A 259,236-nucleotide genomic window follows, 5' to 3' on the forward strand; every position below is an offset into this window, starting at 1 on the left:
AATAAATCTTCTACAAGACACAGAGCTGTAGCTTCGTTTCAGTGTGAGCTCTAATGTTTCTCTGTGTGACTGTGTCTGACCTCTAATAAAAACCTCCTGTTCACTGGGAGCTGCAGCCGTAGATATATATCCATCTACTGATTCATATCTATGCACATTATGTGAGAACCAGGTACGGACAGTTACGTACTGAGAAATGGGCACAGTCTTCTTACCGCAAAGGTAAAACGCTGCTTGTCTTCTCCTCCGGCATCAGGAAATGTCTTCAAAGTTTCTTCAAATCCAAACGAAATACAATCAAAAGATCAAACTGAAGTCATTGGTGCATTCAGGTGCAGTCGGACAACGAAGTTCCGTTCAGGAGCATCGGAAATTGGAGTATCAGTAATGTAAGTTTCCAACGAAAATGTTGAGGGGGCACACGGGGAGGCCAATCAGATCACAGGGGGGGGGGGGGGGGGGGGGGGCACTGCAGCCCTGTGCCCCCTCAGAAGATCCACCACTTCCTATCAGTGATCAGAATCTAAAACGGAGACACCTTCCTGCCTTGTTTCAGATTCTGATCACTGATAGGCTACAGGTTCCCTTGGCAACGTATACAGTGTGCGCGACCATAACTGCACGGCTTCGTCCGGTAGCATCATTAAACGCTGCGGTTCATATAGCTTATCTATTCCCTCAGCTAAGAGCCTGACACACATGACGCTACTTTCAGAGGAGATGATCAGTGAAAAAGGAACTTTTTAAGATGATTTTAAGCTGAAGCTCTGAACAGAATGTGGCCCAGACCAGGTTGGTCTACAGCATAGGTCTAAGTTAGCATGGTGATCCAGTCAGGTTAAAACAGAGACACCTTCATGACAGAAAACTCTGCTTTTATGCTCAACATACCTCGCTTAGTAGTATGCCTACACCCCTCAGCTGTTCTTGAAAAGTGTCCTGATATGTGTGCACGGCTGCAGCTCCTATAGACACAAATGAGTTTACGGCTACATATTAGCACAACAAAACAGCGTGTAGTAACAGGATGAGGATAAAAAGTTTGTAAACCGGGTGACACGTCAGCAGATAGGCTACCCGTTGGAACAAAGCATCAAACATAAGCCGAAGTAAATAACTTCCTAAATGCGGGAAAACAAGATATGGACTAGAACAGCTAAGAAAAGACACTCACCTTAGGAACATCACATAGGTACGGCCCGTACACATATTATTGCAGGTTATAGAGATGGTGCGCTTGATTTGCTTACCCAGCTGTCCAGGAATGATATTAATAGTATTCGTTAGTATTTCATGCACACACTGTACCTATTTCACGCAAACGAATTAGTATTTCGTGCGCACAATATAGCTATATCATGACCACAATTTTTTTTTTTTTTAAACATGTCATCAGAGGGGCTCCGTAAGGAATAAATTGTGGTTTCTTGAAATTTCTGTTCAGTTTTCAGTGATCTTTAATGCAGAAAGAGCAGCAAATATTAAAAATAAATGCTTATTAATTCCCTTAAACAGCAGCTCTAAATGGTAAGCAAAAAATAAAAGAACAATTAGAAGTGCTTATTCGTCATTTTATTTATTTTCACCCGCTGGGTATTTTCTTTATTAGTAACTTCTTTTTTTTTTTTAAACATCAGGATTAGTTTGATATCTAACTGCAGAATTCTCAAAATATTTGTTGATTTATTTCCTTACTGCTTATACTTTATCAACCCAAAAACAAACCAAACAAAAAACACAATTACTGGTGTTCCTTCGTCATTTTTAAATATTTTCCATCATGGAATGACCTGCCTGGTATTTTCTCCATTAATAATTTGATTTTTTTTTTTAAATACATGTGAATAAATCCTGATTTGCCTGTTTAGCTTTAACAGTAGTATTTCACTGCAGAAAATGGTCAGAAAAAATAAAAAAAGTGAAACACATAGCGGTGTTCATTATTAGTCATTTTATTAATTCCCTTTAATATTTATCAGAACCAAAGCATGAAAAGTTGCATTTTGTAAAACCTGCTAAAAATTCTTTCAACAACAATCCCTTAATAAATAAAACACAAGTCTATTATTGCTTTGTTGTTTCTGTGAGTTTCATGTATTTGCTGGTTTTAAACTGATGTTTGATTAGTGAGTGAAACACAGATATGAGCAGAATAAACCATCCTGCTGCTGAAAACACTGAATCCAGATGCTCAGCAGCTCATATTTTGAGGTAAAACGGTGGAATAACAGAATTAAAGCCCTTCATTTGTTCCTTTTTTTTGCTGAAATGGGAGTGGAAATGATAAATTGTAACAAAACAAACATTTCATTGATAGAAAACCTCGTCTGAGAACATTATTTTCCTCCTGAATGTAAAGAAAAAACATCAGTGCGCTTCGACTTTGCTGATTAGAGGTACCGAGAAATAAGTTCGCAAATTCATTTTAAAAATTCAATTAACATGGCAAAAAAGTGCAAAATCTAACAGTTCGGCCACTTTTTAAAGCCAAGGGATCCTCTGAATGTGTTCCACCAGCAGTCGGAGCCATTTTCCCTTAAAGAAAAACATCTTTCAGCGCCATCATGATCCGATGAGTCACTGTCAGCGACTCGTCACTCGCTGGCAGTGACTCATCGGATCATGATGGTGCTGACTCGCCAAAACTCTTCGAAAAGCAGCAGAAAAGCTCTCGGTAAGTTAATGAAGCGGTGTTCCCTCTTGTAAAAGCGCCGTGACAAAGAGCTAAATCTGTCTGGGAGTTAAAGTCCCACCTAGTCCAACGGGCAGGACTCAGAGGAGAGGCGAGTGGAGGGAACCGTGAGGATTGGTGGAGGAACGTCCCGTCTGGAGCCGGGTGGTGTTGGAGCCGCAGTCGATGTAGCGGTACGCCTCCAGGCTGTTCTGGGACGTCCGGACCATGTAGGAGGTTTTGACCGAGGTTCTGGAAAACAGGCCAGGATGTTAAAAAAAAAACAACAGATAAGGTTTCTACAGCAGCAAAAAGCACTAAACGGAGGAAACTTCATCTGCAAAAAGGAGGATTTCTGGGATTTTTAACACTTAAAATCAAGATTATTTTGTGTAAATTATAAAGCAACATCAATTGTGATTATTTAATGAAGATTTTGGGTTATTCCTCATATTTTGCAACCATTTTTTGTATTTTCTAGTCTGGAAATGAATCCTTAAATTTACATGTTCTACTAATAAAAGCAGAAAAAAAAAAAGCAGAAAATCAGTATTCATTACAAATCAGTAAAGAACCCTGTCTTATTCCTGTTTTTTTTAACATAGATACTTTTTCTACATTGCTGATGCTGTAATACTTCTACTTTTTGACATTTCAGAGGAGAAATGTGGACTTTAGTCCCCTGTGATTACTTAAGGTGTATTCATGGTTATTTTGCAATAATTTTTGTGTTTTCTAGTCCCACTCCCAGACCCCCCCACCCCCCCACATAAACCCCTTAATCTTTGGGTTAAACGGATTTTCTACACTTTTTCCTGCTTTTTTGTCATTAAGGATTCATTTCCAGACTACAAATGCCTAGACAGTAAAATAATATGAAACATCTGTACTTTTGTAAGATTTTGTATCCAGGAGTATTTTATATCAGTAAAACGATTCTCAGAAGGACTTACTGCATAAATACGACGATGTTGTGGACCTTGATGCTGGGCATGGTGCAGAAGGCACTAAAAAAAAAAAAAGACATTTTTCATGATTAAACTAGAATATTAATACTTTTTCTTTCTTCTTCATGTCTCTTGGTGTCATTTTTCAGTAGAAGTTCACAGAACACTTACTAGACGTACGGAGCGCTGCTGCCGATCTCCACGCTGACCGTGTAGTTCACCTGCAGAAGGTCAAATGACAAAGTTTAAAGTGTTGTTTATTTAAATAACGATGCAAAACTTGTCCAAAATAACTAGAAATTTGTTGAAAATATTGCAAAATTAGTCCAAAATGACTTGACACTTGTCCAAAATTACGCAAAATTTATTCAAAATAATGCAAAACGTATCTAAAATAATGCTAAATTTATCCCAAATAATGCATAAGTTGTCTAAATTTATTTGAAACATGTTCAAAATGATGCAAAATTGGTCCAAATAATGCAAAACCTTTCCAAAATGATGCAAAACTTATCCAAAATCATGCTAAATTTGTTCAAATTAGTGCTAAATTTGTCTAAAATCATGCATAAGTTGTCTGGATTTATTTGAAACTTGTCCAAAATGATCAAAATTTATCCAAAATGATGCAAAAATTGTCCAAAATTATGCAAACCTTATTGAAAACAATGCTAAATTTGTCCAAAATTGGTGCAAATAATGCGAAACCTTTCCAAAATTATGCAAAACCTGTTCAAAATGATGCAAAACGTGTCCAAATTAATGCTAAATTTGGCCCAAATCCTGTCTAAGTTGCCTAAATTTATTTTAAATTTGTCCAAAATGATGCAGAACATCCAGAAATTTTAGCAGCAGTGAGACAAAAGGAGGAGTTTGTAGAGAACAGAACTATTTAATAAACCTCAGCGTGTCTCATTTAACATGCATGATGAAAAATGTCCAAAAATAAAAAGCAACAGCTGCTGTATAGATTGGAGAAAGTGATGTTTGACATTTTCATCAACAAATCTGATTAAAAGCCAAAAACCAACAAGCGATTCAGTCTCCCAATAATTCTTCCTCCTGTAGACAGAAATCCTTCAAACATAAAGTTTTGTTGTTAAAAAAAAGGAAAAATGAACTGAAAATGCCGAGTCAGTTGCTTTATTTGTCGTTTTGTTTCTTGTTTTAGTTGTTTTGTGTTTCCTTTGTCTCGCTTGTGTTTTTTGTCTTATTTTTGTCATTTTGTGTTTTGCTTTATTCGTTGTTTTCTGTATCGTTCGTCGTCTTGCTTTTGTCATTTTGTGTATTCTTTTGTCTCACTTTTTTAATATTTTATCTTTTCTTTTGTCATTTGTCTCATGCTTTTGTCATGTCGTGTTTCCTTTTTGTCTCACCTGTGTTGTTTGTCTACTGTTTTGTTTTTTGCTTTTGTCATTTGTCCATTTTTTGTCGCTTTGTAACTTTATTGTCAAATTTTTTGTCTCTTGCTTCGTTTCATGTTGTCTCATTTTTTTGTCATTTTGTCCTTTTTTGTTTTGTGTCATTTGTCTCATTTTGTGTCTCCTTTTTGTAATATTTGTGGTTGTTTTTTGTCTTTTTTGAAGTAGAATCCTGTATCGTTCAGTTCCAGGTGCCTAAATGTTGTGTTTCTTTGTAGACACTCTGTGATCTGGAAGTTGGAACATGGAAATGATAAACTGAGACTGAATGTTGCTGAAATTGAACTTATTTTTCTGAATAAATTTCAGGTTGTTTATGATGTTTTAATTCCTTAAATGTGAACAGTTTCAGAATGAACTTTTTTGTACTAAAACAAAGGAAAAAAGGAAAAATGTGGGGTTGTGGTTTTTTCTAGGGTATTATGCTGTGATTTTACTGGTTCCTGGAGATCAGACTGGGTTGATCAGATTATTACAAAAGTTCAGTTTTGCTGTTAAAAAAAGAAGAAACAAACTAAAAATGCTGAGTCACTTCCTGTGAACACTGAGTACTTGTACACTGAAGAAAAGAGGAAACGATCTGAAGCTTCTTTTCAGGAGCAGATCTGATGCTTTACAGCAGCAGGACTGTTTATCTGATTATAATCCAACATTTAGAGTACAGAAACGAGTCGGCTGGTGCAGACAAACGGTGCCGTTCTCTCTTTGTTTCCACTGCAGCTCTGTGACAATAAAAGCTGCTGGAATCACACAGTCATTGTTGGCTTTGGCCTTTTGATTAGACGGTGAAATAAAAACTGAACAGTTTCTGCAGTGATGACAAATTTTATATAAACACAACCAGATTTACAGAAAATGAACACACAAGTTTTATTTTGAACTATTTACAACCTGTAAGACCAGGGCTGTCAAACATGCGGCCCGCGGGCCAAAAGCGGTCCTCCAGAGGGTCCAATCAGGCCCTCAAAGTGTAAAAATGACAGAGAAGACATTAGATTGTAAATTAGTAAAACTATAAATTTAAAATACTTTCTAGACCATGACAAGTTGCTTTTCTCATAAAGTAAAACATTAGATTGTTCATTGTTCTTTTTTCATTTTGTGTCTCATTTTTGTAATATTTTGTCTTGTTTTTGTCGTTTGTACAATAATTTGTCGCTTTGGAACTTTTTTTTTTAATTTTTTGACTCTTTGTTTTCTTTCATGTCATTTGTCTTTTGTTGTCATTTTGTGTCTCATTTATGTAATACTTTGTCTTATTTTTGTTGTGACTGGATGTTTGTTCATTTTTTGTTGTTTTATTCCTTTTTTTGTCATTTTTCATTTAGCGTCTCATTTTTGTAATATTTTGTCTTGTTTTTAATTGGTCCAATTTTTCGTCCCTTTGGAATTTTTTTGTCTCTGTTTTGTTTCGTGTCGTTTTGTGTCTCTTCTGTAATATTGTGTCTTTTGTTGTTTGAATTTTGTCGTTTGTCTCATGTTTGTCATTTTGTTTCTCATTTGTGTCTCGCTTGTGTTGTTTTGTTTCCATTTTTGTCATTTTTTATCTCGTGTTTGTCATTTGTCCATTTTTTTGCTGCACTGTAACTTTTTGTGTCTTTTTTGTTTTGTTTTGTGCCGTTTTTTTGTAACATTTTTGTAACATTTTGTCATGTTTTTGTTGTTTTTTTGTCTTTTTTGTCTTTTATTTGTTGTTTTGATCATAAAATAAAAAAATTACGATATTATTAAGCTCCAGGTATCTGTGACTAAATGCTTTCTTTCTTTATAGGCACTCTGTGATCTACAAGTTGTAATGTGGAAGTGATAAACTGAGACTTAATATTGTTGAAACTGAACTTATTTTTCTTCAGAAATTTCAGGTTGTTCATGATGTTTTGTAAAAAGATAATTCCTTAAATGTGAACATTTTCAGAATGTACTTTTTTGCACTAAAACAAAGGAAACATTAGGAGTTGTGGTTATTAACGGGTTATTCTTTGATTTTACTGGTCACTGGAGATCAAACTGGGCTGAATGTGGAACCTGAACTGAGACGAGTTTAACATCCTTGTAATATAAATTCATTTCAGGTCGGTTTTGCAGATCTGCAGTTTCACCAGGACACAAAAGCTGCATGTAGAGAATCTGATTTGAAACACTGCTTAAAAACTTTGGTGACTTTGCTCCAAAATAACCTTATAAGCTCTATTTCTGCTATTCCAAGTTACATGATGTGTGAAATAAGTTATTCAGAAATAAGGTGATGAACCAAGTTAAGATGCAAGAAAAAAAGGATGGTGCTGGTAAAAGAGTATTAAAAAGTACAAATAAGGCATAAAGATGAAATACTAAGCTTATAGAAGGCTGTTTGTGTTGCAGTGAAGCAGGATTATTGCACAGTTTAGTGTAACAGAAACAAAACAGGCTCATCCCAGCAGAACACCAGAACATAGCTCATGCTAATTCCTGTTAGCACAAATGCTAGCAGTCCCTTGCAGTGTCTTTAAGTGTCACCAAATGGTTAAAACTGTTGTGAATCTCGACATTTGTGCACTTGTTTCAGCACTAATAAATGCTGTTATGAAGCAGGTAATTAGCTTTTTGAGTGGAGAAGCTGGAAATAAACCCACGTTAATCCCTTTGAAAGTGTTTGTTTGAGTGTAAATCCAGTTTGTTCTGATACCTGGAGCGAACTGAGCGGCTGGATGGTGGTGGCGTTGTCCATCTGCTGGGTCCCAATCACCGTCCTCATGTAGAGAACCTGACAGCTGACGCTCTGGACCAGCACCGAGAAGAAGTTTGGGTTGGTGAAGTTCAGCGTGCTCTGAGAGAAATGCAGTGAGTGTAAAAAACAGAAAAAGAAAATAAGAGACGGTAGCCTTTATTGTGAAATGTGTTTTTTTGCAGTAGCTTGTCCACCATATTTGTTTAAATTCTTCGGCAGCGTTCTACATCACATACAGTAACTGTGCTTCTAACTTTAAATACGCTCTACAGCTGCCCTCACAAAGAACAAACTGTTTTGGTTAATATTTATTTCATCAGGAGATAATGCCTCATCATAATAACGCAGCATAAACTGTGATCTTTGCAGTCTGTAGTGAGAATGAGCTGTTATCTGTCAGCTCACTATCAGCAGCTCCAGCTTGTTTAAACTTGCAGGTAACATTGTGATGCAACTCTGCAAAGGATTGTGGGTAAAAAGACATCCTGGTATTTTTTAAATGCTGCATTTCAAACGATGCGTTTTACACACTAAGAAATGTGTACACTGTTGAGTATATGTCCAGAATTATGCATATTGTTCAGTATTTGAGGGTTAAAGAGAATCAGGAGAGTTACATTTCTGCTGGACTTGTCTTTTTTCATTTCTTTCCTTTAGCACACTATTTAACATCTTACTTTGTCACTAATTGCATGTAAAACCATGACATGTGGCTCAGAAGGATCAGAAAAGTATTCTGGGTTGGATGCAAAATTAAAAATCCAACCAGATGTAGTCGGACATCTTGGTATTTTCTGCATGCTACATTTGACATAATTTGTATTAAATATTAAAAAATATGAACATCGTCATACATATTTACAGAATTATGTATATTGTTGTATATTTAAGTGATAAAGACAATGAAGTGAGTGAAATTTCTGCTCCATAGTTCATTATTTAATGGTCTTCTTGCCTTTATGGGAACACTTTTTGTTATTAATTAAAAACTGTGACACATGTAGCTCAGAAAGGCAAGAAAAGTATGTAGCAGGAAATCCTGGTATTTTTGTCATACTAAATGTGATTAACTGTGTTTTGGAACACACCAAATCTTATCTGGTGTATTATGTAAGATGGAAGTAGAGAGAAACATCTCTTATCTGAATGTGTTGTTGTACTTTTGCCTTCAACTGTTGCCAAGCAACAAGGGCTCCGCCCACAGGAAGTGAATGGCCAAAACAAAACCAGCCACGGTTCATCTGAACATTATCAGATCTCCAGGAAAAACGCCCAAAGAGATCAAAAATACGTCAGAAATAAGAAAAACACACAAAGCAGGAAGTTACAAAACCTAAACATGAAACAGCTGATTTTTTTCTAAACTAAAAAGGTCACTACTGGTCACACATTTAGTGGATTTCAAACAGGAACTGCACTGAACCACAGCCTTCTTCTAATAAATGAAGATGTGTGTTTCTACTAGGGCTGGACCCGAATATCCGAATATTCGTTCAGTACAGCGGCATCCGGATATTAATTTTAGTATTCGAAATTTAACAGAAAGATTAATTTTTATATTAAATAACAGAACAGGAAATACAGCAGCAGCAGTGAGTTAATCTGTAGTAAGTTGTCAAAAATCGACATTGTACTGACATTGAAACTGCCTGTTTTCACCTCAGAAAACACAAAACTATTGAGCTGACCGTCATGTGACAGAGACAGGAATGAAATCCTGAAGTCTGAAAGGACAAAAGCCTGAGAATGTTTGGAATTTCAGCCCGCACGAAAATCAGTTTCCAAAACAAAGCGAGAACCTTTCTGCTAAATTAGACGACTTGTCAAACACAAATCAACATTTTACTGAGAGAAACTTGCTGCAGGAACAAGAAAAAACAAAAACTTACCGTCATGTTCATGAGGACCTTCATCTTGGAGTGATCGAAGCGCACCGTCACCGATCGAATCCCGCCGTCCACCACCACCACCGAGCGAGGAAACAAGAAGAAGGCGACCAGTGAGGACGCCAGCAGGCAGAGGACCACCGACAGAACCACATACTGCTTCCTAAAACACAGAAAACACTAAAATACAGGTTCGCTGCACACCTGGAGCAAGTGAAATGATTGAATAGATTACAGAAATGTAGTTTTTCATGAGGAAGTGTCGGTTTTACTCACGTCCTTTGGGGTCGAAGCCGCTGGTCGCTGTATGGAATCAATGCCACCAGTTCATTCACCTGACCTGTTAAGGAAGAGACAAGAATAAATACCGTTTTTCAACAATCAATCTCAAGCTTGTTTTTTCTTTAAAAAAGACCTTTAACAGTGACAGGAGCTGCTGCAGCTCTATTATACAGTCCTTGCAGGATTTAGCGGGCGTTTTTCATGATTGTTGCGGCCGAAAATGCCTGAATTTGTGGCAGCTTTTCTAAAAAAATTGCGATAAAAGTTGCAATGCTTTAAGCTTATTTATTGTGATGAAATTACGGGAGACAGTGACAACTGCTAAAAAGCTGCATTTTTTCCAGCTTGTAGAACACGTTTCAACACTGTAATTGACAATATTTATTCCGAAATTAATTATTTTGCGTTCCAACCCATTTCCACAAAAGCTGGCACACCATGGTGGGAAATTAGCAGCAGCCAGATACTGGTTTAATATGACGTGGTTGGCAGATTTGCGGCACAAAATATTACTATTGAATGAATCCTATTTGTACATATCTGTCAGTGGCTTAAAAAGTTAATTTCACATCCTGGCACACACATGTTCACACACACACACACACACGCTCACGGATTGTCACATCAATTAACAAGAACAGCACAGAGAGCGCAGTCCTCAATCAAGACAGGTGTGTGTTCTGCATGTGTACATACCGAATCGCGTGACCTAAATATGTAGCCGGCAACGGGAATTGATGGGACTCAGAGACACCCCCACAATTTAATCAACTGTTCCTTGTATCATTTCTGATACGTTCACAGTGGTAGATTTGTAGAAGGATAACAATCATGTGATCATCAGCAGGCCGCTGAGGTAGCGTTCACTTGTTGCCATGGTTACCATGCTGCTATCAGATGCGTACGGCTATGAATCCTTAACAAACATTAAGCCACATCACTGCCGAAGTCTAATCACTTGGTCCTTGTGTCATTTCTGACCGACCCTGAAAACTTCATTCAAATCCCTGAGTCTGTTTTTGAGTGATGTCGGTAACAGAGGAAGGATTCACAGGCGCTGATCGTCATAACTCCGCTGTGTTCTTTGGTGGAATAATTAATCTAATTTACCTCATTCTTTCAGTGCTCTAACGGATCTGGATGCAACATTTTCCATCATGGTGATTTGTCTGATCTGTTGTCTGATCATTTCAGCCGTTCTAATATGTTTTGTGATTTTTTTAAAGTGTATCAATCGATGATTTTTTATTTATTTTTTTGTATTCCACCACAATATTGCACAGGTGTAAAACAGTTTAGCTTCGCTTTGGTGAAGAACATCAGTGAATTAATTGTTTCATCACTAATATTCAATCATTTTATTGAATATTAGTAAATAAAAAATATGAAAATAAATTAATTAAAATAAGAAAATAAAAATAATTCAAATGAATATTGGTAAATAAAAATAAATATGAAAATATATTAACAATTAAAAAACATTTAAATTAATATTAGTAAATAAAACAGATCTGAAAATAAAACATTGGAAATAAAAAATCATTTAAATGAATATTAGTCAATAAGTAAAATAAACATGAAAATAAATTAGCAATTTAAATGAATACATTTTTAAATAATTTAAATAGTAAATTTTTAATTTTATTATTAAAACAATATTTTTTAAACTGTGCATGATTTTTTTAAAACAAAAATAATTACAAAAACTTTTTTTAAAGTGGTGCTATTCTTATGTCACTCAGATCATAATATGACAAAATTGATCTGAAATGAAAAAAGTAAATTATTTTACAGTTTATAAAGTCGATTATTGTGCAAAAGAACGCACAATTAACCTGCAAAATGTGCTGGTATTTATTTTTAAAAAGCTGCTAAAATTACTGATATGTACAACAAAAGGTGTTAAAATGACTGATATTTACAATAAAAAACACTATTAATTAGTCTAATTATGGTACAAAAGTAGAAATAAGAATTTAGTCCGAGAGGATGCAGGTTTATTCAGTTTCAAGTTCCATCCAGTGCTTTATTCCCAAAATCCCAATAGTTGCCATTTTTTTCCTGAAGTATTACAAAGAAAATTTGACAAATAGACTCATTTTGTGGTAAAGAGGTGCCACAAAGTAAAGAATATTAATAAATGGAATTCCATCCTATGTTGGAAAGTAAGTAAGTAATTAAAGTTTATTTATATAGCACTTTTCACAGATATAAAAATCACAAAGTGCTTTACATTAAAAGAAAAAGAAAAATAAGACATGAAAATACAGTAAAATAAGCCCCCATGAAGTAAAGCCACATTGCTCATAAAATCACACAGATAAAAATCACACATGTAAAATCACATAAAAGCCCTCTCTCAATTAAAAGCCTGCTTGTATAAAAACGTTTTGAGCTGCTTTAAAGACTGTAATTGCTGCTTCCTGTTATCACATTTTACTGTTTTATAGTCTTGTTACACAATTTTATTACTGTAGTTACATAAATTATCGTAAAGACGTGGACAGAAACGGTTTTATCTGAGAGTCTGTCAGACTGAAATGGAAAAATCTCTAATAAAACACCTAAAAACTGAAAAAAAAATTGTGACATTTAGTAAACAGATCAACATTTTACAAACAATAAAATGAAACCTGACATTTTGAAGAAATCTGCCAGATTTGGTGCAATTTTCAATTAAAGAATATTACTAAACTGAATTCCATCTGAACATTTTATTGTTTTAAAATGAATTATTATTCTGCTACAGACAGGATTTTCAGTGTTTTACCAACTAGATTCGGTCTGATTATTATTTTTATGTTATTTATTTAGTATTTTGTGTTCTGGATGAACATTTTCACTTCTTTAGCTTCTGAATCTCCTCTTCTGGACTATCTATGGAACCTGTCAGGCCAGTTATATTAAAATACAACATATGGAAACAAACATTTATAGTTCTGTAAATCTACTTGTAATATTAATATAAAGATGGACTTAGCAAAGAAAAAGTAGGATGGAAATATGTCACATTTATAGTCATTTTATTCTGAAATTACTTGAAAATGGAGCTATTAGGATTAAAAATGCAGAGATTTCAGGGCTCAAGATCCCAATAATGGTCCTTTTTCTAAAATATTTCAAAGAAAGTTTTACAAAAACATTAATTTAGTGGTAAAGAGCTATGCTAGAAAGACTTTCTGAAATGACATTTTATTGTTTGAGGATGAATTATCATTAAGCTATAGACAGGATATTCAGTGTTTTATTAGCTAGATTTGCTCTGACTATTATTTATATGTTATGCATTCAGTATTTTTTGTGTATTTTCTCCTCTTCAGCTTCAGTATCTCTTCTTCTGGACTATTTAAAGGCTCAGTCGGCTCAGTAATATTAAATAAAATATATGAAAGTGAGTATTTCTGAAGGTACATCTCTGCTAGTTATTGTTTGTTATTTTTTTTTAGTATTTTGTGTTTTTAGTGTATTTTCTGACATGCAGCTTCAGAATCTCTTCTTCTGGACTATTTATAAGGTCAGTCAGGCCAACGATAACAAATAAATGTATGAAAACAAACATTGTTTATGCAAATAATCTTCTCTTAATATTAATATGGATCACAGAGTAAGCAAAGAAAGAAAGAAAATAGGATGAAAATGTGTCACGTTTATAGTAATGTTACCTTAAAATAAGTTGAAAATAGTGTTTTTAGGTTAAAATAGCACCTCTAAATCTACATATTATTTTGTTAAGACTTCTTAAGGTACAATTTGTGACTAAAAATGTACATTAAATCTGTTATAACTGCATTAAATTGTGTTTAAAACTAAACTTTGTGACATAACTGAGAGTTTAACGGCAGCAGCAGGTGTCTCCTCACCTGAAGGGATCCGTCCGGTGCCCTGACACGTCGGGCAAGTTATGCTGTCCCTCCCGGTAAACTCCACGTACGGGAACTGGGCAATGTCCTCCCGCCGGTCAAGCCCGTCCAGCGACTCGTTGTCGGAGTCCCACTCCTCCGCTCGCCGGCCGGAGCGCTGCCTGTCCGGGAGGAGCGACGCCCTGCTGCCGCTGCGGGAGAACCGCGTCCCCATGGAGGCTGCAGCCCGGGGGGTCGGTCAGAGTCGCCGGGGAGCTACTGTCCGGTAACAGTGGGAGAGGAAGAGGCCATTAAGACCGAAAAGGAAGTTACTTTAACGGACGTTTCGGGAGAATTTAACCGGTAAAAGATGAACCGAGCGTCCGGTGAAGTTCAGAGTGGCGTCGCTCCGTTAGCCGCTAAGCTAGCAGCGCTGCTCCGCAACTTTAGCCGTAAGTGGCAGGTAGTCTGAAGTTTAAACCGTCTGTGAGGCTAAACAAGCTTAACTATCTAAACTTTAACCACCCGTCAGACTAAACTCGTCCGAGTTCACCCAAAAAAGTCGCATTTATTCCCGGAACCAACTTAACTCTATCCAACAGTTTACGTTGATGCTGCGCTGCCTTCAGGAACGCTCCGTTTATCTGCCAAACTGGCATTCAGGCTGCATTCAGGCGCTTTATGAATCCTCCGAGAATTATTTTTGTATTTACGTTTCGAGAAATTAAAACAAAGTAAACACATCTTCAGTTATGAAAATCACACCAAAATATTTCTGTTTGATATTTAAAGCTGTTTATCTCGTTTTTTGATGTCACTTCTACAATTAAATTCAATATTTCCGATACCAAGGGATGACGCCCTCTGCTGCCCCCTGCTGTCACTGTTTGGTCAAAGCAGCAGTTAATAAAAAATAAAATAAAATAAAATGGATCTTTTACATTCCAAACACATTCTGTTCATTTGCACATTTCTGTATACTCTATAAAAATACTGTCACTCTCTGTTGTTGTTTTTTCTTCTATATTATATTTTATTATATTATATTTTTTAATCTTTACTTTATACTCAATATTCTATGTCTTATTGTTTCCAAATCAATTTCCCTCCAGGTATTAATAAAGTCATGTAAATCTAATAATATAATATAATGTAATATAATATAATATAATATAATATAATATAATGAACACTTTTCATTTACTTTGCAAGCATATTCTCATTTGCACATTTCTGTGTACTCTGAAAAAAATACAATACCATGACTCTACTCATGTATATTCTGTAGGGTTTCTTTTTCTATGTTATATTTATTTTTCCAAATGTTAATTCACTTTATTTTTATTTTATTTTTATCTTATTTTACCATCACTTTATACCTTAATAATGTAAAAATGTAAAACAGAAAAATCTCTTTACGTGACAAAAAATATGATGACTTTATTAAACAGATTAGACTTTTACAAACAGTAAAATAAAAACCCAGTATTTTTTCAGTGTATGATATTATTTTACTTAACATATATGTTAAGAATGTTATGGAATATATCCAGAACTATTTCATTCATTATTTCCACTGTAATTTTACACCAATAAATGAAGTAATAACAGAATGTTTATTCCAGCTCTGATTTATGCTCTTCCATCTTCCGTTTCTCACTCCCTCTTATCTTTCGTTGTTCTTCATGAGGTTTCTTTGAAGGGAAAAACTGAGAAACAAAGAGAGCAAATGTGAAATAAGTGAATCATTGCTTACACTATAAAAAGTCTAAAACAAGCACAAAGAGAAGCAAAATGACACGAGGAAAAGCTACAGAAACACAAAACAACCACAAAGGAACATAAAACTATGACAAAGACAAAAACAACTACAAAGAGACACAAAACAACTACAGACACAAAACAACCAAAGAGACAAAAAAATGTGACATAGAGACACAAAACAACCGCAGAGTGAGACATCATTCCAACAGAGACATAGACAAACCACAAAGAGAGAAAAAAACACTTTGACAAAGAGACACGAAATGTCACAATAGACACAAAAAACAACCACAGAGACACAAAACAACCACAACGACACACAAAACAACCACAGAGACACACAAAACAACCACAGAAAGACACAAAACAACCACAGAAACACACAAAACAACCACAGAAACACACAAAACAACCACAGAAAGACACAAAAAACAACCACAAAAAGACACAAAACAACCACAAAGACACAGAAAATTATGATAAAGACACGCAAAACAACCACAAACAGACACAAAACGATGACAAAGATACGCAAAATGTCAACAGAGATGCAAACCACCAACAAAGAAACAAAAAAATAAGACAAAGAGACACAAAATAACCACAAAGAGACACAAAATCAGACCATCATTGGCTGTGTGCATCTGTAAGTTGTGCTGCGTACGTTAACACGTGTGGCCACTTATTCCTGAAAGTCGTCTCTTCAGCTCAGAGTTTTCTCTCTGCAGCATTTTATTCTGAAAGAAGAAGGAAATAAAAGAAGGCAGCTGTTTAAAAATGGCCTGCTGAACATTACAGACATTTTATTTTTGAAGGAGCTGCTTCTAATAAATCAGCCACAAAAGACAACTAATGATTAATGTAAATTCTGCAACCATAGGTACCTTGTGTCTGAGCGCCTCCACTATCAGGTCCCGTCCTCCTCTGGTGTCCTCCGTCTTCTGTGAAGCTCTGAAGGCATCTCCGATTACCGAGACCAGCACATGGGACTGAAACAGGAAGTAAACATCTCACATTCGTCTGGTTTTCACTCTCGTTCCTCTAACTCCACACCGCTGATACTCACAAACTTCTTGCTCTGGAACAGATAGCAGTGGTAGGTGTCAGCTGCCGGATGTTTGGCCACGAAGCCGAAGACTTTGGGTGAAGATGGCAGGACGGCGCAGAAGGAGACGGTGGACAGAGGGCAGGGGTACAGCAGGAACTGAGGGCGGAGGATTTAAAGTCAGAATCAAACCGTAAACACCCTTAGAGAATTAGAGGTTTAATAATAACTAGGTGTTTTGTCACAAACCTTGGTTTTGTTTTCCAGAATGTCTATGCTGCTGGGAGACAGGAAGAGATGGACTTTGCTCCTCTTTGCCGCCTTTTCTGAGGAGTAAGCATCTGGAGTCTGGGAGTTAAAGGAGGATGATTAATGGAATGAAAGCTGGAAGGTAGAGTTCATTAAAAAAAAGAATCATTCACTTTACTTTCCCACCAGAATACCACAGCTTCCCAACATCCCAGTTGAGGCTTTGTTGGTCAATTTGATGAACTACGGCAACATATTTTTGAGTCTTAGCTTAGCATTAGCATTAGCTTAGCTTAGCATGGTTATTCTGAGAAAACCTACAAAGAAAATATAAAGTTTGGATTTTGTGAGTTTATCTGAACCAGTGCACAAAAAACCACAGTAAGATTGACTAAGATACATTCATGAACATCTGTCCCAACAACTTTTATAGCAATCCTTTCTAAAAACCAAAAATATCAGTTATGGTGGAGCTAGACAAAAACTGATCACCAAAGTCATGAGGATTGATCCTCCAGAGACCATGAAAGTCTGTATTCATTTTGTCCAAATTCATCTAGTAGAGATGTTTTAGTAATAGAAGAATTAATGAACAATCTGAACCTTAAACCACAAGTTTCAACAGATCATAGTCAAATAAGAAAAACCTTGTCAAACCAACAAACACACAAACCCCCAAAAAACTCTCAAAACAACCACAACGACATACAAAGTTACACAAGAAACAACTACAGAATGACACAAAACAATCTAAATGAAATTTAAAAATATTAAAAAAAAACATGGCAACGAGACACAAATGCCAACAGAAACACAAATCAACCACAAACAGACATGAAAACTATGACAAAGACACACAAAACATCCATAAAGAGATACAAAACCATTACAGAGACATTAAAGAACCACAGAGGCAAAACAAAAACAAATATCCACAAAACAACCACAAACAGACACAAAGCAACCATATAGACACACAAAACTATTACAAAGTGAGACAAAACAACCATAAAGAGATAAAACAGCCACAAAACAAACACAAATAGACACAAAACAACCATAAAATAACACAAAACTATGACAAAGACACACAAAACAACCACAGAAACTAAAACAACCACAAAGACACACAAAACAACCACACAGACACAAAAAACACAGAAACAAAACAACCACAAACAGACACAAAACAACCATAAAGAGACAAAACAACCACAAAGACACAAAATGCCAACACATTACTTGGGTTTTGTTTGGTTTATTTCCTGTTTTATTTTGAAAAACACCCATCTCTTGTTATTCCTCTTCCTCCCGTTGTCTGGTTTCCCTCCTTTTTTGATCCCTAGTTAGTCTTACCAGTGTCTCGTGTCCTCATTAGTCCTCTTTGACTTCCTGTTTCACCTCATGTTCACCTACCTTAATTAATTTATTTATTTTTTGTGCCTTTAGAACCCTTCATTCCTGTTTCCTTACCTTGTTCTTTTGAATTTTTTTCTCGCTGGATTAGTTTCCCTGAATTCTCCAAACATCTTGTGTTTGGGCCTTACCTTTTTGTTATGTAACTTTTTCTAATCACAGTTCCTTTTTACCACACCCTGAGATACCGATCAAACAGGAAGTGACATAAACCTCTGATAAAATGATGCTAATCAATAACAGAGACTCAAAATGACGACAGACAGATGTAGTTTGAGTGTTGGATGGATGTTTTCATGATGTGATGTGCCAAAATCTCTCCACGATTTCATAATAAGAATAAAATGTGAAATATAATCAACATGAAGTGTGTTCAAGGTCTAATAACTGCTCACCTTGAGGCTCTGAGCTGCTTCCTGAAGGATCTGTAGTCCATCTGGACGAACCACCTCCACTCGGCCAAGAAACTACAAGAAGATGGTGGATTTAAGAGTTGTATCGACTTCCATTCTGCCACAGCTAACAAAAAATACCCACCTTGTACTTGATTTATCAGCATTTACCTTTACTCGAAAGGAGATCTCGTTGTCATCTTCTGAAGATATGCTCATCTTAAAGCCTCGTACTAAACTAACACCTGCAGTCTGTGGAAAACAAGCATGTAGAATTATAGCAGTGTCCCAAACAGTTCATTTGAATGTAAGAACTAAGGTAGATATCGTCTCACCTTCAGTAAATACGCAAGGACCCGACTGAATCGTCTTCTGTGTGTTGTTGTAAAACAGGTGTAAAGTCTGTTGGAGTTAATGAGTAACTGATGAGTCTTCCTTATTGCTCTTCATCAGATTATCAGGCTGCATGGAAGTTTTACTGGTGGGTTTCAGTGACACATGAAAGATATTTTTACAAGAAGAAAATGAGAAGATTAAAACAAAAAAGAGTTCTCTGATGAATTCTGCATCTAATGGACACTGCTTTTGGTAGCTCTGGACACAAAAAAAACACCAAGAGACAATAAAGACACTACAGAGACATACTAATTGTAAACAGAGACACAGACCAACTACAAAGAGACAAAAAATGACCACAAAGAAATACAAAACCACAAAGAGACAAAACATGAAGACAAAGAAACGCAAAAACAACCATAAAGAGACAGAACATTAAGACAAAGAAGTACAAAACAGCCATAAAGAGACAGAAAAGCTATGATTAAGATACACAAAATAAGAAACTACGAAAAAAGACACAGTCAAGAAAGACACAAACCAACCACAAGGAGACAAAAAAACAACCACAAAGAAGCAAAATATTATGACAGAGGCGCAAAACAACCACAAAGACACTGAAAAGCTGTGACGAAGAGACACAAAATAACAGCAGAGACAAAAAACTATGAAAAAAGACACACAAACAGTCAACAGAGACACAAACCAACCACAAGGAGACAGAAAAAACCCACAAAGAAACGAAGCATTATGACAATGAAACACACAACTACAAGAGATAAAACTACGACAGAGACACAAAATGTCAACAGAAACACCAAACAACTACAAAGCGACAAAAAACAAGTACAGAGACAAAAAATATGGCAAGAGACACAAAACAACTGGACAGACAAAAAAAACTATGAAAAGAGACACAAAACACTAACCGAGACACAAAACAACCACAAAAAGACACAAAATAACCATAACGAGACAGAAAAGCTATGACGAAGAGACACAGAATAATGGCAAAGATACAAGAAACGATGAAAAAAGACACAACAGAGACACAAAACAACCACACAGAGACAAAACATGACAGAGAAACCGACAACAGAGACACTAAAGGTAAACAAAGATGCAATACAGCCACAAGAGACAACCACGAAAGACACACAAAATGTCAACAGACACACAAACCAACTACAAAGAGACAAAAAAATGATTATATAAAGACAAACAACTACGACAAAGAGACACAAAACAACCACAAAGAGAGAAAAACTACAACCATCTCTGGTGATATGTGCATGACTTTTCTTTCTTTAATGGAGTAGATCTTCAGATTTGAGGGTTTTTTGGACATTTTATTTGATAATTGTAGTTCCAACCGTTAAATGGATTACTGTGGAACTTCAACAGGACTGTTTGTTGTAGAAACACTACTTCAGACACCTTAAGAAGGCAGAAAAATCCACTAAATTACTACCTTTTTACAAGCTTAACCTGGTGCTAAAAACAAGAAGCTGGTTCACATGTCAGCAGCGTTCCAGAGCTTTCAGCAGGGAATATTTAGCTTTGTTGGGACTTTTTCTTTCCTCAAATGAGATATAAATTATCTAAATTGTGTTACTAATGAAGCAAAGGAGTTCAAATATCTACAAATTCTGTTCATGAATGATGGGAAAATAGAGCGCGAGATGGATGGACAGATTGGTGCAGCATTTAAGTGTGAACAAGGTAAAATATATAACTCGAATTCACAAATGTTTGCGTGTCTGTTCTTGGCGTAGCTCGACAACCGTACGTCAGATCCATGTCAAACTTGGCAGAAGTGTTGGTGTTGACCAGAGGAAGTGCAGTGTTGACTTTCAAGCAAATCAGATCAACTGTGGGCATTTCATGGTTGTTTGCGTGGTCGTCTCCCTGGATATGGATGTAGCCTCTGTTGCCAGGCAACAGCATCAATGACATTATGTCACATAACAAAGACACGATTCTAAATAGAGAGAGCTGAACAGATGGATTGGTGCAGCGTTCAAGTGTAAAAAAAGCAAAATATATAGCTATAATTCACAATTGTGCGCGTTTGTGTGTCTGTTCTTTGCGTATCTCGACAACCATTCATCAGATCCATGTCAAACTTGAAAAATGAATTACTTTAGATGGGAGGAAGTGCAGTGTTGAGTTTGAAGCAAATCAGATCAACATCGGGCGTTTCGTGGTTGTTTTTGTGGTCATCTGCCTGAAAATGGGTGGAGCTTCCTTTCTAGAGAGAATCTGTCTGTAAACATCAGTACTCACCACAGAAAACAAGCAGTCATTACTCTTAAACAGAAAACACACAAAAGAACTCCCATACCAATTGCTTTTATTGTTTACAGTGAGCGATACTTCATCGACGTTCAATCATATATATTTATATATTTATATCAGCAAGAACCGACAGAGTTCATCAGCGTCTCAATCAGAAGCTAGCTGATGGAACGATGACTTGAAGCGACAGTGGTGGGAAATGATGATTGCAGTAAGAGATGATATGAAAGGAAGCCTAAAACAGACAGTTAAAGCAGCTGATCGTAATAATTTTGAAGTCATTTCAGACAGGAAGTAGCAGAACAGACAGAGGTTTTGTTCTCACCATCTCAGACAGTATTTCTGATGAGTTTCCGTAATACTAAGGGTCTGAAAACCACACTTTCAGATGACAACAGATCCCAGAACGTACGTGTACATTATCTCAGTGTAGCATCGGGCTAACTAGTCTTCATCTGCTGGTTTTAGGCTCAGTTCAGCTGTAGATGTGAGAAAGTGATGGACAGGTGAAGTGGATTGTGGGTAGGCGACTGCACACAGGAGATCCCTTTTTGAATGTGCTTCATGTGAACGATAAAACGAGATGAAAAACACCATTTATTCAGATACAACCAGATGGGACAGAACCAAGCCTTCAGACTCAGGTTACTATAATCTTTAAGAGCATTAAGTGCCACTTCAGAGATTCGTCTGTCTCCTAATCTTAACGTTTCAGCTGATCCCAGATGATTCTCTCTGTTCCATGGGTTTGTATCTGTGAGGCTGCTCAGGTGAAGCCGTTTCCTGGAGTCTATGATTCGTTGACGGACATGCCCTCCATGGCGTTGGGCAGGTTCTGGTCTCCTCCTCCTCCCTGTTTCTTCTTCTTCCCTCCGTCCTGCTGCTTCTTTGCCTTCTTGGACATCTCTTGGTCGATGGGAGCCGGTTTGACGAACTTAATGATTTCTGTCAAACCTGCAAGTGAAAAAAACAACATCCAACATCACAAACTTCATGGAAAACCTTCACTTAAGAAGGAAGTGAATGTAAACAGCATTGCTGTGTCTGTATGGTAATTATGAAGCTAAAGCCAAGGAGTTGATTAGCTTAGCTTAGCAAAGAGACTGGAGGAATTAACAGTTAGCCTGACGCTGGACAAACGTGAATCAATCTAGAGCTCATATTTCTTTGAAACTGTTGTTTTTATATTTCAGTTTGTGTACAGAATGAACAAGGAAGATATGAGTCTGTTCATAAATGTAGGGGTGCTGCCTGGACAGCTTCTTTTTTAGCTATAGTCTTGGAACTTTTTGATCAAACAGTGTTTTCTTAGTTGGTTTCAGCTGCTAAGTATTACAGGTTTTGAACTATGTTTGCTAAGTGATGGATTAGATCTGTATCTGACACACTGAGCTCACAGACTTCAAAGTTTCAGCTGTGATATTGAAGTCCATTTAGGGCTGACACGGTCCCAGAATGCAGGAAATCAATTTCATTTGAGGCCAAATCAGAGTGAAACTAAAGTTACCGAAAGACTATTCTGTGTAATAAATGCCAGTAGAATGATCAATGTTCTAATGTGTGTTCTATCAACTGCAGGACCAGCAGAGTAAAACAGACTTGACAGCAAATCAGGACTAACATTAAAACCTATTTATATGATTTCTGCATCACCAGCTAAATACATGTAGGTTCCCATGGCAACACGATGCATACACTGCACAATACTGTAGCTTAACGGCTGCATTCAGTGGTTGTAGTAACGTACAGATCATCAGGTTTTGTAGATAAAACATTTTCTCTCAGCTGAGAACCTGCATCACTCAAAGTATCATCAGGAGATCTAATTCCACAGCATCAGTTACCATGGAGACCTAACTCCACAGCATCAGTTACCGTGGAGATCTAGCTTCACAGCATCAGTTACCCTGGAGATCTAGCTTCACAGCATCAGTTACCATGGAGATCTAACTCCACAGCATCAGTTACCATGGAGACCTAACTCCACAGCATCAGTTACCATGGAGATCTAGCTTCACAGCATCAGTTACCATGGAGATCTAACTCCACAGCATCAGTTACCATGGAGATCTAACTCCACAGCATCAGTTACCATGGAGATCTAACTCCACAGCATCAGTTACCATGGAGACCCAACTCCACAGCATCAGTTACCATGGAGATCTAATTCCACAGCATCAGTTACCGTGGAGATCTAACCTTTGTGAGATGAAAAACTCTGATTTTCGGCTCCACACTCCTCTCTAACCCACTAATCTGTCTTCCTAGCTCATCCCTCAGGGGTGACCGACTACCACAGCTCACCTGGAGGCATGAACTCCCTGAGCTTCTCTGGAACAACGATGCCCTCGTCGGTCTGGTAGTTCTCCAGGATGGCGCACATCACACGGGTGGTCGCACACATGGTGGCGTTCAACATGTGCACAAACTCTGCCTGCAAAAACAGAGGTGGAGTGAGTTTAGAGCAGAAACCCAGTGGAGCTTCAAAATAATCCACTAAATCAGGGGTGTCAAACGTGTGGTCCACGGGCCAACACCGGCCCTCCAGAGGGTCCAATCCAGCCCACGAGACCACTTTGTAAAGAGTAAAAATACAGAGATGACGTTAACTGCAGATTGTAAATTAGTAAAACTATAAATTTAAAATCATTTCTAGACCATGACAAGTTGTTTTGATCATAAAGTAAAAAGATTGTTCATTGTTGTTTTCTGTCCTATTTTTGTAGCTTTTCGTCTTTTTGATCATAAGTAAAATACTAGATCATTCAGTTCCAGATAACTGTGACTAAATGTTTTGTTCCTTTGTAGGCACTCTGTGATGACATGATAAACAGAGGCATAGTGTAGCTGACACTGAATAGATTTTTCTTTAAAATTAAAATTCAGGTTGTTCATGATGTTTGTAAAATGGTTAGGGTTTAATTCCTGAAGTGTGAACATTACTGCACTAGATTAAAGGAAACATAAGGAGTTATGGTTATTTATAAGCTGTTATGCTGTGATTTTACTGGTCACTGGAGATCAAACTGGGCTGAATGTGGAACCTGAACTAGAATGAGTCTGACACTCCTGCTCTGAATCTTATCCTGATTAATCTCATCAGTTCTTTTAATAGTGGCATCATATCTTGCAGAAAACAATTTCCTCACCAAGGAGCAAGTCTCCTGTTATTTAAATTAGCTGTTAATGAGGAAACCTTTAAGCACAATGGGGCTAATTTTGTTTTTCTTTTTGCTTTCTGAAGGTAAAGCCTGTCTTCTTACTGCTTTATCTTCTCAGCAGTATGTTTACGTTTGAGTGGAGCGCTCACCTTGTCCATCATCTTCTTGGTCTGTCCGTAGCGGATGCGGAGGCGTCTGGCCTGGTAGTCGGTGCAGTTTGAGCAGGAAACCAGCTCTCTGAAGGCTCCAGAACCAGGAAACCAGGCCTCCAGATCCAGCTTCTTACTGGCTGCGTGGTTCAGGGCTCCTACAACCACACAAAGGAGCAACAATCAGCTGATTGTACAGTCGGATATTCCTGCTAGCCTTCGCTGCTGCGGGTAATGAGGCCGTTTATGGGATGTTAGATTCACCGGCTGGCAGAATTAATCACATACGACTGAAACAAACAACCAAAAGCCACCTTTGTTCGCGTTTCCTGTAAATGAAGGCCTCACATGTAGCGCTGAATCACTGCACACATCTCCAGAGCTGACCAAACTCCTGTTGTTTCATTCAACACCCCACAGAGCATTTATCAGAAAACAAGTCAGTATGAAGTGTGGTGGAAACACTCAGACTGTCGTGACTCTGAGTAGCATCATGGCCACCTCGTAACCTAAAATAATCTGCTGTGAATGTTCCACAGACCTGTTTTTATTACACATTGCCCCCACAACCACTATTTAGTGCAGATGTAACATTCCCTGTGTAAAATCTGAGGATTTTAAGGCTCAATATGGTATTCTTTTGTTAAAAACTCATTAAAATTTAGGTTTTTTTATCCAGCCCTGCAGCGAGATTGGAAAAAAAGTGAAGAAACTGATGGAGAAAGAGAAGCAAAACTGAAAACTTAACATTATTTATCACATTGCAGAGATTTAGTCATCAAAAAATAAACACGTATGATGATAAATGCATAACAGCTTTAAATTACACTGCAAATACTCACTTTACAGTTTTTAGGACTGACAGTTTGACTAATTTCTGAATTCTCATGTAGAAAATATTAAGATGTTCAGTTAATAAATATAAATAACTATTTAGATGTTCCAGTTTGTTATCTGCCCAATAAATAATAATATGATTTGTAGTTTGAAACCAGATTTTGACAGATTTCTAAAATATCTCTGTTAATTTTGCTTATACTGTAGTATACCATAAATAAGCACTTACTGCTGCTTTTGGGCCTCTGGTTAGATGCCAAACTGCATTTTGCTGTCTTTGGACTGTGTACAATGTCAGAGTTAAATCTAACATTAAAGTTCTCTCCACTTCATGCCCCTGACCCACTTTATTTTATGACTGCATCACTGGCTGTCCTGCACATCTGGTTTGCTTTCATTTGTCAGGATGACTTTTTGGGAACTCAACAGCTCAAAGCAACAACAAATCACTGTGTTGAACCAAAATAAGGCTCCATAAGCTCAGTTTGATGATAGAATGTCAGTAACTGAAGCTGAATCACACAGAAAACGAGGACTGGCAAAAAGAGCTGGACAATGATGAATCTAATCTGTGTTCCACCTCCTAAACATCAATAAATGTAAATTCTAGGAGCTGCCAAACTCTTTATGGGCTCAGTAAAAGCTAAAAAAGTCATTTCATGTGATGATATCTGGTTTGCTACGACCTCAGCAGCACCAACACATGCTGAGCAGGAAGCCGTAGATCACCTCAAACACACACTTTTAAAGTAAATCCTTGTTTCTCAGAACTTTCCAACATCCAGAACCAGACGGTAAGAGGAGCGTGCTGTCGGACCTACCAGACACGATGTTGACGATGCGGTAAGGGATCCCTAGTGACTGGTAGAACTCCTCCGCCGTCCCGATCATCTCGTCAAACATCTCCCACGACTTGCCGTCATGTGGAGAGGCGTAGACGAACTGCTCGATCTGGACAGAAGAGACATTTTAGGGTCAGTTATAGCAGCAGAACATCTAAAAGAACTACCGAAATATCAAAAAGAAACCCCTGAATACTCCTGTACTACACTATATATGTACATTACACCACAGATATCGTGTTCCACCAGGACGGATGTTTCTGTTGCACAGTGTCCTCACTTCCTGTTTTGATGCTGTTACATGCATGTCAAGTGTGGAATCTGATCCCTGGATTCGTCACCAGAACACTGGATTCCTAAAATAATGGACAGCTGCAGCCCTGGTTTATTTACATCCCTCTAACCACAGACATCCACTCTTTAGTCCTGCTGCTGACCTTCTCGAACTGGTGCACCCTGAAGATCCCGCGGGTGTCCCGGCCGTGGGAGCCCACTTCCTGTCTGAAGCAGGTGGAGAATCCGGCGTAGCGGATCGGCAGGTCCTCCGGGTTGAGCCACTCCTCCCTCAGGAAGGCGGCGATGGGCTGCTCCGAGGTGGCGATGAGGTACTTCTCGTCTATGGAGTTGTCATCGGACTTCTCGCTGCCCTTACCGATGACCTGACGGGAAAACAGACAAGGGTGGAGGTTCAAACACGGAAATAGTTCTTCTGTCGTCCTGAGGAGTGTGAAGCTAAAAGACCGTCTCTTAGACTGCTGGACAACTTGTTAATAACTGCGGTAAAGGTGACTGTAGAGGCTGCTAATGTCATTTTAAAGCTAAACAACCAGAAAATATGTAGAAATACACCACTGCTGCTTCCATCTACAGGGTGTAGCTCTTTATTAAAGCCTCTAGGGGGCACTATTGTAACTACATTAGGTGGGAACACCTCGTACCAAACACATTTCTTTAACACAGATGGAATTTAATTTACATTTTTTAGACTTGTTTATATCAAAAGATTCACCACAGGTTAAGTGGTAAGTTCAGAAGACCTTTAGCATTTGTGTTGTTTACTCTATATATTTTTTAGACACTGCTCCTTGGTATCAATTTAGACACTAAATGTTTTGATTTCTATTTAATTACTAACCCCTCTTCTGCATATTTAACTAACTTTGTTTATTGCACTCTGCTAAAATTATTTCCTCCAGGATGAATAAAGCTGATCTGATCTTATCTCAGTGACGTGGACCGTCAGACTGATGCAGCAGCTCAAATATTAAAGCCATAATGCAACATTAAATAGTGAAAAAGCAGCCGTTCGCTCAGTGAAATGCTGTCTGAGAGTATTTTCTAAAGGTGAAACCAACTGCTCCAGGAATTCCAGCATCTCCTGGCTCGAGTTCACAACATTAACTTACATAAACTACCGTTCAAAAGTTTGAGGTCACTTAAAAAAAGTCCTTATTTTTGAAAGAACATTTTTTTTTCATTGAAGATAACACTAAATTAATAATAAATCCAGTGTAGACATTGTTAACATGCTAAATGACTATTCTATCTGGAAACAGCTGATTTTTAATGGAATATCTCCATAGAGGTACAGAGGAACATTTCCAGCAACCATCACTCCTGTGTTCTAATGCTACACTGTGTTAGCTAATGGTGCTGAAAGGCTCATTGATGATTATAAAAACCCTTGTGTAATTATGTTAGCACATGAATAAAAGTGTGAGTTTTCATAGAAAACATGGAATTGAGTGGCTGATCCCAAATTTTCAAACAGCAGTGTATGTCAACTTTAATATAAAGTAACTTTAAATAAAACAGCGCAATTCTAACAAATGCAGAGTAACTGTAATTCATCTTTAAGCAACCTTAAATAATATCAAGTTTAACTAATTTAGAGCAACTTCAATATGGAGCAACTTTAACTCATTTAGTGCTATTTTAAATAATACAGAGCAACTTTAATTCATGTACACTACCATTTAAAAGTTTGAGGTCATTTAGAAATGTCCTTACTTTAAAAGAAAAGCTGTTTTTCAATGAAAATAACACTAAATGAATCATAAATCCAGTCTAGACACTGTTAATGTGATACACACACATTTTTTATGTTTTCCCATTTAATCAATATAGAACATGCAGCTGCTTCCAGTCTCTGCCTTCCTTCATATTTTATGGCACAAATTCGAGCCAATCCAGCTGCCAGAAAGGAAAAAAAAGCTTGAAAATCTGGCAGTTAGAATGGAAGCAGAGAGTTATGGAAACGATAAACCTCCTCGTCCTGACACCCTTTTGGAAACTGGAACGTTTTCAAAACCTGTAAACAGCGTCCAGAACACAACATCTCGGCAAGACGATGAAACGGTATGTTCTCCTCACCACTTTCACTTCTCAGACTTATTCAGGTGTGTCAGACGCTGCTTCGTGCAACAATACAGAAGAAGAGTCTACAGGAAAGAATATCTTAAAAAAACAAAACAAAAAGAGGGTCTGTACCTTGTAGAGCTCCTCATCGAACTGGCTGAGCTGGGCCACCTCCTGCATCACCTCCTTCCTCATGAAGAAGGGCGTGTACAGCATGGTGTAGTTCTTGCTGTAGAGGATCCTTAAGGCGTAGTTGATCAGAGCCTGCTCCAGGAACACCAGCGGGCCCTGAACGCAACACGGCAGAGCAGTTAAACAGCTGCTTTCTACATTTTCAGGTCTGGAAGCAAGCTAAAAGTGGCGCTGCTTTCTTCTCAGGGCGTTTCTGAGCACATTAAAAAGACTGTCGTTGCCCGTTTGTGTCCGTCTGCAGCAGTTCACCCGTTTCTGAACCCACCTTCAGAAAGTAGCCTCTGCTGCCGGCCACCACGGCTCCTCTCTCCCCGTCGAAGCCGTCGATCATGACCACCAGGTCCACGTGGGAGTACTTCTTCTGGACGCTGCAGTCGCCGCTGGTGCGTTCCACCTTGTTGTCTGCATCCTGACGGCAGAAAACCAGAGGAAACAAGATCAGAGGTTAAAGATTACACGATCAGAGGAAGATGATTCGTTGATTGACAGGAAAATGATTAATTCTACCAGCTGATTTATTTATGAACTGATGAGTCATTCGTTAAGAAAAAAATGCAAAACTGTCACTTCCAGCTTCTCACAAGGAAAGAATCTAATTTATTGTTTTATATAATTATTAACTGAATATCTTGGCGTTTTTACAGCAGTAATAAAAGTTTCTGTAACTTCAGCTGTAATTAGGGCAGTTAAACGACTAGTTAGACATTCTCGAAATTTTGCTTATTTGCATTTTTTCCTGACAGTTGGATGAAAAGATCAAAACCATTTTCATGTCTCTATGCAAAATAAGAAGCTAGAAGCAGAAGATTACTAGCTTAGCATAAAGCTAGAGAACAGTGGAAACCAGACAGCCCAGCTCTACATGAAGTAACAAAGCCTTCATGCTAAGCTAAGCTAAGCAGCTACAGGCTTACAAGTTTTTCCTATAAATATGAAAGTGGCAAATGGAAATATCATCATCAGCACGTAAACAAATACCAAGCATTTGTGGCATGCATTTTACTTTCACTTTTTTCTACCATCGACTAAACATGTGTTTTTATTTTACATGAATGAATAATTAGATAAGATAGGCTGCCACTTAGACCAGCATGAACCTTGAAAAAAAAAATTAAAGTAGCTTTTATTGGAGCTTTCCTTGTAATAAAATAAACTGAATAATACAGTTAATATTTCATTCACAAATCACTATTGAACAAAACAGATTTTCTTTTTTTTTTTTCAATTAACATATCATTTTTAATTCACAAAACAGTAAATACATGTAAACTATTTTTTTTTGCTAATTTAAATTGTTATTTTATCATCAACAATGCCAAAAAATTATTAACTTATTATTTATTTTTCTGTGATTTTACTTGATATTATTCTTAAACAAAACAGGACAATTCTGTAAACTAAGTTTATTTTATTTTTTTCATTTAATATACATAATGTCAGCAAATTGACAACACAATATTTGCTTCTACGATATACATACATATATATATATATATATATATATATATATGAAAGAAAAAACAGGGCTTTTCTCCAGGTTACTTGAATACACGATAAGAATTAAACAGCTGAATAATGGTTTTTAATGAAAAGATATTTTCTCCAGTGCAGACGTCTGACGTTGTGTAACACAGGGAAAGGTGTCTGAAATAGTTTTTTTTTGGTTTGGATGATTCAGATGTGACTGTGAAACCATCATAAAGAGCTTTGTGGAATCAAATTAAATGGTCGAACAAATCAGTCGTGTCCGGTAACAACCTCAAGAAACTGCTTTTAGTCATTATCCCTGTGCGCTGCTAACATGTTTCCTGATCATTCTGATCCTCACCTCGTCGTTGCTGATGGGTACAGACGGGTGCAGCAGGTTTCCGATCTCCCTCAGGTACTCGAAGCGCTCCGCCTCCAGTTTTATCCTCTTGCTGTCGGTTTTCTCCACGGCCTCGTCCACCAACAAACGCACCTTCTTGATCTGGGTCACCGTCAGGGCCTGAAAAAGAAAAATAACATACACAAGAAAACAGTCACACGAGGTAGAATTTGGAGCGTCTGTATGTAGAAGCTTCCACTGTTGGTCGTACCGAAAGTGTTTCAGCTGTGAGGGACTCCAGGTTCTGGGCCTCCTCAGGTACAGAGTCGTCATCTCCAACTGGTTCCTTCTTCTGCATTAACAGCACAGGGAAACGCTAAAGTCAACACAGTGCAAACATCGACACCTCCTCTCAGATCTCCTCTCTTCTGACAAATGAAGCAGAACATTCTCAGTTGTGAAACTATGCACGTTGTGTCGATCTGCATGTCTTCATCATGGCTCCACGTGGAAAAGACTTGTCAGAAGACCTGAAAAAAAATCTTCAAAAAAATCATGCAACTAAGAATCAGTGGAAGCACAGCTGCAGCATTAACCAGGAGGTCTAGAACGAGGCGTGGTACCACTAATTGTTGCAGTGGTCGTCTTTCTAAAATGACACCCCAAACTGGGTGCTACTTGTAGATATAAAGACTAAAAAACACATGTGAGTGTTTCAGACTTAACAGAGAGGTTAACGGTGGAAACAAGAGTTTCTGTAAGAGCTCAGACGTTGTGAAGAAAACTGGAAACATGAAAATCCAGTGACGGCAAACAAGAAGCAAACCTTTGCTTGTCATTTGGGAGAAAGCTCAGATGGGGTCCAATCTGTTTAGCGTGAACCTGACCTGACTTCTGCATTAACATCACAGGAAGATGTTGAAGTCAACACTGTTCAAACCTTCAACACTTTCTCTCAGATCTCTTCTCTTTTAAACTGACCGGTAAATGAATGTTGGCTTAATTATTGCCACTTTTGTACCTTCATTTTCTCCCCGATGCTCTTGCTGCAGAGGTTCTTCGCCTTGTTGAGGTTGTCTGCGGTGAAGCGGCCTGTTGGGAGAGAAATCATTCAGTCAGTCAGTCAGTGTATCATGGGACTGTGTTTGTCCTGCAGCAGCTGGAGTGACCAGGTGACAGGTGTCATTAGCAGCTCGCCCTCACAGCCTCAAAAACGTTTAGAATAATGCAAACAAACTATATTTAGCTCCTACACAGCAGTAATGTAGTGATGAAACTGACTGACGTTGTCATACTGGATCAAGCTGTCAGGCTGGAGATTCACTGCAGGGCGAGGTTGACTTGACATGTTGCTGGCTGAGATTGCATCAGATTGTACGTTAGCAACCGGCATCGCTAAGCTAACTCTGTGTTACCTAACACTTCGCATTAAACCACGTCTGGTATATATAAAAACACAAAACAAATGTTAACTTTGAAATATTTGAAAAAAATGCTGTTAATTAAGTGCCGCTATAGTGGTTGAGGCTAACCATATGGCTCATTCGGGTTCGGTGTGAATGATGCTAGCTACGTTAGCATTAGCGTCACAGCGTGCTAGCCTCTTCCAAACCAAACTCCATTCAAAGCCGGCTACAAATTGTTGCTTTACTTCCTGACAGAAGTTCCTTTGTTGTACAAGACAAATTCAGTTATATTCTAGTAAAGTCATGTATCCTGGTAAAATCGGCGAGAATATAATACACCAAATGGCACGTTTACTAATTCTGTTATTAATTTGTTAAAGTGAAAGCAGTCCACTGCAGCGTAGTGAAAGCTAACTTTTAGCAGTGTCAAAATTATTGGAAAGGACTTTTTAATATTTGATAGTGCCGAATGGAAGAGTGGGTCCTAAAAATGCGTAAAATATTTTAAAGTTCCATACTGGATCAATCAGCTGGCTATAGATCAAACGAACAGCACAAACAGACAGATTTTTAATGGAGTTGGGCGTGAGTCCTTTACATTGGAAAACACACACACAGCTAGCATTAGCATCATTGGCCACCACACTAGCGTTAGCATCCGTGACAGAAACAGGAGAACAGAGAAGACGCTTACATTTCCTCCACTCCGTGTCTGCTGCCATCAGTTTGTCCACCAGAGTCACATCTTTAAACCGCTTCCTCTGAGTCTCACGGACGATCTCTGGGTCGCCGCCTTTGTCGGTCCGGAATAGGTCCAAGTCGAGCACCATGTTTCCACGCTGTCTGTTGGAGAGAATGAAGGAACCCGCAGCGCTGACTGGACACACCGGGTTGCCAGGTTTGGTCGCTCAAGTAAGTTACCCGTAATATAAAAAATGGCGGGACATAAAATTAATTAGTAATTATTATCTGAAACTTACCCAATAGCAGAGCAGCAATTTCAGACTTAGAATTTTATTTGCCTGTGGTTGAAATTTAATCTTAATTCCTATGCAATAAAATCACGCGTTTTATTCCAGTCTGGCAACCTGTGACACCAGCAAGAGTCACACACAGTTATGGAGAAAAATATTAGACCACTCTTGTTTTCTTCAATTTCTTGGTAATTTTAATGCCTGGTACCACTAAAGGTACATTTGTTTGGACAGATATAATGATGAAAACAAAAATAGCTCATAAAAGTTTAATTTAAGAGCTGATATCTAGACATTTTCCATGGTTTCCTTGACAAAAAAATCACTTAAATTCTTCCATCAATCGTTATGGCACTGTCCTGTCAAAAATAGCTTTTAGGCATTCCATGTTTTCTTTTCTGTCTGTTTTAGTCACATGATGCACACAGGAGTTAGTACTGATTCATAACCATTGTTTCTGATGACTGCAGCCATGTGTCTTGGCATGCTCTCCGCCACCTTCTGACATTGTTCTTCCTTCACAGCAGTCCATTCTTGTTGCACTAATTCTAATTGATTTGCTTTGTTTTGGGGCTTGTGGTTCTCCATTTAGCACTTGATTTTCCACAGGTTTTCAGTTGGATTTTGATCTGGTGATTGAGCAGCCAAGGCATGGTTCCAGTGTTCTGGTTCTCCATCCAGGCTTTAACTGACCTTGTCTTGTTGGAAAATGCAGTCATTGGAGGCAGGAAAGAGTTTTCCAGCTGATGGAAAAGACTGTTTCAAAAGTAGCCCCAAACATGACCTGGTTTATTGGCCCTGTTCCACCCAGACTGAAACAACCCCAGATGGTCACTAATCCACCCCCATGTTTACTGTAGGGTCAGACAGTCTGGTTTGTAGATTCTCCAGGCTTCCTCCTAACAACTAAGTTGGCTGGAGTGGACATCAACTGAAGATTGGATCCATCTCTGAAGAGGACCTTAGCCCAATCATCAACAGTCCAATCCTTGTGATCCCCAGCAAACAGTAACCGGGCTTTCCTCTGCCTTCTTCTTCCCGCCCTGTACAACTTCAGATCAGCTTCAAGAAGTTGGTTTCCAGCCGTCCTTGCCGAATAGTCACATTTCTCCACAGTGAACACTCATTTTTAAGGTCCCTGGAGGTCTGATGACGATTCCTGACACATGAACGGATGAATGACGGTCATCTGGTGGGTAGAAAGACGTTTCCTGCTGCGACCAACTAGCAGTTTGGTAGAACCATGTTAGACTTGTTTTTTCTTGGTGTAATGAATGGCTGTCTTGGAGATCTTCAGTTTTTTTGCTACCTGTCTCTCACTTTTGACAATTTCCAGCAGTGCCAAGATGGCTGCCTTTGTGGCTTCAGATAATTCTTTAGTTTCAGGCATTATGTGAAAGTTGAAAGAGAGTTGTGCTACGGCTTGAATGTCAGCAGGAAACCACTCTAGGCCTTTACGTGTGCAGTCCTGCTTATGACATGAAAAGTCCTCATATGCCTTTGAATACAATGAAGCTGAAGCATGTTAAATAGGACATACTGTAAAGTATTATGGAATCAGCTGCATTTTTGTAGTGTTCATTGCATTCTTCATGAAATGTCTTCATTGGTAAAGATGTTTCTGTAGCAGCTCAGACAGTGTAACGGACTTCAGAAATGTGAAAATCCAATGACAGCAACCAGAAAGTAAAACTTTGTTTGCTATTTGGGCAAAACTACAAGATGAACCTTTGGTAAAGAATATGAAAAGAGGCCTGGTGAATATTGGGCACATTTTTTGATCAGATGAGACTGAGATAAATTAGCTCATATTTAGCGTGAACCTAACCTGAAGAACCACAGTGAATGCATAGTCCTGAGAGTGTGTGAAGATATGGGGCTGCTATAATGCAAAATATGTTGGGGAGATGACATTTATAGATGCACCATGAATATCTGTCTCATTTTGAGTACATTTTTCATTTAAAAAAGCATCTCTGTTTTAAGGAATTTGGTATCTTCCATGCTGAGAAAGATTGTCTGTAGACTTAAAAAGAAAAAGATAAAATCTTTAAAAGATTTTTCAGCGTCACAAACATGTTGTATATCAATATATTTGCTTTATTCGATGCACAAAGATACAAACATAGTGTAAAATACAAGGCAGCATATGTTTAACCTCACATTGGCATGAAGTTAAAAATGATAGGACCTGTTAATCCATTCTTACGTATATGAAGTATGCACATAAATAAATAAATCACAGCTGTAAACATGCATGTATACAATATTTAATATGTACTTCAGTATAAGTATTCTCACTGAGTAACTGTGCTAGCTCATTAATAGGATTAATAGTTTATTTCTGTACAGTGCATATTTAACAAATTACATAAAAAGCTTCTTACACATTGGAAGAAAATGAATAGGAAACATTTTGTTTTATTTAACATATTACTGGACGAAAACATCACACACTTCAAAGGTCATAGTGCACAGTTGCAGCCACTGCAACAGTATTGAGGCGTCGGTGGTTTAGTTGGTTGGCTGCTTCGGGGAACATCACCAGGGCCTGGTGATGTTCTGCTCAACTTTCACTTGTGAATTCACAATTTCACTCGATTTCCACCCATCTGCAGACCAACCTTTCTTCTATACGGAGCTCAGAACTACCATTAAAGGTCCTATAAGGCGTAAATCTGTTTTTTATTGTGTTTTATATGAGACGGTATAAAATAAAAGCTGTGAAAAATAGGAATACTGTATAGTTTCTATACGGATACTGAGGAACTAATAGTCATCAAGCTAAATGTTTGTGTAACTCCGCCCCCTCACTGTTTCCAGGTAAAAACGCTGATGAAGAGCAGCTTCCTCAGAGTCCACCAGGTTTATTTACGTTCTAGAGTTGCTTCAGCTAACAGCTAAAATGTCTGAGCCACGAGAGAAATTTACCACAAGAGTGAACGGGAGAGTTTTCATGTGGTCCAGCATCCAAGGGATTAAACACTCAATAGATTCCTTTGATATTTGATGCTAATGTCCCCACAACAACAAGAAAATCCTTAATGCATGTTGTGTGGCTAATGCGGCTAACGTTACCATTAGATTTGGTGGCGGCCCACTGTCAGAATTATGTGGAAACTGTAATAATGAGTACCTATTAGAGATGGTGGAAACTGTAAAATCGACTTGAAACCAGTAAAGAAGGACTAGGTGAGTATTTTCATATTGCCTTTTGTGTAACCTAAACTCTCCTGCTTTCATTCTTCTCTCCTGCTCCCTGTGCTCCCAGTAAAGCTGTTCTCGTTTACATATTCTCCTGTCTATTGTCAGAAAACGGAACGAGTATGAAATAGTTAGCAGCTAAAACACAGATTTTAAAACCTTCATGGCAAACTCATCAAACTTAAAGAAATGAATATACTGAGAATTTTGCAATGTTTCAATCTAAAAAAGCTGCCCACGCTACTCCGCTCTGTCAGGAACTGAACAAAGAGAGTCTTCTTCCTGAAGGAGGCGGGGCTAGCAGTAGCTCAGCTGTATGTAAAGCTACAGAGGCTGAAACAGAGCTTTTTACAATACGGCTAAAAGCAGGAGTTACATATTCAGGGTTAAATGAACCACCTTTTGAAGCATTGTAAGCTGAAAAATGAAAGACGCGTTCTGGAAACACGTAAGGCTTTCATTAATTTGTGACATAGGAGGTACAATATTGGACCTTTACATCAGGGTTCCCTCCTCCACAGAGATGAGCTGTTTTTCCCTCATTTCCATCCCAGCCTCATAGACGGCCCACTGTAGAGCAGCTCCGGCCGGCACGTTAGCATAGCTTTCCTCTGAGATGTGGTTTATCTTCAGGTAGCCTCCCGGCCGGTGCAGAGCAACTCCATGGAGGTGGGAGAAGAGCAGCGCTAAGTCGTTTGTTAGCTTATAGTGCGACACCAGCCTCAGCTCGGTGGGGATGTCCGTCTCCTCAGAGTACTTGAAAACAGCCGCCATGTATTTGGACAGATCCTGACCTCTGGCTTTGGCTCGACCCACTTCCTCTCCGATGAGTTTGACGGCAACATCAGAGCTACACCCGAAGTCCAGCTGTCCTTCCACCTCCTCATCCTCGCTGTCCCCCTCTGGCTGCGGAGGACTTTGGTTCAAACCTCGAGAACAGATCACCAAGACGAAGTCGCATTCCCGGATGTGCCGGCAGTACCAGACCATGCTGCCCTCTTCAGCCACGCTCAGAGAGTCCCACAGGTCCAGACACACCTGGAAAGAAGAAGAAGTCAATCAGCCTTATGATAAAACAAACCAAACTGGACCACGTGACGATTAACTCCTGGCTGTGAAACATCATTTTTAGCACCTGAGTAGCCATGTGCTGCTGGATGAAGGCTCCCAGCTTCATGACGGCTTTGACATGAGCAGGACCGTCGTGGCTGCTGTAGCAGATCAGAAGACTAGGAGGTTTCGGCCTGTTTTTGGGCAGCGATACCATTTCCTCCTGAGTCCTGCTGTCTTTGTACTGCTTGATAATATCTGAACAGAAAAAGGAAATCCGGTTGCATTTCACGGAACAGACGGAGCACATGTAGAAAGTTCTTGGTCAAATCACATGAAACTATTCTGTAATTTACGACCCATAAGTTGACAGACTTGATTTGTCTTTGCACCTGGTTTAATGTCGAACTTCTTCATGCGTAGATTTGACCTCCTCCTGGTGAAAACAGCGAGCAGGATTCCCAGTATGGCTACAATAGCCAGACACAATGGAAGAACCACAGCCAGCGACGGAGCGTTAGGGATTGGAGAGTCGCCGTCTAGGATGGAGGAGATGTTACAACAAATCAGTGTTAGACCTCAAAGATATAACTTTGGCATTTTGAATTAATGCAACTATTTAAATGACCTGATTACAAAAACAAACAATTTTTATTCAGAAAAAAATGTGTAAAAATCACAAGGACTACAAAGCAGAGGCCAAAATAATCTGACAGAATTTTTAAAAAGCTGTTCTGATGCAGTAATATCTCAATGAGATGAGTTGAGATGAGATAAAATTATATAGGATGAGATTAGCTGAAGTGAGATGAGATGAGATTAGATGAGATGAAATAAGACAAGATGAGATAAGACCATATGAGATAAGATATGCTAAGATGAGATAATATGGGATGAAATAAGATGAAATTAGGGGGCGGCTGTGGCTCAGGTGGTAGAGCGGGTTGTCCAATGATCGAAGGGGTGGTGGTTCGATTCCCGCTCTGTCCTAGTCATGTGCTGTTGTGTCCTTGGGCAAGACACTTTACCCGCCTTGCCTCCAGTGTGTGGTGGTTGGAGGGGCAGTAGGTGTGGATTGGCAGCCACGCTTCTGTCAGTCTGCCCCAGGGCAGCTGTGGCTATAAATGTAGCTCACCACCAGAGTGAGAATGTGTGAGTGAATGAATAATGGATCTGTTGTGAAGTGCTTTGAGTGGCCAAAAAAGCACTTTATAAATCTAATCCATTATTATTATTAAATGAGATGAGAAAAGACAATATTAGATTAGATAAAATAAGCTAAGGTAAGATTAGATGAGAAAATATGAGATTAGATGAGATACAATACGATAAGGTGAGATGAGATACTATGAGATGAAATAAAATATGCTGAGATGAGATAATAGGAAATAAGATGAGATGGCATAAGGTGATATGAGACGAGATAATACGAGATGAGATAAGATAAAAATTTAGTAATCACAAATAAAATTCTTGTGCCAGATGTTACTCAGAAAACAAAATTCTGTAACATAAGAAATTCAGTACCTGATAGAAAAGCAAAAAGACATAAATATGATACATTAGTGGAAATAAAAACAAGTACGCAAAAATAAGACGATAAAATATACTGAGATAGTACAGTAAAATCTAACATAGGAATGAAATATTGAACATGAAAGTGAAATATTGCCCATGTAATTAACATATTGCACCTGAAATTAGAATATTGCACATGACCCTTAAACTGACATTGCAGCTACTGTTGGGAAAAGAACAATTTCAAGTTATATTGATGTTATTGTTCAGGTCTAAGGGTCAATGGTTCTTATTTGTTTAGTATATCGAACCAAAAAAGACAAAAGCTAGATTTGACATTAGCCTGTCTGAGATTTTAAACTATCTTTCAATCTCATATTTCGATGCATTTTGTTTGTTAATTGATTAAACCAATGGTCCAATCCACTGTGATATGTTGTGATTTTGAGGATCTCTTACCTTTATGGATGCGTAACACCTGAACACTGAACGTTTTTCTCACAGCGTCCACTTCATTGGCTGCAATCTGCGAGAAAAATAAAGTTCATTTCTGAGCTTGGAAATTGTTGTTTTTTGGCCACTTGGGGGCAGCATAACAAGCTATCCTACAAACATCCTACAACATTCCTTAACTCTGCTCTACTTTTAGCTCTGTTTTCTTCTCCACCACTCTTAAGCGGTCATACCTGCCTCTTTTTTCTGCTACATCCTTCACTAAAAGCACTTTTTCCATCACTGAGTGGCTTTATATAAGATTTTTTTTGCCAGAAATAGCTGCTGACATTATGAAAGTGAAACAAAAGAGTAAAGTTGTAGGACAAAATAAACTAAACAATGAAAGACACTAAAAAGATCCTTCAAAATCATAAATAACCCTCTCAATGTTGCACTAAGGATCATTCCATCCAAATCTTCAGATTTTGAATACAAATTTCTGCTCCGCTATCTCTGATTTGCCTCTAGTATTAATACCATAAACTAATGACATTTATAAAGATATTTGTGGGCCTTTAGATGAGATTTCTTTTTTAAATTGCCGATCGAAACACTTTTAAGGCCATTTTTTGTGCATTGAAATTTGAGGACGTTTGAACAACAATATCTGAGGAACTATTAAAGATAAAAACCTGAAATTTTCACTGTTATTTCTCATCTCATCATTGATTCTGAACCTGGAATATTGGAGAAGGAATGCAAACAATCTCTGATTACGAGCAAGTTGAAATATGAAAAAAGTAAAGTCCTCATGAAAATCTTTGAGCTCATTAACAAAAAATCAATAATGCAGAAGCCAACTTGTGATATTTTCTGAACCACATGTAGCTGTAGGTCACAATAATACAAAACTGAACATGTAGAATGCTTTAAATATGAAATATTTTGTCACAAAAATTAAAAGAAAGTTATTTTATTTGAAGTTTGATAGCTGATTGAGCAGATGTGATTGACAAGTTGTTGCACAAAAACATAAATATTGCTAGAAAAATTTATCCAAGTAGACAAAGACGTGATTAGAAAAAACTGTGAAAATTTCTGGGTTTTTTTTAATCTTTAATAGTTTCTGAGATTACGTTGTTCAAACAGCCTCAAATTTCAATTTGAAAAAAACTGTTGTAAAAAAAAAAATCTTGCTAAGTTTTCAGTATTTCAAACTAAAATTTCACAGATATCATTTTAAATATTCAAAATTTATGATTAAAGATGGTTGAGTAGAAGGTTCCGGATGATTTAAGATGGAACAAAACCAAATAATTTGACCTATTGTTAACATAAATGTATTATTAGTGCAGCTTTAACTCTTGTCTGGAGCTTTTGGCATCAAGTTACATAATCCAGTCGAGTAATGAGTCATTTCCAAGACTATAAACAAACTCTATCTGATGATTAAGTCCATAAAATATGATGACGATCTACTTTTATTTTACCTCGCAGGTGTAATTGGTTCCTTCCTGCAGGTCGTCCAGATGGTAGCTGTGGTGAGTTTTGTTTTTGGTGGAATTCTGGGGAAATAAACCTGATGGTTAACGCAGTAAATATGAGTAACGTGATGCACTGAATGAAAAGAAAGCAGAAAAATAAAAGTATGCAGGCGAAGAAGGGACTAACAGGTGTAATGTCTATATATTTCTTTTCGCCGTTTGCGTAACACAGTGAGAAGTAGCTCCTGATGCCCAGATTAGGAGGAGCCAGGTTAAAGGTCACGGTGACGGCGGTTCCTTCCTGTTGGACCTCGATGTGTTTGGGGTACCAGTCTGCAACCAGAACAAGAAACATCTGATCTCAACAGGAAACACTAAACACACCAGACTGGAGCTCATCTGTGAATTTTGCGACGTTTTTCCTCACCCGTTTTGCACTGCTCCAGTCCATTCTTCTCTGCACAGGCTGCAAAACCACAAGCAACACGTTACTTCCTGCTATCAAAGCAGTTTATTTAATACCTGCAGCTGTTTGAAGAACATGTTTACAGAGCAGATAAGCTTCCTGACAATGGAGAATGAGATGTTGTTTTAACTGTACAATGATTTTAAAGGTCATGAAGGGCCAGGCGCCTGAAAGAATTCCACTCTACAGTCCCTGACAGAAGTTTTGTCACATAATGGCATAGTAACTTAAAATGACATGTAACTTTATTCCAAACCAATTGTTACAATAAATGCTTAATTTAAATGTCAAGGGCTTTCACATTAATAACCAGGTGCAAAATGAAACTGTCAGAAAGTGTCCTGATGTTCACAGCTTGGTAGAACCCAGAACTTCTGTTTTTGTGAGGACAAAAGTCTGGTCCTGTCTTTAAATGATTCAACCAATCACAGATTAGAGCTTCACCTGTGACAAATGCTGTATTAACACGCACCCAGGTGTGTATAAATAGAACGCCGGAACATCAGACCTTCATGGGAAATGCAACCTGATCTCTGAACCAAAGATTCAACCACAGACCAAAGAGCTGATCATCAAGAGCCTGAAGACCAAGTCTGCTGCTGAGGTGGCAGACATCTTTAATGTATCCAAGCACCAAGTGGAGAGGATAAGATAAAGATCTGAAGAAATTGGTGACATTCATGGCAAGCCCAGGAGAGACAGACTCCGTAAGACAACTGTTAGAGAAGACCATTTGTTGCTTTGACAGTCCAAGGCCAAGTGGTCACCAGAAACCCCCAAATCTACATTAACAGTTTGTTGAATTCTCTCAGTCAGTGGTGTCCATGGCCGAATTAGTGTCAGAAATCAGCATTATGCACAAGAATACAAAAAATCATGTTGCATTTGTCAAGATCCACTTCTTGCAGAAAGGACGGACAATGGAAAAGTGGCAGAAGGTTGATTTTTCTGATGAATCATCCATCGAACTGCATCCAAATCAATGCAAATGTTACAGAATCCTGGTTTGGAACCTGCATGGACCCAAGATGCACCTAGAAAACAGTCAAGTTAGGTTTAGGAAGAATCCTGGTGTGGGGTTCCATTCAGTATGGGGGTGTACAAGAGATCTGCAGAGTGGATGGAAACATCAACAGCCTGAAGTATCAAGAAGTTCTTGCTGCCCATTACATTCCAAGCTACAAGAGAGGGCAAATCCTGAAGTAGATGGCACTGCTTCTCATACTTCAGCCTCCACATTGAAGTTCCTGAAAGCAAAGAAGGTCAAGGAGCTCCAGGATTGGCCAGCTCAGTCACCAGATATGAACATTACTGAGCATGTCTGGGGTAAGATGAAGGAGGAGGCTTGGAAGATGAAACCAAAGAATCTTGGTGAACTCTGGGAGTCCTGCTAGACTGCTCTCTTTGCCATTCCAGATGACTTCATCAATAAGTTATGTGAGTCATTGGTGAGACATATGGATGCAGTCCTCCAAGCTCATGGGAGTCATACGTGATATTAATTATTTTTGCAAGGCACCATGATTTTATGTTCTGATGTTTTTGTAGCATGTTTGTGTGATCAAAATGAAGTATATGTATAATTTCTACACTGTTTTTGTATGCGACAAGCATAGACTGTATATAAAGATGGACGTAGCATCTGGTTCCAGAATTGAAGCCCACCAGGAAGTGTCAAAAACTTGCAATATCACGCCGTCCGCTAGGGTTGGCTCCAAAAAGCTTTTGCTCCATAGACCCCAATTCATTTTTGGAAAAAATAAAATTTGATAGACTGATTTTCTACAGCTCAGGATTTTTTTCCCGTTAGTTTTCATGGTCAAAATGAGAGATCAGGTGGCCGATCTTAAAATAAATCAATACTGAATTTTAAATAAATCGTTAAAGTTGGCGGAGCCAGGGGGCGTGGCTATACTTGATTGACAGTCCCATTGACTGGTCCTGCCCCGAGTTGCTCTCCGGTCCAGTCTGTTTGATGACACTTTTTACGTCACTGGCTCCAAAAAATCCAAAATGGCGACCAGGAAGTAGCAAAATCCAGGCTTCATTTTCTCGGCGTTGAAACCAACGGGTGACGTCACGGTTAGTTCACGCCTGGCGACGAGACTTTTGTCCAATCAAAATCTGACTTTTCTTTCCTAATTAAATGCTAAAACTCAATTAATGATATAAAATTTTATTTTGGTGTAACAAACATAATCTAGAGATCTTTGCCTTTCATATGAGCCATTTCTGGTTCCAAATGATCAACTACAATTCGAGTTGTTGTTTGCTGTTCCTACAACTTGGATAGGCGACAAGAATATTGTCAGGGACTGTGAGATAATACGTAGCCTGGAGTTTCTCAGGGTCTCACATCGGGTGGAGAAGATCTCGCTGTGGTAGAACTTCTCCCACTCCTCAGGCACCGGCAGAGCCATGACGGTAACAGCGTACTGGGTTCCAAGGGGAAGGCCCGGGAAAGGGTCCGACTTGTACACCTGCAAGAAAGAAAACACACTGAACACCTTCATCTTTTGCAGGTTATGAGATTTGCATGTATGACAGGACACCTCAAATCATCACATGAACGTCAAACACCTTGGATTCTGTGCTGGACCTTGTTTTTTTACTTTTTTATTTCTGAAGTTGTATTTGGTTTAGGAGTGTCTTGATATTAAAAAATGTAACAGTTGTCGTGGGTTCTTAGTAGCTCTTGACGCCAGCCTCAGTCCTCGTAAAACTCTTCAAAGTTCTTGAATCTACTTTTCTACCGCAATGACCATCTGTGGCTCCACTTCGACGATTGTCTTCTGCACAACTTTCAAGTCAGCAGTCTTCTCCACGACTGTGGTTGATGCACTAGACTTGAAATTAAATCCTGTTATCTTTTGAGATAGGTTTTTAAAAATTGTTCTTTGAGCTGTGGGCCATAGTCATCCATCCATCCATCCAGCCATCCATCCATCCATCCATCCATCCTCTATACACCACTTAATCCTCATTAGGGTCGCGGAGGGCTGGAGTCTATCCCAGCTGATTTAGGGTGAAAGCAGGGGACACCTGGACAGGTCATGGACGTGAACTGAGGATCTTCTAGCTGCAAGGAGAAAGTGCTAACCACCGATCCTGGGCCATAGTCATCAAAATAGGAAAATGTTTGAAATATTTTACTTTAGGAGTCCAGAATATGTCAAATGTTCCCTTTCTTAAACTAGAAAAGCACTCAGAGATTGCAGACCTCCACCAAGGATAGAGAGGAAAACAGGAAACCCATGCAGTAAAGGATCATGAGCTGGAATCAAACCTGCATCCCTGCCACAGTTCTGTTTATGAATCACCTTCTTAACCAGTTGAGCTATGTGGACACCTTGCTCCAATTTGTTGGACGACATACTAACCTATGATGTTTTTGCCATATTTTGGACCACATACTGAAACATACTAAGAAATTCAAAGTGAACCAGAATCCAGGATCCTTTCCGGATTGCCACCAAAATTAAATCAGCTCTTCCTCTTACCATAGTCTACATCCCCTCAAAATTTCATGTGAATCTGCCCAGGCGTTTTTGAGTTATCTTGCTAACAGACAGACAGACAGACGGACGGACAGACAGATGCTGGGTGTCACATAACCTCCTTGGCGGAGGTAATAATAACTGATGGAAAATGTTGAAGTTTTTGGGACATCTTCATTTTAACCGTTGTGTTGTAGAATAAAACTGAAGACACCAAAACTATGAAACTACGCATGGATTTATGTAGAAAGCAAATATGTGTAGACAAAGCTCAAAATCTACAATTCCTCAGTGCAGCCTCTTTTTGCTTTGATAACTGCTTGTTGTGCACTTTCACACAAAGACAGACTGACTTGATCCAAATAATAATCTAAAATTTGTACTTTCAGTGAAGTAAAGAGTTCTGCTGGTTTTTCTTTTTTGGGTTCCTTCCCAACATTGCTGGCTGTTTTCTCATAGAGAATCCAAAGGCAAGTTTGGATTGTTGGGTTCATCTGTTCTCTGTTCAAAATTCATAAGGTCTTCCCCTTACTTTGTCACATGCTATGAGTTGGCGCTATATAAATATAATTGAACTGAATTGAAAAAAGACTTCTTCAAGGACAAACCTGTGCATCCTCACTCAGAGCTCATGCAGCGGCCTCCTCCATGTTCTCATGAGGCATTTTAGGAATTAAGACAGCACATCAGGATCGATTTCCAAGTGAACAAGATGAGCCTCTGAGTTAGCATAATGTAAAGATTTGTCTTCCTATCTTGGGGCGGTTCACAGCATTTGGTGCTTAAAAAAAAAACTTTGCATGAAGAAACTTTAAAGTCCTTAAATTAATGACGGATTGTTGTTTCTCTTTGCTCAGCTGAGCGTGTCTTGGTTTGGTATAGTTGAATATGTTTGCTGTACACTAACACAACTTTGACACAACATGATCGTCTCAAAGGTAGACCTTATAAAATTAAGATGATTTTATGATGAAATGCTCTTTATGATTTCAAACTACTGTCTAACTGTGTGGCTGTGAACTCATATAACCCAGTGCACCCAGTGAATTTCCATGATTTAACTTTGACCATGAAAATACAACAAGTTGGTCCTGCAAGCAGCCGGTTGAAACTGGCTGCTCAGAAACTGATAATACTGATGCAACATGTTTATGTGCCTGCTTAAAAACTAAACTGTTTCCACCTATTGCCAGTCACTCGTTCAGACTCTCCTCTGTTCATGTTGATTCCTTGAGCAAGTAAAACTTTGCTTTGACTTAAGAGACGACTCTGAGTATTTATTTGGAGAAGTCAGGACTCCACTGAAGAATTTTCCTGACTGTAGGCAAGAACATTTCACCAGTTGAAGCTGCTTGTTTGCAAAACAGCTACTGAACATACCTTAATATGTGGTGTTTCATAGCTCTGACTTTATCAGTGCTGACCTCAGAAGTTGGCATACTCGTCTAGTTCCACATGCAAAAATGGAAGTTGTCGGGAAGATACAACCTTTTCATTTTTTAACAGATTTAGGAAGATGATTTTCATCAACTCAAGCATAAGTTGCTTTTTTTTCCTCAGGAACATCCTGTAAGACAAACTGTTAGCGGCTTAATCTTCCTAATAATTGTGCTCAAACCTGCAACATAAACGTTCAGAGCATTGAGGGTCAAAATGGACAGAAAAACATGTCAGTTGCAAACTTCTAAACCGATCCGGTATATTTTTGGGACAAACTTTCATTTTTTCAAGTGTACTATAGAATATAAAAACACAGATAATGGAATACAGCCCCAGTTATTTGCCGACTGCAAAAAAAAATCTTTAAAAAGTGGAAGAACCAAATTAAATTTTGCCCATTTAAGGACAAAAAATGAGGAAAAGTGTTCAGGAATTGTTTTCGCTCTGGTGAATTGTAATTTATTCTGTCACGTCAACTGGTGTTTGTCATATTTTATTCTGTCATGAAGACAATACAGATGTAGAAAGTGTTTGGGAAAAGTCAAAAACCACATTCAAGAGAGTGTATAAAGTTTTTTGCGAAATTGGTGGAGTTTCGTTGAATTTTGGTGTCTCCATTTACTTTTTCCTGTGTGATACCTACTTCAAAATGCACAACATAGCCACGGTATCGTGCATTTTCCTGTTAATGTGTTTTTTAATTTCCTTTTTAACCTCTATTGCTGTCAGTTCCAGTTAGTCTGAAGCTTTTAAGTCTGTCTGAGCTTGAGTGTGATTCGGACCACTGCACAATAACTAAAAGAAAACACGCAAGTTCAGTCATAGCTGTGAGCGTGTCCAATGGAGTTTGGCGAATGTCGGTAAGTGGAGCCCTCTGGGACATGGATGAAAGAAATGGTCACATAAACAACACCCTTTAAGATGACACCCAGCACTGAGTTTACGGCTGTTCTCTCTGAAGGCATGCTTTCAGTTTTAACAAAGGGGTGATGTCATTGTGACCTCACCCAAAATACAGCATCAGAAAGTCATGATAACGCTTAAAACTCGAAGACACTGACATTCGGTGGGGAAAGATATGCTGTCAAAGATGTCAAGACAGAAATTAGCATCACAATCTACATGTGTGTGAGTGGAGACCTTCCTACCTTCTGAGCCTGAGAGGCCGGTAAGGAGACATTACGGTGGAAGAGGAAGAGCTGGCAGGCGACGCTGGACCCGCCCAGAACCTGCAGCGACACCTGAAAGCCTCGCAGGAAGGCAATTCCTGCAGAAAACACACACAAAAGACGCAGTTATGCCATCAATCATCCAGATCCCACACAGGTAAATACATGTGTGCATTGTATGTGTTGCAGCTTTCCAGTCAATTAAACCTTGAACACGACAGTTATTCCTGTCAGTGCCTCATAGTCCTACAAGTCATGCAGCAGCCTCTTGAAGTATTCACATAACACACAGAAGAATTGTTTTCTTCTCACGATAACTCACCTAAAATAAATCTCGCTGTCAGACGTAAGGTAAGAATTTACTCTGAGGGAGGCCACATGTGTCTGGTGTGATTAATGAGTTTCAAAAAACTTTAAAAAGCTGCCTTTAAAAGTGGAGGTGAAAGGATGGAAACCCACCGTAGTAGCTGGGCTTCCAGGAGACGACCACGGTGTCAGACTCGGGGTTCGGTTCCTGTAAAAACTCCACCTTCACCTCATTTGGAGCCTGGACGTAGTGCTGACAGATTTTAGGGTCGGTTTGACCGAGGAGCTCGAAACAAGGCCACGGAATACAACCTGAGGAGGAAGAACAAGAACAGATTTAATTTCCCTCAACTGAACGCGAGGAAGCAGCGTCTCCGGACATCGGATCTGAAAAGAAATATTTGCTGTTTTGCACCAAACACAAAGAAAAGCTGATGCTAAAGTGGGATTTGCTGGCTTTGTAGGCAACAAATTTGGACATAAAATGAGATAGAATGAGATGAAAGCAGATGACATGAGATGAGCTGATCAGACAAGATGAGATGAGATGATATTAGATGAGATCAAATGAGATGAGATGAGATGAGAAAAGATAACACAAATTGGATGAGATGTGATTAGATAAACTGAGATGAGATAATATGAGATGAGACTGAATAAATTGAGATGAGGTAATTCTCTGAGATGGAATAAGACAAGGTGAGATGAGATGAGATAAACTGAAATGAGATGAGATATCTTGATATGAGGTGAGATAAAATTAGGCTAAAATAATGTTAGATGTAAGTAATGCTGGCAAAAAATAAATAAATTAAAAAACTGCACCTGAAAAAAAACGTGTGTATATATTTACATAATACATAATTGCATATATTTAGATAATTATTAGAAAAAAGTGCAATTTAATTATAATATAATTAGAATTCATTCTGTAATTATATTATAGAAATTGGATTCAATAATTCAATAATTTAATTATTATTGAATAAATCATTGAATTATTCTTCTTAATAAAATAGAGTAAAAATTCTGTATTTTCTATTCCATACAAGAAAGTAAATATCACACACTGCTGCTGGTTGTGGATCTTCAGTAAAGTTAGACAAATATTTGACATCAGATTATCTCAGACTTGTTTTTCAGACCTCCAGTGTTGACAGCAGATCATCTCCTTCCATCGTTGCTGTTTTGATGACTATAAACACTATGACTTATCAGTGCGTGTAAGTCTTTTATTTAGAGTCGTTTGAGCAAGATCAAGACGTGACCATTAGGAGAACGACATCTGAGCGCTGCCAAAACATGTTTGAGCAAACTTTTCTCAGTTTTTGTGTGTAATTAGTGGTGCAGAAAGACTTACTTCCAAACGCTTGGGGGGTATTAAACCCCAGAGCTGCCCTCACGTCACTTCTGGTTATTCTGCAGTATTCACACTCAGGGCCTCCCTGGAAAGGAAAACGCAAAATAAAGTCAGATTAGACAGTTTAAACTGCATTTTTAGTGTGTTTTCTGAGTTGGGCCTTGATTCTTGTAATAATACACATTAATTACATGAGTCCTTAATGGCTATTTAACCAACACCTACACATGTAAACTCACCAGAACCACTTTATTAGCTGCTATATCTAATCAGCCAATCACGTGGCAGCATTTAGGCATGACAAGCTGCTGAGGCTCAAACCAAGCATCAAAATAGAGAAGAAATGTGATTCAAGTGATTTTAATGGTTTTTGGTGGCAAACAAACTGATCTGACTATTTCAGAAACTCATACAAATATCTCTGGGGTTTGGAAATATGGTCGACAAAGAGAAAATATCCAGTAAGTTGAAGTTGTCTGGGTGAAAATGCCAGATTTGTTGATGCCAGAAATCAGAAGATGACCCTCCAAGAAGTGCAGAAGGTCATCTCTGAAGGAAGTAGATGTTCTACAGCAGCTGGAAAAAAAGACACCAACTTCCAAATCTGTCAGCTAAGAGGCTACAATGCACCAAAACTGATCAATACAAGATTGGAAAACCATTGTGTGGTCCGATGAGTCTCGATTTCTGGTCAGAATTTGGTGTAAACAACATGAAAACATGGATCCATCCTGTCTTGTGTCTGCGGTTCAGTATGCTAGTGGTTTGATGATGTTGAGGATATTTTCTTGGCACATTTTTGGTGTTTTGTGCCAACTGAGTATCATTAAAAGTCCACAGAAAACCCAAGTGCTGTTGCTAACCACACAAACTCACACAAACATTTCTGGGGTTTGAAAATAATGTCCAACAAAAGAAAATATCCAGAAAGTGGTACCAACTGAGCATCATTAAAACTCCACAGAAAACCCAAGTGCTGTTGCTAACCACACAAACTCACACAAACATCTCTGGGGTTAGGAAATATTGTCCAACAAAAGAAAATATCCAAAAAGTGGAAGTTCTCTGGGCGAAAATGCCAGATTTGTAGATACCAGTGATCAGAGATGGCCAACCGAAATGTGCAGAAGGTCATCTCTGAAGGAAGCAGATGTTCTACAGCAGCAGGAAAAAAAACAACACACCAACTACCAAATATGTCAGCTAAGAACAAAAAACTGAGGCTACAATTCACTAAAACTGGTCAATATAAGATTAGAAAAGCATTTTGTGGTCCGATGAGTCTCGATTTCTGGTCAGAATTTGACGTAAACAACATGAAAACATGGATCCATCCTGTCTTGTGTCAGAAGTTCAGTACGCTAGTGGTTTGATGATGTTGAGGATATTTTCTTGGCGCATTTTGGGTATTTTTTTTTACCAACTGTTCATCATTAAAAGTCCACAGAAAACCAGAGTGTTTTCTGTGGCTAACCATGTCCATCCCCTTATGACCACAAGAACTCATCTTCTGATGGCTTGGAACCAAAGATCAAATCATCTTAAAGTGGTTTCAAAACATGACAAAGAGTTCACTGGACTCCAATAGCCTCAATCCAACAGAGCTCCTTTGGGATATGGTGCAACTGGAGATTTGCAACGTCTCGTGGACCAAAACCTCGGTGGAATGTTTCTATCACCTTGTTGTAGAAGAATTAAGGCAGTTCTGGAGGCTACAGTGGGTCCAACCTGGTACTAGCAAGCTGAGTGGACATTACAGGTTGAACAGTGCTGTCAGAAAAGATAAAAAAACAACTTCTTGAGGCTCCCCAAACAAAGAAAATTCCAACGGCTGCTCATATAAGCACAACAACTACGATCATCTATAACAACAAAACCCTTACAAACCCTTAAGTGTGCCCTTGTAGCTCATGCCTGATCAGTAAAAGGTGAAATTTGTAGAACCCGACACTTGAATTAATGCACTCTGGTAGATTTTAATGAACCAGTTGGGATCTTTTCCGCATTAGGTTGCATTTAAAAGTCTTTGTGTAAAGAAAAACACGAAACTAAGGCGGCAGGTGACAATTCAGAAAGTAATCTTTAAAAAAATCTCATATCCGAACAACAGTAGGTCTGACCCACTTCAGGCTGCATCGATGGGCAAAACTTAGCTGTTGTTGGCCACATCATCAAAGGCAAACACAGGAGCTGCTCAGACACCGGTAGAACAAGTTTCATGAACAAATTAAGAACTGTCTGTGTGTGTGTTTGTTCTTGACTTCACTCGGCAGACAGTCATCTGATCAGCTTCTAACTTGGCGGGTGAACAGTTGGGGAATCGAGGAAACGCGGTGTCGGGTTTCAAGCTCTACTATTTTGATCAAGGTCTTTTTATTGTTATTTTTTTAAACAGTTATACAATAACAAACATAGACATCAGTAATGTCTTAACATTGAACAATAACACTGAACAATAACAATCCCCAATCAAGCTCTACTATTTTGGTTAAAGATTGTTTTCTATTATTCTTTCGCAGCAGGAAGCTCAACCGCAGATCCAAAATCAACCATGAGGTGAGGTGTCTTCATCAATGGCAAGATGAGGCTTGTTCATGTCGATTACTGTATTAAAGCTGACTGTAAGTAAGAATAAACACACATTTGGGCCACAACATGCACTATATTCTGCCTTTACAGGCCTATGAATGTTAATGACATCCTATTCTTAATTCATACGGTTTAATGTGGAGTTGGGTTTTACGTGGCCTAAAACTTTCTGGCTGAGTTGCTGTCGTTTACAGTTGACTCAAATTTGTCCAAAATGACTCTTAAAAATGACAAAACCAGATCAAAATGAATCAAAATGTGCTAAAAAAAAAATACTCATAAAACTGGTCCAAAATGAATTTAGAATTGTGAAATTTTTTTCAAAATGACTAAAACTGGTCACAAATTAACCAAAAATTGTAAAACTGATCATACTGATCAAACAAACTTTCATCAAAATTACTAAAACTGGTGCAGAATGAATCAAAAATTGTTCAGAATTGGTCAAGATGTCTAAAACTGACCAAAATAACTCCAAAACATTAGCTAGAAATGAAATGAAATTTGATCAAAATGACTAAAACTGTTGTGTTACTTACCAAAGCTATTAGGACCAAAGCTTTTACAATTTACAGATGTTCCTTGAATGTATCACCTGCTACTAGAAGCTAGCTGTGCACAGAGAAGCTTCTAGTCTCCACTCACAGCTACACACGTGGACAAAATTGTTGGTACCCCTCAGTTAAAGAAGGAAAAACCCACAATTCTCACTGAAATCACTTGAAACTCACAAAAGTAACAATAAATAAAAATTTATTGAAAATTAAATAATCAAAATCAGCCATCACTTTTGAATTGTTGATTAACATAATTATTTAAAAAAAACAAACTAATGAAATAGGGCTGGACAAAAATGACGGTACCCATAACTTAATATTTTGTTGCACAACCTTTTGAGGCAATCACTGCAATTAAATGATTTCTGTATTTGTCAATGAGCGTTCTGCAGCTGTCAACAGGTATTTTGGCCCACTCCTCATGAGCAAACAGCTCCAGTTGTCTCAGGTTTGATGGGTGTCTTCTCCAAATGGCATGTTTCAGCTCCTTCCACATATGTTCAATGGGATTCAGATCTGGGCTCATAGAAGGCCACTTTAGAATAGTCCAACGCTTTTCTCTCAGCCATTCTTGGGTGTTTTTGGCTGTGTGTTTTGGATCGTTATCCTGTTGGAAGACCCATGACCTGCGACTGAGACCAAGCTTTCTGACACTAGGCAGCACATTTCTCTCCAGAATGCCTTGATAGTCTTCAGATTTCATCGTACCTTGCACACTTTCAAGACACCCTGTGCCAGATGCAGCAAAGCAGCCCCAAAACATTACTGAGCCTCCTCCATGTTTCACCGTAGGGACAGTGTTCTTTTCTTCGTATGCTTGGTTTTTGAGTCTATGAACATAGAGTTGATGTGCCTTACCAAAAAGCTCCAGTTTGGTCTCATCTGTCCAAAGGACATTCTCCCAGAAGCTTTGTGTCTTGTCAACATGCATTTTTGCAAATTCCAGTCTCGCTTTTTTATGAGTTTTTTTCAGCAGTGGTGTCCTCCTTGGTCGTCTCCCATGAAGTCCACTTTGGCTCAAACAACGACGAATGGTGCGATCTGACACTGATGTACCTTGGCCTTGGAGTTCACCTTTAATTTCTTTGGAGGTTGCTCTGGGCTCTTTGGATGCAATTCCAACGATCCGTCTCTTCAATTTGTCATCAATTTTCCTCTTGCGGCCACGTCCAGGGAGGTTGGCTACTGTCCCGTGGGTCTTGAACTTCTGAATAATATGAGCCACTGTTGTCACAGGAACTTCAAGCTGTTTAGAGATGGTCTTATAGCCTTTACCTTTAAGATGTTTGTCTATAATTTTTTTTCGGATGTCCTGGGACAATTCTCTCCTTCGCTTTCTGTTGTCCATGTTCAGTGTGGTACACACCTTTTCACCAAACAGCAGGGTGACTACTTGTCTCCCTTTAAATAGGCAGACTGACTGATTATGAGTTTGGAAACACCTGTGATGTCAATTAAATGACACACCTGAGTTAATCATGTCACTCTGGTCAAATAGTTTTCAATCTTTTATAGAGGTACCATCATTTTTGTCCAGGCCTGTTTCATTAGTTTGTTTTTTTAAATAATTATGTTCATCAACAATTCAAAAGTAATGGCTGTTTTTGATTATTTAATTTTCAATAAATTTTTATTTATTGTTACTTTTGTGAGTTTCAAGTGATTTCAGTGAGAATTGTGGGTTTTTCCTTCTTTAACTGAGGGGTACCAACAATTTTGTCCACGTGTGTATAGGGCCAGAATTTACTTCAAAACAGGGAAATAAAGAGCTCTAATGTCACATTTAGACGAGTTCAAACCAGATTATTATGTTTACTTAATTATGGGATGTAAAAATCTTCATTCTGAATAAGATTCTGCTGATTTAGCAGCCTTAGAATTGACACTGTGGTACATTTTTACCACCAAATCTTCCTTTTTATCGTTGTTTTTCTGCGGTTCTTTGCTCGTTTTGCTGAGCTCATGTGAATCCTGCACGTCTGAGTGCCTTAAATCAGAGTTAATTTGCTCTATCAGGCTGACGTCTGCTGCACATTAGACACGGAAAACAAGAACCGTGCAACATTTTTACTTTTTACGATGTGATTATTGTGCAAATTAACCAGGCAGAAAACACACTGCTCTGATCAGTCCATTTGGACTTTAAGCAGCGGTTCTTTTTATTCCATTTTGCATGTTTTGTCCTTTTTAGTGTTAAATTTATTACACTTGCTCTGCTGCATCTTTGTGAAGTTACAAAACACATAAAAGTTGACTCTGAATGCCATCACGGACGATATCGATACTTTACTTCTCCACAAATCGTAAATCAACCCTGAACAAGAAGGAATGTCCTGCGGGATGAGCCCAGCTGGGACCAGCAGAGGGTTTCTGATTTCCAAACATCTGCACTCACTCACTTATCCTGACTCCAGCATCCAAAACCAACAAGGAGTCTGTTTCTGAGCCCAGCTGGAGGAAGAGTCGTTCCTGTAAGCCGACCTCCAGCAAAAAGGAACAAATATCTGCACCTAGAAAGTGAAATTCTGCTGCTTTGACTCCTTAAAATCCAACTGGATTCTTTCATTTTAATGTTTTAGAGGCTTTAAAATGCAAAATAAATCACTGATTGCAAAGAAAATGAGGAAAATCTGCACTTTTCTCAGCTGTTTACCCGTGAAACTTGGAAATTTTGCTTTTTTTCTTGTTTCTCACATATGAATTCACATTTAAAGAGCTAAAGTGAGGAAAACACCTAAAAATCAAGCTGCTAAATGATGCTAAATGATTTATGTTATCTAGAATGATCTGAGTTGCCTGGATTGCAGATTTTTACATTTTAAGAGATTTTAAATACAAAATAAGTAAAAATAGCAGATTTATTTTGTACTAATTCTGTTTTCCTCAGCTGGTTACTTGTGATTCTTGCAAATTTTGTTTAATTTATGATCTTTTATGATCAGGAAAATATATTTTTTCTCTTTTGTCACAAATAAATTTGCATTTAAAGAGCAAAAACACATAAAAGTCAAACTGCTAGTGAGATTTATGTCCTTTAGAGTGATCTGAGCTGCCTGGATTGCTTGATTTCTTACTTTTGGGGACTTTAAATTGCAAATTGACGCACTGAGGAAATAGGAAATGTAAAAATCTACTGTTTTTCTGTTGTTTTATAAAGCTGTTTACTGTGTCTGCAGTTCTATCTTGCAAATTTTGGTGTTTTTATGACCTTTTATGAGGAAAACAACTTATTTCTTGTGAGTATTAAATTTACATTTTAAGAGCAAAAGTGAAGAAAACACCTACAAATAGAGCTGCTAAATGTCATTTATGTCCTTTACAGTGATCTCAGCTGCCTGGGCTGTTAGATTTTAAACTTTTAGTAGCTTTAAAATGTAAAATAAGTCACTGATAAGAAAGAAAGAGAAATCTGCAGATTTCTTTAGCAGCAGAAACATTAGTGCTTCTTTTCTAAGCCGTTCACTGTGACTCTTCAGTTTTGTTTTTTATGATCAGGAAAACAGATTTTTTTCCTTGTTTGCAACTTATAAATTCAGTTTTAAAAAGAAAGAATGATTATGATGTAATGTTTGAGGCATGGTTTTGATTATGAGTGATATTTCAGTGGAACTGCCAGTATTCTTCTTACTTTTCTTTTTTAGTGGTATTTTATTGATTTATGTATTTCTGATGTCGTGTCATTTAGTTTTTATGAATAATTTCCTTCTCTTTTTCAAAAATCTTTCTTTATAGAAGTATTTTCTTTTATTTATCTAAAACATTTCTGACTGTGCACCTGAACAGGTTTGTTTACAGTTTTACACAATGTTTACATGAACTATGACAAATAAAGAAAGATTCCATTATGTTCAATATCTGGTGGAAGAAGTTTTATCTCGTATTATCGCATCTCATTTTATCACAGCTCATATTATCTTATCTGATCTCTTCTTATATCATTTTACCTCAGTTCATTTTATCTCATAACATCTTATCTCATCTTATATTATCGTATCTTATCTCATCTCCTTTTCTCATTTTCTCTTAGGTTGCATCATTGTATCTCATTTCATTTTATTTTATTTCATCTTATCTTATATTATTTTATCTCATCTTATGTCATTGTTTCTCATCTCATTTTATCTCATCTCAAATGAATCTTATCTCATCTTATATCTCAATTCATTTTATATCATCTCATCGTATCTTATGGTATTGAATCTCATCTCATCTTTTCATTTTATCTTATATTATTCCATCTCATCTTCATCTCATTTAATCTCATCTTATATAATCGTATCTCATCTCCTCTCATCTAATCTCATTTTATCTCATCTTTATTTTATCTCATCTCATGCCTTCTCATTTCTTCTCATCTTATCTCATTTTATCTTAAGTGATTCCATTTCATCTCATGTCATCTCATCTCATTTGATCTCATCTCATCTCATCATATTTTCTGTAACTCATCTCATCTTATCTCATCTCATCTTATTTTCTGTAACTCAGCTCATCTCATCTTATCTCATCTCATCTTATCTTAAATGATCTTATCTCATCTCATCTTATCTTTATTTGACATGCAACACTTTCTATTTTTAATCTCCTGTTTACTGTTGAGTCAGATTGTAACTCTAAACCTTTTCTGACTCTGATCTGAACGTTTTTCCTTCTAATTTATCTCCTCTGGATGATTTCTGCTTGTCGTTTTGTTGTGTTTTCTTCTTCCACAAAACCTCGGAGAGCCTCTCTAAGCGTCGAGGACTCGTCCTGCAGGTTTAGAGATCACAACCCGATGAACAGGTGGAGAAAATGAGGAGACAAAAATGCTGAATGTGCCCGAGGCGCTTCTCAGGTGGGCGGACGACGGTGTTTACAAGCCTCAAACTGGTTACTGAACATAAAGAAACTGTCCCAGAACAGAACCAGAACAGCCCATGTTCCAGTAATTACAGGGCAGCACACAACAGTAACACAACAATAGTTTGTGTTACCGTGTGTGACTTCACTCCACCGAGGCTCCGAACACCGACTTTATCTTAATCTCACCGCCCGGAGCAGCTTATTTACGAACAGTTTGTACATTTTTAAAGAGATCAGGTCTGAACGTGCAGCTCAGCAGAGATCTGTCAGGTGCTTTTAGTGTTTCCAGGCTGAGTTTTACAGCATTTGTACTAAAAAACCTCCTTTGTTTATTCAGAAAACACAAACACTTCCTCTTAAACTTGCTTTGTCATCGGGGACGGAGGCTCCGAAGCTTAAAAGACTCCTTAAAATCCAAGTCTCTTATTTCTAACTTTTAGTAGCTAATGCAAAATCAATCAGTGATTACAAAGAAAATGTGAAATATTAGCCGATTTTTCTGTGGTGCTTCTGTCTTTCTCAGCTATTTACTTCTGACACTGAGAGGTTTTACTTTATTTATCATCCTTTATGATGAAGAAAAACTGCTTTTTTCTTGTTTCTCACTTATAAATTCACATTTTCAGAGCAAATGTGAAGAAAACACCTAAAAGCCAAGCTGCTAAAAGTCTGATTGTTACATTTTTACATTGTAAGGGTTTGAAAATGTAAAATAAATCACTGATCATAAACAAAATGTGAACAATCTGCAGCTTTATTAGTGGCAGAAACATGAGTACTGTACTTACTTGTAACACTCCAGTTTTATCTCCCAAATTTTGCTTTATTTATGATTTTTATGAACAAGAACACTGATTTTTATTTACATTTTAAGAGCAAAAATGAAGAAAACACCTAAAAGCCAACGTGCGAATGATCCGATTGTTAAATTTTTACATTTTAGGGGTTTTAAAATGCAAAATGTGTCACTGAGTACAAAGAAAATACAAACAACTGCATTTTTTTAAGCCGAACAAACATTACTTCAGTATTCCTCAGCTGTTTACATGCAAATTTTGTTTTATTTATGATATTTTTTCCTTTATTCTCACATTCAAATTTAGATTTAAAAATCAAATGTGAAGAAAACCCCTAAAGTCAAGCTGCTAGTAGTCAGATTTATGTCCTTTACAGGGATCCGAGCTGCCTGGATTGTTTGATTTCAAACTTTTATGGGATTTAAAATGAAAAATGGCTCACTGAATAGAAAGAAATTGCAAAAAATCTGCAAATTATTTTAGTAGAAGAAGCATTACATCAGTTTTCCTCAGCTCTTTACTTGCGACACTTACAAATTTTGCTTAATTTATGTTCTTTTATGATCAGGAAAAATGATTTTTCTTGTCTGTTACTATTAAATTTAGATTTAAAAAGCAAAAATAAAGAAAACACCTGAAAATTAATCTGCTGGTAGTCAGATTTATGTCATTTACAGTGATCTGAGCTGCCTGGGTTGTTAGATTTTTTACTTGGAGTAGCTTTTAAAGGCAAAACGACTCACCGAGAAGAAAGAAATTGCAAAAATCTGTATGTTTTTTTAGTAACAGAAACATTAGCGCTGCTTTTCTCAGCTGTTTACCTGTGATTTTTGTGAATTTTGCCTTATTTATGACTTTATATGATCAGGAAAACAGATTTGTTTGTTGTTTACCATGTATAAATTCACATTTTTTCATTTTTTTCATGTATAAATCCACATTTAAAGAGTGAAAGTCAAGAAAACAGATAAAAGCCAACCTGCTAATAGTAGATTTAAGACCTTTACAGTGGTCTGAGCTGCCTGGATTGTTACATTTTAACTTTTCGTAGATTTAAAATGCAAAATAAATCACTGAGAAGAAAGAAATTGCACAAATCTGCACATTTTTATGGTAACAGAAACATTAGTGCTGCTTTTTCTGAGCTGTTTACTATAAATTTTGGTTTATTTCTGATTTCATATGAAGGAAAATAGTTTTTTTTTTGTTGTTTATCACGTATAAATTCACATTTTTTGTATTTTTCATGTATAAATTCACATTTTATGAGCAAAAGTGAAGAAAACACCTGAAAAGCAAGCTGCTACTGGTTGAATTTAAGTTAAAAAAATACATTCAAGACTGTATAATATAGATTTAGACGTGGATATTACAGTTTCTGCAGCGCTCTAAGTCTAGTTTTCTGTATTTACAGTCTGACTACATATAAATGTTGCTGCTCAGACGTCAGCGGAGCCTCAAAACCCGTCCAGACGGAGCAGAAACCAGGCTGGAGGTGCTTCCTACCTGTCGGATGCAGTCCAGGCTGCAGTCCTGAGGCCTGATGGGGGCAGCCGGGTCTTCGCTCTGAGCCCACAGAGGCCCGACGAGCTGCAGCAGAACCAGAGCCGCCGTCCAGCCAGCCATGCCGAGCTCCAGAAGCAGAGGTGGCCGCAGGACAAACTGAGGCGAGGAGCCGGAGAGGCCTGAGATGAGGAGGAGGGGAGTGGTGACCCGAGGCTACAGGAGGAGGAGCAGCAGGACAAGTTTTAACCGCTCACACTCCCAGCAGGTTGTACAGCAGGACGGTGGATTCAGACAGCTTTAGATGGCCTTAAAGTCACTCTACTGCTCAGAGGAAAACAAATGCGTACAAATATACATAAACAAATATTTATTGATCGTTAACATGAGAGGAATGTGGAGGATTACCTGTTAGCTTCAACCAAAAACAACTAAAAATGGATCTGGAATGTGCAAAAATGACTTTAATTGAAGATGATTTTCAAAATTCTAGCTTTACGATGTTAAATTTAATTGAATTTCTGATAAATGATGTTCACTGTCATCTAATAAAGAAACATAAAAGCTAACCAGCAGTAAAAATATACATTATTATCCGTCTAAAAAGCTGTATAAAAACATTAGATTAGATTAAAACCAGCCTCAAGTTTTGGCTGAAGTCACCACCAAGGATTTTCTTTAATTTATAGTTTTTATAGGTTTTATTTGTTATCTCACACTGATGGATTTTAAAGTTTTGTATTGTTTCATGTATTTATTGCTCTGGTTGTAAATTAATTCAATTCATTTTAATTCACCTCCTAAGACCTGAGTTTTGGTTTGGCTGCATGTTAGATTTCTTCTAGTTATTTAGGATAAGGAATAATTAATAAATATAATAAGTGAATAATATCTAATATATGAGAATTATATGCATGATATTTTATTATATCTATATGGCATTAATATTATATTGATGTTGTTAATATTCTTTTATTATCATTATTAAGAATAAAACACTGTTTTTTGAGAAAAAAAAACAACATTTATGTCCACATCTGTGGATGCCAGGTCTTAAGAGGTTAAATTAAATTAAATTAGATTAAATTAAATGTCTTCACTGTAGTTCGCAAAACATTCACGCTAATTTAATTTTTTTTCATTTTAATATCAGTCATAAAAATGGAATAAAACTGTGTAAAAAGAAATCAAAAGTTTAATAAAGTCAGAATAAGTTGAACATTTGAGAATACAGAGAAAATTTTGTATTGATTAAAATGACTTGTGACGTTCTAGTTTTATAAAACCAAAGTTACACTCTAGTTTTATTCTAATTACTCCTAAATGTGTTCACTTACTTCCTGTGTACACATTATGCAAAAATATGTTTAAAATATAAAATAATACATTTAAAAAATGTTTCATATTTTAAAAGATAATAGACTAGTGCAGCTCCAAAAAGTAGAATACCATGAAAAAGTACATTTTCTTTTGTAGCCTACCTCAAAAAAAGTTGAAAGAAAGAAAGAAAGAAAGAAAGAAAGAAAGAAAGAAAGAAAGAAAGAAAGAAATAGCAGCATTCAGTTCTGTATTTTTGGTTCGAGTGTTTCTAATCTTCTTCTTGACAAAAAAAACATATGGGGATCTATGAGGTGATACGAGGATCTGTGAGGTTCTATTGGGTTCTATGGGATTCTTTTAGGCTCTATGGGGTTATATGGGGTTCTGTGGTGCTCTATGGGGTTCTCTGAGGTTCTAATTTTCTGTGGTGCTCTGTGGGCAGCTATGAGGTTCTCTTGGGTTCTATGGAGTTTGTATTCTGAGAATTGTGGACTCCATGACTGCAGTCACTTTTCTGCATAGGTAAAGTTAGTCTCCAGTTATTCTGGTGTTTTGCCGCGTAGTCGTCAGGTTAGTGTCTGTCTCTCAGTAACTCTCGATTCTGTATTTTCTTTCGTACCTTTCCTGCCTAGGTGTTACCTTCCGTGGTTAGTTTAGCCTTATTCATGTGTTCGCATTCCGTCAGACCTCTAGGGGTTTTCTTGAGCTTCTACGTGTCCGTAAAGTTCGGTGACTGCATGTCATTCCTGGTTATTGTTTCTGGTTTTGTTTGCAGCTCTATTTTGTAAACCTCTGTAAAATAAAGCTCTTTATTTATTTTCCAGGCTGCACAGTGGGTAGTGGTTAGCACTTTTGCCTTGCAGCAAGAAGATCCCCGGTTCAAATCCCGGTCTGGGCCTGGGATCTTTCTGCATGGAGTTTGCATGTTCTCCCTGTGCATGCGTGGGTTTTCTCCGGGTACTCCGGCTTCCTCCCACAGTCCAAAAATATGCTGAGGTTAATTGGTTACTCTAAATTGCCCGTAGGTGTGAATGTGAGTGTGATTGTGTGTCTGTATATGTAGCCCTGTGACAGACTGGTGACCTGTCCAGGGTGTCCCCTGCCTTCACCCAAGTCAGCTGGGATAGACTCCAGCACCCCCCACGACCCTAGTGAGGATAAAGCGGTGTCTAGAGAATGGATGGATGGATTTATTTTCCATCTCATTTCATGCTCCTCAGCCTTGAAGGAATCCGTAACAAGGAGGTGGAAGAACGAAGAGCTTTAGAACCTTCTGGTAGACGTCGTGTTGATGTTGGACCGGCAGATGAAATGATACCAAAAACCATCAACATCTGCAGAAAATTCCCTCCTCAGATTTTATTTCCAGATTCTAGGAACACAATTTACGACCAAAAAGCAGGAAATCAGGAGGGGGGGACTACGTGGGGGGACGTTTACCCCTGTTTACTCCACACTGTTGGAAAATCCTCCCAGTCTGTGGCTTTACGCTCAATTTAAACATCCCTTTTGAGCTTCAGCTACATTTAACCATCTGAACTCCAAGCAGCACTGAGTTCATTTTTTTATGACAACATAAAGTCCAGCTCCTCTACGGAAACACAACAACCAGGACTAGAGGTAGAGGAACCTGAAAAAGGTCTTCTGAGCAGTATGGCAACGTTATAATGCAATAAATCATGAAAAAAAGACAAAAAACATGTATAGCGTTGACCCCGTTCCAACAGATGTTACCAATATTGGGACCAACCTGAGCTCTACATGTGATAAATACGCTCTTTCACGCATATTTACATTTTCTAAACCTCCTCAAACTCTGTTTCAATCAGCACTTCATATTTCACCATGAATAATGCATTCTCTTGCAACAAAATGCTTGAGCAATAATTTTATTGATCCAGTATTTTATATTTTCCTCTCAATCTGTCAGATTTATTTCTATGTGCTCTGTGGAAACACCGCCTGCAGTTCAACAAAATATAGTTTTTGTAGGATTTAGTGCAATGTGCAGCTAGAATAAAAGTGATTTTGTTGAAAATTCTTTGACATATATTACCAGTTAAAAGTTTAGAAGGCCACAATTTTTCCAGTTTTTTAGTTCCAGTCCAATGAACCGCTTGAAATGGTCCAAAGGTAAGTGGTGAACTGCCAGAGGTTAAAAATAAAAAGTAAGGTTACCCAAAACTGAAAAATAACGGACATTTCAGAATTATACTAAAAGGCCTTTTTCAGGGAACAAGAAATGAGTTAACAAGTTAAAGCTGTTTGATCAAGCCTCTAAAGTTGAAAAATCAACGTAAAACAAAATAAATTGTGGTCAGAATAACATAACATGTGTAGAAAACAAACTAAAACATCTCTGAATTGACAAAACCTGTCCAAAATTACTAAAGATTGTCCAAAACAACTTAAAATGTTTCCAAAAGGACACAAATACCCGTCCAAAACGATTGAAAATCAGTATAAAACAAGCTAAAATGTGGCTAAGATGAAAAAAAAACAAGCTACAACACAATCAGAAGACAAGTTTCTGAGAATCAACAGCTTCATGTACAGTTTCATGGTGGTCTTAGTCAGAAGTCTCTGTTCAACTGTGAGGAGAAGATTTGGAGCTGCAGGTTTGACAGGTGGAGTAGCAGCTACAGAAAGCCGTTGCTGAGACGTCAGAATAGGAAAAAGATGCTTGCCGGGACCACGAAACACCACCAATGGACTACTGAACACTGGAAGAACGTATTATGGACCGATGAATCAAATCTGTGGTTCATCATGTAGGACGTTTGTACGCCGTTGAGAAGGAGAAAGGATGGTTCCTCAGTCAAGTCAGTCAGTCGATTACATCCAACGTAATCGGTGACACGAAGAGACTTCTTCCTCCAGCTCCCTCTGTTCAACATTGCAGTCAAAAGTTATTTGCCTTCCAGAGCCATGTCTTCTTCTAGCACCTTCCTTAATGTTGTGCTACGCCTGCCAGCCCTTCTGACAGTCTTAGGTTTCCATAACAACGATCGTCTGCTTCATTGTGTCTCACCACATGTCCATCCAGGGCTAGTCTATGGTTGACCAGCGTGGATGTGAGCCGTATAGCTACTTGTTGGTGAGGTGTGATTTCCAGGAGATGTTTTGTACCATCCTTAGCATCCTGGTAGAAGTCCTATCAATTGTGTTCGAGTTTGTCTTTGTTAGTGACCAGGAGTCACATCCATAAAGCAAGATGGATTCCACTGACGCCTGGAATACTCATGCTGGTTATACTCCCCAAGCTTTACCAGTTTTTGTTTCTATATCATGCGCTGTGTTGGTGTCACCTCCAAGATATCTGGGATGGTTCCTCAGTGTGTGACATCAGCTGTCAAACATGGAGGAGGAAGTATGATGGTCTGGAGCTCTTTTACTGGATCCAGGGTTGATGTACAGAGTGAGAGGAACCCTGAACCTAAACGTCTACCACAGCATTCTGCAGCTCCATGCAGAACCCTCTGGTGTGTTCCTAGTTAGTCAGGGGTTCATCCTCCAGCAAGATAATGACCCAGAACACCAGTCCAACCTCTGCCAGAACTACCTCAGGAATAAAAGAACCAGATGGGAGCTTGAAAACATGGAGTGGCAGCACAGTCTCCAGACTTAAACCCCATGGAGCTGGTTTGGATGAACTGGACAGAAGAGTGAAAGCAAAGAACCTACAAGAACCACACATTTATGGAAACTTCTGCTACAGAGCTGGAAGAACTTTCTGAAGAATATTTGATTTCCATTGTGGAAAGAATGCCACCAGTGTGTTCAGCTGTTACATCTGACAAAGGTGACACTTTGATGAGTCAAAGGTTTAGAAGACACTTTTGACCAGGAGAGTATGTTCTTGTATTTGCACTTTTTGCCTTCAATAAATGGCGTCATTTGGAGGACTTGGGGATTTTTTTGGGCTCAGACAATCAAGATGAAGATCTGACACAATCAATAATACAAGGTTTTTAAAATTCAACACATAATTAAAGATTATCTAAATACAGACCACTTACCATTAAACCAGTCGTCTCCAACTTCTTTGGCTTCTTTAATCGCTACTGAAGAGAGTTTGACCTTTTGACTTTGTTAATTTTCATTATTTTATTACATTTTCCCCTCAGACTTGTCTTTTAAATTACAGTTTATGTCTTATAGGTTTCAACATATGAGGACATTCACTCAACTACTGTTTCAAATGTGTTTTTGGTAACATTTGACGTGACTTCTTAGAAACAGCAGTGAGTCATATATGAGATGTCGGAGTTGTCAACAGCTCCACCAAATGAGATGTTTTTTTCCTTCCATTCGGTTTCGATGAACGTCTAAATGATCACACATGTCATCGAAAACCAAAGATCAGAGGAAAAAGTCCAAAAGCTGAAAACAGATTTATGTTTGGGGGTTTTGTTTTGCCTTCTCTCTCATTTATCATTTTGAGAGCCCTCAGATTTATCTTCTGGATATAAAATAGTTCAAACGGAAACATGCTTCTGACAAACAGATGCTTAACCATACATAATTTAATGCTACATGCAACAATACATGAGGACCAAATAGAACCTTTTCTGCAATATTTGGCATTTAGCTGCTGTGTACCTCTGCATGCAGGACTTCTAATGTGCTCTTACATGTGGTGTTTTGGCCTGTAAAGACCTGTTTCCGTTTTATTTCTGGCACCGTAAGCAGCTGCTCTCATGATGGTGGCTCTAATCGTTGAAAGGTGGCGGTAGTCGAGCTGAAACAAGCAGAACTGGCTTATTATTTACGTTAAATCTGGAGAATCTGACATGGCACGAAAAGGAAATACGGGTTTAGAATACAGAAATGTTCTTGTTTTGGTAGAACCGAATGAAAACAGACAAATTGAAGTTTTCCAACCGTACTTTTCTTATTCTTGGTTTTCCTCCAAGGGAAAGTCACTTTAAATCAACACCTGATTGGTGATTGATGCGTCGTTTGGCAACGCTCATATTTTTCATCCCTGGTTGCTTTCCTGAGGGTAGTATGCACATGGACAAAATTGTTGGTATCCCTCAGTTAATGAAAGAAAAACTAACAACGGTCGCAGAAAGAATTTCAATCTGACAAAAGTAATAATAAATTAAAATTCAATGAGAAACAAACCAATGAAAATCAGACTTTGCTTTTGAACCGTGGTTCAACAGAATTATTTCAAAAAATAAACTTATGAAACAGGCCTGGACAATTTTGTCCACGTGTATTTATCAATTTTCTAATGCAGGTTTTTCTGGTCATTTAGTGCTACAGAGGGTTTCTCTTTAACTTTTTTTTTTTTACATCTATTAAAAAATGTGAAACTATGACAGTTTTTTCAAGAGAAAAAATGTAAAAAGAATACATTTTTTTCTTAAAACTTATTTACAGTGATACAGTGTTATATAAACTGTATGAAACTGTTAAGAGTTTACAGATTTTTACCAAATTAGCACAAAAGTGCATCATTCTGACCGGTACAAACTGTGTTGTTTATATGAAATAAATCACCATGTTACTTGTTATAAATATTACAGCATGTTTCCATTATCAGCATGTACATTTAGCTGTGAAAATTGTATTATTTTTGAGAAATAAATGCAGAAATTACAGTATTGAATGATATATACATGCTAGAGCTGTTCCATTAAAAAACTGTAGAGCATGAAAATGAAGTTTTTAAGATTTCTGACAACAATTTTTGCATACATGTCACGCTAAAAACACACATATTAAATGTTAAATACTCTGTTGTCCTAATAGTGGAACAATGCTGTAATATTTGTAAAAGGTCATAGGAACTTTATTTTATAGGTAATATTGTGTAAATATTCAAGTAAAACTGTTTTTTTAAAGGTTCAAACTATGTTTTCCGGTAAAATATGGAACGAAGCACATTTTTTAATTGTAAAAATCAACAGAATCGATACATTTCTTCACCGTAAATAAAGAAAATGCTTTGGTCCTCCATTCTATCAACCACAGCTGTTGGGAGTTTCACCGTAAAAAGAACTTTTTTTTTTTTTTTTTTAAAGTCTGTGGAAATAAACCAGAACAGCAAAGTGGTGAAGTTGTGGGCCGTGAAACCACACAGTAAGTGACCCTTTGCACAGCTTTGATGCATTGTTTATGGAGAAATATTGATTACAGCTGCTTATCCTAACAGTATTTACAACAACAACCAATGGAGTGTTGGGTTAAAGTGCCTGAAGCAGCGACTAATTAGGTTTTTGATCGCACGCTGCGACAGATTGGCCCCGTTAGAAATGTTTACCTCCAGAACTCAGCAGGAGACTACTCTAATGACAGAAATATGCGATGCTGCAGCTGGATTTTTTCCCAGCTCAGATTGATTGTTGTCTCCACCCAAGCTCAAATTCAGTCCTGACAAACTGAAAAACTTCAAAGCTGGAAGTTTCCCAACACAAAGAAGCACGTCGAGGAGGTTAACATCAGAGTGACTGATGTTCGGCAATTAAGTAGTCTCTGCAAAAACAGTGATCTGTTTAGTGTGTAAGTAAGCGTTTCAGTTGAAAGACCTGATCAGGATTTGGACTCTGGTTGTGTATTTGCCTCAGAGTGGTTTGGCTGACAGCGACCAGCGGGGAGGATGCACTCGATCTGCTCCTTATGTGAACCGAACTGATCAAAAGTTTCCGTCAGTGAGTCACATTCAGGCTCCTTTTATTCAGCACAGATGCTCCAACATGTTTGTGATTTATGGGCTATTTACACATGGACTACAACAGGAGGGAAAACAGTCGTTCAGACACAAAGTAAAGTCATCATCCGGTAGTTTCTCACATCTTGAAAAAAACGACGATAACGAAAGATGAGGTGGAACATAAAGACGTCGGGGGTTCCACGGACTGACGAAGACGGAGGTTTCACCGGATCTGGAAAACAAAGAAAATATGACGTTACTCAACAGAATTAAATGCCCCAGCTAAATCCAGCTATAATTCAAGGAATGCGTCTGTCTGGTCTTTGGATATCAACAACTGCATCCATGATCCACTTCAAACGTGGTGGGCGACCCAAGGAAGGTCAGTGTTGGGTTTGAAGCAGATAGGATGGCTTTTGGGGGGCCTTCAGTCTGGTTTTGGCAGACTTTAGGTGAAGTCCCTGATGTAACTGGGCTATTGATTAAAAAGTCAGAGGTCAAAGCCCCAGTAGCACCAAGCTGCCACAGTGGGGACCTCGAACCCCTTTGATCCCTAACAAGCTGGGACATGCGAAAACAGAATTTCCCCTTGCAGGATCAATAAAATACATAAAATAAATAAACACAGGCAAGAATCCAGAAGGAACCTCCATGTGTGAACATTCAGTTTAACCAGAGACGGCTGGCACTGCATTGTGTGAGTAGCAGAAGTCGCTGAAAACAAAATGTAAGAAAACAGGTAAGGAAGGCAGTGTGATTAGTGAAAGCTGTGGAGAAAAAAAAGTTTTTGGATGTCTTGGCTTTAAAAAAATTACATAAAAAGCAAACAGAGTTGCTTTTGTTCTAAAAACCTGGCTGGATATGCTGGAATTTCCTAGACAATAAGGGACTACCAACAGTGATCTGATCCCAGGAGCAGCGTCGTCTGAACTACGACTGACCTGCCGGATGTTACTGTCTTTGTTGGAGGATCCAAAAAAGTTAAAATGAGCCTCCTTTTCCACAAAATTTCTTGTGTTTTCTTTCCTGAGGTTTTAGTATGAGCTGTTCCTCTTCTTCACATTTCTACAAGTGGAATCGACTTAAGGTCTTAATTTATTTGATTAAGAAGCATCTAATTGTGCTTCCTCATCAGGACTCAAAACTGAAATGGCTCTGATGGAATTCTACGATGATACCATCTATAAAGTCTCCACATGTAGCTCCATCCATCCCTTAACTACAGCGTAAAAAGACCAGCTGACCTTCAACTCAGCTCAAACATGGTAAAACCCGTAAAAGCATTTTAATCTCTACTACTATGCTGTCTATAAAGTCTCCACGTATACCTCCATTCATCCCTTAACCTTAAACTCCACTCAAACACTGTAGAACCTCTCAGGATTGGTTCCTTTGGTTTAGTACATTTGAAACCTCAAAGCCTGAATGTGTGTTTTCGACACTGTGACAGGTCTTTTCTAGTACTGGAATCTAAATGCCCTAAATAATCTAATTAAAGGAGCATCTGATGTTCTTTTCTTATCAGAACTCTACGACTATAATATCTATAAAGTCTCCATGTATACCTCCAACCATCCCTTAACTGCAGCTAAAACACACCAGCTCACCTTTAACTCAGTTCAATCACTGTAAAAGAATTAGAATTTCTATGACTATGCTATCTATAAAGTCTCTACATATACCTCTGTCCATCCCTTCACCTTCGACTCCACTCAGACACTGTAAAACCACTCAGGATTGGTTCCCTTGGTTTGGTCTATTTGAAACCTCAAAGCCTGAATGTGTTTTTGACATTGCTATTAGTACACTGCAGTTTTAAGGTGGAAATCATCAGCGATGCCTTTCACTGCTTGTTTCACTCATAAAGTGGTAGAAAATGCCATCTGCATGTGTGTGGCTTTGTTTTATTCATTTAATTGCTCATTATTTGCGTTCATTAGTGTGAAAGCAGAACTATTATTAAACTTTAATACAGTTTGAGGAATGTGGCTCCTTCAGATCTTTCTATAATAAACCAAAGATCTTGATTTTCTCTGGGTGTTTCTTGTGACAGAGCTTCATCTACAATGCTAGCTAGTTAAAAAAACACCATATGGTCATGTTAACAAGGTAAATAAACAACTTGATTTTCACTAAAGGGGGCATTTAAGAGAAATCAGAAGGTTTTTGAACCATAAGACGTGCTAGTAAGACACCTGAAGAACTAAACAGATCTTAAAATGTGCCTGCTATGTCCCCTTGATGTGAATAATCCATATTAGACCTTTGTGTTCCAGATGCATCCCATCCTTCACTCTAATTTGGCCCAAATGTTGCCCAACTGGCTGATTTATAGACAAAAACAACCATGTGAAATCCACATTTGGACTCAGTTCACTTGTCAGGAACTCATTTTAAGTTGTCATGCAGTGACGGAAACGAACTAATGAAATGTGTGGCATTTTTTAAAAATTTATTCCCATTTTATTGTGGCAGTCTTTGTAGAAGACACTTAAAAAGATGATCTCATTTCCTAAACTCGCAGTTATCTCATCTTGAAATATCAACGCCACCCATGCCTTTTCCAAACCGCACTTCTCCAAAGAGAAGTTCCAATCTGATGTTCGATCATAAATCAGAGCAGCTCTTCTGTTAACTTTTAGCTGCAGACATCTGGACGGACTTTCGGCATTTCCCGGCGTGCCTGTGCAGGACTAAGTTGGCAGCTCCACCCTGAAAGGAAACACGCTCTCCAACTACTACTACTGGCAGCATCTCGCACGCCAAGGTGATCGTTAAAGTTTTCACTTCCACTCGCTCAGGGAAAACCCTTCAAATCTAATGCAGTCCCATCCAACAGCTCTGCCATGGGATCCACTTTTATGAAGTGTCTGGATGTTCAGTTTCTGTCATAAAACTTGATGATTCTACTTCATGCTGATTATTGGGGTCAAAGTAGATGGTGGGTCGCGTTACATTTACGACTTCCTGCTATTTTATCCCCTCAACTATGTTCATAATGTGGACATCTTTCAAAAAGCAGAATTAACACCTTTTATACAACGTCAACAAACACTAAAAACAACTTCTGAGTAAAAGTGGAATTTACTGCAGAGCTGTTGTGTTGAATTTTATTTGACTTCACACATATTCTGGGTAAACATGCGTAAAAAGACTCATTAGTGTTTATTTTTCAAAATGAAAAAAAACTGTGGAAAATCTGCTCTCAGAGTTACGATCCAACACAACAAAGCTTTGGAACTCTTTCCACTATCAACCTTTGAAAACTACAGGCCGGCTTTTACCACAAATCATCCTGATGGGAAGAAAACAGAGACTCTAACGCAGACGCCACTCGTGCCAACAGATTGTGCTCTGCTCTGAATTCGCTTTGACTTCCAATTTTCTTGGAGGTATAAGACCCATTGTTCTAGTCTGACTCTCCATGGGGCAAAAACATGGAATCAGGAGACTTTGAAAGCACATTACATCAATAAATTATATCCCGAAACTTCAAGATTCATATTTTGCATGTGGTGAAATCGTTGCCAATTTATTGACAGTTTATTTTAGATTTTACAAGCAGACTTTGGTCAACAACGTGAAAAACTCTCTCACTTGGACTCGTACAAGTTTTAATATTCCACCGATATCTCTGTCTTCATGGACTTTGGCTCGGTTTAAGAAGCTCTGTTTCCTCTTTATTTCTGGCGTATTAACAGAACTTTCTAATTGCTTTGGGTCCTCTGCTCCATTTGTCTTTCTGATGACATTATTTGGATCTCTGCTCCCTGAAATTCTTGTTCTCTTTCCCACCAACAGTGCCGAGTTATGCAATAAGAAGACTTTAAGGGGCGTTGATTGTTGCTCATGGATCGTCACTGAAAGGAGACGTTAATCAAGCTGAAACAAGCAACACGGACCTATTTATTGATTTTACTGAAATAAAGCGATTAAAACAGCTTTAAAGCTTCAAAGTTGAGCTGCAATGACAGGCATGTTGAGTGCTAACTGGGAGGGAAACTCAAACTGTGATGGTTAGAAATGTTTACCTGCATGACCTGCTAGGAGATGATCGTAATAAAATAAATACACAGAAAAATGGCTCAAAAAATACAACGGCTTAAAAATGAACACATTAGTGGTGCTGTGCAAAAAGACACATTTTCCAGGAGGTTAAAATATTTTAAAACTAGACTTGCTGCTTGATTAAGAAGGTCCACATACACTACTGTTCAACAGTTTGGGGTCACTTAGAAATGTCCTTATTTTTGAAAGAAAAGCAACTTTGTTTTTCAGTGAAAATAACATTAAATGAATCATAAATCCAGTGTAGACATTGTTAACATGCTAAATGACTATTCTGGCTGGAAACAGCTGGTTTTTAATGGAATATCTCCATAGGGGTACAGAGGAACATTTCCAGTAACCATCACTCCTGTGTTCTAATGCTTTTATTCATGTGCAGTTATGTTAGCACGTGAATAAAAGTATGAGCTTTTGTGGAAGACATGAAATTGTCTGAGTGACCCCAAACTTTTGAACAGTAGTGTATTTTTGAGTCATTTTGGCTTTTTTTTTTGTAGTTTTAAACACATTTTCGACAATTTTTAGCATTCTTCTGTCACTTGGGGCTATTTTCTGAGTGACTTTTAACATGTTTTGACTCGTTATTTTAGTAATTTTCTTTACTTTTAACCCTTTAAGCTGCAGTCAATTCCAGCCATTTTCAGTACAAAAAATCGCTAATATTCTATTTGTAAATAAAAATATGACGAGAAATACAGAGAATATTGGACGCGCATCGCGAGGTACATTTCCTTGAAAACGACCGATTCGTGGATCATATACCGACTTCAGGACACGTTTTGGACAAAATATGTTACTGGCTTGTGTTGTCTGGATGTCCAAGGTTGGATTATGGCCGTTTTTTGTGGAATATTTTCATCTGTGTGTAAAAATGAACCCGGAAATGTGAGTCGCGCTGTGTACGTTGAAGCCGTGTACAGAGAACGGATGGATGGATATTCGTTGTTTGTCGGGCAAATGTGTTTTTCTCACCCGCTGTGGTAATCACATCTGAAAGTGGTTTATACCGGCGGATTCATGAGAATCTAAGCTTTCCATCGGCGTATAGTGTTTGTATAATCGCGTTTGAGATCTGCATAAGCAATTTGCTAAATGTCTGAAACTTCAAAGTGTTAAAGTGTACCACAGGCAGGACACTGAAGCGCAACGGGTTAAGTTCATTCTGCAGCTCAGATTGACTCTCGTCTCCACCTGAGCTTGAGTGCTGACCAGCATTAAAACCTTCAAAGCTTGAAGTTTCACAGCACCAAGAAGCATGTTGAGGAGGTTAAACTGAGGTAAGAAGTCACCCAGAGGGACTGATCAGAGATAAGTGGTGATTTTAGTCTTTGGTAATGTGCTGCTAAGTATGAATATTGTCAATCTCTGGAACGCTGGTGATGAGTTAGCTATGAAAGACACACACTTGGTGTTTTTGAGTTCAAAGCCCAGACTGGATTGAACCGCCCGTAAAGCAGTCCTCCTATGAGGACTGCTGGAATTTAGAGAGTCTCACCGTATATTTGTCCCATTTCTTCTCAGGATCGTATGGCTCCCAGCGACTAGCCGGGAAGATGTGCTTGTTCTTCTCGTACCAGCTCCTCAGCACGACTTTACCTGCGTGAGACTGGAGGCACAACAGCACAACTGCAATAAATCTGACAAGGATGTACATTTCAGAAATTCATATTTTAATGTTTAGCGCCTGAATCAGACAATACAATTCAGATTTGGCTGGTTTTCTTTAGATCTGACCTGACTGTGGAATCTTCAATTCTGTATACAGGGTGTCCATAAAGTCTCTTTACAATTTTAAGAATTTATTACAAAGGCAGTTGATAAGATATCTTAACCAGATTTATTTTATTGTAATCAGTTTTATTAAAGCTTGCAATCACATTGAAATTGTGTGTTTTAGGTATCCTCACATGGAGCAACAATACGCTAATCGTGTGGAAGCATCTAAGTAGCAACATTGTTACTTTGTACACCAACAGATAGTCCAAACTAAATTTTCGCCAACAACACCTAAAAGAAGAGAACATTGGGTGTTTAATGAAGAAGGCTAATAGGTTGTTGAAAAGGGGCTTAGAATCCGCAAAACAGCCTTCTATTATGATCTTAAAAAGAAAATACAGCATTGTTTGACCAAGAACCTCAAAGAAAGAGGCAGAATATGCGGTCTAATTATCAAAGCTGAAGATATTCAGCTGTTTTTATGCTTGAAATCTTTACTATCATTATACCTACAAACTTCTACGGGTATTTTTCACTTTAAAGTTAATGGAGGTTCATGTACTATTAAATTCGGGCTAAAGTCTCATGAATTTTAAGCCTTTTAAAGACATTTAATTGTTAAAATTCAAACAAATTGCTGGGCGCCCGTATAGCTGAACGGGTTAAGCGGGCGACCCATGTACAGGGGCTGGTCTCCGACGCAGCAGCCCGGATTCGATTCCTTCCCACGGCCCTTTGCTGCATGTCTTCCCCCCAATCTTCTTCTCCCCCGTTTCCTGTCTACCTTCACTGCCGCTATCAAAAAAGGGCAAAAAATAAAATATTTGAAAATTCAAACAAATTGCAAGCTGAGATATTCCCTCTTGTACAGAAAAAAGTGTAAAGACATGAGGAAAATGCTGAAGCTACTGAGGTAGAATCTATTTTTGGGCACAAACAGTCAACAGGAAAGAGGTGGTTAAGGTGAAGAGGAGGGTTACAACGCTGATGCATCATCCTGGCATTCCTGCGCTTCCATCGTCGACTGTTGGCACAAACAGCAGCCAAACAAGTCGGCAGGGCGAGTAGCATTTCAGCGGGCGGTGAAAGGATTAGTACACGGTGTAGCTGACACCGTTTAGCCGATCGCTATGTGGTATGCTAATGTGACCGCCGAGATAATTAGCTTGCAGGAAGTACGATCTTATGTGGGCGGCTGGTTTAATAAACTGAAAGCATGTCGGTGTTTATTTTAGTGGAACTATCTAAGTAGCTAAGAGTAACATTTAGACCGGATTAACATTAAGACTCGAGCAGAAAGTCTCTTAAATGAGATGACAGCCCAGATGTTAGCATCTGTTGACACCTTTTTAGGACGTTTCAACACCAAATAACTCTAGAATTCAATTTGGAGACCATCTGTTGAGTGTTTTTTTTTTTTACTGTTTTAGTTTGTTGTGGCACATTAAAACCCAACGCCTAACCTCATCTTTCTCCACTGTGGCGTCGTTCACCAGTCGGATGTCATCGTGGACGTCGAAGCTGAACAGAGGCCCTGAGGGGAAAAAGATTCAACTGAACCATAAGAACTGAATCACATAATTACAAGAAAACAATGTCAGAATAACGAAATAACACACAACAGATTGAGGGGGCAGGAAATGAAACTGAACTCTTGGTGTTTTGAAGATTTTTGTCAGTTTCAAAGCAATTAAGTGATACATTTTCCATAACTCATTTTGTGAGTTAATCTGCTGAACTTAACTGTCTTAAATTTAACCACAACTAAAAGGCAAGAATCATGTTGCAGCTCATAGTTGGAGTGTTCACATGTCTTTGCAAAACCACTAAATACGTCACTGCATTGTCCAGAAAGTGTTTCTAATGTTCTGTTTAACATCAGTTAAGGTGGAGAAGCATAAGACCACTGGGAAAAATTCAACATCAGCATTACAAAAGTAACTTTGTGCAAAAAATGGAAGGTAAAATGCATCTTAAAAGAGCATTTCCTTCAGTGACAGAAGTATTGCACAAATACTGACCAAACTGTCAAACATGAAACTGTTAGGAGCTCATCCCTCTCAGTCCCACTCATTGGGATTTTACTGGCAACTCTGTTTCGTCCTCGTCTGCACCACAGTAAATCTATCCAGGAATTAGTCTGATTCATAAACCCTGTAAGTGTTTTCAACCACATCTCCATTCCAGATGTGGACCACCTAGCCTGTTCTAAGCCTGATTAAAACCTGTGGATTAACTCACTATGCACAAAACAAGAACACAAAAAGTATAGAAAGGTACATTCAACAACATTCAATTTAAAACTTTCGTCTTGGTGCAACAGAATCATCGCTACTCTGAGGGTGTCAACAGAAACTGAAAATGCTGGAGTTTTTGAGCTGACGACATCAAATTAAACTTTGTCAGAGTTGACTTTTGAAGCTGTTTATATTGGATTTTTGTGAGTGTAGAAACCAATACAGGAGGTCCTCGACTTACAGCAGAGTTCTGCTGCTACGGATCGATGTAAGTTGACTTTCACCATGAGTCGGAACTCCAGTGAAAATATAAACAAAGCCGTTATGTGCATCTAGATATCGATCAGTTCTTTGGAAAAGTCATAAATACCAACAACTTTCATGCGTATACGAATCATTTTACTAGAAGACAACAGAATATTGTAACGGACTGATATTGTTGTTGATGTTGAGGTCTCAATGTTTTCGTTCAGTTCCAGATTTACCTAATGCCAGTGAAAGTGCCATGTTTAGTTAGCTCACCTCTGATTGGCTGAGAGTCAGCAGTAGAGAGAGCTGGGATAGGTGGCTAATTCTGGAGCTAAGTTATGGGGTTTTTCTCGAAATTTAGGCGCTGGCTACGGCCCACAGTAGCCTGTGTGAAGGTTCAACAAACCACCAGTGAACCAGATAAAGTCTCGCTCATTCATCACAGAAAGTTGCTACAATATGTTGACCAATTTTTATAACTTGACTGATGTTCTGTGTTTTGCCCTTTTACAAGTATTTTATTCTGTTTAATTTCACTTCTATAGAGACGGCATTCCTTTTCTTTGAAGCACCAGAAGAGTCTGACTTGTGGTTGGGAGTCCTAATGAAGGGCAAAAACTTCGTGAATGTAGCACAATCCAAGGTGGAGTACAACCAGAGAATGGAAACATATTCTATGTTGCCGTGATTTCTGATCAATAACTACTAAACAAATGCTGCATTTCTAACAATAACATATGGGGGAATGAGCAGCCTTGGAGGAGGACTGTGCTCTCTGAGTGCTTTTCTTGTACTGGATTGCACCAGGTCTCTAAGAGTGTGTTGTGTAGAACCAGTGTTTAGGGTTGAAACCATAAAACAGACGCTGTACTTCGCTGCTGGTAAGGTGCTGATGCTCACTAACCAGATTTTCCTCTGGCTTTGGTTACGATGAAGTCATAAAAACTGTGGTGCTGAAAGAGACAAAGATAAAGAACCTCACAAGTGATAAAAACACAAGTTGAACAGAGTTTGAGCTTCTGTTTTTGACCCACATCTGATGTGTTGCAATGAAGTGAAACAAATCAAAACAAAGTGAAAACAGTTTATTTATGCACATATTATTCATTTATACACAGTTTGGCTGTGTTTTGTTTGTGCACTTACATGTGGGATAATCAGATCTTCTTTGATGTACATCAGCTGCTCTACTCCAGCAGACCTGCACAGTGGAGACAATACAACACAGTACAATGACTTTATTGTAAAGCTGAGTGAAACCATTCCACTTTAAAGCTTCTTTGTCAGATTTGAATATTTGGGACATTGGCGACCCCTAGTGGCAGCATCAGGGAAACACAGCAGCAGGCAAGGAACTTAACCCTCGTCCTTGTCCTGTGGGTCAAAACTGACCTATAAGTTTGAAAATGTGGAAAAAAAAATATTTTCACAGTGAAACTTCTGATGTCCACATTTTCAATATTTTTGGAAAATCTTTGAACATTTTGTGGTGGAAAAAGAAATGTTAAAAATGTTTCTTTAAGAACATTCACATAAAAATCAACCAAAATCCAGCGAATTTCACTGGATTTTGGTTGATTTTTTGTGAATGTTCTTAAAGAAAATATCAGAAGTTTTACTGATACATATGTAATCACTTTAGATATTTTTAGGATTTTTTTGGAAGATTTTTACTCATTTTTAAAAATTATTAACAAGAATTCTCTTGCCACATTTGGGGGATTTTTAAAAAAAAAAAACAAACAAACCTTTATGGGAAACTTTTAAGGAATTATTGGAATCTTCTTCCTAAAGATTTTTCAAATTTTCAGAAGTTTGCTGAATTTTTGGATTTTTTTCCAGACAAGGAAACAATATTTTTTGGTGCCCGTAAATGAGGACAACAGGAAGGTTCAAGGTGGTGAAAATCCATTTTTTGTGTTCTGTATGCATTCAAAACTTAAGAAATGTAAAAATAAAAACCTATGAGGTTGCGAAAACGTTTATTTACGGCCATTTTAGACGCATACACAGTTTTACAAACAGGATTCTTCTCAATTTCTAAGCTGAAGAAAGTTGTGAAGCTAAATAAATAATCCAGCTTCCTTCAGGTGGCAATGTCTAACACTGCTAACCTTATTTAAAGCCAAATAAAACATATTGTAATATAATATTTCCTCCATTCGGAGTGAAAATTACTTAAATTGCCTGTAAAAGTTGGAGACTATTTGCTTTAAATAACTTACATGCACCTTGTTTTGCTTTAATAAAGGGTTGATTTCAGTCTTAACCCCCAAATAACAGGAAGACATCAATTCTTTTGTTGGTTCCCTACGCATCTGTTTGGAAATATCGTCTTCCTTTGCTCTCAAACAACAGAAAGTAGGAAAGAAGACGTAAAAAGAGCAAGATTAAGTGTCATTACTGTGTGTTATTTTCAGTCTGAACTCACCTGAGCTCACTGAAGTCCTTCCTGAGGACCTCCAGAGCTCTCTGCAGGAAGTTCTGGATGGTGTTTCCCTTCTTCATCTGCAGGAGAAACGAACAAGGATCAAGGTTGACTGGAGATGTGAGGAGAAAAGTGGATTTCTCCGTTAATACCCTGTTACTGGTTTTCCACATGGTTTACCTTGACAGTTTTACGATGTCCAGATCCGTCCCAGTAACTGAACGTGATCTCGATCTCCTCACCTGAAGACAAACAGACTCCTTAATATTCTAAGAGAAGAATGGAAAAATCTAAAGACAGGACGTCCCTAAAGTCTGGACACAGAAAATATCATTAAATATACAATAGCTATAGAACAGTAGTATAGGTCAACTTTAACTCATTTAGAGCAACTTTAATACCGAGCAACTTTAACTCATTTGGAGCAACTTTAATACAGAGCAACTTTAATATAAAGCAACTTTAATATAGAGCAACTTTAGCTCATTTAGAGCAACTTTAACATAGAGCAATTTTAGCTAATATAGAGCAACTTCAACATAGAGAAACTAACTAATATTGTAACTGTAATATAGAACAACTTTAATACAGAGCAACTTTAATATAAAACAACTTTAACTCATTTAGAGCAACTTTAACTAATATACAGCAACTTAAATAATAGAGCAACTTTAAAATAGAGCAACTTTAATATAAAGCAACTTTAACTCAGAGCAACTTTAACTAAAAAAGAGCAACTTTAATAGAAAGCAACTGTAATGTAGAGCAACTTTAACATAGAACAACTTTAGCTAATATAGAACAACTTTAGCTAATATACAGTAACTGTAATATAGAGCAACTTTAATATAAAGCAACTTTAACTCATTTAGAGCAACGTTAACTAATATAGAGCAACTTAATATAGAGCAACAATAAAATAGAGCAACTTTAGCTAATATAGAGCAAGTTTAAAATAAAGCTACTTTAGCTAATATAGAGCAACTTTAAAATAGAGCTAATATAGAGGAACCTTAACATAGAGAAACTTTAGCTAATATAGAGCAACTTTAAAATAGAGCAACTTTAATATAAAGCAACTTTAACTCAGAGCAACTTTAACTAAAAAAGAGCAACTTTAATGTAGAGCAACTTTAACATAGAACAATTTTAGCTAATATAGAACAACTTTAGCTAATACACAGTAACTGTAATATAGAGCAACTTTAATATAAAGCAACTTTAACTCATTTAGAGCAACGTTAACTAATATAGAGCAACTTTAATATAGAGCAACAATAAAATAGAGCAACTTTAGCTAATATAGAGCAAGTTTAAAATAAAGCAACTTTAGCTAATATAGAGCAACTTTAAAATAGAGCTAATATAGAGGAACCTTAACATAGAGAAACTTTAGCTAATATAGAGCAACTTTAGCTAATATAGAGCAACTTTAAAATAGAGCTAATATAGAGGAACCTTAACATAGAGAAACTTTAGCTAATATAGAGCAACTTTAGCTAATATAGAGCAAGTTTAAAATAAAGCAACTTTAGCTAATATAGAGCAACTTTAAAATAGAGCTAATATAGAGGAACCTTAACATAGAGAAACTTTAGTTAATATAGAGCAACTTTAACATAAAGCAACTTTAACTCATTTAGAGTAACGTTAACTAATATGGAGCAACTTTAATATAAAGCCACTTTAACTCATTTAGAGCAACTTTAACTAATATAGAGCAACTTTAATATAGAGCAACAATAAAATAGAGCAACTTTAGCTAACATAGAGCAACTTTAACAGAGAGAAACTTTAGCTAATATAGAGCAACTTCAATATAGAGCAACTTTAGCTAACATAGAGCAACTTTAACAGAGAGAAACTTTAGCTAATATAGAGCAACTTCAATATAGAGCAACTTTAGCTAATATAGAGCAACTTTAACATAGAGAAACTTAAGCTAATATACAGCAACTTTAATATAGAGCAACTTTAGCTAATGTAGGGCAACTTCAACTTATTTTAGAGCAACCTTAGCTAATATAGAGCAACTTCAGCTAATATAGAGCAACTTTAATATAGAGCAACTTTAGTATACAGCAACTTCAGCTAATATAAAGACACTTTAACTCATTTTAGAGCTATTTTATGGAATATAGAGCAACTTTAATATAGAGAAACTTTAGCTAAAATACAGTAATTTTAATATAAAGCAATTTTTGTTCATATACAGCAAGTGTAATATAGAGCAACTTTAACTAATTTAGAGCAACTTTAATATAGAGCAACTTTAGCTAATATAGAGCAACTTTAGCTAATATAGAGCAACTTTTGCTAATTTAGAGCAACTGTAATTAATATAGAGCAACTTTAACTAATATAGAGGAACTTAAATATTGAGCAACTTTACTTTAGAGCAACTTTAACTCATTTTAGAGCAACTTTAATCGATGTACACTTCTGTTCAAAAGTTAGCTGTCACTTAGAAATGTCCTTATTTTTAGACAGTTTAATGTTTGTAATCGTGGAACTCACTCTTGATCTTCTCCTGCTTTAACTCCCACTCCTGCCGAAGCTCCTCTCTGAGACGATTCTCCTCCTCCTGAACGTGACACAGAATCAATTCAAAGGTTTATTTTGACAGACATCATTGCTATTCAGAAGAACAAACCACACATACTTAACATCTGAAAATAGAAGCTTTGACAGACAGCTTCATCGCTGTATAAACATAAAGCCTGTAAGAACAGCAACACAGCTTCCATGGAAGAGGTTATATCAGGTTAATCTCTGCAATCCAACAACAGAGGGCTTTTTTGAGAACTTAAATGTTTATGGAACACCTGGGTAACAAGGTATTTAGGAGTCACTTCTTACCCGAAGTAGTGCTTAATTTAAAGCTGCCACTAACAGATATTTTATCATTCATTCTAAAGCACACTCACCATTTCACTCTGTTATATTTGGATCAACTGTCCTCGTAAAATGCAGTATAAGGATAGGTTATTACTGTGGCCAAAATTAGGTATTTCCGGATAATCTGTGATGGTAAATTATTGATTTAATATTGATAAACGTTTGTTAGAATTAACTGCAGTAAAAACATGGCACAAATGTAGATTTGGTTTGGTTTGTGTGTTGTTCTACAGACGAAGTAGAGACTTTTTACAGCTGAATCTGCAGTGTGAGATCAGCTAAAACAAACCCTGTGGACATATGTAAAACATAAATGACTGCTGCCTGGTCCAGTAAAGAATCGTACTCATCAACCTCACCTCTCTGTCTCGATCAGGAAGGAAACTTGTGTCCACATCTGGATTTTTCCCAAGTTTTTTCTTCTTAACGGGAGCATCTATGAGAAAAAGTCACATATGATGAAAAAGCTGAATTTCCTCAGTATTTCTACATACACACAATCTGTGCAATAATAATAATAGTAACCTATCAGTATTTTGCATTTATTTTAAAAATCTGGGCAATAATGTTATTTTTCAGAATTCGCACATAGGTACAGTTTGGTCTATTCGTATTTTTATACTTCATTCCTTAAATGTTTGCTGGTGTAACACTGTAAATTTCCCAATAAGGGTTCTCTAATCTTATCTTATTGTTAAGGGACATATCATACTTTCTTTCTTAAATAAGTGCAAATAAAGAGGGGAAAAACAAAAACAGGACAGTTTTACCACTATGAACAGCGACTTTGTGGCATCTCTACATGGTGGTGACAAGACCTCAGGTGGATTTTATTACTTTTTCTTTCTTTTGTCCAAACAGACCTACTAGCATGCTGCTCATGCTAAACCTTACGCATCGACCGTAGAGGCAAAGCATGGCTAGCTGTTTCCCCCTACTACCAGTCTTTTATGCTAATGCCAAGCTAACCACCTCCTGTAGCTGTACATGCAGGTAAAAGTGGTATTAAACTTGTCAAGATTGCAAATAAACAGGTTCCTTTAAGCTCTGCAAACTGCCTGGAATCTAAAATACTCACCAGGAGAAACTATATACTAATCATGTACAGTGAAAAAAGCATTGTAGCAAGAAATTAACCGATGAAATGCTTCATAAAATTGTAATTTTGATGCAAAACAACAAATCGACGTAGTGAAAATGTTTATTTCTACAGCAAACATTCCTATTCAGAAGAACAAACTACACTTTAAAGCACGGCCAGCTGTCTCTCCCTGCTACCGATCTTTATGCTAACGTTAAGCTAACTATGTCCTTTCGGACTAGCTTAACATTTAACAAATTTTTATCAGTCAAGACAGTAAATAAGCAGGTTTTCATTCAAGATCTATAAAATCTTGGTGATGTAAAACACTCAAACGAAACAGCAATGCTCTAATCATGCATAGTACTTAGCCTTTTAATTATTAAACATGCAACATATCCTGGTTAAAAACATTTTTAAAATTCCCACTAAATGGCCAAAACAATAGTTTACATCACCATTACTTTGTACACGTAAAGCCAACAGATAATCCAACCTAAATTTTCACTAACAACACCTCAAAAAAGAGAACGTTGGGTTCTTAATGAAGGAAGATACGGCTAAATGATTGTTGCTAACTAGCGTAGAATCAGCAAAACAGCCGTCAGGTATGACCATTAAAAGAAAATACAGTAATGTTCCAACAAGAACCGCTGGTCACAGTGGTCAACCTAGAATTATTTTAAAAGTTTTGGGTCGTTCCTCGCTGCTTCCAGTCTTTTATGCTAATGCTAAGCCAACCATTTCCTGTAGCTGTATATGCAGATATAAGTGGTATTAAACCTGTCAAGACAGCAAATAAACACTTTAAGATGTTTAACTCTTCCTTTAAGCGCTATAAACTGCTGGGGATCTAAAATACTCACATAGAGCAACAACACACTAATCATGTACAGTGAAAAAGCATCGATGCAAGAAATTAATCAAACAAATACTTCATAAAGTGTATTTGTGAAGTCATTTTAAAGCAAAAACACATGTATTCCTGCACAAGGACTCTGGATTTCCTCATAAAATTACTGCACAACCTGTTTAAATGTTCACATTTTCAATTTAGTAATACATTTCTGACTTGGAGCAACTCTGACTGACAGACTGAAGTCAAACAAAACACACAAATCTAAAGGAGAAGGAACAGCAAAGACCTTAAAATGATCCTGAATACTTACAGTCCGGCTCTTCCTCCTCGTTTTCCTCCTCCTCCTCCTCCTCGTCTTCGGGGTTAAAAGATAAACTGGCTATCTTCCTCTTCTGCTCCTCCTTCCTCTTCTTCTCTTTCTGCTTCTCCAGTTTCCTGCGAACAGAAGAAACAAATAATGAGCCATTAAAAAAAAACTCAAAAAAACATTTCCAGCAGCAGATCTCAAAAACTGAACCAGCGCCCAGAAAAACAAACCGCTGATCCGACCGTCGACACTTTGTGTTGACATATTTGGTGGGAAATGTCGGGTTGGGCACCACTTAAAGGCATTTCTTTCATTTTAGTTTTTATTTTCCATAATCCCAGCAGCTCTATGGAGGTGTAATCCCTGAAGGCAAAGATATGTAATTTCTTTTCAACGACAAATCAAGACTTCATGATCGATTCTGCACCAAGAAGAGCATTAATCCATCAACAGCAGACTGTTTGCCTGCTATCACCTCATTTAATCACCTCACTTTTGGCAGAAAAGAGAGATTTATTAATCTCCTATCATTCCATTTGGGTTTTTGCACGTTACTGCTGGTTGGAGTGTTAAAAAAATCCTTTTTAGTTGGAAAAACTCTGCAGAAAGTGACTTTATTTAACATGTAAGCTGCTGGTATTACTTTAGTGTATGTTTATTATGTTCTATGTTACGTTTTACTGCACAGCTACCTTCATTAGGGTCAGAGCACACGCCAGGACCGGAGACAAAATTTGCTTTTTTAGGGGCATGCCATACATGTGTACCAAAATGGCTCTATAGCGCCCCCTGGAATGTTCTGAAAATTCAGGCCCCGGACCTCGTTTTACCGAGAGCTATGAAATTCAGTACACATATGTAACTTGTCGGGATGCACCAAAAAGTCTCTTGCACTAATACCCAAAACCCAACAGGAAGTCGGCCATTTTGAATTATGATTCATATTTTGTACAATTTTGCACCATTTTTGGACATTTTCAAAAGCTATAAACTCAAACAGCGCAACTCCGAGAGAGTTCAAATTTGTCCAGGATGTCCACCAGGTGTTCAAAAGATACCAAAACGCTCCACAAAAGTTTGAGGGTGTGGAAATCAGCAGAATGCAGCCATTTTAAATGTCTCGCCATCAAACAGGAAGTGTTGTCAAACTAGCCTAAACATGCTCCAATCTGCCTGAAACTTTACATGTATGATCAGAGTCCAGCCCTGATCACATCCACAGGCCGATACACACTCTCTGTCGCAGCGACAGCTGGGCCGCAAGGATGCGTGGACGCCAGTGCTGCTTGCAGCTTTAATTTTATATGTTTTTAGTATCACACGTCTTTTTGATTCTAATGCACCGAGCAGGAACGGCACTCCAAATCTCACATCGTGAATAAAATGACAAGAAAAGCCTAAAAGGCGTGATAGAAAACATGATGAAGAACTACAACAAGAAACCATCAAAATATTGACTGCTCTACAGACGTTAAAAAGAAGAAGTTAAAAACCTAAATTGTTTTGAAGACACAATCATGACCATTTCTAAATGGTGTAGGACAATGCTAAGCTAATTAAATAAAGCAATAATACAGCGGTGATACAACATATATTTGTGAAATCACACTATTAAACAAATCCTAAAAAAGTAGAATATTTGAGTATTGGGTCATTTTGGTAGAATTTAGTTTTGTTTTTCTTGTAAACAATAAATAAAATATCATTTGTATTTGTTTCTGTCTGTCTAATGCAGCCACACCTTTTGAAACTCAAAAAAGTTTTTTTCTACAAATATTTCATGATAATATTTGAGATTGTGTGAAATTTTAAGGGTGTCTGAAAACTTTTTTCCCCCACCGCTGTAAATAAAAAACAGAAGAAAATAAGATCTTTCTGCAAATAATATCTGACACTAGAACAGGTCGGCCTTTCGTGGTTCAGGAGTATGGAATATCAGGAGTGCCACAATAAAATATAAATCGGTTAAAAATAAGGAATTAAATGTGTACACATAAAGATGAATAAATAAAGAATGAATAAAAAAATCTGTTGAAAAATAAAGAAATAAATGTGTATACAGAAAGAGGAATGAGAAAATGGAAAAGTAAAAGGAAACAACAAAGGGAAAAGGGAAAAGCAAAGACAAAATTTACCTTTATATTTATTTATTTATATATTTATTGATGCATTTACTGATTTATTTATTTGTCTTTATATTTACACATTTATTTCCTGATTTTTTAACAGATTTATATTATATTGTGGCACTTCTGTGATTCCATACAGGAGCAGCATCTAATAAGCATCAAGTTAAATATTTACAATGAAAAATAAACTCTGCATACAGCATGTTCTCAATTTCAGTCTTTGCGATTTACTAATTATAACGAGCTTTCACTTGTCACACTAAAATGCAAAAGGGACTGCTCTCGAGGAATAAAAACGACAAATCTTTAAAAAAAAAAAAAAAACTCTAGAAAGTTAGAAAAAACTATGTCACAATGTTGTAAATAATTTCAACATTTCAACCCGTGACTTTAATTCAAACAGTTAGTTGATCTGTGGACACCTCAGACTTAAGGTTTCCTAGATAAATAACTAAATCCATCATGTAATCGTGGGTTTAACTCACAGCTGGAGCTCCTTGGACTGCTCCTTCTTGGCCAGCTGTTTCTCCCTCTCCTTCACCAGAGCCTCCTGCTTGGCCTTCATGTCGTTCAGCGTCACCAGACCTGATTATCACATGAACAAATTAAAATAAAAACATGTAATTATTCATCAATCACTGCGATATTTCCTCTCAGGCTGCAGAGAAACTCACCCACGGTGCTGGACTTGAGCTCGGCCTCGACGGCGTCGTAGTGAGCTGAGAACTTCTTATCGATGTTGGACTTCACCATGTTGTCCTGAGAAAAAACAGTCACAGCACGGAAATGTTATTAATAATAACAAAGTTATACTAAAAACAAAGGTTTCTAACTAACAAGTTATGGGTTGAAAGGTTTATTCCAACCAAAATACTACTTTTCTTAGTTTTTACAGTTTGAAAAGGATTATTCCACCAAAACAGTCCTTTTTAATTAACAAGTTATGGATTTATGGGTTTAGTCCATCCAAAATACTATTTTCTGTACAAATATTCCACCTAAATAGTATTTTCCATCAAACCAGTTATGGTTTTAAGGGTGAATTCCACTCAAACTACAACTTTGTCTTGGTTCTTACAGTTTGAAAAGATTATTCCACCAAAATAGTACTTACTAACCAACAAGTTATAGTTTTCAGGGCTTTTTTTAACCCAATAAAAGTACTTTTTGTCCAAGTACTTACAGTTTTAAGGGCTTATTCCATCCAAATTGTACTTTTAAACCAATAAGCTATGGTTTAAAAGGTTCATTTCACCCAAAATACTACTTTCTGTGCGAGGACTTATAGTCTAAAAGGCATATTAACCCCAAATAGTACTTTTTAACCAACAAGTTGTGGTTTTAGTTGTTTATTCCACCCAAAATACTACTTTGTCTCAGTTCCTATAGTTTGAAACAGATTATTCCACCAAAATAGTACTGTTTAACCAAAGTTATAGTTTTAAGGGTTTATTCCATCCAAATTACTACTTTCTGTCCTAGTACTTGTAGTTTTAAAGGCGTATTTCGTGAAAACAGTACTTTAAAATTAACAATTTATTATTTTGAGGGTTTATTCCACGTTCTGTCCTACTACTGTTTGTTTTAGGCTTATTCCATTGAATGGTACTTACGTTCGAAAGGCTTATTTACCCCAAACATTACTTTCTAACTAAGAAGTTTTTTTGTTTAAATGTTTATTTCGTCTAAAACTGTACATAGGTCTCGTTTTGTCAGTATCTGTTAGTTGTCTTTGTAGTAAAGAAGTGGTTGCCATGTTATTGCCATGTTATCTAAAGTTAAATAAAGGTCCTACACCTGCTGTCCTTGAACGCACCTCCATCCCATCACCGTCACAGCTACATTCAATACCAGGTGAATGTTTAGACAAAAACAGCCTGTTAAAGAACTAAATCGTCTCCTTTAACACTAACATGGTGCAAGATAGAACTAAACCGTTACAGACCTCTGCTATCTTCTGTTTCAGCTGCTCCAGCTGCTCTCTTTCTTTCTCTCGTTTCTTCATGAGCTGCATCGCTCTTCCCGCCTCGCTAGCGGCTCCTTTGTACTGAGCCATGACGTTTATTTATTTTAGATTCACAAAAAGATACGAAAAATACGATGAACACCGACAAAAGGAGGTAAATCCTGATGTTACACTGAGATCTTTCCTGAAGTGAGCACGACAGCGAACTGTATCACAACAAGAAAAATGGCGACGGCGGCGCAGTGCATGCTGGGTAATTGCATGAAGTTCAGGAAACCTCGGAATTATGACATACATTTCTTATTTATTGTATTATTTCACGTTTTCTGTCTTCAAAATTATAATTATGAACGTTTAATTCAATATTAGTCAAATATGTAAACAAATTAGGCTATAAAATAAGCTATAATGTTTTAAAAATAAACATATATTGCTATGAAGTACATTCTAAATACTACAAAAAATATTACAATACTCAATCATTGCTTATAGTGCAATTTTCTTAATCCAGGTACCGGCATGGTTTTTATAATAATAATAATAATAATAATAATAATAATAATAATAATAATAATAATAATAATAATAATGATAATAATAAAACTATTCAGGCAGTGGCTTGATTAGAATTCAATTCCAAGCATTATTATTTATATTATTGTTGTTGTCATAAATATAATACTTATATTTTATTTGTAATTATATATAATTATAAAATTATTAGACAATAAAATAACATATTTAGGTTATATCTAAAATTCTTATTCGAATTAAATTAAAGTAATAATAGTATTAATCAAAATTAATAATCTAAATATAATCAGAATCAGAATCAGAATCAGTTTTATTGCCACGTACGTTTTTACACTTACAAAGAATTTTCTCTGGTGCTCCTGGTGCAAGTACAAATAAAATAGTAAGTAAAGAGATGTAAGGATTATAAAATAAAATAAACAATAGACAAGGTATATACAGTTACTACTCAGTGGTAATTAATATAGCTAACAGAGCTGATTTGCAGTGGCACAGGCAGTGTTTATCAGAGATGCAGAAGAAGAAGCTGTTCTTATGGCGAGAGGTTTTAGTCCTGATGGACCGCAGCCTCCTGCCTGAGGGGAGGGGTTCAAAAAGTTTGTGTCCAGGGTGAGAGGGGTCGGCCAAGATCTTGGCTGCACGCCTTATAGTCCTAGAGGTGTACAGATCCTGGAGGGATGGCAGGTTACATCCGATCACCTTCTCAGCAGAGCGGATGATGCGCTGCAGCCTGCTTTGTCCCGAGCGGTGGCTGCAGGGTACCAGACGGTGATGGAGGAGGAGAGGATGGACTCTAGTTCTAGGATGGACTCTCGTTCACTCAGTACGTGACCTGCCAGACCAGAGACAGTAAAACCCTGGACCTACTGTATGCAAACATCAAAGCATAGCATACAGCATACAGCTCCTCCCCCTTCCCCCCGCTGGGCCGCTCAGATCCCAACCTGGTGAGACTGCAGACCATTTACATACCAATGGTGAAAAAACAACCCCCCACCATAAGGTATGTGAAGAAGTGGTCTGACGAGGCTTCTGAGGTGCTGCAGGACTGCTTTGAGACCACAGACTGTGCAGTGTGGTCCACACGGGGAGGACATCAATGCACTGACTGACAATATCACGGACTACATTAACTTCTGTGCAGAGAACATCGTACCGACCAGGAAAGTACGGTGCTTCTCTAACAGCAAACCCTGGGTGACCCCAGAACTGAAGACCCTGCTGAAGGAGAAGAGGAGTGTTTTTGGATCTGGGGACAAAAAGGAGCTGAGGAGGGTGCAGAAGGAGATAAAGAAGAAGATCAGGGAGGACAAGGCTAGCTATAGGACCAAGATGGAATCTCACCTGAAGAACAATAACACAAGGGAGCTCTGGAAAGACCTGAGATCCATCTGTGGCTACAGCGGAGGCCATGAGAGGGGAGCAGGAGACCGGGAGTGGGCCAATGAGCTGAATCTGTTCTTTAACAGGTTTGACTCTGCTCCCACTCCTCCCCCCTCTCATCAAAGCACTGACCTGCTTCTTCTTCACACCAACAGCACCTCTCCTCCTCCCCCCATCCTCCACCACCTCTGGACTCCACACACAGCCCCACCACCTCTCCTTGTCTCACTCCCCACCACCACCACCACCATCACCCCCTCTCCTGTCATCCTCCTCAACCCCCAGCCTCTCCATAACAGCTGATCAGGTGAGAAGTGAGCTAAAAAAAAGATCAAGACTAGGAAAGCCACAGGTCCTGATGGAATCAGCTCCAGACTCCTCAGAGACTGTGCAGACCAACTCTGTCAGGTGCTGCTCCACATCTTTAACCTGAGCCTGAGTCTGGAGAGGGTTCCCGTGTTGTGGAAGACTTCCTGCCTGGTTCCTGTCTCAAAGACCAGGAACCCCAGGGAGCCAAACCACTTCAGACTTGTGGCTCTCACTTTTCATCTGATGAAGACAATGGAGAGGATCATCCTCAGGAACCTCCGTCCCCTGGTGAGCCCACATCTGGACCCACTGCAGTTCGCTTACCAACCGAACATTGGAGTGGATGATGCAGTCGTCTACCTGCTGCACAGATCGCTGACTCACCTGGAGGACACCGGCAGTACTGTGAGGGTCATGTTCTTTGACTTCTCCAGTGCTTTCAACACAATCCAGCCTTCTCTGCTCAGGGTGAAGCTTGAGGGAGCAGGAGTAGACAGTCACCTGGCTGCTTGGATCATCGACTACCTCACCAACAGACCACAGTACGTGAGGCTTCAGGGATGTGTGTCTGATGTAGTGGTCAGCAGCATGGGGGCCCCACAGGGGACAGTGCTCTCTCCCTTTCTCTTCATCCTGTACACATCGGACTTCCACTACAACGCTGTCACCTCCAGAAGTTCTCTGATGATACAGCCATTGTTGGGGGTGTGTCTGATGGGGACGAGCTGGAGTACAGGACGGTCATCTCTGACTTTGTCGACTGGTGTGAGCGAAACCATCTGCAGCTCAACACCAGCAAGATGAAAGAGATGACCATCGACTACCGCAGGAGGAGGACACCTCAGCCTGCACCAGTGAACATCCAGGGTTTGGATATTGAGATAGTGACTCATACAAATACCTGGGTGTTCACCTCAACAACAAACTGGACTGGACACACAATACAGAGGTCCTGTACAAGAAGGGCCAAAGTCGTCTCCACCTGCTGAGGAGACTGAGGTCCTTTGGAGTGTGCAGGACTCTGCTCCGGACATTCTATGACTCTGTGGTAGCGTCTGCTGTTTTCTATGCAGTGGTCTGCTGGGGAGCACTGAAAGGGACAGAAAGAGACTGAACAGACTGGTGAGGAGGGTCGGTTCTGTCCTGGACTGTTCCCTGGACTCCATAGAGGAGGTGGGTGAGAGGAGGATGTTGGCAAAGCTCACATCCATCGGGGACAATACCTCTCACCCACTGCATGACACTGTGGGGTCTCTAAGCAGCTTCTTCAGCAGCAGACTGAGACATCCACCCTGAAGAAGGAGCTATCACAGGTCCTCCATCCCATCTGCTGTCAGACTGAACAACATCAGCATCACTGGCTGATGCTAACATAAACACATCAGCACATTTCCTTGCACTGCTGTCATTTTCTGCACTTTTACATTTTGTTCCACAAGTCACTTTTTGCTGATGTCATTTATTTATCGAGTAATAATACCTTTTGTTATTATAATTATTATATTTACTGTATATTGATGCTGTAACACGGCAAATTTCCCCTGACATGGGGAGTAATAAAGGATTATCTTATCTCTTCTGCTGAAATAAACCACAGGGACAAAACAAAGGTTAAGGTTCATATTAAAATCATAATAATGAACAAAACAAACTAGACATGGTGTTAACAGATGATTTCACACTAGTATATGTGTTTTGTTTTTTTTAGCCAGGCTGCACGTAAAATGCTTTTCATGCAAACAACAGCTCCTGACTAATTAAAAATAAACATCAGCAGTATGTGGTCTGAAATCAGCTCATCCATGTCATGTGTGAAGTATTCCACAAGGTGTCAGCGTTGGATCGTGTCCACTTCAGCTGCAGCTTCATGGCCTGGAGAATATCATTAAAAACAGATCAGTCTGATCAGAAATGTGCTCAGTTCATGCCGCTTTACACCAGGTCAAGTAATCATATAGACATTAAACATTCTGACATTCTGCCTGGTGTAAAGACAAGCAGATTAAGACAGAGCTTGAGGCTTATTTTTGTCATTGTGACTTCTGGCAATCATCAGCAGTTTGAATCTGGCTATAAATTAATGTATGATTGAATTTATATCCGATTTATGAGAGTAAAATAACACCTGAACTAGCACATAATGATTATTTCACAGTTTAAGTGAAAAGTAATGACTGAACACAACAGAAATATTAAAAATACTTCCAGTGTCGTTGCACTGTTTAATCTTCTTTCATGGACTTCAGCTGACTGAGGATTTGAAATGAAACTAACAGATGCTCCAAACCAGGAAAGGCTCTGAAAAGCTTTCCACGATCCAAAATGTTCCTAAAACCTGCCTGTAAAGCTAAAGGTGTAGCAGATGAATGAGTGATGGTGCACCTGTGCAGTGTTTATGCACATTCAGAGCCCATGTGTGGATAGGGGTTTTAAAATAAAGGTGCCTTGGACAAATGTAAGTTTAGAGGAATGAAAGGAGCAGAATTTGACAAAAAGTGAACCGTGTTAACTTTTTATCAGAAACAACAATCCAACGCAAACCCTTAAAATCCACAAACTGAATGGATTTTTAGTTTCGTTTCTCCCTGAAATGTCAGACAATGTAGGAAACATTTCATTTTATAAGAGCTGTTGTGGAAGTTTAGCGAAGTCGAGAGAGGATGAGGAGGCAGACGGAGAGACTCACTGGAGATGACTTAGGTTGTGAGTAAAGTTTACTGATATCAGAAGAAGTGACACCAACAGAGCAGCAGTACATCCAGCATCACTTCTGAGGATTCTCTCTGATCTTTGGGTATATGTTGTAGATGGGAGAAGGTCAGAGTTACAGCCATGGCCATAAGTTTGGACACAGCATGACTTACTATGTCTGTTTTGATGTCTATTACAGAACATAACAGCACCAGTTTAATTAGTCAACAAATCAACAAGGGATATAATATTATCAATAAATTCCAACAACTGGAACAACTTTGTTCCCAAAACATAATATTAGAAGAAAATAACAAAAAAATGCAGCACTTTCACAACCGAATTTGGTAATAACAAAATGACACCAAACTCTTTTGATGTTTTTTTAAATATGAAACTTAATATAGTTCTCAGGAGTTGTGTACTGTATTGTAAGTGACAATTTTGTGGTATTTTCTAAGATTCACAAGCGTCATGGTACTTGTGTCCAAACTTATGGCCATGGCTGTAGATTACAGACCAACATGGAGACAACTTGTCTGCTGAGTCACATCAGAATAAACAATATGTAACCTGGACCAGAGCAGAGTCCTGGCAGATCTTCCTCCTACAGCGTCTGCCATAAACTCCACCGATGCATTCTTTCTTTGTAAGAATGAACCAAACAGTTGCCGTCTCTCTGATGGGTTTGTTCTGATTCTTCAGCCTAATGAAATCTTGCGTCACTGATGGCAACTCTCTGCAGACTTCACATTGTAAGCTGACCTCAACAAAGTCCAAATACTTCATTTCACATGAACTCCAGACCTGTTATGTGCTCGTTGTAGATGGAATAATGAGGGAATAAACACCTGGCCATGGAACAGCTGAGCAGACGATTGTCTAATTACTTTTGGTCCATTAAAATCTGTTGTAATTCCTCCACCATTCACCTGATTTGGATGCAAGTACCCTCAGATTAAAGCTAGAAGTCTGCACTTTAAACACAGCTATCGTTTCATACTAAATCCATTGTGGTGGTGTGCAGAGTGGAAATGAAAATTGTGTCCATGTCTAGATATTTATGCACCTGGCTGTACATCATTTAACTTGACATAAAAATGGGAGTTCTTCTGAAATCTCCTGCATGTCCTTCTGGGAGAACCTCACTGGTTGTGCTCTCAGTATGAAGTAGGGAAACATGATGGAGCATAACAGAGGAACATTACATGATACTTTAGTTCATTAAGCATGCTGGGCAGCCTCCAAACACGCTAAAATCATAACACATGATCAGCAGTCAGGCAACATTAAGAATGTTAATCAGAGTTTTCACGTTTCTCTTGTGTTTTGCAACTATTCCAGTAACTATACCTAAATTTGGACCATGTTTCATGTGCCCTAATCATCACTGCCTTTATTTCACAATAAGAGAATGCTTTGGATGGATGCTTTGGTCTGATCTCAGCATGTTAGCCTGGTTCAGTTTAGTCCCGTTTGAAGAACAGGACTCTGGGATCAGGTGCATGTTTCTCCTCAGGCAGCACTAAGTTGTCGTCTTTATAAAGAGTTATTATTCTTCACCAAACAGCTCCACAGAGTAAATCTGTTCAAATCTCATTTATTTAAAATGAGTAACCAACACAGCGAACTACAGTAAAAGCATGCAGAAACTACTGTAAATAAAACATCAAATTAGTTTGTTTTTAAATATAACATTGCTGACAGCACAAACATACTTAACATGTGCTGCAGCAGCAGCAGAACCACTGCTCAGGAGGTGAGCTGCTGGTTGTAAACCCTCCTGAGGACCTGCTGGGCCACCGGGGATCCTGCAAACACCGGATGGCCCTGGTAGCAGAAGGAGGGCTGAAGCTGCTGTGGGACAGGGGGTCCTCCCACTGCTCTGCAGAAACCCGGGGAGATGGAAGGGGGGACCGCCAGGCGAGGAGGCAGGCTTGGGTGCCGACAGGCGTAGCGTGGAGGCTTCAGGGGCAGCGGGAGGCTCTTTGGAGGTTTCTGAAGAGGTTGTGGCTCGTTGGGGTTGTGCTTCTCTGTGGACTGCCACTTGATTGAGACGGTCAAAGCAAAGTGCTTCTTAAAAGCTGGAGACAGAAAAAAACAGTAGGATTTCAGCTGAGAGTAATTTAAGTAGTTTAGAGTATTTTTAAAAACTCCTTTGCCTTTGACAGTGCACAGGAGAAACAGTTCAACATGACGAAGCTGTTCATCCTCAGAGTTCTGAACTACGAAGTCAGTCCAACATATCCAGACTTTTTTTGTGGAAATCGGCTCAACAAAAACTAAAAGCTCAGTCAGAGTTAACCGCTATCATGAAGGTGATTTTCAACTTTTTTAATTAACTCAGACTTTCTGCTTCAAACTCTAACGTGTCATGTGACTCCTCTTCTGCTCAAAATGAACCGATGCTGTTCAGCTGCTTCAGTCCACAGCTTGTTTTAATGGAGAACTATGAGGAAAATTAAATGTATGACAAAAAAAATGCTGCTACTGGAGATAATGTAAGGCAGGAATGCTGGTAGAGAACCACCTTGATGATACTGAAAACTCTGACTTTGGGCTTCATGTTCATCCCTCTGGTGGTCAGAAGTCCACTTACAAAAAACAGCAGCTCTGAAACCCACAGATCTTTGTTTTCTACCATGACTGCATCCTGGCACACACTTGGGACAACGTTTACTCTTTTTAACAGCAGCTCTCCTACCTTCCACCACCACCTTCTTGGCCATGGAGGCAGAGTGGTGGGAGGAGAAGGTGACGATGGCGGACACCCCGTTTATTCCAGGTCCGGTCTTCAGGGACACTTTCTCCACCCCCTCTGCAAATACACGCAGCACCTGGCAGCAAACATCAGGTAGACAGGAGGTTAGAACAGACACCATCACAGTCATTCTCAGTGCTGAAGGCCTCAGAGATGAGAGCCAATCAGAACTCTTACTCCTGACATGCTCTGTCTGTTTACTGGGTGTCCTCTCACCTTTACTGTTACGTTACCTGGGTTAAATGTGGGGGTTTTGGCCATTTAACTATATGTTTTACAATTTCTGCTATAAAATGCTGCTTTTAGGGGCATCAGCAGCTCAACACTGACTGACGCTTGGCAGAAGACGGTGCAGGCTGATGTCAGCGTGTTCTGCAGATCCTAATGGAAGCTGTTTTATTTCTGCTGTTTACATGAGTGTCATGGGGACTGTTTTCCATTTGTTTTAGCAAAACAAATCCGTCTTTTTTAGCAATATTAAGTGTCAGTGAGGACTTCTGTGGGTATCTATCCCCCCATTGGCATCAGTGGTTACTAGAACTGTAGCTTAGATTTCTGATAAATTATCACCTGATACAATGACATAATAGGTAACCAGCGGTAAAAACTGTACGATTAATGGTATAAAAGGCTAACTAGCTGACTTTATGTCAAACTAGTAAAACATTATGCTTTAATAAACTGCTGCAGCTCTAGCTAGCCATTTTAAATTCTTGTCTTAGTGTACACTGAGCATGCTGATTAATGATGTGACATTTTTTATGTCAGGAATGTAAATGTGATTGGTAATAATTCTATGATAAAGACATTATTGTAGCTGCTGATTGTATATAAAGATGGATGAACCCTGTGTGATGTTAGCCACGATTTCCTGAGTTTTGAAGCTCTGGGTGACACCAACGTGGAGCAAAGCATCTGGAAGAGTCTTTCATCCGTCACTCCAAGCAGCCAGGCTCTGAATTATGCACAACTTCAATCCTTAATAGAAGTTAAACGGTTTTCATGAGCAGGCAAATTAGCTATCATGACCGAAATGCCAGGCTGCAAATGCATACTGAGGTGGGATTGTGTTTATTTCTGCTGTTAAGCTGGAAATTTTAAGCCTGGGTTTATGCCTCAAGTGGACATCCAAGAGTTTTTAGCGCCTTCATTTTTCATGGACACATGGAAAGAAACCGAGGAAATCTAATCAACAGCAAGTAACCCACTGCCCAGATATATGGAGATTCATTCATAGATAGTAGATGGTCTTTGTCGGTTCTCTGTGACACTGAATGAATTCAAAACCTGCCCCAGATCAGTGGTACCTGCAAGAGGTCTTGTTGCCTGGTGGCATCCGGCAGATCTCCAATACAAAGCTGTCTCTTTTCGATGCTTCGGCGTACGCTGAGGCGGAAGCCGGGCTCCAGCATGTGGCCGTTCAGCAGGCGGATGGCGTCGGTAGCTACGGCTGACGTCCCGTATTTGGCGTAGGCGAAGCCGCGGTTCTGACCGCTGAAGTTCATCATCAGCCGGAACTCCCAGAGCGGCCCCACAGAGCTGAACAGGGGGATGAGCAGGTCCTCGTAGGCGTCCCGAGGGATCTCGCTGATGTAGACCTCACAGCGGGTTCCTGGAGCGGGGCCGTCCCACACTGAACACAGAACGGAGGTAAGCCAGTCTTTTATTCATTAATAGCACATGGCTGCTGGAAAATAGCTGCAGATAATTCATGAACAAAAACAATGGCTTATGCTTAGCATGGGTGAAAATTCTCTGTTAGTATTTTTCACAGATAATGCCACGCCACAGTGAGAAATTCACCAGTGATGTGGATGCACATTGGGTTGAGCAGCAAATACAAGCAAAAAACCCTGAAAATGTCCCTACAAGCTGGGGATGAAAGTTCTGTAGGTTTAAGAGTAAAGACGTCTCATTTATACTCACCTTAGTAATTAAACACTTAAGCCCTAAACCCTTTTAGAGGTTTACTTCCCCAACACAACACTTCCATCCTTTATCTTTACTTGCAGTTCAGCCCTTCATACCCACAACCACGTTTTTGAATTTTTGTTTGACTGACAGATTTTCTTTGGCTATCCAAAGTAGTTTAAATCAATTCACTGGACTTTAAGAAAGTTCCTTGAAGACGTTTCACCTTCTTCAGTTCTGGGTTCTGGTGGTGGTTGGCGTTGGTGTTCACCAGAACTGAAGAAGGTGAAATGTCTTCAAGGAACTTTCTTAAAGTCCAGTGGATTGATTTAAACTACCCTGACCTGGATGAATGAGAACCTACACAGACATCTTCTTTGGCTGAAAATGACATAAGTGGCAAAAAAACATTAAGTTGGGGAGGTTGATGATGACTTCATTCATGAATTGAACAGTTATAGATACAAGTAAACACAGCGTGTAATTTCTAAAGTGTAAGTCTTAAGAGCTCCAGGTCTATGGTTTCTATCGTTTATCATTAAGCTGAATGCATCTTTAGTTTTCATCCTTGTGGCTTCACTTTCATGCATCACTCATCACTTTACCAGTCACTGCTGAACTAACTCCTACATGTTTGCATCGTTTATTTTCTGCTTTCACTGGAAGGCGTTGGAGACGGGCCGCTGCAGCCTCCCTCACCTTCAGGAGGACCTCCATACTTCCTCTGGCCGTTCACTTGAACCACCTTCGTGTTGGTCGTTTCCAGCCAGGCTTCCAGGGCTCGCACCCGCTCAGTGTTCAGCACCTGAGGCAGAAACAAAGCGAAGGAACAGCCTGTAAGAGGAGGCACCTTTCCAACCTCAGCATCTACACGCTTCCATCTAACCTGAGAGACGAATGTTCTGTAAGTGGATTGGAAATGTTGCGCTTTTTCAGCAGGCTGAATGGTCTTAAGTGTCATCATGCTGATAGCCATTAGCTTTAAATGAACACGGATGAGTTGATGACGATTCAACGTTCAGCTAGAACTACAGAATGCCACAATTTATTTCTCTTTTCACACAACACATTTCCAGTTGGCGTACAGTGGTGGAAAAAGGTTTTCGGACACCCTCAAAATTTTACACAATCTCAAATATTATCATGAAATATTTGTAGAAAAATCTTTTCTTGTGTTTCCAAAGGTGTGGCTGCATTAGACTGACACTAACCAACTCATTTTGTTTGTTTGTTTACAAGAAAAAACTAACAAAACTAAAACTTCTTCTATGTCAGTTTTCAACATTATTGGTATCAAAGTCAACAAATTACAGAATGAGTTCAAAACTGAACAAAAAATAAACCATCCTGCTGTTAGCAGCAGCAGAGCTCTAATCCTGGATGGATGTTCTCCATGAGCCTTTCACTCTGTAGAGTGAATCATCTGCTCCATTCTTCTGGAATTACTGCTTTTAATTCTTCTAAATTCTTTGCTTTACTCATTGAAGCAGACCTTCTGATTTTTAACGGGGCTCATGTCTGGATTGAGCCGGCCTCTCTCAGAACTGGATACTGGATGAGTTCAAGGAGCCTCAAAGTTTCTGATCTATTTTTATTGAACCAGTCAATTTCAAGTTTTTAATGTTTTTTTTAAAGAATGTGTTTAGTATTTTGGCTGTGACTGTACTAAAAGAAAATACACTTGAAGACCTAAGAGTGATTCTTAATGTAATATTTCACAAATGCATGGAGTGTCCCAAATCTTTTTTCCAGCTCTGTACATCAGTTCAGTTCATTGTAGAGTCTACTGATCCCTGTGAGGCGTTTAGGGAACAACAAGAAACTACAGTTTGTAGAATGTCAGACATTTATGAACACTGATAAATTGTGCTGTGTGTATTTGACTTGTTTTGGTGAAATGCAGCTTCAGAGAACTCTCCCCACTTCTCTGTCAGCCATTTAATTTCTAATAAAACAGCCGAGCTGTCAGCAGAGAAGCCTGAATCCTCAAAGTTAGCATCACAAGTGTCATGATATTTGCTGTTTGTGTTGCTGAAAAACAAAACACAAAGACAATCACAAAAAATGGAAACTCGACAAAAAATACCAAGAAAATGTACCAAGAATAAAAGATTTTAGAGTCTTGTATCAAACTAAACCAGTTAGAACTCTTTAAAGGCATTACACAACTGTTTTCATGAAAAAAAACTTCTAAATATGTAACTTCAATACACAGATGAGTTTATAGGAGTTAAATCAACGACTGGATTAAAACTTTAAATTAAATATTATGATTTGGAACGAGAGATTTTTGAATAAATTCGAAACTAGTGCAAGAAAACCTCCAAAAAACTGTCTGGACCCTGTTGGGAAGCATAAATCTACAAAGTTAACAACTTAAGAGTCAAAACATTTGATGCTGCTGAAAAACAAAAACCGCTGTCAAACATGGAAGCTCGACATTAACGCCAACAACATGTACCAAGAAGAGCTCAGATTCAGGAGGACTACGGAACTCATTCTGTCAAATGGAGCAGAATGTGTGCCCACTTCAACGGAATTACTTCAAAGTTGTGACTTTAAATTAAATATTATGATTTGGAACGAGAGAACACCGATTAAACTTGAAACTAAGACAAAAAAACGGCATTGGGTTCAGTCTGTTTGACTTGTTGAGCTGTGAAGCTACAAAGTAACCACCAGAGCCGTGAAGGAACCGTTTCTGCTGCAGATAAACAGAACGTCAAGTGGACCACGGCAGGAACACGGTGGAGCAACACACAGGAGCTTCGTGGAAATAAAAACACATTTGAAACGACAACGTGGTGAAGTTTGGGAAATGTTTGGAGGCGTTTTACTTCACTCCAGTGAACGGAGGACAAGCAGCGGCATGTTTTCATCAGAGAAACGAGCTGCAGGTGGGACCCCACACACACACACACACTGCAGCCTCAGCAACAACCAACTAATTAACAAACTAAACTCTGTCCTCGAACTTCACTTCGCGTTTTTACCACCGAAACCCCTCAACAAACGGTCCAGGGTCTCACACACACTCACCTGCTCGGTCTCCATCATCCTCTGGGCTTCTTCTCCGTCCTCACAGTAGTTACGCCCCTCCGCGGCCCGCCGGTGTGGTGTTGTAGTATTTTCCGACTCCCCGGGTAAATCTGACTACCCCGTCACGTGAACGCGCGCGACTTACGTTTCACTCTGTGGCCACTTGACTGTTGGACGTTTACTGTTTTTGCTGTTGTTTTCGGGTTAAATGTGATTAAGTACCGAAATGCAGACATGTTTTCCTGTTAAATATGATTAGGTGATATGTTTCTCCTCTTCTCATCCGTATGTCCACCACCGGTGTCTGAAGCTGAAAGCAGGAGAATCTCTCTGATGCCATTCAGACACCGATGGAGGACAAACGGATGAGAAGAGGAGGAGAAACCTGTAACCTAATCATATTTACATGAAAACATGTGCAAAGTTCGGTACTTAATCACATTTAAGCCGAAAACCAGAAGAAAACAACTACAAAAAACAGTAAACGTTCAACAGAAACGCCGTCAAGTGGCCACAGAGTGAAACGGAAGTCGCGCGCGTTCACGTGAATGGGGGGGGGGGGTGTCAGATTTTTCGGGGGAGTCGGAAAATACTACAACACCTGTCCGCTCTGAGAAGTTGGAACCCCGCCAGCTGCAGCGCAGAGTCCGGTGTGTTTCCACACAGCCAGGCCTCCGTGAAGCAGAGGGCAGATGAGGATGACAGGTCTCCGTTTTTTCCCAACCGTAGTTGAAGTTCGTCCATTTTATTGTTCAGAGAGCGCACGTTGGAGAGAAAACGTTGGAGTACGATGTCCGCGTCGGCGAAGGCGCACAAGCGCCCGGCTCGTTTTCCTCTCCTGCGGCGTTTCCGCATAGTGTTGGCAAAGGTAAGTGCACTTTTGACCAGAATGTCCCATAAATCCACAGATGATCCCATGAATGTGGGAATTAGATCCGATGGGGTTGTACCCCTGATGTTCAGGAGTTCATCTCTGGTGAGAGACCTCCTGTTAGCATGGCAAAAAATAAAACTATTGAACAAAATAAGACAAAACGGAGCACACCAAAGCAGCGTGGCGGCCGTCCGTGGCGCCATCTTGGTTCATAATAATAATAACTTTAATAATAATAATAATGATAACTTTATTTATAAAGCACCATTTATACAAGAATGCACCTCACAGTGCTTCACAATCATAAAATACAAATGTTAAAATCAACTAAAACATCGCTATCATAGTGAATAAATATAAAAGGAGGAAATGCAATAATAAAAACAACAAACAACAATGCAATAAACAGTTTAAAAAGAAAAAGTATTTAAGAACAAATAAAACAATATAAAATAATAAAAGACTTAACTATAAGCTTTAACAAATAAAAAGGTTTTAAGCCTGGTCTTAAACAGAGTGAGGTTATCGGCCTCTCCAACTGAAGGTGAGAGCTGGTTCCACAAGAAAGGAGCCTGCAGCTGAAGGCTCTGCCTCCCATTCTATTTTTTAAAATTCTAGGAACCGCCAATAAGCCACAATGCTGGGAACGAAGTGTTCTGCAGGGATGGTATGGGGTTATCAGGTCATTAAGCGCTTTGTATGTGAGAAGAAGAATTTTGAATTCAACTCTGGATTTTACAGGGAGCCAATGAAGAGAAGCCAATATGGGAGAAAAATGATCTCTTCTGCTAGTTCTTGTCAGTACACGTGCTGCAGCATTTTGGATTAGCTGGACGCTTTTCAAGCAGTTACTGGGACATTCTGAAAATAAAGAGTTACAATAATCCAGTCTAGAAGTGATAAATGCATGGACAAGCTTCTCAGCATCTCACTGAGCCAACATGTTCCTAATTTTAGCAATATTACGTAGATGAAAAAAGGCAGTCTTGGTGACATGTTTAATATGTGAATTAAAGGATAAATCCTGATCAAAAATAAGATTCCTCACAGTGGTACTTGAGGCCAGAGTAATGCCGTCTAAGGTAACTATGTGGTCGGATAATCTATTTCTAAGGTGTTTAGGACCGAATATAATAATTTCAGTTTTGTTTGGATTGAGGAGTAAATAATTAGAAGTTATCCAAGCATTAATGTCATTAAGACATGCTTGGAGTTTGAGTACGTGATTGGTTCTGTCTGGCTTCATAGATAAATAGATCTGAGTGTCATCTGCATAGCAATGAAAATTAATGTCGTGCCTCCTAATGACGTTGCCTAAAGGAAGCACGTATAAAGTAAAGAGTAACGGTCCTAACACAGAGCCCTGTGGAACTCCATGATTGACTGTGGTATACGTTGAAGAGGAATCATTAACATGGACAAATTGTTGTCAGTTTGATAAATATGACCTAAAGCAGCCAAGGGCATGTTCCAGTCTCTGTAATAGGATCTGATGATCAATAGTGTCAAATGCAGCGCTGAGATCTAACAGGACAAGCATAGAAACAAGTCCTTTGTCAGAAGTCATGTGAAGGTCATTAGTGACTCTCATCAAGGCTGTTTCTGTACTATGATGAATTTTAAATCCAGACTGAAATTCCTCATACCGGCCATAGGAATGTAAATGTTCACCTAACTGACTCGCGATAACCTTTTCAAGGATTTTAGATATAAACGGGAGGCTGGATATTGGTCTATAGTTGGCTAAGTCGCCAGGATCCAGTGTAGGCTTTCTAAGGAGGGGGTTAATAACGGCCACCTTAAAAGCCTGTGGCACGTAACCTGTTGCTAAGGATAAGTTGATCAGCTCCAGCGTGAATGGGCCAATGATCGGAAAAACGTCCTTATACAGTCTCGTTGGGATGGGATCTAACAAACATGTCGAAGGTTTAGCTGAGGCGACTAATGAAGTCAGCTCAGAGAGATTTATAGGAGAGAAACAGTAATAATAATCATAATAAGAAGAATAAGAAGAATGAAAAATTTGGCATTGGGAAATAAAAGATCCTTGAAATAAATGAATTAGTCCTTTAAAAATAATCCCCTTTAAAAAAATCTGCATATTTAATTTCTAAAATTGCTAATTAATATTTATTTTTGTATTTATCTATTTATTTTCTCTGTTTATTTATTTATTTATTTATTTAGTTATATTAGAATTTATTTCATTGCCAAATTTGTTCATTTATTTGGAATATTTATTTTATTTGATAGGAATATGTAGTTATTTATTTATTCATTCATTCATTATTTTTGCATTAAAGAATTATAGCCCACAGATCACAGCCAAACTGTTCATTTTTTATCAGTTGAAATAACTCAAACGGACCAATTCAACTTGTTTAATTCAGATTCTTTTGGCTATAAAGTGAGCAGCATCTACACTGTGACTAAACATTGGAACAAAAATGTAAAAAAAATACTCAGAAAATGTATTTTGGACTGCTTAACAAAAATTTCAGCGTGAACTTTTCACTGACTCATTTGAAAGAATCCTTTTACATTTGGTCAAGCAAAACAAAAACATGTCTACAGTTTAGATTAGTTTTATTAATACAGCTGGGTACAGTTTTCTTACAAATACATCTAAAATCAACAGGATATTAATATACTAATAATTACTATCATTACATCTATCACAGTGTCATTATATTTATATGATTACAGTCAATAATAGTATAGAAATAAAAAATACAAACTGGCTTTAATGTAGAAATCATATCAAATAGGAGAACATGAGCAGGTTGCAGAACTACGCCACTTAAAAAAAGAAAAACTTTTAAAAAATGACATGCAATTTTTCTACAAAATCCTCTTTTTCTGTCTTTTCCATTCGCTCAGATTAATCTGTCATTCATACGGCGTCTTTGTCTTTGGCTTGACTCCAGTCCTTGTTGGACAGAGAAACGGCGATTTGACTGCAGCAGAGAGCGAGAGACGAACAGAACGGAGAGACGAAGACGTTCAAAGAACACAAACACAACGAGCGGAGGCAGGGGAGGAAGGTGTAGCTCAGCTGTAGGCAGGGAACCAGAACCCTGCAGGAACCACACACAGAGGGAGCGTTTCAATTACATGTCCTTATTTTCTGGAAGATTATGTGAAGAAATAAAGACGAGAAGGTGTAAATCACTGTGAAGCCAACTGAGGTCATGACAGGAGAAAAAAATGTCCTAAAAGCATGAAAACAAGTAGAAAAACATGCCCTAAAAACATAAACATTAGTAAATAATATGTCCTACAAAATATGAAAGTAAGTAGAAAAACATGTCCTAAAAACATAAACATTAATAAATAATATGTCCTACAAAATATGAAAGTAAATAGAAAAACATGTCCTAAAAACATAAACATTAGTAAAAAAAAATCCTAAAAATATAAACATTAGTAAAAATTTTGTCCTGAAAATATGAAAGTAAGTAGAAAAATGTGAGCGAAAAAGATAAACATGAGTGGAAAAACATATTTATATTTTTAGGACTTAAGTTAAAAAAAAAAAGCCCAAAAAACAATTTTTAAAAGTAAAAAAAAAAACAGTTTTAAAAATAGAAAAAAATAGAAAATATATCCTATCAGTTAAAAATATAAAAAATAAGTACAAAAATATGTTAACATGTTTAGGACATATTTTTCTATGTGTTTTACATTTTTAGGACATATTTTTCTATGTGTGTTTTACATTTTTAGGACATATTTTTCTACGTGGGTTTTACATTTTTGGGACATATTTTTCTACGTGGGTTTTACATTTTTAGGACATATTTTTCTACGTGGGTTTTACATTTTTAGGACATTTTTCTACGTGTGTTTTACATTTTTGGGACATATTTTTCTATGTGAGTTTTACATTTTTAGGACATATTTTTCTACGTGGGTTTTACATTTTTAGGACATATTTTTCTACGTGGGTTTTACATTTTTAGAACATATTTTTCTACGTGTGTTTTACATTTTTAGGACATATTTTTCTACGTGGGTTTTACATTTTTAGGACATATTTTTCTACGTGGGTTTTACATTTTTAGAACATATTTTTCTACGTGTGTTTTACATTTTTAGGACATATTTTTCTACGTGGGTTTTACATTTTTAGGACATATTTTTCTACGTGTGTTTTACATTTTTGGGACATATTTTTCTATGTGTGTTTTACATTTTTAGAACATATTTTTCTACGTGAGTTTTACATTTTTAGGACATATTTTTCTACGTGGGTTTTACATTTTTAGGACATATTTTTCTACGTGGGTTTTACATTTTTAGGACATATTTTTTGATTTGTGTTTATATTTTTAGGACACAAGTAATAAAAATATGTACTAAAAATACAAAAGTAAATACAAAAATATGAGCTAGAGATATAAACATAAGTAGAAAAATATTTCCCAAAATATGTCCTAAAAATCTAAACATAAGAAGAAAAATATGAGCCAAAAAATAGAAAAATAAATAGAAAAATATGTCCTAAAAATATAAAGATAAGTAGAATAATATTTCCTAGAATATATCCTAAGACTATAAAGATAAGTAGAAAAATATGTTCTAAAAACAATTTTTAAAAACAACAAATATGTCCTAAAAATATTAAAATAAGTAGAAAAAATGTTCTAAAAATATAAACATAAGTAGAAAAATAGGACAGAAAAATATGAACACAGGGAGAAACTATGTCCTAAAAACATAAATGTAAGAAGAAAATATTTCCTAAAAAATAAGTGTTTTTCCTAAAATTATATAAAAATAAAAATATTTCCTAACAATATAAACATAAGTAGAAAATATGAGTTAAAAATGTAAAAATAAGCTGAAAAATATTTACAGACAGATGTACAAGAGAATCAATGTTTTTGACATCATTTTTCATCAAAAAAGTAAAAGAAAGTTTTTCCCCGATTGTTAAAATGCTACTTTAAACAAAAAAACTCAAGAGTCAGTCATAATGAGGCACTTTTTAAAGATACTAGTATAATAAACACTTTTTTTAATGAGAGGCTCCATTAGATATTCCATCCATTAGGTTTTCCTGGTTCATTCTTTGAAAACAAATTGTGCTTATTTCTGCTTTCACTACACCGATAATTAGAGAAATAAAGATTTGGAGTCATTTTAAGAGACATTATTTAGATTAAAGCTGCTGTTTTCTAGTCTGAGTGAATCCTAAAATAAATTACAGGAACGACTCCTGATGAGGAAATGGCCCCCATGAAGGAATCACAGGATAATTATCATTAACAGAATGGAAAAGCATAAAAAAGACATTAGTTGCACAAAATTAGACAGATCTGATCAGATTTCCCTGTGAATTAGGGGATAATTTTCCCTTTTTTAAACTGAGAGCTACACCACATTCTATTAAAGATGTGGTTTAGAATTTAAGGTGGTTTGTTGTAGGAAATGGAATATAGTGTCTATAATTATGGTTTTATTCAGGTAGAACCATGTAAATACTGGACTTATTGTGTTTAAAGTGCCTTCAAATGAGTTTCTATCCACCTAGACAGCTGTATTTCTACTGTATAGATCACTGCTATGTCACTAAATCCTACATATCACACTTTTATTTAAAGAAAGCTGCCTAGCAACAGGATTTATTTTAACTTAAGTAAGTTTTTAGTGAAAAACATCCAAAACAATGCAGAGTCCAGCTTCTTAAATGCAAACATTCCCATAAAATCTTTTCTGCCCTTAACTTTTTTGAGTTCTGAATCTTTTCCTCTATTACCTGACATTTATTGACAAAAAGATGAATCAAGTAAAACTCTAACCTGATTATAAACTAGTGAAAATGATCACAGAGTGCAGCCCTACTCCGAGACTAGACACATGTCCAACTGGTAAAGATGGCCGTGATTGTGTATTTTAATGTTGACAAGCCAAAAACGGTGGAAAAGCTCAGGTTTAGAGGAACTGTGCTGCCAGAAAACACCAGGATTTTCCGTGTTTTTCTGCTGAAAGAGTGTTCATGTGACTTCGGCGTGTTTTTCATGGGCGTACCAGACGTGTATGCAGGCGAGGACGGCGATGAAAACTCCACACAGGAAAGCGAAGGGAACGGCAAACAGCAGCGAGAGGCAGCGATACGTCCAGATACGAGTGCTCTCAAAGCCAGTGACGCTGTAGATCCACACCTGGTCGATACTGTGAGGCGTGGAGGGTTCTGCAAGAACGTCGCTGACCTCCACCTGCAGACAACAAAACAAGAGTTCAGTTTATTTACAAACAAACAAACTAACAGATTACATCTCCTACTACTAAAGTCTGCATCACTCCTATGGTGTTTCCTGGCAGCTCCATGCAAGCTGAGAACCCCCAAAAGAATTAAGACCAATCCTCATCCGATTATCTTCAAATTGGACACTACACTGTACTGGGCCCTCTACAATATAAATGCCAAGTTTGTAATCAATTGGAAGTACAGTTGTTGAGAAAACTGTCGAACAGACACAAAAACACACAGGGATTCCTTTGTTATATTTGGATTTTTGTCCACCATTCTCTTATGATTTCTTTGCATTTTTCTTGACAAACAGCTGATTCTGGATTGTGGTCACTGTCACCACTGTGACTATTTCTGCTGTAGTGCACCAGATAAAAGGATAAAGAAAGTATGATGCAGCTGCTATTAGCATGTGATTAGCATTAGCTTGCTAGAATGGTAGCTCAAACATCTCAGATAACTCAACTTGTTTGCACTTTGTCATTTCAAAAGTGAATATAAATCACATTGTGTGCACTATTTGGAGGTCTGATTACAGCCTCAAAGAACCATATAGAGGTAAATCTACAAATACATGCAAACAAATATGAATCCAAAAATAATGGATTTATTTTGGTTTGTTTGGCAAATTTGACATTAGAATCAATGCTCACAGAGATTCCTTATATATTGATAAATGTTTGCACAACGTAACTGATTGATCGACTTCTACCTTGTTTAACTGCAGGAAATTTAACTAATACTAAATATTATAATGGAACTATTGAAACTATGTACACATAGAGTGACTGTCTTCATCGAGTTATAAACAGAAATATAGCTGCACCTTATCAGCACAGAAAGGCTAAAGAACATGATTTTCTTTTACAAACAGACAGAAACAAGTGAAATGCAAATCAAAGAAGACCTAATATAGAGCCTTGAGGCACACCCAAGGAAACAGGATTGGGGAAAAAAAAGTAAAAATTGAAAAAAGTCTCTGATAAGAAAATTAAACCCTTGGACTGGACTGGTAACCTCCCAGGTAGACTTTTCTCTAGTTCTAAAAAAAATGTTCTGAGAAACTTTTGCAAAGTTTGAGAGATGTTTTCTTTTTAGTTCTCAGAACCTTCTTCCTAAAGGCAGATAAAGTTTTTTGAAATCTAACCTGAAACATTTTCAAATGATGCACTGAAAACATCTTTCCTTTTGTTGTTTTAGGACCAGCTGATGATGTTTTAAAGAGTTTTATTCTGAAACTTAACTGGAACGTTCTTAATTGCAACATTCCCAAAGCATCCTCAGAACATCTCAGGTAAAATGTTCCACCTTTCTTGATATTTTAAACTACAGAAAATTTTTATAAAAACACATTCTGTCTTCTGAGGCCTTGATAACATCTGGAGAACATTGTTTGAATGTTGTTTTGAGAACGTTCTTCTTTAGTTATCATGGAACATAATCTGACAACATCCTCCAAACATCCTCTGAATGTTAAAATGTTCTGTCTTAGTTCACTTTTAACTTCACAGGAACATTATTAGAAAAGATAAATATCCTTAAAACGTTCTTTAAACATTTATAATGTTTTTTTAATGTTATTAGAACTTTAATGTTTACCAACGTTGTGGAAACGTTTCCTGCTGGTCTTTGGAGAGATGCCAGAATCCCATGACGAAGCTAACCAGCTAATTTTTAAATAAAATCTATTTCTTTTCAACACTTTATTGATCCCACAAGGGGAAATATTCCAGCTTGGTAGGAATCTGGGCTTCTAAAGTCTAAATTACTGAGCCAGCACTAGACCAACCAATGAATAGATGAATGTTTTTAGGAGTTTTATTCTGAAACTTAACTGGAATTTGTCTAGGATGTTGTTGTAGGAGAAAGAAAGGACACATTGTAAGAAGACAACTTTGTCTTGGATGTTTTAGACCTAATCTTTAGCTATCAACTACTACTGGTAAAGTCTAAAGAGGTATAAAGGTGAAGAGGACCTTTAGGTGCTGGTTGATGTTGTTGGGGTCCCTGCTGACAGGTGAGGTGGATTCAGGCGTTGGAGGAGCGACCGGAGGCGTCGGAGGTTTGGGAGCCGGAGTTGAAGCTTTGGATGCAAACTCTGGAGGAGGAGGAGGAGTGTTGACCTGCTCTCCATCGTCGTCGTCGCTGTCGTCGATGTTACACTCCACCAGACAGTCGTCGCTCACCATCATCATGCTGCCAGTCAAACCGCTACCGGCCTGTTGACCCACTGACACACAAACACATCCAGCATGTGAAGTGTAACGGCGAGCTCGGCCTCGGAGCTACCACCTGTTCTTTAGCCGCCCAAAATAAGAAACCATTCCAAAATCTGTAAATAGCAGCTGGTAATTTTAAGACGACATTTTAAAAATGAAACAGCGTCGTCGTACTCAATCCGTCTAGTGAGGACACTTCTGGTGAATGTCTGAGGTTTGCTCAAAAGACTTTCAGTTAAATTACAGACATATTTGGACAACAGGTGTAAAATCTGTAGCTCCCAAGCTAGTTCTGGTCACAGCAGATGCACCACAGCAGCAGCATGAATTTCAGACCTTACCTTCCTTCTATCTTAATCCTGTATCAGTGGCAGAGAGGAGGCAGAGGAGTGATAGTCTAAAATATCAATGAGGCTTCAGAACAACAGAGCGTTGATCCTTCATGTAGAGACACCTTCAGCTGACGGCGACTTAGAGACAGAGGTGTTAATGTGGTTCACTGCCTCTGATTCCTGGTGTGAGTTGGTTGGCTGTCAGAAGAAGAAGTTATTTTAGGAGGAGGAGTGGAGGAGTCTGAAATATCACATTACAGCGTCACAGTGCTGTCTGAACTCAAGATAAGAGAAGATAAAATAAGAGTTCTTTGCCACAAAAACAATCACCTATTTTGGTTCTTTCATAAATTTATTAAAGGTCTTCTGGAAATATGACTAAATCTGCAGCAGTCAAAACTGTTCCTATGGTGATGCTAATATTTGGTTAAACGTTCCTTTGACCATTTTCTCCTCAGTTTGGTTCTTTGGTTTCCATCTACAAGCTTCTGGTTTATCTTTGATCCCCCTGGTGCAATTCAACTTGTTTCTTCAGATTCTTCATGGGTCTAAGTCAGGACTTTGTTGAGACGAGTCTAAAACCTTCATTCTAGCCCAATTAAAACATTTCTTTACTAGTAACTGAGCCATTTCCAACCAATTTTGAGTCATTTTGGACAGGTCTTAAGTACTTTCTGAGTAAATTTTGAAAGATTTGGTCATTTTAGACAAATTTGGAGTAATTTTTAACCAATTTTTAGTCATTTTAGACACTTTTTTGCCTTTTTGAATATTTTTTTTTTGTCATTTCAGACAAATATAAAACCATGTTTAACCAATTTTAAGAAATTTAGAAACACCTTTTAGTCATTTTGGACCAATTTTTTGTCATTTTGGGCAATTTTAAGCTTTTTAACAATGTCTGTCTTCAGGTTCTTAATGGATTTAAGTCAGGACTTTGGGGAGAACAATCTAGAACCTTCATTCCAGCCTGACAGAACCATTTTTTTTTAACCACATCTGATGTGTGTTTGGGCTCATTGTCTTGTTGAAACATCCAACTGTGTCCAAGATCAACCTTCTGCTGATGGTTTTAGGTTTTCCTGAAGAATGTGGAGGTGATCCTCCATCTTCATTGTTCCATTTACTTTGTGTAAAGCTCCAGTTCCACAGAGCATGATACTGCCACCACCATGCTTGACAGTAGGTTTGCTGTTCTTGGGGTTGAAAAAAAATACCTGAAAGTCCTAAACCAGTCCTAAAAAGTTCTAAAACCAGGACCAAAGTCAAACCTAAACCAGTCCAAGAAATGTTCAGAACCAGTCAGAATACATGCATGAAAACAGTTAAATATGTAGTTTAAACACACAGACAGCTGCTTAATCATTCATCACTTTGTCATCTTTATTATATTCATATTTTTAACCACATATACAGTTGGACACAATAAATTTAGTGACATCATCAAACAGTGATCCAGAACAACAGGGTGTTTTAATCATAGAAGCAGAATTGATGATTATAATTAGAATTTAACAAAAAAAAAACTGAATCTACTTCTATGTCTCCGATACTAAAACACAACGGAGGGGAGATGCTGCATGTAAGAACATTTCAAATGCTTTCCGAGCCAAAGTAATCGGCACAGCTCACTGTGGAAAATCCTGAATCGCGTCTGAACGGGACCTGTGGGTGGGGCTCGGAGGCCGAAGCATCGTGGATGAATGAGACAAAAGAGTTCCAATCGATCGTGGCTCCGAAACGTTGCCGGTGAATTCACAGTTTAGACCAGAGGACGGACTCCATCCGACTTGGGGGCCGTATTTTTGGCTCTTGAGACTTGGGCACAGTTTCCAGTTGAAGAGCGAGTCAACTGAAGACCTGAGTGAGAATCTCTAAACTTGTTCCTTCCGAAGCCAAACCTGAGTTAGCCCGTCTTTAACTCTGCAGAAGCCCTGAGATCCGGCCTGCTCGCCAGGCCTTGTATCACATATGAAGGGGAATGTGTGTTTTCCATCAGTGTGTGTGTGTTTGTGTGTTTTCTAACGCTGCATGCTGCTACGCAAAAAATACTTTTACTTTTACTCCAGATTAACATGTACAGACGCCCAAAGTGTCCAGTAAATACATAAATAATGGAAAAATAAATGAATAAATTGTGTAAAATATATAAATGATGCTATAATTTGCTAGATATCTAAGCACAAATAATTATTATGAAATGTTATTTTTATTGTGACTTTATTTCAAAAAGGAAAATGAATGCTTTTAGTGTGATTTGTTGTTCTGTCTTGTGCAAAAACTACCAAGCTGAATTTAATTACACTTGTCTTAGAAGTGGATTGTGGCCAAAAGAAGAATCCATTTCATTTAGGAGCGCATGAAAAACACTTTTCTCAATTACAAGACAGAGCGTTGACCTTGGTGAAGAAAGGGGCACTCCATGTACAGTTTTCTAATTCAAAATGGTGTATTTCTAGCTTTATTATGTAATAATACCACTTTTAGTAACAGCAGCATTGTCATTATTTCTCTTACTTTCAGCCAATCACACTCCACCTGCTGTTAGTCCCAACGACTGCAACCAGAATTAGCCGATTAGCTGCTATTAGCTAATTAAAAAAAACAACAACGTCAAAGTAACTCTAAATCTGCTGATGCTTGAAAATAACAGAGAAAACACAGAAACTAGCATCTTCTGGTGTTAATTTCAGGAGCTACACTGGAAAATACTGGAGGAAATAATATACACAATGTAAAAACAGCAGCATAGTGTGCTAGTCGAGGTCGTGAGCGTCGTGTTTTGCAATCAGCATCAGTGAAAATAAGAAGTCCAGGCAGTCTTTGTATGTGTTGCTCAGTTCAAGGAGAGCTCGTTAATGCTAATAACACTGAACTGCATTTTGCTGTTCAAAATAATTTAATTTAATAAAAAATTATTAACTAACTAAGCTCACATACTAGCTTAGCTCATTAGCCTAGCTCGTTAGCCTAGTTCAGTAGCCTGCTGGCTATGCTGCATTGCAGCTATGTCAAGAAAAGTGTGTTTTGTGCTGATTTACAGCAATTATTCAATAAAAAGGACCACGAAACACTGAGGAAATACAATGGCTTGATAATTGATTGAAATATTTTCAAAAAACAGTTTAGCCAAGGGCAATATTCAAATTACAAGAGTAGCAATTTTTGGATTACAGGTAAAACGTGGCACAAAATGCCACTGTGCACAGCAGAAATCATCACTTTGGTATTTGTTTCAGTGGAAAAAATGATCGTTACCACTACAGTAGTTTTTTCAGTGTCTGTCAGATTGTTTTTTTGTGGCATTTTTCCTAGAAAATAACAATTTAAAACAATTATGAGCTTTTGGAAATAGATTTAAAGTAAAATAAAATGTCTGTAGTTAAATTAAAGTTACATTTAATGCTATTTTGGTGCAGAATGATGAAATTAGATGCCATAATGAGGGTTTGAAAAACTCAGAATTAGATATTTTACACAATTTATCCCCATCATTACTCGTGATATTTTTAATACTGAACACTTTGGGCTCCGTAAACATCGTCCTGGATCACTTTTATTCCTTTATTTTTATATTAAATGTGGAGTTTAAAAGTATCAGGTCTTTAAAAAGTGAAATTAAAGTGAAGAGTAACAGATGTGAAGGCACTCCTAGACACAGGCCCCAGATCAGTTTCCTTTTCAAAATAAAACCTCCACAATTGTGAGTTGCTGATCTCAGACCTGCCACTAGGGGGCAGCGTAAGTCTTTCGTTGTTGTTGTTGTTGTTGTTGTACAGTAAGTACCATGGCAACCACTTTTTAAAGGTCAGTCTGGTGATATCACTGGTGAAGTCACATCCCTGATTCTCCAAATAAAATAAAATGAAAAACTGTAAAAGCCTGGAGAACAAAAACAAAATTAAAAAAACTGCGCAGAACATTAAAAAAAGACCAAACCCAGCTGGAGAACAGACACACTGGACGTACAGGAACACGGCACCGAGACTAGTGGCACTATGAGATGGCAGAGACGCAATTATTATTATCATACAAGTGTCAGAAAAATAAATCTTCACCGTGGGCAGCATCAGGTTTCAGTCCACCGGTCTGAATAACGCTCGGCCCCTCAGACCGAAGCCAACTTTTTTGGCAGCGGGGGCGGCTTGAGGGATGGAGGAGGATGAGGAGGAGGAAGATGGAGGAGGAACGGCGGCGGCGGCGGCGGCGAGGCTGGACGCCTGGACCGGAGGCTGGCGAGACAGAAGCTCCTTAAACACCGAGTTCATCTGACGGCTGATCATGTCCTGAGAGACCAAGGAGAAAGTTTAGTTTGTGGAGAAACAGACACTGTAAAGTCTGATTTCAGTTTCATTCAGGATGTTTGTGGTCGTTTTTTATCCCATTACAGTTTAACCCTGGGAAAAGTTACACAGAGGTCGCTGAAGACACAAAAATAACACAAAAAGTGTCATCTATTAATACTATTTTTCACTTTTAATGAGTTTTTTCTCTTAGTTTACATCAAACATGATCATAATTAAAAACAACAACACTGATTTTGGTTCATTATTATTTTTACGCAAACTCACACTCAGGACCTTAAAGACAAAAATGTCAAACAATGCCAAAAAATGTGAGCTATTAATATTATTTTTCACTTTTAATGACCCATTTCTCTTAAACTACACCAGTCCAGATCGTAATGACCAAATATTCTTTTATTTTCAGGACTTTAACCATTTAAATGTCGGTGTGTTTGCATGATGACCAACTGTTTTTGTGTAGAGAAAACTGAAAAAAATATTTTCATGAAGTAGATACTATGCTTCATCTTAATGACCCACTTCTTTTCATTTACATCATAATTAAAAACAACAGCACTGATTTTGATACATTATTACTTTTTGTGGAGGCTCATACTCAGGACCTTAACCCTCAAGCCACCAAGCTATTTTAGCCACTAAAATGACCGACTGGGGTCATTTATGACACAGGAATATGTCTACTTTAGTGCCTATTTTTGTGCTTTCTTACCTATTCCACTCCACTGCATTTTAAGATGGATATTCTAAAATAACCTTCTGTAATTACTCATGGATTTTAATCATTTTTGACTCAGAGCTAAAGTAAAACCACATGAACAATAAGACGCACCGTAAGAACGCAACAACATTTACTTAGACACGCTTTCTCTGCCACTTCTTTTAAAACTATTCCTTTTGTTTCCTCAATAGTAAATCAAAAGTACATAAAAACAAAATCTACACAAACATCTTGTCTGTACATGTGCAATGCAACATGCAGAGAAGTATTTAGATTAGGGGCGGCTGTGGCTCAAAAACAGACGTTCAGTTGTGTTTTACTGGAGCTTTTAGGGTTGTCATGTCCTGGATAGTCTGGAGAATCTGTGCAGAAATATTAATTTATGATAAAATATTCTCCTGTCCTGGAGTCATTAGGGCACCTAATATGTCCCAAAACTACAAAAAAAAAAAAAAAATTTCCCCACAAAATTCCATCTATTTCAACACAGAATATCAATATTAATACATATCTACACCCATTTAACATTTGTTTCCTTTCACAATAATCTTCAGGTTGTAAATATCTGGAAAAATCTTTATTTTCAAACGAGCATGTGTGAGTTTTTTTATGCAGAAACAGACTTAAAAGTATCAGAGGGGAGATTCCCGCTCTCATTTACAGGAACATTAAAAATAGACGTTTGTACTTTGAAGTTCTGTCTTCAGCACATTTAAGCAGAACAAACAGTTATTTAACTTCTTCCCCGTTTTTAATAAAGACTAAAGAGTTGAACTGCAAACCTTATCGATGGCCGGTCGTTCCGTCTGACTGAACGGAGGTCTGTCTGGAGCTCTGAACGCTCCTTGTCTCACCGTGTCCAGAGTGTGGCGTCGCTCCTGAGACCTGAAACACAACGAATCATATGAATAATATTACATTTATTTATACAGCAGAATTTATAAGATGCTCTACAGGCAGGCCAGAAAAAGGAGGAGACTCTGGAGGTTTTTTCATACAGTTGGATCTATTTTTATTTAGTTTAAATCAACCGAACAAACACCTACTAAAATAATAAAAGCAGTAAAAATGGCGTATCGAATTAAGGAATAAAAGTCAGTACGATAAAAGAAGATATAGGATAAGGACAATAAAAAGAAGAGAAATGAATAGGGATGTCTGATATTAGCTTTTTTGCCAGAAACTGATACGGTCCAACTGTCAATTTCCGATTCCGATATCAACCGATACTGATATATGTGGCCGATATAACTAATTTCACACACAGAGATATTGTTAGTTGCAGTTTGATGATGTCATCATTTGCATGCCAGTAAATGCAGGTATTATTGTATCAGTTTTCAAGATAGGCAAAAAAAAAAAACCCGATACAAATATTGACTGATAATGTATTTTTATGCCAATATCGGGCCAATAATATTGGTGGGTCAATATTATCGGGCATCCCTAGAAATTAATAAATCAATGAACAAACAAACAAATGAATGAATGAATGAATAAACAAACAACTATCTAACTAACTAAACTAATTGTATCAATGAATAAATAGTCAACCGGAATAAAATAGACAAATGAAATACACAACATCCCATCATAAACAAGTCTATAAAAATGTGTTTCAGGAATTGATTTAAAGGAAGATTCTGCAGCCTGAAGCCTAAAGACAGAAAAATGAAACTAGAACAAACAGACCGATGCCACATTTGATCTGAAAATGGTTTCACATGTTGGAAAGAAAAGAGGGAAGTTTCTAAAGTTTCTACAGAAATCCGAAGAGATCGAAGCCGCTGTCTGAAATTTCTGTCAAAATGTAGCAGGAACGTAGCTGTGATCCTTTCAGTGTTTAAACGTGTCGATGATTCCACTAATTTATGATGGAAATATGCGTATTTTTTTCGGCCAAACCCTCCACAAATTTCAGGAGCTAATCGCTAACGGCTAACTTTGTCTGTGTGCTGACTGGTCGTGGAGGGCAGGTGATTTATTATTATTATTAATAATAATAATAAAATAATAACAAAAATAACAACAATAACTAGGTCAAACAGACAAACTTCTGTATCATTGTGTCTGGTTTTAGGAACCAACAACGCTGCCACCCAAAGGTCGTAGTGGAAATTACAACACTTTTAACAACCCTGTACATGCTTTAGATTGAAAAACATTTTGGTATTTTTATATGACTGCATCATTAAAAACAAAGAGTGTGAGAAATTCCAGAGATTTGAGTTTGTGACTGAGAAAAATGAATGAATGACACAGATTTGAATATCGCTCAAGGCACTAAATCCATTCTGTTGTCCTTTATTTACTTAATAATTTCTTGTTGTTGCTTATATTAGCTTTGTAATAGATGCTTAAAGTTGAGCTTTGATTTAATCTCCATCCTTTTTCACCACTTCTAAAACATGCTCACCAAAGTTCAGAAAATTAACAATTATTAACAGAAAATGTCCTTTTATTTTGAAATTCAGAGGAGCGTAGTAAATTTTCATCACGGTTTGAGTTTGTGGCTCTGAGAGACTAAAGGTGAGTTTGTTCTCTGAAGCTGAGCTGAACTGAAGTGAATCAAAGTGTGTGTTTCAGACGTACACTGGCAGGTGTCTTGTGGCTGGGGAGGTCGGCGGCTTCCTGTTGGGGCTCCCCTCACTTCCTCTCTGTCGCCCCGGCAACGAGGCGCTGTCACTGTTCACCCGCATCCTGTCAAGACGGAAACGTTCCAGCTTTGTGTTCACGAGTGTGAAAGTAAAATAACAGAACTGAGCGTAGTTTCCTGCTAACGTCTGTTAACGTCTGGAACATGTTCAGTTCTTCAGAGTCACACAATAAATGAAGCAGTGACTTTGAAGTGTTTGACTTCATCGAGAGAAAAAGAAATAAAGTAAAGCTCCTTCTGCTCGACCAGCTCTGGTTTGTTTTAAAAACTTTATCAGAAAGTAGCGGCAGAAAATATCTAACTAAGCAAATATAACAGTTCTAATCAAATAAAAAACACCTGAAGTAAGCAAACTTTTAAAAAAAATTGAAGAAATTTATGCGACTTTAAATGCATTTCCAAAAGTCCATTATTTCTTTATAATGGTGTTTTAAGGGCTGAAAAATATTTTTAAAAAAACCTTTTGAGAAATATTAAGATGAGAATGTGGTTTTTACTGCAGTCTCTTCCAAAGAAGCATACAGAGAATATGACCTGTAGGACAGTGGATGATTTGGCAAATATATTTCAAGATAAATACAATAAAATGAAATACTATTTTTAAAAAAGGATTTAATAAAAAAAAAGAAGATTAAAAAATGTGATTTAAAAAAACTTTAAAAAGATTAAAAAATAAATTCTAAAAAATCTGTCTTTGATCATTTCTGTCAAAATGAATCACGGGCATATTAAAAAAAAAGAAAAAAAATCTGAAAAAGTATTTGATTTTAAAAAAGAGACAAGAATCTATTAAAAATTATGTTTAAATTCTTTTTTAAAAGCTATCATATATTGCAAAAATGTTCCTAAGATATTGTCATTCAAAGTAGGTCGATTTATAAAAAATGAAATTTCTGGAAAGCGTTTGATTGAAAAAAGAATTGACAAAAAATTTGACTAAAAAGTTGATTTAAAAAATGTTACAATATAAAAGTATATATTGCAAGAATGTCACTGAGACATTTTCTGTCAGTGTGGTCAATGGCCAGGTTTTTTAAGAGAAAATTTCTTGAAAAATATCTGATTTTTAATTTTAAAAAATGCCATAAAAATTGATTGAAAATTTAAAAATTATTAATTTTAAAAAGATTTCTTTTTTTAAAAAAAAGAAAAATTCTCAGAAAGTCTTCGATTTAAAAAAAGCCAAAAACTTGATTAAAAAATTCTAAATAAAAATTAAAAAGATAAAAAATATGTTCCTGAGATATTGGCGTTCAAATTGGGTCAACTGGTATTTTCTTAAAAAGCAAAATTCAAAAGTAATTATAATAATAATTGACAAAAATGTCATTAAAAATTGAAATTTTAAAAATATTTTAAATATTTTAAAATGTTCTGGAGATATTGTGATTCAATGTGGGTTGACGAGTTGTTTTCAAAAAAAAAGAAAAATTCTCTGAAAATATTTCATCTGTCTTAAAAAATTGACAAAAAATCAATAAAAACAATGACTGAAAAAACTTTAAAAAGATTTTTTTAAAATATACTGCAAAAATATTGAGTGCAATCCAAAAAGTCAACAGACTTTAAAAAAATAAAATTCTGTGAAAGCATTTGATTGAATAAAAAAAAGTACTGACAAATTTTTGATTAAAAATGCAAAAAAAACCAAACAATTAAAGCAAAAATATTTCCGACATATTTTCTCTCAAAGTGAGCCAACAGGCAGTTATTTAAGAATAAAAATTCTCAGAAAGTATTTAATATATGAATATAAAATTCCACACATATCTTTACACATATTGGTGACTTATCATATTAAAAATGAGGCAAATCAGAGACAGTGGAGTAGAAATGTGATGATTTTAGATGAAATAACATAAAACCAGTCAATATTTTGTGTGTAAAATGACAGAAAATTAAACGTGTGTGTGTTTCCAGTCAGTTTCTATTAAAAGTGTTAACTCTTTGAGTGAACGTTTGTGTTGACGTCTGAGTTTTTACCGGGTCGTGTTCTCCGTCTGCAGATCTTCTGCCGTCAGGTTTCCAGTGCTGCCTCCTCCTCCTCCTCCTCCTCCTCCTCCTCCTCCTTCCTCTCGTTTCCCTCGTTCTGACCTGAGGCAGCAGCAGAAGAAGGAGAGGAGACGGATATAGTCAGCACATATTCCACCGCAGAAAGAACAACCAGTACAAGTTTAAACCTGGGATGAAGAACCAGCGACAAAATAAAAGTAGAAGCGGGAGGAACGTTATGTGTGACCAGAACTAAAAATCATCTGGAATCCAACAGAAAAATAATGCAAACTTCTTTTAATACAGCAGCTAAAAAGAAGAACTTTATGATGGTGTTAAATCAAACATGCTGTTAAATTATGTCACTGTACTTTTTCTACACATCAGATTATGGAATAGAACGAATTCAATCAAAACTGAACTAGATATGCACGAAATTTGATTGAAATTCTTCTCTAAACTACTTATTCCAAAACAATGTGTGTGTGTCTGTTCTTTGCATATCTCTACAACTATACATCTGATTGTCTTCAAACTTGGGAGCTGTGTAGCTGGAAACCCAAGGAAGTGCAGTGTCAAATGTTAAGTTGTTTGGATTAGGGATGGTCCAGTTTTTTGGGGTCTTTATGGGGTCCTAACGGGCCTTTGGTTGGTTGTGGTCAGAACCCAACAACTACACTTCTGATTTACTTCGGACTTGGCAGATATATAGCTGAGAACCTGAGGAAGTGCAGTGTTGAGTTTGAAGTAGATCAAGTGAATAGTGGCTGTTTGGGGTTTCCTTTAAGGCCCTCAACCTGGTCTTTGAATGCTGCTTGTGGGCGGAGCCTATGTTGCCCCCGTTGCTAGGCAACATCATCATCAAGACAAGATTCTATTAAGCTGTTATGTAGTCTAACTACTGGTAACAGCCACTAGTAATTTGTAAACGTACAGTAAATTTTAAGCTACGATGCAACATTTAAATGAGAAGGTATGAAGCTACAGCCAGTAGCTGACTTAGCAAAAAAATGAAATGAAAGCAACCTGCCTCTGTTAAATCTTCTATGTTTATTCTGTACAAATCTGACAGCCTCACTGTAAGGACAAAACTCCTGGGCATCAACAAACTTCATCAAGAATTAGTCTAACACATGAAATTACATTTAGAATTTCGTCATGCCCTCAGTCTAAGCTAAGCTAAGCTAAGGTTAGCTAACCGTTTAGAAAGGAAGCCGATCATTTAACTTCCTATTAAAGTTGATGCATGAAAGCAAATAAGTATATTACATATATCCAAAAAGCTGACTGTTCCTCTAATGTAAATAAGTGCTGAATTCCAGGAACTCAGTGTTGTGGTGATGAAAAGCATTGAAATGTGAGCAGTGCAGTTTTTGGTTCTTGCAAACATAATCCTGCCAATTTTCTCAGCACTCCTTGCCTGGAAAATCCAGACTGACTTTATTTATGTATTAATATAAATACAAATAAAGGCAGTCTGGCATTGTGATGATACGAGACGATTTCAAAAAGGAGGGGCTAACGAATGCAGCTTGAACGAGAAAGAACCAATCAGCGTAACACGGATGTGACGCACAAACAAATCGACCTTGAAGTCCATGTAGTCCAAACAACAATGGCATGCAGCCGAGAAAGCGTCGCGGTGAATGATTACTGCCGTTTTTGTCACAAAAATCTGCGAATACATGGGGTACTCTCAAGTACAACACTTATTTTTGAAAAGGCTACGCAACAAAAGACTCCTTCCGAACGATTAGCAGTGTTAGGAATAACTTTAAATCGGAGCCAAACCAAGTCGGTGCGTATGTGTAAAAGTTGCTTAAATTTACTCACACATTTGGAACGGGATTTTCCTCTGTACAAACAATGGCAAGAAGGCGAAAGTAACGAGCCATCCACTGCCTCCTCATCGTCGGAAACGTCAAGTGAAAAGAGGCAACGACTAACGCCATCCAAAACGCCAAGAGACCACAAAAAGATTCACTTTGGCCCCCCTCCTCCTCCTCCTCCGGCATCATCTTTATGGGTAATCCAGGCGCTGAAGATGACGCAGCATTAACTCCCGCCTCCCGTGCTATGATTGGTCGTACCAAACTGTACCGGGAGGGAAACGCGATTCAATTCGCCCAATGCCAAACTGACTCTCCTGTATCTCCTAACATGGAGATAGGAGATTACATGGAGATTCAGTTTGGATTTTCCAAGCTACAGCACTCCAGGGTGCCATGGTGCTCACTTTGGGAAATTAAGACAATTTAATGTCAGTTTTACTGCATTTATAACATATTTTCTGGCCACAAAAGAATTGTTTTGGCTAAAACAAGAAGCATATTTAATGTCTCTAAACGTCAGATAGACCTTCTTCCCTCCTGTCACTCACCCTTCCAGGACGCTGATGTACTTGTGAGGAATTAGACCCTTAACTCCGCCCACCTCTCCTCTCCACCAATCACAGGAGGCCTTGCTGTGGAGGATAAGCGGTTCTCCCTGCTTGAAGGAAAGTTCTGCGGGAGATCTGGCCACATAGTCGAACATGGCCACAGCCTCCCACTCTGAACAAACAATGAATATGAGGACAAATGTTAAAATGAGAATGTGGTTTTAGCTGCAGTCTGTTCCAGAGAAGGCTGAGGAGAATATGATCTGTAGGACAGTGATGTAAATAATAGTGAACTAAATTAAATGTTCCTGAGATATTATTGTTTAAAGTGGGTTGAAAAGCAGTTTAAAAAAATTAATTCTCTGAAAGCCTTTGATCAAAAAAATGGACAATAATTTAATTAAAAAATAAATTTTAAAAAAGCTTTAAAAAGACAAAAAATATTTCAAAATCTTTATGTGAAATTTTCTGTCAGAAAAAAAGGTCTTTCTTTTTTTAAAAAGAAAAATTCTCTAAAAGTATTTGATTTAAAAAAGACAAGAAATCGATAAAAAATATATTTAAAAAAGCAAATCTTTAAAAAAAAGAAAACAAATAAAAATGCAAAAATATTCCTGACATGTTGTTGTTCAAAATGGTTCAACAGGCATTTCATTAAAAAAGAAAAAATCTCAGTAAGTTTATGATTAAAGAAAAAGTTCTGTCAGAGATCTGGTCACGTAGTCGAACATGGCCATGGCCTACCACTCTACAAACAATAAATATTAGGACAAATGTTAAAATGAGAATGTGGTTTTTGATAAGTAAAAAAGCAATAAAATTGTAAAAAATAAATTAAATGTTCCTGAGAGATGAGGGCAGTTTTTTCAAAAAGAAAAGTCTCTGAAACCATTTTACTAAAAAATGGACAAAAAAATATGATAAAAAAAATTAACTTTGAAAAATTAAAAAATATTTTTAATTTTAATTTTCTCTGAAATTTTCTGTTAAAGTGGATCGACAGGAATGTTTTTTTAATTAAAATTCTCAAAAAGTATTTGATTTTAAAAAAGACAAGAAGAAAACATATTTGAAAAACTAATCTTTAAAAAAAGATTATTGACATATTGTCGTTCAAAGTGGTTCAACAAGTACTTTCTTAAAAAGAAAGTAAATATTTGATTTTAAAAAGTTCTGCCGGTGATCTGGTCACGGCCTCCCACTCTGAACAAACATGATTACAACGATCTACATGCATCTATTTTTACTGATTTCATTTTAAAATCCTCCTGCTTCCTGTAGAAATCCTGGTTTAAGTGTAACATGGATGGCTTTGTGGTCCAGTCATGTCTGATTTAATCCTATTTCTGGTGTTTGTGTGTCGACTGACCGTCCTCACTGGGAAGATGTTCGGTTTCTCCGTCTCCCTCCTCTGTGATTGGTTCGCTGCAGACACACAAAGAAACACATTTATACACTTCTTTTATGTTATTTTACATGTAAAAACCTCAGATTGTCTCTAAACTGTGTTACTGGAGGTTTCCATGGACGTTGTTCGGATGCTGCAGGCTCGTGTTCAACTTCAGCAACAATCAGCTTAATGGCATTAAGCAGTTTTTACACAAAGCGTGGCGAGATGCCTCTGGTGTAGCATGAAATTCTGTTTCCAGAGGATGAGCCGCGAAAAAAGGGGGCGAGGCAGAAACTGCCTTATTATTTTGGAGTCTTAAACTCTAAAATCTCTGCAGCAGCTGGAACTGACACAGTTTAGATCCATACGTTTGTCCAGATTCACACAAAATACATCTAGTAAAAGTTAATTTAGAGAAACAAAAAGCTTCATTTCATTTCAAAACTTCAGGGTCCTTCAGCTCAGCCATCTCTGATTTGAATTAAACTTTTTTAAATCATAAACTATGGATATTCAAAATAGCATCTGTGAAAATTTAGATTCATATGTCAAGTACTTTTTGTCATAAATTAAAGAGAAAAACTTTAAAAAGACAAAAAACTATTGCAGAAATGTTGCAAATTCTAAATCAACAACATGATGAGAAATAAAAGCAAAAATTTCAGGCTTTTACCTTTAACTGTTCCTGAAATATTGTTGTTTAACTTATCTAACTAAACAAGACATAGAAAATAAAAGTTTGGCAGATATATAACAGAACAGAGTAAAACAGAGAACAGAGGCTTTTATTTCTCACTGTGTACATCCAACATAAATCATGTGGAACTTCAGTATAAATATAAATTTACATAAATATATATATTAACTCTGGCTTTTCAAAATTATATGTGTGAAATTTTAAGCTGATATAACAAATATTTTCATTTTTGCTTAAAATGCTTAAAATACTATTTTACGATGTAATTATAGTATTAAAATGTATTTTTTAGTATTGAGGGGTATTTTACAGTATTCAAGTGTATTTTATAGCATTAACATGTATTTTAGAACCTAATTTATATTATTTAGACATAATTTATAGTCTTAAGGACATATTTTTTTTTACCATTAAGGTATATTTTATAGTATTAAGACGTATTTTATGATGTAATTTATAGTCTTAAGACACATTTTTTCATATTAAGACATATTTTTTTAGCATTAAGACGTATTTTATCATGTTATGACGCCTTTTTACCAATGATGAATGTTTGAAGAAAAATTTGAAGAACGCATTGAGTTCACAAAAACAGGATGATTGGTTGAAAATCCAAAAGTCTGCAGATAAATAATTCAAATAGTTTCTCAAAGTAAGAGTCTGACAAAGCTGAGGCTCGGAAGTTGACTTGATCTCTAGCAGAAATGGAAAGAACAAGAAAAACACCTCATATTCTGACTTTAGGCATCATTCCAAAGTGTTTTTATGAGTTTAACAGCTTATTAACAGCCTAAATCACTGACTTCTGTTGAGACCAGACAACACAAACGGAGTCCATAGAATGTGAGATGAAGCAGAGTTTCGTCTGCGTATTGAGATCTCAGGAGGATCATTCCTCACCAGTACTCCTGCTCCAGAGTCATGTGCTTCTCGTAGACGGGGCCCGGCAGCTCCGATTGGCCGGGGAAGATGATGTCGTGCTGCAGGATCATGGTCTTGACGAGGTCGTTGACCTGCGGTTGCCTGGCAACGGCGTCGTCCGAGTCCAGCCCCCTGAGCAGGCTGGGACCGAAGCAGACGGCCAGGTTGTAGGGTTGCATCATGTTCTCATCGCTGTACTGAGACACGCTGGACAAACAGAAACACTAAGTCAGCTGGTGTTTCTGTGAGCATTTTAAATGAGAAAATATGCCACAGTGGGGATTTTTAGAAGCTTACTGGTTGAGGAAAGCAAACAGGTATCGCATCACGATGAGGAGAGGCCGAGGGAAGGTGGAGACGATCGCCTTAATCTGGGCGGCTCTCTCCGTCACCGCCTCGATTTCTGACAAAACAGACAAAATGAGCAACTAAAGAACAAAAACACAACTAGATTTACCTAAAACCTTAAGATTTATTGGATGCAAATGCAGTTTTTCCCTGACAAACTGCACAAATCATCCTAGTTTATGATTTAAAGGAAAGTTACTAGTATTTTTTTGTGGTATCAAGTATTTTATAGAATTAAGATGTATTTTATGACATATTTTATAGTATTAAGATGTATTTTATGACATATTTTATAGTATTAAGATGTATTTTATAATGATAAGCCATATTTTACAACAGATTTCATAGTATTAAGGCATATTTTATAGTATCAAAATGTATTTTACAACATATTTTATAGCACTAAGATGTATTTTATAGAGTTAACCCTTTAAGCTTCAGTCAATTCCAGCCGTTTTCAGTACAAAAAAATCGCTAATTTTCTATTTTTAGATTAAAAAAATTACGAAAAATACAGGGAATATTGGACGGGCATTGAGAGGTGCATTTCCTTGAAAACGACCGATTCGGGGATTTTATACCAACTTCAGGACATGTTTTGGATAAAACAGTTTACTGGCTTGTGTCATCTGGATGTAAAAGGTTGGATTATGGCCGTTTTTTGTGGAATCTTTTATTTTGTGTGTAATAATAAACCCGGAAATGTGAGTCGCGCTGTGTGCGTTGAAGCCGTGTATAGAGAACGGATGGATGAATATTTGTTTTTGTCAGACAAATGTGTTTTTCTCACCCGCTGTGGTAATCGCATCTGAAAGTGGTTTATACCGGCGGATTCATGAGAATCTAAGCTTTCCATCGGCGTATAGCGTTTGTATAATCGTGTTTGCAGCCGTCGGACATTCTTGAAATTCCTATGCAAATTAGTAGGTGTACCGCCGGCGGTACACTGAAGCTTAAAGGGTTAAAACATATTGTACAGTTTTTAAGACATATTTTCTACATAATTGATCTGTTCTTTATGTGTAAACTGTTGAAATGACAACAATTAAGTTATGGTGCTAAATGATTGAAATAAAAAAATAATTTGTATTTATTGTATTTCTGATTGTAACAGGCAGAAAAGACAAAATGAGCAACTGAAGAACAAAACTCAACTAGATTTAACTAAAATGGCAAGATTTACTGGTTGCAAATGCATTTTTAAATGACAAACTGCACAAATAACCCCTATTTATGGCTTAAAGAAAAGTTGTGACGATTTAGTTGAGCTGAGTTTGTTTGCAACTGATGGAAAATCTAAGAATTTATGAGTAAACAAGCGGCAGGTAGGTTCATCTGTGCAACTCATGAATGGATGTTGTTGTTTTTTTAGTTTTGCAGGAGATTCAGTGAATTAGCTCCCAAAGTGTTGTGATACAACTTTAGCTGCACACAACTAAAGTCAAGATTGGAATGGACAATCAAATGCAAAAAGTTCTTGATGGATTCTGGTAACCGAGGCTAAAAAAAAGCATCTGGAAACCGCAAAGAAGTGCTTAAATAGCCGACTGACTGAAAGCAGACGTGAGAAAAGCCCCAGTGAAAGCAGAAGCTGTGTGAAGGGATCTTACGGACACACTCCAGCAGCTGGGAGTAGCTGTCGTAGGGGAACAGAGGAGGCTCCAGGCCCCGGAAGTAAAGCTTCAACACTCCGGCCACCGAGTCCAGGTCGCACTCGCTGTCTGACAGAGGATCCTCTCCTGCAGAAAGACAAGAGATTAACGCATATTAGAGCAGGAAAACAGATTTTTTTAAAGCGGAAACAAGGCGTACAGTTGAATAAAATGTTGCAGACAAAAGAGAAGACTTTGCTGTTTCAGTGAAGTCATCACTAAAGCAAATAGAAAGAGGTAAACACGTCTAGAAATCACTCAGTGCAGGTTACTTTTTACAGCAAAAAAGCTCCTCAAGTCCAATAGAAGCAAAACAACCAAACTAGATTTTTTATTAAAAGTGGTTAAATTTCAAGCCTTAAATTTTAGTGCGCTGAAATTATGTTTCTGATTGTTTCTGGCATTTAAGCTAAGCTACGCTAAAACCATCACTCAGACCTATTTTATAGTATTTACAGTACTTTATAGTATTAAGACGTATTTTATAAAGTATTTTATAGTATTAAGATGTATTTATAGTGTGTAGATGTAATTTACGGTATTAAAACATATTTTACAACATATTTTACAGCATCAAGAAGTATTTTATAGTATTAAGACATATTTTATGATGGATTTTTTAGCATTGAGATGCATTTATAATATTAAGACATAATTTATAGCATTAAGATATATTTTATGACATATTTTATCGTATTAAAATATATTTTATAGCATTAAGATGTATCTTAAGATGTATTTTATAGTATTAGGATGTATTTTATGATTTATTTTATAGTATTAAGACGTATTTTACAGCATTAAGATGCATTTTATAGTAGTCGTTAAATTTCAAACCTAAATGCGCTGAAATTACGCACCTGATTTATTTATTTAATTTTTTTTTACATTTTGTCGTATTAAATTACAGGAACCTGCACAAAAACCCAGCTTTTCTTCAGCCGTTCTGGTGATTTGGTGAACAAGATTTTAGTTTTTGCTAAATTTGTTGGATGTATTTTCAAATTAAATCAATCTCCGTATTGTGTTTAACTCGGAAACACTCATCCTGTTAGCGTGTAGCTTCTAGCACGAAGACAAACATATCTAAAACGTCTATTTTTACGTCAAATCAGTGCTGCAACAACAACATTCACGTCACTATTTTTTGAAACTAGTGTTGTGCAGATGCTTTACTGAACTTTAATTGATAGTAATCTTGTGACAATTTTCTGAGCTTGTTGGGCTTCTTCAGAAAAGCTTTCTCATGTATTCCAAGGCTTAAAAGTCGTCTTTTCACCATGTCGATCCACTTTTTAATTCAAACTGGCTAAAAATCAAACACTTCCTACTTTTAAAATGATTCTTTTTGCTTTTCTTGTTGTCTGTCAGCACAAAAACTGATGCAACTCCACCTGAACATGTTGCACAACGACTCTTACCTCTCTCGAAGGCGTCTCTGATGAGGTTAACTTCCCTCTGAGAGCCGGGAACTCTGAAAATCCCTTCATGGTGGAGGCCTGAGAAACACATTAACATTACAATTCATGCCTATAACGTACGTTCTTTATGTTCTGTACTCAGGATTCCACAGACAAACGCAAACAATGGCTTCCTCCTACTCGTCCAGGTCTTCCTGCCAGCGTGGCGTATTGATAAATGGTAAGAAGCGACTCACCGTGAAGGTTTATGAAGCGGATGCAGCTTTCAACCACCACGGGAATCTGCTGGCCAGAGCTCTGGAGGAGAAAGATGGTTAGAGGAGGAGGCACGAGAGGAGAAGAGATGGTTGGAGACAGAAAGAGGCTGCAGAAGATGGCAAAGAATCCACAAAACGAAGGAAGAAGTGCAAGAAACGAAGACTCAGTGTGAGGAAGATAGTAGGAGGCGACGAAAAGAGCAGGAAAATAACCGAAAATAGCCAATAAAATGCAAATTTTATTTAAACTGAGGTGTTTTTTTAAAGATGTTCATCCACAACTAACTAAAACGAAATCCATTTTCTATGATTTCTATTATCATTATTATTTTTGTTGTTGTTATACTGTATTTAGACTCCTTTCATTGTAAAATATCGGTACAGTTTTGCACCTTATTGCTCCTACCAGCATGATTTGCATGTTATTTTGCATTATTCTGCATATTTGTCTTAAATGTTTCACGTGTGAGCTACTGGATATCTTAAATTTTAATAAAATATGATCTTTTTTTTCTTATGAACTTGACCTTGCTTCCAAACTTTTCATTTGTCATGTAGATGATCATACTTCTATGATTTATTTCCCCATTTCTGAATCAATTTTTTAATCATTGATCCTTCAAAATATTCTAATAATTTAAGATTGATGATTACCTGTCAGCTGGTATCATTAAAATATAAAGAAATATTTCAGTTTATGTATACAGAGTCCAGAATGCATTTAATTTTGAGCCTGAACAATCCATCATATTCTAATTTTACGAGATGCACGTGTGTTTCACTACTGTAGGACGGCTTTCTTGTGCAGATAATGTCAGCAAAACTGCTCAGAAATCTCCAAAATGCTGACCTATCCCTTTAAGTTTTTGCACCAGATTGTAAACTCTAATCTTCCTCCAAGGTTTCTGAAACTCCCCAGATAAATAATAAAGAAAAAACCAAAAAGGTTGGACGTGACTTCAGTAAGCTTCGCTGTGGGAAACGGCCCACATGCGGTACATAAGCAGTCACAGATGGTTTGCTCCGGTACCTGAGTCCGAGACATTCTCCTTCTCCTCCTGCACCAAAGCCAAAGCACAGCAGAGCAGGGACGGGAAAAAATAAGAACAGAAAAAAGAAAAAGAAGCAGAGATTAGACGAGGAGGGAGAGCGACAATAAGGGGAATAAAGATTTCGAGGCGGCGGGGAGAGCACACACTCAGTAGAGGAGTCGAGAGGAGGCAGCAAAGAGGCCGGAGCATTTTAATCCTTTTCACAAGAGGAAGAGATATAAAAAGAAGGGGGGGTGGATTGAAAAAGGAGAGAAAAGCCAGCAGTAAGCTAGAAGCATGACCAAACACATGAAGAGCAGAGGGACCGGCTCAGAGAAAACCCCCTGATTTCAGCCGGGGGTTTATTTTTTTTTCCACATGGTTTCAGTGCAGAAAGCAAAAACAAGGGAAGTAAAAGGAGGAAAAGGTGTGTTCTGCTGCGAGGGTTACCTGTATGTAGGAGAGTATGTCTGTGGTGAAGAGTGTGTGGCAGAATTGGGAAACCGGTCGGGACTTCCTGACGCGAACCGACCGAGCACTTTGCATTCTGGGAAATATAATAGATAAAATGATGCATGATGGTAGTCGAGAGATCTGATAGCTGTTATGATTAGTTAAGCATCCCCCTCTAATATTAGGACTTTCTGCATGGTATAGTGATTTTTTTGGTTCAGTTTTGCCTCCTTCCACGTCCTCTCTGCTCTCTCCTGGCCTCTAATCCTCTCAGTCACATCCTCTCTGTATCATAAACACACTGTTTACCTGGAAGGGTCGCTGTCCACGGCCTCAGCTGGAAGAAAAACACAGAAAAAAGTCTGATTTAGCGTCTCACAGCTGGCAGGAAACGTTATTTAAAAGTTCTGATAATTCTAAAAAAGAAATCATTCATCAAATGAATGTTTTAATTTCCCCAAAAATGTTCCTATAAAGGTAAGTTAATATTTAAAAAATCAAGCTTTAGAGGATGTGTAAAGTATAATTGGTTCATTTGGTACTAATCTCAAAGTGAACTGCAGTTCCTCAAACATCCACTGGAGGCTTGTTTAAAAAGTGAGTCAACCCACATAGACCTCCATGTAAAAATGCTAAATTTTATAGCAGCAATAAATGTGTTTACAACCCGCTACAAAAAACGATTTGGGTACGTTTAGTTAATTCTAACAATCACGAAAACTGTACTGTGTGTAATTTTTAGATAACATATCGGTTTAAATTATATTTAGGCTTAAAGTTATGCTTAAATAAAAATGTCTTCAAGCTAAGCTAAAGGCTAAGCTAAGTGACTGCTCTTATTTATTGTACAAACACTCAGTGGTGTTCACTTATTCATCTAATTCTCAAAAGAAAACTAAACAACCATTAAAAAACAAAAGTAAACTGAATTTATTGATACAGAATATAGAAAGCCAATATTCATTTTCAGTCATCAAACAAATAAAATCTTCCTGCAGATTTGTGCAGAAATGTGTGACTAAGAACAAAAACTACAACATTTTAACCTCGTATCTTAATTTGTTGATTACAGCCTATAATTATTACTCATTTTCAAACTCAACCTTTAGAGGATGTTGTCAGATTATGTTCCATGATAACTAAAGAAGAACGTTCTGAAACCCACATTCACAAAATGTTCTCCAGATGTTATCGAGGCCTCAGAAGACAGAATGTGTTTTTATAAAATGTTCCTGTAACTTAAAATAATAACAACGGTGGAACATTTTGTTCTGAGGATGTTTCCTCCTGTTGAGAACGTTCTTCTATAAAACGTTCCCACAATGTTACATGATAACAGAGGACGGACATTCTCAATGCAACATCTGGAAAAGTGTGGCTTTATCTGCCTTCAAGAAGAACATTTTGAGAACTAAAAGAAAACTTCCTGCTGAAAACATCACCAGAACTTTGCAGAACTTTTTTTTGAGCAAAAAAGTTCTAGCTGGACCTCCATCAATAACGAAGGAAGGATGTTCTCAATGCAACATTCAAAACACATTTTCAAGATGTTTTAAAACCTCAGAAAACAAACAGAATGTTCTTTAAAAGATGTTCCTGGATCTATTAAAAAAGTGGAACATTCTGCCTGTCATGTTCTTGGGGATCAGTTAAAATGTTCCCACAACGTTCCACAATGTTATATGAGAACAAAGGAAGAACCTTCTCAGTTGTAACAGTTTTTGAACATCTTTAAATATCCTGCCTTTAAGAGGAACTTTGCAGCAGAACTTTGTCAGAATGTTTTCTGGAACTAGAACATTAAAGTTGGTTATTAAAGGGAACTGTGAGTGATTTTAAACATTGAACTGCGTTAGTTTGTGGCTCCAGATGGACTAAAGTCTGATTAATGTTCCCATGTGGCGCCACTCGAGGCCAGCTGGGAATGAAGACGGATTCTGCTGAAGGCTGGAGGTTCCAGACGACGTTAGTCACTACTAGTAGAACACACTGTCAGGGTGCATTGTGGGTAATGTCTCAGAGATCTGATCAAAGCAAAGTTAGAACAAATGATGAAACGGAGTCTAACATGTTTATATAAACGTACCTTTCTGTATGGCATCGTGGAGGAGATCATGTTTGGCTTGAAGTTTGGACGTCAGAGAGCTGCTGGTGAGGAACTCCTTCACTTTCTGAGATAAAAAAACAGATGAAATATTAAATAATGACAACGAGCTGACATCAGTTAATAATAAATAATTGGTTATTGTCCCCTACTCGAGTTGCAGCCATGAAAATGCTCCACATACATGAAAGAATCCTACAATTGTACCTAAGAACACGATAATAAATAAAAACACACAGTAACCATGCACATGTACTGTATTAACTAATGAGTGTTTTCTGCTCCCGTCTCATTTTTCTTCACTGTGGGCTCATTTTTCACTGCAATACAGATAATATAAGTAATTTAGAAATGCCTTCTCTGCAGAATAATAAAGTTTTAATGCCAGAAATCCTAAAAATGTAATATATTCTTTTGTTTTATTATGTTACAAAAACAAATAATACCTAAAATCACCATATAAAGTTGAATATTACATTTTTATTTTACAATTTTAAAAAAAAAACAGAAATCAACATGGAAATTCTTCCAACAGTGACTCTACATACTATAGATAATTTCTATTTTTATTTCCACATAAACACTGCCTACTGCTCAGTCGAATTTTTGTCACATGATTGTTGGTAGCAGCTGAGTCACTAATGGCTTCACAGATGTGGTTTATTTTTGCCGTTTTATAAAATAGTTTTGAGCTTAAATTTGGTAGATTTTTTTTGAGTAGTTCAAGGACAGCTGAAAATTAGAATTTTTTTTTTAAGTTTCTAGAGACATCTTGATGTCACAAATCCTTAAAAAAAGAAACACAAACTAAAGAATTTGTTAGGTTTTCTTATTTTACAAAAAAAATCTAAAATCACTATATAAAGTTAAGTATTTCTGTCTTTTACAAAAAAGTTGAAAAACCCGAAATCAAAATGTAGAAAATTATTTTCCAATGGTGACTCTACATACTATAGATATTTTTGCTATTTACATTTTCAATTTGTTTATTAGCTGCTCTGTACAAGCACTTCCCGAATTTTTGTCACATGACTTTTGGTCACAGCTGAGTCACTAGTGGCTTCGCAGATGTGGCGAGGAATGTAGAATTTTTAGGGTTTTTTTGTTACAGAATATGATTGTGCAAACGGTTTATTTTTGACAGATTTTAAACCTCCTGTTGTCATTAGTTATGTGCACCAAAAAATATTATTTCCTTGTCTGAAAAAAATCTAAAAATTCAGCAAAAAATTACCAAAATTTCAGAAAATTCGCAAAACCTTCAGGAAGAAAATCCAATAATTCCTTAAAAGATTCACTGAAAAGTTTTATTAAATACTAAATTAAATAATTAAATATTTTGAAAAAAAATGAGCAAAGATTTTTCAAAAAAATCCTAAAAATATCTAAAGTGATTACATATATATCAGTAAAACTGCGAATATTTTCTTTAAGAACATTCACAAAAAAAATCAAACAAAATCCAGTGAAATTCGTTGGATTTGGTTTAATATTTTTTTTACATGTATTTTTTTCCACCGAACAATTTTCAAAAATTTCCCAAAAATGTTTAATATGTGGACATCAGAAGTTTCCCTGTGAAAATCTATTATTTTCCACAGTTTTAAACTTTGAAACGGGTCAATTTGACCCGCAGGACGACACGAGGGTTAAAACAGTTTTGAGCTTAAATATGGTTGATTGTTGCGAGCAGTTGAAGGACCGTTGGTAAGTAGTAAATGTGATGATTCCTTCAGTTTTTTTGTTTGAATTTCTGGTGACATTTAGTGGATTTTATTTCAAAGCTAGCATGACATTAAACCAGTTTAACTCACTGTAAAGTAGTAGGTCTCTGTCTCCTGCTGATTGGCTCGACGTTTGGCGAGGGTGAGTTTGGGGAGGGTTCCTCCTCCGGGCGGCTCGTGTGATAGGCTGCTGGCCACGTCGGGGGAGGGGTTACAGTCGCTGTCGCACATCGTGTCCAGCAGGGCGGCGAGCGTAGCTTTAAGTGTTTTACTGACCTGAGGAAGAGAAGTTTATTTGTTAATTCAAGTCTTTTTCTTTTCTCAACAGACAAATCATTACGGAAACTGCGAGAACAATCAGCTGACCTCCTCTGTTTCCAAGGTAACGGCAGCGAGGCGAGACTGAAGCTGCTGGAACCGGGTCTCCAGCTCGTACCTCACCTGGCTCTCCGCGCTTACCTCGCACACCTGAAACACACAAACAAAACAGGATGAAACGACGGAGGAGCGTCGAGGTCGAACCGGTGAGACGCTTATCCGAAGACGTCTCCAAAAACACGTCGATGAAAGAGAAACAAAACATGTAAACAAGCAGCAGGATGTTCCTGGAGCCCAAATGGAAAACAGACGGAGTCATTGTTTGCCAAATTCCTGTCAAGCTTTCCAGTTTATCGTCGCAAATGCAGCTGACAGTGGTGAATTTATCACATAGTATTATTAATAATTACTGAATGAGTCTTTGAATTCACAGAGAAGTAGGACAAAGTGTCTCAGTTCCATCCGATCACAGGAATAAAGTTACCCTCAGGGGTTTTTCCCCCCAAGTTTAATTAAAAACTTCTTTAAAGACCTTTTTATTACCACTTAGAATCAAATTTACTGCCAACTTCACGGCCGTAAAAGTGTAAAGGACGTATTTTAATTATATCTTTTATATAATTATAAAATTGAGTGAGGATTTGAACACATCTTATTACAATCTTATTTAATTCATTCTTTTTAACTGTATGAGCAGGGCTACTAGCCTGATTATTAGCAAGGAGCAAGATGTTTTTCCTGACAAATGACCAAACAGAGCAATTAATACATGAAATACACAAATAATTATATAACTATGACAGTATTTATTTAACCCTACAAAAAGACACAAAATAATGCTAATACTTTTAGTGCCTTATTCTGAGAATGTTAAATTAAACCCTGTTTTAATACATAAACAACATCTGTGGGACCTTCAGTGGTTTTGTTGTCTTTTTTTACATACTAATTACACAATTATTAGTTGCCACCTACTCATGTTAAAGTGATAGATTAACCTGAAACCATTTGAACAAGAAGCTCTCAGATTGTAGCTGTGAAGTTTGGCTGGAAAAAGTTAGTTTTCCTCTTTGCAAAGAGCAGCAGCTGATGGATTCACGTCAGTTACAGAGAAATCTAATATTAAAGAACACGTTCATATGGTTTCTGTCTTAAAACAGCAGTTAGGTTAAAAATAATGCAGGATTTTTTCTGGTTCTTACTGAGCATTACTTTTCTTTTTTCAAAATGAATTCAAACTAGTCTCCTAGAAGTTACCAGATTATATTAGCTGTTGCTAGTTTGCTAATTTACTGTGAGTTGGTTAAAAAATTAATTTCCATCTGACTCCTTTTAAAGTTAAAACATTAAATATGTAAAGGGATCATGAATACTGAATGTGCTCATGTTATAAAATGCTAACAGCCTGAAGCTACGTGACCCAGGAAAAAAAGTCTTCAACATCAAGGTCCATTATGAAAAAGTTGATGAAGATTTCCAAAATGAATTTAAAGAGCAGGACAGGTTAGCTAGCATTATTATAAATTCTCATGTAGTGGCATCTTGACTAACTTTGGTTTTGAAAGTAATGCTAGCTAGCTACTGTATGGAGTAAGCTAGTTAGCTGGGAATGCTAACACTTGGCGCTTGTTGCTTCTGGAAAAACAGTGCACACAAGAAGATATTAATTTAATAATATATAGAAATTTAACTAAAAGTTATTTAAACTTCAATTTATTGCATTGTTTTTGTTTGTTTTTCACCAGGTACTTGGCACATTTGGGTCTTCAACGTGCAGACAAATCAAAGTCTTAGCAGTCTGGCCATGCTTAGCTCTGGAAACATTTTAGGAACATGAATAACCTGTAAAATATACATATATTATAACGTCATTTCACCACTTAGGCTATTTATGCATCATTAATTACCACTGCAAAAACATTTAGGAGTTATGGTAGTCTTGCATACAGTGTTGCCAACTCCTCAGTAAGGAAAGTAGCTATTGGCTGTCCTAAAAGTCGCTAGAAGTCGCTAAATGACATCATCTCCTAATTTGCATATTTCCCAGTTTGCATGTAATTGTAATCAACATTGTAGGAGAGAGGAATAACGTTGTGGAAGAGACCAAAAAATGAGTATAAAACACCCAAAATATGTATTTGAACTGGAGGCTCAATGCTGTGGTTTATTTTAGCATAACAGTGAAGAAACATTTTCGTTTATATGGCTCCGTAAGTCTGGATGGGATCTGTAGTGACTGCGCATGCGCGATTCATCTGTCGTCTGGCCGCGGAGGGATCAGACAGTGGGACTGCTGCGGGGTTACTGGACTGACAGCCTGTGCTCTGGGAGGGGGAGAAGCTCACAGCAGCACCTGCAGTAACTACAGAATGATCCGAGTTTTCCTATCAGAGTCTCCAAAACGGCAGAAAAAGTCGCTAGATTTGTTGCTAGTCGCTTTTGACAAAAAAAGTCGCTAGGACGCTTTGGAAAGTCGCTAGATTTAGCGAGAAAGTCGCTAAGTTGGCAACACTGCTTGCATAGTCAGACCAAACTTTTCTGTGGTGTAGAATAGTCTGACTGCACACTACTGTAATTCTGTAACAGGAGAAAAATTGTCATATCTTGAAAGCAAACACAATCTTCTTCAGCAATGATAAGCTAAAATATCAAGGGTGGAATTGTTTTGGTGGAACATTTGAATGCAGGGAAGCGAGCGTTGCTGTTAAAATGGATAAATCTAAAAAAAAGAGAAAACAAACGCATCAGTAGCTGCCTTAATGCATGACCCAAAACTTCATCAATGCTTTACATTGTCAGTGTTTTATGATGCTGTCTGAGTTACAATAGTCTTACACAGTCAGACCATTCTTTTCTGTGGTAGAATGGTCTGACTGCACCCTATTACAATTCTGCTAAAGAAAAAAAAATACTGCATTTCTTTAAAGCAAACACAATCTTCTTTGACGGTGCTAAGCTAAAATAATGAAGGCGGCGTTGTTTTGGTGGAACGTTTTACTGCAGGGATAAAATGCTAAAATCCTGAAGCTAAAGCTACAAGTCTTTAAAGGTAACATTAAGTCAAATTATGAGAAATGAGGAAGTTTATCAGCATGTTGGGTCAAAAGTGTGGCAGGAGTCATTGGTGTAAAGTTTAAAATCCAAGTGGAAGAGCTGAACAGAGCTGCTGGCTCTAACCTAAACCGTCATGTAACAGCATGTGAGCTAACATACAGTGGTGTAAATGGGAATTTTTGTAATGTAACCTGTAAATCCACATGATAAAAAAGTTAGCTCATGACATCTGTCTTGTTTTAAAACTAGCTAACTAGTGTATGTAGAAGGTTCAGCACTGGATAACTCGATTTGAATTTCTTCATCGGTAAACAGTCACAGCATTTTCTAAAATATGCCTAAAATTCACACTAAGTGACTAAAACCATTTTTTAAAATCCATCATTTTTGGTGCATAAGCTGTGTAAAGTCAACAGATAACCCAAACTGAATTATAAACTGAACAGTGTCTAAAAGAACACAATTCCAGATGTTTTGGTGCTTAGCGAGAAGAAAACGGCAAGAAATTCGTCGCTAACCAATTTGGAATCAACAAAACATCTGTGCATTACAACTTTAAGAAGAAAACCCAGCAGAACCGCCAAGACAGATGCAGAAAATAGTCGCCACAGGGATTAAATCATTATTTTCAAAGCTGTACTGCATTGTTTTGGTAGAACCTTTATATGCAGGGAAGCGACCACTGCTGTTAAAATGGATAATTCACTAAAAAGCATCAAGGGCTGCCTGCAGAGTAGCACGACTCAAAGCTTCAGCTACACCTTAAATTTTTAGACTTTGAAAAAAGTAACACGTAAACAGCTAAAAGATGCAAAGAAAGCACTGGAAAATGAGCATGAAAAGGTTAAACTTAGACCCCAAGTCTGTAACATCACCTGGTCTCCCTCGTGTGGATGGTAGTTGAATCTGAACGGGAGGCAGAAGGCCGAGTCGTGTTGCTGTAGCAACGCGTCTCTGTCTCCTCCCTGGTCCAGGGACGTGACGGCGGCCTCCAGCTGCTTAAGCCCTGTCTCCTCCGTCTTCTGGATGCGCCACCTGCTGGCCAGGTAGCACTTCATCACCCTCTCCACGGACAGGTGGAAGCCAAGGTCACAGCACTGTGGGAGAGGAAAAAGGAATGAGCGGAGGAGAGAAAGAAGAAAGCCATGAGTCATGAGTCACTAAAACTGCTGAACCATTCCTCCACACCTGCACAATATACCAACATATATGTAAATTATTACTGCAGGAAGAATAGTATTCTCTGCTTTTTGCATTGTATTATAACTGCAGCAAAACAACTACTGTTCAAAAGTTTGGGGTCATCCAGAAAATTTCATATTTTCCATTAAAACACTCACTTTTATCCATGTGCTAACATAACTGTACCAATGTTTTCTAATCATCAATGAGCCTTTCAACACCATTAGCTAACACAATGTAGCATTAGAACAGTGATGGTTGCTGGAAATGTTCCTCTGTACCTCCATGGAGATATTCCATTAAAAATCAGACGTTTCCAGCTACAATAGTCATTTACCACATTAACAATGTCTACACTGGATTTATCATTCATTTAATGTGATCTTCACTGAAAAAAAAATGCTTTTCTAAGTGACCTTAAACTATTGAATAGTAGTGTACGTTCTTTTCATGTGTATATATCTGTATATTTTGTTTCATTTTTAGTTATTTTTATTACTACCACTATTTTTTGTTCTCTCCTTCTTTCTGTAGTTACTTTATTATTCTCTTTCCTCATTCCTAGCGTGACACCAGCAGCCGAATCCATATTCCTTGTATGTTGTGCGGCCATTAAAGCCGATTCTGATTCTGAGGAAGGTTTTTATTCTCTGATCAGCTTTTCTTTGGCAATCAAATCCTTCACTAAAAGGTAACGTAAACCTATTTGTTTGTGTCTTAAATGACGACAGACGATCACCCGACATAAATCACATGTTCCTTACGTCGATGAGCGTGCTGACGTCCTGCAGGTAATACTTGTTCATGGCTGCGTTCGCCGCTGCCAGGTTCAGCAGGTAGTCGTTTCGAGCTTTGGTGCACTTCAGCTGGGTCTCCTGAACTCTGCCGTGCCTCTGGGAATACACATTAAAGAGAAGATTACACACAGAACCATTCAGAAACACGTGTGAAGGAGGATGGATAATTTTAAACACCTGAATGCACAGACAAAACAACAGGAAGAAGAAGCGGTTTGTTCTTTAGTGAACCCACTTGGAGACTTCCTGAGGCCTGCTACCTCACTCTCTGTCTGTCACGCAGACTTTTTCTCTTTCCTCTCCTGCAGCTTCCTCCTCAGAGCGTCCTGCAGCACCATCAGGACTCCTTCGTCACGATGTCACACCTGAAGAGTCGACGTCTTGCTCGTATGTCGGTCAGAGTGTGGACCGAGCCGTCATCTGTCTCTGAGGCTCTGGTTTGTCTACACTCACATTTCTTCCCACCACAAGGAGGATTGTGGATCAGGAAAACTCACGTGCAGAGAAATGCGACCAGATGCAGGAGGACATCCTGGAGGTTTTGGCCACACGCAGCTTTAGAAATAATTACTAGGCCACCTGTTGTTTTCTTCTACAAAGTCAACACAACAGGCCTCGATCACAGATAAATAATTACACTTTTACTGCATTTATATCCTCGTTATCACATCTTATTCCTTGTTCATCCTGTATGTATCCTGAATATATGTGTTTTTACACTGTTTATACTATCCATACTAACAGGGTTTTTACTTCCATACCACTATTTATCACCACCAGTGGATGTAGATTATCTATTTTCTACAGAACCCACATCTAAATTAGTGCATTCATATTGTTTTTACTGTAACATACTGTATATAATGAACTTCACAGCTGCTTTTGCACCTCTGGTGAGATGCTTAACTGCATTTCATTGCCTTAATGCAATGACAACAAAGGACAACTGAAGTGAATCTAATATAATCTGACAAAATCTTCTAAAACACATGAGAAAAGTCTTAGAAAATATGTGTAAAGCTCACATTAAACGGCCAAAAACATTTTTTAAATCCACCATTTTTTGTGCATAAATGGCATATGCAAAGTCAACAGATAATCCAAACTGAATTATCCTTCAACATTGATAATTCCAGTGCTTAACGAACAAGAAAACAGAGACAAAGCTGTCTCTAACCCACTTTGTATCAACAAAACATGCTTTAAGCTCCATTTGGTAACCTGAGAATTTTTTAAAAATGGCTGCAGCCAGCAGATTTAATTAGCTGTAGCTATTTTGCTAATTAACTAGTGTTCCTTGGTTGAGTAATAAACAGATTTGGACGAAATTTTCAGGGAAAGTCAGAAATGACACAAGGACCAAGTGATAGATTTTGGCAGTGATACAGCTTATAGTCTGGATCCATGGATTGGTTAAATGTTTCTGTATCATTGCGAGATAGCATCACTGTAACCATGACAACAAGTGACCACTACATCAGCTGCCTGCTGATGATCACATGATTGCAATCCTACTACAAATCACCGCTGTGGACTTATCAGGAATTATCTGTGGAAAATGATACAACAACTGAGCAGCCTTGGTAGAGTATTGCGTTCTCTGAGTGCTTTTCTTGTTTGGTATATTAAGAACTACAAAAAACACTTCTAGATATTGCAAATTAGTGAACAGATAAAAAAAAGCACGGCTTTGAATAGTTCAAAGATTACACACAAGTTGCAGCTATATGTAAACGTGTACTTTAAGTAAAGTAACATCCGGTGAATGAGGTGCTACGTTGCTAGAATGCCTTTAGTTTGAGTAGAGGATGTTGGTTTGTCTATTAAAAGATGTCCAGACTCTCACCTTCTCCATTAATCTCTCCATCTTCTTGACAGAACTCCTCCTCTGTCCGACCAGCTGACCCGGTCCCAGTTCTGCAGACTTCCCGGTGTGTCGTTCCTCCAACCGCTCGGCCTCCTTCAGCTTCCCCTCGGCTATCAGGCAGTCGGTGTGGTACTGGTTGTACGTCTTTAAAGCCTTCATCGGGTCAAACAGCACAAACCAACATGAGCTGTCAGCGCACTTTTACAGTTATTAATATTTTACAGCGTCAAAAGTTCTCACCGTCTGCAGCTCAGTGGTGACCTTCATCAACTCGTCCTGCATCTGGATCCCAACTTCTTTGCTCTGCAGTGCACAGAATAGTGTTTTAGTCAATTAAACATAAAAGTGTAGCTTTAGAATTTATTGACATTATTATGACAGCTAAAATGTCAAATATTTACATCTGAACAATAATACCAATATAATTTGCAATACTGGTTTCAGCACCATGTGTTACATTAGATTTTCAAATGAAATATTGAAACATTTCTGTCTCAGTGTAATGTGCAATGTTTCATATGTCATTTCTCATGTGCAATATTGAAACATTTAGGCATAAAATTTCATTTTTATGTGCAATATGTCATTTTCATCAAATTTTTCAGGTGCAGTATTTCAATTTCATGTGCAATGTTTAATTGTCATGTGCATAATTTTAATTACATATGCATAATTTCACTTTCATGTACAACACTTTCAACATAATATGCAACATTTACTTCTATTACAATTTTTGGGTACAATATGGAGTCTTCATATGCGATATTTCAATTTCATGCACAAAGTTGTGAATGTAGAGTGCAATATTTAAGTTTTACCTCTTTTTTAATATGCAATGTTTAATTTTCATGGGCATAATTTTCATTAAAAATGCATAATTTCACTATAATGTACAACAATGTCAATGTAATGTGCAGTGTTTCATTTTTATCACATTTTTTAGGTGCAATATTATATTTTCATAAGTTTCTTGTTCATATTTCATGTCTCATGTGCAATATTAAAACATTTATGCCTAATATTCAATTTTATATGCAATACTTCACATGTTAATGTACAGCATTGTTATTGCTTTTGAGAGCAATATTTCATGATTATGTGTGTTATTAGTTATTATCTCAGGATAATTGCCAATATGACTTGTTATTGTTTTATTCTAGTCTTATTTTAGCTTATTTTGTTTTCAGTAATGTATTGTACTTATGTCTTTTTGCTTTTCTATTTTTTATGCACTGCATTTCTAATAATATGTATTTTTGTTTATTCTGAGTAATATCTGGCACAAGAATGTCCTCAAAGTTTTATCATATATATAAGAATTATGCTTATTTTCTTTCCTAATTTAAAGTTAGAGGAGAAACTCGACACTGCTTTCGTGTACGTGAACTAAATATGAAGGTAATGGGATTAGCTTGGCTTAGCCCCAGCTTGTAACTCCCCATAAAAACACAATTTGTTGCTTTTACATTTCGGTTTTTGTGCGAGGTAATAAATAACCATTTGAAGTGCTTGCATGCAGCTTCTTTTATTCTAAGACTTTTTAGGTGTGCAGACATGCGACAGGTATCAATGTTGTCATGTAATCTTGGGCAGGAAAGCTAATAAAGATGTCAAAGTAGCTACAAAAATAATAACGCGCCACTTTGCAGTCGTGTCGCTCGGCTACTTTTTTCTTGGCAGAAAAAACGGAGCCTCTTTGTCATTCTAATTTGCCTAATATTGTTTTGCTACTTCTCGACTGCACAGCATCACTTATTGAATAACACGCAGTGATGTGTTGGATTTAGTGCTGAGAGCGGAGCGCCGTGAGAGTCTCGCTGTTCTTGGCGTCGGGCCTGAAAATGCTTCTTAGCTGCTCTGTAGCGGCTTCATTAAGATTCTGCTCACTTTTTCCACCATGAGATAGGTACAGAGCGTGTCTGACAACCTGTAATTTGAACAAGACGACTCTGTGTACTTTACAAAATGAACGACGCTGCAGATGCCTCAGCGTTGCCAGGGATCGGAGTCTGTCCAAAGACTCACATTGTGTTCAGTGAATGTCAACTTCTGAACTATATTTTGTGAGTTTTGTTCACTTTGCCGACTAACGACTGGAGTAATTTGTGTTTTATTACAAAATTAATTTTGCAGCAAAAAATCTATTTTCATGAATTTATGCATCAAGTCTCGGGTTTGTTTTTCACTCTGGAGACACAGTGGAGTGATTCCTTTTGTTCGTTAGTGTACTGTGATAAGCTTTACTCCAGATGCTGACTGTCTGCAAAAAAAACAAAAACTGAAATTCAGTAAAATTGTCTGTCCTTGGTTTAAATACGCTTTTTTATTTTGAGATATATAAATTGCAGAAAATCTGTCGATCATCGCTCTACAACTACACAGAGAACAAATTCTGAAAGTAAAGATTTGGATTTGAATGGATTATTCGCACACTCGGGGAGGAGGATTCGGTCAAGGATACAACTCTACATTACCTTCCACTTCAAGTTTTTTGTTTATACAGGTAGTGGTAAAAAAAATACCATACAAAGTACAAGATCGAGTAAAATGTGATTCATTATTTTAAATAAATTAAAAATCGTACAGACAAGTTGAATTGGGGCACAGTAGATTTATAGTATAATAAAAATGAATTAAGTTGACTAAAACTGCAGCAAAAGACAAGATAAGACAAACAAAAATGTGCAAAAAGAGGGTATACAATGAAACAGACAAAAATAGATAAATTCAAATTTATTATTGAAGGAACCAGGGCTAAAGCTGTACTTTTACTTTATTATCACTGATATCTAAAATTATGCCATGAAATAAATGCCAAATCAGCATAGATGTTTAGCTTACAGTATCAAAGAATTTAAGCTTGCATAACTTTATTCGTTTAACATAGACGTAGCTAGTTAGCTAGTGCTACAGCAAGCTAATATAAAATATTTTAATGAACTTAACAGAGAGTCATAGCCTAGCCATGCTATACCCATGTTTCTGACGGCACAAGGGTCTAGGGAAGCTCGACAGGGAGGGAGGCGGGCTAAAAGGTTGTCTATCAAATCCCTCTGCAGCAATTGGGTAGGTATACAACCAATCAACGCAACAAATAGGCTGACGTAGTTCCGAGAGTTCCGAGCACCGGCGGATTGTGGCTAAGTCCCATTAGCTTCCCAACCAGCGGAGCCAACTGGTATATTAAGGATTTGCCACATCCCGTCGGCATAAGTCCAAATACGTCTTTCTTCTCAATGAAACACTTAAGTGCCGTCCTTTGTTTATCTTTCAAGTTGAATTTTAGCTTCAAATCTTTAAGGGCTGTGGCCAAAGCTGAGTCTAAAGATAACTGTTTATTGTGCGCCGGTTGTTTCTGTCAGAATCGTCACGCCTCTGTCGTCACTTCATTACGCCCGCCTTCTGACTCTACACTTCATGGTGATTGGTCCGGCCAGTTTTAGGAGAATCCAGCCTCGAGCCTTATGGAGGGTAACTAGACCCACCCTGGCAGAGAATTAAATTCGTTGCCGTGTGTTGTCTAGCGCGGCTAGGCTAAGAGAGTCAGCTCGTAAGTTTGTGCTACGGTAAGTTAATATACCGAAACATTATTAGTTTAACATAAAGTCGGCTATTTAGCTAGTGCTACAGCAAGCTAATAAGGCATATCAATATTAGTTTAACATATAGTCAGTTAGTTAGCTGGTGCTACACCAAGCTAATATGCAATGAAGCTATTAGCTTAACACAGGGTCATCTAGTCAGCTCGCACTGCATCAAACTAAAATAGCATAACTTTATTAGCGAACGAAAAGTCAGCTAGTCAGTCAGCTAGTTCCTTCAGCAAGGCAATGTGTCATAACATTACTAGCTTAAGATAAGGTCAGAAAGTTAGCTAGTGCTACAACGAGTTAATATAAAATATTGTAATTACCTTAATATAATTAAGATAGTTACCTTAATCAGTTAGTGAGCTTGTGCTATACTAAGCAAAAACAGCATAATATTACTAGTTTAACATGGAGTCTGCTAGTTTGCTTGTGCTACAGCAAGCTAATGTAGTATATTTTCATTACCTGAATATAGAGTTAGCGAGCTTGTGGTACATCAAGGAAATATAGAATATTGTAACTAGCTGAATATAGAGTCAGCATAGAATCAGATAGTCAGCTTGTGCTACAGTAAGTTAATATAGCACAACAGTATTAACTTAATAAGCCAGTTAGCTAGTTATCTATGGCTATAGCAAGCTAATATACCATAAAGGTATTAGCTTAATATAAAGTTTAGGTGGTTAGGTAATGCTGCAGGATGCTAATATAGCAAAATATTATTAGCTTAGCATAAATTCAGCTAGTTAGTCTTTTTAAAATGTATGACATTAATACATTTTACTGCTGGTTAACTTCTAATGCTATACTGTATTAGATGATGGCAAACATAATTTATCATAAATCCAACATTAGAAAGACTAATTTTTTTAAAAATCATTGATGTCCATGGGTGTTTCTTTCTTCAAACATCCTACTCTGATCCGAAATTTTCACATATTACAGATCTATATTTTGTTATTGTTCATTCAAACTCATGGATAATCCTCCACATGACTCTCATATTAACAGTATAGAAAAGTTATTTTATGTATATTCTTATAGAAAACCTCAAAAGCTTATTCTCTTTTGCCAGAATATTACATTGCCTTACTTTAGAGCCACATCTTTTGACATGTAAAATCGTGTTTAACACTACTTAAAGATTAGTAAGGTCCCTACTGCCCAAAATAGGAGCTAAAAAATGACTATATCTAATGGTTCTAATGGTGCTTTTTATCCTGGTCTACTTCATGTTTGTTGTGTGTCTGCTTGTTCATACATGTGACTGAACATTAAGCGTGTTCTCACCCGTTTGTGCAGCCGGTGCGTGTCCTCTGTGCTGTGTACCAGCCTCTGGGTCAGTGTGTTGCAGCAGGTATCACCCAGTGCTGCATGTTCTCGGCTCTCCAGACGGGTCTGGGTCAACAGAACCGACCAGACCTGACACACCGACTGACCCCACTGCTCCTTCCTGCAGAACAACGCAAGCTCTGCATCAGATTACCGACCTTTAGAACCACCCGACAAAGAGAGAAGACAAATGCATGCCCTCTGCTTACTTCTTAGTCTTGTGGGTGAACCTCTCGGTGAGTTTGTCGAGGGCTCGAGCGTATTCGGCCTCGATGTCGCCGCGACGTCGGAGAAACTCAGACAGATCCGAGAGCTGCTGCTGTTTCACCTCCACCTGAGAGTCCAAAATCTTTATTTGGTCTGTCAGCTGGGCCCTAAGGTCTGAGATTCGAAGAGACACAAAGAGAAAGGAGGGCAGCATTTTAAGTAAATATATGTAGATCTGCCTGGACACATGCAGACACGAAGAGAGACCAAACAGTAGTATATAAAAATCTACACACACTTGTAAAGACCAGGTATATCATAGTAGTCTTGAGTTTGTAAATATTCTTGCAATTCTTAATTTTCTATGAAAGAATCCCTGAAACACATGAGTCTTTGTCACGAAAAACAATCATGCATTTTGGTTATTTGGTAGATTTCTTAAAGATTTTCTGGTGGGTCAAAAATGTACACACACCAACTTCAAACACCAGTTTTGATCATGCATATAGTTTTGTTTGCCAACCTCTTCTAATGAGAAGTTATGATCGACTACGGCTGCTGACTCTTCTGAGCCCATTTAAATAGCATCCATTTGATCCACTCATTAGAATCGGCCACAAAAACTACAGGGGAAAGCCTGAGAAGCTCAATAAAGATATGAAAAAGCAAAGAACCCCAAGAACACCAGACCTACCATCAAGCATGGTGGTGGCAGTATCATCATGCTCTGTGGAAATGGAGCTTTACACAAAGTAAATGGAATAATGAAGAAGGAGGATTAAAACCTAAAACCATCATCAAAAGTTTGATCTTGAACACAGCTGGATGTTTCAACAAGACAATGAGCCCAAACACACATCAGACGTGGTAAAGAAATGGTTCCATCAGGCTACAAAGAAGGTTCTAGACTGGTCTCCCCAAAAGTCCTGACTTAAACCCATCAAGAACCTGAAGAAACAAGTCTGAGTCAGAAAGACTCACATTTAGTTGAACTGAACCAGTTCTGTCCAGAGGAGTCAAAGATAAACAGGAAGATTGTGAATAGATAACAAAAGTAATTTTTCTTTATTGCAATGATTCACATTGATCAAATGAAGCAATTTTTTCAGTTAACCTCAGGATCAGGTGTGAAGCACCAACGCACCAAGTTTGGTGTCAATACATGCAACACTTCCTGAGATATGATGATGTGATCTCACTTTCTGTTTGGAAGCTTTGTTAGCAATTTTGATTGGTGGTGAAGGATTATTGCTTTCAAAAGTCAAGCAACTATTTGCTAACTTCTGTGAGGTTTGGTCGGAAGATCATCTGTGCCAATTTTGGTGAAGATAGGAAAAGTGTAGATAGATATAAAATTCAATATAGTGTAAAATCCAACGAGATGGAATTTGGAAAAAAATGTTTTTTTTGTTTTTTTAATCTGGTACATGGTGTAGAAGTGCATAAATGCTCCTCCAAATTGGTGAGAATGCTCGAGGAACAGTCATGAAACTTGGTTAAAATAATAAATGAACTGTCCTCAGTCAGTGTATCAGCTTTGAAAACTTATTCATCAGAAAAAAGGTTTATAGGAAAAGGCAAAAAAACAAACAAAAAAAAACAGGCAGATTGTACAGCACATTTAAACACTAAGGCAACATAAAATGCTTTACATTAAACATGAAAAGCATCAAGACCATTTGTAAATGGAACATAAAATAAAAACAACACAGTTAAAACATGGAGAGTTGCAGCAGATCTGCAGGGAGTCTGAGATATGTGCTACATAAAACCGGAAAGCTGCTTCTCTGAGCTTAGTTTTGACTTTGGGGACAGAAATTCATAACAGAGCAGCAGATGAGAAATATATTCTGACCCTAAAACATTCAGTGCTTCATAAACCTACAGCAGTATTTTAAAATCGGTTGTTTGGTGGACAGGAAGCCAGTTTAAAGACCTTAGAACTGGACTGATGTGATCCACTTTTCTAGTCTTGAGTTCTGGGTGAACTGATAGATTTAATAGAGACCTGTGAAGATGCTGTTGAGACATAAATCCTTTAATCACTGATAAATTCAGGTGGCAGTACGCTGACTTGGCAATTATTTCATTGTGGCTAGAGATGATTCAAAACTGACCACACTACAGTTTCTGGCTCGGTTTGTGGTTTTTAACTTTACTAGCTGAAGCTGCCAAACACAGTTTGCAGCTTCACCTTTTGCCCCCAGTGATACAGAAGACATGTAGAATACTTTCACTTTACAAACACGTGCAAAAAAAACTGAATCCAAAGAAGATGATGTATGCAAAACGAAGCCCCAGTGCAAAACAAACAAACAAAAAAACAAAACAGTTGTCAAAGGAGGAAAAAGTGGCAGGACATAAAGGCAAAAATATTTTTCATTAGCTTAACAGAGAGTCTGCTAATTAGCTTGTGGTACAGCAAGCTAATATAGAATATTATAATTAGCTTGACAGAGAGTCAGCTAGTTAGCAAATGATACAGTAAGCTGATATAGAATATTGTAATTAGTTTAATATAGAATCAGTATAGAGTCAGTTAGTTAGCTTGTGCTACAGAGAGCTAATATAACATAGCTTTATTCGCTTAATAAAGAGTTAGCTACTTAGCTAGGGCTATACCAAGCTAATATACTATAAAGTATTAGCTTAATATAGAGTTAGCTAGTTAAGTAGTGCTACAGGAAGCTAATATAGCAAGACATTCCAAGCTTAACATAAAGTCAGTTAGTTGCTGGTGCTACAGTAAGAAAATGTAAAATATTGTAATAAGCTTAAATAAAGTCAGTTAGTTAGTGTGTGCTACACTAAGCTGATATAGCAAAACATTACTCGCTTAACATGGAGTCAGCTAGTCTGCTTGTGATACAGAGAACTAACATAGCATATTGTCATTTGCTGAACATAAAGTCTGCTGCTAGCTTGTGCTACAGCAAGCTACTACTCATATTGTATTAGCTAACAAAGAGTTGGCTAATTAGCTAATGATACAGCTAGCTAATATAGAATATTGTAATGCTTAATATAGTCAGTACAGTGTCAGTTAGCTTATGTTATAGTAAGCTAATATAGTATAACATTATTAGTTTAATATAGTGTCAACTTGTTATGCTAGTCATGCTGCGACTATAGCAAACTAATACACTATCAAGGTATAAGCTAATATATAGTTAGTTGGTTAGTTTAGTAGTGCTACAGCAAGCTAATACAGCAAAACATAAGCGTAAAATACATTTATATCTTTTTAAATGTATGACATTTAATAAATTTTACTGCTGCTTATCTCTACACTGTACTGTATTAGATGTTAACGGTAGAGGATGTTAGCAGTTCAAAAGTCCATCACTGGACCAAATTATTGCATAAAAACAGCTCAAAGCAGGCTACAAAACTATACAAAACTAAGGTGACACACTGATGTCATCAACACAAGTGTGAAAAACCTGAATAGTGTCTCATGTAGTAGAGGAATTAAGTGGAATAAATGTGCGTCCATGTTGTCTCTGCAGGGTTGACAGAAACATATGGATTATTACAGGCGGCTCACTTTTATAATCCACAGAACCTGATATTAAACACACAAGCTTGTAATGCAAACACCAGCTAAGCTAGTGGGTTCAGTGTCCCGATGGAACAGGACTAATACAACATCATCCTCTCAAATAACTCCCTCACCCCTCCGTCGTCTTTTTCTTACCCATTTTTGTCTCAGATTTTTCCTTCTCCCGCTCTACTCGCCCCTCTTTCCCCCTCTTTACTCTTTTTTCACTGTCTTTGTGTGAGTACACAGCCTCGGCTGACTGATGTGAGGAACAGGCATCACTAATACTAGCTATAAATAACATTAGTAGTACAGTACAGAGATGCAGCCGCCACGGCATGCAGCCTCCAGATCACGGCATCCAACACACATGCATCCGCTGGAGAAAATGTCAAAACCCTGATTTTGGTTCGTCAAAGCATCTGGTGCAGTTGAAGCAGCTTCTAGGGAGAAATCAGCTGGACTTGTCTTACACCTCGAGGTGAAACATCTTCAAGAAAAATCTACTAAAAAATATAAATACCTGGCAATAGGCCCCACAATTTGAATACTCCAGAAATGTCCTAAAAATGTAATGCAATTCCTGAAAATATCCTTAAATTATTAATTAAATAAACTCAAAATGTCCTACAATTTGAATACTCCAGAAATGTCCTAAAATGTGAATACAATCTCCTTTTTTAAAATATAAAAAAGACCTTAAAATGTAAATAAAATAACTGAAAAAATGTTCCAAAATAATAATTACATTTCTGAAAAATGAGAAACTTTGAAAAATCTCCTAAAAATATTAAATAAACACCAAAAAATATAAAGTTACATTTCTGAAAAAATATCCTAAAATGTGAATAAAATACGCTGAAAAATGTCCCCAGAAATATCTGAAAAGTTTTCTAATAAATGCAAATAAAAACACCTGGAAAATTCCCCCAAATAGAAATAAAAATTTCTGACAAATTTCCTAAAATTATGAATAAAATACCTGAAGAATGTTGTGGAAATATAAATTAAATACCTGAAAAATATCCTGAAAATGTGGAATAAAATGCCTGAAAAATGTCCTAAAAATCCGAATATAATACTTGAAAAAATATCACCAAAATATAAATTGAATGTTTCTCAAAAATATGAGTAAATTTTGGAAAAACTCCTAAAATATGAATTAAGTACCTCGAAATGTCCAAACATTAAACTTAAAATAAAACATCGAAAAATGTCCCTAAAATACAATGACATTTCAGAAAAAATGCAAAAAACTTATTAAAAAATATCCTACAAAAATAATTAAATACCTCAAATGTCCTGAAACTGTGTACTACTCCAAAAACATTAAAATGTGAGTAAAATTCTGAAAAATGTCAAAAAATATTACAAAATACCTGAAATGTCCTAAAATTGTGAACAACAAAAATGAAAAATGTAGAAAAAACTGATGAATAAAGTACCTCAAAAATTTCCCCAAATACAAATAAAAGTTCTAAAAAATGTCCTTAAAATATGAATAAAATACCTGAAAAATGTCAAAAAATGCATTAATAAAATACCTGGAAAATGTCCCAAAATGCAAATTATATTTCTGAAAAATATCCAAAACTAGGAATTAAATACCTCAAAATGTCCCAAAAACGTGAATAAAATATCTGAAAAATGTCCTCAAAATATATTGAGCTTCTGACAATAAGACAAAAAAATGTGTATAAAATTCCTGAAAAATGTCTTTAAAATATGAATTAAATACCTTCAAATGTCCCAAAGATGTGAATAAATACCTGATAAAAGTCCTAAAATTGTGAAAAACACACCTGAAAAATGTAGAAAAAGTACTAATCAAATATCTGAAAAATATCTTTCAAATATTAATAAAATGCCTGAAAAATGTCCCTAAAATACAAATTACATTTGTGAAAAAATGTCCTAAAAGTATGAATTAAATACCTGAAAAATATTGAATAAATATTAACTAAATACAGTACCTTAAAAACGTCTTAAAATATTAATTAGATACCTGAAAAATGTCCCCAAAATAAAAATTAAGCTTCTGAAAAAAAGTTCTATCCCAAAAATATCCTAAAAATATTAATACAATTTCTAAAAAATAACCTTAAAATATAAATAAAATACCTGAAAATGTCCTAGAATTGTGAATAAAATACCTGAAAAAAGCCCTAAAAATGTGAATAAAATACCTGGAAAAATCTTGAAGAACCTACTGAGCGGTCCAGTTGATTTCTACTGAATCTTTTATGATTACGAGTTTTTCCTTATGTTAAATCCTCTCATGAGGCTTTAGTTTCATCTCTGTGTAGGTATGCTGGAGTTCTTCATGCTCTCTCAAACTCATTCATGCCCATACAGAAGAGTGACGAAGACCATCTTACCTTTCATCTGCGACTCGTATTCGGCCAGACTTCCCTTCTCCCTCCTCAGCTTTCCGTGGGATGTCATCATCTTGACTCGACCCTCGTTGGTCTTACTTGCCGATGCTTCCCGTTCTGCCCCTCCTGAAACCTTTCCACCCTCACTCCGGCTCGGTAGTCGTCACCTTTCACCCCTTTGGCCTCGCTGCTCTACAGCCGCCCTCAGAGCCTCAGCGTCGGGTCAATGAGTCCATGGAATCCCCTGGGTTCCAGATCCATAGGCGACCCGGCCTGGACGACAGGAAGAGAGGCAGATTCAGTGAGACCAGACAAACGAGGGCAGGGTGACGAGACAGAAAGGGACAGTGACACCAGAGAAGGGATGGAGGACGGACAGTAGGAGGGCAGAGGGATGGAGGGTGGAGGATGGGGGATGGGACCAGGAGAGGTGATGAGTAACGGCGCTAACGAAGGACGTTGAGCGCCTCCAGGTCCCCGTTGGGGGGATGTTCACGGAAGTAACGATCAAACAGTCCGGTGAGGTTTGAGCTGAGAAATGACAGCAGGAAGCGGCTCAAACCGGCCTCGTGGTTTATCGATTCATTCAGAGCTGGTTAATTAATGAAATGTGGTCGGGGACTGAAGATTCTGTGGCTCCAGATGGAGATCTGACGGCTTTGAAATCAGGCCGAAACCCTTAGCAGAGTTGTAGATAAATACAGTTTCTATTCAACTCCATTAATGTTTTGAAGATTTCTTTAAGCTCAACACAGAAACACAGGATGCATGAAATAACAACCATATTTGTTCATGTTGTGGTTCACAGTTTAGTTGACGGTCGACGTCCAATCATTCGAAATATTGATACACATTTTAGGACATTTTCGGGTATTCTATTCAGATTTTTGAGAAAACTTTCAGGCAGTTTATTCATATTTTAAGGGCATTTTTCAGGAGTTTTATTCCAATTTTTAGAACATCTTTAGAGTATTCAAATTTTAGGACATTTCGAGATGATAATATTTTTTAGGAGATTTTTCACACATTTTCGTCATATTTTTAAGAAATGTAATTTTTTTGGGGGGGACAGTTTTCAGGTATTTTATTCACATTTTGAGGACATTGTAGGAGTATTCAAATTTTAGGACATTTTGAGATGTTAATTAATATTTTTAGGACATTTTCCAGAAATATAATCTAAATTGTGGGACATATTTTAGATATTTTATTCATTATTTTTTAGGAAATTCTTCTGGTAATCTTAAAAATATGAATAAAAATTCATATTTTAAAGATTTTTTTTCAGAAATATAATTTACAGTTTGGGACATTTTTCGGGTATTTTAATTTAATTTATAGAAGATTTTTTCAATATTCATATTTTAGAATATTTTTAGGTATGATAATTCATATTTTTATGAGATTTTTCACAAATTCACATCATATTTTTCAGAAATGTAATTTATATTTTCAAGGACATTTTGAGGTATTTCATTCATATTTTTTTTTTAGCAAACTCTCTTGGTATTTTATTCATATTTAAGGACATTTTTCAGGTGTTTTTATTCACATTTTAAGAGCATTTTTCAGAAATTATATTCATATTTTTGAACATTTTTCAGGTATTTTATTTCAAATTGTTTCAGACATTTTGCAGAGAGTAAATTTGTATTCATGAAACATTTTCAGGTATTTTTATTCACATTTTTAGAACATTTTAGGAGTATTCAAATGTCAAGAAATTTTGAGATGTATTATGCATATTTTAGGACATTTTCAGAAATATAATCTACATTGTTGGGACATTTTGGGTATTGTTATTCACATTTTTATGCATTTTTCAGGTATTTATTCACATTTGAAGGATATTTTTCAGAATATATTCACATTTTTGAAACATATGGGAGTATTTAAATATTTAGGACATTTTGATGTATTAAATTATTTTTAAAAATAATTTTCAAGATATTTCAGGTCACATTTTTAGGATTTTTATTAGTTTCGCGTCTGGTTTGTTCGTATATAGATTGTGGATTTCTGGTATTGGTGCCCAATCACTGGTGCCACTCAGTGTTTAATATCCATCCTAAAGCCTGCTTTTTATCGTGAATCAAAGAGTTGTAACATGCAAACATTAACCAGAAGTCTACATCCGTAAGGTTTGTCTGTTATGCTTAAACTTTAAATGTTTCTGTAACTTTGAATAACTGCAACCCAAAGATAGATTTTCTTTATCTGATAAATTTCTGCTGCAATATTCTGAGGATGTTTGGATGTTGCTGAGAACGCATTACTGAACGTGTCTTCCATAAAACATCGATGATAAGAAAGGAGGATGTTCTCAGTGCAACAGTCAAAAACATGAAAGAACTGATCTTCAGAGAACTTTACTCCTTACACTTTCAGGAGAACATTCTGGGTATTTTTAAGAAAAACTCCAGGTGAAAACATTACTGGAACTTTTGCAGAACTTTCCCTATTAAAAGATTGTTCTTTCAAGTTTTAAATGTTTCAACTTGAATAAATTCTGCATTTTACACCTAACGTAGAGCGTTCAATAACTGAGTTGAATAATGCAGATTTTTCTTGTCTGAACACACCTTAACGATTCAGCTGGGAGAGTTTCTTCTGTAGATTTAAAAAATTGATTCTGTAGGAAAAACAAACAGCCCCTGATTCAGCTTCACCATAATTTGCGTATTATAAAAAACACATTCAGCAGCAACCAGAGACCAAACAGAGACTAAAACCAGGAGATCTGCCCTCGGCTTCAATTCATTTCGACCAATCTCAGATTCTTGCAAGTCGTCCAGCGTTTTGAAGTAAAAGCCTAATCCACTGCGGCGCTCGAGCACTCCAGAGCGTCGATTTCTCAAACTGCTGAATGCTTCAGAAGTTTTGCTTGGTTTGAAGAATGAAAATCAGCTCTCTGGATTGCTCATATCTTACTTTTAGCTTCAACACACACACTCAGTCAGACGCAACTTGGCTTCCCACATCCTGTGTCAGTTCTCAAAGGTTTCTGCAATGAATGCTTTCACTACAAACCCTGTTCCCTCGAGCAGCCGTTTGGTTAAAAACTCACAACTGGAGCTGAAGTGTGACCAGAAAAAACACTCCAGCGGTGACCTGGTTTAACTCCTGCAACCCACAGCACTGTGGGAAAACTGATTACAATTGATGCAGGTGAGGTGAAAATCAGGACGGCAAACGGCCTGACATGTTGCAGTGGCTCAAGCAGGCACTCTCCGACCTTTCGTTTCCTCTTCCACGCCGACTCGGTGGACGTGATCCAGACACATTTCAGTTTCAGACACATTCAGAGAGCAAAATGGGAAGCAAAGTCCAATAACCGCGATTTCCAGCGAGCGAAGCCCCGAGACCCGAGAAGACTCCGGAGGCCTTCATCAGCGTGTGCCGACCTTAATCTGCCTCAGAACAAAGCGAATGTAAATGGACAAGCGAGAGGGAGGGAATTCAGCAAAAAGGGCAGGAAGATGGAGGTTATTGGGTGTTTCAGACTTAAAGTCAAGGTCAACGAGAGAAGGAGGTCATGTGGTGAATATAAAGCAGAATCCAGACAAGAGGGGATACATGTGATGGGCTGTGATAGATCCTTATTGCTATCGAGGGGATTTTCTGCTCATTTCTTTGGAGAGAAAAAAAGAGAAAAGTGGAACAGTAAGCAGAAGCAACACAAGTGGGATATTGTGTTAGATGTTATGGCTGATACTGAATGGGGATTTCCTGACAGCCAGCAGCGATGTTGACCCCGTTACTGCACAGGACTCGCTCTGCCATCGTGTTGTTTTTTGCAGGAAACTCTGCTAAATTTTTCAGCTCTTACAGCTGAGGCGTCGTCTGCAGCTGCTTTCCAAGCGAGCCAAACCGTCGCTAAGGCAGTGCACAAAAAAATCAAGGAAGGAAACATATGGGTGTCAGTGGGACCCTTAAGCCAGATGATCTAACTTCCTGAAAAGCTGACTTTTGGGAAATATCGAGTTTCCACTGAGCAGTAAAAGCGAGAGCAGGTGTTTGAGACGAGTGGTGAAATGTTAAGAAGGTGCATAAGGACACAGACCTGATTTTATGTTCATCTTTGCTGTCTGAGAAGCTGCAGCTGCACACAAGTCAGGTAGAGTCAGTTACAACAGGTAGAGTCCAGTAGAGTTCGGTAGAGTCAGGTGGAGTCACATGGAGTCAGGCAGTCAAGTAGTAGGGTCCAGTGGAGTCCAGTAGAGTCAGGTACGGTCAGGTAGAGTCAAGTCAGGTAGTCAGGTAGGGTTCAGCAGAGTCTAGTAGAGTTGGGTAGGTTCAAGTAGAGTCAGGTAGAGTCAGATGGAGTCAGGTGGAGTCACATGGAGTTAGGCAGTCAAGTAGTAGGGTCCAGTGGAGTCTGGTAGAGTCGGGTAGGGTCAGGTAGAGTCAAGTCAGGTAGTCAGATAGGGTTCAGCAGAGTCTAGTAGAGTTGGGTAGGTTCAAGTAGAGTCAGGTAGAGTCAGGTAGAGTCAAGTAGAGTCTAGCAGAGTTGGGTAGGTTCAGTTGGAGTCCAGTCGAGTCAGGTAATCAGGTAGGGTTCAATAGAGTCTAGTAAGAGTCAGGTAGAGGCATGTAGAGTCTGGTAGAGGTCAGTAGAGTTGGATAGAGTCAAGTACAGTCAAGTAGAGTCCGGTTGAATCAGGTAGAGTCAGGTAGATTCGGGTAGATTCAATTAGAGACCGGTGGATTCTGGTAGAGTCAGGTAGAGTCAGGTAGAGTCATATAGAGTCGGGTGGAGTCAGATGGAGTCTTGTAGAGACAGGTAGAGTCCGGTAGAGTCTGGCAGAGTCAGGTAGAGTCGGGTGGAGTCAGGTAGAGTCGGTTCGAGTTAGATGGAATCTTGTAGAGTCGAGTGGAGTCAGGTAGAGTCAGGTAGTGTTGGGTGGAGTCAGGTAGAGTCATGCAGAGCCAGGTAGAGTCTGGTAGAGTCCGGTAGAGTCGGTGGAGTCGGGTAGAGTCATGTAGAGTCAGGTAGTGTCCGGTAGAGTCGAGTAGAGTCGGGTGGAGTCAGGTAGAGTCAGGTAGTGTTGGGTGGAGTCAGGTAGAGTCATGCAGAGCCAGGTAGAGTCTGGTAGAGTCCGGTAGAGTCGGTGGAGTCGGGTAGAGTCATGTAGAGTCAGGTAGTGTCGGGTAGAGTCGAGTAGAGTCGGGTGGAGTCAGGGGGTGTTGCCAACTTAGCGACTTTCTCGCTAAATCTAGCAACTTTTCAAAGCTCCTAGCGACTTTTTTTTGTCAAAGCGACTAGCGACAAATCTAGCGGCTTTTTCTGCCGTTTTGGAGACTGACAGGAAAACTCGGCTCATTCTGCAGTTACTGTCCTCAACGAGCAGCAGGTGCTGCTGTGAGCTTCTCCCTGTCCCAGAGCACAGGCTGTCAGTCCAGTAACCCCGCAGCAGTCCCAGTGAGGGGAGGGGGAGACCCACATCACTCGCGGCCAGACGACAGATGAATCGCGCATGCGCAGTCACTACAGATCCCATCCAGACTTACGGAGCCATATAAACGAAAATGTTTCTTCACTGTCATGCTAAAATAAACCACAGCATTTAGCCTCTAGTTCAAAAACATATTTTGGGTGTTTTATACTCACTTTTTGGTCTCTTCCACAACGTTATTCCTCTCTCCTACAACGTTGATTACAATTACATGCAAACTGGGAAATATGCAAATTAGGCGATGACGTCATTTAGCGACTTCTAGCGACTTTTAGGACAGCCAACAGCGACTTCCCTTACTGAGGAGTTGGCAACAGTGGAGTCAGGTAGAGTCGGGTGGAGTCAGGTAAGGTCATGTAGAGCTGGGCAAAGTCAGGTTGAGTTGGGTGGAGTCAGGTTGAGTCCTGTAGAGTCGGATGGAGTCGGGCCGAGTCAGGTAGAGTCAGGTAGTGTCCGGTAGAGTCAGGTAGAGTTGGGTAGAGTTGAATAGAGTCAGATAGAGTCAAGTGTAATGCTTGTCGCTCTGACAGACTGAGTACAAATGAAGACAAATGATGGAATCAGCAGACAAACAACAGTGGTTGAATTGCTGAGATAAATGGCTTTAAAAATATATATATAACATGCCACAAAATAAAAGCATTTATTCATGCCCGGGGCTGTTTGCTAGTGATGTAGATATATTGGAAGTATAATGAAAGCTGGAATGATCAGATGGGCCCTGGGCTGTAGAAAAATGTTGCTTTCATGTTTTTGTTTTCTATAGTTTACATGGATGTACAATTTCCGGTCATTTCAGTCAAGATTAATGAATGAATTAATTCAAGGGTTGCTCTTTTGAATTTAAACATCAAGACTATGTCATCTTTTGGGGAATTACATTTTTGTCTACCTGGATGTGTGTGTGTGTGTGTGTGTGGGTGGCTGTCTGTTCTTTGTATATTTCTACAATTATTCATCAGATACACTTCAAATTTTGTGAGAATATTTCTGGAGACCTTAAGAATTGCAGTGTTACATTTAAAGAAGCTTGGAGGAACAGTGGCTGTTTTTTGGGGATTTTTTGGAGTCTTCAACGTGGTGTCTGGCTGCCTGTGGGTGGAGCCTTAGTCACCCCTGTTGCTAGGAAACAACATGACAAGAGGCAAACCAAGTAGCTCCACCTCTGCTTCATTAATGTTGACGATTCTTTCTCAAATTAGTTGTATGTAATGACTTTGTAGCTTTTACTCACTGGTCAGCCATATAGTTACAGTAAAAAGTTACAAGATAAAGATGGATGTCTAGCAAGCAGGGAACGTTCCCACAACATTGGCTAACATTACCTACAGGTTTTAATAATGTTTGAAAGAAAACATCCCAATCTATTGTTCGAGTAACATTTTAAGGATATTTATCATTTCTAATAATGTTCCTGCGAGGTTAAACGTGAACTAAGACAGAACGTTTTAACGTTCAGAGGATGTTTGGAGGATGTTGTCAGATTGTGTTCCATGATAACTAAAGAAGAACGTTCTCAAACCAATATTCATGTTTTCAAGATGTTATCAAGGCCTCAGAAGACAGAACGTGTTGTTATGAAACATTTTACAAAGGTGGAACATTTATAAGACTGAGGACGTCTTGGGGATGCTGCTGTTGAGAACATTGTTCTAGTAACACAGTGATGACTAAGGAAGGATGTTCTCAGCGCAGAAATCAGGAGATGCTTCAAGAACAGTTTTAGAGCTTCATCAGAGAACTTTATCCTGCTTTTACGAAGAACATTCTGGAAATTAAAAGAAAAATTCCTGCTGATAACATAACTAGAACTTTTGCAGAACTTTCTCAGAGCGTTTTAACAATAGAGCAAAAAGGTAAGAATCGTAAAGGTCAATCACGTAGCAAAATCCATGCAAAGTTTTCGAATACTGACCACTATAAGTTACTAAATGAGATGAAAAGAGGTTATAAATGTCTATGTAGGGATAAAACCTACACACCAGTCAGATTTCAAGCCTGGACTTTCTCTCTAATGTGTTTCACTGCAAACACTGGAGCAACTTTAAACCACAGGAAGCTAACTGATATTTACTGGCTGCTCGATTTCAGCTCACACAGCCAACCCGACTGAGCTACAGCAGGTAAAGAGCCTCATTCATGCTCAAAACGCTCCCAGGTTTCACTTCAAACGTGCCATGAGATTTAGAGCGATGCAAGATTAACTATGCAAAGCAGCCAAAATCTAAATTCATCATATCGCCGACAAAATTCGCCTGTTGCCAGAGATTCTCTACACTCTTGTAAATATCATCTCTGAGCCGCTGCAGCTTCCACAGCAAACAGGAAACCGTGTCATATTATGCCACCACAGGTTTCTGCTTTCTCGCCATCTGTAGAGAATTACTCTGTACCTGCAAATCTCACTGAAAGTTTTCAGCAGATGCTTAATCCTGGCCGCCGTCGCTGCCAGAACACACACCTCTGGGACAGTTAGTTTCAAGGTGGCAGCGGAACACAATGCAAACTGCTGATTTAGGCTCCAGACATCGAGTTAAAGGATGTACAGTTGCAGGAAAAAAGGTGTAAATTATTAGTCCTTGGCTGCAGCGCTGTGACTATAAAACACACAGCCTAAGGTGCCTTTTAGATTTTGGCTCGCTACCTAATTGCAAAAGCGCCGAGAGCAATTTCGCTTCAGACGAGGCTTCAGAATCGAAGCCAAGGGGCAGCGGAAAGATTTCCACTGCTGGCCTGCCAAGGTTGACTTTAATGCAGAAGATCGTTTGCAGGTAATGTTTGCGGAACGCATACCTGTAGGTGCTGGCAGGAGGGCAAAAACTGGGGACTGAAACAGAGCAGGCAGTGTGATGGGATGGAAGTCCGACAGGCAGGCTGCATTTCTACGCCGATGCTCCGTGAGCTTTGGAAATTTCTATGACAGAACTAATTAGAGGTCAGTTTAAGTTTGGTGCTCCTCATCATCTCGTCCGCCGTTCTGCAGGACATATGAGGAATTCTCACGAAAACCTGTGACTGAGAACATTCACACAAATATCGTCCTTCAGTACAGTTTGAAGATATGTGTACTTTGCTGCACTAATTCTATTTTATGCCACTTTACATTTCCACTCCACTTCTTTCCGGGGGGATAACACTGTGCTTAACTCCAGTGCATTTATCTGACAGCTTCAGCTCATTTGCAGACTCAAATTGACTTGCAGGCTCAGAAGTATGCAAAGGAGTTAAAAGTGAACCCATCTTACGTGGAAAATCTACACTTAGATTAAAGGAAAGCTTGCACCTGATGCATTACATTATATATAAAGCATAATATATGTTATTCTGAGATTATTCTACAGGAATTCTGGAAATACTTCAATGTAAATGGATGTAGTTAAAAATTTGGAGGGAAAATGACATTTCTTCAACACTATGTGTGAAATAGAGGAATGAATGAGTATTGTATGCGTTTTCTTTTCTTTTATGTTGAATCCAAGAGTCTGTGTGCTTGTTTTGATGCAGTGGAGGCAAAATGGAAGCTCTCAACCTTCATGGCATGTTGCTGTTTGAGGTCAGGGATTTGAATCTTAAGACCAGGTTCTTGTTTGTTTTCTCTTTCTTTTTAAACCTGTCAGCTGCACTGCTAGGGTTTAAATCAACGTGCATCCACAATAGACGGCAAATTGCAAGTGAGGCATGAATACGGACCTTCGTCTGGGATTAACTCTGCACTAAACTGAAACTATATATATAGATATATGTGTATATATATAAATATATATGTGCAGCTGCTACATGAGCCTCTAAGGTTGCAGTTTCTTTGCTCCTGCTGCTCTGTCACATTATCATCACAATCTGTGTTGTTGCACAGCAAACCAAGCGCACAAAGGGAATGCTACTTTGCAGATGCCTCTGAGAAGCTTGTTGTGCTTATCTGCGTCCCTTTAATAAGAACATAATGTGAACGTATCTGTCAGTGCAGTGTGGGTGATAAGCACCAGAGGGGAATTAAGGTTCCTCAGCTCCAAGCGGCGCTGGAGTGTTGAGTTATATTTACAATGGCTGTAAATCAGCCCATATGGTCAAGGCAGTGTAGCAGGGCTGCACACAATGGCCACATAAACACCTCAGCATAATTACACAAGCTTGTAAACACACACACGCACACATACAGTGAGCACCAACACTGCAAATGGTGCACACGTATTACATAATTGATACCCCCAACAGTCACTGGCTCCATTTGTCCACTTAGAAAAAAAGACCCAAGTGAATACAGGGTCCACTTAAAACACCTAAACTAAATATAAACACACACACGCGCGCTCACTCAGGCACACACGAGTCCACGCGTCCCTGGGTCGCATGACAGCCGTACGTACCTCACTTTGAGCCGCTCTCTTGCCTCTTTCTATCTGTTCCTCGGCTCTCCTCCCTCATCTCTCGTTTCCCTTGAACAGTGTGTTTGAATCTGACAGATTTCTCTCAGCTCGGTACTCTCCTCCCTCCCCTCCGCACACTCTCGTTTCTCAGGGACACACTCACTCAAAAACAGCCCTCCCCTCCCCTCCCGCCTTCCTTTCTCCCCTCTCCTGCCAAATATGCCAGATAGCCTCTCTCTCTCTTCGCTGGGAGATGCTTCTCTCCTCCCCCTTTCCCTCCCTCTCAGCCTCTCACCATGCTAAAGCCACAACCCAAAGCCACGCCTCCTCCCCCACCAGCCTCTCTCCTCTCCTCTGGGCGGCTATAAATACCGCTGCTGCTATGAATATACCGTCTTTCTCCCCTCAGCATCCCTCGCTCCATCCATCCATCCCTCCATCCCTCCCCTCCTCCTCCCGCTAAATGTTTTTCTGATGACCTTGTATTATTCGCCCTTACATCACATGACAGGCTTTTCTCTTCACACGCCGCTCGTGCAGGATGCGACGCTTCAAAGGGAGGCATGTGCGCACACACACACACACACACACACACACACACACACACACACACACACACTCACGCACGCACACACACAAGAAAGATAAAAAGGACATTAAACACGACCACAAACAACAGTTGCTTCTTGCGCTACTCGTCTCCTGTGTTTCCTGTCTGTTGCGCCGGATGTGGTGCATTTTTTCTCTCTCCGATCGACAGCAGATCACACCGAACCGCTTCACAAATTGCACCATTAGCACCCTCTCAAAGGCCTATAAAAGCCTCAATAAAATCACAACACAAAGCATCTACATTCTGCATGCATCTGATGTGAAGTGGATTCATCGTAGTAAAACATGCAACACATTCAGCGCATCAGCTTGATTCGTCTGCAGTAGTCTGGATAGATTGTGCATTTTCAGTACAGTCAGAGCATCAGGCAGCATCCAGCCTCTGCTCTCGCTCACTGCCAGCGATATTGTCTCAGAATGAGGTTACTAACATCTGGTGCAGGCGCCTTATGTGCGCCGAGGGTACACTTAAACAGAATCAAATCTTCGCCTGCAGGCTATATAGCATGTCACGGTCGTAATTAATCCTTGGATGGCACTGCTACCGCCGCCGCCGTGCTCTAACTTTACAAATTAAATCACCAAACAAAAAAAAGGCAGCACAAAGACAGACAAAGAATTGTACCTGTCTGAAAAACCCCCATCTTTATGCTGATGGTGCCAGTTTGAGCTTGGTAGGTATAGAAAACCACAGGGTGCCTTTGCAGCCCCATATAAGGAAAAACAACTCTGACTGCATCTTCTACACAAAACAAGAAAGGCGACTTCCCTCCGGTGGAAGTATCACCCAAATGTCAAGTGACTCCTGGTTGTAAAACCTCTGAACAGTTGCATTATTTCAGAGTTGAACAGTTGAGTATTTCCTTTACGTACTTTAGTAAATCCATATTGAAAGTACAGACCCCACAGTACAGACTCAGTGCAAAAAAGTAAACACATCTGTAGTAACTGTCCAAAAGACAGTCATTTTGGAATTTCTGGTTTCAAGCTGGCTCTTGTTTTGTGTTGTAATTGTATAAATGTTTGAATTTATGTGATTATTAAAAATAATTAAAAATGCAACAACTAAGAAGTTAAGAAAGGTAAATGTAAACCTTTAAAAAGTAAAGTTTTGGTTGAATTCTAACACTGCTTCATTTCACGTAATATGAAATATTACGTAGCACAGGGTCTCACATGTGGGATTGTGGGTGAGATGCAGTACTACTACAGAGAAAAACCTAACTATTCTGTATGGTCTGAGAGGCACACAGTGATGTGACTTTTAAATTTTGTTTGTTTATATTGTTGCCATTATTTGTTAAAATGCTTTGTTGAAACAGCTTGCTCCAGTGTTGTTGTTAGCTAGCATATGGGATCCGTCTAGCGACAGAAAGCTAGTTTGAAAGACTTTTGGAATCCGTTGAATCAGAGACGCGCTTGTGAAACTTTGTGTAAATTTAACATGTTTGTATGTTTTTATTTTCATAGTTTTCACGGTGTCGGCTGACTGGAGAGAAAATAAACAAAAAAGACATCTGTATGAAGTGTGAGATCGGAGTAGTTACATCTGTGATCATTGACACAAGAGTTAGAAAACTTGTGTGTCAATGAAACTAAATTGAATCCACACATGATTTCCAGTTAGCCTAAAGGCATAAACACGGTCATTAAACAAGCTGTGAAGAGCACAACCTTCTGAGTGTTGGACCAATGCTCTGCATCATGGCTCCACAGCAGAGTAGTGGTTAGCACTTTGCCTTGCAGCAAGAAGATCCCTGGTTCAAATCCCGGGGTGGGCCTGGGATCTTTTTGCATGGAGTTTGGTAAATGGTTGTATTTATATAGCGCTTTGAATAAAAGCATATGATATGTCACATTCACCCATTCACACACTGATGGCGGAAGCTGCCATGCAAGGTGCTAACCACAACCCACCAGGAGCAATTAGGGATTCGGTGTCTTGCTCAGGAACACCTCGCCATGAGCTCGACAGGCTGAGAATCAAACCAGCAACCTTCAAGTTGCAAGACGGCCACTCTACCCACTGATCCATGCCGCATGCGCTCCCTGTGCATGCGTGGGTTTTCTCCGGGTACTCCGGCTTCCTCCCACAGTCCAAAAATATGCTGAGGTTAATTGATTATTCTAAATTGTCCGTAGGTGTGAATGTGAGTGTGATTGTGTGTCTGTATATGTAGCCCTGTGACAGACTGGTGACCTGTCCAGGGTGTCCCCTGCCTTCACCCGAGTCAGCTGGGATAGACTCCAGCACCCCCCACGAACCTAGTGAGGATAAAGCGGTGTATAGAGAATGGATGGATGGATGGATGGATGGATGGATGACTCCACGTGGAAAGGTCAGAAGACTTTTAAAAATCTGATCATGAGACTTCACAAATATGGAAAAGGATACAAAAGGATCAGAAACCGACTAAAAATCTGTTAAAATACAGTAATCAGGAAGCATAGAAGGAGCCATAGAACCACTCATCAGGGCTGCAGAGTGGGGCGCGGCCGGACGATGGTCGCCCCTCTCCTGCCTCGCATCGCATATTTTTGGAGAACCTGGTGCTAAATCGCTTGCAGACGACTTGATTCTGAGTCAGGGTGTCATACGTAGCAGAGCAGCTCCCTCGCTGCAATCTATTGAAAGAAGGTGAACAGCAGAACCTTCTCAGTCTTGGACCTATGAGTTGCATCTGTCTGCATCATGGCTCCACATGGAAAAGACTTAAATTACAGTATCTGATTTTAAGACTTCTAAGAGATGGAAAAGGGTTCAGGAAGATGAGTGAGCAAGTAAAAATCTCTGAAAATAGAGTTGCAACAGTAATCAGGAGGTACAGAAGGAGCTGTAGTACCGCTAATCAGGGCTGTGGTGGTCGTCCTCCTGAAATGACGCCATGAAAAACGTGCTATTTGCACATTATAGTTCTGAAAAGGAGATTTGTAAGTGCTTCAGACTCAGTGGTTATCAAAGGAAATCAGTTTCTGTGACAGCTGAGACAGTGTGAACGACATTACGTAACGTCAGACTGTACGGACTGCATCCAAGAAAAAACTAAGAAAAACTTTCTTGTTCTTCAGAACAAAACTCCAAGATGAAACTTTGCTAAACAGTGAAAACAAGCCTGTTGGCTGTTCGGTGAAATGATGCCAAGATAAACTAGTTAAACTCAGATGAAGTCCAGCATGTTTGGCGTTAAACTGGCCAGGAGTACCACAGTGAATGTATAGTCCTGACAGTGAAGCACAGAAGTGGGAGTTTGATGCTATGAGTGTAAAAAGTGTTGAGGAGATGACGTTCATAGATGAATATACCACAATACCGGCTGAAACGGTGACTTCCAGTCTGCAGAAACTTGACAGAGGTGGAATATTCCGGCATGATAATGAACCACAAAACCACAAAGTTTCCAAAAATGCAAAACGTGAAAACTATGACTTGATCGAGTACGTCACTTGACTTTGGGGTGTATGTATCTTTAATACAGTAAATCTAAACTGTTATCTTTTCACTGTACATGGGAGCAAATACTCTTCTGTTCAACCATAAATTCTGAGGTACACAGTATGCTTTCTACCCTGTAAGCGTCAAACATTCTGCTGGAATAATTAAAACTTCATCCACATCGCGACATTAGCATATAAAAAGGCTTTACGAAGGAGTGTTGATGACAATAACAATACTTCTCGCATCTTTTTTGCTCAAATCAATGACTTGCTGATGATTCAAAGGACTGAGATGACAGAAAAAGCTCGGATGTGTTGGACAAAGTAAATACCTTTATTTCCATTAACGGTGAAGGAGTGAGAATGTGTTTATTTCCCCCCACAAAGTGTCTGATGCACAGTTTGTAATTATGAGTCACCAGCTCAGAATCAGCATGACGGCGTGCATGCAGGATTAAGCGTGTGCAGGATTGTGTTGCTGAGGGTCAAACTGCTTGTTTCCAGAGCAGGTGAGTTTCAGCAGCGTTTCCGTTGCTGCTCGAAGGTCCTCCGCAGCGTTCTCGTGGATCTTCAAAGAGTTTGCGAGTGCTTTCTGCAGCTCTGCCGAGGAAACGAGGTTGAGACTCAGCAGAGAGTCGATGAGCTGCGAGCGAGCATTGCCGATGAAGGAGTGCGACAGGAAGGATGCCAGGCCACCATCGCCGCCCTGCATGGCGTAGAGCGGCACTCTGACCATCCCCAGAACCTGAGGAAACAAACGGAGCGTGAGATCTGGCAAATCACCGCAATCAGTCACTCTGGACGGACGCATTACCTCCTGGCCGTGATCTGTTGCAGTGGATGCGGCCGCTTTCTCCACCTCCCTAATTTGCTCCTCCTCCATCTTCTTCACATAGAAGTGGGTGATGAGCTGTCGGGAGGAAGATGAAGATGAAGGAGCGTGGCAGGAGTCCACGTGATCCTCCACAGATATGGGTAAAGCTACACCCAGCTCCTCCGACAGCTCCCTGCTGAGCCCGGCCTCCAGCGTCTCCTCCGACGGGTTTACGAGCCTGAAGTGGGCGGAAGGTGGAGGTCAGAGGTCAGCATCTGAGATATGAAGGCAGATAAATAATGTCGGCTGTATTGCTCTCCTGGTACCACTGAGGGCAAGAGGAGATCAATCAAACCGACTGAACGTTCAGTGAATTTTAAAACTAGTTTGCTGGATATAAAACATGAGCATAACCTCTGGATGAAGTCAAAAAAGGGTCATGAACTTGTATTATTTATTACCGCCACCAGGGGGATACTCCTCTGGTTGCAGAAAGAAGCCTGATTGTGTAGAAGTCTAGGAGAAAATGAGTGTTTCTCACTTAATATGTTCAATCAATAAACAATTCCCTAACAGGTTTATGGTCTTGCTAATTATAGGTGCTCATTTTTTAATACAATATGATGTTAGTTTTAGAACTTATGGTCTAATTTGGTGTGAAATAGACAATAAAGGTGGTTACGTTTTAGGACTCGAGTTCTTCGCTTGTTATGTCCAAAAGATCAACCAAATTCTAAACTTGACACTCCATAACAGTACTCAAATAAATCAATCAGTGAATGTTTTATGGCTCTTATCCCAATTGTTTTCTCCAGACAAGATCCTTGCTTGTGTTGTACCTGCTCTCAGATGTACACTACCGTTCAAAAGTTTGGGGTCACCCAGACAGTTTCCTGTTTTCCATGAAGGTGCTAACATAACTGCATAAGGGTTTTCTAATCATCAATGAGCCTTTCAGCACCATTAGCTGACATAATGTAGCATTAGAACACAGCCCAGATAGCAAACTATGGGTGAATCAATGTTGAATCTATGTTGAGACCTAACGTAGAAATTATACAGAAAGCGCAAGGTTGATAAAATGTTGAGTCAACGTTTGCTTACATAGATTACATGTTTGCAAACATAGATTCAACATTAATTAAACATTGACCTGTCAAACATTTTAATTAAACCAAAATACAATGTAGATTCAATGGTATCTTTTAAACACAAACTTCAATGTTGACAAAATGTTGTTGAATCAACGTTGATCCAACCATCAGTCTTCAACCGTAACCACAATTCAACCTTCTTAACCCTAATTCAACATTGATTTAACATCTTTTGCTATCTGGGTAAAATGTGATTTATGGTTGAAAAGCAAACGTTGACTCAACATTTTATCAACCTTGCGCTTTCTGTATAATTTCGACGTTAGGTCTCAACATAGATTCAACATTGATTCACCCATATTTGCTATCTGGGAGGAGTGATGGTTGCTGGAAATGTTCCTCTGTTCCCCCATGGAGATATTCTATTAACCCTCGTGTCGTTCTGCTGGTCAAATAGACCCGTTTCAAAGTTTAAAAATGTGGAAAAAAAATTAATTTTCACAGTGAAACTTCTAATTTCCACATTTTTTTTTAATTTTTGAAAATTGTTCAGTGGAAAAAAAGAAATGTTAAAAAAGTGTTTAAGAACTTTTTTTTTTAAATCAACCAAAATCCAACTAATTTCAGTGGATTTTGGTTGATTTTTTTAGTGATTGTTCTTAAAGAAAATATTCGCAGTTTTACTGATATATATGTAATCACTTTAGATATTTTTATAATTTTTTGGAAAGATTTTTGCTCATTTTTTAAAAATATTTAATTATTTAATTTAATATTTAATAAAACTTTTCAGTGAATCTTTTAAGGAATTATTGGATTTTCTTCTTGAAGGTTTTGCAAATTTTCTGAAATTAGGGTAATTTTTTGCTGAATTTTTGGATTTTTTTCAGACAAGGAAACAATATTTTTTGGTGTACATAAAAACAACAGGAGAGTTAAAAATCAGATGTTTTCAGCTAGAATAGTCATTTACCACATTAACAATATCTAGACGGGATTTATGATTAATTTAAAATGATATTCATTGAAAAAATCCTTTTCTTTCAAAAACAAGGACATTTCTAAGTGACCCCAAACTTTGAAATGGTAGTGTAGATTGGTTTGGATAAAAGCATCTGCTAAATGAAATTGTAGAATTGTATTATGATGCCACAGTTACTATGTTTATCTCTTCTATAGTTTCTCACAGTACTATAAAATGAAACTACTGCAGATTTCACTAATAAATGAAGGGATTTCTGTGTGTCTGTTCTTTGTTTTCTCAACTACAGAACATTTGATCTACTTCAAACTTGGCAGGTTTGCTGCTTCAGAGCCATTTTTTGGGATCTTCACGGGGTCCTCAGTGGGTCTTTGGCTGCCAGTGGGCAGAGTCTGTCATCCCTGTTGCTAGGCAACGTCATGGGATTCACCATTTGTTTTAATTCTACTTCTGACCATTTGTTTTCTTGGTATACAACCTACAGAATACACTTACCATTTCTGAAGCAGTTTAGACATGTCTTGCTGCTGCATCTGTTTAATAGGACTAGATTTATTCAGAAACAAAAGAACTTCAGCAGAACATAATCGGCCAGTAGCAGCTCTTTGGAGGTGTGGTTAGCTCGCTAAATGTCAGTGAAACAGACAGAAAAGGCCACTTGGTGTCCTGTAATGAACTGAAGTGACCGCTGCTTTCACTTCTGTTGTGGCTCAGCAGGTCATTTGCTCACAGTTGCTATGTGGACAGTTTAAACAAAGCACTGTGGGGAGTTTTTAAAAGCCTGTGGTTCCAGGAGCAAACATCTGTACAGCAGATAACATCTTAAAACACAACATACCTGCAGTCAGCACCAGTACATGGAATAAACTGATTTTAACATTTTTTTTCATTTTTTTCTATCAAAGTTTGATTACAGAATCATTCTTTTTAATATAGTTTAGAAAAACACCTGTTAAAAATAGGAGCATAACAAAATTAACATGCTAGCTACTTTAACATCCTGCACTCAGGTTTTTGAGCTACATGCTAATGTCACTCTGCTAATAGTCAAAAAGGCAATAGGTTGATATTTAGCAGGTGTAATGTCCATCGTGGTCATCATCTTGGTTTGTCATGCTACCATGCTAATGTTTGCTAATCAATACAAAACATGATGTCATTAGCTTTGCTTGCACAGTGGTATAGTGGTTAGCACTTTGCCTTCCAGCAAGAAGATCCCCGGTTCAAATCCCGGGGTGGGCCTGGGATCTTTCTGCATGGAGTTTGCATGTTCTCCCTGTGCATGCGTGGGTTTTCTCCGGGCACTCCAGCTTCCTCCCACAGTCCAAAAATATTCCAAGGTTAATTGATTACTCTAAATTGCCCGTAGGTGTGAGAGTGATTGTTTGTCTGTATATATAGTCCTGTGACAGACTGGTGACCTGTCCAGGGTGTCCCCTACCTTCGCCCGAGTCAGCTGGGATAGACTCCAGCGACCCCAGTGAGGATAAAGCGGTGTATAGAGAATGGATTAGCTTTGCTAGCATGTGACGTTAAACGAAAATATTAAGGAAATTAAATTAGATTTTGACCTTAAGCTAGCACTAAACAAAAATTCCTTCCAAAAGATAGCCCAAATGGGATATAAATATGTGTTTCAGTTAGTTTGAAAATGAATCCAGTGTTTGTTTGTTGAGATATCTCACCAATAAATTAGAGAATCTGTGTGTGTTTGCCTGTCTGTCGCATATCTCGATAACTATACATCCAAACTACACTGCTCCAAAAAAATTAATGGAACACTTTTTAATCTAAGTATTGCATCAAATCAGTGAACCATGTGGGATACTGATCTGGTCAAGTAAGTAACTGAGGGGCTTTTTAGTCAGTTTCAGCTGCTTTGGTGTTCATAAAATTAACAACAGATGTACTTGAGGGGTAACAATGAGACACCCCCCAAAACAGGAATGAGTTTACAGGTGAAGGCCACTGACATTTTTTCCTTCCTAATGTTTTCTGACTGTTTTTCACTAGTTTTGCATTTGGCTAGGGTAAGTGTCACTTCTGGTAGCATGAGGCGATACCTGGACCCTACAGAGGTTCCACAGACAGTCCAACTCCTCCAGGATGGCACACCAATGCGTGCCATTGCCAGAAGGTTTGCTGTGTCTCCCAGCACATTCTCAAGCGCATGGAGGAGATTCCAGGAGACAGGCAGTTAGTCTGGGAGAGCTGGACAGGACTGTAGAAGGTCCTCAACCCATCAGCAGGACAGCTATCTGCTCCTTTGTGTAAGGAGGAACAGGATGAGCACTGCAATAGCTCTACAAAATGAGCTCCAGCAGACCACTGGTGTGAATGTCTCTGACCAAACAATCAGAAAGAGATGTAATGAGAGTGGTCTGAGGGCCCAGCGTCCTCTAGTGCCCGCTGTGCTCGCTGACTGACACCGTGGAGCTCGGCTGGCATTTGCCATAGAACACAGGAATTGGCAGGTCCACCACTGGTGCCCTGTGCTTTTCACAGATGAGAGCAGGTTCACCCTGAGCACATGTGACAGACATGAAAAGGTCTGGAGAAGCCGTGGAGAACGTTATGCTGCCTGTAACATTGTTCAGCATGACCGGTTTGGTGGTGGGTCAGTGATGGTGTGGGGAGGTATATCCATGGAGGGACACACAGACCTCTACAGGCTGGACAATGGCATTCTGACTGCCTTTAGGTATCAGGACGAAATCCTTTGACCCAGTGTCAGACCCTACATTGGTGCAGTGGTCCTGGATTCCTTCTGGTGCACGACAATGCCCAGTCTTATGTGGTAAGAGAAGTCATGCAGTTCCTGGAGGATGAAGGAACTGATACCATTAGCTGGCCCCCATGCTCACCTGACCTGAATCCAATAGAACACCTTTGGAACATTATGTTTTGTTCCATCCAACACCATCAGGTTGCTCCTCAGACTGTCCAGGAGCTCAGCGATGCCCTGGTCCAGTTCTGGGAGGAGATACCCCAGGACACCATCCATCGTCTCATTCAGAGCTTGTCCCGGCATCGTCAGTCATGCATACAAGCACATGGAGGCCATACAAACTACTGAATAGCATTTTGAGTTGCTGCCAAGGAATTTCAGCAAGATGGACCAGTCTGCCACATCAGTTTTTCACTTTGATTTTGGGGTGTCTTGAATTTAGCCCTCCTGGGGGGTTGATCATTTTCATTCCCATCAAACAATGTGGCATTTTTCATTCCTAACACATTAACCAGCCCATAGCAATGTAAATATCCAGTTAGTTTTTTCCCTGCATTGAAATATGATGTGTTTTCAAAGTGTTCCTTTAATTTTTTTGAGCAGTGTACTTCAAGCTTTGTAGGTGTATTGCTGAACACTTGAGGAAGTGCAGTGTCAAATTTGAAGTTGGTTGTATGAACAGTGGCCAATTTTGGCTCCCCAAAGTGGCCTTTGGCTGGTGAATAACGCAACCTCACTTCTAACCCCAAAACCCAAATATTGACCTTATGATAAAAAGTCTGATGATCACGGACGTCAGTGGCATCTGGGAAATATGAATTTCTATTTAAAAAATCCTGGCAATTCTACATGGAACATGAATATCTGAACTTAAATGAAAGAAAACTTTTACCAACTACATATTGGTGCTAGAGGCGAAGTCACTACGATTCATTCACTGAGGAGCATGAATGAGCAAAATGTACAACATTTTACTGCCATTAAAACAATGGTTGATGAGACAATTCCTTCTGAACTTAAGTTAAATTCAACAGACATGACTAAAGGCCAGTTCGTGCTTTACGTATCCAAGATTTTATGAAAGTATGCACGAGGTAAATGCCACCAAAGTGTGCAGAGGAGAGACTGTAGGAGGAGATTCTCGGTCATCCACACCTTAATAATTTATCATCAAAAGATCTGTAATTAAAGTAGTGGCTGCAGGACGTTGGAGACGCAGCAGGAAGTCCTGGTTTCTCCAAAAACAACGCGCTGTGTCCACCCACTGTGCTCAGCAAACCTCAGGAGAATTCACACTGACACGGTGCCACAACACAATCTGTGATTCAGTCTGTAGGAAGAGCAAAGTCACGGCCTTTCAGAGACGCTCACGTTTGATTTTCTGTGTTCGATATGATGCGACTGTCTGCAGCAAACTCACGGACTGTATGCATGTACACTTTTACAGCCTGCACAGATGGGCATGAAAAGCAGACACTGGCCCAAATGGTGGCATCATTTGAGGAGTTTCTCATTTGCAGTGACATTCAAAACTCCCAGGTTGATTGACACCACAGGTTCTGTCCACTGCTCCAGTTTCTTAATACAGTTTCTCCTTTGTTTTGCCGATGTCATTGTGATTTTTCAGACTTGCCTTCTTGCCTCGTTACATAATTTCGCTGTGTTGGCGAATGATGCACCAGAAATCCTGGCAGCAAGTACCGCAAATCACAGATACAAAGGCACGGGTGATTCAGATTTAGTCGAATGCTAATTAAGCAGTGTGTGTCTGACAATCTGTGTTTTAAAAAAAAAGAAAAAGAAGAAGAGAGATTTAAAGACGAGATAAGGCGCCTTACAGAGGAACCTGCCACGCACATCTTCTTATCTCTCGTTGCTCTTTTGTGCAGCTTGATGTGTGACTTTGTGTGAGTGCTTGTTCTGTGTAGTGAAGCTTTTATAGCTGTAAAGAAGAAGAAGAAGGCTTTACAAAGCGGAGGTAAATGTACCTGAGCACATGAAACAGAAGCAGCAGCAGGAAAGACTCACCCGCCAGGGAAACCCAGCAGACCGTCAAAGCGCATCTGCATCTGTAGGAAGTGACACATTCTGTTATACACTCACAGAAATGAGTGTTTTTACTCAAACAAGCAGAAATGGGAAGGTGTGCGCTGCTTGTTCAATCATTTCAGTTCATGACACACGTGCACGTGCACACACACACACCAGCAGCGCTCACCAGGACGACGTGTCTGATGGGAATTCTCCCAAACAGCTGAGTTCTCGTGTCACAGTAGAGCATCACATGGCATGCATGCCTGCAGCCGGCGCATGCCAACGCCTCCGCCCTCGACAGCTGTCCACTCGCCATCTACAAGTCTGAACACTAAATGACACGGCTGACTGCTTCCTGGTCACTGTGGACGGCTGCCTCTCCACCATCCAAACACTCTGTTCTGTTTGTTTGTTCTCTCATGTGCTGAGTCAACAGAAACCTCCTGATCAGCCTGAAGGCCCAAGAGTCTGACTGCACAGAAACCCACAGGGAGCTGAGCAGCACCAGGAAGCTCAGAGGAACGTCTCCAGGGCTCGTTTGAAAATGTTCTGGCGCCCTCTGCTGGTGCGGAGGAGAGAAAGCTGTTCCTGGACTGAACTTCTCATCCGGACTTCATGAATCACACGTTTCCTGCTGCAATACAAAACTTTGAACCCATTTCTCTCAAAAACTACAGAAGGGGGGTCAGACCACTCTGCTTCCAAACCCTTATTGTTCAAAACACTTCAAAAATTATCCAAAATGACTTGAAAATGATCCAGAATTACAGAATTGTTTCCAGAAATTATATTTAAAAAATTTCAGAATGAAAGTATGCCAAAATGACTGGAAAATGCCCCAAAATCAGTCAGAATTTGTCTAAAATGATTAGAAATTATCGAGAAAGATTGGAAATTTGCAGAATGACACTAAATCTGTCCAAGATGCTTTAAAAAAAATCATCCAAAATGACTCAAAATTTGTCAAAAATGACTTTGTCCAGAATTACACAAAAGTTGTCAGAAATGACAAAAATCTTCCCAAAATGATACAAAAAATTACCAAAATTACTTAAATCTAGAATGAATTGTAAATTATTAAAAATGACTGAAAACTTGCAGAATAACATGAGAGGGTTAGAAGCAGAGTGGTGAAACCCACAAAAAAATCCAAACTGAGTTTTAGATCATTTCTTTGATATTTTATGGTCTAGATGTTAGTGGTAAAGTGTCTACCCCACAACCCAAATATTGTGTTACAGTGAATGTTGGACCATTTTTCTCAAAAACTACAGAAAGTGGGTCAGACCACTCTGCTTTCAAACCCTTTAAGTCATAGAAAAACAACTAGCTACACAGCTAAAGTCATTAAAGAAGCTAACAATGTGGCTAAATCACAGAGGAAGTTAAAGTTACAGAAAAAAGCTAACTACAAAGCCAATATAAAGTTAGGTCATTTGTATTACATATAATATAGTAGTGTGTTAACTTTAATATTTAATATAAAGTCTGATTTATTTGTATTTTAGATAATATATAGTAGAGTCTTAACTTAAATATTCAATATAAAGTCAGATTATTTGCCTTATATACAATATAGTAGGGTTTTAACTTTAATATTTAATATAAACTCAGGTAATTTGTATTTTATATAAAAGAGAAGGGTCTTGGCCTTAATATTTAACTTAATCAGATAATTTGTAAGTGTATATAATACTGTAGGGTCTTAACATTTAAGTTGGTAAACTTAATTTGTACTATATATAATATTGTAGACTTCCAGCATTAAAGTTAGTAAGATTAATTTATTTTATATATAATATAGGAGAGTCTTAACCTTAATATTTAATATAAAGTCAGATTTATTTGTATATTGTAATAAAATAGTAAGGTCTTAGCCGTAATATTTAATATGAAGTCAGGTAATTTGTATTTTATGTAATATGGTAGCATCCTAGCTTTTATATTTAAACTTTCTGTGCAAATTTGAATGTCATCCTCTGATCTTTGCCAGCTGTTGTTTCAAATATGTTGTATAAATGACTGTTATCTGACTTTTACTCTTCAACCATTTATAGTTTGTTTTGCACATTCTAAATACAGAAAAAGTGCAGTTAAGATCGATAGGTCAGGGTGGCAGTTTTCATCTCTTTTGCTCAAACAACATTACTACTAATAAAAAAAATAAAAAATAAAACCTGTGAGATGTGATGCCCACGTGTTTTTCTTCTCTGTATAAAACGCTGTTTCACTCTCCTGTCAGCACTTTCTCACCGCTCCGCTCCACACTGGACTTTAAGCTCTGCGGTGACGTCTAAAGCGCTGATCGGCTGTTTGAAGCAGATGGTTCGGTCCGGCACCCTTTGAATGGTTTGGTCCGGTTAGAACCGACCAATCAGCGGCGGCGCAGGTTGGCGCAGCAGATCCGGTTTTTCATTCACCTGCAGTGACTTGTGTGAGTTCCGTTGGCGTTTTATAGACTTTTAACGGGTGAACTGCACCTCAGGCGGTGATGTGAGTCATATTTAGTTCACCTCAGCCTCCATTAGTGTGAAACCTGTCGAGCAGGACACAAAACAGGCACCGAAGAAACCTGCGAGCTTGAATTTATTTAGCTAAGTAGCTATTACCTGCTGGTTGTTGAAGTGTAACTACCTGCTTAAGACCTGGTTAGCGACAGGTAAGTCCTCCTACAGGTGTGTTTTTAGTGTTCTACATGGAGCTACAGTACAAATAGTGCACAAAAGGGAACTGCATGTGTTGTATTTAATGACTGACTGATGTCTTATGTGTTTGTTTTTGTGTAATTGTAGTAGTAGTAGTAGTAGTCATAGTAGTAGCATTAGCTTAGCTGTAGCATTGTCCCTTTATTTTAACAAGTATGTTATGAGAAAGTATGGAAGTGAAAGTATTGATAGATTCAGAAATAGAAAAGGTAGCATGACCATTATACAGTCTGTGAGCCTGACAGGCAGAAAAACAGAAACCCAAATTTACTGGAAAGTGTGTAAATGCAGCACCGTTTTGCATCATGTAAGCTTTGTTTACATGTTTTTTTTTATTTCAGAAAACAGCGTGTTGTCCTCCTCGCATGTATTGTATTTGACTTTTCTAAATTTTTACCACTTATTTTGATTGTTTTTTTCTTTTTGTCTGCATTTATTCTCATTGTTTAACTCCACAGAAGGGGTGTCAACATTTTATGAGATTAATTGTTTTTCACATCTCAGATGAATCATACCAATGTTTATGTACATTATTGTTGCACCAAGAACAATTTTCTCTGCTTTTTGCACTGTACTGTCACTCTGCAATTGTCATTTTTTATTACTGTGTACATATATTATTTTCTAGATGTGTAAATATCTGTAAACATGTTTTCTAATATTATTATTGTTGTTTTCTTTTATTATTATTTTTTACTCTTTCTATAGATACTATATTATTCTCTTTTCCTTATTCCTGGAGTGACGCCAACTGCTGAAACCAAATTCCTTGTATGTTGTGTGCGTACTTGGCCGTTAAAGCTGACTGTGATTGTGATCAGGATGGCCCAGGGGATACCAGACGAGGTGCTGATGAACACCGCTCTGATTAAAGATCTGGCAGATGTGGCGAAAGATGCAGCGCTTCTGCACGGCGTCTTAATGAGGGCCCAAAAGACGCCCAACTCATCAGAGGTACAACTAGGAACCACTTTTAGTTGATCAGTGACATTATAAATAATAAAACATGAAAGATTACCTGTGCAGATTTCAGTACAACTTGTGTCTTTTATGAACTTTTTCTAGCATCAACAGTGACTTTGGATGTGCAAAGTACAAAAGTTGTGTAGTTTTAGAGTTTTCATGACCTTTAAGTTTAAATTGTTTTGTGCACACTAAACCTGTTAAGTTGTGAGCGACAGTCCCCCCTCCAGAGTGAGCTGATGAAACAGGCGTGTTCAGCGTGAAGTCATGTCAGGAATTCGTTCTGCTTTAGGGCACAGGGTTTTAAACAGATCTTTATTAAGCCCCTGTTTGCAATTAGAGGGATTTTTAGCCCAAATGCTTATATTCATTCCTGTCGTGCCTCGTCCGGTGTTTGTGTGTTTTGGTGAATAGGTTTTTCTTGATGTCAGCATTCTTTTCTTGCATCTAACAACTTGTTTTTCAGTTGGTCAGCTACGCTCCGTTCACGCTCTTCCCCACGCCGGTGCCCAAAGCCGTGTTCCTCCAGGCTCTGGCTGTTCAGACTCACTACAACACACTGGTGGATATGATCAGCCAGGACGCAGAGTTCCTGCAGGAGGCGTTAGCAAGGTAGGAAACAATTTAGACTTCTGTTATGACCCTCAGGTGTTTAGGAATGTGTGTGTTCAGTAGTTTTAAGTATCTGGACAGAATGTTTATATCTATGTGTAAATGTTTGTATATATCAGGGGTGTGAAACTCATCTTAGTTCAAGGGCCACGTTCGGCCAATTTTGGTCTATAGTGGGCCGAACCAGTAAAATCATAACATAACTTATTAATAACCACAACTCCAAATATTTCCTTACTTTTAGTGCAAAAAAGTATGTTCTGAAAAGTTCACATTTAACGAATTATCTTTTTACAAAACATCATGAACAACCTGAAATTTCTTAAGAAAAATAAATTCAACATTCAGCCTCAGTTTATCATTTCCACATTACAACTTCCAGATCACAGAGTGTCTACAAAGAAACACAACGTTTAGTCACACCTATCTGGAACTGATTGAGTAGTATTTTACTGTATCTTCAAAATGAGAAAAGACAGACAACAATAAGACAAAGTATTACAAAATTGAGACACAAAGCAACCAAAAATGAGACAAACAACATGAAATGGAACAAAGAATAGACAAAAACTAAGCCAATAAAGTTCAAAAGCGACAAAAATCTACAAACAAGACAAAAATTGACAAAAGCGCTAAACAGAACGACAAAATTATAGACAATACAAGCGAGACAAAAAGCAAAAAGGAAGCACAAGACGACAAAAATGAGAAACAAAAAACAACAATAACAAGAAGAAATATTCCAAAAAGGAGATGCAAAGCGACAAAAAATGAGATAGACAACACAAAACAAAAAGAGAGACAAAAAATTGCACAAAAGTTAGAAAGCAACAAAAATATGGACAAACGATAAAAATGAGACAAAAATAGAAAGTGAGAAACAAAACAACAACAACATGAGACAAATGACAAAAAGACAAAAACAAGACAAAATATTACAAAAACGACTAAAGAACATTGAACAATCTAGTATTTTATTGTTTGATCACAACAACTTGTCATGGTCTGGAAATTATTTTAAATGTATAGTTTTACTAATTTACAGTTCATGTCTAGTTTTCACACTTTACAATGTCGTCCCAGGGGCCGGACTGGACCCTCTGGAGGGCCGGTTTTGGCCCACGGGCCTCATGTTTGACATCCCTGGTCTATATCATCCATATATATCCTTATATCCGTGTCTTATGTCCATTAATGTGGCATGTTCATTGCACCTGTACAGTATATTTATAGCATCCCAAAAATCCTATATTATGTCTGTGTCCCATTCATATAAATCCTTATTCTATATCTATTGTCCTGGTTTGTTCATTGCACCTCCAACTGTATTTTACAACCTCTAAAAATGTGCACAGCATCTTTATTTGGTGAATCATGTTTATAGCAAACCATTTGTATTTCATAGTTATATCAAGGCTCATTCATCCTGTATATCTCTGTACATTTTGTAAATCTTACACTTGCTACTTATTGCACTTAGTTTGATGCCAAACTGCATTTCATTACGTGTACTTGTACGCGTTGAATCTAATCTAAGAATGACAGGACAAAACCTTACTACAGGTTATGTTCTGGTCATATTCTCTGGGGAGGTCTGTCTGAAATGATGTGAGGATTTTAACAGAATCTTTTGTTTTTAGCACTATTGAAGTGGATGGTTTCACTGCGAGGTTGTTCAGGATCCACCAACAGATACTGAAAGAAGGGAGGTCTCAGGTACGTCACAGTCCACTTTTTCACAGACCGCATTGCTCATGATTGAACTTACACCATATTTTTAAGAAGTTCAGAGGCCTTGTTGTGTAGCAGAGCACAAAAAAATGTTTGTTTGCCCTGAAATGATTCACAGTTACTAAGAAAACACAAAGAAAAAAAAACTAAAACTAAAAGTTTTTACAGTTAAAGAGATTAAAGTGTAAGGTTGAGGGTTGGAATTGAGATTTAATCAATTCCCAATCTAATGAATGTATTTAAAAATACTCTGCTTTGACTCTCCGTCTGTCTGTAGTTACTATTCTGTTGTCAGTAAACACTAACGGATAAAAGCTGAAAAGTTTAGAATCTAAAAATTAACCATTTCTTCAGCATAAATAAGTGAAAGTATTTCCACAAAGCTTTATAATGGAGTTAGTGACAATAAGAGTTACATTTTTGCTGCAAATGTATACCAGTTATTCCTGATTATTAATAATCAGCATCAATATTGACCCTAAAAAATTACATCAGTCAACTTCTGGATTGTGTTTTTATTGTTTGAAATGCTGAAAGATTTCGCCTCATTCAGAATGTTTATTGGCATGTAGCAGATCATCTAAATAGACAGATACCTTTGTTAGTTCTGTTCTCTTCCATTCTAAGGTGTTTTCTCAGCTTTACTAAGCCAGTTAAGCCTGAAGCTCCTCCTTTTGTTCCAGACTTGTCATTTTAGCTTTGAAGCTCAGCAAAGCGTCTAATCTGAGCTCAAACAAGAAACACGAGCACGAAAAGAGTCCAGTGATGGACGTGTTGCGTCTCAGTTTGCTTACTTCTCAAACTGACAGCATTTCATTTTATTATTCTAACATTTTATACAGGTTTTTTTTCATGGAAGTGAATTTGTAAACCACTTTATACGGTTTGAACTGTCCCTGCAAGTGAGAGTTGTTCAGCGTGATTTTTGTTGATGTTTTAATGCTCAGATTTCAGACTTGTTGATCTTTGAACTGCAGCTAACAATAATCATTTCATTGCTCGTGTTTTTGTCCATTAATGGAGTACAGGCTTGATCTATAAATAAGTCAGCAATTTCCTAAAATCTAACACGACTTCAGAAAGTCTGAAAGAGACCCAAACTCTAGTAGTGTAGATTCACTTTTCTAAGTCAAAGAAAACCAGTAGTAAGAGCAGTAAAAGTTAGTTGGGATTTTTTACAAAAAAGTGGTATTTTTGCTTGAAAAGTAAAATTAGCAATTGATTATAAAAATTGTGATACTCAAGTGAATATTTTGGCTCTACACAATATCAGAGGTTGATATGCTTCAATTTTAAGCCTGAACCAATCGGTCTGAATTGAATATATTTAAATTAGTGATTATTTTTGCCTGTTTTTCAGTCTATTGTTTTGGGTCTCAACCGGTCTGACTTCATGCTGGATCAGAAAGACGGTCAGGCAGCGTCTTTAAAGCAGATCGAGATCAACACCATCGCTGCCAGTTTTGGAGGCCTTTCGTCACGTACTCCAGATCTACACAGGTAAAGAAAATCATAGACGTATCACCTGCTGATTGTGTGAAGAAAAATGATCAATTTAGTCCCCCGAGTAGAATTAAACTCATGGAAATAAATGGTTTTCATGCAGCGACCGTGTTTCTGCAGCTACATTATCTGTTTATTTACAAAATCATGCTAATTCTCTTATCCATGGCATGTTCCTGGTTAATTAAGATGAAGAAAAAAGTGACAGAGAGAGAAATAATGCATGCAGGAAGTAATAACAGATGATTTGCTGTTATTAGGGTTTGCTAAAAGTGTTTTCCGTCTTTCTCGACAGACTCGTCCTTAAAGTCGCCGGCAGGCTGGAGGAGAGTCAGAGAATCCTCGACAACAATCCTGCAGCTGGTCTGGCCAGAGGAATCGCCAAAGCCTGGGAGCTCTACGGATCAGAGAGGTGGGAATAAGTCGAATTATCCTTTAAATACTAGGGCTGGACCCGCCTCAATTCATCAAACGCTCGAAGCCTGACCATCTTTAATTTGGTAGATTTTATTTTTTAAAGTGTTAAACACTGATTAAGATAACCATGTGTACAATCTGGGATCATATATAACCTTAATTTTTGAGCTACAATTTCCTAAAGAAGGTGGGGTCATGTTGATTTTTGTAGAGCATGGAGGTGGCATTATCATGCTGTGGATCAGTGTTTGAATTTCTCGTAAGTTGAGAAATAATGCAGCTACAGTCCTGAAACTTTCCATTCTCATTGGTATGTACATCTGGTTTTAAATGGTAAAAAACATGCTTTGATAGAATAATACAAACTAGTTGTATGAATGGTGCCTATTTGGTTAAAAAAAAGTCAACATTTCTGTCATAAAACCTTTATTTTTCACCCTAAGACGTTGAATTTGTTTCCTGTAATTGGCACCAACACAAGCTTTAAAAATGTAGAGTGTGGTACCAGTCAAAGCATACATTATGAAGTTAATGTTTTTTAATTTACATAAAATTGTTTGAGGCACTATGAGTTGGAAACCAATGATAGTTCTTTTAGCCCAGTGACAATATTATACACACTATTATATGGGACACTATTGGAGCAGTTTCACCATAGTACCTGCTCAGTGCATGTTCAGATACTGGACATAAATACAAAAATGTAATTTAAATATTTGCTTTCTTATAAAATATGCTTCTAACTGGCACCATACTCTAAAAAGAAAAGAAAAGAAATCAGCCACTGAGGGGGAAACATAAAGGTTTTACGGGTGGTGGAATATATTTTTGGACCAATTCTACACCATCATATATCTGGTTCGTATTATTCTATTAAATCAGGGTTGTATCATTGAAGACCAGACGTACATGTCAATGAGAAAACAAAATTATTTCTCAAGTTCTGAAAAATTCAAACATTGATGCACAGATTGGCGAAAAGAAAACGATGGAAAAACCAACATAACGCCACCTTCTTTAAGAATTTTTAGCTCAAAAAGCTACAAGACCTGTAATACACACAAATATTAGATGGTCAGATGTGAAAGTTTCTCTTTAAATTTGGTGAATTGAGGTGGAATCACCCAAACATTAAAATAATCTTGTTAATCTGGGTCGTATTTGTTGTTTTTACAGAGCTGTCGTCATGTTCTTGGTGGAGGAGAATCAGAGGAACATCTTCGACCACCGATACGTAGAGAATGAATTATGGAAGAGGTAATAAAACTGTTTTAAAAGGAAAAAATCAAAATCTGTACACTTTATTTGGACATATTTATCCCCATTTACATACAAGGCATCTTCCTTGTATTGTGTTTAATTTGAAGGGTCATAGTTTGAAGAATTGTGCTTTTTTTTTGTCTGTTTCAGAAACATTCGCACCATAAGACGGCGGTTTGAAGACGTCTCTAAAACTGGAAACCTCGACGGTAACAAGAGACTGTTTGTGTGAGTTTCTGTCACTTAAATGCAAATTATTAAGTTATTTAAAATGCATTATTCAACAGTTACACACAGCAGTACTAAATAATTTTGTACATTTGTGTCGCTCTCTTTTCAGCGATGGCCAAGAGGTCGCAGTGGTTTACTTCAGGAACGGCTACATGCCTCAGAACTACATGTCTGAACAGGTATTAACTTATTTCTGTTGTAGTAGTAATAGTAGTAGTCATCCTGTGAATTGCTAGCCTAGCCGCGCTAGACAACCCATGGCAACGAATTTAATTCTCTGCCAGGGTGGGTCTAGTTACCCTCCATAAGGCTCGAGGCTGGATTCTCCTAAAACTGGCCGGACCAATCACCATGAAGTGTAGAGTCAGAAGGCGGGCGTAACGAAGTGACGACAGAGGCGCGACGATTCTGACAGAAACAACCGGCACACAATAAACAGTTATCTTTCGACTCGGCTTTGGCCACAGCCCTTAAAGATTTGAAGCTAAAATTCAACTTGAAAGATAAACAAAGGACGGTACTGAAGTGTTTCATTGAGAAGAAAGACGTATTTGGACTTATGCCGACGGGATATGGCAAATCCTTAATATACCAGTTGGCTCCGCTGGTTGGGAAGCTAATGGGACTTAGCCACAATCCGCCGGCGCTCTAGGAACTACGTCAGCCTATTCGTTGCGCTGATTGGTTGTATACCTACCCAATTGCTGCAGAGTGATTTGAAAGACAACCTTTCAGCCCGCCTCCCTCCCTGTCAAGCGTTCCTAGATCCTTGTGTCTTAAGAGCTGGGTCTAGCACGGCTAGGCTAGTGAATTGCAGTCATGGTGGAAAAACCTGTCTTTAGGATTAAGTTTAGTTAGTAACAGATAAACTAGGTAATACAACTCTCAGACAGCAGGCACACGACCTGCCAGCCTCTCATCTTTGTGTTACTTGACTTTTTTAAGCTCAAATTACATTTAAACTTTAGTATTATTGGGTTTATTTACACTAGCGCAGCACTCACAGTTAGTGGCTCAACTCTGATGTCTTAGATCGGTGACAGCAATGTAGAATTTTACCTTTAAGTACCTAAATAGGTTTTCATGTAGACGCTTTTAATGTAATGTATGCTCTATGTTGATTTATGATATGATTTTAGAGTCTCTTTAAGCCACGAAGTTAACATATTCTCCGACTACGGGCACTGAGGACCCCAGAAAGTCTCCCAAACATGCACCATTTATTAAGACATCTTCAAATTTAACATTGAACCTCTCGTCTCCAGCAAAAGCCCTGACAATCTGAAGCAGATCGTATAAAATGTTGCATAAAAAGTGAACACAAATCGACCCATACAGACCAGAAACTAGGGTTTTATAGACAGTTTCTATTTTGTTGCCCACATTCTCTGAGACATTGAGCGTATCTTGGCAGAATAAACTGGGACAATCAGTTCTCTCTTCAAGGTGTATAAAACTTCACATTAAACTAGTTGTGGTTTGCTGAGGTGTTTGGTTGTCAGGCATCGAGTCGCCAAACTTGATCAGCCGCTTTTAGCCGATACTAATGCTGATTATTGGTAATCAAGAAAGACCAATGTACATTAAATGTGATGTTTTAACAGCTTGTGATAGCAGAGAACCTGTCATTCATAAGACCTCTTCATTAATAAGGATGACTATAACTGAATATGTAAAATAGGATTGTTGATGTGGCATTGACTGACAAAAATGTTTCCAAAAGCACTTAAAATTGTATGAAATTATGTAAAATCCTCTTAAATAACTTCTTTAAAGCTATAAAAATTGTCCAAAATGACTTTTATATATATATATTTTTTTAATTATTTAATTGTGTACAAAGTAACTCCCAAATCTATAAAATGGAAACAGGAGTGAGTTAGTTATCTTCTCTGTTTGTGTGAACCTACTGAGATTGATCAGTTTGTCTCATGCTGTTCTTCTTCATTTTCCTATTATTTTTCAATTCCATCATTTTTATTGTCCACTAAGGTCCAGATCTTGAATTAATTAATGTTTTCCAGACTCTGTTTCAGGTTAATCTGTGGCTACTTCTAACTTAGCAACTAACCATTAGCCGCTAGTAGTTAGCGTCTTTTCTGTTAGCGAAAACTGAATAAGGAATCAGAAATTAACTTCAATAACAGCGGCTAATGTAGCATTAGCCGCTGTTATTGAAGTTAATTTCTGGTTTCTTGTTTATTATCCCCCGCCTCCACAAAGTGGAAAAGGGGGATATAGGTTTGGCCTCCGTCCGTCCGTCCGTCCGTCCAAGATGAAGGGGACAGCTGTTCTCCGAAACTATTACAGCTAGGATTATGAAATTTAGTGTGTAGCTTCACACCATGGACACCTTGATCAAGTTCGAAAATGAGACCTGTGCGATAATATTTAACAGAGTTATGGCCCTTTATCACTATTTTGGATATAGACTCATAGACATCACATGTGGCGGGGGATATTGATGACCATGTCATCCTGTGTAGCCACTGTTGCTACATTAGAGAAGCTAATTTCCTGATTTCTTGGTTCAGTTTTCGCTAACAGAAAATATGCTAACGAAAAAGACGCGAGCGGCTAACAGCTAAGTCAGAATGCAGCCGCAGATTAACCTGGTTTCTTGTTCAGTATTCTCTGACTGAGACCACAAAGTGATGGCAGACAGAGAGAGGAGGCTGATTAAATCTGAAGTAGAGCCTTCAATCAATCGGTAATCTGTCAATAAAAATACAGATACTGGGAATAATGCCAAATATGATAATCATGATAATTTCCAGGCCTGGTTTTAATATCTAATCTAAACTACAGATCTGCTGGTTGATACCTGGTTCTGAATTACTACACTGTGGAGCAAAATCAGTTTACATCTTTGACCAAATCACAGCTGAATAAGTGGAATTTTATTTAGATTCCTGATTCACGCCAGTATTCTGTTGTTTTGTCTTTGTCACTAGACGTTGAAGGCTTGTTTTTCATTCTTACTGGTGTTTTTAGCAGTGAAATCCGCTATGCAGTGGGCGTTTGATGGTGTGACTGTGCTACCGTTGCTGTTGTCGGTCCGGGTCACATGTTTGCTGCCCTCCAGGCAAAGAAAAACAAACTGTTCTTCTGCTCGGCTGGTCAATGTTCTTGCTGTTTTGTCAGGAATGTCAACCGAGAGAAAGCGCTCTTCAAACACCCTGAAAATCACAACAGAGATGAAATACTGTCTGTGTCAAAATGAACACATTAATAAGCAGCTAGATAGTCAAATAAAATGTTAGGAAGTCAATTTTAGTCATTGGAAGTGGATTGATTTATACCTGGAGGTTTATTCCAGTGATAAAGAATTCAGATTTGCGTTTTCTGAATCGTAGAGCTGGGACACTCGTCTTCTGATGGAGCGCTCTCAGGCGGTGAAATGTCCAGATATCGGCACCCACTTGGCCGGAACCAAGAAGGTCCAACAGGTTCTCGCCAGACCTGGAGTTCTGGAGAGGTTCTTCCCAGACCAGCCTCAAGTGGTGGAGCAGATCAGAGCGACGTTTGCAGGCCTCTACACTCTGGACATGGTAGGTCTTTGCGCTGAAAGTTTAGGTATCATTGCTCTGTTGGATCTATGATGTTCCTGAATTATGTCTTTGCTGTTGGCGTCGTCCACAGGGCCCAGAGGGAGACACGACAGTAAAAATGGCTTTGTCAGAACCAGACAAGTTCGTCCTGAAGCCCCAGCGAGAAGGAGGAGGTACAAGGAAAGAAATGTCTTCAAAAATTGCTACATTTGCTGCATTTAGTCTGAAAAACATCACTGAAAGTTGTAGGGGTTGTTGGGATGGGAATGCATCAATCGTCTGCACCTCAAAAACCCACTGGCAGGTTTGGAAGGTGGGCTGTCTTCAGAAAAAAGAAGCAAAAATGTCTTTATCAGCCTAAAACTGTAAAAAGAATGAAACACTTCTTATGGACTTTCCAGCAGTCCTTGAACTACTCATCAACATAAAACCGTGATATTTCATCCAAACCACTTTATTCTAGAGGTCTTATGTAGAGATTCGCCAACCAGACTCTGCAACAAACCAAAAAATACATGCCCTTCATTGAAGAAAACAACAAATATGTTTGCAAAAAATAAAATATTATTCCTTCAAAAAGTCTGCAACCTACAACTCTGATCAGCCTCACGAATAATCTTCAAGTCAAGAAAACTTTATTTGTCATCCAAACTCTACACATACAGTGGATGTGATTACATTCCTCTAGCACAGGGGGGTCAAACATGCGGCCCGCGGGCCAAACCCGGCCCATCAGAGGGTCCAGTCCAACCCGACTTCGTAAAGTGTGAAAATTCCAGAGAAGACATGAACTGCAGATTGTAAATTAGTAAAACTATAAATTTAAAATAATTTCTACACCATGACAAGTTGTTTTGATCATAAAGTAAAATACTAGATTGCTCATTGTTCTTTTGTCGTTTTGTGTTTCGTTTTTGTAATATTTTGTCCTGTTTATTTTTTTTATTATTTTTTTGTCTGTCTTTTGTCTCTGTTTTTGTCATTTGCTTTCTCGTTTTGTGTTTCCTTTTGTCTCACTTGTGTTTTTTGTCTTATTTTTGTCATTTTGTGTTTTGTTTTTTTGTCTCGCGCCTCCTTTTTTTTCGTTTTGTTTCTCGCTTTTGTCATTTTTCATCATTGTTTGTGTCATTTGTATAATTTTTTGTGTCATTTTTGTTGTTTGTCCACTTTTTTGTCAAGTTTTTTTGTCTCTTTTGTTTCGTGATGTTTGTCTCGTTTTTGTCATTTTGTGATATTTTGTCTTGTTTTGTTGTTTTTTGTCTTTTTGGGCGTTTTGATCATACAGTAAGATACTACATCGTTCAGTTCCAGATGACTGAACGTTTTGTGTCTTTATAGACTCTCTGTGATCTGGACGTCGTAATGTGTAAATGTTAAACTGAGGCATAATGTTGGTGAAACTGAACTTATTTTTCTTTAAAAATTTCAGGTTGATGGTGATGTTTTGTAGAAAGATAATTCCTTAAATGTGAACATTTTCAGAATGTGCTTTTTTGCACTAAAACAAAGGAAACATCAGTAGTTGTGGTTAATAATAGGTTGTTATGCTGTGATTTTACTGGTCACTAGAGAACAAACTGAGTTGAATGTGGAACCTGAACTAAGATGAGTTTGACACCCCTGATCTAATGATTGATAAAAGACATGAACAGGACAGCACTAAATTCACCTAGAGATAAGTAATAACTATGGCTGAAAAGCTACACAGTCTGATGGTGTAGGTAGACTTTTTATGAGGGATCTTCCTCAATCCTGGAGTCTGAAAAATGTTGATGGTTTTCTCCACTTTCTCCAAAACTTTCACCACTTTATCATTGTAAAATGTGCTTCCGAGGAAATTGAGTTCACCTGCATGTCATTTTTTGCTGTTTTTCTAGGAAACAACATCTACGGATCAGAGATCTGCCAGGTTCTGGAGGGAATGAAGGACAGTACGGAGCGGATGGCCTTCATTCTGATGGATAAGATTCACCCCCGACCGGTCCAGAACTACCTGCTGAGACAAGATGCTCCCCTCAAAGTCAGCAACTGTCTCAGTGAACTGGGAGTGTTTGGAGCTTATGTTAGGTAGGTGATGTGTTCAGAAGGCATGTCTCAGGGTGAATGTAGAGATAGTTTGCTGATGTAGAGCCAGTATGATACAAAGACAGTGTTTTTGAACCACATCAAAACGTGATATCAGACACTCATGGATGCCTTCAATTGAGAGAAGCATCATCTGACTCTGTAGATGCTCTCAATCTCCACCGTGTTTCACTGTGATGCATCAAAGCATTCTCCAGCGTTTCTGTGAATGTAAACGCCACGATGCTGACTGAAGAGTTCAAACTTGGACTAGTCTGTCCAGAGTAGCTTCCTCCACTCATCTACAGTCCAGTGTTTGTGGCACATCTGAAGTGTTTTTGGATGTTTGCAGGCCTCAGGACTGGCTTCCTAGCAGCTCTTCTTCCCTTTAAACCTTGTTCCTTCAGCTCATTCTGGAGACTTTCCCAAATTCTGATCTAGAAGCATTAATCTGTGACTGAAGATCAGCGGTGGTCTTCCTTCTGTCTCTGGGACTTCAGATCTTGAGGTGCCTGACATCAGCTTCAGCTAACTTTTATATTCAGCCTCTTCCTTGGCGTATTTTCTAAATACTAGTCTCTGCAATCCAGTCCAAGGCATACTAGATCACACTGTGAAAACACTTTGTCTCCACGACCATCCAGCATCATGAAGTGCTTTAATTCAGACTAAATCTTCAATATACCGACTGTAAGCTGTAGTCAGTGACTAGCTGATGAATGTAGTGGAGCGTTTTTCAGCCAAAACGCCAGGTTTAGCTCGATATTAGCCAACACTTTTGCTCTAACTTTAACTGCAGCAGTAGTCTGGGAATACCCAGACTGCCTGTGCACTCATTGTCATTTCGTTTACTAGGCAGTCTGGCGACCTGGGGTTGAATTTGTCCCTGAGTCAGGGATCCAATCACAGGACGGGGAGGGACAGTTAGACGATGACGCACACTAAGCGACTACGCGCAATGCATGATGGGTTGTTTGAGAAGAAGCGTTACCTTTGTTGTCGTGTTTCCGAAGGAACAAGCTAGTGGACTCGGTGGGTTTGGGCAGGTCTTTTTCAAAGTCCTCGGTGTCTTGGACGGGGTGGGTTCACGTTGTCTTTTCGATACGCTGCTTAACCGGACGTTCTCTTCCCATTGCCTGAATAAAGGAAAGTCTTTTTCAAGCCGACCGAGTGTGGAGGTGCAGCGCTGGCAGCATCTGTTTGACTGCTCCGGCTCCGGGGTGACTATCAGGTCCATCATCGCTAACCTATCTGATATGGTCGGCGTTGTTTTTGACACAAACATATCTGTGGAGTGTGCATAAACACGGGGTCCACTTTCCCTCATGTTTACTTTACATAAACGGCAAGAATCGTCCGGCGACATGGCGAAAGAAGCAAACACATGAGCAAACACAGCAATGATTCTTTTTCGTGGTGCTGCCGTCGCTCTGCATTTACGTCAGCGGCTAGCAGTGACACGATTGGCTGTGAGCTTCAACTGCCCCAGACTGACTGACATATGCAGCGCCCAATCAACGGCTGTGGAAAATTTTAAACTGCTCCACCCCTACAAGAAAATGAATAGCAGGTACCCAGCCTGTATCTCACTTGAGATTCAGGCTGGTGGTAGCCAGCCTACTGCAGCAGCATTAAAAAGACACAGAGCTAATTGTTTCATGAGCGTTGAACAGAAATATGAGCTGTGGAGGTTCATGACACTGGAAAATAAAGTTCTGATTTCTCCAGGATTCCTTCAGTGATTTAAGGTGACGCAGCAGACAAACTGTTTTATGTCAAATGTACACTACCGTTCAAAGGTTTGGGGTCATCCACACAATTCCATGTTTTCCATGAAAACTCACACTTTTATCCATGTGCTAACATAACTGCACAGCGGTTTTCTGATCATCAATGAGCCTTTCAACACCATTAGCTAACACAATGTAGCATTAGAACACAGGAGTGATGGTTGCTGGAAATGTTCCTCTGTACCTCTATGGAGATATTCCATTAAAAATCAGCTGTTTCCAGCTAGAATACTCATTTACCACATTGACAATGTCTACACTGGATTTATCATTCATTTAATGTTATCTTCACTGAGAAAAAAAACTGCTTTTCTTTCAAAAATAAGGACATTTCTAAGGGTATGTTTTGCCAAAAAGAGCTGATTCTGATTGAACCCAAAGTTCTATAATTGTTCAAATATGGAAAGTTAATCTACACAAAATCTGTCCAGTCCTACAGTTTCACGGTGGGCACCAAAGAAAATGTAAAACATGATAACCATCTCTCCTTCTGTTCCTGAGTTATGGTGTTAAATAACAGCCAGAGAAGTGTTTTTGCAGAACAAGATGATGAAGCTGACCAGAAACTTTTTACATCTAAAATATTCTGACTTTGTCATTTTATGCTATTAAACATTTATGACAGATTTTGTCATATTTACCACATAAATTCTTGAGTTATGGCCCAAATCGATTCAGTTCATTAACAAGTGACCACAAACTTTTGAACAGTAGTACAGCTTTGCATTTGCAGGTATTTAATTTTTTTCATATTTCAATATTTCAACTCAATCATGATCAGAGGTTATTTGATTTACTTGTTAAATGTTGCAAATCACTGAAAATTTCAGGTTTTAATCTTTATTAGCTCCTCAGATATTATTGTTCAAACAACCTCAAATTTCAGTGTGCGAAAAAGTTGATCGACATGCTGTTTTAAAAACAATTTTATCCTGGAAACGGCTTCATATATCAAGCCAAAATTTCACAAATATCTTTAAAGGGTCCATAGATTCTGTTTAAAAAAATCAGAGGTGGTTGAGCAGAAACAGCTCTGGAAGTGTGATGGTTTCAGATAGAATGGAACCCATTATAAGCAGGGAAAGTGTACTTTACTACAGCATTTACTAATATTTTTAATCATTAGTGTGTTTCCTCTGCAGACGGGGTAAAGACATGGTGATGAACGAGTGCGTCGGTCATCTGCTGAGGACCAAGAGCTCGGAACACTCAGACGGAGGCGTTGCAGCCGGAGTCGCTGTGCTGGACAACCCTCTGCTGATCTGAGAGTTCACACAGCGGACGACGAGCCGCACTTACACCGAGCCATGACTGCAGCGGCAGCATGGAAAAAGACACTGAGCTGATTGTTTGACAGAAATACGAGCTGTGGGAGGTTCACTTTGTTGCTCACAACCTCAGAAATGAAGTTGTCATTCTCAAGTGTAGCTTTGTTTTTGTCGATATCACCATTATCAGATGCTCCAGAGGGATTTTTGAGGAACTTCTTTATCAGTTTCTGACATTAAAATGATTCCACTCTGTTCTCCAATGCACAGGAAGTGATTAAAACACATTTTAACATGCTTTGTTCTAGGGCTGGACCCGAATGTCCAGAATATCTGAATATTCGTTCGCTACGTCGGTATCCAGATATTAATTATTATTAATATTAATCCGAATATTGCCGCCGCCCCCCCTCCATCGGCTCATATCGTTGTGTGACCACATAAACATATACACATAGAAACCATTATTCGGGCCAGCCTTACTTTGTTCTAACTTACAGTAACTGCTGAAGCCTTAATTTACCATAAATGAGGTTAGAACTGGTTCCTAATTATGTGCAAAGTGTTGATTTTTTTTTGTGCATTTTAAATAGATTATCTGATGATATTTTAATAAAAAGCCTCGTTATGACGTTATCGTTTCATCAACAGCAGTCTACCACAGCAAACTGGGACTAGATCGCCATCTTGTGGCATTCTTTTGTTACTGCAACATGTGAAATATTTGTTTTCAGAAGCTTTTAAACATATTTCAGTCAAATTCAACACAGCTGAAGTATTTAGATAAAACCTGAGAATGATTTGTTAGAGATGCTGTAATTATCTAAAGTTGTTGATAATGTATTATTAAATAACTGCATTTAATCCTGTTATATTTGTTCAAATAGACGGCTTTATTTTGATTGTGGGAGTATTAGTACACAGCTGGTACTGCATTCGTGAAGGTTTCTTGTATGTAAAGCAATTAACAAAAAAAAATTTACTGTTCAAGAGAAAATGAAAAAAGTGCCTTTAAACTGCATCGACATCTTCGTTTTTCTTTTACTCTTCCTGTGCATTTTTGTGAATGAATGACAAAACTAACAAAATGTTTGTTTTTTTTAACACGGGCAGATTGTACATTTAGCTGTAATTTATTTAAACTCTGGAATGCATTAACTAAAGCAGGCAGTAAAGTGACTCCAGACGTTTTAAATTCCTTCTTCACACGGGGAGAAAAAGACGTATGTATACTCGTAGAAAAGATGATACCAAGCGGCTCTGAAAGTGAATCTATTCATCTGTTAATGAAGAAATCACTCGTCTGTCTTTGTTTGTGTTACTGGCTTTTCTTGACAGTCATTTAAATTCTGTTCGGTATCTATACAGGTGATGGTGAAAAAATACCATAATCTGAGTGAAATTCAGTGCACATAGCATGGCTTGGGAGCTAAGTCCAGTTCAGGCCTCAAGGTACCACTGTTAATGCACAATATTGTACCAACAACATTCTAGAAAAGGTTCTACTTCCAGTTTTGACCAGGAGAAAAAGCTGGACCCTGTGACTGAATGGAAAATGCTGAACAGACGTTCGTATTGGTGTTTATGTGGATGGTGTCCATGTGACTCAGCAGTGGTGTTCTGAGCATCTGTCTGGCTTTAAGGAGGAATGGCCACCAAACTCCCCTGACCTCAACCCAACTGAGGACCATTGGGGAATCCTGAATAGTTACATCTTTACATCAAAACACAGCCAGTTTTTCCTCAACAGGGTGTTTCTGGTTTCTGTCCACATCTCCTGGTTCATCTTTGACTCCTCTGGACAGAACTGCTTCAGTTCAACTACATTTGTTGTCTTTCTGGCTCAGACTTGTTTCTTCATCAGTCCACAGGTTCTTGGTGGGTTTAAGTCAGGACTTTGGGGAGACCAGTCCAGAACCTTCATTCTATCCTGATGGAACCATTTCTTTACCACGTCTGATGTGTGTTTGGGCTCATTGTCTTGTTTGAACATCCAGCTGTGTCCAAGATCAGCCTTCAGCTGATGTAATCAATAACTGATCATCAAGTCAAATAAATTTATTACGGTTCAAAAACAATTTGACATTTATTAAAAAACTTTTGATATAACTGTACATCTGAAACTAAAGTGAAAAATAGTGACTGAACAACCTGAACCAACGTATATCCATCTTTAACAATACCTAAATCTGAAAAAATGTAAACAGTTGAACACTTTTACATTTTTTTCTGTCTCACATCACTCCCCTTATATCTCTGCTGCTTAACTGGAGAACTGAGCTGTCACTATTCTGAATCTGGTCTGAACGGTGTCAAGGTTTTTCTCAAACACATCTGGAGCTCATTGGTGAGTCTGGAACCAGATTTAGTTTGGATTATATTCATAGTTGAGAAGCTGGCTTACAGCTGTATGTTGATCCAAACATGTGCAGGGAGACTTTCCTCTCAGTGTCGATTTGTTTATTACTCCGCCAAGGAACGGAGAAGTTATGTGACTATCGGTGTACTTTGTCTCTGAATCTGTCTGTCCATCTGCAGCATTATTCTAAAACAGACTACCGGATTTGGATGAAAATTTCAGGGAAGATCATAAATGACACAAGGACCTCCTCATTAGATTTTGGCAGTGCCGGATTTCTTGAGCATTTTCCATCGCGAGATATAGCGGCCAGCACGGCATCGCTGTTACCATGACAACAAGCAATCGCTGTGTCAGTTACCTGAGCTGCAGAGACGAGTGTGGAAGCGGAGGGACAGTGAGCTGCACCGTGGAGATATATCCGCTCATAGAGGGCCAGTGTGTTCTGGATGAACTGTAAGTGTGGACAGCTGCTGCTGGTTCAGTAAAGCACCTCGTTCTTCCCCTGCAAAGTTTGTCTTATATTGGTTGTTACCATGAACGAGCCACACTAAGCTAAGCGGGCTATATATATGTCAGGGTAGAGACTGCGATTTGGTAGAATTGGAGTTTCTACCAGTAGAGATTGCGATTGGAGTCTCTACCAGTAGAGATGGAACTTTAAATCTGACCCCTGCCCTGATCCCTGACCCTAACCTTAAAAGTCTAACCTTAGCCCTGACAAATCTCTACTGGTAGGATTGGAGTTTCTACTGGTAGAGATTGCGATTGCAGTCTCTACTGGTACAGACTCCAATTCTACCAAATCGCAGTCTCTACCATGATATATATATATATATATATATATATATATATGGCATGCCATATATATATATATATATATATATACACACACACACATACAGCTATATCAGGGTGAAAGTAGTTTTAAATTCTTGCCGGTACTATCACTAAAACCCTCATCTCGCGGTAACTTCATGCATTTTAAAATAGCAAAGTTAAAACACAAACAAATACAAACATATTAATATTTTACTTTAGGCCAATGGAATAGGTAGGAATTAAAAACACTTGAAAATACGGTAAACTTTTTGCTTTAATTGAAACACTGATAAACATCCAGAATACAAGGCTCTAAGAACAGACATGAGGTCATCAGCAAACACTCAGAATGGAACTAAACATCAAAACACATCACCTAAAAGATTTTCCACAGAGGCCTAAAGTAGTTATAATAGTAGTAGTTATTTTCTGATTTTCTGTGGTAACCCTTCTGTCTTTTCTTTAATCAAAGAGGTTATTTTCCTCTGCATTATTACTTTGGCAATTTTTTTTATTGTTTTGTATTGCTTCTCTCCGTCTTTATTTAAAATATCATCTATTGATGATAACTGCTGTAAATCCAGGTTAAAGTTTTTCAGCCAATCACAAGAACGTGTGGAATTTCAGGTGTAATTTATTGCTCGTCCCGTCCCGGAACAAGCGGCGCTTGTTGACGTCTATTGACTAGTTGTGGGAAATGTCCCAGTGCAATAAATCAAGCGCACCTACTTGCTATTGGCTGGCCATAGCAGTCGCTGTGTTACGGAAAGTAGACATGCACGCGCACTCACGTACTGCTGAGTGAATGGTCGATAGCAGGCAGCTGGGCGGCGTACCGCCACCAGATCTTTGGCTGTTTACAGTGTGTGTATATAAATAGGAACAAGTTTTTTTTATTTTTAAAAAAAAAGTGTGATAGTGCAATGAGGTCCAACATCTGCTTTAAAGTGTCTGATGTCAGTAAATGCTCAGTATGAATTGGTTATTGCACATTAAGATGATTACTGCCCATCAGTGAGTCTCTGTTGGAGAGCAGGGGGGTGGGGAGAGGGAGGAGATATTGTGCAGTGATGGAGGCAACAGCTCTGGGGAAGAAGCTGTTCCTCAGCCTGGTGTCCGTGTTCTGATGGACTGAACAGCAAGTGTCCTGGGTGGCTGACGTCCATGCAGCTGGACCATGCTCTTCTCTGCTTAGTGAACACAGAGTCCAGGTCCGATCCTCTGGTCCCCCTTTACCACCTGGGATGGATCTTGTCTGTCTTTTGCTGTGCAGGAACTGTCTGCCCTGGCAGAGGATGCTCTCCATGGTGCTTCTGTAGAAGTTTCTGAGCCACTGTGGGGCCAGACCAGCCTGCTTCAGCTTCCTCAGGAAGAACATCCTCTGCTGGGCTTTCTTTACCAGTGTGGAGGTGTTTAGTGTCCATGTCAGATCCTTGGTAATGTGCATGCCAAGGAATCTGACTGAGTCCACCCTCTCTACCTCTTCTCCTCTGATATGGAGTGGGGACTGTATGACTCTCCTGGTCCTCCTGAAGTCTATGATGACTTCCTTTGTCTTGGTGATGTTGAGGACCAGGTCGTTGTCTGCACACCACCCTACCAGATGTTGGACCTCCTGTCAACAGGAGTCCCTGATAAGGCCTACCACCATGGTAACGTCAGCAAACTTTATCAGGGTTTTGGAAGAGTGGATGGGCACACAGTCCATGGTGAAGAGGGTGAAGAGAGCTGTCTAATGTAATCCATCTAATGGGTTCTATTTAAACTGGCTCATTCGTAAAATGTGGTGATCAAATGAAAGTTCATTAGGTTCGCATCTTACCCAAAACCACTGTCCTAAAGCATGTTTCATTCTCAAGATACATCCTGATTATGGATCAGAGTTTTCTTATTACATTATTTGTAAATGTATTACTTCCATCCGTCTTACAGACGTTAAATTAACCTTCAGTTTTCAACCACATTTGATCTCAGCCAGATATCCCCAAGACCTCACTGGAACTGGAAACATCGTGTCTGCTAAAACACAAGGTGTGTATTATCCAGGTGTGTTTGCTCTGCAGGTGTTGTTGATCACTATTTTGAGCTTTAGGACTTCAGCTGGTCCAATTTTAAATATGTGTTTGGTCACAGCACACCAGTATCTGTGAAAAGCAGTCATTGGAACATTATGCAAGGCAAAATTATCTGCCTGCTGGTGGAAGGCATCCTGGATTGGTAGCTGGATGGTGCTGAGAGATAAAGTCACAATCAGAAAAAAAGACACACAGATTGTGACAACACTAGTTTGTGCTGGGTGGAGGCGTGTGGGATGTGCCACAGATAATGAACACTGACTGTATAGGCGGTGACTCTTGTCTCAGACCTCAGACACTACCGTGCTGATGATGGGAAAATACGTTTTTAATTTCTTTGTTGTAGTTTTTCAAGTCATTCTCTGCAACAACCTTTTTTCAGAAGTGCAGCTAGACTAAAAGCTGGATATTCAGTAAGTACTTGTGTTAACACCATGTATGGTGCTTTCTTGCATGTGATCCAGGAGAACGTTGGATTTGTTTGGTTTTTGTATGTATTTTGGTAAGTTTAAAACTTTTTTTCAAAATCTGTCTGGATAATCTCCATAATTATTGATGCCATAGGGTCTTAGCTGTAAACCTGAATGAGTTAGATTGGCCTCTCCAGTTAATATGTATAACAGTCAGGTAAAGTGGTATTTTTTATCTTATGTTTAGGGTTTGATGTCATTACTGTGTATGTTACTCCCAGTGTTGGGCAGTAATGTCACTACAAATAGCATCGTTAGTAGTTTAACTACATTTTTCTGTAACGACGTGATAGCGTCGTTTACAAAATCAAAAAACGTTTCAACAGCTTAGCTGATCTTTTGGTCATGTAGCGCGGTAGCGAACGCAAAAAGCTACATTAAAAATGATTAATGTTGAACTGCTTGAAGCGGAGCTTTCTGCTCTGCTGCAGTCTCATCTCACACTTTTAAGGATCAGACAGTGACATCCTCTCCAAACGCCGACATGTCTGTGTCGACCAATAGAAGCGGAGGAACTGTTGATGTCGTCATTCAACAATCCCTTCCTGCGACTCACTGGATCCACACACACACAGTATGGCAAGCCGTTTTAACATTTAATGCCCAGACTGGATATTCGCTACAGATATCTGTAATTCAGTTCTTCCTAGTCGAAAAAAACGTTAGAGATATCAACAACTCTATTTCTCCTATCCGTAATTATCATTTCAGATATCCACAAATGCATTCTTCCTAGGAGAAATGACGGCACTTTTGCCATTCATGTGTATGAGTTACGTCATTGCGCCTATCCATAATTCAGTTGCAGATATCCGCAATATGAGTTACGGATATCCATAATTCCAGTTGCAGATATCTACAACTGAATTACGGATAGTCAAAATTCCAATTCGAGATATCTTCAACCCCTCCTCAATTACAGATATCTACATGTTTCTTTATGGATATCCATAACTCAGTTTTGACTAGGCGGAATTCGTTGTAGATATCTTAAATTAAAGTAATGCCTAGTCAAAATGACGTTGTAGATATCTCAAATGGGAATTACGGATAGGCAAAACTTGATTGTAGATATCTAAAATTATGTTAGAGATATCTTTAATGGATTTTGATAGAGATATCTAAAACTGGAGATATCTGTAATTACAATTCTGCCTATGCGAAATGTAATTAAAGACATCTTGAATGACAGTTTTGACTAGACTAAATGACGTTGCAGATATCTGTAATGTCGTGCTATTAGTCCTCCCACTTTCAGGCGGAAAGCGGTAAAATGCGCGATTTGAACTTTTGACGCCTTTTTTTTGTCTGTCGCGGCCATGGCCTCCCGGCTGGACGTTTCCCTTTTTGACAGACTTTTCAGTACAACTACCGTGCTCGACAGGAACTGGCAGCAAGAGAAACGAATATTGTGGATGCAACGAGACGACTATTTCGCCATCAACCCCAACTCCTTTGGAGTAAGTGTTGCTAGCATAGGCTACATACCACCGAACTAGCAAGGTAGCAAAAGCGCGGCTAAATTCATTTCATTTTTCTGGCTATAATTGATTCAATAAATAGCAATCAAAGTTCCCCATCTCTGCTCTCTGCTCTCTTCCTCAGGTCTCTGTTTCTGCGGTTGCCTAGGTGCTGCGTCTACCGTCTTAAAGGGACAGTAACATGCGTTCTATGAGTTGCTGGTTTACTGTGTGGGTTACATTCACATCTATATAAATGTCTTTTAATTGTGTACGAACTGCCTTTTGCACCACTGCATGGTGCACACTGTCACTATGCATATCTTCAATGTATAGGAAATGTAAGTTTTGTATTTCTATTTTGCTCTATATTGTACTCTATATCTTCATGTAGTTTAAAACTTACATGCCTCTTTACCATACTTATCTCTCCCCTTTTTGAGCTACTGTAAATGCCAATGTCTCTTGGAGATCAATAAAGTATCAACCTGATCGACAGGTTTGATTGATCTATGTATCATGTCTTGTTTTCATTTTTACCTTTACTTAACACTGCAAGCTCCCCATGGGATGAGCGTGGTTGTGGTGTGACGCATGCGTGCCTGCGTGCCTGTACAGGGCTGATGATGGTTGGACGCTCATCCCATTCGGCCGCATATGGATAAATAAACAAAATTATTATTTTTGCCTTTTCATTGTGATGGTGGCAGTGAAGAGTGACAGGTAAAAGGGAGAAGAGTAGGGGCAAGACATGCAGAAAAGGGCCGCAGTTAAGAATCCAACCCGAGCCGCTGCACATGGAGCGCCTGCTTAACCCGATGAGCTATACATGGAGCTACCAGATACCCTGTAAGTAAAATTATTTAATAAATACCAGCGCACCGACCCAAACGACCGAATGAAATAACGTTCAATCCGCCCCTGCCTAAAATAGAGCAACGTCATTCCGACGAGTCATAGTGACGTTTAAGATATCTTTAACTTACATTTCGCCTAGTGGAAACTGAATTACGGATATCTGTAATTTTCATTTAGGATATGTGACGCGTTTCATGACGTTTCAGTTATGTCATAAGAGATATCCGTAATTCAGTTTCGACTAGGCGAAACTGAGATTTAGATATCTCTATCTGTCCTTTCGGATAGTCAAAATTACGTTATGGATATCTTTAATGAAAATTCCGGATATCCAAAATTCATTAACGCCTAGTCAGAATGGAGTTGTGGATATCCGCAGTCTTAGTTCTGGATAGTGCACTCTAGGCATTAAATGTTAAAACGGCTTGCCATACACACAGGCTGCATCCATATCTCCACCCTCTGGACTTGCAGACTGAGCCCTCGCGGACTTCAGTCATGCGTAATGTGACGTCTTTACCGTCATCACGTAAAGTCTGCAAGAGCGGGAGTCTACAGCATTATGAATGCAGCTAATAGACAGACTTGGAGTCCGTTTCAGTCATTTCCGTGGCACTGTTTGAAAAACTACCATGTATACGCTATATTAATTAATTTAGGTATGACTTACATTGGAGGACTTGCTTTCGGCCTTTTTCTCAGCCCATTATTTTTCTCAGCTCATGATTTCGGCTTCAGACTGCACAGCTTTTATAGGCCAGACGCAATAAAAAAAATTTTTTTTAAAAATCGAAAAATTTGAACGTCATGTCCATATAAACTGGTGAAGTCTTTTGTTTTTCCTTTTATTGAAAATAAGAGCAATACACTAAACAATACAATAGACAATACAATGGAAAGAAAACAAAACAAAAAAAAAAATCACAAAACGCATACAAGACATTCATTCACAGCATCACTCACAACACACACACCCCCCATCCCCCACACACAATATTTAGGTTGTAATATCATTACAGACAGCATATAACAATTCATTACCATTTGTAACAGTGCAGAACATAAACAATAAATCACAGAGTCATATTAGGACAGTATCTTTCAAAAAGCTCATGGGTTTTAACAGCTTTTTTAAGGTCAACCTGTCTAATCACATTCACATATCGTTTTACTTCATTATAGAATTTATTCCAATTTGGTTTCTCTTCAGCCCATTTAACTTTATGAATATGATATTTCCCTAAAGTGACAATCAATTGTTTAAAAGTTGACAGATCTTTATTGACTACTTTTTAACATTAAATAAGATGTCCTTCTCCGGGAGGCAGATTGTTCGCCCAGATATATCTGATAGAAATTGCTGTACTTTAGTCCAGAATATCTTACTGTGCCCACACAGAAAAAACATATGAGGAATAGTCTCTATCTCACCATCACAAAAACTACAATTATAATTGATATCTAATATAAACCTTTGTAATGTTTTTTAGCAGGGTAAATATTGTGGAGTATTTTATAAGTAACTTCTTTAATTTTATTGTTTATACAGAACTTCTCGTCGACCAGCCACACCCTGTCCCTGTCAATCTCACCGTACAAAGAGTTCCAGTGAGACACAGCTGCAGCTCTTGTTTTTGGTTATATGAGATTTCTAACAAATTTGTTTGAGATTTTCCCCTTATCACATCTATTTGTTCAATAAATAATTGTTTTCCTATTTTTTGAATTTGAGGGTTAAATTTAACACCTTTTAGGAGGTGAATTAGGCCCCCCGGGATAGCATTGGAAACAATAGTGTACTCTTTGAGCGAGACCGGGAAATTTAATTCAGTCGTAAAGTCATTGCAGTTAAAGATTTGCCCCTGGTCATTAATTAGTTGATTCGTCCAAATGATTCCCTGATCAAACCATGCTTTTAAGAATAGTGATTTGTTTTTGTGTTGAATACTTTCGTTATTCCAAAGGAAGCAACTGGTTGGCGAGAAGCCCCGCTTGTAAATCAGCCTCCAGGAGAGTAATGCCTGTTTGTGAAAGTTTGACAAAGCAAGCGGAACTTTCTCAATCTTGTAATTACATTTTAGTAAAAAGTTCATTCCTCCTACCTGGTCAAACACATAATTAGGAATAGCGTTCCAAATATTCACCTTCTCTTTTAACAAACGGCATAAGTAGTTGATTTTAAATGTGTTATTCAGTAATTGGAAAGAGAGTACTTCAAGCTACAGGCTCTATAGTTGTTGATTCTACTTTTTCTTGAATGTCTGCAGATATTAGCCACAAATCTATACAAGATTGCCGTGTTTGATCTTTATTACTCCAGGTATACATTCTATCTGATGGATGTTTTTGTCTCCAAATGTCAACTAATCCCAAATTATTACAAACATTCTCCAGCTCATTTTCCTTCCCGTCTCTAGGGGGCCACCTGTCCCTGTTACCATCCATTACTGCATTGAAATCCCCCCCCCTATTATTTTAGCTAAAGGATATTTGATCATCCATGTACCCAATTTATTTTCTATTGTGGATAACAATGTTTTGTTTGTTTGTCTGTCGTTGTAACCATATATATTGGTCAATATAAATACATTTTGATTAACCTCAACAGAATAACCCAGTGGCCATTATTGTCAAATTCTTTCCCAATTATCTTCCCTTTAAATTTCTCTTGTAAGATTGCGACACCTCCAGACCAATTACTCCCATATGAAAACCAAATTTCTCTTCCCCATTGACTCCTCCAATATGTTGCATCTGATTCTACTGCATGTGTTTCCTGAATAAAATAAAAGTCTGCTCCTTTCCCTTGGCAAAACAAAAACAACCCCTTTCTCTTTAATTGATCCTTCACTCCCCTAACATTTATAGACAACAGATATAGACATTACCACCCACACACAAAATGAATAACAATCAAAGATTAAAACCTAATTACCCCTAATCCTCTCCTAGGATATAGAGTAACTGAACAAAAAGAGCTGCATGACCACACCCGGGATTGTGGCTCAAGAAATGCAGATTTAGTGCCTTATTTCACCTTCGAGAGATATTTTTCTTTTCCTAACTTTTGTTCAACTTTGTAGCTTTTTTTTTTTTTTTTTTTTTACAATCTGTGAGGACAAAACGCAAAAGAGAGCAAAAATAGTCTACAAATCATAATATACTATTTTATCTGTCCAACAGAGACAAATCATGTTCATTTAATCTCTCAGACCCATTTGACTCCAAATAAGTCAGTTCCTCTTAATCATCATTCAAATCAGCCACAGTAACTTTTCTACCTTCAATATAAGCTCATGCACCTCTGAATCCTGCGCGTTTCTTCTCCTTCCTTGCTTTGTCGACGAGGGGCCACAGTTTGTTCCTGGCGTCTTTAGTCTCTTGGCTCAGGTCGTGGGACAGGGTGATCTTCCTCTCTTTGGGCACAGCCGATGTCTGTGCCTCCTCCCAAACCCGCTGCCTGTGGTCCCGCGACAGGAACCGGACGATAATACGCCGCGGTGGGGCTCCTCCTCAGTGCGCGGCGGACCCAGCCGGTGAGCGACGTCCAAACTGAACGGCAGGTGAGCGGCGATGCTGGGAAGACAGATCCACGATGATCTTCTTAACGTTTTCCCCATGGCGCTCGGGGATTCCCGACACCCTCATGTTCATCCGTCTTGAGCGATTTTCAATTTGAAGACATTTTTCCTGGAGAGCAGCGTTCTCTTTTTTCAAAGCACTCAGCTCCGCTTCATGCTTGTTCACTTTTCTCGACACTTCTTCCATCTGCTCTCCCTGGGCTTGCAGTGAATGAGTCAGCTCTCTATTTGTGTTGTTGTTAACAGCTTCCTCTATACGTTTTAGCCTCACAAGAGACTCCACATGCATGTTCTCCAGGCATTGCATGGCTAGAAGGAGAGTATAGTTAGATACGTCCTCCTCCTCTTCTTCATCATCGTCCCCCTCTTCAGGCCTTCTGGATTTCTTTCTCCGCGGTTTTGCAGATGTTTGCAGCGGTTTTACAGATGTTTCCAGACCTTGTTCTCCCAAGGTAAGTAAATTGTCCAAAACCTGAAGCTGGTCTGGTCTCCAGTCCCAATCCTTTTCGCATAGTTGTGTAAATCCTCCATGCCTAGCACCAGAGAAAAAGCAAGGCAAAGCGTGTCCCTGCAGGTTGCTCAGGTGTGGCTAATTAGCCAATTAGGTTACCTCTCGTTTCAGGCTGACATGGAAAAGTCTCTTTTTCTAAGTTTACATAGTATCAGGCTCTTGTAATTCCCGGGCGTGTTTGGGGTTTAAGCTACCTGCTCATGTTTCTCGATATGTTTGTCCCATTCCTGACGATCGTATTTACACCCTCCCCCTTCAATTAAAGTGCCCTCCACAGCTGCGAGTGTGACTTCTTTTGGAGTGACACTCGGTAGTGTAGGGGGCGGTTTGGGATTCAGCCTTGATGTCGTCATTCAACAATCCCTTCCTGCGACTCACTGGATCCACACACACACAGGCTGCATCCATAAACAAAATACTGACTAATGAACACATTAGTCAGTTTTCTGATATATTGATTATATTGATACTCCATACATGATTTATATATGTAGTATGATTTTCTCTGATATATAACTTTTATCCATTATAGCCTATCTGTATGTGAATGATGTTGATACTCCATCTATGATTTGTATATATTCATTTTCTCTGATATATAACTTCTATCTATTGTTTTATATAGAAATATGTGTTCATTAGTCAGTATTTTGTTTATATATGTATATATAGCGTAATCATATATTGTCTCTTCAAATTATTGAAATAATTGGCTTTGCTGCCATTATCTGCTTCTCTAACATATATTAGTGTGTGTGTGTGTGTTTACAGTGTTTCCAAAATACCTGTCTACAGTCGAGCTTAATATCAGAATATTCTATTACCTATTATTATTATTATCTATTATTCCCGCTATGAATATTAAAATACGCCGAACCATTTGTCCTGTATCATAGCTACATGTATGACATTTGTAGCAAAAAAATAAAAATAAAAAACGAGTGAAAATCAGTTTAATATTCAGAGTTAAGATGGATTAAATGCGCTGTCAAACAGCGCTGAGTGGAGCAGGTGACCAGTCCAAGATGGCGGCCCCACCGCTCGTCAGCCCCATAGACTGTATATATAATGGACGTAGCATCTGGCTCCAGAATTGAAGCCCACCCGGAAGTGTCAAAAACTTGCAATATCCCGCCGTCCGCTGGGGTTGGCTCCAAAAAGCTTTTGCTCCATAGACCCCAATTCATTTTTGGAAAAAATAAAATTTGATAGACTGATTTTCTACAGCTCAGGATTTTTTCCCCGTTAGTTTTCATGGTCAAAATGAGAGATCAGGTGGCCGATCTTAAAATAAATCAATACTGAATTTTAAATAAATCGTTAAAGTTGGCGGAGCCAGGGGGCGTGGCTATACTTGATAGACAGCAACAGAAGCCTCTGCGGTAAAACGTGGGCGGGATAAGAGAGTCCTCAGCCAATCCTGCCCCTAGTTGCTCTCCGGTCCAGCCTGTTTGATGACGCTTTTTACGTCACTGACTCCAAAAAATCCAAAACGGCGACCAGGAAGTAGCAAAATCCGGGCTTCATTTTCTCAGCATTGAAACCAACGGGTGACGTCACGGTAAGTTTACGCCTGGTCAGCCCCAATAGGCAGTAGCGGTCGATGCCGCGTCTACTCTTTATTATGTCTATGATCTCCACCCTCTGGACTTGCAGACTGAGCCCTCGGACTTCAGTCATACGTAATGTGACATCTTTACTGTCATCACGTAAAGTCTGCAAGAGCGGGAGTCTACAGCATTATGAATGCAGCTAATAGACAGACTTGGAGTCTGTTTCAGTCATTTCTGTGGCACTGTTTGAAAAACTATCATGTATACGCTATAATATTAATTAATTTAAGTATTACTTACATTGGAGGACTTGCTTTCGTCCTTTTTCCGCCATTATTTTTCTCAGCTCATGATTTCGGCTTCAGACTGCACAGCTTTTATAGGCCAGACGCAATAAAAAAAAAATCGAAAAATTTAAACGTCATGTCCGTATTGCAATGAATTGTGGGTAATCAAACTGGTGAAGTCTGCACCCATAGATATATACAAACTATGTCTGCACCCCAGAAAGTCCACTTGAGGCCCCTTGTGGACTGGATGAATTGTGGATTTGGACAGCCCTCAGCACTCCCAGACTTCCCATGAACGCGCCCGCAAAGTCCGCGAGTTCGCAAGTGCGGTGAAGTCCAGAGATTTGGATTCAGCCACAGACGCTCGCTTCGGTTCACTGAGAGATGAGAGGAGGGAGAAGACGAGGAGCAATCGAAGGAGTCAGAGTCACCGTGGCCCTACCTAAATAGTTATATGAGTTTTTGTGAAAAAACGGAGAAAAGTTGTTTTCAGATGCCTACTGTGCCAGCCCAAGGCGAAGTTTCTGTCAACTTCAAAGACGTTAAATACAAATCTGAGAACCCATATACAGGTGACTACCGAATATGCACAACCAGCAGCAGTTAGCTAACCACCACATGTCAACTGCAGTATAAGATGCACACACAAACGAGCTACTTTTCAACATCTAAAATTCGCGTGGCAGTAAATTAATTAAATTAAGCGTAAGGTTGTGGTGGCAGTGTGTGAATGTGTATAAATTGGGGGATTAAATAATTAAACTGATACATACAGGAGGGAGGGCTGCTCAGTAGTGCAGTGGTTAGCACTTTAGCCTTGCAGCAAGAAGATCCCTGGTTCAAATCCCGGGGTGGGCCTGGGATCTTTCTGCATGGAGTTTGCATGTTCTCCCTGTGCATGTGTGGGTTTTCTCCGGGCACTCCGGCTTCCTCCCACAGTCCAAAAATATGCCGAGGTTAATTGAGTACTCTAAATTGCCCATAGGTGTGAATGCGAGTGTGATTGTTTGTCTGTATATGTAGCCCTGTGACAGACTGGTGACCTGTCCAGGGTGTCCCCTGCCTTCACCCGAGTCAGCTGGGATAGACTCCAGCACCCCCCATGACCCTAGTGAGGATAAAGCGGTGTATAGAGAATGGATGGATGGATATAGGAGGGAAGAGGTATGGGAGAAATCGAGGTAACAGTAAAACCAAAATCTGTCTTCTTCAGTATTACTGTTAACACTACTGAGCAAATGGCTGAAAAAAATAACAGAAAGGGAAACAAAAGTGATGGCATAAATGATTAAATATCTTAATCTTACACTCAAGACCAAAACTGAGTTAAGTAGTAGTGGATACAGCACTTTGGGAAAGCATTGAATGATTTTACATAGATATTAGACTTAAGAAATAAAACTTGATTTAACACCCAACGTGAATACCCAAATTATGTATAATATTGTCTTACTATAATATTGCTTATTTTATATGGAAATGATATCAAATTTAACCTATTATACCCTCCAATGTAAGTGGTCTGTTCATATAAGCTGCTGCAACTTAATTATCAGATACATTATGTCTGCAATACAAACTAAAAAGGAAATCAAAACAATGATTTCTAATGTAAAAAGGTTGATTCATTTTAAATATAGCTCCACATATTCCTCAGTGTATCAACTTACTAAGTTTGGAGCACTGAGAACAAAAATGATGCTTTAATAATAAACAAGTCAGCATTTTCTTGTCTCCGTTTGACTGACTTCATTAGTCCCTGAAATTTTTTGGTAAGAAAAAAAGTAACTTGAATGTATTAAGCTACTTTGGCCATATTGCTGTAGCTTAGCTTGCTACATTTCTGTGGGTCATAGCTTCAGTGTAGTAAAGCTTGATTTAACACGGAGTAGCTGGTAGCTTAGCTCATTGTAGTTTCCAAGTAGCTTGCCCAACACTGGTTACTCTGATAAATCTACATAATAAATAACACTGTAGGGTCTTAACCCAACTGCATACACTTGTTGTGACTTTAATCATTTTCCATTTTACTGGATAAACTTATGACACAACTGCTGTTTAAATGTGCTCTATATAATACTGTTGACTGAGTTTGACTGAATTATGTATGATATATAATAAGGGTTTAGAACAGGTGTCCAAGAACAAGTAAATCAAGTTTTATGGCACAAGTGAGTACAGTAAAAGAGTTCAAAACGCTTAACCTTCCTGTCGTCCTGCAGGTCAAATTGACCCGTTTTAAAATTTTAAAAATGTGGAAAAAATATATATATTTTCACAGTGAAAACTTGAACATTTTCAAATTTTTTTAGGAAATTTTTGAACATTTTTTGGTGGAAAAAAAATTAAAAAGTGTTTAAGAACATTCAGAAAAAAAATCAACCAAAATCCAGTGAATTTCGCCATCAAATTTGGGGATTTTTTTATTTAAAAAAATAAAACTTATGAGGGAAACTTTTCAGGAATTTTCTTCCTGAAGATTTTGCAAACTTTTATAAATTTGGGGAAATTTTTTTCTGAATTTTTGGACTTTTTTCAGACAAGGCAACAACATTTTTTGGTAAGGACAACACGAGGGTTAAAATGCAGTAGCGGTGAATGACTGAAACAAAGAAAGGGAAGGAAAAACTTCACATATACAAGAAATGAGGATATGTGTACATGCTTTATGAAAATGTAATGCACACACATCCATCCATCCATTCTCTATACACCACTTTATCCTCACTAGGGTCGCGGGGGGTGCTGGAGTCTATCCCAGCTGACTCGGGTGAAGGCAGGGGACACCCTGGACAGGTCACCAGTCTGTCACAGGGCTACATACACATGAATGTACTAATGTACATAGTACCCAGTTTGGGCGTGCATACATACTAAAGAGGTTTTTCATTATTTTTACAATTTTCTACCGTACAGAACAAAATCAAAGACATCAAAAAACACGGCCATTTTTCCTCAGTTGGGTGTTTTGGTATCCATCCACAAGCTTCTGGTTCATCTTTGACTCCTCTGGACAGAACTGGTTCAGTTCAATTAAACTTGTTGTCTTTCTGAATCATACTTGTTTCTTCATTAGTCCACAGGTTCTTGATAGGTTTAAGTCAGGACTTTGGGGAGACCAGTCTAGAACCTTCATTCCAGCCTGATGGAACCATTTCTTTACCACGTCTGATGTGTGTTTGGGCTCATTGTCTTGTTGAAACATCCAGCAGTGTCCAAGATCAACCTTCTGCTGATGGTTTTAGGTTTTAATCGTCCTTCTTCTTCATTGCATTTACTTTGTTGTAAAGCTCCATTTCCACAGAGCATGATACTGCCACCACCATGCTTGATGGTAAGTTTGGTGTTCTTAGGGTTAAAGGCCTCACCTTCTCTCCTCCAATCATATTTCTCCTCAGTTTTTTTTTCCATCTGACCACAGAACTTTCCTCCAGAAGGTCTTTTCTTTGTCCATGTGATCAGCAGCAGACTTGAGTGAAGCTTTAAGGTTCTGCTTCTAGAGGAAGAACTTCCTTCATCATGGATCCTCTCAGCTCATGTTGATGTAAAACCCTGTGGACACTGACAGCTGTGTTCCAGCAGCTTCTCATTCATTCACACCTGCTTTTACATCATTCTTGCTTGACTCTTGACCATCCTGACCAACGGTCTCTCAGCAGCAGGTGATAGGTTGTTTTCTTCCTGATGGTGGCAGTAACACAACTGGACCACGAACTTCAAACTCACATACAAATGATTTTTGGATCTGTAGTATCTTTGAAATGGCTTCAAATGAGTTATTGGAGTCAATGGAGACTCAAATCTGCCATGATATACATGTTATTTACAAGTGTCTGTAAGCTTTTGTCCACAACTGTTAGACCAACACACCATAACTTTAAGGTAATTACACTGCAATCTAAAGTGTTAAGGTGAAATGTGTGAATTTGCTGTATTTTGCCCTTCAGACCCATCATAATGACGACAAAAGAGTTTCTTCAGCAGCTGATCACAAACCCTGAGCAACTCAGCAATTTAGTGGAGGAAGCTATCGAGATGGCCTTTCAACAGGGGTTCTTGTTCCGGACATGTGAGACTCCTAATTCATCAGAGGTAGGGGCAACCACATTGAATTTGCTCATATAGGTTTTAGGTAGTTCATACTGCTTCTATTCAAGAGAGGCACTGCATCAAATGAGTATTTGTTTATTTATTTGTAAGCATTTCTGGAATGATAAAATGAGCAAATAAAGCATGAATTTTTCCTAGTCCCTATAGAAGTAATGACTTGATGCATTTGTGTCACGTTTTCAGGTCGTCACCTATGCTCCATTCACACTCTTTCCCTCTGCTGTGCCCAAAGCCAGACTTGTCCAGGCTCTGGAAGTGCAAACTCACTTCAACACGCTGGTGGACAAGATCAGCCAGGACCCAGACTTTCTGGAAGAGGCTCTTGCAAGGTACAAGGGGAATTTTTGGTGGCATAGATGAGAAAATGTTTCAGTTAAATCCAAATTAAGAAAATTCTACACTTTGAATTTTACAGCCAGAAAACAATGGAAAACTCCACAAATATACTGTCTGTAGTAGATGTAGAAATGTTAAAATGTGAGATAATTACAGTCATGGAGCAGTTAGTAATCCACTTTTATCTTCCCTTTATCTGGGGTTGGGTTGTGGAGGTCCAGTATTTAAAACTTTTGCCCTGGGGCTCATTTAGTACCAGGACTCAGTACTCATCCCTGGACACCAGTGACCTTCTGACGACAGCTATTAGCCATTTCTGCGATGGAGGCTTTGAACATGGTCCACTCAGATTCCTTGTCCCCAACCTCCCCCAGGATGCAGGAGAAACTCTTCAGGAGGTGAAGATCCCAGACAGGGACCTCTGCCAAATGTTTCCACCTCACCCTCTCTGCATGTTTGGGTTTACCAGGTCTGTCCGATGAGCTTCTGTCAGATCCAACTCTCCACTAGGTGGTGGTCAGTTGACAGCTCTGCTCCTCTCTTCATCTGAGTGTCCGAGATGTATGATGACGACAATGACAAAGTCGATCATCAACCTTTGGCCTAAGATGCTTTCGTACCACTTAAACTTATGGGCCACCTTATGCTTGAACATGGTGTTTGTTTTGGCCAGTCCGTGACTAGCACAGAAGTCCAATAACAAAACACCACTCAGGTGCAGATCAGGTGGCCATTCCCCCCAATCACCCCTCCAGGTTCTCCATTGTTGCCCAGGTGAGCTTTGAAATCCCCCAGGAGAAGTATGTAGTCCCCAAGTGGTACCCCATCCAGGACACCACCCAGATGTTCTGAGAAGGTTGTTTGCTCTGAGCCACCGTTGGGTACATAAACACAGATGACAGTCAGAGTGTTTTCCTCAACAACACACAATCCCAGTGAGGCGATCCACTTGTTCTCAGGTAGAACTCCAACAAAGTGACACTTAGCCGAGGGCTTGTGAGTATCACCTCATCCACCAGGTGCCCTCCAGAAAGAATCCAACTCCTCTCCAGGAGTTTAGTTCCAGACCCTTTGCTTGTAGAGGTGAGCCCAGCTATATCTAGTCCATACTGCTCCACCTCCTGTACCACTTCGCGTTCCTCTCCAGTAAGGTGATGTCCCATGTCCCACAACTAGTCTGTGCCACCAGGGGCCAGCACGCCTAGGTGCCCACTCCTGCCCACTGGACGGTTAGCATAGCACCCAGCCCATATTTCCAGCCCTGCAGGTCAGTGGCACCATGTTACCGGGATATTCCTGACGAAGTCTCTTGGGGCAAGGCTCAGCTACCAACCTTTTGTATGCACTGCATTTACATGACGTGGTGATGAAACAGAATTCACAGTGTCAACTTTTTCTGTTTTAGTTTCAGTTGATGATGGTCAGACTGGAAAGTGTTTTGTTGCTGATGTATAAAGTGTAGTGATTTGTGTCCTCCTACATTGCAGTACTATCCAGGCAGATGATTTCACAGCCAGGTTGGTTAGTATATACAGACAAGTGCAGCAGGAAGGTCAGACACAGGTAAGAAACATGATTTACAATCCAAATAATGTAGATAGCCTCCCTTGCACTTTGAAACGCTGGAGTTATTTAACTTTTTCTTAAGGCAAACAAATCCCATAAACAGACCTCAGTTCAGACATGTTTATTCTACTTCCTGACTGTCTGAGGCTCATTAATTCCTACTGCAGATATACATTCTGAAAAAGGCCATAAATGCACACATGACAAGGAAATACAGCATTTCTCATGACATTTTCAGTGCTCCAATGAGCATTTACAGCAGCAGGATGAGATCATTTTGGAGTTACTAAATAAACTGGATCGTGTTCATTATAATGAAGGAACTGTGACTCACTGATGTGATTTTAATAGTTTATGGACAACACTGGAGAGTATGTGGTGGTAGTTATTGATCTGAAGACGGGAGGACTGTCTTTAAGAACCTAAAAGAGAAGTCCAGTTGCTTTAGGATTGGTGCATGATGATGCATATATACTTCAATGTCCATCACATAGTCACAAAAACTCAAAGTTCCACTGACAACCCATATTCACAAACAGTCTGAAGTAGTATGAAGTACTTTAACGGTAGCCTGTGAACGTAGTGCACTGTCTGTGGCATCATTTACTGCAGCTCTGATTAGTAGCACTGTGTCTCCTGCTAAACCTGATTACTGCTACAACTGTCTTTCCACCGCGTTGTAGTTGGTTGCCATTCTTCCTGGATCCATTTGCATCTTTGTCAAGTTTCACTATCAGATTTTTACTTGTGCTGGTAATTATTCTCAATATGGAGCCATGATGAAGACATGCAGATCGGCACAACTCATAGGTCCAACACTGAAAAAGTTCAGGCGTCCACAGATCCTTTAAGACCCGTGTTCGTGCAATTAGAGTAAGTGTGAATTGCAGATGGACTCAATTTAGCCTCAGGTGTATTGAGGTTGTTTGTTAAATAAAATGCTGCGCTTGTTAAGGTGTATTCACTTCTGTATTTAGGATTATAGTGACCGATGATTAGTTCTGCAGCTGAAATGAGTAAATTTAGAATTTGGCGGTGAATTGTGTGTCCTCTTTCCAGTCCATCGTTGTTGGTCTGAACCGTTCTGACTACATGGTGGAGCAAAGCATGGATGGAACATCTTCCCTGAAGCAAGTAGAGATCAACACTATTGCTGCAGCTGGTTTTGGTGTGTTGGACCGTCTCCCTGAAGTGCACAGGTATCACATAAGAAGTCTCTTCAACCACAGGAACGTTACGTTAGCAAGTCGAACACCATTCTAAAACAGTTCCTCATCTTCGTACCAAAAATACTTCTCAGACACATACTGAGAACTACTGGCCTGCTGAAGGAGAGCGAGTGTGTCCAGGATACCAATATGACTCCTGCAATGGCCGCTGCTCTTGCAAAGGCCTGGGAAGTTTACGGTCAAAAGAAGTAGGTGTAGTGATGTGTGTTAGTTTAACAAGATATTTAGACTTCACTAGTTACTGAACAGCAGCACATAAGCAGGTTGACTCTGTTTCTGCAGGGCAGTGATCCTGTTTCTGGTGGAGGATGTTCAGATTAGTCAGCTCACTCAACGTTACAGTGAAATAGAGCTCTGGAACAGGTAAAGACAGAAGATTTAAAAGATATATGATGGTAACTGCATCAAGATATCTGCAAGAGTTTCACTTTTCTTGAGCAGAAAGTTGATAGGTAACATTTTTAATATGAAAAAATCTCTCTTCCTGTGCAGAAATATTCCTGTCATCCGAAGAAAGTTTGAGGAGGTTTCAAGACGAGGATCTCTGGATGGTGATAAAAGATTGTTTATGTGAGTGTAGATTTATCTTTAATAGCTGTGAAAGGTCTTCAGTGGACTTCAATAGTTGTCATTTTGCCAGATACACATATTGACTTTTATACCCAGCAGGACTTGATGAACAATAATGGCTAATATGAGGCTTTGCAAATTACATTAACCAAAATGTAAAAATGAATATTTTTGACTTTGGACAGAATGTCTTCACTTTTTCCCAACACAGAAACACAATCATGATTAGGTTTGATAATTATTTACTGAAACACTGCCCCGGGCTAGCTATTCCCAGTCTTTATGCTAAGCTAAGCTAAAACCCAGTTGGCTCTACATTCTTTAAACATAAAACCAGTCCGACCACAAAGACACCATATTGGTAAGAAAATGACATCAAAAGCAACAATCAAACATCTCATCTCATGTACTGACTATACCTCAGTGCTAATGTCTAGCATTTCTGTCAGCTGGTAGTAACAAAAAAAACAAATAGATGTTATCGATTGGGTAAAGCAATTTATTGCTTAGTGATAAAACAAACAAAGGAAAAATGTCATTCTACAAAGAAAACAGAGTTGCTTGGTGTTGCTAACTCAAAGAACCAATGAAAAACAAACAAAAGCTAAGAGAGTTGTAAAAAATGAGCTCAAACAAAATAACACTAAACTCCTTAGACGCAACAGCGACAATCATGTGACTAACAACATTAAAAACAAATGAGTGCAAGTGGAAAGAAACTAAACAAAGAAGTGCTGAGAAAACTCAAGACTCAAGTAACTCCTAACCCAGTTAAATTGATGTTAGAAGAAGTTGTATAGAACACAACGATGCACCAAGACGAGCCGCTCACATTAAATCTCAGCCGACTCGACTGTGAGGTTGGTTGTAGGCTTATAGCCATAGTAGACCAATCAGCCAGAAGGACGAGGGCTGGAGCTCCAGACCAATTACCCCGGATGTTGGAGAGGTGGGATCTGGTGCTCTTCAGCCGGCTGTAATCAAGTTAATATAAACTATCTCCCCAAATACAACACCATCCTCATCACAACAACATGAGGCCTCCAGCCACCAGAGGTCCTAACACCTGTCCATGATAAGGCCAACAGGAAACTAAAATCTTCTTCCATGCACAACATGGCATGTTACAAAGTATATTACAAATCTTACAGAGTAAGCGTTATCCACCATCTTAAACTTGGCTTTATTTTAGGCTCAACATACCATGCTAACACATTGTTCTCCCTTCACAGTATACCCTTCAGTTCCTTTAGTGACTTCTGGGTTTTTTTATGCTTTCTACCTTTAACTCTGCAGAGATGGGCTGGAGGTAGCTGTAGTGTACTACCGCTATGGGTACATGCCAGACAACTACACTGAACAGGTAAGATATCATTAGTTCTAAGCAGCTGTGTTTCTGTAACCCATTTTCTGGCAACTTGGGTTGAACTTATCTCTTCATGGTGAGTGTAGAGAGGTGGGGAAGGTAGGATTTGTCACTTTTCAGACTTAGCATATTGACTGATGTAAAAAGTAGTTATTTAAGCAGCTTTGAAGCTGTACTTTCAGCAGTATCTGAACATACCCATTCCTAGTGAAATATAAGTTCACGGTCGTCAGGTTCTTCTGCACCGAACAAAACAATAGCGTGATGCCAGGGTACAGTCATGTGGAATAATGTGAACAAACAGTTCAAATAGGAGATCCAAGAGTTTGCTGTTCCGATAAGTCAATAGTTTCCATCCAATGTGCTTAATTTGTCTCAACTGTGCGATATTTACCAAAGCCTGCTTTATTTATCTTTTATTTTTAAGATGCGTCATAGCAGCTAACATTGCTATTTCACTGATGTAGTGTTCTGAATCAAAAAATGAGGTTATTTGTAACCCAGAATTCCTGTATGTTGTAGAGCTGGGCTGCTCGTCTTCTGATGGAGCGCTCTCGGGCTGTGAAATGTCCAGATATCGGCACCCAGCTGGCCGGAACCAAGAAGATCCAACAGGTTCTCGCCAGTCCTGGAGTTCTGGAGAAGTTCTTCCCTGACCAGCCTCAAGTGGTGGAGCAGATCAGAGCGACATTTGCTGGCCTCTACACTCTGGACATGGTTAGAAAATAATGTCTTATTATTGTTTTATTGTGTAGAGGTGGAGGTGAAACTGCCCGACACCCCAAAAGCCACAAACTGATCTACTGTCATTTGTTTTGGCAATTTGATCAATGTTCCAAACAGACGGATTTAGGTACAAGAACTTTTTTATAATCTTAAGGTTGAGAAAAATCAACAAATAAGGTGAACAAGCCTCTAAAAAAGGAGCTGCAGTAGTCACAGAGTTATTAATCCTACTTTCCTGGCTCTAAACACCAGAATTGAAATGTCAGATGTCTCGGTGATTTTGATAATAACCCATAACACAACTGATGCAAAGATCAGCAGGTGTAATGGTACATGTCCACAGGAAATGCGTTATGGTGGTATCGGTGGTCCAACGCCTCGCGAAACTTCCATAAAATGTCTAAATCAGCCGTTGTAAAAGTAAAATCAGGACAGATTCAGCAGCATATTTCTCACAGAACTGTTTTTGCAATAAACGAGAAAGTTTGTGACCGAGCAGCCATGTTGGTCCAACACTTCTACCAGACTGAAGGTCTGAAGGGCTGTCATGTGACCACAAAGCAGCTAGCAAGTGACCCACCCACCAAACCTGCAATATTCCAATGCTGTGTGTTTCCAAGAGAGAAAAATGCTCCTGTGGACATGTACCATGAATCAGTTCTTGTTTGCCTTTGGTGAAGATGATCAGGTTAAAATCAAACATGCAAGACTTCACTTTCCAAACAAATGTTGGTGTCGTCTGATCAGAGAGCGTTCTGCCAGTTTTCTTCAGACTTCTTTTCATGCACTTCAGCAAAGTTTTATCTTGTAGTTTTGTGTCAAACAGCAAGATGCCATCCTTTGAGGTTAACAATGTGAAATGTCCATCATTAACAGCCAGCAGACTTCTTCCCTTTTCAGTGCATTGCTGCATTTCTTGTATTATCACCACCAACTGTGTGACTGTCTATGTGCTTTTTGCAAATTTAGAATTAAAGTTTTTACTCCTTCTGGCACCAGGGTCCAGAAGGAGACCAGACAGTCGCCATGGCTTTGACCAACCCACACAAGTTTGTTTTGAAGCCTCAAAGAGAAGGAGGAGGTAAGACAACATCAGACAAAAACTAGCATGTGACATATGTTGAGGATGTTCGGGAAGTCTGCGATGTCGAAAGACGAATCAGGAGGCAAACTCAGAGACACACTGGAGACTCAGATGGCTTATGTTGAGAATAAGGTTTACTGATACCAGGACAAATGATACAGCGAGTAACACAGTGATGTGAGCACTGGCAGCATCAGTTCTGAGGAGTCTCTCTGGCCTTGGGTACGTATACCATTTTGGAAGGCATGCCATGTTTATGTTACACTCCAAATATGGAGACAGGAAAGTTAGCTCAGGCTCCATCTGGACAAGAATACAGCAATATGACCTTGTTATTCTGCCGTCGTCAGCCAGATAGTTGTCTTTTATCCCTATGTTATCCTTACCAAGCGTCTGTCTGTCTCAGGGTCAGATTGGGCACAGAGAGAGCATAAACAGGTTTGCATCCTAAATTAAGGAGAACCATAGGTCAGGGATGACACCTTGTAGAGTATTTTGGGGTGAATTGGTACCTACACTTGATTTAGGGTGGCTGCAGCTGGCAGACGCACCGGCATTTGGGATGTCATTAAATAACAGCTGAGGGGACACCTCAGTCGTGAAAAAGTGAGTAATTTTTCCCCAACAGAGGATCTAGCTTGGCACTATACACAGTGCCTATAGAACATGTGTAAATTTGCACAGAGTAGGCTTTCCTCGAAAAATGAGTGAATGAACAAGAAAGAGACCAGTGAGGGAGGCCACCAAGACTGTTGTGACTCCTTTAAAGGATTTACAAACTTCAGCAGCTGAGATGAGAGAGACTGTTCATACAACGACTGTTCTTTACCAGTCGAAGCTTTATGGAGACAAAGAGAAAGACACTGTTGGAAAAATCTGGACTAGAGTTCACCAGAAGACATGTGGAGACTCTGAAGACACCTGAAAGAAGGTTCTTTGGTCTGAGGAGATAAAAAGCTTTCTGTTTGTCAGACTAGACACTACAGTATGTTAGTGAACACCAAACACTGCACATCATCATAAACATTCCATCCCAACTATAAAGCATGGTGGTGGCAGCATCATGACAGGGAGATACCAAGGCTGCATCTACTAATACTGACCTGAAGGAGGTGAATACTTGTTCAGTCACCTATTTTATACTTAATATGTTTATTTTTTCACATTACATCGTAGAAACCCGTTTTCACTTTTTTTTAAAGCTATTATAAAAAAAGAAAAAAGAAGCAAACTGATGAGGATTCAGTGTTGAAAAGCAATCAAAGGGGAATACTGTCCAAGGAGGGTGAACATCTTTACAAGGCACTCAGAATATGGCACTGTTGTAGTTATTATAACCAAAAGACTGACCTCACTGCGTTTCTGTTTTTAGGAAACAATTATTATGGAGAGGACATAGTGCAAGTGCTACAGAAGTTTAAAAATGACCAAAGGAGGGCTGCTTATATTCTGATGGATAAAATCCAACCCAGAACAGAACAAAACATCCCACTGAGGAAAGGACTTCCACCCAGACTCACTACTGTTTCTTATGAAATAGGAGTTTTCGGAGCCTATGTGAGGTACAGTATACACAGAGACATGCATAGGAAGAATAAAAAGCTGTCATATGGGGTTCAGTCCTGATGCATCTGTATGTCCATGCAGGTACGAAGGAGAAATGATTCTCAATGAGGCTCTTGGTCCTGTTTTGAGGACTAAGAGCATTGAACACGATGATGCAGGGGTAGTTCGTGGAGTAGCTATGTTTGACTCTCCACTCGTCGTCTGAACACTGAAACAAACCTCTCATCTCATTTTCTAGTTTGCACAACCTGGATTCATTCCCTCAGCTCATCTCCTCCCTCCACAGATGCTAATCCAGGGTTAGCATTTTATTTTTGACGCGGCAGATTTTGTCATATTTCCAGAAGACCTATAAAAAAATCAATAAAGAACCAAACACACATTTGTTTCAGGGATTCCATTCTAGGAAATTAAGAATTATTTTAGTTTTGTTCATGACTGTAGGTAAAACTGATCCTTTCATTGTCTAGAACTTGTTCTGACCAACCACCTGTCAGCATGCTGGTATGACTCTTGAAAGTTTACCCAAAATGCACTTTTTCAAGTTTTCTCTAGTGAAGTATGAGAAAATAGAAACACATCCAAGGTACCGATGATTGTTTCTTTGGTTCTGTATCACAGACGTTAAACTGCTGCAGGTTTGCTGTTTAATGCATCCCATAATACCCCAGTCCTACCATCAAGCATGGAGGTGGCAGTATCATGCTCTGTGGAACTGGAGCTTTACATAAAGTAAATGGATTGAAGGAGGAGGATCACCTCCACATGCTTCAAAATCTAAAATCATCATCAGAAGGTTGATCTTGGACACAGTTGGATGTTTCAAAAACTACTATGAGCTCAAACACATCAGATGTGGTAAAGAAATGGTTCCATCAGGTTAGAATGAAGGTTCTAGACTGGTCTCCCCAAAGTCCTGACTTAAACCCATCAAGGACCTGTGGACTGATGAAGAAACAATAAATGTAGTTGGACTGAACCAGTTCTGTCCAGAGGAGTCAAAGAAACAGGAAGCTTGAAACCAAAAGAACCAAACTGAGGTGAAAATGGACAAAGGACATATCACCACATATTATTTTTTAAGTCTGTGTATATATATGACCCACCAGATTTTGTAATATTTCCAGAAAATCTAGAATAAATTTATGAACAAAATAAAATGAATGCTTGTTTTTAATTACAATAATTCACACGTTTCAATCATTAAGAGTTCTAGTCACTGGAAACTCAAAGCTACAATGATATAGATGGTCTTTAACCGAATGTTTAACGACAATCTTGATGATTTTATACTTCAGTAGTTCCAATTACTCCATTGTGACCTTCTGCTGCTTTTTCTATTTGTTATCAATTCAAAATAATTGGTCAGACACAGTCAGACATTTAAGATGTCACCTTGGGTTCTGCGATGCTTTGAGGAACATTAATATTGACAGAACTGCATTAAACAATAAGAATTTACATACATAGTTAATAGAAATTACTCATAAAATAGAACTTAGCTGATGAAAACTGAGGCTCCAGCACCCCCCGCGACCCTAGTGAGGATAAAGTGGTGTATAGAGAATGGATGGATGGATGATGAAAACAGTATTTTGTGTCAGCTCTCCGTGTTGCACCAACTGTGGAACATCTTCAATTGACACTCCAGAAGTAGAAAAGGAACAAAATTAATGTTATCAGTCTAAGTGAGAGACAAAGATAAAAGTTTTCTGGAGGCAGCTTCAGTGTTTATGTTTGATGTGCATAAATATGTTTATTAAACTTTCATTTGCTTCTTAAATGTTTGTCTGCTGACTTACATCCCTTAATTTCTAATTAAATCTTTTTCTATTTTTCATTTTCTGGTCAGCTTTTACTATGATGCACCAAATCACAGGATCATTTTCCATGTATGTTAAAACCTGCTTGGTCTTAAAACTGGTTTACCAGCAGCATGCAGTTACAGAGACTGAACACTAGATGGTGGTAAAACTAAAGGAATTTTCTACATTGAGTACAAACACACACCAGAGGAACTGCAGTCTCCTCTGAACAGTTGATGTAGAGATGAGTCTGCTACTAGAACTCTGTGTGGACTTTATTTGACCTTTAATCGTTGGTGTTGTTAATTTGCCATTTCTGAGGCTGCAGACTCGGATGAACTTCTCCTCAGCAGCAGAAGAGACTCTTGGTCTTCCTTTCCTGGGCCGGTCCTCGTGTGAGCCAGTTTGGTCGTAGCGCTTGATGGTTTTTGTGACTGTAGTTGGAGATACATTCAAAGTCCTTGTAGGCTACTGTGTAATTCCTAGAATGTTCCTGGTAGGTTAATGTTTAGTTCCTAGATGGTTCCTTGAGGATTCATTCAAAGTTCTTGAAATGTTCCTGATGGACTGACCTTCACTTCTTAAAGTAATGATGGACTGTCGTTTCTCTTTATTCAGCTGATTGGTTCTTGCCATAATATGGATTCTAACAGTTGTCAAACAGGGCTGTCAACTGTGGACCAACCAGACTTCTGCACAACACAACTGATGGTCCTAACCCCATTAAGAAGGGAAGAAATTCTACAAATGAACCTTGACAAGGAACACCCGTGACGTGAAAACCATTTCATGTTCTACCTCATGAATCTCATGGAGACAGAGAAAGCAAAGCAGTAATTAAAGCAAAGGGTGGCTACTTTGAAGAATCTAAAATATAAAACATGTTTTGACTTATTTCACAATTGTTTGTTTGCTACATAATTCCATATGTGTTTATTCATAGTTTTAATGTCTTCAGGGAGAATCTACAATGTAGAAAGTAGTAAAAAATAAAGAAAAAACATTCAATGAGAAGGTGTGTTTAAACTTTGAACTGTAAGTGTACAGTTAGGTTATTATATTTTAGTCACGCTGCTCCATGTTGCCTGTTTATTTGATATGTCTTCTATTACTGGAATTATAATTGATCCCACTGACAATTTCACTATAATCCAGTTAGAATTTAAAATGGAAAAAACAGAGTGTACTTGGCGTGATAGAGAAAACAGTATTTCATGGGATTTTACAGAAACATGAACTTTTCACAGTTTAACATGATGCTGCTACATTTATATATTTAGTGGCGGTGGGTTTTCTTTAGATGCTCTGGAGAGCCACAAAGTACACAAAACAACCAAAATGGAGGGAAACACACAAACAAACAAAAAAACTGTATGAGACAGAAAATGACCAAACAAATGACCATAAAGAAATGCAAAATGATGCACGACTGTGGAGTAAAAGCCACATTTAAAGTAGGACTAATGGCTTGTTGGATTTCGTGTAAATATTATGCGTTTCTTTGTGATGGTTTAGCATCTCTTTATAGTCATTATTTTTGGTCAACTTGTGTCTCATATTAATGGTTTGCGCATGTTGATTGATGTAGGGTAAAATGTGGATCCAGCTAATGGATTGATGGTTTACAGGAAGTTAGTTTTGTTCAGCAGGTGGCAAGAAAACTACAAATGATGCAGTGTTTGTAATGTACCACTAGATGGCAGACAACGACTAATATCTATCTATCTATCTATCTAGTCATTTTGTATTTTTCTGAACAATATCTCACACAAGAATTTCCTTCGTAATTAATAAAGTTTTGTCTTATATGTTTGGATAGCATACATTTTAGCATTTTGATCATTACAGAACTGGAGGTAGGAACTACCCAGGAACCTACCAGGAACCATCTAGAACTCCCACTCATCAAAGTTCAAATAATCCATGTACAAAATACTAAAACATGCAGTTGTTGTGTAAATGTTCTTGTCCTGAGACCAAATCTAAAAAAACAACAACTAATGTTTGAATATATTTTTAAAAATACCAAATAAATCTGGAGTTCCCTCTAAAATTACATTTTTCTCTTGTCCTACCCCCTTGATGACCAAACAGACTCTCAAATAAAACAGTTAAAATGAAATTCAAATCTCCTTTGTTTGGTATTATTTTTTCATGGTATTTGTGGGAAAAAATTTTTTATCAGCATATCTTTAAAATGATAACTATTATGCATGAAACGTGTCCCACAACAACCCTGTTAGCATAACCTTTTTAGCTGGTAGAAGAACAAGAAAACAGTGAATCACATGACAGAACATGTCAGCCTTGATTGAATGTCTCACTCTACCTCATATTATCAGGATCAGACTCATTATTTTGACCTTTTTCTTGACTTTTTACATTAGAAAGTTTGCAAGGTAACAACTTAGCTAACAGCTAGCTAAACATCTAGCTTCTACTGCTGAGAAAAAGCTAACATTAGCATGGATTAGCAACCCTGTTACTGTGATTAGAGTAGGGTTAGCAAACAACTAATAAAACATGGAATAAAAATGGTACCATTGATGTGTAAAAAAATAAATAAATAAAATTGAAATCAAAAGAGACAAGTAAAGGAAAACCTTCAAATATTTTCAACTGAAGAGGAAAAATGTGCTTTAACAAAACCACCAAGGTCCCTTTTATATATTAAATTAATTTCAAGAGCCGTTCATAAACTTGAAAACGTCAAACAGAAGTTCTCCTAAAAGAAACTGATGTTTTACTGAAATGGAACCAGGACCAGGTTTTGTGTTTAATCTGTCTGTTGCTGGATGTCCATCTTTATGGAAATGCAGCAGTCATCTGTACTGCAGATTATGGTTGATATTTAAGATCGGTCCACGTGCAGCGGACTCGGCTGTAGGAGCTCCATGTGTGAACCAGATCTGATGATGATGCTGCTCTCTTTACATGTTGGTGTTGAGCCAAACAGGTTTAGTGTTTCAGCAGCAGCTCACTGTGGAGTCACTGCTGCCATTTAAGACACTCCTGAGCGGCAACAAAATGAGAGAGTTAATATAAAGACTTAAGGTCACCAGAGGACCCCTAAAACTAAAGATAAATACAGTAACACTGAACATGTTATTAATAGAGCTCAGAGTGATGTCATTGTTGATTGATTGTCATTGTTTCATCCTTTTAAAGACCTCCAGTAGTGGAAATTAGGGATCGACCAATATGGAAGGTTTTAGGGGGTTAGGGATGCCGATGCTGATTAGATTTAGATTTAGACTGACTCTATCATTCCAAGTCTAAGTATTGGTGCTGAAGAAAGGCTGATATTTGGAACCGATATACATTAAATGTAATTTTTAACAGCATGTGATAGCAGAGAACCAGTCATTCATAATTATACTTCTTCATTAATAAAGTGATTATAAAAGGATATGTAAAGCAGGAACAGTAGTGAGTAAATTATCTGCTCTGTTTATGTTTGATTGACTGAGATTACACAAGGACCAAGTGATCAGATTTTGGCAGTGATGCAGCTTATAGTCTGGATCCGGATTTGTTGAAGATTTGTGTATCATTGTGAGATAGCGGCACAACGTCACTGTAACCATGACAAGTGAACACTACATCAGCTACCTGCTGATGAACACGATTGCAATCCTGCTACAAATCCACCGCTGACGACTTATCAGGACTTATCCATCAGAAATAACACAAGAAACAACTGAATAAATTGTGGGGGTGTTTCTGAGTCCCATCAATTCCTGACACCCGCTACATATTTAGGTCACGTGATTTGGTATCCGTACATAACATAAACATGCATAACACATGCCTGTGATCAACACAAGGTCATTTTGTTTGTGGGTACATCTGTATTAAATGGACACATTCTATGTTTTCATGATTTCTGATCATCAATAACTATTAAACAAATGCTGTATTTCTAAAAAAAAAGATTTTGAAATACGGAGGAATGGACAGCCTTGAGGAGTACTGCACCCTCTGAGTGTTTTTCTAGTTATTTATTGTTTTCCAGACTCTGTTTCAGGTTAATCTTCCTTCTAATTAGTTGCTAGCCATTAGCGTAGCATTAGCCACTGTGAGAGAATCTAACTTCCCAGTTTGTTTTTCTTGTTCAGACATTTGTGAGACCACAGAATGATGGAGAGAGGAGGCTGATCAGACCTGAAGTATTTAATTAATCAATAATCATCTGATAAAAATACAGATAATCAGAAAAATGCCAAATATCAGCTACAATAATCGGTCTATTCCTAATGGAAAGTGAGTCTATTACCTTTTTCATGTTTTGTTTGGTGTTTATGTATGTACTAGAGGAGCATCATGTGAAATATGTATTTGTGGGAAAAAAAATTTAATTAGTATATATTTAAAATGATAACTACTATGCATGGAACGTGTGTCCCACAACAGCCCTGTTAGCATAACCTTTTTAGCTGGTAGAAGAACAAGAAAACAGTGAATCACATGACAGAACATTGTCAGCCTTGACTGAATGTCTCACTCTACCTCATATTATCAGGATAAGATAAATTCTTTTGACCTTTTTCTTGACTTTTTACATTAGAAAGTTTGCAAGGTAACAATTTAGCTAGCAGCTAGCTAAACATCTAGCTTCTACTGCTGAGAAAAAGCTAACATTAGCATGGATTAGCAACCCTGTTACTGTGATCAGAGTAGGGTTAGCAAACAACAAACAAAACATGGAATAAAAATGGTACCATTGATGTGTAAGCTGATCCAATCAAGCCTTTGACAGTTTAATACATATTATTGATGAATATGGAGCATAAAACTGTAAAAGACAAGGTTAATTTTTCAGTAATGTTGAAGCCCAAATGTCCTCCAACTCTGGAATGACCTTTTATAAGTGTTTGAGTTTTTATTTCCTCCTAACACAGGGTTGTAAAGAGACAAGTAAACGAAAACCTTCAAATATTTTCAATTAAAGAGAAAAAATGTGTTTTAACAAAACACATTAAGCAAAACAAAACAAAAATAATCAATTATACGTCATGGATGAACATTTTCTATGTTGAATTTTTGGCACTCATATCTCTGGAAAGGAAAGTCTTATAGAGACTTGTGGGTGGTACCACTGGAAAGCCAGTGGTCACATTATGGTTATTATGGTTTCAAGTCTCTAGCTCTAACCCTTTGAGTCATATTTTAACTCCTCCACAATCTGACATTATTTAGTTCAATATTGCAGATTCTGAATCAATGACGTGATGAGAATAAAAAGTGAACATTTCTGTTTTTTATCTTTAATTGTTCAAAGAACCTGCTGAAAGTGGATTGACAGGCAGTTTTTAAATATATATGAATATATATATATATATATATATATATATATATATATCTCAGAAAATATTCAATATGTCATTAAAAAACTTCATAGGTACCATTCTAAATATCCATAGTTTATGATAAAAGAGTTTTAAGCAAATCAGAGATGGTAGGGCAGAAGAAACCTGGAGATTTAAGATAATAAACCTGTTTATTTTTAGGTATATTGTGTTAAAGGACAACAAACTAGAAACCTGCTCAGCGTCAATGAACAGGATGAAATCAGGCCACAGCAACAGTAATGGCAATCAATAATAATGTTATTAACACCTGTGGATGTTCTGCTGCTACAAGTCAAAGCATCTGCTGTAAATTAAAAAAGGGCCTGTTTTATGACTTTTACGTAGGAAAAGAGTTCAGTTGATGCTGCTGTGGTTCAGCATGGACTCAGACAGGAGAGTGAAATATAATACAGACACTCAAACACAAACAGTCGACCTTCCTTTAAGCGTTTTCAGCTCCAACCGCCTCCACAAACAGCCTCATAAATTTAAAGACATACCAGCCTGCAGAGAAAAACAACATCGACAGTTTCATTTAATACTGAACACGATCAACATTATCAGCATTAATAATTAATAATATCATAATAAACATGTTGTATGTCTCCAGAATTAACAAGTGGATCTGGATTTTGCCCACCAGAGCGCACCAACATGTTCATTTTTCCACTATTAAATGCACTTTTCTTGGTCATTTTCAGCAGCCAGATTGAAGAGATGTAGCTATTACAGGTTTATGTTAAAATATTAAATACCAAACAACGTATTGCATCAGATTTTGCCGTTCTGAAAAATCCATTCACGGCTGCATTGTAAAATACAGGAGGTCATATGGAAAAACACAGCAGAACTTGTAAACTTTACACTTTAAAATAAGGAAAATCACCCAGAAAAAATGAAAATGCATAGTTTCAGTGGAATTAAGAGCCTTTTACACTTTTCAAGTTCAATTTTATTTAATTCTTGTTCTTATATAGTGCAATCTTTTTATCTTATTTTTTGGAATGATTTTTATTTTTTGTTGTATGCTGCAAATCCAGAGAGCTGCTGAACGGACAGTAAAGATCTATTCTGTTCTATTCTATTCTATTCTTGCTGCTACACATTACATGGTACAGTATGAAAAGCACGGGAGTCCATCTGTTCTTCTATTTTTTCTGCATTTAGGAACAGACTTTTGTTGCTCACATAAAAACAAACCCCTCAACCAAACACACATCTGACAAAAGAATGAAAAAAATGGCAGATTGGAGTCATTTTTCACACTAAGGATGTGTTTTTTTTCCTGTTTCTTGGAGGCCGGTCGCTACAGCTGCTCCTGTGATTGGAGTAAAACATGGGTGGAATCAGTTTGTGGCTTTAATTCTGGGCGTCCTGCTGCTTCAGGCCATAAAAGAACCCATAAAGTTTGTCTCCCGGTTTGATCCCCGGCAGTCGGATTTCTTTCTGCGATGCACAAAGTGTCCTTGGCAAAGCCCGAACATCTGCTTTGGGTTTAGTGGTATTTGTTGTGTTGCGTTGTGCTACTTGGCTGTTCATGTACTTTGCCCGTCTATACTGTGCTGGTTAAATGTTTGTCTTCACCTGATAGTCTGCTCAAGAAGTGATGCTCTGATGCACTCTGACCTGTTTCTGCTGATAGTTTGACCCATTTTAACTTCAGTTTATGCATTTAATGTTCGATAGCAGCTCATGGAAGCCTCACTCGTCTACTGTCAGTGCATCGACAACTGTAGCCCTTACTACCAGACCTCTCCTCATGCACGATCAAACCTCTACAGATGATCCAGAACACAGCAGCCAAAAACAGCTCATGTCACCCAGCTGTTAAGATCGCTTCATTGGCTGGTTGCTCTAATTTAGTTAACCCTTCCAGTTGCTGCCCTCATAAAATTCAAAACTCTGACACTTGCATTCAAACTACAATGAAAACAGCTCCCTCCTACCTGAACTCTCTCATTCTAGTCTACAAACTCCATCAAAAGGCGTCTGATCCAACCACCACAACAGGCCAATCGATAGCTGGACTCTTCTTCTTTGTGGTTCTCTGGTGGTGGAACAAGTTACCAAACTCTGTCCACCTGCAGATTCTCTCTCAGTCTTTAAGAAAAGACTGAAAACCAGCTCTTCACTGAACACCTCTACCCTTTACATTTAAAAAAAATCCTATTACGTCTGCACTGCCTGTAGACACCACGGTCCTATTATCTCACTTGAACTTGTTGTATACCTCTTATCCAGGTTGTTTTCTCCTGACGAGATCTTTGCTCGTGTTGTGTCGACTCTCAGATGTACATTTATTTAGCTTTGGATAAAAGCTAAATAAAACTGTACAGTTTGTAGAAATTGCACACTATCGGTCAAAAGTTTTAGAATGCCCCAGTATTTCCAGTTTCTTATTGAAATCCAAGTCCAATGAATAGCTTGAAATGGTCCAAAGATAAGTGGTGAACTGCCAGAGGGTTAAAAAATAAGGTAAGGTTACCCAAAACTGAAGAATAATGTACATTTTGGAATTATACAAAAAGGCCTTTTTCAGGGAACAAGAAATGGGTTAACAACTTAAAACTGTTCAGCAGCAACGGAGGCTGATAAAGCCTCTAAAGTTGATGCTACCAAATCCTAGGTGTCCAACTTTTCTAGAATACTTCCAACCTCCTCTGTCTGCATAAAAGTAGTACTGGAACACACCGTGGCACCAAACCCTCTAGAGCATTATTAGAACAGTATTCTACTGCTGAAAGTAGTGTGTTGCTACAAAAATGTAGAGTTAACGATAGAAGACAGACCATCATAACCCTTAAAATGTAGGTCTTTTCTGCAGAGAAACTGCAAAGAAAGTCAAAGTGTCAGTGAGTAAAGCTTTTATTCACCATCAAAAGGCTCAGAAACTGGAGGAAACTCTGATAGAAAGAGATCTGGAAGACCCAAAGACACAACAGAATCAGAAGACAAGTTTGTGGGAGTCAATAGCTTCAAGCACAGCTTAATAGTGGTCGTAATAAACAACTCTGAGTTTCAACTGTGAAGAGAAGACTTGGAGTTGCAGCCAGAAAGCCATTGGTAAGACATCGGAATAAGAAAAAGAGGCTTGCCTGGGCCATGAAACACCACCAATGGACTACTGAAGACTGGAAGAAGATATAATGGACTGAAGAATCAAAATCTGAAATCTTTGGTTCATCAGCAGGATTTTTGCAGCTGTCCAGTAGGAGAAAGGATGGATCCTCAGTGTGTGACATCAACTGTCAAACATGGAGGAGGAAGCATGATGGTCTGGGGCTGTTTTAATGGATCCAGGGTTGGTTCTTGTACAGAGTGAGAGGAACCCTGAACCTAAACGTCTACCACAGCATTCTGCAACTCCATGCAGTACCCTCTGGTGTGTTCCTAGTTAGTCAGGGGTTCATCCCACAGCAAGATAATGATCAGAAGCATTAGTCCAAGCTCTGCCAGAACTACCTTAGGAAAAAAAGAACCAGATGGAGAGCTTGAAAACATGGAGTGGCAGCACAGTCTCCAGACTTAAACCCCATGGAGCTGGTTTGGGATGAACTGAACAGAAGAGTGAAAGCAAATAACCTACAAGAACCACACATTTATGGGAACTTCTGCTACAGAGCTGGAAGAACTTTCTGAAGAATATTTGATTTGCATTCAAACTGTTGAATGAATGAGGCCTAAACAACCTCTGAATGGCCGAAGCGATGCGTCACACCAGTGATCGAATCACCAGGACGCATGTCAATCCAGGTGTGAAGGAGCTTTGTGAAGCCGCAAACTTTCTTTTGTTAATCAAATCAAAAGGAAGTAAAGTGCAGAGAAAGAGCTGCGATTCAATGAATGGTCTACTTAGGTTTTAACTGTTCCACATTAAAGTCAATCAAGCTTTAAAATGCTCTCATAGAATTCATTTTTGCAAACTTGTCTCCTTTCTTTTATAACTTGGATGATCATTGTCTAACTTTATGCTGCTGTTTTCTGTTTATACGCCAGTTTTACGTCACACTGCATTTGAAAATTGCCGTGCCTCTTGCTTTAAAAGTGGCATAAAACCATAATTCCGTCACTCATACCAATTCATGTAATGCAAATGGCTAAATCTAAAGGGAATACTTGTCTTTTAAGATTATTTTTTGATGAAAACAGCTGAAGAGAGACAGAAAAAGTTGGTATATGGTGCAAACTCTCTACCAGATGAGAGAAAGTTAACGTTTAGGTTTAAAATCCTCTTATAAAATTCACTTTTGCAGACTTTTTTTGTTTTATAACTTGGTTTTAGCTAATGGATGATTATTGTGAAACTTTATTTAGCTGTTTTCTGTTTATATACCTGTTTTATGTCACACTGACTTTGAAAATTGCCATGCTCCTTGCTTGAAAAATGGCATGCCAGTTTTGATTTCCATTGAGGAAAGAATGCCACCAGTGTGTTCAGCTGTTACATCAGACAAAGGTGATACTTTGATGAGTTAGAAGTTTAGAATACAGTTTGGTTTCTAAATAGATTTTGTTTTAATTTCATTTGTTTGTTTGTTCTATGTTTTCATTTCAAAGTACCATGAAACATTAACATGCATAATTTCCAATAAAAACAATCGAAAAATTGAGATCTTCTAACACTGTTGAGCAGTAGTGTATATGTAGGGATTAGGATGTGAAGCTGTAGGTTTGATACAATTAGTTTTGTTGATTTAGCTCCATAATGGCCCAACATGGAAACAATTCTACAATAAGAATAAATCAGTTCAGCTCCACTGATCCGACTCTGGCTGCTGAAACTGAAACAGGTCAGTATGTTGCCATCACGTCACCACACGCGCTGTATTTTTGATCTATGTGCAGCTAAAATGGAAGATTTTCAGCAGAAAATGGATAAAGCCAAACATGTTAAACCTGCTGAAGTTTGTGAACCATTACTGGACCAGAACACCACCCAGCAGCTTTGTGTTTTTAATTATGTGCTCATGTTTTTGATTAATCTGAACATTTTCTGTTTGCAACCAAAGAACATGAACGTGCAGGATAGATGTGGACAGCAAAAGCTTTGTTCACTATTGTGCTCCTGCTGTAAAATATTTGGTGGATCAAAGAGTCAGAAGAGGTTTGTTCAGAGCAGATCATTAAGATAAAAGAGCTGAATGTGAACCGGTTCATTTAAATCTGTGTGAACTGAACTCAGAGTTTACTCTCGTGACGTCTGAACTTTCGCAACGGTTGCATCTGAGTGTGTTGACGTTCGAAAGATTCAGCAAACTGGGAAATGGAAATGTTTCTCTGTATTCCTACGGAGATATTCCAATAAAAATCAGCCGTTTCCAGCTAGAATAGTCATTTACCACATTAACAATGTCCACACTGGATTTATCATTCATTTGATGTAGTCTTCAATGAAAAAAAAATGTTCTTTCAAAAATAAGGATCTTTTAAGTGAACTCAAACTTTTAAACAGCAGTGTATGAGTTAAAGCTGCTCTACATTAAAGTTGCTCTATATTAGCAAAAGTTGCTCTACATTATTTAAAGTTGCTCTATGTTAGTTAAAATTGCTCTACATGAATTAAAATTGCTCTATATTAGTTGAAGTTGGTCTAGATTAGTTAAAGTTGCTCAAATGAGTTAAAGTTGCTCCAAATTGGTTAAATTGCTCTGTATTAAAAGTGTTCTACATTAGTTAAAGTTAGTCTAAATTAGCTAACATTGCTCTACATTAGTTTCTCTATTTTAGTTAAAGTAGCTCTATATCAGTTAAGTCTTTTTTCATAATAATCAATAATTCCAACCATGACAAAGTTTAGTGTAAAAGTTAATTATCTCATCTTAACTGGAAGTGGCCTCACAGAGAACTTTGGTCCAAAATGGCTTCATCAGCTGTAAATTCTCAAAGTTTAATTAAGAATAAATTCTTAAAACCGTCCATCTATGTGACTAATTTTTTAACTTAACATGTTGAGTTTATTAAACAAATTTGCCTCATTTAGCCTCAGCTCGTTTTACTCTTTCTGGACCTAATTAATCAACCGAGGTGTCACAGCTCCATTCTCCTCTGCCTTGCCTGTCTCCCATCCGCTCCTCTGCCTTGCCTGTCTTGCCTGTCTCCCATCCGCTCCTCTGCCCTGTATCTTCCCCTGCAGCTCGGTGCCTGAGTGGAGTCTAACTTCTCAGCTGACTCCACTCAGGCAATCAACCACCTCCACGGCTCCCGGACAGCTGACGATCATCTCACTAATGACTCACCTCAACAATAAGTACCGGCTCAGCCTTCCACTCCCTGCCAGAGTATTAAACAAGAACCACGCAGTTCGGTTTGCTCTCCAGCCCTTGTACAAATCTGTTTTGAGTTCTTACCTTGTTTCTGACCTTGTTTTCTCCTGCCTCCCTCAGTTCAGCTGTCTGGGATTCCCCGCCATCCTCCTTCCCCTCCGGCTCTCCCCGACAAGTCGTCACCGGTTTCCCCTGCCTGGACCCCCCACTCCTGCCTGGACCCCCCACTCCTGCCTGGAACCCCACTCCTGCCTGGAACCCCCCGCTCCTGCACCCTGGTTTTCCCCCACCTAGCCACCATTTCACCCCCCCAGCAATAAAACCCTTCATTCCAACCAGCCTTGGTGGTGTGGCTCTCTGCTCGGGTCCAGCCCTCCTCAGATCGTGACACGAGGAGCAGTTAATTCCCTTTTTTTTTTAAGGCTGTAGAGGAATGTCGGTTTCCAAGCTGATTTAATTTAAAATGATTTACAGTGCGGACAGCAGTGGACCCTGCAGAATAAAGCAAACAGTGACCTTCAACTGGAACCAGGCAGCTCTGAACTCAGCATCAAACCCTCCACGGCCGTCGTAGATCACAGAGTCTTTCCATACGTATGCTTCACGGTTCCACATGTCCAAATGTCATTTAACTCTCACGTCAATAAGCCTCTGATCTACGAGCTTCACTCCTGCAGAGACCCTCACATGCTTTATCACCCGCCATTCCTTCCTCCCATCCTTTATCCATTCCTTTACATGTATTTACTGGTAAAATAAAAGTCAGATTCTTCCTCGAATTACATTACATTGCTCCAAGACGTTCAATTCCTTCACTGTCATTCTTTGGATTTATGTAATTTCGTGAATGTGGCATGAGGAGACGGCCTCTCTGGGGCTCTTCAGCTTCTTTTCCAGAGAATGAATCGTCTTTGGGAGGGAATGCCGTGGTAATTCTGTGGCTTTGTGGTGATAATTTATCCCCTTGTTTGTTGTTGTGTTGACAGCGATGCCTCAGAGAGTCCAGAAATGTCTTGAGACAGCAAAATTCTCTTTCTGTCTTTAATCCATCTCCATGCTGCACCAGAACTTTTACATACTTTGCTGCTATCTGGACTTTTCAGAGCACTTGAAGGATCATCCCAGAATTGGAGGACATTTTACATCCACCCATCAAAGTTCAAATAATCCATGTACATAATATAAAATATAGCCTTTGTTCTTTTATAGTGACCCTTTTATCTTCAGTTATTGATTAGAGACTGGTTTACATGCAGAGAACATTAAACCACCAACAGATGGAGTGAATAGCATGATTATTTTGTTAAATGTGCAGCTGGGATACATCAGGCAGCAAACGAACAGCCAGTTCCTGAGGCTGATTTGTTGGAACCAGGAACTCTGTCAACATGAGGATCTGAGAGACTTTGATAAGAACCTCTCCAGGTGTTGTTGGTGTTTCCAGTTTGTGGTGGTTCGTACCAAAAAGAACCACCAGGGAGCCGACCATAGATGTGTTAAAGGTCGTCCTGTCTGGTTCAAACCTACAGAAGCGCTGCTGGTCCAGCTAGAATTTGTTCTGTTCTGGGAAAGTTCTGCAGAGCTCTAGTAATATTTCCAGCAGGAAGTTTTCTTTTAGCAGTGGCTTGTTGGTTATCGCTGACGCTTCACAGCTAGAAGATTACAGGTTAATGTCCCAGCCTTTCTGGGATCTTTCTGCATGGAGTTTGCATGTTCTCCCTGTGCATGCGTGGGTTTTCTCCGGGCACTCCGGCTTCCTCCCACAGTCCAAAAATATGCTGAGGTTAATTGATTACTCTAAATTGCCCGTAGGTGTGAATGCGAGTGTGATTGTTCGTCTGTATATGTAGCCCTGTGACAGACTGGCGACCTGTCCAGGTGAACCTTCAGTCAGCTGTTATAGACTCCAGCCCCTCACGACCCTAAAGAGGAGTAAGTGGTGTGTAGATAATAGATGGATTGATGGCTTCTTTAGTTACCAGAATGTTCTTCTTAACTGTGGAATAACTGAAGATGTTTTATAAATCCATGTATTTGTTATCATGTAACATTGTTGGAACATTTTACAGAAGAATGTTCTCAACAGCAACATCCTCAGAACATTGCAGGTAAAATGTTTGACTTTTGTTGATATTTTAAATTACAGGAATGTTTTACAAAAACACATTCTGTCTTCTGAGGTCTGAATAGCATCTGGAGAACATTGTTTGAATGTTGATTTGAGAATATTCTTCTTTTGTCTTCATGGAACACAACCAATGGAATTTTTTGTTCTGAAAACATCCTGACAAAGTTTTGTAAAGTTCTAGTGATGTTTTTCTTGGCAGAAAGTTTTCTTTTCGTTCCCAGAAAGTTCTTCTTAAAGGCAGAATAAAGTTCTCTAAAGATGCTCTAAAAATGTTCTGACCTCAATAACATCTGGAAAACATGAATTGAATGTTGGTTTGAGAAGTTTTTCTTTTATCGTGAAACATAATCTGACAACATCCTCCAACCATCAACTGAAAGGTAAAATGCAGGAACCTCGTTAGAACTGCGTATCCTTAAAACATTCTCTAAATATCGATCAAAATATTGTTTTTCAAACATTTTTAGAATTTGTAGGCAGTAGTTAGCCAATGTTGTGGAAACCTTCTCCATTTGTTGGTTATTTTGTCTTCCTTTAATGGCCTTACTTCTAATCTACCTTCTTGTTGGATCTATGAAGAGCTTTTTGGGTCAATCTAAACAGAAACAAATAAACAAAGAGAACGTCTCGTTTGAGAACACATTGTACCGAGACGAGAGGGCAAAAGAGAACTGATGATGAACCAACTGACCTTCAGAACACCTAAAACTCCCAATAAATCCCACTTTCAGCATCAAATCTGCAGAAAATGTAATGAATCCAGAGCGACAGACCAGTATTTCTTCATTCTGTGGATACATCGGAAAGCATAAATATCAAGTTTATATTCTGAAAAGATATTTTAAGTCTGACGGTGACATAAAAAAACAAGTGGAGATTGAGGTTTAAGGTGGACAGGCTAAAGGAAAATATGGATGAAAGTGGGCCAAAGGTAAGACGGCCACTGGAAATGGACAGAGATTTTCTGTCCCTGGGGTGAGGTGAGGGAAGCCAAATGAGGGTGAGACAAACAGATCGATACAGAGTTCAGCTGAACTAAGATACTCAGAAAGGACGGGTCAAAAAGAGCACACAGAGCAAAAAGGGCTTTTATTGATGTTTGAGTACTATTTGTAGGTGAAATGACAAAACAAAAACAAGCCTCTGATTTTCCCTTTTGTGGTTTCGCAGCCTCAGAAGTATTAAACAGATGATTGCACTGTAAAAAATACTCTGTTGGAAAAAAATTAGTAGTGCATTGAAGTAGTTATGAACAAGTGAAATCCAGGGGAATAAAAGGAAAACAAATGCATCATAGAAAGATAAAGAAAAAGAGGCAACTAATGTTCTGACATTGTCTGTATTAACCCTCCTCTTGTCTTCATTTACGGGCACCAAAAAATATTGTTTCCTTGTTGGAAAAAAATCCAAAAATTCAGCAAAGGAGTTCCCCAAATTTCTGAAAATTTGCATAATCTTCAGAGAGAAAATTCCAATAATTCCTTAAAAGCTACCCTTAAAAAAAATATTAAAAACCCACAAAACCCCCCAAAATTTGGCAAAAAAAATCATGTAAATATTTTCCCAAAAAAGGAGTAAAAACCTTTCAAAAAATCCTAAAATATCTAAAATGATTACATACATATCAGGAAAAACTTCTAATATTTTCTTTAAGAACATTCAGAAAAAAAATCAACCAAAGTCCAGTGAAATCTGTCGGATTTTGGTTGATTTTTTTGTGACTGTTCTTAAAAGACATTTCTTTCCATTTATTTAAAACTTGTCTGGACTTTCACCATTTGTTCTTGTGCTGAACAAATAAACTGGCCTTTGTCTGATGCAGAGGATGTCAGCTGACTCTCCAGGGTGGCTCTGAATACATTTGCATTCAAACTGTTGAATGAATGAGGCCTAAACAACCTCTAAATGGCCGAAGCGATGCGTCACACCAGTGATCGAATCACCAGGACACATGTCAATACAGGTGTGAAGGAGCTTTGTGAAGCCGCAAACTTTCTTTTGTTAATCAAATCAAAAGGAAGTAAAGAGCAGAGAAAGAGCTGCGATTCAATGAATGGTCTACTTAGGTTTTAACTGTTCCACATTAAAGTCAATCAAGCTTTAAAATGCTCTCATAGAATTCACTTTTACAAACTTGTCTTCTTTCTTTTATAACTTGGATGATCATTGTCTAACTTTATGCTGCTGTTTTCTGTTTATACGCCAGTTTTACGTCACACTGCATTTGAAAATTGCCGTGCCTCTTGCTTTAAAAGTGGCATAAAACCATAATTCCGTCACTCATACCAATTCATGTAATGCAAATGGCTAAATCTAAAGGGAATACTTGTCTTTTAAGATTATTTTTTGATGAAAACAGCTGAAGAGAGACAGAAAAAGTTGGTATATGGTGCAAACTCTCTACCAGATGAGAGAAAGTTAACGTTTAGGTTTAAAATCCTCTTATAAAATTCACTTTTGCAGACTTTTTTTCTTTTATAACTTGGTTTTAGCTAATGGATGATTATTGTGAAACTTTATTTAGCTGTTTTCTGTTTATATACCTGTTTTATGTCACACTGACTTTGAAAATTGCCATGCTCCTTGCTTGAAAAATGGCATGAAAACATAATTATATCACACGTACCAATCCCCATGATGCAAATGGTTAAATTTCAAAGGAATGCTTGTTTTTTAAGATTATTTTTCTGGCATTTTTTGACTAAAACAGCTGAAGCGAGACAGAGAAAGTCAGTATATGGTGAAAACTCTCTACCAGTTAGGAGAAGGTTAAGAGTGGGTAAAGGCTGAGGTTAGTAATGTCCTCTAAGTGATAATGAAACTCATCTGAGTGCTTGTGTGAGAGCGAAATCTGGTGCGAGATAAACTAATTAAGGGATTAAACAAATGCACTGCACCTCCTCGGCTTTGACCAGACAAACAAACATCAGTGTAAAATGTCCGTGTGGATCTTCAGCCATCCAGGTCATGGCAATCAAAGGAGCTTTAGTGGAAATCAACGGGACTTCACTTGTAGGTTCTTGAAGACGTTTCATCACTCCTATGATTACATAAGCATAAAGCAGCGATAAGGAGTTCTGTAACAGAAAAAATACAGTCATGCATGTAACAGTTGGTTCTTATCAGTGGACTCTGCACATTGGCATCTTTTTATGGTCTCTGGCTATTGTAAAAAAAAAAAAAAAAGCAAGACAGTGCAGACATTGTTCTCAGGGCGCTACCATGACTGAGATCCTCTCATGTGGGGAGAGAAGCTTACGGAAGCAGAAGGAGATCAGCAGTGTTTTCACTTCCAACACCCTCAGTCTCCCGCTGAAAACAAAATCTGTTTCTGCTCCAATGTAGTTGTTTTCCTTTCTCTGGCCTCCCCTTGTTTCTCTGTTTCGATGAATCAGAGCTGTTTATTGTCTCAGAGAGTCCTACCAAACAGACGGACGCCCTTCAGGGAAACACTCCGGAGGCTACGAGGCTACGAGGCCACATAAATATCGAGGGAAACTCGGCGTCCCAGCAGGAGTAATGACATTGGATATAAAGATTACTCAGAGTGCTCCGGACTGAACCCCACCGTCGGTCCCTTTAATCCTCCCCCTCATTAGCCGAAACTGAATATTCCAATTAGGAAGCTGTCACATCGCTGAGCCAGAAGCTTCCTCACATGATGTCAGCCGGAAACGCCGGACAGAACATGGCAGCAGTAATTAAAACAGAAGCTCGTTAGATAAGTGGAGCTGCTCCATAACCGCTCAAACTTCTCCTGATGCCACTGCAAGGACAGAAAAGTCTCTGAGCGGCCGGTCTGATTACATTTACTGTAACAGAGTCCAAAGCATGTGGTTTCTTTTTTAGAGGAGGATGAGGATGCAATGTTAATCCAATGAAGCGTAAGTTTGCTTCGACTCGTTGTCCACTACAAGCCAAAAGTTTGGGCACACCTTCTCATTTAATGGTTTTCCTTTGTCTTCATTTACAGTGTAGATTCTCACAACTATGAATGAACACATATGGAATTATATAGCAAACAAACACTTGTGAAATAATTCTAAACTTGTTTTATATTTTAGATCCTTCCAAATCGCCAGCCTTTGCTTTGATTACTGCTTTGCTCTCTCTTGGAATTCTCTGGATGAGATTCATGAGGTGGAACATGAAATGGTTTTCACTTCACGGGTGTTCCTTGTCAAGGTTTATTTGTAGAATTTCTTCCCTTCTTAATGGGGTTGTGACTATCAGTTGTGTTGTTCAGAAGTCTGGTTGGTTCACAGCTGACAGCCCTGTTTGACAACTGTTAGAATCCATATTATGGGAAGAACCAATCAGCTGAGTGAAGAGAAACGACAGTCCATCATTACTTTAAGAAGTGAAGGTCAGTCAGTCTGGAAAACTGCAAGAACATTGAATGAATCCTCAAGGAACCATCTAGGAACTACCCAGAAACCTACAAGGACTTTGAATGAATCCTCAACTACAGTCGCAAAAACCATCAAGACCAAACTGGCTCACATGAGGACCTCCCCAGGAAAGGAAGACCAAGAGTCTCCTCTGCTGCTGAGAATGAGTTCATCCGAGTCACCAGCCTCAGAAATGGCAAATTAACGACACCTCAGATTAGACCATGTCCACACATATCCGGATATTTTTAAAACCGAATATCCGCCCCCCCTCCGTTTCGGAAAAAATCTGCGGTCACACGTCTCTGTTTTCTACAAAAATCTCCGTCTACACGTATCCGGATACATGTACGTATGTAACAACCCAGAAGCGGCGGCGGCGTCTCTCGCGTCGAACATGCCGAGGACGTGGAATGGTTGTCAGGTGCAAAATAGCAGAAGTCACAACAGTCCTCCTTCTCCGATGCTCTTTGAGGTGAAGCAGTAAATGAGCTTGTAAGATCAAACAAGCAAAAAGCATCTGTAGTATTGTTGAAACCAGTTCACTTTTGAGCGCGTCCATTCTGCTCCGATTGTCTACAAAGGTCGCATGTCTGACTTCACAGCGGTTTTGTCGCAGGCAGTGACGTCTGCACTCCTAAAACTCCGATTATGTCTGTCCACACGTAAATGCATACCCAGGGTTTTTCCCAAATCTCCACTTTGGCTGGAGTTTTCAAAACCTCCGTTTTCAGAACCAAAAACTTCCGATTACATGTGGATGACAGGCCGAATCAGAAAAAAATATATGCGTTTTCAGACTTATCTGGATACGTGTGGACAGGGCCTAAGAGCCCAGATAAATGCCGCACAGAGTTCTAGTAGCAGACCACCCTTTGCTTTGATTACTGCTTTACATACTCTTGACATTCTCTGGATGAGCTTCATGTTCAGTGGTTTGGGATGAGATGGGATGAAAGGACCAATAAGTGCTCAGGATCTCTGGAACTCCTTCAAGACTGTTGGAAAACCATTTCAGGAGACTACCTCATGAAGCTCAAGGAGAGAATGCCAAGAGTGTACAAAGCAGTAATTAAAGCAAAGTATGGCTATTTTGAGGAATCTAAAGCATAAAACATGTATTAGTTCTACTATCAGGATTTGCACATTAGTTTCCTTAATTTTCTTAATTGCCCTACATCCATTTTGTTCCTTTTCTGCTTCAATTCAAGGTGGAAACTTGTTCACTTTAAACCATCATAAAGGAATTTATTCAAATCAAATCATCTTCTGTTGTCTGTTTGACGTAAATGTGTGAATTTTACTAATTTTCTTACAACCAAGTTGGTTGAATGAACAACTGGGAGTTCACTCAACTCAATAAATTAAACTGATAAGAAGCAAAACCAGACTACCATTAAAGCAAAGGTTTTTCCATCTTCAAACATCCTTAGATTTAAATTTCCTTTTAACTGTTTAATTTGAGACTCAGTTTGGTCATCAGGGGGGTGGGACAAGAGAACAATGTCATTTTAGGGGGGACTCCTGATTTAATTGTTATTTTAAAAAATATTTCCAAACATTTTTTTGTCTAGTTTTTTTTAGATTTGGTCTCTGGACAAATAAATTTACACAACAACTGCATGTTTTAGTATTTTGTACATGGACTATTTAAAATTTGATGAGTGGGACGTAAAATGTCCTCCAGTTCTGGAATGACCCACATATCTCACATAAAATTGAAATTTTACTGCTTCTGTGGCACTTTTGCTTTGATATTAAACTGGATTTTATTGTTTTAGCTCTTGCACTCTGTGCAGTCATACAATAATAACACAAAGTTGAATTTATTCACATTTTCCGATAGTTTAAGAAAAGTCTGTCCTAAATGTAGGTTTATAGATTAAAATCTAAGTTCCGGGTTTATTAAAATATAGTTCCTGCTTGCAAAATAGGCTTTGTGTTCGTCTTTAATCGTTATTATAGGTAACAGCGTCACGTGACGCTGATTATTGATCTGAACGTGATCACTGATCGGACTGAGGCCCCGCCCCGCCCCTCTGCACACGCACGTGCGTGTCGTCAGATTCCTCCACTGCATCCGCGACGCGAGACCTCTCCTTCTGCGCATGCGCGACCCTCGTAATGTCATCACTCCCATCCAGAAGTTGCCCAGTGTGAAGGTCCGCACGGTACCTGGAGCTGCCGAACCCGCGGCATCACCAACGAGCTGCCGTCCTCTGGAGCAACAGCACCCGGAGAGACTCTCACTGACGCCGGGACCGAGCTTCCACTGGGACCGCCTGAACCTCCGTGAAGGGTGAGTCCGTGTGCGTGTCTTCGTGGACTAACGGTCCCGTGTGGAGACAAAGAAGGAGCGTTTTTCTGCGCTCACATCCCAACTTTAGCTGCAAATTCGCTCTAAATTAGTCATAAATCAGCTCTAAATGAGCTCCGTTGGCTCTGTGTGTGAACCAGGTTCTCCTCCCCGCTTCCGTTCCACATTAAATCCGTTCATGATTCGTGATTGAAGCGGACCGGAGGCTCCACAGGACGATGTTGAACCGACTTTCATTGACGGTAGCGTGATGCCGCCGCCGTTATTCTGACCTCCACATACGCTGCCGGACCCTGACGGTCCTCTGGGCTGCCAAAAAGTGATCCTCTGCCAGGTTAAAGCCGTTTTATGTAATCTGCAGCTGCTTTATCTGGATTAAACGGTCTTAACGGTTGTATTTAGTGAAACTTCTCGGTTTACAGTGTAATTAGGGCTCACGTTTAAGGTGATTATAGCCAATACTGCAGTGTTTATTTCAATATTTAAACCGTAACATGCCTAATATCCCCTTTTAGACAAATTATCATGTTTACAGGTGGCATATATATATATATGTGTATATATATATATATATATATATATATATATATATAATTAGGAAGTAATGTCTTTTGCACTCATCCTCCAGCTGTGATCTTTAGAATATAATCTGCATTAAAGAAATCAGTTATTTCAGTCACAATTTAGGGGCTGTGCTCACTCTTTAACAAGCACTGGCCACTCCTAGCAGTTTCCACAGCAGATAAAATAAAGCAGAGGATGATAAGACAATGGTATGTCTGCTATTTTCGTTTAGATTAGAAATAATCTCGTTAGCACTCATCCTTCAGGCTGTAATCTTTAAAATATAACCTTCTTTAATGAAATCAGTCGTTCCAGTTGCAATGTAGGGGCTGCGATCGCTATTTAGCAAGCATTGTATGAGTTGAACTGGCCACAGATTGGTTTTAATCAAGGCCACAGAGCATGAGACAGTGGTGAGTGTAAGAACCACATTACATGAGCTAAACTGTCTCATTTATAAGCAATTTCCACAGGTTCAAAATGCCTGACTATATATAAAGTACACAAATGATCTCCTCTGTACATATCCTACAGGCTGTAATCTCTAAAGTATAACTTTTGTGATTGAATTTAGTCATTTTGGAGCACTATTTAGCAAATAAAAAAACTGTTATATGAGTTCAACTGGCCCTTTTTCAGCAATTTCAACAGGTAAAAACACCTGGACTGGTTGTAATCAACTGGATGTTAATGTTCTGGTGTGTCAAATATCCCTGCTTAGACTAATTAACATTGTCATGGATTTATAAAATGAAGAAAATGATTTCTTTTGATTATTGATTATTATACTGCAGGCTGTAATCTTTAAAACATAACCTTCATTCGTAAAATCAATCGTTTTAGGCTTGTGCTCACTATTTCTTAACTGTAGAGCCTCATTATATGAGCTAAACTACACCACTTCCGAGCTGAAAACGGCAATATTGGTTATAATCAAGACCACAGAGCAGGTCAAACTAAAGCAGAGGGTGTTCAGGCTACTGATATCCTTGCTTAGACTAGAAATTATTTTTCATTTTGCACTTATCCTGCCGGCTATAATCTTTTAAATGTAACCTTCAGTAATGAAATCATTCCTTTTGGGGCCGTGCTCACTGTTTGGCTGGTGGAAAAAAGAATTTCTATGAGTTAAACTGGCCATTTCAAAATTATTTTAACACGTTAAAATGTCTAGACTGGTTATCATTAATTCTACCAGCTCTACGTCTGTAATCATAATCACTTTTTGGCATTAGACTTGGAGAAGAAAGGGAGAAAAGGCTACAAAAATGGACACAAATTTGCTGCAAAAGAACTCTCCCAAACAGAAAAGCTGTGATCGATTTGTGCGTCTGTGTGAATTTTGCATCTTGCTGCGATCCCTTTGGAGTCGTTTTGCACTTCTATTGCATTCCTGTGGTAGATTAGCATCTCTCTCTGGTCCTTTTGTGTTTCTCTGGAGTCGTTTTTCCACACCTTTGTGTTCTTTCCTGCAAAGCTTGGAGTTTAGGGTATACATTGACCCTGGATCAGTGGTATAAAACTGCATCGTTTGAGATGAATTGGACATTTTAACAAGTTAAAACATCTGGAATGGTTGTAATTACGGCCTTAGAGCTGGTAGAATTAATGATAATCACTTTATGGCATGAGAATTGGAGAAAAAGGGAGAAAAAGCAGCAGATATACTCTCACAAACAGAAAAGTCCTGGTCAGTTTTGCATCTCACTGCGATCCCTTTGGAGTCGTTTTGCGCTTCTGTTGCATTCCTGTGGTAGATTAGCATCGCCCTCTGGTGCTTTTGTGTTTCTTTGGAGTCGTTTTTCACACCATTGCAGCCTTTTGTTGACTTTCCTGCAAGAAATCTTCCGTTTTGCTTTACTTTGTGGCACACAGTTGCCCAGAGATGCATAGCAAATGGCAAAGTTTGCAGTATACAGTGTGTCTGACCCAGGATCAGTGGTAAAGAACTGCAGGGTTTGAGTTGAATTGACCCTTTTAAAATCATCTTAAAAGGTAAAAACATTTTACGGCCTTAGAGTTGAAATAGAAACAAATTTGCTGCACAAGAACTCTCCCAAACAGAAATGCTGTGGCCAATTTGTGCGTCTGTGTGAATTTTGCATCTCGCTGTGATCCCTTTGGAGTCGTTTTGCGCTTCTGTTGCATTCCTGTGGTAGATTAGCATCTCTCTCTGGTCCTTTTGTGTTCCTTTGGAGTCGTTTTTCCACACCTTTGTTGACTTTCCTGCGAGAAATCTTCCATTTTGCTTTGCTTGGTGGCCAACGGTTGCCTGGAGGCGAATAACAAATGACCAAGCTTGCAGTTCAGGATGTGCATTGACCCAGGATCAGTGGTATGAAACTGCATCATGTGAGTTAAACTGACCATTTTAAAAGAATTTTAACAAGTTAAAACATCTGGACTGGTTGTAATTTCGACTTTAAATGAATTTCCTGCACAAGAACTCTCACAAACAGAAAAGTCCTGGCCATTTTTGCATCTCACTGTGATAACTTTGGAGTCGTTTTGCACTTCTTTTACATTCCTGTGGTAGATTAGCATCTCTCTTTGTTTCTTTTGTGTTTCTTTGTTGTCATTTTTCACACCTTTGTAGTCTTTCCTGCAAGAAATCTTCAATTTTGCTTTACGTTGTGGCTCATGGTTGCCTAGAGACGACTAGCAAATGCCTGACTTTGCTGTTTAGGATGTACATTGTACAGTGCGTCGTCTCTTGTGGATGTTTTGTCGTATGTTTTTATGTTTGCTAAACGGTGCATATATTCCATTATCTGTCTGAAAAATTACAAGCAGATCCCTGGACCCCCCAGCATGTCCGCCTAGTAGTCCATCCATCCATCCATCCATCCATCCATCGCTTTGGGTCACTCAGTGGCTTTGGCAAAGATCCAAAACCTCAAAGCTCTGTGGTCGCACACACAACTTGAGCCTTAACTGTGATTCCCACTCTGGTGCAGCGGTGCATTTGACCGCAGCCTAATGCGTTATCTATTCTGCACAGAGCGGAACCACTCTCACATGGCGGCTCTCTGGGGGGTCAATGGAAAGGTCGCATGACAGCCGCCTGCACTGTGCCTCACAATGTGCCGCCCGCATTGTCCCAAAACGGCCAGAGCTGCTTGTTGTCTATTATTAGGTACGTAACCAGGGGATGTTCTGTAAACGGCAGTGCAGAAAGTCAGGGATGCCATTTTCTGTTTGTGGGGGCAAGGTGACCTCCGGAGAGATGAGTGTACGAACGCTTTCACCTTCTGGACGACTGACAGTTGGATGTCAGTAAAACATCATTGGCATCTGGAAGACTGAATGTTGAGTCAGTCTCAAGAGCTGCACATTTTGTGTTTGGGATTGTATAAGAGTCTTATGTAATGGATGTTTCCATTCTAAAATTACCTTTAAATGGCGACCTTAATGTCCCTTAAAGGTGCAGTAGCTGGAGTTTAGCCTCCTTTAAAGCCGGTGTTTGGTTCATCCGTTGCTGGCAAACATGGCAGCGGTTGTTTACAACGGGCTGAGGCTCAGGTTGGCGGTTCCATCCACATGTTGAAGTGTCCTTGAGTAGTAGAGAACAGTTTTTCATATCTCACCAAGTCGACCTATTTAACTTGTAATATTTCAAACTCGTTTACAAAACCACAGATGAGAATTTTTTGCATTTCTGGTTTGAATTTTGCAGTCCATCAGTTAAATATCTAGAATAAAATCTGCACAAACACATGGACTGTTACAGCTGGAGTTTATCAGTTTATGTAGAGAAATGATCTTTTGTTTTCCTGAATTAACTGGATGATTAATATCTTTAAATCTCATTAAACTGTTGCTGTTATTTTTAGTTTTCTATCTACAGTGATAACAGCTCAGACGTGGTTTTGTATACATAAAATAAATCTGATATTAGAGGTTTGATAAAGTAGTTCTACCAGCAGAAGAAATGAAAATCTTAGTTTCTGTTCATTTTATTTTTACACGCTTAAAAATGGGACCCTTGTAACATTCATCTTAAAAAAAAAAAAAAAAAAAAAGGCATGAACCTGCCGCCAGCTTTCAATGTAAAACTGTAATTTTAAACAAATATACAGAATAATTCCCTGAAGTATTATTAGAAATCAATGAGACCAATAACTGCTATGTGGAACTGGTATACATCTGCAGCAAAAATTAACATCTTAGCTCCAAAATAAAATAAGCTACAACACAAATCTTTCTTGAAAATAATAATATTGATAATGATAATACAAATCTAAATATTGGACGTAGCTTGAGTTTTATGAGCACATATGTCACAGAGCAATAAAGACTTGCTATGCTAATCTGTTCGGTGAATTTTTAGCAAGTTGACGTTACAGAGGAGGAAACTTCTGCTAAGCGAGGACATCACGAAGGCAACAAGTAGTCCATTTAATCATTTCACAATTTAGCCAATCAGCATCCAGACAAGTGCAGCGGTTTTTCAGGGCTACTAGCTCCAGGTTACATCGTGTTTTTACCTCAAAAATCACCTTCATAAGGGTTCTACAGGGACAGTTCCCCCACAAAGGTTTAAATAGATAGGTGGATAGATGCTTTAGGTTTAGACCACTCTGAAAAACAAATGAGACTTTTACTTCCAGTACCAAAGGCTCCACAATGACTCCTCCCACTTCAGTTTTAAGAGGGTTCAGTTGTTTTGTTGTTCTCACTGCAACCTCTTCAGCTAATATTTGTGTTTTTTCTATCTGGCACACCAGTTTACTACCCAGCTGCATGTTCTGGCGCTCTAATTTGCCTTTAAGAAATCCACAAACTGAAGCACCTCGTTGTGCAATCTGTACTGTTCCACCTCGTGTTTATTGTTGTGACGTGTCGCAGATGAAGATATCCAAGGAAACTTTGAATCACTGCCAGACACAAGTTCAACTCTGCTGAGTCAGCGTGCTCTCAGGCCACTACTGTTGATCAATTCTGCTCAGAGACGAGCAGCTTCAGAACTAAACGTCTACCTCTGCATTAGTGTAACGTTTGAGGTGTGTCATTGAATATGTGGCAATACAAACAGGAGATACAGGAGAAAGGCTGATTGAACCCGAGGTTTACAGAAATGAACAATGAGTGCAGATGAAGCAGTGGTGTGTGCTGCTGTACTTTTCTGTGCATTAAAGCGAGCTGGAAGGCGTAAATGGAACCAGATGTGGGGCGAGCTTACATCTGTTGTGCCTCTGTTATTCCTTCATTCAAAGACTTTTGAATGCCAAAGCTGCTCCACCATGTTGGACCATTTTACAGATTAAAACAGGCAGAACTTTTAGAACGTAGTTTATACTAGGGCTGAACATCAATGGCAAAGTGATAATCAGGACTATTTTGATCAATACTGAGATCACAATTAGTCTAATAATCATGACTTTCATTTATTTCCGGGGAAAAATATCACTTTTAACCTCCACGTTGTGCATCTGAGTAAGACTCAAAATGAAGTTCTTCCTCATCTGAATTCAGAACATTTCATTAGAGCTAGGTTTAGATTTTTTTTTTAAGAAATTATGTTTGATCAGTGGCTCTAGAGTGGCTTGGTGGTGAGAACTTTTGCCTTGGAGCTAGAAGTTTCCTTGCTTTCCTGGGATCTTTCTGCATGGAGTTTGCATGTTCTCCTCTACATGTGTGGGTTTTCTCCGGGTTCTCCAGGTTCCTCCCACAGTCCAAAAACATGCTGAGGTTATTGGTGACTCTAAATTGTGTGTCGGTGTGAATGGGTGTGTTTGTCTCTGTGTGTAGTCCTGTGATAGACTGGTGACCTGGCTTCACCCTAAATCAGCTGGGATACACTCCAGCTCCCTCCTGACCCTAATGAGGAGTAAGCGGTGTACATATAGACGGATGGAATGGAAAAATATCACTTCTAACTTCCATGTTGTGCTTCGTTCCTGTAATGTCCAAACCGTTGCATCCAAATAAGACTTAAACTGAAGTTCTTCCTCGTCTGAATTCAGAGCATCTCATTAGATTACATAAAATAGTACCCATAAGGCTAAACATGCGCTTAATAGACATTGCAGTTTACAGATGTTCCATGAATGCCTCACAAGCAGGATACCATAGATGCTGAGCAGCTGTATGCAGAGAAGCCTCTAATTAATCCACTTAGTCCTGCAGCACAACAACTCCACAAACAACTTTAAAAACAGGGTGTGATATGAGTTTCTTATGTTTGAAGCACATTTTAAGCTTCAATATGACTGTCAATCTAGCTCGGATTGAGTTAGTCGTGCCAAAATTCATGCACAATAGTTCTAATAAATGATTTAAAAGTCGTTTTTAGAGAGATTTTTCGCTTCACAGCTCGTCAAACAGATTTCTGCTTTCATCATTTCTGTGTCATTGTAAACCAAGTACCTGTTGCCTTTCAGACGTGCTGAGACAAAACGAACGCCTCAGGAAACAGGGATGGGCGTTTATTGTAATCATCTATTAGTGCATGTGAGTAAACAAAGTGAAGTGTGTTCCTGTAATGGGAGTTTGTCAAAGCTGGAAATCTTTTACTTCCGCCCCCCGAACAAGTTACATCTTATAAGCATGCACACTTGCGCAATTTTCATGAGTTGTTCACATGGCCACAAAGCATAGCTAGCATGTTAAATCTGTGCAGCTGTGTCCTTAAGAACATTTCTGCGTGTGTGTGTGTGTGTGTTATGACTCAGTGTGTGACAGGAGTGTGTAACCAATGGATATGAGGCTCCGTTCGTTCATGCCTGTGAGGTTTAAGTGGTCACTAGTGTGGAGCTGGAAAGTGTTCAACTGTCGAGAACGCTGTTGTGTATTTATAATGCTCGGTAATAGGACATTTTTAGTATTTTGTGGTGTTAAAGCAGCACAGGAGGTACATTTATGGTCAATTATGGCACAATTTTGTATGAGTTTAGCTTGAGGATTGAATTTAAAGTGGCAGAGTCATGATGATGCTGCAAAATTGCGCTCATTCATTATTAGAAGGAGCCTCTCTAACCTCCGTCCTCCTTCCTTTTCCTCTTGTCACCAGTTTTCAGTGAGTGGCTTCAGCATCCTGTCTTTGGTCCCTGATGTGAAATACTTGGAGAATTTAGGAAGTTGAGCAGAGCACAGACAAAGCACCTTTAATCACAGCTCTTACTGTGTTTGTCCTGGATTTATTCCAGCTAAAAACGGTAGAAATGCAGTGTAAACATGGCTACTTTTGCATTTTATTGTCAGAGCAGCGGCATTTTATTTGCTGTAACTAATAAGTGTGTTGGATTTCAGGTAACTCCCGCTGCTCTACAGTCTTTGGTGAAGGGAGCGCTTGTTGCTGCAGAATGAATGGCCTCATTGATAATCCTGCAGGAGCTGTCCTGCTTTACTGGCGCGCACACACACACACACACACACACACACTCTCCTAACCCTTCTTCAGCACAAAGCACCATATTATGCAAACAGAGCACTTCGCTCTGAGTGCAGCCTTACTTGGGGTTCATGGAGTTTCCAAAGGCCGAATCTTTTAGCTGTGAAACTCCTCATGTCGAAACGGGTTCTAGTTTGGGTTCAGGAGGCGGACAGTAACCATAAAGGGAAACATTTTTAAAAGATTTAACATTACAAAAGTAACTTTGCGCAAAAAATGAAATGTAGAAATGCATCTGAAAGAGCATTTCCTGTTTCAGTGACAGAAGTGTTGCACAAATATCAACCAAACTACCAAAAATGAAACTGTTTAAGGAGGTTATTCCTCACATTGTGATTTCATGGCACCCCAGATTCTGACCCACAGAAAACCTACCCAGGAATTAGTCTGATTCCAAACCCTGTGAGCATTTACAGCCTCGCCTTCATTCCAAATCTGGACCACATGCAGCACTTAGCTGTATCTGTTTTGATAAAATGTCTAATTCTGGCTGCTCAGGTGATCCAGAAGCATCTGTTAGTTTTGGTGCTGCACTGAGAACCTCCTCTCCTTCACTCATGCATGCATTTATAAACTTTATTCAGATTTTACTGGTTTTAATGGCCATTTTTTAGTTAGTGATTGCACTTTATGTTTGTCTTTAGGTGCATTTCCTATTTCTCTCTGCCTCACTTACTGGTTTTGTTTTCAGTAGGGTGGCAGCATTATCGATTTACCTGCAGATATTTTCCTCAATCCACTTTTTGGTTTTTAAAGTGGAAGAAATGTCTTGTTTTCTTGACTCTAACCTTCCAAAATTGATGCTGCTCAGGTGATCCAGAAGCATCCGTTAGTTTTGCTGCTGCACTGACAACCTCCTCTCTTTCACTCATGCATGCATTAATAAACTTTACTCAGACATCTTTGGTTTGTTTCTGATGTGCAGCTTTTGGCCTCACCGACCTGCTCTTTGCTCACCGTTTGTTGTTACTCCGTGCTCGTCTTTTCTCTCCAGCAGCCAACACCGAGTCTGCTTCAGTCTGAGGTTTCCTCCTGCTCAAAAGAAGTTTTTTATTTATCCCTGCCTGCTGCTGCCAAGTGCTTGCTCATGAGAGAATTGCTGGGTTCCTCTCTGTAGGATGCAGAATTCCCTGAGATGACCTCTGTTAAGATTTGGTGCTAAAATAAAGTAGACATGAACTGAAAAAAGCAGGGAGACCTCAGGGGGAAATCTGTTCCTTCTCTTGTCTTTTCGGGTTTCACTTTCTTTCTGCATCTTATTTTTTTCTAAATTATAAGGTGGTCTTAACACACTTGATGCTTCCATATGTGATAGTTTGCTTCAAGACTGAGGCAGAAGCTCCCTGATAATAAAAACAGCAGCATCCTTATCAGTTAATGATCCATGTGAAAGATGTGGGGTAAAATAAACTGCTTTTTTCTTGGATAGTTGGTTATAGTGGGTTAGCTTTAGGATTATATGTCAGTTAGCAGTCTGCTTATTATACACAGGTTATCAGATCACCGTTTGTTCTTTCAAACACAGTTTCATTTCTGGGGTGTAAATTTCCCCTGAAGCTAACAAAGAGCAGTACGGAGCTGTTGATGTTAGCTTTATACGCTAGCATCCTGAATCAGCTTCCATGCATTGTTGTGCTGTAATGAACTGGGCTTTGTTGAAAACGTAACTAAACTTGCAGCTACAGTAGCTAATAGCACTGTTCCTCTTGTCCTTGTAGGAACATCTCAGATAGGGATCGGTAGTAAAACAGTTAGCCAGACATGCCAATGTCCTTAGCTTCAATCAGAACAGTCAGTCAATTTCTTACAATGCTCCTGCTGTGTTTTTGGGTTCTGGAGAGGCTTTAAAAAGACTAAAGATTGGTCCTAATACGTTCACAAAGCCATGACTGGACAGTCGCTGCTGCTCTGGGAAACGCCACAGTCACTTCAGTTTTTTAACAATTTCCTCGAAAGATTAAGGAAAGTGCCTCTTGATGCCCGAGTGCTGCTAAATGTGGATTCATCAGTCGATCCAGAAAGACACTGTATAAGTGAATGCTGGCTGCCTCCCTTCCTGATATCTTGTCTATGTGAAACTGAGAGCTGTGATTTCCATGCTGGCTGAGCTCACGGTGACCTTTCGCTTTAGAGAGTTCAAAGACAGCTGTCAGCCGCCAACTTCCAGGTGCTGCATGAGGAAATTAAAACGAGGAAAATGCATTTACTTCTCAGTTTTGGGTGGTTTCCTGTTTGGTAAATGTAGTCCAGATGAATAGTTTTTCACTCTGTAGTGAGACTGAAGCTAATAACTAAAAATACCGGCTTGTAGCAGAGCTTTTTTTTTTTCAACATTATGTAACACCGGTTGCTTCATATGTTCAGATCAAGCTGTTTATTCAGTGTTTGTATGAATAATTCTGATCCATTAATGTGCAGTTTTGGGATCCCCCCATTGTTTGATTGAGAAACCGTTGGTTGGTTTCATGTCAGCGCTGTAACTCATGACACAGAACAGCTGTTATTGTCTTCTTGATCTGCCACTAATTCTGGTAAACCACAGGTCTGGTGTTTGCTCTAGTTCCTTGTATGATCTAAAAAAGAGTGTGTGGTGTGCCTGCACCCTGTTTTAGGTTAATGTTTTATCATTTATTAAACTCTAGTGTTGACTAAAGAACAATTTGAGTAACACATCTATAGTTTATGGATTTTAGTAGTCATTTTTTTAATTAAAGTAAAAGTAAAACTTGCTTTTTATGTTTGTCCTTAGATACATTTCCTAGTTGTCTCTGGCACAGGGTGGTAACATTAGCGATTTACCGGCAGATGTTTTCCATTTTTTGGTCTTTAAATGGAAAAAATGTCTTGCTTTCTTGGCTCAAATCTCCCAAAGTCTTTGGGAGGATTTTGTGTTTTCGCTTGAATATTCATTAAACTCTAAATCAGTCATTAGAGTTTAATCATGCAGCATTTTCATTGGTTGCACTATTACACCTGACATTTTGAGGGTCTGTCTCTGTGTTTCCAGGTAGATAAAATCTCTACACTTCAACTAAGATGAATCTCACATTAAAAAACCCCTCATTTCACTCTTTTGAAACTAGTTTTTGGCCTGAATAGGGACTAGATGCTTCTCTGTGCACAAACGTCTACTGTGAGGCATTTAGGGAACATCTGTAAATTGCAGTTTTGTGTGCATGTAAGGCATTTCGGAGACAAATTCTAGTTTTGGAAAAGAACCTGGGTTAAAAACCTACCTCTAAACTACAGATACGATTAAAGAAAGCCAATATTATGCACTGTATTTACTGCAAAGAGTGCCGCTGAAGCAGGCCTGGGAACAGAGCTTTTGCTGTTGGAGCATAAAAAGAAAAAAAAACTAATCTTGTGCCACGACAGGTGCAGGCAGAGCAGTGCAGCTTCTTTCCCTGCAGCATTTCAGCCTGCAGTGAGGAGACAGAAAAAAATATTAAAAATGAGTACTTAAATTAATAATAATATAGCCACAAAAGAGCTTCCTTTTGCTAACTTTAAGTCCAGGATTCTACTTGAAAAGGCGGCATTAAATACACGACATATTTCTCTGCACCTTTATTCCTGTTTGCAGCCATTAATATAAAGTGTTTAGAAATTCTTGATGTTGGTGAAGTTAATTAAAAAGTTGGCGAGGAGCCTTGCAGGTTAATGAAGTCATCATTTCAGGTCTTTTCAGTATCAGATCAAATCCAGTGTATTTATATAGCACATTTTAAAAACAGCCTGCACATGTTCACAGATAGGCAGATGTGCAAACATACAACTAGTATAATCAGCTAATATAAGTAAATTAAATAGTATGAAATAATAAAACAGGCAAAAGAGGATAGCAGCTCGTAGGGTCAGTGTCTGAAATGTGAATAAATATAAATTATTGGGACCATCAAAAGCAGCCAGAAGCCTTTTGAGACATAAATCTGGAGCTTTTTTGCTTCTATACAGCTGATAAAATACTTGTGATAGTACATCTTCTATTTAAGTGAATGCACTTTGGGCCTGTCTGATCTGAAGGACGCCCGGCTGCTGCAGTCATCACATTACTCCTCAGCATTCGAAGGCCGTGTTGTAACCGAGGTCAGGACCCAGTGCTTCACATGCTGCTGCTTCAGCTGCTACTGCTGTGCTGCTTTGTGACTTGTTTTCTGTCTGGAGATGTCCTTGGAGCAGACATGTGACGTTGAATTTCATGTCTTTTCCATTTGAATTGTGTCTTTGGTGCGACAGATAGCAGGACTGACTTCATGTGAACCTCAGGAAGACCGTAACAGATCAGTGTTTGTTCAGGCGTGTGAGGGCAGTTTGTGTAGCTGGATTCGTTCGTTAACTGTGTGAGCAACATGAGAGATCCAGCAGGTCTTTGCCAGTGTCGCTCAGCGGTCCCTGGATTACCTTTCACTACACGAAATTTATTCTCTTCCAAGGTTATGATACGATTAAGGCGACGGCTGTACCGTCTGAGCTGGTGTGGCATTTAGTTGGGTTTAATGGCTGTTCTTCTGTGGAATTTCTCTGGTGGTCAGTTACTCTGGACGAAGCTCGGTGCTGAGTGGCCGATGATTGGATGATTTGTGACTTGCAGAGAATAATATTTTCTGCTCAGTAAACAGACACGTGGAGTTTTCCTGGTTCAGAGTTGGCCTTCTGGGGACAACTATGTAGGATAAAGTGTGTACAAGAAAGGCAATATCACCTTATCTGATAGAAATCTATGTATTTTTCTGCCATTTCTGACTATTAAATACACAAAAATGTCTATAATGGTTGATTAAATAATTGGATGATTTGTGACTTGGCTGCAGAGAATAATGTTTTCTGTTGATTAAACACACATATGGAGTTTTTCCAGGCTCCAAATTAGCTTTTCACATGTACAGTAAAGGCAATGTCACCTTATTTGAGACAAATCTATGCATTTTTCTATCATTTCTGACTTAAATACACAAAAATGTCTATAATAGTCGAATAAATAAAGTACAAATGATCAAAACTGCTTGAAAGAATATTGCTTTATAAAAAAAATCAGAATTTGTATCGTTTGGTGCTGGATGAAACGACTTGAGAGAGGGCGCTAAACCTCTTTGGCAGCACCAAACATTCCTCTAGGCAGGCAAAACCAACACAGACAAGAATACTCTGGCTTGATATCAGGGGTTTATAGTGCAGGATTCCTCCAGCTGTACACCGAGGACCGACCAACTCAAACAAAGCCTCACTTTATTGGCTGCGTGGATTCGTTTGGACGTCTGAGCTCTTTAGCTACTTAAACTGAACGTGTGGCATCTGACACCGTGCAGACAGACAAGTAACGAGGAAGTAAAACTGCTTGTATGCTTGTGCACATTTCTGGGTGTGTTGTGTGGTGTCTGATGTGGTGTGTTTGACTGTTTGCTGTCCAAATGGTTGGACTTTGTTGACTGTACTGGGACACCTCTGACCTGAATCACTGAGTACACAAAGTCAGTAACCAGACAGCTGATTCCGCAATGGAATGAATGCATTCAAAAATGGAACACCAACTTGTGGTTGTTTTAAATTAAGGAACAAAGCATCTCAGAAGCTATGCCCTACAAATAGTTAAACCTTGATTACATAACGACGTACAGTACTGTTCAAAGGTTTGAGGTCACTTAGAAATGTCCTTAACAATAATAATCATGCATAAAATTACAGTAGTAGTAGTGTATTTTGTGTCTTTTATTTGTCAAATAAGAGTAAGGTAAAGACATTACAAGAAGTGAAAAAGGGCAAAAGCATGTTTTTGTTCTAGTAACTGGAAGTTAGTTGTAGTTCGGCCTGCTGCTAGCGCTCGATTACCACAATTTGCATCAAAAATCCTGCTAATATCAGTGAAAACTCAGTTAAATCAGAATGCATTGACACATTTAGTGTAACTTACAGCTTCAGAGGTTGTATTTGACTCATTCTACCGTTACATCCTTTTCAATCCTCTTTGACCCTTACCACCATCTTATTTTACTGTTAGACCCTTTTCCATCCTCTTTGACCCTTATTGTCACCTTATTTCACTGTTAAACCCTTTTTCATCCTCTTTGACCCAGACTGCCATCTTATTTTACCGTTAGACCCTTTTCCATCCTCTTTAACCCTTATTTTCACTGTATTTTACGGTTACACCTATTTCCATCCTCTTTAACCCTCATTTTATTTTACCATCAGACCCTTTTCCATCGTCTTTGACCCTAACTATTATCTTATTTTTACCGTTATGCCCTTTTCCATCCTCTTTGAGCCTTATTATCATCTTGTTTTACTGTTATACCCTTTTCTGTCCTCCTTTTACCTTTGTCACCTTATTTTAGACCCTTTTCTGTCTTCTTTGACCTTATTTTACCGTCATACCCTTTTCCATCCTGTTTGAGCCTTACCACCCATTTGTTTTACTGTTATACCCTCTTCCATTCTCTTTTACCCTTGTTGTCACCTTATTTTACCATTATGTCTTTTTCCATCCTCTTTGACCCTTACCACCATCTTTTTTTACCGGTATACTCTTTTCCATTGTCTTTGACCCTTAATTAATCATTGGATTCTTTTCCATCCTCTTTGACACTTCTCTTATTTTACCATTATACCCATTTCCATCCTTTTTTACCCCAACTTGTCCCAGACTTTTGATCATTAGTGTATTTCCGTAAAACTTCCCTTTCAGAAGTGGGGCTGTAGTAATGTTAAGCCTAGCGGTGTTTTTTCTGGGTTAAGATCTGTAAATGTGGTGACTGACGTTGTCTTCCACCCTGTTACATCAGTCCTTTGGGTCCACATATTTAGGAAATGAGAACACAAACTGTTCACGGCTCATCATGACACTGCAGTCCAGCCTCAGATACTCCTGTGTTGCCTGCAGATTAGTGTGGGTGTACAAGAGTTCACGTCTAGCTATATTACATGTCATAAGGTCAGATTATTTTTATGCAGGTAGAGCTGAACGGAGTTGGCCTGCGTGTGCAAATGCCACAGATCAGTTTTAGTGCACGTAGTAATATAACCCTGGTGCTAAGCCCATACGATGAAATGTGCTGCATGTTGGAGCCGAGGCGGTGACACAAATACGTGACACCACACTTACATGAACCAACATGCAGGTGGATTAGTGTGTTTTTCTAAGTCAGATAAGTGTAGTTAATTCTCCAGTTTTCTAAACAGTCACTGCTTGTAGTTTTTGCTGCTCAACAACAACCTTTTAGGGATTATAACACCTTAAATCCACAGCAAGAAACTTCTCATTTGATAAGCTGAGTTAACTAATGTGTGACTAGTATCGGGGGAAGATCTGCCTGATTAACACCAGTGGGTGAACAGATGTAATTAATAGATCAAATTTGCTGTGATGGATTAATTTGCAAAGTTAAAGGATAGAAGTATCAGCAAACATTCAGCAGGTTACCATCCAGATTTAGCTCTGGTTTTAACTGAAGTGGTACAGAAAATGCAAATAGTTACTTTTTAAGAACAAGAAATCAGTCAAGCTGTTGATCCAGAACGCTGCTTTCAGAGTCCTAACAAACACCAGGAAACTGAATCACATCACACCGGTCCTCAGATCACTACACTGACTTCCTGTTAGTCAAAGGATGGAGTTCAGAATCTGACTCCTGGTCTACAAAGCACTGAATGAACCAAAACACATCCTGGACTTATTATCTCCATATGAAGCATCCAGAGCCCTCAGGCCATCAGGGACAGGTTCACTGTTTGTTCCCAGAACCAGAACCAAGACCAGTGAAGCAACCTTCAGCTTTTATGCTCTTCACCTGTGGAATATACTTCCTAAACACCTGAGTTCTGCTCAGACTGTCGGCTCTTTTACATCAGACCTGAAAAACAGATTGATTACTGCAGCTTTCTCTTAGATGCTCAATCTGTTATTGTTGTCTTTGAATGCACTTCTGTGGTTTATTTCTTTGATTTTAATCTCTTAATGTTTACCTTTAAATCATCTTTTAAAGTTCTGTGATGCATTGTAAAGCACTTTGAATTACCTTGTGTTCTACAGATAAACTTGCCTTAAAATGTTAGTCTTCCAAATATGAATTTTGCTGCAGCTCAACGAGAACAGAACATTGTACATTTACTTGCCACGTGCGTGAGTCATGGTTTAGTCACAGGATTTACGTGCGTCACAAACCATTTTTGTGATAGACTAATTTTTCCTGGTGTCGGTTTCTTTTGCACTCGTGAACGTTGTGCGTAAAAACAGGTGGACTGAAACACATTTACAGTAGAAATGCAAAGTCAGGATGCAAATTTGAAACATTTGCCTAACTTGCATTCAGCCACGATAACCATCAATAATCGATTAATCATTAACATTGGAGTTTTTCCTCATGCTTCTACAACCATTTATGCCCTTTGACATTTAATATTCACCACCAGATCGGCTTGGTTATGTTAGGAGTTTGAAGAAAAGAAGTAAACACAAAGTTACACGACAAACGAGCTGAAGGTTTCCACAGTAAATAATCTGATTTGATATCTGAATGATTCTTTATCCTGACTTATTCACTGTAGTTATTGTTAGTCCAACTGCTTGAAACAGCTGCTCAGCTGGAACTGATGTACACAAAGACTGTTGCAGCAACTGGTCAGTGCAGAAAACCTGTCAGAAGCTTCTCCTACCTCTGAAATGTGTTTATACTCAGAGCAGAGTGTTAATAATCCGCTTCATTAATTCAGTTTGAATGTTGTTGAAAGCTTGTAATCAGACTCCTGAATGTTAGCAACGTTAGCAGCCACTCAGCTCCACGTTTATGTTGGCACTTGAAAATCCTACTTTAGCATTAGCACGTACCTCTGTTAGCTAGCTTTATGCGACAGCAGCAGTCTTCAGCACGCATTTTTCACCACTTTATTCTGCACAGTGAGCATTTGGACAGCCAGGAGATGCACAGGTTGAAAATAATTTACGACGGTTACTCAATTACCAATTAAACATTAACATCCTTAGTGAGAAATACAAGCAAAAATGAGCAGACAGCAGGTTACAGTGAGTTTAATAATCCCCAGATGGACACATTTGTGATCCAGTGTGATCATCCGTGTGCTTATATTAGCTCCAGGTTTGTGTTAGCATTTGAAAAGCCCACTTTAGCATTAGCACGTAGCTCTGCTAGCTAGCTTTATGTGACAGCAGCAGTCTTCAGTACACATTTCACCACTTTATGCTGCACAGTGAGCATTTAGACAGTCGTAGATGCACAGATTGAAAATAATGTACGACAATTACTGAAGTAGCAACTAAACATTAACACCCTTAGTGAGAAATAAAGCACAAGTGAGCAGATAACAGGTTACAGTGAGTTTAATAATCCCCAGATGGACACATTTTCGATCCAGTCTGATCATCACTGTTGTCTGTGGCTCTGTGTTGTTTAAATCTCTGACAGATCAGAGTGATTTTAAAGACAAAAATCTAACTGAATTCAAAGCTACAGGTTTGTTGATCACTCTAAATGGGCTACTGTTTTTGTTAAACTGTAGTTAGTATTAATAGCTGGCATTTTAGTGCAGGACAAAGTGTTTGTCGTGTGTCGTCCCAAACTGAAACTCCCCTGAAAGAAGGAAGTAACTGAAAGCTCAGCATTAACTGTGAACGACCCGAAACAACCAGATAAGTTTTTACTATCAAATGCACTGAAAATATAGACGAGGATAAAGGTGGGACCGCAAACTGAGTTATTTTATATACAAATGAATGTGTGCGCGTCTTTTAAAGCTCTGTTGTTTGTGGTGAACAGACAGGAAATAAAGTAGGAAGCAGGCGGAGGTGTGAGCCACGTGTGAAGCCAGTGTGACTACAGAGTCACTGAAACGGTGTAATGATTGGTGTGACGAGGTTGTTTACAGCATGATCCAGGCTAAACGCCGTGTCAGGGAGCTCCTGGCTGTTCATTACTTACTGCAGGGCTGCCTGAGTCCTCTCCGAACAGTTTTCTGGTTGTTGTTTACATATTTTGGAGTCAGGGCTTCGCTGTTGCTCGGCTTCAAACGGGCGTGTGTGTTCGGTAAATGTGTATTCTGGAGTCCATCTAAGGCAAATGGCCCAAACAGAAGCAGAGCTGATGTCAGTCGACCATAAATAGCTCCGCTCTGCTCGGCCTGAATAGGAAAGAGGACGTTCAGATGGATGAAGGAGAAGCACAGAGAGGAAATTCTGCAGTTTAATCAGTGTTCTAAACAAATTACAAGCTGCTTGGAGAGCAGAGACGAGTTCACCAGCGGCTGCATAAGTTGGTCGTCTTCAGGAGTTGTTTGGGTTATTTTTACGTGCACTTATCCCGCTGGCATTTATTTTTAGTTCACCCTGCCATCGAGTGCACACATTCTCTGCAGCTTCTAGTAAATTTCCAGGTAGCAGTCTTCTAAGTAAGATTCTTCTAAAAGGGAGCTCAGGTTGTTGAGTCCTTCCATCATTATGACAGCAGCAGTCCACCGGTGTGAGTAAACAGCGGTTAGCAGGCGGTGTTTTATGAGGCACAGTTACAGGGAAATTTAGCTCCAGTTTGGACGAGAAATAACAAGAGCAGCTCAACCTGAAAGCTTCCCTGTCTGGTGTTGAAAATTATTCAATGATTGCACATTTATTTGTTAGTTCTGCAGTCATAAAAAACACAACATGAGCAGAAATAGCTGGGATTATCAGAAAACCAGTGTTATAAATTCAGCACTAACTTAATCCAGTAAATAAGTAAGTAATGAATCAGCAATATTTTGAAAAACGATTAATTTCTTGCATTTTTTGCATGCAAGTCACCAGAGATTTGCTAGTTTGACAGTTGTACACATTTTTCGAAAATGGTGATCTATTTTTACCACTTTATTTTGACTTTAAATATGCCAAACAGTTTAAGGAAAAACTACAAAAAACATAATTGCAGCCATACATGGCAACTCAGTGTTGTTGAAGTCAGCAAAGTAGCACCAAAATATACACAAATATTTGACATTTTCCAGTGAAAGAACATAATAATAATAATATTTTTTTTTAATTAGAAAAATAAAACAATAATTGAAAATAAATAAAGAATAAAATATAAGAAGGAAAAAATCAATAAAAAAATTTCAGGGACACTTAACTAAAGCTTTGTTATAAAGAGAGATCTTT

The 259,236-nt window shown here is 38.5% G+C and overlaps 11 protein-coding genes and 1 long non-coding RNA gene across 16 annotated transcripts; 3 read left to right on the plus strand and 9 right to left on the minus strand.

Annotated features, from left to right (window-relative positions):
- Nucleotides 1-1,936: 1,936 nt before the first annotated feature.
- On the minus strand, nt 1,937-14,412 carry tmem106c (transmembrane protein 106C). The gene is made up of 7 exons (XM_022220383.2): nt 13,775-14,412; nt 9,909-9,972; nt 9,636-9,795; nt 7,705-7,845; nt 3,790-3,839; nt 3,625-3,678; nt 1,937-2,923 (listed from the first exon to the last, which is right to left on the minus strand). Exons 1-7 carry the CDS (start codon nt 13,986-13,988, stop codon nt 2,773-2,775), a joined length of 834 nt encoding a protein of 277 aa, XP_022076075.2. The 5' UTR covers nt 13,989-14,412; the 3' UTR covers nt 1,937-2,772.
- Nucleotides 14,413-15,167: 755 nt separating this feature from the next.
- On the minus strand, nt 15,168-19,382 carry LOC110970167 (PTB domain-containing engulfment adapter protein 1-like). 2 transcript variants are annotated; one of them, XM_051949939.1, is made up of 7 exons: nt 18,791-19,382; nt 18,623-18,694; nt 16,812-16,910; nt 16,584-16,721; nt 16,402-16,506; nt 16,182-16,254; nt 15,168-15,462 (listed from the first exon to the last, which is right to left on the minus strand). In XM_051949939.1, exons 1-6 carry the CDS (start codon nt 18,836-18,838, stop codon nt 16,183-16,185), a joined length of 534 nt encoding a protein of 177 aa, XP_051805899.1. In that variant the 5' UTR covers nt 18,839-19,382; the 3' UTR covers nt 15,168-15,462; nt 16,182. The 2 variants fall into 2 exon arrangements, with proteins under 2 accessions (XP_051805899.1, XP_051805898.1); XM_051949938.1 differs by having other exon boundaries at nt 16,143-16,254.
- Nucleotides 19,383-21,291: 1,909 nt separating this feature from the next.
- sars1 (seryl-tRNA synthetase 1) lies at nt 21,292-32,885 on the minus strand. Its single transcript, XM_022220382.2, has 11 exons — nt 32,700-32,885; nt 31,621-31,691; nt 30,871-30,951; nt 30,621-30,779; nt 29,058-29,201; nt 28,733-28,888; nt 26,680-26,901; nt 26,222-26,351; nt 24,564-24,721; nt 23,558-23,687; nt 21,292-22,207 (listed from the first exon to the last, which is right to left on the minus strand). Exons 1-11 carry the CDS (start codon nt 32,833-32,835, stop codon nt 22,044-22,046), a joined length of 1,551 nt encoding a protein of 516 aa, XP_022076074.1. The 5' UTR covers nt 32,836-32,885; the 3' UTR covers nt 21,292-22,043.
- Nucleotides 32,886-35,058: 2,173 nt separating this feature from the next.
- Nucleotides 35,059-59,355, minus strand: si:ch211-207e14.4 (interleukin-17 receptor D). Its single transcript, XM_051949932.1, has 12 exons — nt 59,200-59,355; nt 48,909-48,993; nt 47,702-47,860; nt 47,222-47,340; nt 43,493-43,616; nt 41,098-41,136; nt 40,858-41,003; nt 40,677-40,751; nt 39,211-39,277; nt 37,626-37,772; nt 37,319-37,491; nt 35,059-37,221 (listed from the first exon to the last, which is right to left on the minus strand). The coding sequence occupies exons 1-12, from the start codon at nt 59,317-59,319 to the stop codon at nt 36,679-36,681; spliced, it is 1,797 nt and encodes a 598-aa protein (XP_051805892.1). The 5' UTR covers nt 59,320-59,355; the 3' UTR covers nt 35,059-36,678.
- A 7,828-nt stretch (nt 59,356-67,183) lies between these two features.
- On the minus strand, nt 67,184-87,360 carry fam50a (family with sequence similarity 50 member A). Its single transcript, XM_022209466.2, has 13 exons — nt 87,098-87,360; nt 85,827-85,911; nt 85,638-85,737; nt 83,027-83,151; nt 81,136-81,212; nt 80,396-80,462; nt 78,059-78,120; nt 77,882-77,958; nt 76,597-76,651; nt 76,355-76,403; nt 74,428-74,498; nt 72,744-72,854; nt 67,184-67,412 (listed from the first exon to the last, which is right to left on the minus strand). Exons 1-13 carry the CDS (start codon nt 87,206-87,208, stop codon nt 67,404-67,406), a joined length of 999 nt encoding a protein of 332 aa, XP_022065158.1. The 5' UTR covers nt 87,209-87,360; the 3' UTR covers nt 67,184-67,403.
- A 6,259-nt stretch (nt 87,361-93,619) lies between these two features.
- On the minus strand, nt 93,620-100,185 carry LOC110946797 (dead end protein 1-like). Its single transcript, XM_051949936.1, has 5 exons — nt 99,747-100,185; nt 97,407-97,512; nt 96,104-96,429; nt 94,740-94,872; nt 93,620-94,119 (listed from the first exon to the last, which is right to left on the minus strand). Exons 1-5 carry the CDS (start codon nt 99,762-99,764, stop codon nt 93,788-93,790), a joined length of 915 nt encoding a protein of 304 aa, XP_051805896.1. The 5' UTR covers nt 99,765-100,185; the 3' UTR covers nt 93,620-93,787.
- A 141-nt stretch (nt 100,186-100,326) lies between these two features.
- On the plus strand, nt 100,327-108,992 carry LOC127534544 (uncharacterized). The gene is made up of 3 exons (XR_007942699.1): nt 100,327-100,614; nt 108,077-108,170; nt 108,894-108,992. It is a non-coding gene; the product is annotated as an uncharacterized LOC127534544 (long non-coding RNA).
- cav4b (caveolin 4b) lies at nt 103,190-110,680 on the minus strand. Its single transcript, XM_022209459.2, has 4 exons — nt 109,437-110,680; nt 108,853-109,106; nt 106,654-106,841; nt 103,190-103,697 (listed from the first exon to the last, which is right to left on the minus strand). Exons 2-4 carry the CDS (start codon nt 109,069-109,071, stop codon nt 103,514-103,516), a joined length of 591 nt encoding a protein of 196 aa, XP_022065151.2. The 5' UTR covers nt 109,072-109,106; nt 109,437-110,680; the 3' UTR covers nt 103,190-103,513.
- A 105-nt stretch (nt 110,681-110,785) lies between these two features.
- Nucleotides 110,786-161,751, minus strand: arhgap4b (Rho GTPase activating protein 4b). 2 transcript variants are annotated; one of them, XM_022209465.2, is made up of 24 exons: nt 161,562-161,750; nt 151,745-152,014; nt 145,828-145,999; nt 145,577-145,739; nt 140,937-140,999; nt 140,676-140,849; nt 138,797-138,925; nt 137,726-137,947; nt 133,845-133,946; nt 133,569-133,754; nt 131,737-131,821; nt 129,960-129,987; nt 129,197-129,224; nt 128,146-128,206; nt 127,910-127,987; nt 126,447-126,575; nt 124,786-124,891; nt 124,468-124,695; nt 122,850-122,905; nt 121,481-121,652; nt 119,092-119,202; nt 117,045-117,152; nt 115,235-115,337; nt 110,786-113,713 (listed from the first exon to the last, which is right to left on the minus strand). In XM_022209465.2, exons 2-24 carry the CDS (start codon nt 151,812-151,814, stop codon nt 113,504-113,506), a joined length of 2,784 nt encoding a protein of 927 aa, XP_022065157.1. In that variant the 5' UTR covers nt 151,815-152,014; nt 161,562-161,750; the 3' UTR covers nt 110,786-113,503. The 2 variants fall into 2 exon arrangements, with proteins under 2 accessions (XP_022065157.1, XP_051805891.1); XM_051949931.1 differs by lacking the exon at nt 117,045-117,152 and having other exon boundaries at nt 161,562-161,751.
- Nucleotides 161,752-165,919: 4,168 nt separating this feature from the next.
- On the minus strand, nt 165,920-174,049 carry zgc:103759 (U8 snoRNA-decapping enzyme). 2 transcript variants are annotated; one of them, XM_022209468.2, is made up of 4 exons: nt 173,445-174,027; nt 173,255-173,295; nt 166,423-166,660; nt 165,920-166,353 (listed from the first exon to the last, which is right to left on the minus strand). In XM_022209468.2, exons 1-4 carry the CDS (start codon nt 173,574-173,576, stop codon nt 166,063-166,065), a joined length of 702 nt encoding a protein of 233 aa, XP_022065160.1. In that variant the 5' UTR covers nt 173,577-174,027; the 3' UTR covers nt 165,920-166,062. The 2 variants fall into 2 exon arrangements, with proteins under 2 accessions (XP_022065160.1, XP_051805897.1); XM_051949937.1 differs by having other exon boundaries at nt 165,920-166,660; nt 173,445-174,049.
- A 1,579-nt stretch (nt 174,050-175,628) lies between these two features.
- Nucleotides 175,629-192,376, plus strand: LOC110961745 (glutathione synthetase-like). Of its 2 annotated transcripts, none has more exons than XM_051949933.1 (13): nt 175,629-175,694; nt 176,787-176,919; nt 177,395-177,540; nt 179,181-179,256; nt 180,632-180,771; nt 181,070-181,186; nt 182,368-182,448; nt 182,602-182,679; nt 182,792-182,861; nt 186,039-186,233; nt 186,325-186,406; nt 188,111-188,300; nt 191,230-192,376. In XM_051949933.1, the coding sequence occupies exons 2-13, from the start codon at nt 176,788-176,790 to the stop codon at nt 191,351-191,353; spliced, it is 1,431 nt and encodes a 476-aa protein (XP_051805893.1). In that variant the 5' UTR covers nt 175,629-175,694; nt 176,787; the 3' UTR covers nt 191,354-192,376. The 2 variants fall into 2 exon arrangements, with proteins under 2 accessions (XP_051805893.1, XP_022065159.2); XM_022209467.2 differs by having other exon boundaries at nt 175,640-175,919.
- A 10,297-nt stretch (nt 192,377-202,673) lies between these two features.
- On the plus strand, nt 202,674-219,097 carry LOC110961738 (glutathione synthetase-like). Its single transcript, XM_051949934.1, has 13 exons — nt 202,674-202,962; nt 209,282-209,426; nt 209,628-209,773; nt 211,268-211,343; nt 212,406-212,545; nt 212,647-212,763; nt 212,858-212,938; nt 213,068-213,145; nt 214,442-214,508; nt 215,034-215,228; nt 216,237-216,318; nt 217,694-217,883; nt 217,969-219,097. Exons 2-13 carry the CDS (start codon nt 209,292-209,294, stop codon nt 218,090-218,092), a joined length of 1,431 nt encoding a protein of 476 aa, XP_051805894.1. The 5' UTR covers nt 202,674-202,962; nt 209,282-209,291; the 3' UTR covers nt 218,093-219,097.
- The last annotated feature ends 40,139 nt before the right edge of the window (nt 219,098-259,236 follow it).

This window comes from Acanthochromis polyacanthus, chromosome 6 (genome assembly GCF_021347895.1).
Source record: "Acanthochromis polyacanthus isolate Apoly-LR-REF ecotype Palm Island chromosome 6, KAUST_Apoly_ChrSc, whole genome shotgun sequence".
In the NCBI taxonomy this organism is placed as follows: domain Eukaryota; kingdom Metazoa; phylum Chordata; class Actinopteri; family Pomacentridae; genus Acanthochromis; species Acanthochromis polyacanthus.

Bases quoted from the DNA above. Each gene is read 5' to 3' on its own strand.
- tmem106c (XM_022220383.2), bottom strand. From the start codon at position 13,988: ATGGGGACGCGGTTCTCCCGCAGCGGCAGCAGGGCGTCGCTCCTCCCG. The intron at 9,973-13,774 runs GTGAGGAGACAC...CTTCCTTAACAG, and splicing joins CACCGGACGGATCCCTTCAG to GTCAGGTGAATGAACTGGTG. The intron at 2,924-3,624 runs GTAAGTCCTTCT...CCTGTTTTCCAG, and splicing joins AACATCGTCGTATTTATGCA to AACCTCGGTCAAAACCTCCT.
- LOC110970167 (XM_051949939.1), bottom strand. From the start codon at position 18,838: ATGAGCATATCTTCAGAAGATGACAACGAGATCTCCTTTCGAGTAAAG. The intron at 16,507-16,583 runs GTGAGTATCAGC...TTCCTGTTTCAG, and splicing joins TGTTCCAGAGCAAGAAGTTT to TCCCATGTGCTGGTCTCGGT. The intron at 16,255-16,401 runs GTACCTATGGTT...TTCTTCTTTCAG, and splicing joins TGGAGGCGCTCAGACACAAG to AATAAAATGCTGCAGAGAGA.
- sars1 (XM_022220382.2), bottom strand. From the start codon at position 32,835: ATGGTGCTCGACTTGGACCTATTCCGGACCGACAAAGGCGGCGACCCA. The intron at 31,692-32,699 runs GTAAGCGTCTTC...CTCTCCCAACAG, and splicing joins AGACACGGAGTGGAGGAAAT to GCCGCTTCACCGCAGACAAC. The intron at 26,902-28,732 runs GTACAGACCCTC...TTTTCCCGTCAG, and splicing joins TCGATGAGGAGCTCTACAAG to GTCATCGGTAAGGGCAGCGA.
- si:ch211-207e14.4 (XM_051949932.1), bottom strand. From the start codon at position 59,319: ATGGCTGGCTGGACGGCGGCTCTGGTTCTGCTGCAGCTCGTCGGGCCT. The intron at 41,137-43,492 runs GTGAGACCCTGA...GTGGTTTTGCAG, and splicing joins CGAGATCTTCTCCACCCGAT to CCTGTGCAGAGAAGAATGGA. The intron at 37,773-39,210 runs GTAAGAGATCCT...CCTCCATCCTAG, and splicing joins GGTGTTACGCATCCATAAAG to ACGGCGACTCTCCAATCCCT.
- fam50a (XM_022209466.2), bottom strand. From the start codon at position 87,208: ATGGCTCAGTACAAAGGAGCCGCTAGCGAGGCGGGAAGAGCGATGCAG. The intron at 80,463-81,135 runs GTGAGGTTGATG...TGTCACGTTCAG, and splicing joins TTCCTGATCGAGACAGAGAG to GAGGAGGAGAATCGTCTCAG. The intron at 76,404-76,596 runs GTAAGTGCACAA...TGTCTCTTTCAG, and splicing joins AAGATCTGATTATCCCACAT to CACCACAGTTTTTATGACTT.
- LOC110946797 (XM_051949936.1), bottom strand. The intron at 96,430-97,406 runs GTGAGGGAGGCT...TTCTGTGTTCAG, and splicing joins GTATGGAGGTCCTCCTGAAG to TGTGGGACGGCCCCGCTCCA. The intron at 94,873-96,103 runs GTACCACTGATC...GTTTGCTGCCAG, and splicing joins GGCAACAAGACCTCTTGCAG to GTGCTGCGTGTATTTGCAGA.
- cav4b (XM_022209459.2), bottom strand. From the start codon at position 109,071: ATGATGATGGTGAGCGACGACTGTCTGGTGGAGTGTAACATCGACGAC. The intron at 106,842-108,852 runs GTCCTCTTCACC...TGTTGTCTGCAG, and splicing joins ACATCAACCAGCACCTAAAG to GTGGAGGTCAGCGACGTTCT. The intron at 103,698-106,653 runs GTACGCCCATGA...TGGTTCCTGCAG, and splicing joins CTCGCCTGCATACACGTCTG to GGTTCTGGTTCCCTGCCTAC.
- arhgap4b (XM_022209465.2), bottom strand. From the start codon at position 151,814: ATGATGACATCCCACGGAAAGCTGAGGAGGGAGAAGGGAAGTCTGGCC. The intron at 140,850-140,936 runs GTGAGAACTTTT...GACCCGATGAAG, and splicing joins TCACCACTGAGCTGCAGACG to GCTTTAAAGACGTACAACCA. The intron at 121,653-122,849 runs GTCAGTCGACAC...TTGTTTGTTCAG, and splicing joins ACATCTTCCCAGTGAGGACG to AGTGGGAGGCTGTGGCCATG.
- zgc:103759 (XM_051949937.1), bottom strand. From the start codon at position 173,576: ATGGCGAGTGGACAGCTGTCGAGGGCGGAGGCGTTGGCATGCGCCGGC. The intron at 173,296-173,444 runs GTGAGCGCTGCT...CACTTCCTACAG, and splicing joins CCATCAGACACGTCGTCCTG to ATGCAGATGCGCTTTGACGG. The intron at 166,661-173,254 runs GTGAGTCTTTCC...CGCCCACTTCAG, and splicing joins CTGCTGGGTTTCCCTGGCGG to GCTCGTAAACCCGTCGGAGG.
- LOC110961745 (XM_051949933.1), top strand. From the start codon at position 176,788: ATGGCCCAGGGGATACCAGACGAGGTGCTGATGAACACCGCTCTGATT. The intron at 182,449-182,601 runs GTAATAAAACTG...TGTCTGTTTCAG, and splicing joins GAGAATGAATTATGGAAGAG to AAACATTCGCACCATAAGAC. The intron at 182,680-182,791 runs GTGAGTTTCTGT...CTCTCTTTTCAG, and splicing joins GGTAACAAGAGACTGTTTGT to CGATGGCCAAGAGGTCGCAG.
- LOC110961738 (XM_051949934.1), top strand. From the start codon at position 209,292: ATGACGACAAAAGAGTTTCTTCAGCAGCTGATCACAAACCCTGAGCAA. The intron at 213,146-214,441 runs GTGAGTGTAGAT...TTAACTCTGCAG, and splicing joins GGTGATAAAAGATTGTTTAT to AGATGGGCTGGAGGTAGCTG. The intron at 214,509-215,033 runs GTAAGATATCAT...TGTATGTTGTAG, and splicing joins CAGACAACTACACTGAACAG to AGCTGGGCTGCTCGTCTTCT.